This window comes from Pseudorasbora parva, chromosome 10, assembly GCF_024679245.1.
Source record: "Pseudorasbora parva isolate DD20220531a chromosome 10, ASM2467924v1, whole genome shotgun sequence".
NCBI classification, from domain to species: domain Eukaryota; kingdom Metazoa; phylum Chordata; class Actinopteri; order Cypriniformes; family Gobionidae; genus Pseudorasbora; species Pseudorasbora parva.
In genome coordinates, this window is record NC_090181.1 from 18,957,884 (window position 1) to 19,201,676 (window position 243,793).

Consider the following 243,793-nt stretch of genomic DNA (forward strand, 5'->3'; position numbering starts at 1 on the left):
TACCTAGTTTTCTGTGTTCTCGTTATTATTGAGTCCATTCTATTCTGTCTCGTCTTATTGTTTGGATGTTTCCCTGTTATTCTGTTCTATATTCTGTGGATTATTATTAAAGACTGTTTCCTGGACACACACACACACACACACACACACACACACACACACACACACACACACACACACACACACACACACACACACACACACACACACAGATTTTATGAATGCCATTGGACTTTGTGCTTTGTAACCTCTTTGTCCTTACATGTCCTCTGTTATCAGGCAGAGGGGTCATGTTGACCCAGCCCTGTGCTGTTTTTAGGGGGAGGGTGGCGCTTTCTCTGACTCAACACACTGTCCCCCAGAGGTCAAAGTTCAAACCCAATAACCTAATCCCACTGGGTTTATTTACCAGCATATCTCTGCATTGCTAAATCTCTCCTGAGTGACTTGTATCATGGACGGCCAAGCTAAACACACCCATACGGTATTGACCTCATCTCTGAAGCTATTCCATCTGCACTTTAATTCCAAAACACAATCAGGATATCATCTGTGGTTATCATGGTTTGATCAGGTGATGGTTATCTTCTATAAGACTTCCCTTTTCGAAAAAAGGGAGCTTTCTTGGTACTTTCCAGGGCACTTTCACTCCTGCGTCTGTGGTAATGAATACGCTGTATTTACTTAACTGTTAAAGATGAGAGCCGCTGCAATGAGTCATCTTGTAAACCTGGCTTTAAAGTTTCACACTGTAGACTGCCCTTTAGCGGTTTCACTCCCCCATCCACCTTCCATAATCTCAATTATTTGCCCATGATAGTCTGAGGTATGTTGCTCTCTCTAATATAAAACAGTCCGAGGTGAAAGTCGAAAGTAGCTTCAAGAAATCAGAGCATACACACTAGTATCTAAAGAGAATCATTTTAGCATTAGCATTTATCTTTTGTCGCTGTTTTCTTAGAGAGTGTATGATGTCTGTTTATTATGTAAAGATTGCTATTATTATTATTATTATTTATATTGTAGAAAAAATATGTGGTCTGCTACATAGCACTGAGAAAGGGTATGTGGTGCATCTTGTTTTGTTCTTTATTCTGTGTGGGACTTGAGGTCACAGGAAAGGAAGTGAGATCACATCCTGCCCTACTATACCAATTGGAAAGTGGCTTGAAAAAGAAGCCCCCAAAATTCCTTCATCACGATCATCATGCTTATGGTTCATTCAGTCTTTTTGAGGTGACAAATCTGAATTTCCCTCTTATTGCAAAAATATCTAGAAATATAACTGAGTATAGCGTTACTTCAAGTGTAACTACAATGTATCGACAACATGTATGTGCATAATAAGTGTATCAAATTGTTAACTACATAGTTAAAGCCACAAATTTGATGTGTTATCAAACTTTTTATTTGACATTATTACAAAGTGCACAAAAGTACTTAAGTGTGTTTTAAGTAGTCTTAAGTGGCTTTTTAATTCATTATATTAACTGCAAGTGAAGTTTTTCCAATATACTTTTAAGATTTTAAGTTCACTAAGTGTACATTCTTCATCTTATTCTTCATTCGTATTTATTAATTTTCATGTTAGATGATATTACTCATTCTGCCAACATGACATCATGTTGGTCTAGACAGAGGTGTCAGCACATATTTCTATATCATCTAGGACACATATTCATTTCAGATAAGTATGCCAGACTCAATGATGACTGCCTGAAGCTAAACAAATAACATGATATGCATCCCCCCCCCCCCCCAAGTCATTATTTAATTTCTTCTTTTAATGTAGTTTTGAATGCTGAATCCAATGACGTTTTATCTGTCGTGATTTACACCACATGAATTGTATCCTCCCAAACCCTGAGGAGCATTTCTGGTCTGTTTATTATTTACTCACAGCTGAAAAGTATAAAGTAAAAACATCCAAAAACCTGTCTGAATATTCCTAATTAATGTAGGTCAAAGTTTCTAAATTATTGGCTTATTTGAATAGTTTCTAAATGACTGAGGATAATCAACATCGTCCACAGTGTATATGGAGTATTTTGGTACCAAAAGTAAATGACTACAAAGAAAAAGGTTTGATTCATTTAAATATTACAAATATCATTGTATTCATTATGCATGTAAGAGTTAGTTTCTATGTGTGTGCATGTGTGCTTGCAAATGGGGCAGGATGTTCTGAGGTTACTCTCTAAAGTGCAGATATCGGCCTCTATTGCTCTCGCACACATGTTTTATCTCACTGTGGAATATGCAGAGGAGTTTATAAGCACTGTGTACTGTTTCATGTCTCGGTGCATACACATGAGCACAGTGCACAGCCCACAGTAATGCACACATTTAACCCTTTCCATGCCCACATAGGAAAATCCTTTTCACTTCACTTCAAAACACCTCCTAAATCATTGTTAATGTCTTATTTACTGGAATATGGTTCAAGCACAATGCTGCAGAAATCTTAATGTTCCAATGAAAGCTGAAACATTGTGACATACTGTATAAATATCAGCCTGCTATTTCCATTCCAGGGCGCTGTGTGTTTAGTCTGATAGCCGTGATGTGATCAGAACTCACTGATGACGTGGCTACGGCTCATGCCAAGATGTGGAGGTCAGTAATATGAGGTGGGGACTGCATAGTTTTGTAACATTTTGCTGGTAAAAATGGGTTGTTAAGTCCATTTTGTTGTCTTTTAGGGTCCCAAAGTTTTGATGGTCCACTTTATTTTGATGGTCCACTTTAAACACTCTACTAACTATAAGTAACTTTTGCAACTACATGTCAACTACAGTCTATATGTCAGTAGAGTATTAGTAGACTGTAGTAAACTGATAGGTTAGGGTTAGGTGTTAGGGTTCGGGTTTAGTAGGGGAAACATGGCTAGCTTTAAGCAGCTAATTCAATAAATGCTAACTTACTAACTGGTAACAATGCATAATAGCATTAGCAGAGCATAGCAATTGTTGAATGAGTACTGCATTCATTGAACGGACGAACATTTAACATACCTGTTCTCAAATTAAGCTCATGCGCCACTTGTCACCATGATGGTAACCCCCCAAATCCCCCAGCATAACAGAAACTATACTAAATAAGCATAGCTAAACATTAAATATCCAACTTATTTATCTTGCACACATTTTGGCGTTTGCACATTTATAGCATTTACTCTCCCTTTTCGAGGAGAGTAAAACATGTAAAACATGCGGTGAAAGAGAAATCCCAGCTAAGTTTCAGTTAATTAAGTTTGTCTAAATTAAAAGAAGCAAGTTCACAAAACTCAAAACAATAAAACAATTCAGATCAAATGTGTCAAATGTGCGAACTCAAAAGAAAGTTATGCTCATAAATCTTAAGTTGATTGAACAACATTTTTTTATTTAAGTTTACCCTACTCAAACCAATTCATTATTTATAGCATTATTTTAACAACCTAAGTTAACAATCTAAGTTTTCTGAAGCACAAAATGCAGGTGCACTTAGGGCGTGTCCGAATCCACTTGTGATAGTTTAACAACACAAAATAAATGGTCAGCGCACCAGGAGTATGGTCCAAAAGGGTTGCCATGGGTGTGTTTTGGTCATAAAGTGCAAAAAATCAATCAGAGTCTCATCTCTCATTCCCTTTAAAAGCCAGTTGTGCTTGCACCATGGCGGATTTCCTATTGGAATTTGCCAATGTAAAGACTTATCCAGAGAGGAATCCTTTTATTTTTAATTCAAAAAAATTTAATAAGCAGTCTACATGTGTTGTTCACCCGCTAATAGGCAGATATTTCTAACACACCCTTTAAAGGTGTACTATGTAGTATTTTTACAGTAAAATATCCAAAAACCACTAGGCCAGTGTTATATATTTTGCTCAGTTGACTACTTACAATATCCAAAATGTTTCTTACTATTTGTAAATTGTGAGAAAATTGCTATTTTAACCAAAGAGCTGCGGCGTCTGAGCATAGCGTCTGAGGGAGTCACCTGTCAATTGCGTCAAATCTGCGTTTCCAGAGGTGGACAGTAACTAAGTACATTTACTTGAGTACTGTACTTAAGTACACTTTTTGAGTATCTGTACTTTACTGTAGTATTATTTCTTCTGGAAACTTATGACTTTTACTTCACTACATTTGAAAGACAAATATCGCACTTTTTACTCCACTACATTTCCATCAAGGTCTATCAGAAATCACTCTTAGAGTCATATACATATCCCCAACTTTTTTTGAACACTGATCTGTTCATAGCAAAATGGAAGAAGACGGTTCTTAGGCACAAGTGTGTGCACCCAAAGCCATACTTTGAAAGTATGTTTCAGTTTTTAAAAAAAAGATTAGTTTGGTTGGCATACACTGTCTTATAAAATATTAAAAATATAAACGTCTGGGAAAGAGAATGGTAAAGTTGGGAGAATATCAGATGTGTATCAGTGTATTGGATCCGTGCATTCAGCCTTAAAGTGACAGCAGCTTTATAAAGAGCTTTCTAACTTATATTCAAGTATTTAAATTAGTTTAAGTTAGTCATATGCTAGTACGTCAGATGGAGCATCACTGAATGGCTTAAACCATGAAGACAGTGTGCATTTATACAACAATAATACAATAATGCATTGGCATAAAAAAGGAAATTTACTTTTATACTGAAGTACTTTTGAAAACAAATACTTCTGTACTTTTACTTGAGTAAAAATTTGTTTTTACAACTTTCACTTCTAACGGAATAATATTTGACCAGTAGTACTTTTACTTTTACTCAAGTAATAGAGTTGTGTACTTTGTCCACCTCTGTGCGTTACCCTTGGTTTGCAGTTTTATTTAGGAGAAGCACTTTACTCTTAGCAGTGTGCAACAAGTGTCACAGCAGCCTGAGCAAACACACAGAGTAACGTCATAACATAATTTTAAACACACTCAAGTGTATCTAATATGATAATCAGATACTCATGACCAGATACGTGGAAATATCGCGTGCAGACTGTGTCCCATCATAATAAAAGTCCCGCTCCTCCCGAGGCGTGTGTTATTCATCTTGTTAACAGTCGCTCCAGCAGCCTAGCTCGGCTCCATAACACTTGGTCCTGCTGTGCTTCATACTACATTTAAGTTAATAACTGCATCCATGAACGTGATTTCTGCCAGAGTCCTATTTTCTACCGGCTGTGAGGTGAAGACCACATGTCCCAAGACGCTGCGCTCAAACTTGGCGTCATCAAACTACACCTTTGTTTTGAATAGTTGCCCTCTAGTGGATGGAAAAGTTGCATAGTGTACCTTTAAATAACACAAATAATTATTTTTATTGGTCAATGGCACAGTCGATTTCAGTTGCCTCAAAATAGCAACAAGCCAACAATGTGCCTGAACACACCCAGACCAGCACGCTCATGGACAAACAGATGGGCACAAATGCATTTGCTATTTAAACAACATGGTGCTGGACATGAAAATAATAACTACGACGGGCTGAAACTAGCACAAAAACACTTGCGCGTATGGCGTCACATTGCATTATTAGGGTTTACAGTGTAGTTGCAAAGTTAGCATGTCTAAAGTAGGCTATTGAAGTGTTACCTTCATTATTAAATCAATGAAGAATAAGGTACGACATACAATTCTGAATGAATGGATCAAACTTTATCCAAAAAGTATGGTCATAGATTGGTCATTTTGCATTTTTAAATTTAACATTTTCAAACCAAAGTGCACAAAACTACATTACATTAATCCTCATGACTGAATATTTGGCTACATCCTTCCTTGCCCGTATTACCTTTCCTAGCCAAGGTTGGGCAGGCTGAGCAATCTTTTGCTCCCTGTGTTTGTTCAGCAGGGTGATTACGGGAAGCGCCTGGATAAGTGGGTTTAAATAGAGCCGGAGTGCCTCCGTTGGGAATTCGTTAATGATTTAAAGAACCCAAAAACAAGTCCTGGGAAACAGACTGGTATTTATACAGCTCCTCAGATTTGTTTTCATCATCATAATGCATTATATTTTGTAACTGTGTTAAATGTGGAATCATTTCTCAAATTTTAAACTTGTTTTTGTTCGGGCTCTGGCTCTGACTTTTTCATGTTTTCCATGCTAAAAGTCCTTCTCTGCCAGCCAGGTGTGTGTATGTTGGGGGTGGGGGGTTTCAAAGTTTCAGGGTTAACTGTAATTCATATACTAGAAAAGTAAGTGCCCAAATTACCAACAAGCTAAAATAATTTCCTGTAGTGGTGCTTGGAAGCAGCTATTTCTGCCTCGCCTTGTTTATTTTGGTGGGGGGTGGAGGGACAGAGTTAGAAAGGGTCTGTGGACACATAATCCTCTTCAAAAAAAGTGATTTATATATGAATTCCAACCCTGAACTGCCCTCCTCCCCTCTTCGCTCGCATGCCTCCAGAGAGAGTGTGAGCCTGCCAGAAGTCATTGGCTGATGTTTACAAGACTGGATTGGCTATTTCCCATGGTGCCTTGTGCCTGCAGTGATATCTTATTTATGTAAGGCCCGATATGGGAGAACAGAGGATTTTATTTTGGGCTATTCCCCATAGATGGATCCGATTCCTCCACACTGGAACTATTTCCTAAATACGTGCGGCCTTTCAGGTCTTAGACCATGTTAGTGGACTTGATAAAATCTTTATTAATTGTCACATGCAGACAATTCTATGTGAAATATAGCTTGTGACAGTTTCTGGGCTTCATTTTCATTCGATTTAACTATATAATAAAGTCAAGTACTTTTTGAAGGCCTAAGAACTTGACACCACCACAGTATGGCAACCTGCGAGCTGTCACAATCAAGGACTTTCTTTAAAACAAGCAAAAAGTTTTGCTCAGAGTCTTGAAGGGTTTCATCTGCTTTTTCATTTGCTGTATAAACAAGACTGTTTCCACCAAAGAGTTAAAAAAAAAAGGTAATTGTGACACTGCTGGCCAGATTTACTAAACAGGGAAATTAGCATGAGAGTGCAAATCTAAAAAAGCACAGATGGGAGTGGAAAAGTTGACGAGCAAATTAAAGAATGCAGACACAGTTGACTCATTTCTTTAATGACCAACGCAATCTACCAAGAGTAGCGCAAATTAGCGTCTAGTTTAAGACATGCTTTTTTGGGGGCATTCAATAATGACACAAAAAACAGTAAATAGACAAGCGCAAACCTTAGCAGATCGCATTGCGTGATTCATTTAAATGCTCTCCATCCATAAATTTAAACTCCTGTAAAAAAAATTGGTTGGTTTTTGTTGGTTTAACTTATAAAGTAAGTAACCTGGTTGCCTTAAAATTTTGAGTTTATTGAAATTAAATATTTGAGTTGATACAATGAAGGAAATTTGTTTAATAAATAGAAACTCAAAATATTATTGTATCTGAACCACATAAAAAATTGATAATTCATGAAAATAGCACTATTTGGCATGTTTCACTGTCATCAGAAATAAAACGCACAATTACCCAATATGCTTACAAAATCTTTTAATAATCTTTTAATAAAGGTTGTCGAATCTCAAAAAATGTTCATTGTATTAACTCAAAATTTTAATTTCAATGAAAATTTTAAGGCAACCAGATAACTTTTTTTCTAAATAATTTTTTACAGTATACAAATGCATAAGAAATAAGGTCAGGTGCAAAAATTACCCTGTCCACATCTTTTCAGAGCTTATTTTTCATTGCGTGTCTTTAGTAAATCCTGACAGTTTAACGCCAAAAGAGGGTTTGCGCTGGCAAAAGCTGTTAGTGAATCTGGCCCTAATTCTCACAATTGCGACTTTTTTTGTTGTAATTTCCTAATGTGATTTTATATTTCACAATATGGCTTTCTTTCTCAAAATTGTTCAATCTGACTTTAAATGTTATGATACATTTTACGATAGTACATTTTGCATTGGTTTTCTCAATTATTTCTCAGCTCTTTATATCACTTTATATCATTATGTGACTTAATATGCCATAATTTGACTTTGTATCTCAAAATTGCTCAATCTGACTTTAAATGTTATGATACATTTTGTATTGGCTTTCTCAGTTGTGACTTTGTTTCTCAAAATGGCATATTCCTACATAAATGTTACGATAGTACATTTTGCATTGGTTTTCTCAATTGTTTCTCAATTCTGACTTTGTATCTCACATTTTTTATATATTGGACTGGTACTTTATATGTCATAGCGTGACTGTTTCTGATTTTAAACTTTATCTCACAATTATGTTTTTTATTTTGCCTACTCTGAGACCGGAAATATGCTTCTATGTACACATCTGCAATCATTTGAAAGTTATAATATTTGCCATAGCAAAATGCTAATTCTTGTGTTTGGCTGGGGTTGTATAAATGTTTAAGCTTTAGAGCACAAACAAATAAAAACAGAGCATATTTTTGGCATTAAGGCAGCCATCTGGCTTTTGTAATACCTTGCGTCATGGTGCGAGGCTCTCTCCGCTCCTTTCAGCCCCCTTTGCCCCTCAGCCTCCCCCCAAGTGGGTGCTATTCCCTTTTTCTGGACTTTCTCTTTGTGTGTAATCTGTGACAGACTTGTAGTGACAAGTATGTTCTGGCTACAAAGTCCTGTGAGCTAATGAACACGAATTGCTGCAGAGGGAATTATGGAAAAAGGTCCACTCTTCTCGTCTACGTCAACACTTGAGCACAGATGTGCATAAATGTAAAATGCTTTAGTGTGCTTGCATCTTTTGCTGTTTGAGGGCCTGTAGAGCATTCTCTCACAAAGTCTGCACTACCAAGTAAGGAAAAGCAGTCTCTGCGTCTCTCCAGCAACATGTAGCAATTTCACTCACTCACTCACTCATTTGCCTGTCAGTAGCTGTCTGTCTGCATAGCTGTCTCGCTCTCATCTAGCACATTTATTTGACTGAAAACACAGCTTTTCCTAAACTTGTCAACGTGTAATTTGTCACATGCTTTGTCCTCCAACAACTAAAACAGAATGAGAAGAATTTATGCACAGTTTACTTGCAGATAAACTTTATTTATTCAAGTTTGTAAGTTCAAATGGGAGTACACATAATATTTAGCTGGGTTAAAGACCTTAAGTCAGAATTGTGGTAAAAGGTCCTATTGTTAAACTTAAAGTGTTCAATGCATTTATATACACTAAATATTTAAAATACAATTACATTTGCAAGTCCAGCGGACCTTTTATACTTTAGCATCATGGTTGTCAAAGTCAAAAAAGGTGTAGTGTTATCTCTTTTACATGTGGAACGAGAAGCAACAAAACCAAGTCTCAATGACTGTTCTAAAATCTAAAAGTTTTCTACTTTGCAATGTAGGGCGTAGGCATATTCCTAATGTGATGTCTGTTACAAAAGAGGTTCTAAAATACTTTGATTTGGCTCTATTTTAAAGCAGCTTAGAGGAAAAAAAATATCCAAGAGAGCTAACAACTCAAGTAAAATGTTGATTCTAAATATATTAAAATACTAAAAGTATCTTTAAAAAAGTTATATGTAATTAAAACTGACCTAACATGCTGTTAGCTTAGCAAGATGTTAACATCAAACTCTACTGAAATATAAAGTGCTTAAAATTGTAAGTATTGTGTTTCATTCGTTCAAGGTGCACTGTTTATATGTGTATGAAAGTAGATTGTTCAAATCAGTCTCCTTTGAGTTTTCACGACACAAGAAAGTGCCTATTTCAGAAAGAAGCTTAGAAGATCAGCACACAAAGGCATAGTTCAACCAAAATGAACATCTATTACTCACCCATATGTGGTTCCAAAACCTATAACACTGTCACTCATCTTTAAAACATGAATGAAGAGATTTTAAACTTAAATCTATGCACACAGAAAGCACATCAGATTAGAGCTAGGTGATATGCCCATCAAAAATTATTGCAATATTATTGTCCATAGAGCACTGATATCTATTTATCATGATTCATTTATCATTAATGGAGAAGGAAATCCACATATATACAATCCACCAAATGTTTTGTTGGCAATCGGCGCATACACGAACACAGTGAACCCCTATTATGGCTTTTCGAATATTTCCTTTCATGCAGTGTGTCAAAGTGCGTTATTGTCTCGCAGAAGAAAGAATCGACTCTGAACCATCTATATGAGTCAGTTTTTCTTTAAATCTTTCTGTATGATAGTTCTACATCACCAAAACGCTTGCTCTTGACAGATGGATTAGTACTCAGTTTGTTGTGTTGGTGCCAGACGGGCCAGTCTGAGTATTTCACAATCTGCTCAGTTACTGGGATTTTCATGCACAACAATTTCTAGGGTTTACAAACAATGGTGTGAAAAGGGAAAAACATCCAGTATACAGCAGTCTGTGGGTGTAAATGCCTTGTTGATTCTAGAGGTCAAAAGGAAAATGGCCCGACTGATTCAAGCTAAAAGAAGAGCAACTTTGACTGAAATGACCACTTGTTACAACTGAGGTATGCAGCAAAGCATTTGTGAAGCCACATTCACAATTTTGACGTAAACAGAGAGGGGAACATGGATTCATCATGCCTTGTTACCACCGTGCAGGCTTCTGGTGGTGGTGTAATGGTGTGGGGGATGTTTTCTTGGCACACTTTAGGCCCCTTTGTGCCAACTGGGCTTGGTTTAAATGCCATGGCCTACCTGAGCATTGTTTCTGACCATGTTGATCCCTTTATGACCACCATGTACATATCATCTGATGGCTACTTCCAACAGGATAATGCATTATGTCACAAAACTTGAATCATTTCAAATTGGTTTCTTGAACATGGCCCCCACAGTCACCAGATCTCAACCCAATAGAGCATCTTTGGGATGTGGTGGAACGGGAGCTTCGTGCCCTGCATGTGCATCCCACAAATCTCCATCAACTGCAAGATGCTATTCTATCAATATGGGCCAACATTTCTAAAGAATGCTTTTACACCTTGTTAAATCAATGCCAAGTAGAATTAAGGCAGTTCTGAAGGTGAAAGGGGGTCAAACACAGTATTAGTATGGTGTTCCTAATAATCCTTTAGGTGAGTGTATATATTTTCTACTATTAGTAGTTTTATGTTTTGTATTGTGTAAGTTTTGGCTAACTGCCTAACTCACGTCATAACTGTCTTACGAAACTACTGCAAATCAGCTATTTCTATTAATGCAGATTTTCCATTTGAGTAAAGATAAATGATGGAGCAATATATGTTTTGCAAACTTTAATATTACATCAGTCATTCACGTTAGTGCTTGGCTAACATGCACCATTATTGATAGAGTTAATACAGTTCCTGCACATGCCCACAGCAAATTAGAAATATACACATTGGTTTGTTGATGGACATACTCTTGTTAATGCTGATGGTAAGAAATCAGCTGCAACATCTCATAATGTATACCTCAAAATGATTAATGCATCACTGAGAAATGTCCTGCTCAAGTCATCCTTGCGATGTATTTCTTCCAATGTCATCAGACTCGTGGTTGATATGGTAAAATCGACATCATCTTTACTGTCTTTACATTGTGAACAATCTCTGAGGACTGAGAAAGAACATTCATGGTAAAGGGAGTTTGTTTCCGAGGTGTGCTGTAAGCGGTAGACCGATCACTTAAGATTGGGCCATCTGACCAATCAGAGCAGAGTAGCTCACGGAAAGGAGGGATTTAGAGAGACTGAATCATCCATCGAGTCATTTGAGAATCATTGAATATTGTGGTGATGTGCGATGTATATTATGAGAAAATTAAAGTGTTTTTTTTATTTTTTTTTACCTTTGATGCATGTAAACCTGTTGTAGGAGACCTCCAAAACAAAATAAGGAGCCTTTAGCATAATAGGGGTACTTTAAACCAATGCAATCAATAAATACAGACGTTCACCATTAGTACTAAGGTAGAGTGGTCTTGGATTGCTGTGTTCGTAAGCTGGGAACAAGTTCAGTATTTCAATCCCAGCTAGAAAAACAGCTGCGTGGAGTCTTAGAGAGCAGGTGAAAGTCTAGCAGGCTCTCCACCCACAAGCACAATTCATAAGCAAGAAGAGATCAGTCTGATTATACACATTGACCTCAGGGCTCAATAGTGGGTTCTCTATAATCCTCTATGAGTTTGAGCCTTGTGCTTGATCTTCTCAATATAGCTGCCATAAGTCCTCCTGTATGAAAAGATGACGCTTTAGGGCAGAAAAGCACCTTTCTTTCCATCTCATGAAATCTACTCTATATCATTGCTTTTATTGTAGATGGTCCACATCAAGCCATGGAGCATGCATCAGTGATCTCCTGGAGACAAATAATTTAGTGGAGATAGCATGTTTGAGGCTATACGAACATTATGAATTTTATTGATTTAGGTCTTCTTGGGTACTAAATGCACGCACATCTTAGGTTGCTTTTCATACTAGAGTTGTTTTATGCCAAACTCATGCGCACAAACCACACGAGAACACTTGCGAAGGTGATTTGTGGTATAGTTCATATGGTCGCAATTGGTGTGAATGCAATCATGAGATGAGGAGGGTGAAATCGAATGAGCATGGAAACCTTTGATTTGCTCAAGAACCGTGATTGCATTAATGTTCTTCAGCTAGAATGGACTTTTAATGACTAGTAATCAAAACTATCATTAGTCTTAAAACTGAGCAAACAAAGTTCTAAATCGCTTTGTGAATCAAACACCATAGCTCAAAAAAAATAGTAGTACTCTGTTTTATGTCATGGCCTTTTTTTTTTATCATGGCTTATAAATGTACCATGCTTTCACTGGCACATTCTGGAGCTGAAGCATCACAATACCACGATTACAGACTTCAACACCTTTCCCTTAACAATGAGCAGCTTTCCTCACAATGGTACACTTTACACCACTTCATTATTCACCGAGCTATTGGCTCCCGCTAAACGTCCTTCCCCTGGTTTAGTATTACCTATAGGGTTACGTTCACATGCATAATTTGTCTGTTTGAGAAAAGACAGATGTTTTTCCCCTTTTGTGTGTGCACTGGGTAAATCAAATCCATGTTGGTTGTTCAAACTGTTCCTAATGGTCCATATACGAGCACTAATTTTTCAGACAAAGATTTGGGAAAGTTCAGAATTAAGTTTAAGTTTCACCGGAGTTGCGCGGTTTTCATCCAGGACTGAGCTCAAGCTGTTTACAGGACACAGTCTAGAAATGTAGCATGCAAGTAAAGCTCTGAAGATTCAGATGAACGACTATTAACCTCACATTTTTGGCTGAGGAGTGTATGCACACTGTTGTGAAACTTCCTCTGATTAGGAAAGTGTTGGAATCGACAGCAGAACGACTTCCATCTTTTATAAAAAAGGTTTGTGCTGAAGCAGCGGAAAGTCGCTTGAACGTGTCGTTTGTCATTTAGACGGGGAGGCTCTGATGAATCATTTGCACAAGACTTTCAAAACCAGCTGAAATAGGCAGTAATTGTCATCTGTGGTCATTTTTTATTCTTTGATCCTGATCATAACCATTTAGTAGATATTTTGATAAATGTTTTGAATGTTCCTTAAAATGAAAGTCAGTGGGGTCCAAAACAAAACAACCCCATTGGACCCGATTGAATATCACTGTAAGGACATTGTGACTTAAAACAAAAAACAAACAAAAAAATCCCATCCTTTTTAAGAAAGAATGTCACACAGATTTAGAACAACTCAAAAGTGAGTAAATTATGAAACAGTTCTTGGGTGAACTATGTCTTTAAGGAAAGGTCTCTGACCATAATTCTAAGTTCGAAAAAAAATCTCCTCTCGTCTCTTCTCTGCTTCTCATAGAGTGTTCGAGTCAATGTATTCCATCTGCCTGAGCTGTTTTACTCAAGGGAGTGTTGAATTCAAACTTTTAGCAAAGCTTCTTGGCCTGCTGCCCTTGTTTGTACCAGGTCCAAACGTCTCTCTTCAGCACCCTCCTCCCTTCCCCTCTCTGGCTCCTTTTATTTGTGTAATTTGTGGAAAAACCATAAACATTTGTGTATGATTTGTGGAAAGGGAAGGGACTTAAGAGGGGACAGCGCACATGGGGAGAGAGAGATAGAAAGTGAGGGGCTGTCATTGTGAGGCTGTACATGTGTGCTCAGCACTAAGAGGATATAATGTATTTATGGAGATATCTAGTGGATGTTCAGGCCCCATGAAGGTACCATGAGGCTCATAATGACTTCATCTGTTGAGTGTGTGACAGTTTTATTTGGCTTTGTTACAAATCTGGGTCAAATCTCATTTTCATTTTTAAGTGACAGCGCTCTTTGTTCAGTCATCTTATGTTCACCTGAGGCTCAATGAGTTATAAAGACAGTTAAAGTAAATGAAGCACAAAAAAACAACAACACATGAATCATCATATGATTCAATCGGCGTGATTCATGTTAGTTTGAGCGCTGAAAAGTAATTCCAATGGGCGCGTTTAATTGTCATAGGGAGTATATGGGTGTTTTGTCAATTATGGTCTTTTTTTGGGCTTTTCACATAAAACACACTTTTTACACACTCACCTGATTATTCAATTTGTTCACTATGTCCAACAGTGGATATACATAAAGCACAGGAAAATTCCTTCATTTTGTACATTATTATGTCCACCATACTGTCATGCCCATGTCAACTCTGGCCTGTGAAGGAAACAACAGTGGTGCCAATGACAGTGAAAATACACAAAAAGGTGTGTATCAATCCTACAATCCTCAAACCCAAACAGGGCTCAGTTGCAGGACTTTTTTGCCAGTAACATAGTGAACATTTTTTTAAATACAGTGCAACAGTGCCCATCCCCTTTTTCAGCTGTGCTGGTTCCGTAACTATTTTTTTCCATACATTTTTCCAATAAGGATTTTTAAAGTCTTATAAACCCAAACATTTTTATAAACCATGAACCAAGCCAATCAACTAAGAGGTAAATCACAACACCACAAACTTCAATTTGAATTTCGATTTTTTAAAATATATTTTATGTTTATTTCATAATATGCATATACAGTATTTACAAACATTTCAGTATTTTGAGAGCGTAGGGAGATCGACTCGATTACATCTTTGCAGCGCTTCATGAGAGTGGGCGGAGATAAAGAGCTATTTTAGTTTTTTCGACTCTCTGAGGTTTTTTTCCAATGAGTTTTGAATTAATACGTTTTTACAGAACCCAACTGTTGTGCTCTATAAAATGGCACACTCTTTGGTCTTGCTAAGGTTAATTTCTGGCATTTTATGTATCCTAAATACATGCAATTATGTTTTCACACTTTTTGCATAATTACAGCTTGACTGGAAATGACACACAATAAAATATTCTCACACTTGATATTTACCTCAGATATTTGTTGTTGTTCTTCACAGTAGCACATTTCATATTTCATCTGAAGCCTGATTTTCACTGACACCCATAAGAGCAAAGTTTGATGTGGCGGAAATTATATATATATATATATATATATATATATATATATATATATATATATATATATATATATATATATATATATATATATATATATATATATATATATATATATATATATATATATATAAAAAATCTAAATTAAAAAATGATAATTTAAAAGTAAACTGATCATAATTTTTATTATTATTTTTGAACCTTTTGTATGTTTAGAGTGGGTTATAGTTGTTTGGATTTTTTTAAACATGTAATATTTTTTATTTTATAATAGATTTTTATAGTTTAGGAAAGTCTGGTTCATGTAACAAAAATACATTTTGATAAAAAGTGCAGAAAGTTCAAGAAACATATATGATCAAGCCAAAGGGCACAGCAAGAGGCAGAAACAGTTTTAAGGAAGTATAGATTAAAATATAATTTCACAGGAAATGGACAGGGAAGTTTTCAGCACTTTGCAGATGCATCCAGCTTGCAAAGCAATAATTATTGTGTTTTGTGATGTGCTCAGATTTAGCAGAAGTGTGTTTGTGCGTGTAACTGTATCCATACGGCCTTGTTTGTGTCAGTCAAGAGAAGTGAAATACTGATGAAAAGCAGAAGTGACCACATATGAGAGGCTGTTGACGATGTTGTCATGCGCAACTTGTCACTCCCGACACACACGTACGCTGCACGCTGAGTTTGGTGGCTGTCTTGAGTGTGTCGAAACTGGGTTCCTGACCCCTGTGTTTAGACATTGCAGTATAGGTGGTGATGACAGTGTGTGCTCAGAGAGGTCAAAGGTTACGCCGGGGAGTGGTTGCTCAGAGGGAGGGGTGCTGATAGAGACGCCACAAACTCATCTGTCATACTTCACTGTGACCTGGCTCACTGCCTTTCGGACAATGTTTACATTTGTGTGCGTGTGTGTGTGTGTGTGTGTGTGTGTGTGTGTGTGTGTGTGTGTGTGTGTGTGTGTGTGTGTGTGTGTGTGTGTGTGTGTGTGTGTGTGTGTGAGAGAGAGAGAGAGAGAGAGAGAGAGAGAGAGAGAGAGAGAGAGAGAGAGAGAGAGAGAGAGAGAGAGAGAGAGAGATTTAGGGTGTGTATCCATTGGATTAGTCTTACTGATTGTGTCTCTCTCTTCTTACACACCAGTCTGATGAACCATTGTAACAATACTAGCCTGAATACTCCATCTCTTATATTTTGCTATTTATTGTATCGCTGCTATTTGCTATTTCTATTATATTTTAGTCAACAAATAAGTTACTGAAAGAGCACTAAAGATCGTTCTTTGCTCAGAAGTTTTCAATTTCATTGAAGTATTTGGTGTTTCGATGAAGTAATGATGAAGTGTTTCTTAAAATTCTGTAGGAGTAATTAAAACATAAAAAAGAGACAATTGTTGACATTCAGCATATAGATCACAAGTGCATAGATTTAAACAATTAATTTCAATAGCACAGCTCAGATCATTTGGCTTTGGGTGTATTTGATGAGAATTGTTTGAGCTTATATATTAAAATATGTGGATTCTGAGATATTACACTATATAGCCAAAGGTATTGGAACACCCCTCCGAATCATTTAATTCTGGTGTTCCAATCCTGTTCATGGCCACAAAATCAAGCACTTAGGCATAGAGACTGATTCTACAAACATTTGTGAGAGAATGAGTAGCTTTCGAGCTCAGTGAATTCAAATGTGATGTGAAGTCCATTTGTAAAATTTCCTCATTACTAAATATTCCACGGTCAACTGTTAGTGGTATTATAACAAAGTGAAAGCATTTGGGAACAACACCAGCCTTGAAGTGGTAGGCCACCTAAAATCATAGTTGGGTCAGCACACGCTGAGGCGCACAGTGCGCAGAAGTCGCCAACTTTCTGCAGTCAATAGTTACAGACCTTCAAACCTACATAGATCCTGATCTCAACCCGATAGAAGACCTTTGGGATGAATTAGAGTGGAGACTGCGAGCCAGGCCTTCGTCCAACATCAGTGATGGACCTCACAAATGCGCTTCTAGAAGAATGGTCGAAAATTCCCATAAACACAATCCTAAATCCTTCCCAAAAGAGTTGAAGCTGTTTTAGCAGCAAAGGGTGGGCCAACTCCATATTAAACCTTACAGATTAAGAATGAGATGTCATTAAAGTTCATGTGCATGTAAAGGCAAGTGTCCCAAAACTTTTGGGAATATATTCTATTCTATTCTATTCTATTCTATTCTATTCTATTCTATTCTATTCTATTCTATTCTATTTTATTCTATTCTATTCTATTCTATTCTATTCTATTCTATTCTATTCTATTCTATTCTATTCTATTCTATTCTATTCTATTCTATTCTTTTCTATTCTTTTCTATTCTTTTCTATTCTTTTCTATTCTATTCTATTCTATTCTATTCTATTCTATTCTATTCTACTGCAGGGAGTTTAGTAAGTTCATGCGAAATGTAAATACTCTTTGAGACACATTGATAACTCTCCGGAGGTACTTTGTCAGGCCACATAAACTTTACTCCTTCCACACGTCAGCATTTAGAAGTTTAGGAACACTGCAGTCCACATGTGAACAAGCAATCATGAATGGAGCAACCACAAAACTCAAACAGTAGATGACATGGGGTGACTTAATCATGAAAGCACAATCACAAAACTGAAGCAAATTATATTAGCATATAAACAGGCCCAGCAGATACATTCCAAAACAAATACATGAAAAATGGAAGTGGAAAAAATATATTATTATAGAACATTGAGTATGAACAGAAAATTTAACATAGACAGTTTCAGATTTTCCCCCCTTGTTTTTTCCTTCTTATGCTGCTATGTTTACACTCATTTGCTGTACAGTGCTCTCTCTTACTTGCTGTACATTAATAATTCAGTTTATTTTGGTATGTATGCTGTTTACCCTGCAAGGAAGCATCAACACTGCCAACTACTGTCAATATCCTGCATTACACCATTATACTGCTGTTGCACATTAACCAATATCTATAAATGAACAACAAGCAGAACAAATTACTAGCCATTTAAACACACTCACTTAAACTTTGCCCCAGACAATTTATCATATTAGCATACTACCAGCACAGACCAATATAAGCTCATGACCTGTAGAAGGGTTCAGTATCAGTGTGTATTGGTATGTGGGGGAGGAAGAAACAGACACTGAGGCAGGGCTGAGCAGGATGGCACTCCAGGGTGTGTGCTGACATGAGAGTGATAGCTGAAGAGAAGTGTAGATGTGTGATGGAGCACGTGTGATAACAGTTTAAAGTGTCGACTGTGATTCGGACAGCGTGGCGTTGAGATCTTTTGGTGATCTCGGCCTCTCTGTGAACTGCTGGTTCATTTAGCAGGGGATCCTGGAGAGGTCACGGTAGATGTGGAAAGTCTAGGGATTAAAAAAGTGCCGATTTGATTCATTTTGACAGTGTGAAGGCATGTTTAATTCAAGAAGTTTCTAAGAAGGGGCTGCCATGGAATACAATTTTTTTTTTTAATCACAATTCTTTTTTCTCGAAATTGTGAGTTTATATCTCCCAGTTTGGACTTTATAACTTGCAGTTGCAAGTTAATATCTTAGGATATTAAAATATCTCACAATTGTGAGATAGAAAGCCACAATTACCTTTTATAATTGTAAGTATATATTTTGCAAATCTGAAGAAAAAAGTCTGAATTTTCACACACATACTCGCATTTGTGACAAAAAAAGTCTGAAATGTGAGATTAAAAAAAAGTATCCCGTGGCGGAAACAATTAAGCTTCAATGGCATATTTTACTTAATTATTCATAATATTTTCCTATTATTATTATTTTAATAGTTTAACGTTCTGTTTTAACCTTACAGTCTTCACCACACTCTTCAGGAGCTTTCAGGGTTGAAGTCAAAGTCCTGTCACCTGTAAATATTTCTGTTTGAGATTTAGTGATAAAATTACAGCCTGAATTGAACTTTAAGAGTTCATAAATTTGGTGATTTAAATAGAGTGACCCCATGAGGACGGGACAGGTGTTGTTTCCTCCCTAAGGCCTGTCTCTGCTGCCAAAGCGCCCAGGGTCAGGGGTTAATGGAGCCGAGCGGTGCTAGGCCTCCATCCTGTGATTCACTGAGTGTGGATTTAGTAAACAGTGAAGCTGTCACAGCAGATTAACGCAAGAAGGGAGAGAGAGAGAGCAGCACAAGGGGCTAATGGCTTCCTCACCAGCCATGAAACAACCTCCACCTCCGTAAGAACTTGAGAGAAAGGAAGAGGACAGAAAAAAGGAGGAAGGGAAAGGGAAGGGAAGGGAAGATAAGAGCTTAAAAAAGTGACCTGTTCATGCTTCTTTCCTGTATTCTACAATCAGATTCAATAAAAAGGGCAAATATATATTACTGTTCAAAAGTTTGAGGTCAGTGCGATATTTTTTTGTGTGGAATAAATGAATACTGTTAATCAGCAAGGATGAAAAAAGTGACAGTAAAGAATGTTGTTACAAAAGTGTAACTGCAGATTTCATATAAATTCTGTTCTATTTGACTTTCTATTCCTCGAAGGCCCTGTTCACACCTGACATTAAGTTGTGGTCGATGGGATCCCACGTGGACGACCCTAAATACAAGTGTAAATGGGGTCTACACCGTTTTGAGCTTGTCCACTTTCAACCCAACCATTTATTTTGCTTTTATTTTGCAAATTTTGCTTTCGTAGTGTAAACTCTCATGTGGTCGAATGCGTTCAAGAGCAGCCGCAAAAAAATGCTCTTCGCCTACTGACTTAACGCATAAACATTCCAAAACGGGATTTAATCTTTGTCGGCTGAAGTCCCAAGTTTGGTTTGAAGGTGACCAAGCACAATGTTCTCTCACCATTCCTGATTTCTAACACGCACTCACAACGTTCAGCGCTGTCTTTCAGAGCAGAAATGAAAGCTGATGCTCTCCGTATGTCACTGGGAGCATTCATATGTATATTGCGAGAGCTTTTTTCTTCCATTAGTTCAAAAGATTAAAAAAACAAAACAAAAAAACATACATTTACCTAACCAAAGACCCTCCCCTCGAAGAAATCAGGACAGATGTGGTTGAAACTGGAAAAAAGAGATGGATTAAAACACCAGGTGTAAACGTGTAGATCGCCCTCGCCTATACTCGTGATCAACCAAAATTAATCTTAATACCAGGTGTAAACAGGGCAAAGGAATCATGAAACAAATTCCACAAATTATTATGCAGCTCAACTGATTACAACATTAATAATAAGAAGAAGTGTTTCTTAAGCAACAAATCAGCATATTACAGTGATTTCCTAAGGATCATATGACACATAAGACTGGCGTTATGATGCTGAAAATTCAGCTTTTCATCACAGGAATAAATTACATTTGAATATATTCAAATAGAAAATGGTTATTTTAAATTGTAATAATATTTAACACAGTTTCCCCTGTATTTTTGATCAAATACATGTAGCCATGGTGAGAATAAGAGATGTCTTTCATTCACAATTATGTGCAGATCATAGACCGTAAAAAAATATGGACGACACGACATCATCCGTTTCCGCTTGCCAGATTTGAAGCTTTCAGGCGGCCTGCACGGCGCTTGGGACCGAGTCTGCGCAGTAGAGATTTTTGGGACCGGAGTTGTGCAGTAGAGAGCAGGAAGTAGAGCAGGGAGTACAGTTGCGATATCAAAAGCCCGCCCACACTCTCACAGATTCAGAACAATTCATTATGTTGGTGTGAAATAAACAGTTATGGAAATGTAGAAATTAAAGTTAAAGCTCCAATCTGCTCCCAAAAATCCAGAAAAAAAGTCTGTTAGTGCCTCAGTGACAACTTCACTCAGAGAAGACGGCGATCTCAGCTGTCAATCATGACGTCACACCCCCCCCCCCCCCCGTTTTTATAGCATCAAATAACTAAGTAAAACGAAACTTTTTAAAAAAATGAACACATGAAATGAAATCATCGTGATGATAACTGCCTTCAATGACATAAACTAACTTTGGGAAAAAAATATTTGAGGTGTATTTTTATTGTTTAGTTTGCCTCGCGTCCATGAGAAAACACAGAGGGGCGACTATACTGGGACCGGTCACCAGGGGGCGATCGAGGCACGAAAGCTTCAGTTTCTGAGAGGGGTGCTGCAGGCTTGGTCCAGATCCATTTGATAGTCCGTAATTATTTATGAAGTACTCTACATTTTTACATTTTCTAGTGTTTAAAAAAAAAAAAAAAAAAATCAGTGTGGTTGTTAGAGTGTTCTTGGTGGTTGCTAGGGAACTGCCCTAGAAATTCTCACCTACAAATCTCTGTTATTCCCTAATTTTAATTTTCTCCTTTAACATAGGTTACATCTCTTGGTATTTTCCCATCTGGTTTATTGTCTGCCAGGTCGAAATCATTAGTCAAATCAGTTCAGAAAGTAATAGAAGATCTCTTTGCATTTAAGGTATATTTGTGTTCACGCTTGACGAGTTACAGTTTAATATAACAGCCTTCAAAACCCAAACTCTCAATATGAACAATTGTAATGGTATATGTTTACATTAGCAAAAATTGCTAATAATCAGAAGCCACTCCCCAATTATTATTCCTTTTTTCCCGCTCGTACAATGCACAAACACAGTTCATTCTCTAGACACAAGCATCATAAATGTCAGAGCACACCAGCACACCCCACTTTCCGTGGTTCTCAGTAGCTTTTCTCAGTAAACTTGGAGCAGCTGTCTGTCAGTACGGCTCAGGTGAGAGTGTGTATGGCTGTGGGTCTGCGTATAAAGGAAGTTATTGAATGTCACTTGCAAAACTCTGACTCATGCGTGATGTTTTCAACACACCTGAGGAAAGAGGGGGTGCGAGAGGAAGATAGAAGTGATATGAGAGTAGCGATTCTTCATTCCTCTGAGGATCCTGAAACAACCCAACCTTTCATGTGACACGTCAATACCAGCACTGTGAAGCATAGAGTTACTTCAAAACGACACACAATATAGTGTAATGCAATGAGTAATGCAATTTAATGAAGGTCCCAGCAATTTCCTTATGCACTTGAACACACATACACGCACAGACGGAGCTGTCAGTTAGCCAGCAGGGGTCAAGCCCTTTTTTTCACTGCTTTGTCCAATACTCACTATTGGATTTGATGTACAATGGGAGCTAAGCTTTGATCCTAATGGGGCCAAGCGCACATTCAACCCTTCCTCCCCCCCAAAAGCTCTCTTTCTTTCGCCTTGACCTTCACCTTCTCAATGAGCCACAGAACAGCATAAATGAGAAGGGGCGAAGGAACATCACAGTTAAAGTATGAAAGAGCAACGGAAAAGAGGGAATGAGAGATACTTTAGTTAGAGAAGTGATGTCATTAAAGGAAAAATACCTTTTTTGAATGCTCAACTTGAATTTCCAACATTACTGTAGTAATTGAAGTGCGATCTCTTTAATATTTAATAGCTTGAGATGTTTCTCCATAGAAAGTAACAGAGATCCAGTGGAGTTCTCCTGTTATTTTCCTGAGAAAAAGCCTCTGGTAATCTCCCGTGTCGGGTTTCAGAACAACTCTCAGCGACGTCTCAAAAAGTGCTCTGATTTGCCAAAAGTCACAGATTTTCTCATTAAATTCCAAAGACTAAATGATCTGGTTTATGCTTTCCACATTGATTTATATATCCTCTATTCTCTTACTGTATGTCTAGAGTAACCACTCATTATACAGTGAAAAAGCAAAAATGTTTGTACTAGTCTCCTTATGCTCACCAAGGCTGCATTTATTTAATCAGAAACACAGAAAAACTGCAATATGGGGAAATATTATTACAATTTATAATAACTGTTTCTATGTATAATGGTAAAGCTGATTTTTTTCAGGATCCCGCATGTTGAAAACCTCTAGTCCTGTATATTGAAAACATTTGTGTTGTATTTTTGTAGAAACTATGATACTTTTTGTTTCAGGTTTCTTTGATAAATAAAAAGTTCAAAAGAACAGAAATTATTTGAAATAGAAATCATTTGTAACATTATAAAAGTCTTTACTGTCACTTTTGATCAATGATCAATTCATGCACCCTTACTGAATAATAATTGGATTAAAATATGAGCCACCTTATATTAATTATTGTGAAAAACAGTAAAAAGACAATTCCAGAAGTATCTGCGTGACAGGTCACAACATTATACATTTTTGTTAAAAGTTATGCACATTAGGGTGTTTGTGTGGTACATTTTATGTTGTTTGGTTCATTTTATATGATTAGCATTAGAATAAATTGATGTAATGATGTCAATATAAAATCCCTAACTTTTCTTGTCTCAGATGGGGGAACTCCCATAAATCTTACATTAGCAACAGACAGGAAGTTTGTTAATCTCTGAGCAACCATACCTAGCGATGGTGAACACAAGATTCTTTGGTGCCAAGTGCCAGCACTGAGCCTTCAGCCAAAGTGGGCTTCTTTTTTTTCAATTAGTTTTTTCTTTCTCTCCCTCCCTTCCTTTGGCGGGATTTGGGAGCCACAGCTGCCCCTCTCTCCTCCTGTATCCCAATGCTTCAGTGACTCTGTATAGAGCACACACTGGGCCGGCAGAGCGGGGCGTTGTTTCGCCTGCCTGGCTCTTTGCCAACACCTTGCCCGGCTTTTGGTAAGCTTGTCTAGTTCCAACTCCCAACCTTTTCTTCTCTTTCTTTTTCTGCCCTTTTTGGCCTTGCTCCTCTCTTCTTTCTTCCTTTTTTGTCTTTTCTTTTCAGCCAAGCTTCTTTCTCCTTTCTTCCCTGCAGTGTGGAGCTAGTGAATATTTATTGATGCTGCAGGTATTGTGAATGGATGAATGGACGGAGTACAGGAGAGGAGGGATGTGGGAGACTGTGGGAGAATTCTGAATGAACAATACGCTTCCCTTTAAGAATGGAGAAAACACAGTGAGCTACAGATTCGGGCTACTAGTCTATGCTTGTCTCATTCAGCCCGGCTCTCTATTAACAGCCTCTTTACCCTCTCTTGCTCTTTATTTCCCCCCTCGTTCTGTCCATTATAAGCGTGATGAAATATGTTGCAGGCCATGTCTCCTCGGGGCAGCTCGACTGAATGAACTGCGAACAAGTGGATTTTTCTTCCCCCTTCACATCCTTGTTTGTCACTCAGGGGTACAATAGCTCAGCCCGCCACCCCAGGCCTTCTTATGGCAAAATCCGTCTAACCGCCATCTCCCAAAGAGTTGGAAATAGTTAGCCTTTCCATCCTCAACCCCCACGGCTCCGCTTCACACCTGAGGAAAACACAGGCGACTAATGGACCCGCATTATCATGTGTCACAAACAAGAGAGAGATATTAGGTAACAAAGACAAAAAAGAAACCTCTACATGACATTTAAGCTTAAAACAAAGTTGCTCAAGAAAATTCGTCCCTTGAAAGCTTTCTGAGACATCTGAGAAGAACATTTTATTGTTGAAGGGTTGCTTTTTCACAGGTCGTAAGAATTTTCAGTCTTGTTTTATAGATTTTGTCTGTTTTTCCTTAAATTCTGAATGAGAAACAATTTTAAACAAATTTAGTTTGAAATGTCAGTAAATCAAGTATTGAATGTTATTGGCAGGGTTTCTGAGAACTCAAAAATTGTGTAAGTGTTCTGGAATTAATTACTACAAAATAGTATACTACTGAAATATATACATTTTATAATAGCATTCAAACTAACATTAAACTTAATATTACTTAATTGATAACCATATAAAAATCTACATTATTTGATATTTAATACAGCATAAACATGCACGAAAACATTGCACACAAGTCAAAAGTGGTAAAAAGTTGATGTGTTTAACATCATAGCAACATTCGTGTGGTCTATAGCAACATTCAAAAATATGTAATTAGTGTTAAACACGCTTGAAACATTCTAAACAGGCTAGCACCACTTAGCTGAGTGCTAAAGCATGCTATTATCGTTATTAAATATGAAGTTGTTGAAACTCAAGCATACAATGTCCATTCTGCCTCAAAGTTCACATTTGATAAGTGCCCTGGGCTGCATTTCCCAAAACGTTCTTAACACTACGTCATTCTTAAGTTATACCTTAAGGTATCCCTTAACGTTAATATGTGTTTCCCGAAACAAACTTAGTTAAGAATCCCTTCTGTAAGTCATACTTTCGTAAGGTTGTCTGGACCACTCTTAGCTATACTTTATCACTATTGACAGTTCATTCCACTAGTGGCCACCACCATGAAAAAAGCTTCTTTATATGTCAGTCTATACGAATATAATTCTGAAGTTGCAATATACACCCAGTATTCAATAAGGCTAGTTGAATTCTTTTTGTTTTTGTTTTGTTTTTTTATTTATTTTGAATTTTTTTAATGCAAGGATTAAAATTATGATAAAAAATTTCATTACAAACACTGATGGTTGTTAGCTTTTTAATGATATTATCCAAAGGTACATCAGCTGGCAAACCATTAGACAGGAAATGCTTAGGAGCCTATTTAAAGGGAATGATTGTTAAAGAGAGTTTAGTCAAACTTTGGCAGGGAGGCAGTGAATAGAATTGTGCTAAATAAAAAGACAGCGCCGTCCGCGGAGCAATTTAGTGTATGTGCACTATTTCATACGTGAAAACTTTAGTCCCCTGGCCACCATGTCAGAAGCTGCTATTAAAAGAAATTTCGCCTACCACGAAAGCAAATTCAGCAGCTTTTATATCTTGTTGGACCAACTTTGTCGAGACACAGCTACCCCCTCTGCCCTAAAATCAGCCCATGAGATTGCTGGTTCGTGCACTCATTTCAGAATTATGTAAAATTTAGGTGCAATTTTGTATGATAAATGAAAGTTCAACTATTTCTGAAGTGCTTCTTTTATAAAGAACATAATTTTTTTCGCATAACACAGGGAAATAGCCCCTGAATAGAGTAAATAATCGATTATTGAGCCATCAATATAAGCCAATTCAGCATCTCCACCATGACGGCACCCGCTAACGTCGCACTTAAGACGGTATACCTTAAGCGACCTCCTAAGGTATAGTTCAGGGAACACATCTAGAAATGGTATACCTTCAGTTAAGTTAAACCTTTTGAGTCTTCGTAGCGCTCTAAGAGACAACGTTATTGGGAAATGCAGCCCTGGTCTTAAAACATCTACATGCCAACATTTTGTTTAGTTATAGTGCCAACACCTAGTAGCAGGAAGTGTGGCAAATACAAAGGACTGATGTAGTCCTCATATAGGACAAGTGTTATATTCCTATATTTATCCTCCTTTATACAGTGCATCTGGAAAGTATTCACAATATACTTCACTTTTTTTGATATACAAATTTTGTTGTTACAGCTTTTTTTTCCAAAATGTATTAAATTCATATTTTTTTCCTCAATTCTATAAACAATACCAAAAATGACAATGTGAAAGAAGTTTGAAATCTTTGCAAATTTATAAAAAATAAAAATCACATGTAAAAAATCAAATTCACAACCTTTGCCATGACATTAAAAATTGAGCTCAGGTGCACTTTGTTTCCACTGATCATCCTTGAGATGTTTCTACAGCTTGACTGGAGTCCACCTGTGTTAAATTCCGTTGATTGGACATGATTTGGAAAGGCACACACCTGTCTATATAAGGTCCCACAGTTAACAGTGCATGTCAGAGCCCAAACCAAGCCATGAAGTCCAAGGAATTGTCTGTAGACCTCAGAGACAGAATTGTATCGAGGCACAGATCTGGGGAAGGGTGCAGACACATTTCTGCAGCATTGAAAGTTCCCATTGAGCACAGTGGCCTCCATCATCCATAAATGGAAGAAGTTTGGAACCACCAGGACTCTTCCTAGAGCTGGCCACCCGGCCACACTGAGTGATTGGGTGAGAAGGGCCTTTGTCAGGTAGGTGACGTTTATCTGTGAAGAGAGGCGGACCTTCTAGAAGAACAACCATCTCTGCAGCACTCCACCAATCAGGCCAATATGGTAGAGTGGCCAGACGGCACATGATAGTCCGCCTGGAGTTTGACAAAGGCGGCTGAAGGACTCTCAAACCATGAGAAATAAAATACTCAGGTCTGATGAAAAAAAGATTGAACTCTTTGGCCTGAATGGCAAGTGTCATGTCTGGAGGAACCTAGGCACCGCTCATCACCTGACCAATACCATCCCTAATACAGTGAAGCATGGTGGTGGCAGCATCATGCTGTGGGGATATTTTTCAGTTTCAGGAACTGGGAGACTAGTCAAGATCAAGTGAAACTTGAAATGCACTAATGGACAAAGACATCCTCAATGAAAACTAGCTCAGACTGAGGCGAAGGTTCTTCTTTCAATAGGTCAATGACCGAGTGGCTAAAGGACAACCCTGTAAATGTCCTTGAGTGGCCCAGCCAGAGCCCAGACTTGAACCCGATTGAACATCTCTGGAGAGATCTGAAACTGGTGCACCGAAGCTCCACATCTAAACTGATGGAGCTTGAGAGGTCCTGCAAAGAAGAATAAGAGAAACTGCCCAAAAATAGGTGTGCCAAGCTTGTAGCATCATGCTCAAAAGACTCGAGGCTGAAAAATGGTCCCAAAAGTGCTTTAATGGGGTGCTTAGTTGTTGAGATTTTTATATTATCCCATTGCTTCATCAGAGAAACAATTGAAATTTAATTTGTAATTTTCTGTCCCATCTCCAACTGGACACAGGATGAGAGCAGCACAACGGAGAGCTGCTAAAGTCCAAAGAAGTCCAATTGAAGTCCTGTTCTGAAGTTGTCCTGTTGTCCTGAATCCCTGAAGTCCAATTGAGAGGAGCACAATGTGGGTGCTTGGTTGTTGAGATTACTATGGAGAAAAATGAATCTTTATATTATCCCATTGCTTCCTCAGAGAAACAATTGAGATTTAATTTGTGATTTTCTCTCCTATGTGATGATACTTTGTCAGAATGCAGTGTGAACGGCTCAACATTATACATTGCTCCAATTGGATACAGACGACAGAGAGCAGCATAACGGTCTCTCTCACAGAGCCTGTCTCTTTCCTTGTCCCTCATGAAGCCTGGCTGAAGACCATCCTTGAGCAGGAAGTTGTGGGTCAACCGCACAGCTGGACTGAGACAGACTCTCTATTGTCTGTCTCATCCTTTCCATGCCGGTGGTCAAAACACTGTTGGAGCATTACAGTCAGATACATGAGTCTATGACAGATGAAACTGTGAACTAAATTGTTTTTAAAAGGTGTGAGTCACTGTCTTGATTAATGATATTGTGTCCAATAATGTGTGTATGATCAAGTTTGGTTTACTTTACAAGACCTCTGCAAGCACAAAGGCCAGGGGTCAAAGGTGACGACCGTCTCGCTGTCCTCTTTGTGTATGTTCTCTATTAGCTGTGCTCGACGGGCCTGGTGTGTGTTTCCTGTCAGCTGATTGCCAACAATCAGTCAACATCAGGCCACATGGTAGACAGGAACTCACTTAACCAGAGTGCAGAGCAGAAACGTGTGTGATCAGCAGTCCTACGTAGTGATTGAGGGAATAGTAGCCTTTCTATTTAATGACCTAATGTTTTTTTTGTTTGTTTGTACTTTTCTTCCTAATTGCAATTAGTTCAAATATCACTGTCTGTCGTCTCTTTCATTCCATTACATGTATAGACAATGTGCATACACAGACTTCCTTGTTAGTCTTGCTTGCTGACTCAGGAATTACTCAGGAATTTTCTCAACATGTGCCTCTGAGCTGGAATGATACTCTACAACATATACTTTATAACATATAACTTTATGCAAAATTATGGAACTTTGTGAAGAGATACAGATAGTAAAATATGTTGCACTTCAATCAAATTGTAAGTTACAAAGTGTAAAAGAATGCATTAAAGATAGGGTATAGGCAATTTGTTTTATAAATCATTTTTGTTATACTACTTGAAACTCCTCACATCCTGATAGCAATTAATAATATAAGTGGTCTAAATATTAAAACATGTATATCCCCTGTGGAAGTCACATGATCAAAACAAAATTTCATCCAATCATTGCACTACCTGCTTGTCAAAATACAAACTAAATATTTATATTTCTATTGACACCCCCTCCCAATAAATATAATGGTTTCCACAAATATATTAAACAGCACAAGTGTTTTCAACATTACACAAAGCATTGTTCCTCGAGCGCCAAATCAGAATATTAGATTTCTGGTGGAAAATTCAGCTTTGCCAAATGGAAATACTTATTTCAAAAACTCTTACTGACCTCAAACTTTTTTGTGTTATAGTTGCTATTTCAACATTTTACTATGTTTAAGGTCTCACATTGAAACAAGTATTTTGAAAGTGCTTTCTGAATTTGGCAACTCAATAGGTCAGCGACTACTATATGGGGTAGATGGAAGGTGCCGTTGGATGATTGGCTGGTGTCTTTGAGTGACATGTAGTCTAAGATGATCATGCATGGCTCATTAGGCACAGTCAGAGGTGGAGAGGGTCACATGGGATGCAGTCAAAGTTAATAATTGTCTCATTGATGCAGATTGCATTCCCAAGAGGAACAGCTCTTTAATGTGTGCTACTCATTATTGGATCACAAGCCCCCCACCAGACTCTCCAAAAGATCCTCTGTGCTTGTATTAGTATGTTTATGTACTGGGACATGCCCCTCCTACTGTTTCTTAACTGTCAAATTTGCATAGCCAGTAAGCAGAACAATGACAGTGATGGATCGCTCATAAATGTTATTTGTGTGAAAGTTCTATAGAACACTGCAACACTGATAAATTCTATTATAATTGGTAAAAAAAAAAAAGTGAGTGGTGCTTATCAGTGTAAAATTCACCCTCAGTGTTTATGGATATAGTGGACATTAATATTTCTCAAAAATTATAAACATGAGGACATTTAATCAACAGAGTGTGAGGGACCATCACAATATGTGAAACCATGATTTTCAAAACTGTATTTAACAACTATTTTAAAACATGTTATTTTATAAACTGTGAATATTATATATAATACTGCTATTTTTTAACCATTTTTACAGCAATGTCAAGATCATAAACTGCTAAAAATGTGTGCCTTCAATGCAGTGTAAGTTTTAAAAAAAGAACAGCATCTGTCAAATGCATGTAAATAGCTACTCTCAGAATTTAGTTGAGAAATTGACAAAACGCTTAACACTTTTATTACTAAGGTCTGTAAAGGTGCTGTTAACAATATAATATGCAGGTCAAATTGACCCCTCAAACATAATTGTAATCTAAATTTTGTACATCATTGGTTAATCTGTATTTTTGACAACTCTAATTTGAGCATATAATACAACATAAAAATACAACATAAATACAACCCGTCAAGTCTTTTTGATATTCGAGTCCCAAGATATGGCCCAATGTAGTTCGTTTGTCAGCCTTCACTCCATGCGTTTTTGTGTAGGCTAGCTAGTCCACTGGTATTGTACAGTGCATATTTACTTCAAATGCACTTTACTCTTTCCCCGCCATTGGCTGAATTTTCCAGCTATCCATATGTTCACTAGCCTGACAAGCCAGACCCACATCAAGATGTTTGGTCTGGAAACTCACCATTGACAGGGCTCAATCCGAGGGGCGGGATAAACGGTTGTCTTTCAAACTCCCTCTGCACGCGATAGGATAGCGCTACAACCAACCAGAGCAACGAAGGTGAAACAGAGCTTGTTGATAGATTAAACATTCGCCGTATCCGGTCGGCTAAACTCAGAACACATCTTCCCTTTTTAAGAATGACTTCAGTGCCGTTATTTGTTTTTTCCTTAGAGAAAAGTTTAGCTCAAAGTCTTCCTAAGTTGCGGTCAAAGCTGATTCGAAAGACCGCCATTCGCCAGTTTCTGTGTTTACTAGAAGCACGCAAACGCAACTCGGCCGTCGTCATTATGGCCCCGCCCACCGACTCTATACACGATGTGATTGGCCCGGCAAGAGTTAGGGGATTACAGCTCAGAAGGGTATTGAGAGTTGCTAGACGACACTCGCGGGCAGATTAGATTTGCTGCCGCTAGGGTGCGTCTAGATTTCTAGGCTATATGTTCACTGTAGGCGCGCTAATAATGTTTTATTTGTATAGAAAAAAGTGATAGAAGATAACTTATGCAAATGTAAAATAATGCAATCATCAAACATTAAACAGCATATAAGTTCAAAACTAACGTTACGTTAAAGTTATGCCAAACGTTATCGGATGAAACGTCTAACACATGAAGATAAAATGACTGTGAAGCTCTGGAGGTGTTGATGTCTGATTTACTTCATCTGTGTTTCATCGTTCTGGATCCAATCTGGAGTTAGTCTTTGACAAAAATTATATTCTCTCAGCTTTTTGCTTAAATTGTCTTTAATGAAAATGTTATGAAAGTTAACCACATTTAAATGTTGATAAAAAAAGAATGCATGAAGCTATAATTAAATGATTTTAAAATGTAAAGAGTTAAAGTACAGTTAAAGGTATAGCCTATTCAAGTATTATAAAATGTATACCTAAATAGGAACATAGTAGTATACTTAAAGTGCAAAAGGTAATATGTAATAGTAAACTATATGATGTTATACTTATAGAAAATGTACAAGTATGCTTTTACTTTTTATGAAAGTGTACTTTCATAAACTAAATAAATGTACTACAAGTATTACGATAGTATCCATCTCATCCTGATCCTTTGCAGGGTCTGCTTCATACACACCTTCGATTTGGCACAAATTGCCCTTCCTGACACAACCCAGCACTGAGATTGCTAGGACAAACTCCAAACTCCAATCCGCCTAACCTTCCTCAGGGAAAACGGAGCACCCAGAGGAAACCTGCAAACTCCACAAAGAAAATGCAACTACACAAAGAACATGCAAACTCCACAAAGAAAGGACTTTCTTGGTGTGAGGAAACAGTGCTTCCCACTGAGCCACCGTGTTGCCCGAAAGATAGTAAACTACTAGTATACTTATAAGTTCACTTGTAGAACTTACAGATGCAGTAAAATTGAGAACTGTGAACTAGTTGTGTACTTAAAATGTACTACTGTTACACTTATAGTACACTTAACAATACTTTTATATACTAAAAAGTGGACTACTAGTGCATTGCTATTAGTATACTACATAAAGTATACTTAAATATATACTTGAACATTTCTTGAAAATTAACTTGACATATACGTTTTTTTTAAGGGTTAACAAAAGATTAAGAAAATGCTACTGTCTGAGTATAGCCTAGTCTGAGTATACATTTGAATTAGAACTTACTTCTCATAGAACTTACTTGTTCATGAATGTGTGTTGCAATGTGTGTGTGTGTGTGTGTGTGTGTGTGTGTGTGTGTGTGTGTGTGTGTGTGTGTGTGTGTGTGTGTGTGTGTGTGTGTGTGTGTGTGTGTGAGCGCGTGTGCGTGTGTGTCTGTCTGTCTGTGTGTGTGTGTGTGTGTGTGTGTGTGTGTGTGTGTGTGTGTGTGTGTGTGTGTGTGTGTGTGTGTGTGTGTGTGTGTTCTCTCCCCTGACCTAAGGCCTTGAGGCCATATGTATCCATGTGAGAGAAGAAAGCTTTCTACGATCCCTCGCAGAGATCTGGATCTTAACTCCGGCCTTGTTTCGGCGATCTGGCCTGTCATCTATTATTACAGCTGGTTCGGCCATGAGCACTGCAGAGACTCAACCCCAACCACCCCTCCAGCTCCTCTCCAGCGGGGTCGACACCTATGACCCCTCACCTCAGGGTTATTTGCTGTGACACTGCAATTAAAGAAAGCTGTTTTGTTCCTGAATCCTCTTTAAATAAGTCTTCAGGTTTAGTCTTCTGTCATCATGGCTATTAATAAATGAGCTGATTAACAAATCTGCCCAGTCAGGGGACTGGCCAAGCAACCCATATACTAGATAAGGCCATTCACATTCTTTTGTGAGCATTTCCATAAATTCCCTCAACAAAACATTATAGCTGATGTGAACAAATATTTGTGCACGAGTGTGTTTAAAAGAGTTAAAGTGTGTGTGTGTGTGTGTGTGTGTGTGTGTGTGTGTGTGTGTGTGTGTGTGTGTGTGTGTGTGTGTGTGTGTGTGTGTGTGTGTGTGTGTGTGTGTGTGTGTGTGTGTGTGTGTGTGTGTGTGTATGTCTGTGTGTGCGTGTGTGTGTGTGTGTGTGTGTAATTACAGACTGCAGGTTATTTAACACCGCAGCCACTCCCTCAGGTGCTTGGCTCATGTTTTATTAGAAAGAAGGATTAGGGGAGGGAGGGTCATTACAACAATGGGCCATAGATCTGCACAGATCTCCATCTAAACCAGTGATATACATCTCAAATGGAACGTAAATGCATTGATCTAAAATACGTAATGCTGTACATTTCATAATGTAAAATGAAAACGCAAACACCTATACACATAAGAACACAAGACTTCTTCAAACATTTCAATGCAAATGAAACCCAGCAGTAAAGATTTAAGAATAGGTAAAAATCTTCTCAAATTTGATGTTTAGAGTGCTGTTGTTTTTGTCTTTCTCTCTCTCCATCAAAGGTCAGAGGTCATAGTCAGGAGATCTCAGTGTTCCAGAAATTAATCTTTTCACATTTGTCTTTATTAACCGTCTGGAACTCCTCAATCCACAGAATGTCCGCATCTCGAATTCTCTACAGAAGTTTACTGTTATATTTTAAAGTGAGTAAAATTACAATTTTGCAAACTTTCATTGTTTATATCTAAGGTATAGAATACAATGGAATACAAAGAAGTTAGGCCCTTGCAAAAAAGTTTATTCAACTGTGTTATAAATTCTTTTAAACTAAAAATAAGAGAGAAATATGAGAGTATACTTTTATGTATAAATGTAACAAGCTAAAGCTCTATGCTATCCAGCATTGGTGTTGGATAGATTTAAGTAAAAGTAATTTATACACACTGCTATTTGAATCCTAACAGAAACAGAAAATTTTTGGTTGATTTTACTGACAATTCTTCCACAATGTAGGTAAACTGTATTAAGTATTAGTTCACGTAAAGAAAACTTTTTGACTAATTTACTGCAGAGTATACCTGAAGTATAAGATTACTTGTTGTATAGTTATAGTTAAAGTACAAAATGAATATTTGAATGTATATTAGCATCATGGCAGTGACTTTAGAACGGGAAAGTACTCGCATTTTCATCAGAAAACGTTAAATCGAATTGTCTTAACTATGTCAAGAAGTTAAGTTGCAGGTAAGTTAAATATGACAGACAGGGAAGGCTGTTGTGAAAGGCCGTTCATCTAACTAAGATAAACACATAATGAAAGCAGATTCGCCAGCATGGGGGTAAACTGATGACAGAAAGATAACAAAGATTAGAGAGAGAGAGAGAGAGAGAGAGAGAGAGAGGAGCCATGACTTGGCTGAACTTACTGTGAACTGTGCCAGATTTATTTTCTCCAGCCTTTCTCTCTCCCACTGGGAGCCAGATTTACACGGCTCTTTCTCTGTACGTGTGAGTTTGGGAGCGAAGCCGCAAAGGCTCGTGGGAGGCAGGCAGAAGGAAAAAGGGATGAAGGGGATTCGGGGGGTCCTTTGTTTATGGCTTCACCACAAAGACACCTCTCTCAACCCGCGCCTCTAATTCATCCTCTCAAACTCTCTCTGCTGAGCAATAAGGGCTAAACACCTCTGCCTATAGACCTGGCCCCCCCTCAAGTAGTAAATGTGTATCTTCTGTCATCATTCATCATTGTATTGTATTTATATGGAAAAAGGTCACTGGCCTAGGCTGGGGGTAATGAGTGAGCGAGTTTCAGCGGGGTGTGCAGGTCTTGTGTTTGTCTCTGGGTAATAGGTGTCGAATGATACTGAAAGACCATCCACTCCCCCACTTTAACATGTGTGATTGGATAGAAATGGACGTGTTGCATGTGTGTGTGTGTGTGTGTGTGTGTGTGTGTGTGTGTGTGTGTGTGTGTGTGTGTGTGTGTGTGTGTGTGTGTGTGTGTGTGTGTGTGTGTGTGTGTGTGTGTGTGTGTGTGTGTGTGTGTGTGTGTGTGTGTGTGTGTGTGTGTGTGTGTGTGTGTGTGTGTGTGTGTGTGTGTGTGTGTGTGTGTGTTCAAGTTTTTCTATTCCGTTGGGGACTTCAACCTGAATGCACACTGACTGATGTAAGAACCTAAATTGAGGTGCCCATTAGGAAACAAGCTTATAAATCATACAGAATGAGTTTAAAAAAAAAATATGCAGAAAGTTTTCTGGGATGGGTAGGTTTAGGGTCAGTGTAAGGGGATAGAATATATAGATAGTACAGTATAAAACCCATTGGATCAGCACACCCACAAATATAGCGAACCAGACGTGTGTGAGTGGGGGATTAAATGTCCCCACAATGTAATATAAACCTGAGATCACCTACATTGTGGGGACCAGCCAACCACAATGCAAATGGAACTAATTTAGATTGCTACCATCCCTTAACATTTGTACATTTTGTGCAGTTGCAATGTATAGAAACCTGCATTGATTATACAATAAGCAACAATTAGCCTATTTAGTTACTTATTTTTGGTTTTGTTGCCTATAAAGTCTAATTTGCACACCATCCAAAATAATGTGCAAGAACAGAATTGATGCATCCTAAATCAAATTATGTTGAAAAGTGTTGGCAAAGTTGCAGAGATACTCAACTGTTATTTTCTAAGTGTGACTCCAAGCATGCCTTTTCTACTACTGCTACCCACAACACCTTGCACAACAGTTTGTGAGTGTTATCTTTTCATTTCAAGTGCAAGGCAGAAGCTGATACAGCCATTTTTAAACGTATGAATCTTCATGGGTAAAATTAAATAATAATACATTTAAAAGTATGTACTTTATCTATAGATGCTAATGCTAACACAAACAACACCTAAGGTCAAGATGATATTTTATATTAGTATTTCCCAATGCTAGCAAACTTACTCCATCTTACTACACACATATAAGTTATTCTGCACAAAGAACCACTCAAGCACACCTATACACCATGGGGAAGTGAAGCGCATAAAAGGGCCAATGGCTGAATAGAAGAACGTGGTGTAACACCCATTTGAACATAAACAGGGAGATCCCCTTACAGAAAAGACCACATCCAACAGTGCTGGGAAAGGTGGATGAGGTCAGGGTACTTTTCATTGGTGGAAAGGCAGGGGGAAAAAATAATTAATTACTGTAATTACAACCAAAAGCCTTTTCACTCTCTCATTCAGACAGTGAAAGAGGAAGGTGGGGTTGCTTGTCTCTAGCTGAATGGATCACACACATACTCATGGCACACGTACACATATGCCAACAAATACACACACGCCATACACACAAGCACAGGCATGCAGATGTATGAACAGGCATTGGCTTGTTGACACACATGATGGCAGTCTCAGATACACACATGTATACTCTAACGCACACAGATACACACGCCACACACAGTGGTGAGCAGCAGATTCTCATTTTTCATCTTTCTTTCTTTCTTGAAGCCTCATTTGCTTCATCACTATGATTTATGTGGTTAGTGTCAGGGAGCGAGTCTTATGTATGAAGTCTATGTCTCCATGTCATCTACTTGCTGTTTGTTTTTCTGTCTTGCTGTGTCCCCTCAGCGGCTTCAACTAGGCCCAGTAAAATACAGAGTTGAGTATGAGTCAGCTTATAAAGACAGAAAGTCAGACTACAGTATTAAAAATACAGTAAGTGTTTATGTAATAATCAACCCGATCACATAAATGCGTATAAATAGTACGAGTGTGCAATGTCGTGGAATGTATACGCCTAAACTCATTTTGGCGTGCATATGATACGCTGTTTTTCGCGTGCATATGATACGCACTTTATGGCGTATATATGACACGCTCTTGAGTAGGTTTAGGGTGGTGGGGCGTATATATGACACGCTCTTAGGTAGGTTTAGGGTGGTGGGGTGGGGGGTTCGTATGTATAATACGCCATAAAATGCATGTCATATGCACGTGAAAAACAGCGGGCCATAGACACGCCAAAATGAGTTTTGGCGTATACATTCCACGACATTGCACACTCGTACTATTTATACGCATTTTTGTGAGAATAGCCTGGTAATAATATACAGGACAATAGACCGCAGGATTCTTTTTTTTTTCACATGCAAGAGTACTTGCGCAAACAAATGTTATTTAGACACTCATAATTTCATCTCATTGCTTTCATATTCACCTTCACAGTGTCACAATGTCAGTAAAATCACTTCAGGATGTAATTTAGCTTTGTTGTTGATTAAAATGTTGTTGTTGATTTAAGACAGAAATGCAATATAATACACATAACTATGTTTTCAGTGGTGTATAAAGAAATTACATAATGAACTGTTATGTTTTTATTAGCTTAAAATGAGCCGTTTCTAACATACACCATTGGTTCCCTTACAGTGAACCATTTTGCAGAGTCATGTTTCTACAGTAGCCCATACAGAGCACTAGCTACTCTCTGCTGTCTTAGACGACGACATATTTGTCCTGCGTCGGCCACCACACCTTCTCTATGAGCTTTGAACAGGAGGGGTGAGCAGTGGAAGGATGCAATTTGCAACCTCACCACTAGATGTGCACCTTCACACAGTGCACCTTTAAATGATTAGCTATTTAGCCCATTCTCTGTTCAGTACTTCCTTTTCTCTATAGAGAATTACATTTACATTTTTTTAAATATGCTAAATTAATTATAATATATTAATATATGAACACCTTATAAGTGTAAATTTGAAACTCTGTTAATAGCTTTTTAGAATATAGTGGATTGTTGGATTGGTTCCCCAATGTATTCCAGAACAAAGTGGTTTAAAAGACTCAAATTTTAACTTCTCTGTAAACCCTAATCCTCAAAATAATGAATCGGTTTGAGTAAGGTAAACTTAAGTTAAACAAAGTAATTTAATCAACTTAAGTTGAGTATTTCGAAAGGGAGCGTAAATGCTCAAAATAGTTTTATATAATTTTGTGTGTGTGTCTGTGTGTGCAAGATTAATGTTAAGTTGGATATTTAGTAGTGTTTAATGTTTAGCTATGCAGATTTAGTAGAGTTTCTGTTATTGGGGGGGGTTACCATAAAGTGGAGCATGAGCTTAAAGGGTTAGTTCACCCAAAATGAAATGTATGTAATTAATAACTCACCCTAATGTCGTTCTACACCCGTAAGACCACCGTCCATCTTCAGAACACAGTTTAAGATAGGGCTGCACGATACTGGAAAAAAAATACATTGTGGTATTTTTCCCCAACGATATATATTGAGAGCCATCAATCCAGCATAAAGTCAATAATTACCATTCCATGATATTAATAATTTCACTAATAAGCAAGCTTCATTACAAGTGACAAAAAGAAATGTTGGAAATTATGTGTAAACATGAAACTAAACCTCCAGTAGGTGGCAGCAGGTGACCGTCTTAATGAGCGAGTCACTGAGTTGTTCATTCAAACGATTCATTCAAACGCTGAATCGTTCAGTAACACACTTGTTGCTGTGAGTGAGACGCGTTACAGTTCTGCTGTGAACGATTTTCACTTCAGAAAAAAAACAAAAACACTAAATATTGCATCTAAAATGTAAGTGACTTAAAGTGAATGTTAATTATTTGTTTATGGAACTGTCATATGAAATCAGTGTCATTTTAGTCCGTGATGGTATTCAGGAAAACGCTCGTGTTGTAATTTCTCCTCGAGATGCGCGAGCGTCAACAGCACGACCTTATTTTCGTCAGTTCATTATTATAATGTACAAACATTCTTGCATTTTGGTGATTCGCTAGTTATTTTTTTGTTTTCAGGCTCTTGTCCGTCGGGCAAGTAAAATTCTCTTTCTTGTTTTGTGGCCACAGCTGACACTCCATGCAAAGTACCTCTTTTTGGTCAACATCCTCCTTTTTGTGGCCAAAATAGTCCCAAAAAGATGATTTCTGGTACGAAGCCAGGAAGAAAAGACAATGCTGAATAAAGTTGTTATTTTTGGACCAAAATGTATTTTCCATGCTTCAAGAGATTCTAATTAACTAACTGATCCCACACATGGACTGCTTTGATGATGTTTTTATTACCTTTCTGGACAGAATAGGTTGCATACACTTGCATACACTCGCGGACTAAATATAAAATATTTTAAACTGTGTTCTGAAGATGAACGGAGGTCTTACGTTTGTGGAATGACATTAGGGTCAGTCATTAATGACATCAATTTAATTTTTGGGTGAACTAACCCTTTAATTTCAGAACAGCTATGGCAAATGGTCTGCAGTACAATTAATGCAGAACTTAATCAATAATTGCTACGCTCTGCTAATGCTATCAAAGCACTGTTACCAATTAGCCTCACATTTTTTGAGTTTTTAATTTGTTTCTTGTTTACAGCGTGTCCAATGAGTCTGACAATCTACTTCTCTACATGGAAAATCACTATTAGTTAGCAACTTTTAAAAACATGTTTATTATTCTTTTGTCATGCATCCTCATTCTGATAAAGATATGTATCGAGCTGACTCTTCACTCAGTGTCAGATAGCAACAACGTTCAGTTTGCTATCTTACTGAGCAGCATTCCAGCCTGTCAATTCAGAACCACACGTTTTAAGTGCTCTGCAGCAATTACTGTATAGCCTACAAGCATTTCAGCAGTGCTGCTTGTGCATGAATACATACATGTGAAACATGCAGCCTAATGAAGGTCACGAAGGCTGAGCAATACTGCCCTGCTACATTATTTGTATGATACAGCATATACTTGAGCCAGATGCTAATGCTGCCCTTTGCTGATGGGAGGAATAATCCTGGAGCAAGGAGTGTACATAGTTATGCGCCTGGCTTTGTTTCAAAAGATCCCTGGTTAGATAGCAAGTGTACCACTGTCAAGTCATTGAGTCTGTTGTTGAGTTGTGGTTAGCTTGATAGCTTTACAACAGTGTCGAAAGTAAGTTAACCCATTACAAGCTGGTTGTTGATAGGCTAATCTCAGATGAGTGTAAAAAATCATGGAACTCAGATGTCACCTGCTGGACACAATGAGAACTGCATGCTAACATTTTACATTGACTTTCACCTTTTGTGGGCTTTTACACCACTGACAAGAGTTGAAGAGGACACAGGAAACAATAGGGACAAAAAGGGGCACACTTGTCTATATTGTCATTTCGCATTGCACCAGAGCGTGTACAGTAATTGCCAGGCCGCATTTACATTATAAAGGATTAAATAACTGTTCATAACACATTTAGCTCTGAAATGTTCCTTGGATTGGATTTGACACTGAAACCTCAGTAAATGGGTCAGATCACTATTATTATTAAGGTCTTTAGAAGCTTTGTAAATACATTAGTATGTACATTGACCTTTTATGTTTACAGTAGCAGACTCTTGTTACAAAGAGAATTAATGTCCCACACCCATATGGTTGGCCATTATGTTCTCATTAAGTAGTTGGGCAGTACAGAACTCATTTATATTCTACTGTATTATACATTACCCACTCAGCCCATTTTCCACTCTATTTCTTCTCCCTGCTCCTCTTTATGTCTCTCGCACCCCTGGCCAGCGCAGCAGCTGTGGGGCAGATGTGAAAACGGTTGCATATAAGAACAGGTCCCCCTCCCCAGAAAAATAATAACCCAAAACCACAGCACAGTGCTTCATCAACCCAGAAATTTTCCCCAATCTTGCTGGTTTTCGTTTTATTACAGATGATTATGAACCGCAGAGATGTCTGTCAGTGGAATTATTTGTGCTAAAGGAAGCTGACAGCAGTGCTTGTGTTTTAGGGCTTGGCTGGGAAATCAACAACATGTATGTTTATAAATGGGACATTCTGGATAGTTAGATTCCCAGGAGTAGCAAAAATGAGGTTGCAAAATCTGGTGTATATATGGGATGGCCATGTTTCAGCCGTACTGTAGACTTTAGTTACGCCTTCTGGGGAATCAACCGTTAATGTGTGTGAATGCTGTTTAAGCATGCTGCATTCAAGAGCACGTTTCACAATTTTTTTTATAAAAATGCAAGCTGTCCTTGCTACAATACTGTGTGGTGTCAAGAGCATTGCTGTGTGGTTCCAAGTCAAAAGAACCCACCTCCAGCTCTGCGATATTTCTGGACAGCTCTGCGATATTTCTGGAGTCATGACTATGATTAAACTTTTTTTTGTTTGCCCATTTTACATTTTTTTTAATCAAATATTCAGTTGTATCATTTAGAAAAGAAAAAGCACACCTCTTCTGCACTCTCACATACACTATTTTTGACCCTGGACCACAAAACCAGTCATAAATCGCACCAGTCATATGGGTGCTTCTCAAAAAATTAGCATATGTGATAAAGTTCATTATTTTCCATAATGTAATGATAAAAATTTAACTTTCATATATTTTAGATTCATTGCACACCAACTGAAATATTTCAGGTCTTTTATTGTTTTAATACTGATGATGTTGGCATACAGCTCATCAAAACCCAAAATTCCTATCTCAAAACATTAGCATATTTCATCCGACCAATAAAAGAAAAGTGTTTTTAATACAAAAAAAGTTAACCTTCAAATAATTATGTTCAGTTATGCACTCAATACTTGGTCAGGAATCCTTTTGCAGAAATGACTGCTTCAATGTGGCGTGGAGGCGATCAGCCTGTGGCACTGCTGAGGTGTTATGGAGGACCAGGATGCTTCGATAGCGGCCTTAAGCTCATCCAGAGTGTTGGGTCTTGCATCTCTCAACTTTCTCTTCACAATATCCCACAGATTCTCTATGGGGTTCAGGTCAGGAGAGTTGGCAGGCCAATTGAGCACAGTAATACCATGGTCAGTAAACCATTTACCGGTTTTGGCACTGTGAGCAGGTGCCAGGTCTTGCTGAAAAACTACATCTTCATCTCCATAAAGCTTTTCAGCAGATGGAAGCATGAAGTGCTCCAAAATCTCCTGATAGCTAGCTGCATTGACCCTGCCCTTGATAAAACACAGTGAACCAACACCAGCAGCTGACATGGCACCCCAGACCATCACTGACTGTGGGTACTTGACACTGGACTTCAGGCATTTTGGCATTTCCTTCTCCCCAGTCTTCCTCCAGACTCTTGCACCTCGATTTCCGAATGACATGCAAAATTTGCTTTCATCCGAAAAAAGTACATTGGACCACTGAGCAACAGTCCAGTGCTCATTCTCTGTAGCCCAAAGTGGCTTGACCTGGGGAATGCGGCACCTGTAGCCCATTTCCTGCACACGCCTGTGCACGGTGGCTCTGGATGTTTCTACTCCAGACTCAGTCCACTGCTTCCGCAGGTCCCCCAAGGTCTGGAATCGGTTCTTCTCCACAATCTTCCTCAGGAGCCGGTCACCACTTCTCTTTGTGCAGCGTTTTTTGCGTCACTTTTTCCTTCCCACTGAGGTGCCTTGATACAGCACTCTGGGAACAGCCTATTCGTTCAGAAATTTATTTCTGTGTCTTACCCTCTCGCTTGAGGGTGTCAATGATGGCCTTCTGGACAGCAGTCAGGTCGGCAGTCTTACCCATGATTGCGGTTTTGAGTAATGAACTAGGCTGGGAGTCTTTTGCAGGTGTTTATAGTTAATTAGTTGATTCAGATTATTAGGTTAATAGCTCGTTTAAGCCTAGTTCACACTGCCCGATTTTTGCCCCGATTTTGAGTCGTCGACAGGTTTTGTGAAATCGCCGACAAATGCCCGAGATCACAGGCAAATCGGTGCTTGTGTACGCGAGTGACAATCACGCAGTGTGAATAATCAAAGACGCGATCAGAGAGAATCGCCGACGAGTCGCCGACGCCGGTGAGATATTTGGCATGCTAAATATCTGGACCTGTCGGCGATTCAAACTCCTGCTGTGTGAACAGCGTTCTGACTGAAAATTACACCGACAGCCAATGAGAGAGTGAGATACAGGGCAGCAGGAGGTTCAGGGAGGAGTTATAGAGCAGAATTTCAGTATTTTAATAGATATATTTACAATTCTATCAAACAGAAACAAAGGCCAAACATTTGCACATCCAGCCACAGCAGCAGCACATTACAAATTGTTTATTTACCTCAAACTGTCTTTGCAGAACACAATCCTGGCTCCCTCTGTCTCTCCAACAATAGGCTTGTTTGAGATGAGCAAAATCTGCGCAGAACTGATCACCGGTGATCAGCGCAAGCAGGGCCGTTTCTAGCCTTTCTGGCACCCTAGGCAAGATTCATGTTGCCCCCCCCCCCCCCTTTTTTTTTTTTAACTATAACTTATAAAGCAAATATGACTTCCTTATTTCATGGGCATATTGTACATGCATTAATCGAATAATGTAGCTAGGTTTATTATCACTGAGATTATCAATGATCACAGATGTTGGGGGGGTTCGTGGGCATGCTCCCCCGAGAAAATTTTGATTTCTATGATCTACATATGTGTATTTTAAGATGTTCTGAAGGCCAACAAATTAGACAACAATAGCTTGAAAACCATGTCACTCGGCGCTGCTGCGGACTAAAGAACACACTGACACAAAGACTAAAAGACGGGACAAAGCCGTAGTCGAAGCCGAAGCCTCGTGCCAGTTTCATATGTTTTAAAGGTTAATCACATATTTTTTTAGGGGGGGGGCTGAGGCATAAGTTCATAAAAAAGGGCCTAGTGACGCCCATGGTTATGACAGTGTTAGCCTACTTGATCAATTTACACTAAACAGCTATCTCTGATGTAATGTTTTTTTTTAATTCAAATTAACTATGCTATAATGTTCTGCACCTGAGGTTAGTATGGTATGGTTGGTATGAGGTTATGCAGCTCTGTTTATCATATTAGATACACTTGTGTGTTTAAAATGATGTTATGACGTTACTCTGTGCATTCGCTCGGTGGCTGCTGTGACACTTGTTCACACTGCTAAGAGAAAAGCGCTTCTGCCATATAAAACTGCAAACCATTGGTAACGCAGATATGAATTGACAGACGACTCCCTCAAACGCTATGCTGAAACGTCCTGGGTCATTGGTTAAAATAGCAATTTTCTCACAATTTACAAATAGTTGGAAACATTTGGGATATTGTAAGTACTCAACTGAACAAAATATATAACAGTAGCCTAGCGGTTTTTGGATATTTTACTGCAAAAATACTACATAGTGCACCTTTAATCTGGTCATAACTATTTCTTCTTCTCTAGTCCCTCCCCTATTCTTCACAGCCCCAACTTCATTTTGAACATCATACAAATGTCTCCCTTTAGTTTACCTGCCCCACTGATGTTACCATTCTCTAATGGCTTCTTTCCATATTATATCGGATTTTGACAACTTATTTGCCTCAGTGTTCTCTTTTTATCAGCTTGTTTGACTAATTTGTCCCCTCTCTCATTACCCACAATGCCAATATGAACAGGAATCCAAATCAGATCTCAGAACCTTTTTTTTTTTCCTCATTCTTGTGTATATTTGTCAGTATTGTATACAGTAAATCATGATGACTATTAGGCATACCTGTCATGAGACTATACAGAGCTGACACTGAATCACTTCCAATTAAAGCTTTATTTATTTTGTTTTCTTCAATCCATTCTAGTGCCATTATAATAGCGTATAATTCAACTGCATACACACTCAGATCATTTGTGGTTGGTCTGCTTACTTCACCTCTTTGATTAAAAATAGAAATTGCAGAGCCACTCTTTCCTGTTTCTGGATTCTTTAATCCATCTGTATAAATCTGAACATAATCTTTATATTTAAAGTCTAAATATCTATAAAATTTAGCTACAAGATCTGTACTGTTTCTTACTGTTTTGACTTAAAATCAACTTCCATGGTTGCTTCCATTCAGGGGTATCAGGTCATATAGTCGGGCAGACCGGCAGAGCTGCTCTATCTCCTATCCACCCAAAACTTTTTTTTGTGCTCTTCCCTTCCCAGTTTGCGTGCAGTATTATTTTGGTTGGTTGACTCATCTCCATGTCCTTTTAGATTTATCCAATAGTTTACAAACCAGTTGTTTACATCGAATGTTGTCTTATTTATCGAAACGAGTTGTCAATAAAAATAAATACAAATTCTATTTATATACTTTTTACTAGATTTTCTTATCGTGATAATTTTTGCTTCCTTCTAGCACTTTGGTGGTTTGCATTTATGTGTTTTGGAAGAGGTGTGATTTTGCAAAGTGCTCTGAAAGGAATCTAATGCTTTCAGAGCTAGCTTGCTACTGCTAGCCTGCAATTAAATTAAAATGTAGGTCCCACTTTACACTAGGTGGCCTTAACTACTATACTTACATCAAAAAAGAAGTACAATGTACTTATTATGTTCTTATTGTATTGCAAAACACTTTTGCTGATATTGAGGGGGGATATGGGTAAAGGTGTGGTGGCATGGGTAAGTTTAAGGGTAAAGTTAGGTAGGGAAGGGTAAACCGTGTAATTATATATGTAACTACAAAAAGGAATTACACATGTAATTACTTGCAGGTAATTTTAAAAATGCAAAAGTACAATGTAAAAACATGTATGTACACAATAAATGCATTGTATTAAATGATTAGTTAAAATGTTACTACAGAGCCTAGTAGTTAATGTAGTAATATAAAGTGGGTCCAAAATTACGGTGGCCAGGAAGTGCCAAACAACATTACAAAGTGGGAAACACTTTTACGAGGCTCGAGACAAATTTACATTTTGGAAAACATTTTTACCTATCATAAAACACAATTACATGGGCAAAATACTTTTACCAAGGACGAAACAAATTTACATTTAAGAAAACAAATTAACAAGGTGTAAAACACTTTTACCAGTCCTAAAACAAATTTACAACGACCAATTCTTAACGGAAAGGGAATGTACCACACACCGGAAGTGACACAGTGAATGGAATACTGACCGCTGATTGGACAAGACGTATGTCAATCATGACATACAGAAATTATACAGCCACGGCAGGAGAAAGTTGATTTGCATGTGCATGTGTAAATATTTGTGCAAGTGTAGGCCTAGATTATACATCTGAACCTTATTGTCAAAAAAATGAACAGCATCGGGCATTTAGGTTTCTCCATTGTTACAAAGACAACAGCATGTGTCTTCTACTCAGTGAAATCAATAGACAATAGAGTGGCCGGCAGGAAACAGTAATTAGTCTTTGATCAAAGTGTCCGTTGCCCAATACAAGGCGACACTGGAAGAGGAATAGCATGTGTGGAGAAAGAGAGAGTGGTCTTTTTCTCTTCCCATTCTTTCACACAGTTGAAAATGAATGGGGCCGGTTTATGCTGGGGTCACGAGTCACGGCCCTGTGGTGCAACATGAAGGCCCTCTCTCAAAAAACGTTGAACGTTTGAATCCATTCTCAGGAACTATAGCCTATTTGTTTCTTTTCTTCTTTAGAGATGGGTGGAGGAGAGCTATGGGATGACGGGGGTTCTTTCATTTTATTTGAATCAAAGTTAGAAGTAGAATTAAAGAGTAAATACTACTGACTACAAAGGAGAAAGAAAAATTGAATTAAAAAAAGAATGAGGAAGAATTATTTTTATTTTTTTTACATTGACCACAGCTGACAAAAGAAAGGACACAAGAGACAGGACAGAGAGACTGTTTTTGATTCTCGGTAAACATATCAGCCTGTTACTTCTTTTTCCTTTCCATGTCAAACATCCTGCTTATATAAATGCAGGGTCCGTAGACTTAAATTTGTGCACAGTTAAAACATTTAACATAACTTCATTATCCATTTTCAGAAGGAAAATCTAAAGGTTTATGTCAAAGTGATATCTGTATGGAATACACACACATAAATGAAAACAATGGATGTTTTGATGGTTGATTGAGAGAATAATTATACTAGGCCTATACTACCCTAAAATGGGCAAAACCAGAGCCACAAACATAGACACAACCATAATGCGTTTCCATATTGGTATCATTGCTCTGGTAAATAACAGACTTAGAGATAAATAAAAGAATGAAACACAGCTGGTTTGGCCAGTCGTTTGAGAAAGATATACAGTATAGATAAAACAGATTTTTTAACAGTTATTTGGATATACAAATATGATCAACTGGTCTTCATAACAATATGGAACATTTTCCAAAAACATGCCATTTTAAAATGAAGTTTACAAAATCTGACATAGGGTCTATATAGTGTTCTCAGTGGTGCTGGTTCATTATATATGTGTGAGGGAAAGGTATTTTCACCCCTTTCTACATCACACATTCACTTCAAGCCAGTGCTCGAGCACTCACTAAAAAACTACAAATAAAGTCTATTAAAAAAGAACACTATTTATAATTCATAGCCCAGTTTTCTCATGGAAACAGAGGTGAATAAATGTGTTTATATTTGGTTGGTAATGTATTTTGCACTTGCAAGTTTCCAAACAAGCTACAAAAAGAAATGCGTTGCTTTTCTCGTCACATCTGAGAGTGTGTGTTTGAGTGTGGCCACCAGGGGCGTCGGACTGGGGGGATAAAGGGTACCGACTACCGAGTAGCCTACCGGGTACCTTAGAAGTCATTTTTATATACATACATATACATTAATCAGAGTATGGCTTATTTTATTTAAGTTTTAAGTGTTTTTATGATATGAAAATGCAATACCCCACCCATTGGTATGGTATTTGCTACGGGGGCCCAGCAAGATGATTTGTACCCAGGGCTCAAAATTTGGTGCTACGCCGCTGGTGGCCACCCACTGGCAGAAACGTTGCTAGACAGAATCTTTTTTGCCCAACAGATAGATCCCATCCAACAGATATAAGGCATTTTGATTACTGTCGACAAATTTAATAACCATTTTGTTTGTAATCTTATGAACAGAAAATCTATTCCAGCATAATCTTTCAAGTGGATGGTGTTATATAATATTAATTGGAGAGTGGTCTGGTCTCTTCAACACAAATATTTATTTTTCATTATATATTTATACAAATATATATCAACACAAGTATAGATTTATTTCTAAATATATATTTAGAAATAGCTTCTTTTAAACAAGATAAAATAAGCTACATTTAAAATAGATGTTACCCCTGTATAGTGTATGCAATATGTAGGCTATATCCAAAACATAGAAGATACATGCAATTTCTTTGATGTTTAAGAGACAATTCTGCATCTTTTTTTTTCTTTCTTTTTTTCTTTTTTGTGAATGGGTTTGTGTTAAAGCTTTTTAAAATGAGTTCTCTCAGAAAGAAAGAAAAACAAAAACAAATGCCAAAATATGTATTTAATATTGTTATTTTAATATTAGTTTTCTTTATCATAATCCATATTCTCATATTCAGTACATTGTTAATCTGTTTATAATTCTTGGTAGAATTTCTATTCACAAATGCATATTTTTGGATAAGATCCCGCTACTGTCTATTTGTCTAGTAGACTATGATTCATTTGTTTTGTCTTTGATGGGCATGAATAACCAAAAATATTTGAAAAGTCAAAGATTGCTTTCAGTGTTTAACCATGAATAATATATTTCTCCCTCTGGCACTCTATTTTGTTTGTATATTTTTCGTGATCTATTTTTTTATTTTTTTAAATTATTGTTCCTGTTATAGCCTATAACTTATATGCATACTTGTTACATTTTCATTTTTGGCCAAAACAGAAAGAAAGATCCCAAAAAGCTTTAGCGCCTCGTTGTGGCTGTTTTGGAAAAAATTTAACATGTTTAAATTGAACAGCAGGGGGCAGCATATCATCCTAAATTGTGCTTTACATGAAGCCCTGGTGTTCTTAGCCTCTCTCTCTCTCTAAGTGAGGTGTTCTGAATCAAAATCATGTTTTCTTTAGTGGTTTAACAGTTTTTGGTCATATCCCTAATGCACAATAAAATCAGCCAGGCCCAAGCATAAATCATAAAATGCTACACATACAGCATACCCACATAATGTTGTTTCATTTCGCACTGCATTAGACACATTTTTTCTTTTGCCTTAAGGCACAGTTACTTTCAAACATTTTTTTAAAGCGAGAAACTTAACTACAATGTCACCAAGCTAAAGCTACACAAAGCTGACAATATAATAAAAACAGAAGTCAGAAGAATCCACTGTGAGATTTGTCTTTCACATACTAAAGTCTCAGAACAAGCAGTGTTTACGCCACTTTCAGACATTTATGAGGTTACTGAACTGTTACACACGCACACAGGACAGACTTGTTTTTAGCCCTTTTGCACTGTAAAATGTGCTGTTTTTTGTCTCCTCCCCCAGTGCTTATTCCATCTGTGTACGTCTGGTAAAGCCATCACTGCGCTACCCCCTTCCATCCAAGTACACCAGCTCTGTCTTTCTCTCACTCAATGAATGTGCGTCTTTACTGCCTTCAACTGATAACTTAAGGATCACCATTTAACTGTTTGTGAAACCTTCAGTTCTATGCATATTCTTTTTGATACTTTTGATATTTTGACAAAATAATTTTGTCATATAATGCAATGCCGAGTTTTTGTAAATTCTATTTTAATTTAATTTGAAGAAAATTATACTTTTATTTAGCAAGGAGACATTAAACTGATCAGTGACCTTTATAATGTTACAAAAGATTTGTATTTCAAATAAATGCTGTCTTTTCAACTTTTTATTGAATTTTATTTTGTAGAAACCATTGAACCATGCTTTAATATATTATGTGTTTTATTAGACATTTGACCAACTGTTTGAATACATTCATTGATAGAAAACAAAACATTGTTGAATAGATTCGCACAGACATTTTGAGGCCTAAACCAAAAAAAAAGGAGCACTGGGGTAGGGTTGGGGGTGAGAATTGGGTGCTAGTCAATACAAATTATCCATCACTATTTCTTTACTTACAGCCTGTAACTGTTGTAACTTTCTGATTTGGCTGATGCTCAATGGGCTCCAATTTTTTCTCATGACCATTGATGACACAAAATCTCATCTCTTTTGATGAACGACTATGCTATTTTTAATTTTGTAATTTCATCCAAATATCAACATTTGTGAGATTTAGTCAGTCAAAACAGTTTTGATCGAATTTTGTGTCCCTCGAAAATAGTGATCGATGACATTGTATAAATATCTAAGTTGTTGTGTCTATTTGTTACACTGTAAAAAAATTAATAAAATAAAAATTTCAGTTAGCCAAATTGAATTTCTGTGAATTGATGCAATTTAATTTACAGAAATTCAATTCGGCCAACTAAAAAATTTACATGAGATCAGTCGCTAGAATTTTTTGAATTGGAGACCTGAATTTATTTACAGTGTAATTTTGGATTTATGGAGACAATGTTTTTGATTTTGTGGAGTAAACGTTATAGCTTTTATTTTGAAATAAAAAGGTAAAATTAGACCCTTGGGGTAAGATGACCCAGCCATATTTGGCACAGAAGGCCCTAAGTGGCACATTGTTACTGGTGTTATTGTTTCTAAATTTTATACTGAAATGAATGGGTTATTATTTAATATTTACATTAATTAGATGTAAATTTCAGGAATCTTCACTTTCATTAAAACCTATAGGATAATTGAGTGAATTCTATTATGACGAAATCTGTCTCCGCAGTGACGCGGAGTCAGTGCTGACCTGTTATCTTGTGCGCTCGTGTATTCGGGTTTAAAAAAAATAGGGCTGAGCAAAAAAATGCAAGTCTTCCTCTTTGTCGAACTCTTTAGACATGTTTGAGAAGGTTGTTTTGTTTACAGCGTGATGCATCTCTCTCTCTCAGACTATAAACGAAGCTCGGGCGCACCAGATAACACGTCAGCACTGCAGAGTCGCGAACGCAGATTGAAAACAGACCCAGAAGAGAAGACAATGCTGAATAAAGTCGTAATTTTTGTTATTTTTGGACCAAAATGTATTTTCGATGCTTCAAAAAATAACCCACTGATGTCACATATGGACTACTTTGATGATGTTTTTATTCAACTTCTGGTCCTTCTGGACATGGACAGTATACCGTACATACATTTTAAATGGAGGGACAGAAAGCTCTCGGACTAAACATAAAATATCTTAAACTGTGTTCCGAAGATGAACGGAGGACTTACAGGTGTGGAATAACATGAGGGTGAGTCATTGATGACATCATTTTCATTTTTGGGTGAACTAACCCTTTAAACTGTACTAATATAAGAAATAAATGCAGCTATGGTGAGCATAAGATACTTACTCAATATGGTAAAACTTTAGGGTCTAATTCTCAATATTTAGTTGCTTGTATTAGCATATTACTATTGGCTGTTTAGTGCTTATAAAGCACATATTAATTCCTCATTCTGTTATTAATAATTCTATTACTAACTATTAATTAGCAGTAATTATGAATTAATTGACATTGAAGTCATAGTTAATATTTAGTTAATAGTGAGAATTGGTACTAAAGTCTAACCAAAAATCTTACTGACTCTTTTGTTTTTAAATGGTAGTATATGTTAAGTGTGATATAGGAAGGATCAAGATACTTTTTTGAGACACTGCTTCTATGTAGTATGGATCTAATAATTTAGAATTCAGACAAATAAGCCTAATCACTTTAATTTCCCCAATCTTCAAAATATATACTGATATGACGAGACAGGCAAGATGAATGTTTACGCAATTTCCAGAGAACCATCCCACTATGTCTAAAATACAAACACTTGGGCAATATAAGACCATAGTGAATCAGGGTAATACAAAAACACATTTTGGAAGAAGGATCGATTATGCATTGACTCGTTATTGAACTTTTGTCCATTTTAAACCAAAAGAAGTTACATAGTGTACATTTAAACGTCAAAAAAAGATTGTTTGAAAGCCATAGTTTTATTCTCTATCTAACAATACTTACTGATAAATAATATATATCAATAAATAAGCCAAGCACAAATCTTCATGAAAAAAAGAATCTGACTATTGCATTGGAAATGTGGGGGTTTTCCAGGACGGTTTGAATCATCTGTTGATCCTGCTGAATGATTTAATCTCAGTTTATCAGTTATAGATAAACACACAGCAAAGACACCTGACAAAAGCAAAGGAATGAAGGGGAAACAAAACTATTTTACAAGGTGTTTTCATATTAATTAATACAATGTGAATACAAAAACAAGATTGAATGCCCACCCTTAAACATTACAGTGACTGGGACATAAGCAGACTACACAAAAACTAATGAGATGGTAACACTTTATTTTAGGGTTGAATTCACACTAGTTGCTTATTAGCATCTTATAAGTCCTGTCTGATCTTATTCTACATCCCTTAAAGGGTTACTTCAGCGATTACTTAGCACATGGCTTTGTATCAGTAGAAACCCTGGAGTATATTCAAATGATTGTGCTTTCCCCCCTCATATCCCCCTGAGACAAGAGATTTATGCATTTTATTTCTGGAAAAATTCCTCCTATGATGCAAATTGACGATATTTGCATCATAGGAGGAATGTTTGGCCAAAGGCTAAACACTACAGCCAACAGAGGGAGCCATTTCCGCATGTTTGAACCCGTGCATGGGAGATGGGAGATTACACTCAGATCTCAGCTGGCAGCTACAGGCACTCATTTAAACGGAGCTATGGTAAGCAATGTAAGTCTATTAACTTCTCTAATTTATTTCTATGAAAGTTAAGCTAGCAAAGGCACGAACTGAAACGCTAGACTGAACTTGCGTTGTGAATGTATGCCGCGAGTGTAGGTGCAATTACCTCAGCTCTCATCACGAGAGCGCAGCTCATTTATCTGACTCCTGCAGTTAGTGCTCAGTGCTGTGATACTCGCGCAGTGACTCACTCATTATATTGAACAGACACGTTCAGTTTTTAATTGTAGAATCTTCTTTAACTCAGTCACAGTAATCCAGTAGGTGGCTGTGGGAATGGCCTCACAGGGCAGCGAATTGTAGTCTTTCATCCCCATGACACAAAAATACATTTTCTGTCTTTTCTCAGTCTAGAAGGCACCAAATTCAAAAATAATTTCACATTTCTACTATATTGATGACCCAGTTTCATCTTCCCAGCGTTGAAGTACCCCTTTAATCCTACCCAATATCCTCTCAAACGCTACACAAATGAACTTACTAACTATTAATTAGCAGTAAATTAGGAGTTTATTGAGGCAAACATCGTAGTCGAAAGTAAATGTGGCCCCCACACTAAAGTGTCACCATTGAGATTGTATAAATTGTCATTGAGAACCTCTCAGAGATTTTATTGAGACAGTTTGAAATGCAATTTTAAGGTGTTGAGTTTAACCTATTGCACAAAGCGCAAATATTCAGATTTTCGTCTTCAGCATTTTTCTGTTAGTATGAAACTTTAAATGAATAATGCAATTTGCAATTATTTCACTTTTCTGTCTGCAGCATTACCAAAATTAGTCCTATAAGTCAAATATCAGAAAATACCTTTTTTTTTCCTTGAGCCCCCCATAATGTCTTTCCACACACTGGCGTTCCTTTAGCATGCTATAACATAAACACATCAGCTATTTAGTGAGAGATCTCGTCTGTCCTGAAAGCCTGAGTAGAGCAATGTGTTTTGTCTGAAGGTAGCAGTGCAATGGATGGATGAATGGATGGATGGATGGACGAGTGGATGGATGGATAGTCATGGTGTGTACTCAATCAGCACACAAACACACAACAACAGTAAAGGAGCGTGTGAGCATTTGGGCATATGATAGTTTATAAAGGGTGGCATCAAGCAATTTGTAGGAAATTGCCTGAATATTTTTTTTTATTATTATTATTATTTAATTTACACTTGTAAAAAAAAAATTCAGGTCTCAAATTGAAAATTTTGTAGTGACTGATCACATCTAAAAAAAATGAGTTGGCCACATTGAATTTCTGTGAATTAAATTGCATCAATTTACAGAAATTGAATTTGGCCAACTGAAATTTTTTGATGTGATTAGTCACTAGAAAAATTTCAATTGGCCATTATCTTAGAAATCTTGACGCACCCTAGCGGCAGCAAATTTAATCTGCCCGCGAGTGTCGTCTAGCAACTCTCAATACCCTTCTGAGCTGTATTCGCCTAACTTTTGCCGGGCCAATCACATCGTGTATAGAGTCGGTGGCCGGGGCCATAATGACGACGGCCGAGTTGCGTTTGCGTGCTTCTAGTAAACACAGAAACTGGCGAACGGCGGCGGTCTTTCGAATCAGCTTTGACCGCGACTCTGGAAGACTTGGAGTTAAGCTTTTCTCTGAGAAAAGAACAAAGAACGGCACTGAAGTCATTCTTAAAAAGGGAAGATGTGTTCGGAGTTTTGCTGACCTGATACGGCGAATGTTTAATCTATCAACAAATTAATTACTAATCCCAATACTTAAATGTAACAACTACCTTACTAACTAAGTCATAGTTAATAGTAGTTAATAGGGAGAATTGGACCCTAATCTAAAGTGTGACTATTTTTGTATTTACAGTAAATGTTTTCAGTAAAATTTCACTCATTAAGTAGGCCTATGATAGATAACTTACGGTTAGCACTGTAGTGTTTTCCGATCTTTTTTTCTGTTAAAGTTATGAACATTGTATGTGGGGGGGAGGGGGTGGCTTTGGCTAAGACACCTTCAGTCAGTCAGTGAGACCAGCCAGCGACACTAATCCACAAGATTTAGGAGAGCATTCGGGCTGAGCTCTCTGTGTGCGTATACTATAATTTGCAAGAGAGTCCAAGCTTAGGGAGATATTCAGATATTCAGGCATGAGAGAGAGAGAGAGAGAGAGAGAGAGAGAGAGAGAGAGAGAGAGAGAGAGAGAGAGAGAGAGAGAGAGAGAGAGAGAGAGAGAGAGAGAGAGAGAGAGAGAGACAGAGCCCACAGAGACATGGATACAATAGCAGAGCTCAGTAAAATACAGTGGAAGGTTCTGAAATAAGGGGCTTGTGTGAATGTGATAAACAGCCATCAGTTCTGCAGTCTGTGATTTGAGCCACATTTCCATGGACTCCGTCCAGATGATATGGACCTGTACTGATCCTTAAATTATCCAGCTTCAATCCCAGCAAGGAAAGCATACATGTTGTTTTAAGATAAGACATTCACATACAAATTTTCATCTAAGCCAAGGTGCTGTTACTAACCATGTGGTTTTGTTGATGAGATGTGTTATTAATAAAAAAAAGGCCCCACTTTATATTAGGTGGCCTTAAGTACTATGTAGTTACATCAAAAAATAAGTACAATGTACTTGCTGTGTTCAAATTTTATTGCAAAACTCTTTTGCTGATATACAGGAGGGATACGGGTAGAGTTAGGGACAGGTGTGGTGGTGTGGGTCAGTTTAAGGGTAGGGTTGTAAGGGAAGTGCCAACTGTGTAATTACAAATGTAACTACAGAAATTAATTACAGACGTAATTACATGCAGGTATTTTTAAAAAGTAAGTACAATGTAGAAACATGTATGTACACAATAAGTGCATTGTATCAAATTATTAATTAAAATGTTAGTACATAGTAGTTAAGGCCACCTAATATAAAGTGGGTAAAAAAAAGTACATAAATAAAAAGATCAGGCCAATGCTATAATCGTTGAGTAATGAAAAATAAAATGAACACAAATCATTTTTGTAAACAGTGAGAAAACTGAGAATAATGAAAATATTAATAGAAATAGGCCTATAATAGCGTTTTCGATTGCTAAGAAATTATAGAATTAAAAAGTAAATTTACTAACATCCTAGCAACCTGCTAAAAACCACTTATGCAACACCCTTGCATCCTGGTGGTGAGTTTGCTTGTGCAATGAAAATGTAAAAATATGTTGTACACTTATCATTAGATTGATTTCTAAAGAACTGTACAATAAAAAGTGATTACTGGAACTTAAAAAGCCTTGTGACGTTAAACTTTAAAATACATTTTGGTTCTAAGAACGTTTTATTTTTAGGAATGGTGAAATGTGACTTGGCAACTGCAGCTGACCTTCACCTGCTGTACTCCTCAGTTATCTGCTGAACACAAAGCACACGCTTAGAGAAAGTCAGCCAGAGCTAGCCAGAGAGAAGAGAAAACTGATAACAAGGAATATATATAAGGATATATATTGTGCAAATGGAATTACACATGAATGTATCACCTGCTATGAACGTATTGCTAATGGCAATCCTCAGATTCTTTGGGCCTAGGCTGCTGCTAAACAATGTTGCTGTTAAACATGGTTTACACTAAATTCTCCGCTTTTAAAAAAGGAGTTTCCATCATAATCCACTCCTTCAGAGGTTCCAGAGAGGCTGGCCAAATGGCAATAAAGTCCTCACAGGACAGCAGAGAGAGGGAGTAAAAGACACAGAAACAAGTGATGGAAAGAGAATGAGTGAATTTCAATTGGCATTTTGCACCCTTGAAAGTCACTACTAGAAGGAGATCCTACCCGAAGGGTCATTGAAAATGAAAGGGAGGCTGTTAGGCAGAGTTGTAGTCGCGACCTGGTCATTTGTGCCAAGACTAAGACCAGTTGAGGGTTGAGTCAAGACAGAGTCCACATGCTCCTTGACATGTCTAGACTTGACCTTGATTCTGAATCAAGACCATATTTTCAGAGTGTCCGCTCTGGAACCAGTAGGGTCTCTGCAACAGTGTTAACCTGGATCGCTTCATATGTCTGTTAGAGTAAGTAGGGCCTAGTCATGCTCACTTTCAAATGTAATTTGCTCTATGTGGTTTTTAAGTTACTGCGTGATGACAGTGTGAGTGGAGTGTAGTCACTACTGGGTGACATCATCTTGTGTTTGAGTTATTTCATTTGATTTATTCCAAAATACAGAATTGTGGATAGATTGACATTTGTGCTCACACAAACAGTTCCACTTTGGGCAAACTTTATTTTAATTCCTCTCTCTTTTTCCAGGTAGTCCTCAGTCAAGTGAAACATTACTTTCTGAGTTTATTTTGACTGAAGGCAGTGGAGCACTCACTTTCTTTCTCCATTTCTCTCTCTCTCTCTCTCTCTCTCTCTCTCTCTCTCTCTCTCTCTCTCTCTCTCTCTCTCTCTCTCTCTTTTTCTCTTTTCCACATTAGTTTTTGAAAGAAGAATATTATACTCACCAAGGCTGCATTTATTTAATAAAAAAACAAAAACCTGTAAAACAGTAATATTGTGAAATGTTATTACAACTTAAAATAATTGTTTTCTATTTTAATACATTTAAATTTTTAATTTATTCCTATGATGACAAAACTGAATTTTCAACATCATTACTCTCATCATTACTTAAATCGTCTGTGTCACATGATCCTGGAATTCAGAAATCATTGTAATATGCTGATTTGGTGCTTAAATAACATTTATTATTGCCATTAATTATTATTATTATTATAAATGTTGAAAATGTTTTTGCTGCTTAACATTTTGTGCAACCAATGATATTCCAAATATTCCAAATGTGTGGTAAGATTTAACAGAAATTAATACTTCTTCACCAAGGATGCATTAAATTAATCAAAAGTAACAGTGAAGTGCTATTAGTGCTTTCTATTTAATACATGCTTTAAAAAATGTAAAAACAAAATATTTAATAAATGCAAAAATGCTGTTTATTGAACTTTCTATTCGCGTGTGTGTGTGTGTGTGTGTGTGTGTGTGTGTGTGTGTGTGTGTGTGTGTGTGTGTGTGTGTGTGTGTGTGTGTGTGTGTGTGTGTGGCTAGTCTATAAAAATAGGCTATAAAAATTAACATGATTATTGATGTCAAAATTAGAAGAACCAAAGATATTAGTTTAATATTAGAATTAGAAAGATATTAGAATTGTATTAAATTATTTTTAAAATTATATTATATTAATATTCATGTGTCCTCCTTAATTTCAATGTAAATGAAAAAAGTGGAAAATGTGCTAGTGCTTTAAAAGGTATTCCTACCCCATTGTGAAATCATATTATTGGTTAATAAAATCAGTTAATTTACATTTTAAATCACATGAAGCATGTTAAGTTCATTTTACAAATGACTTAACCTTTTATGTAAAGAAATGCGTATAGTCTGTCTTATAATTATTGTTTTTTCTATCTTTTCTTTTTTTATTGTTGTTGTATCTTTTGATATGCACAACACACGTCTGTTATTGTTTGCTGTGTGATATGTCATATAGGTCCTTTGCAGCAAGAATCATATGATTGTGCACATTTCTGTTTAGAGATAAAGTTTAAAATCTTCGTATGCATTTGCTCTTATTTTATATGTGCATTACATGCATCAGAATGCAGTAACATACCTTTGTATTGACAATAAAATAGATGAAACATAAGCATATTTTTACCATCAGCTGCAACCGTTCTTAACAGAATAGTCACGTTTCTGCACTGAACATAACAGGGTGGGGTTAACAATTACCTCAACATTACATGCTTTACACATTCTGAAGGCAAGGGGAAAGAGATTGCGACAGAGAGCAAGAGAGGGGGAGATGTGCCTTGCCTGTCTTCTTATTTTTTTACTAACATCTGGAGCAGGTCCAGAGTTACATTTTGGAACCATTTTGGAACTCTGTGAAACCATAGTAAAGGAGAAAATGGAAATGCAATAGAGCTGCAACTAACGATTATTTTTTCTGTCGACTAATCTAACGATTATTTTTTCGATTAGTCGACTAATCTAACGATTAATTTTTTTACCCTTTGAAATTTTTCAAAATTCTGTGGCACCCCCTCGCATGAGTTACGCTAGAGGTGTAACAGTACAGACTGCTCACGGTTCACTTTGTATCACGGTTTTAGGTTCATGTTTCAGTACAGTTCGGTATTTGCTATGTTCAGGGGAAAAAGGACTACTGTCAAATGAAAATAAAGAAAATAAGAACAGATAACTTAAATAGAAGCAGCAGCACAAATAAATACTATTGAGCAAAGATGAGAATAAAATAAACAATGCTTTTTAGGATTTTCAGGTAGGTCTAACATTAGTTTTTAGGTAGAGAAATGGAATTAAGTAATCAAAAGTAAAATAACCACACATTTAACTGTTTAAAATTAAAAAATAATCCTTATTAAACTTACAAAAGCTATTCAGTCAGGAGCAGTGAGTGATGTCTTTATCTTTTGTTTGACATTAAACAGACAGCAGTGAAGGCTACTGCCCCTTTAATCAGACCCACGGATAGTCGTCGTATTTTCTGTATAAAGTTCACTTAAGGCATAGAGTAGGCTATGACATTTTGACATACTTTTTGTGAGTTTGTCCGTTTAAGCACAGGATTTGAAATATAACTCAATATTTGCACGCTTTGGGACGAGTGCACAAAGACAGATCTTCTCATTCGAGTCTCCTGGCTAACGTTACACGGGGGTGATGACGGTGAAAATGACTGCTCATATTCGGACGTACAGCAGCACTCGCATGCGTTTTATAAAGTTTACAAAGAGAGACCGTTTTGCCCACGTTTTTCTTTTATTATCGCTGTTGTTGTAGTGCATACCTGAGGAGTCAGCACGTGTATCCATCGACAGAAACATACATACATTATTATTTTCAAGTTACAACCCATATTAAAGATGCGTCATCAGATGCGAGATGAACCGAAGTGTAAGTGCGTCCCCGCAACTTTTGCTCGGGATCCCGGTTGGGAAACACTGGTCTGTATTGATTGACACCGCGCTGGTTTGTTTAGAATTAACGTTATATGAGCGCCGTGACCGCGCGCTGCCGCGTGATGAAGGCTTGTCGCAACTCTGTTATTCAACTGCTCAGGTTTTAAAAGCTATGTCATACTAAATGCGCCAAAATGCAATAAAACTTGTTTTACGGTCGAATGCAACGCGTGTGTGTGTGAGTGAGTAGACGCGCAAAAGGGCGGAGAGAGAATTTAAGGAAATGCAGCTAAACGAATATGCGTGCGTCTTTTAAATAGCGTAAAAATGAATGAATGACGAATGTGGCGGCCGTTATTGATTATGTGGCAGTCCGCCACAAATTAGTCTATGTGTGGGAAACACTGTTTGGCCTCTGTTTAAAGTATTCCCATACTTTTGATATTCACGGTCTAGGTTTCTGTGATAGAACCAGGAGCAGAAGCCAACATTACGCGAGATGAACGTCTGACACGACGCGTCGACGCATTTCACGAACGTCGACGTATTTCCGTAGTCGACGTCATCGATGACGTCGACGCGTCGTTGCAGCACTAAAATGCAATACAGCTGATAAGGCATTACACAGCTGCATTGTATATAACCATACAATTCCTTATGATAAAAAAATTAAATAAAATAAAAATACATGTGCAAAATATCAGGATGTTCCTGTATGTCAATATTAGCTACAGTGTTTCTGGTTATAAAGTAAAAAATGAGACTATATTATATTATAAAGATTCTTTTGCACACTGAAGTCTAATTCATGTCATTTGTAAAAGCTCAAATGAGTAGATGTAATGTGTTTCGGTTGGATAATGTCAATGCTCAAGATTTTATTTTTCTGAGGAAGCCATTAAGGTCAATTAAAGCATGCATGAGTCCCCTCACAAACTTCGATAATTGCACTCCTACAGACTTTTTATTGGCCTGTAATGATTCAACTTTCACACTAGCTTTAACATTGTGAAAATTTTGGCTGGCACTATGGTAAGGATTTTTGAATTCCTTTAAAGAAAAAGTATATGAAATATTGTCCTTTAAAAATCCCTTCTGAGAACTAATGGCATTTTATGGACCTTTTTTTTAAAATAACTAATAATTTGGAGATAAAATAGCCTTGTTGCTAATGAATTCAAAGTGTTCAACTTATACCTATCTTGTTTAGGTCATATTTCATCTAAAAATGCGTCATGTTCATGTAAACAATATCACATATGCAGCAAAATTCGATTGTTTCTAGGCAACTGTGAAAATAGACTTTATGCTTTAGGCTAATACTTTGAATTTATGATTTAGGGATGACCATGTCTTCATTAGATTTACTTTCATAGTTTCATCCAAAATCTCTTTGACAAAATGATACAGTCAGAAATGAGTCAGAAAACGAGAGAGTTGGACAGTAGTGGCCCCTGATGCAATTTCCTGTGTGTGCAAAGCATATACAGACGCGCAGAGAGTAGTGATTCGATTCCGCCAATCGACTCTTTTGGTCAAATCGTTTCAATGAACCGACTCAAAAAGATTCAGTGATTATTTTACGTCATCACGTTTTCCTGCACTTCGACAATAATTTGATGCGTCTCAGTTCAGTTTGTCGCGGTGCTTGATTCAGTTAACATCAAGTAGCCTAGATTTTGAACCAAATAAAAATTGTTTTTAGAAAAGTGGTGTTTTGATAAAAGCCTCGTTTTATTTGTAGGCTAGGCTATATCCAGTAGCTAACATTTCTGATTGCTAAGTACATGAATCAGTCTGTAGGTTTAGTCCTAAAGTTATTGCTATCCTGTCTGAAAGAGACGGCTCTCTGTTGGATGGGTCAGTGTGACTCGAGAACCTATCAGACCGATTCAGTCCGATTCTTAATGAAATCCGGGTGCAAACGATTCATTGAAAAGATCCGACTCAACCGAACGATTCGTTTACAAATTGGACATGGCTAGTAGACGAGGGGTTTGGCTCCCGGCGTAATCTGACCCCAGCACTCGGCTCTTTAAAGGAATAAAGGATGAATTTACTGAATGGAGATCCGCTGCAACGTCTCCTGAGCTCAGAGAGGGACTGAAAGCTCTAAAAGACGGCGCTACGGAGAATGAAAGTTTTGGAGGAACAACTTTTGAGAGCGTTTACGAACTTTGGAGGCGTAGCGCAGCGATGTGATGTGATGTGATCTAACGTTACCGGCTTTGAAAACATTAAAGTAAAAACTCGAGCGGTCAAGAGAAGGACAAGTCAAGGTAAGCTCAACGGTGGGAAACTTATATGGGACACGAGGATAGTTGGCTATAGTTTGGCTCCGGTGTATGTGTCTCTCATGACACGTGTAATCATGTGTAATGTTTTCATGCTTTAGATCTCTCAAATTGCAGTGTGTGTTTGTTGGGATGTTCAGGGGGTCCTTATATGTTAATGTTGACATTTTCCTGTCCGACACACCTGTGCGTAGTGCCCATTTTTGGACAAAAGTAATGACAGCAGTTAGTACATGCCCCATTATTGTTTTTAGCACATGGAAAAGTTTTATGAACAGAAAAGGAAAAGTAATGATGCTGTTTGCAATCTGCCTTCGGTCACTCGTGCTGTTAATAAAACGATTATGTTCGTGTTTCTTGAGTGTGTTTATGTCTGCAACATTCCCAGTGCATGCGCATTTGTGCCCACGTGGAGTTTTGTTTTATTATTGAGTTTGATCACAGTTCGACTTCGCTCACCCATCATCCAATTCTGCACAACACAGTCATGAGTAAATGCTTATAGAATAAACCCTAGTTATTCTCTTTTGTAAACACACATTATTACAGTGCTTGCAAAATAGCACTGTTGATATCCAAATATGCAATTTCTTATTCAATAGCATTTTTTGTATATATCTATTAATTATCAATGACATGAATTAACCTCTTTTATGATATGAACATATTTTTGATTGAAAAGCAAGCATTATATTTTACGTGACTGACGTTCGTAAAGAACAATCCCATAAACATATTTTTGATAATTTGAAAGTTGCTTCATTTAGCAGACATCTCCATGGTCAAGTGGTAGAACAAGAAAAAGAAAACAATGATATACAATTATTATGATATGGATTATATTTGTTAAAATGGTTTATTACCTTGAAATTTATATATATTAAATCATGCAAATAAATGAAGACAGTGCACTCAGTCTCATGTATTGAAGGTGTAAGGAAACTGGTATTTTCAAAAAATTTCATTTAGATTTAAATGATTTCCCTTTTCATTGCCCTTCTGTTCCTCATTCCTTCTATTTCTAGCCTTGGCGTCATGTCAGGGTTCATTCTCCCAAAGACTAATGCCACTTAATTTGTGTAGAACTAAAGTGTAATACCTAAGCATGCCTTAAAAATGTATTGCTAGCAGTGTTTTTTTCCTTTTCTCTTCGGCAACTGCGGTGTGTGTAGGTGATGTTTACACCACAGCATGGAGGAATGTCATAGCTATATTTACTGCTCTAGCTGATAATGAGTGTGGCAAGTTTACTGAAAGCTGTTATTAGGCTGAATACAAAGCTTCCTGTAGACCAGAGAAGAAGAGGGAATATTGGAAGGATGAGCTGCAGGAGATCTCCATGCCTCATCTAAAGCTGTTAGGAACTCTGTGATTCAAGTAATCCAATCTATTTATACCAGCACTAAATGGGTGTTGTATTCAGCAGCAGATGTTCTCACCCCTAAATATGACATATCTTCAGGCTCGGGCTGCGGTGATGAGCTATATTCAGTAGTGCCTTTTGTCCTCTACCCCAAACCCCTATTGAGCCATCAAAACAGTATTTTTTACCACATAGCCTACCTTGGGAGGAACGTACCTTTTCAGACCTCATACGTTGTACTGATTAAAGCTCTACGATGGAGTCATCCCCATGGCCTCCATGAAATAAAAATGTTTATGGAATATTGTGGTATTTGTTATAAAAATGTATCTGTCCACATAACGTTTTGAAAAGTTAATGTGCCCTTGTGAAATTTAATACAAATTATTTCCCATCCCTCTTGCAACGACATCGCTCCTCTAGTGACACGTTTACTAGCTTGAGGGCGGGACAACCTGTCACTCACATGACGTCACAGTAAAAGTGAACTATAAAATTACTACAAAATCAAGTCCCTCTCACATTTTTTTCTTGTTCAATAAGGCGTTTTACTTAGATATGTCAATAGGGAAGAAAAGACTATTGCAACTTACTTTTAGCTGGTGTAACTCTCCTTGCCCAACCAGCTGATTTAAAAGTAACCAAAACCCCTATAAAACCATGCACCAAAACAACCATGGATATACCAAATGATTGGCTTTAAGTTTTTTTTCCCTCTCACCAGAAGTCTTTGGAGGAACCAACCAACCTTTCTAAACTTCTCAAGTATACATATTAAAGCTCTGCAGAGAAGTACAATGGCGTCAGAAAGCATATGGTGGAATGGGTTTTATTTAGCTGTTTTCTGATGAACAGCTACTTTGAGTTAGTCAAGCAGGCGTTTCAGTTAGTCAGACCTCCAAAGCTGATGTTATGGGTGGCCATAAATTTTTGCACAGACACCAAATGGAAACTTTGTTTCAGGCTGAAACAAAAGATGTCAGACTTGGTTTAGTTGCGTGTGGTGGCCTTTCTTTTGAGATATATAGTCCGTGCAAGAGAAAAGAGTTGGAAAGCTGCTCATAGACTGCTCGCTCCAACCTGTAATAGCTACTTTAAGTAGACATTTAGAAGATCACACACACAGACATGATATCATATTGCCACAGACAAAAAATTTAATTGAATATAAATGCAGCTGTAATAGTACTCAAATGTCACTGATTGTATTTAGATTGTGTTCATTTTAAGGACAGAAACACACATACACATACAACAAGCTGATCCAGACACGCTTTTTTTTTCTTGCTGATTTGAGTAATTCGGATGAGATGCCAAAGCCTTGGAAAACCAGTTTGGTCTTGACAGAGACGATCCAGAAAAACAACAGAGGGGATTTCACACGACTGTTGCGATGATATCATTTAATCGTCTAACCGCTTACATCACCGCAGCTGTACACGCTCAGCAGAGATCTGGGGTATCCGTGTGTGTCACGGGTACATAAAATACAGTTTCAAAATGATATTCATTTTTTTGAAATAACAGAGGAGGTTCTGTTTTATTGAATGATGCACCAGAGACTTGCCCTGGTTTCCAACTGGTCTTTAATGGCCCACATGCACATTACAATTTTTTTTTTTTTCATTGGTTCATAAGCTTTCCTCTTTCCACTATGCTGTTTAACAGAGATCATATTCTCCTTGTGTCTCATACTGAGTTTTAACAGTGATGTCATTAAATTTTGGTCATTAAATTATATACATTGACAGCTCTGGCTTTAACTCTTGATATGAGTTATCTTCATATGAGAGTTATCGTGACGGCGTGATCTTTTTAGGAGCCTCTAGAATATCGAAATATAAAAATATATTTTGCCAGTATTTTAAAAAAAGTTGCATAAATAAATACTAAATCAATATCAGTATTTATTTGCTCTGCTATGGGTTAAAAAATGTTTCATTACTACCATACTACCATGATTTAAAAGATGTTAAATGCAATAGCTAAAATTATATGAAAACATGAGGAAGTTTAAAATAAAAATATAATACAATTTTACAAAGGCATATTTTTTTTACCCATACTTGTTCAGTAAATTAACATAAGGAATAACAGTGATAATACGTGCAATTTCTATGCAAACATTTATTGTTAAAGTTGCTTATGCAAGTTATTTGTCATTTTAAAATGTCCTTTTTCAAGTTTATACATCCAACATTGAGGATAGACAATTTATGCTTGGAAACAGTATGTTGTATTTATAATATCACACTTATTATATATCTAACAGTTTAAATGTTTTTTCACAAATGAATAGATGATTTAAGGAAGGGGTTCATCATATTTGGGACTCTACGCAAATAGGGAAAAAGTATGCCTACTTTTCCTCAGACTCTCTTCTTCCCTTCCCCCGCCAAACAAGCCAAGGGTGCTAAATGCCTTGTTCCTCACAGCATTAGCACGGAGGCTTCAGGGCAAATGGATTATTTGCATCTTGCTGTCATATTCAGCAGTACAAGTGGACGTGGGCTGAGCTAGCAGAAACATTGGCTTAATTTGACCTCTTTTTCTGAAGGCCATGTCTGCCAGGCTATGTCTCCCAAACCTCAGGTTCTGACTTCAGTCAAGTCCGTACATAACTGGACAGAGAGTTATAGCATTTTGGTCAGCTAGCGGAATCTCTCTGTGCGCCGCTTCTGTAATTTGTCAGTAGGGCTGTAGTTACGACCATGCTAATTGCAGAGTGCGACATGGCACAGTTGTGCCGCTCTGCAGTTTGAATGTCTGGAGACTTCTGGTGTCAGTCCGTCTCATGTACCATCCCACTTCCAATGCCACAGATAGTTTTTCTTTTTGTCTCTTACAGGGGCCCTTATATTGTCCAGAAGTTAACCGTCATCATTGTGTTTATTGTTTGGATATTACATTCTCTTTTACTTTATTATCCTGCATTCTGACTTGAGGTTTTATTTTCCCACCATTTGAATAGAGTTATCTTTAGTAGTTTTCAGACTTCTAGATCAGCACGTGTCTTTGACAGGCTATATTTAAAATCAAATAGCAAAATGATCTACTAGCTCACACAGCCTGGCGCTTTGATTAGATACACCACAGGAGCCGGAGAGGCTTTGTCAGAGCATTGTGCAAACTATAGGATCAGTGACATTAGCACAGCATTCGTGGCTCGACAGTTCGAGACTGTTTTCCAAGATGGCTACTGTCTGAAAAACGTATAATGTACGTCGTTACAAAGTCCATCTCTCTACACTGGCTGTACAATAATTTTACGAAGCGACGAAAATAGTTTTTGTGCGCAAAAAAAATCGAAATAATGACTTTATCCGCCAAGTTATTGTCTTCCGTGTAGGTCTCTGACGTGGAACTCACATGATAGCGGTGCTCTTCCTCTTCCGGGTCATGTATTCAAACGGTGGAGAGACCTCAGTTGGATAGAGCTACAACCAATCAGAGCAACGAAACGACGCATTACGCTAGTTGTCAAATGTCAACAGAGCTCAACTGCACTGTGTTGCCAAGTCTGCGTTTTTTCCCGCGGGTTGTTTTCCATGTCCGCGGGTTGAAGCAACTGTTATGTTATAGATCCATGAGTGTGAATTTTAGCAGGCTAACTTGCCAAAATAACACACATTTTACCCCCCAAACACCTTTTTTTTTCTTCAGGCAACCCTGTCTGCACGGGCGCTGGAATAAACGATCTTTGCCGGTGTTGTAAAAAAATAAAATAATTTATTGATACACAGAGTACTTACCCAACATGATCATAATTTTTGACAGAAATAGTGAAGGTGAATGCATATACAAACAAGCTCTCCGTTTAGGATTCGAACAAATATAATCTAAGCCCCTTTGATGACGTGCATGATTACATTACTGTTTATCATCTGTCCGTCATCGTCTAAAGCCCGCCCTGATGATTTCATTGGTCCGAACAGTTTCTGTTTGGAGATAATTACTCCTCTATGGCCCAGACCGAACCGCCTGACCTAAAAATGTTGTGGGCTGGTCCAGGCTACAATAAAATAGAATTAGGAGTCATTCTTCTTCTGCAGAGGCAGTCTTTCATCGCACTATGATGTCATAGTTAGATAAATGACTCATTTCAGATTTTTTGGAGCTTGGTTTCAATTAAAGCTGTTTTTTGACCTGAACCCAAACGTAGTCTTAAGGTTTTCTTATTTAGTTTTATTTTTCAATAACTAAACCTGCTTTTTGCCATGAACATAGCCATATAAACTGGAATAGCGTAAAAAAAAGTTGTAACATTTCAGAGTAATTAATGAAAAATGTTTTCCATATTGTAAGGTAAAATGTAATTTGTGTTTTTTTGGGGGCAGATATGTACCCCAATATATAGGTATGTGAAAGAGTTTTATTAAAATATTTTTTCCTCCAAGAAAATTATACCAAACAGAGTTTATTTTGAAGAATTTAATTAATTTTATGAGGCATTGTTTTCCTATTAATTATAATGTCAGGACAGTTGTTCCACCATCGTCTTTGATATTAAATTAATTTTAATACAGATATTCAAAACTTGATCTTCATAGAAAATGTGCATTCAAGATTTTGCATTTATGAATTGCATGTTTAATTTATTTTTGAATAAAATAATAACTAAAAAGGGTAATTGACCTGCTAAAATCACAGACGTTACAAACTTTTAAAATGTGAACTACAAACTACAGGTAAAAATAATCAGTGCTTTCCACCATTCAAGAGCTTGTCTCCTTTGAGCTGCCACATTCTTTATCCCTTTTTCAGGGGAAGAGAGAAAGACCCCCTCCCGTATATTGGTAATGGGACTGTCATGCAGAAAGACTCCATTGTGTGGGCCAGGATCCTGTTTCTCCCTGGGCCTGTAATTAAGAAGGGATTGCTTGAACAGGGATATTTAGGTGGCTGAATATAGGGTAGGGATTGCTTAGGCCGCTGGGTAAACTGTCTACACATGCATAACTGGACTTACCCCATCCCTACGGCCCTCAAACGATATATGCATGTGTATATTAGTGTCTACTGTGTGTACGTAGAAGTTAGCCTTTGTTAAACTGTGTCATCTCTAAGAGCTCACAGCTCAAGTTTGCTTTTCAGTGGTTACCTAGGTGATCACTAAAAAGTGAGCTCATTTGAAGGGAAACAATAAAAAAGAGGTGAAAAGAAACACTTGGCCTAGAGCGTTTACCGCTAGACCTGTGATGTCAATAGTGTGTTCTCATCTTATGGTAAATGTCAGTCTTAGATCACCAAGATTTAGGCCTCTTTTTATTAGACTTTCTAGTGAAAGGAAACTTCACTAAAAACACTTTAGTAAAGGTCCTATCAGTTCACTATCAAGCAATGGTCCACTAATAAAATGTTTTTAATGGCCAATGCTCATTCCAATTTCTAAGAGAGGGTCGATGGCTGATATAATCCCAATATAGGCATCGCAAAAATGATAAAGAATGGAGGACTATTTGTGCATTAGGGTTAAAAAATAAAAAGCTATTTTTTCTCTGTCTCACAATTAGGGATGGGTATCGTTAAGGTTTTAACGGTATTACTACTCTTACCGATACTGCTTATCGGTCCGGTACTTTAACGGTATTCTTATCGGTACTTTTTCAGATTATATATATATATATATATATACATACATACATACATACATACATACATACACACACACACACACACACACACACACACACACACACACACACACACACACACACACACACACACAATTAACAAAAATACACAGCCTACACATGCAGTGCTTTCATTTCAGGAAGAATTCTACTAATCAAATGTAAAATAACACTGTTCATCATAAATAGCCAAATTAATGCTTATTAAAGCTGAAGTTATTCATGCAAGAGCTGTGAGTGATTTTCTCTGAACAAGAGCTGTGAACATTTGGTTGTTTAATTCGCAGTAATTCGTCAGCATGTTTATTTACACTGCTGCCTCTTTAAGACAGACGTGCAGAGTGGCGACTGATAATAGGCAGATGGACTATATTTTCTCCTGACTATATCCATAATAACTACGTCCATTTTAGACACAAACTGTGTTGTGTTTAAGAGACTCTCCAAGCCGGTCATTTTGACATAGATGTTTGTGTACATGTGATCGTTTAGACGCGAGTGTGAAACCGAAAGTGTAATTTGCTCGTCTCGTTGCGGCTGTTTCAGAGCGCGCGCGTCGACTTGGGAACAATCTCTTGCGCACATTTTTGTGCATTTAATCGCTGTTTTTATTATTAAACGCGTCCCACAATTTACCAACCGTAGCTAGATTGTATTTTACAACAATCACTGATCGTGCTGATTCTGTCATTACGTTTTAGTTTTATGGAGAAATGACAGCGTAGGCTACTGCTGCAAAGGGAATCAAGTTGGGTTAGACATAAATATTATAATTATAATCTTTGGAAGACAAAATCTAAAATAAAAGCAGACTATCACAGATCTAAAGTGTAACCAGGCTATGTTTGAATGTTTGGTTCTGTCCTCGGCTGTCGTTTGCGGAGCTCTCTCTCTCTCTCTCTCTCTCTCTCTCTCTCTCTCTCTCTCTCTCTCTCTCTCTCTCGTCACGTGTATTTTCAAAAGTACCGACAGCAGAACCGATAACGTCCGAGCTTATCGATACAACAGTCTTTCAAAATTCAGCCCCGGGGCCCGTTTAATACCGGGTTTCGGTACCCATCCCTACTCACAATATGATGTATATCTCAAAATTGTGGCTTTATTTTTAGAATTGCACCTTTATTTATCATAACTGTGACTTCACAGCACAGCTCATTGTATTTTGTGGTTATTTCAAATGTTTTGCCTCTTAATTTCTTGCAAATACCACTTTGTATTTCACAATATTACTTTATATATAAATATTGTGACTTTATTTATCATAAATGTAACTTTTTATAACTCTCAATAAACATATCTCAGTTGGGACTGTTAATAACTGTGTTTTTTCTTTCTTTCTAATTCCAACTTCATTTCTCATAATGGCAACGTTTCTTCTTAATAAACTTTATCAATCACTTTTTTCATTTTTTTACTCTGAGGCAAAAAAAGCCATCAAGCAGATACAATTTACAGTAAATTCCAGTTCATGTAAAAGCTAGGAATATCAGGGAATTTGAAAAAAAGTGTGATTTTGTTAAATTGGGAAATTATGCTATATGCTCAACTTAAATAGTTTTTTTCTCCTTTAGTGCAGTCTCTATAAAATGAGTTTTCAATGTATCCAGTAATCAAGAATGACTGTACATCATGTAAAGGTCATTGCAATTAATTAGTCAAAAGTTGTGGAAATCAACCCTGGAAGCATGGAAATAGAAAATATTTATCATCTGTGGACAAGGCTGTTAGTTGTTTTTGGAATTTATACAAGGACAATTATAAGCCTGCGTCTGTATTTTCAAGTTGACAAAAATTGGGCACATTAATCGTTCTGGCCTGTAAATTGGTCAGTACTAGGCTTTGGTTATGACGGTCTTGTTCTTTTAGTCTTTTTTGTTTGGACTGTCCAATGGACAATATGATTTCAGCAGACACAGTGGTGATTTTCATTTTTTCCCTCTGTCTGAACCAGCCCGGGTCCAAGGTCCCACTCCTCCTTACAGGCTTCAAGGCAAACTTGTTAACCCTGTACTCTATTTGCCTTGTGGTCATGTAATGTTCATTGTGTTCTAACAAATTTCCATCTCTGTTACCTGCAGGTTGGCAGACTGGCACACAGGCACAGATGGCAGAGGTGATGGAGGGTGTAGTCACGGCAGCAGTGCCCAACACCAGTGTGGACTGGCAGAAGCGGTGCATCGCTCTGGAGACGCAGCTTATGAGGTTTCGTCTGCAAGCGGGAAATATCCGCCACCTACTTGCTGAGAGGGTAAAAGAGGGGTATTATGGGTAACATAGGGTCTACAAAATCGCCCACTGCATTCCAGTTACGTATATGATTTGTTTATTTTCTGTACATTTTGCACATGTATGGATAAATTCATCTAGCCAAAACAAATATCAATCCTCTTTCTTGCAAGTTGGATTGCAACAAAGCCACTTTTTTTGACAGTAAACATCACTATGTAAGAGCCTAAATAGCAGATCATGTAGTAAACGGAACATCCTGCTGAGCAGCATCTTATGAATTGCACATGAAGCCTTCAGCTTCTGTCCTGTCTCATCATCCCAACTCACAAACAAGAAAGTACCAAGCAACATTATACTACCTTTTAAAAAACAACAACTTTTGGACATAGTACTAACATGTTTTTTTTGTACATTTACCATGGTATTTTTGAAGTACCCTGGTTGGATACCTTGTTACTCGAACACTAATCAATCAGTACCTTGATATATATCAAAACACCCAATGTCATTACCATCTGATTCATCGCTGCACATTGTTGTGACATTAGCTAATTCTGATTCTCATTTACTTCTTTTAAAAGGTCTTTTGCCTCAGACACAGTGGAACAAGTTGCTTAGTTTCTCCTCTGCTCTTTCTCTCTCCTTCCTCATCAACAGTTTGGTCATGCTGCATTGACCTCAGTCTTTCGTCTTGCAAGAAAAGGTTAACTGTCAAACTTGGCAGGCGGCCCTTCAGGGGAAAACCACTGACTCGTGTGAATGCCTGAGTGGATATACAGGTGTGTGTGGCTGTGTGTGTGTGTGAGATAGACGATGGAACGATTCCTTTATTAATGACCAGATTAGCACAAGTAACTGTATTTTTACAGTTTTTTCGAGAACGCAGTGTTGCTTTCCTATGGCCATGTTGTTAGGTTGTTGTGGGTGGTTGCTAGGGCATTGCTATGCAGTTGTTAGCATGCAGTTGTTAGTAGCTATAGTGTTCTTGGTGGTTACTTACTAGCAAATTCAGGAGTCAAGATTTTATATTTTCACCCCCCCCCCCCCCCCCCCAAAAAAAAAAAAAACCCATGACACGGAACTAAACAAAACATGATTAGTTGCTTCACATGTCATTTAGACATCCTCTTGGGCGGTCCTTGGACAATGAAACTTGTGTTGGCGTCCAGACCTTCTGCCATCAATCTGAAGGTCTGGCTATGCAAAACTAGGCTGGAGGTGACAAACCTTAGTACTCTAGGGGGCGTTATAGTGATCTCCAAGTGCTTCAACCATGTGTATTATTATTCGGGCCAGTTGCATAAACTTGACCTCTATGTTAATACTGTGTCTTGCTAATGCTAATACTTGCTGTAGTGGCCCTTGTGGCAATCCCAAGAATGCAAAGCATACTTGGGTTGTGTCAGACACATTTCAGAGGGAGTGAGGAAGCTAGCATAGCCTGAAGCATCTGTGTTCACATGCTTGTTTAAAGTGTGTTTCAGGACATACGGTTTGAGGTTTTGTGCTATAGGCCATCTCATAACTTTTTGTTCATCCATAAAACCGTTTACTGAAGAATCAGAACACCTTCTAACCATTTTTCATGCATAACTTTGTCTCAATAAACACACTGGGGATTAAACATCTCCTCATGGAGGGACCTATAAACAATATTTTAGATTGGTCTGTAGACCATGTGTGTACTTGCTCTTCTTGATGTTAATAAGCCGGTCCAAAAACAACACAAATTTTGTTTTTCTTTTCGGTCTAAGAGGTAGGTCTGTTGTTGTGTTTTTTTTTCTATCTGTGGTGGTGCCATTAGGGTGTTTACTGTCCAAACACGCAGACCACAGGGACATTAACTCTTGGACGCCTCCCAAACATCCTCCATCAGGTTTCTTCCCACTATGGTCATCGTCTCTAACAGCCTTTCACTTACCCTGACCTCCACTCTCTCCTGCTCTCCCATTCTTTCCATCTTCTCTCGCTGGATATCAGGGCTCAGTGTCTTATGTTTTTTTTTTTTTTTTTTTTAGTGAAGCGGGCAAAAGAAAGTGTTGAGAGTTTGCTGCTGGTGTCTGTTTAGAAAGATTCATATGCTTCTCATCTGCTTCTCTGGGTGGCGTTAGGAGTGTTTTACACATTGACCCACTTTGCTGAGGAAAAGCTTGACACAGAATTGTGTGAAGGGTGTGATCTCTTATTCTGGCATGAGGGAATACATTTTCCATTCTGTTCACGTACACATGCTCTACAGTTGTAAAAATTCATCCCATAGGAGAATAAGATTAAAATTGTGTATGAGTGCTCATAGGCCATGTTCGAATAGCATACTACCATTACGTGTACTGAAAAAATGTTTCTAGATTTAAGTGGCTCGTCACTCTATACGCCAAGTTGCCGGCTCAGGGAACTGACCCACCAAAGACGGTCCGATTAGAGACCACACGAAGATTCAGGTGTTTCCGGGAATAACCCATTTATTTTCACCACTCAACAGACTGGCTGGTTGGGCCGTGTTAATGTGTTAATCTGTGGTTTTCTATAAAATACAAACAGTAACATAAACATGAATATACATAACAATAATAGCACTGAATTACAATAATCAAACATATTGACCATAATACAGGACAATAAATTAAGATTAATAACTAAACATGAACATTAGTCCCAAAAACTGGAAGCAAAATGTAAAGCAGCTATAACTTCTACATTATTGCCGGTGCACAGCTGTAACCTGACACCTTGTTAGTGCTGCAAAGCTCGATGAGAGCAACGCATTATCAGGTCTGAGTGCGCATGCACAAAGCAATTTGTTTACAACAAGTCTCCCGTTATATACAGAGTATCACTGCGAACCTTGCCTCAAATAGGAACATAACATGTAATAATAATGAAAAGTAACACTAGCACTGACGATGATAAAGATTTGTACACAAGCATACTATCTAGCAAGTTATAGACATGAATACACGCATCTACATCGTCACCTCACGTGCGTTTTAGCTTGTTTACAGGAACGAATACAGGTCTCATCGACTATATAATTAAAAAGAGCAAACTTACTTTTGTATTCACGCACAACACTTTGACCAAAAAGGCGATATCAAGTTATTAAACTTCAGCATAACTCAAGCGAGGCGTCTCGTGTGTACCGCTGCACTGGACTGCCGTCTCTGTGAGGGTGGGGGAGATCACCTGGTCATGTGTCCGGCTGCTGATTGGCTCAGGCAAGGTGTGGTGTATGCGTGTATGCCTCAGAATACAGAGGGGGAGATTTAAGAGAGAGAGTTTAGTGACAGCAAAACATAGCCTTTTTTACAGCCGCCCCCAGATTTCCACAAGGAAATATGTACATCTGCAAAAGGGCTTCTAATCTACTATGGATTTACAATTACTTTAGTCAGGAATGGCAGGTAATTGTATAAGGCGTGCAGCTGGCCGAGTGTAAGTTTTTTCTCCCACCTGAACCTTTGCTGTTCTCACTCTGGTATCAGCTCCAGGGAAAACTTCTGACACCTTCCCCACTGGCCAGAGAGCTCTGGGTAGCTGAGGATCCACGATCAAAACCGTAGTGCCAACCTTGACTTCTGGAGTGTCGCTTTGCCATTTTTGACGGCTTTGAAGGCCAGGGAGGTAGAATTTGAGGTAGTGCCTCCAGAATTGGTCCGCTAGGATTTGGCTGTGACGCCAGCGTCGCCGACTGACAAGCTCAGACTGGGGGTATACTGTCAAGGGAAGCGAAGCATCTGGCCGCCCCATCAGGAGACAATTTGGAGTGATCGGATCAGGATCAGAGACATCAGATGATGTATATCCCAGTGGTTTGGAGTTCAAGATTCCTTCAATCTCCACCAGCACAGTTTGAAGGACCTCAATAGTCACCGATTGAGCTCCAAGAGTAACCCTCAGTGCGTTTTTCAATGAGCGAATTTCTCGCTCCCAGCAACCTCCAAAGTGTGGCGCATTTGGAGGGTTAAAATTGAATTCAATCTGCTGCTCAGCCAACTGTCTCTGAAGGTCTGGAACAAGAGCTGCAAAAGCTTCCTTTAGCTCTCTTTCACCTCCTCTGAAGTTTGTGCCTTGATCTGACCAGAGCTCATGGGGTTTCCCTCGTCTAGCTGTGAACCGTCTGAGGGCCATAAGGAAGGAGTCACTTTCCAGACTATGGAGGATATCGATGTATACTGCTCTGGTGGTGAGGCATTTGAATATTATCCCCCATTTTTTCTCACTGCGTCGACCCGTTCTGACAGCATAGGGACCAAAGCAGTCCACACCAGTGGAGTAAAAGGCGGGCTTGAAAAGACGTAGTCTCGCTGGGGGAAGGTCCGCCATTTTAGGTACCTCTGGGTTTTTTCTCCATTTTTGGCACTGCGCACACCCTCGCTGCAGATGCTTTATGGCCTCTCTACCACGCAGAACCCAGTACTTCCGCCGGAGTTCAGCGAACACCCTCTCAGGACCTGGATGGCAAAGTTTGGAATCATAACTTTGGATGATAAGTTTGGTAATGGGATGCCTTTGGTCGAGTACTATAGGGTGTATGTTGTCAGGTTCAAGGTAGGGACTATGTCGTAAACGTCCGCCAACTCTGATCAAGTTAGTTTCTACGTCGAGTTCTGGGGACAGTGCTCTTAGTCTACTGTTGCGGGCAAGCGGTTTACTGGTTTTTAGTTGTTCCAATTCTGATGGAAAGCATTCCTGTTGTGCTTGCTGCAAAACACCAATCTCAGCATTTCGGTAGTCACTGGCTGTGGGCTTACCATCGGCCGCCCCTTGAAGAGCCATGGACTCGATTAGCTCCTTCAGAGTCTTAAACTGACTGAAATTAGTTGATGTAAAGCAGACCAGAGTACTAGAATCTGTTTTACGCAATTCTTTATTGTCTAGTACCTTTGGACTGGGGCATTCCGGCCACAGATTGGGTGGATCTTTCAGGAACAGCGGTCCTTGGCACCAGCGGCTTCCTGTGTTGAGCTCGAGTAGACTCTTTCCCCGAGTGATGTCATCGGCTGGATTACTTGCGGATGGTACGTATCTCCAACTGTGTTGCTCTGTGAGATCTTGAATCTCTGCTACCCGGGTCCCTACAAATACTTTGAATCGGCAAGATTCAGATTGTAACCACGTTAGGACGGTGGTGGAGTCGGTCCACAAGATTATTTGCCGTATGGGCAGGTTCAACTCGGTTTTGAGCAATTTGGCAAGTTGAGCTCCTGTCAATGCAGCGCACAATTCCAGTCTGGGAACAGATTGTTGTTTTTTTGGTGCTACACGTGATCTTGCTGTTAAGAAGGCTACCTCTGTTTGCCCATGTTGATCTTCTGTTCGAAGATATGCCACAGAGCCATATGCACGTTCGGAGGCATCACAGAAAACGTGTATGTCTCGTAGGCTTGTTCCAGTGTCTTTGGTGGGGCTACAGTAGCATCGTGGAAGAACAATATTTGGTAGGGCTGGTAGCTCCTCCTCCCATTCAATCCAAGTTTGTAACAGATCTGTGGGCAAGTGTGGATCGTCCCAATCCCGTTTTTTGTCCCACAGTCGCTGTACAATTATCTTGGCACGAGTGGTATAAGGGATGAGGTAACCCAACGGGTCGTACTGGCTGGCTAAGATTCTGTATATGTTGCGCATGGTAGTCTCACTACTGCCCTTGGCACGGTATTTGTAGGAGATTGTGTCAGACTGATGGTTCCAGAGAAGCCCCAATGTCGATTCCTTGCTGTCTGTTTGGCCTTGTGAGATCCAGAGTTCTGCACTGTCTGATATGGCATCTTGGGGCAGGTGACTTATTGTTGAAGGAGCATTGCTGGACCACTGCCTCAACTCAAAGCCACCGTCTGCCAGCAGGTTCCTTATCCGGTCAACGAAACATCTTGCTTCCTCTGCTGAGGTGAAACTTTGTAGGCAGTTGTCTACATAAAAGGATTTTCGCACAGAATTCTGGACATCATCTCCAGGCTGGCTATGGTCAAGTATATGTTTCTGAAGTGCAAAGACGGCACAGCAGGGGCTGCAGGTAGTCCCGAAAGGGAGGACTTGCCATTCGTACACTCGGGGTAGTTCCTGTGTGTTTAAGTCTCTCCAGAGAAAGCGCAAGAGCGGTTTATCTTCTGAGAGCAGTCTAATTTGGTGGAACATCCCCTTGATGTCGCTGCTGACTGCCACCGAATGTTCCCTAAATCTGAGCAGAACAGCAAGTAGGGATGGGCCTAACACTGGTCCAGGGAGCAAAAGCTCATTCAGGTTTTGTCCCTGATATTGGAATGAGCAGTTGAAGACAATCCTGTTTTTCCCATTGTGATGCACCATGTGATGCGGGATGTACCAGGAGCAGGAAGAGTCTGTCTCAACATTCTGTGGCACTTGCCTAACATAGCCTGCTTGTTCCAGTTTTGAAATCTCTGCAGTATAAGCGGCTGCTTGCTCTGGGATCCTTGTCAGCCTCCTTTCTGTTGCCCTCAGCTGTGACAAGACTGCTTCTTTCGGTGCTCTGAGTTCGGGCATGTTCTTGACTCGTAAAAGAGGGGTGGCGTATCGCTTGATGCCATCCACCTCGACCCTTACTGTCTTCCTTTCCAGAAGTTCCACCGCCTCCTGATCCAGCCTGGACCGAATGCAAATCTTTTCATTGCGCCAGGGTAGTATGTCCATCTGCCACAATTTCTCCACTTGCTTGTAGAGATCTGATTCGGGGAATGAAACTGAAGTGAAGAAACAGTGTTGTTCAGTCAAGTCCTTCCACAAGTGTTGGACCGGGCCCTGTAATGTCCAGCCGAGACGTGTCTTTATAGCTGCTGGTCCCCCTGGAGGGCCAAGCCTTACTGGTTCCACAGGAGTGATCAGATGGAGGTAATCTGACCCAATGAGCAGCACAGGACAGACCGCTTCGAAATCGTGCAATGGAAGCCCTTTAAGGTGTCGATATCTCTCCTTCAGCTTCTTCACTGGGTGTGAGTGTTCTGCTAAGCTTAGCTGTTGAGCAGTAAAGGCACCTTTGATGTGATACCGTTTAGCGGGCTGAGCGGTAGGGGAGATAGTAAATGAGACTGCTGCTCCTCTGAGAACTTGTAACTCTTGCCTGACTGTTCTTAACGGAAGGTCTTCAGGCTGGCCTTTGAGGCCCAACTGCTGAGCTGCACTATGGAGGAGAATCGTTCTCTCGGATCCATCATCTTGGATTGCGTATGCGTTCATCCTCTTCTTTCCATTTCTGAGAATCACTTTGCTGATTTTAAGTAGAACCTTTCGGCTGGTAGGTGGCTTATGAATCAGGAGAATCTCATTCATGGTGTTGAGCAGACAGGTGTTGGTATCAGCAGTTTCATCTTGAACCGGCCTTGGATTCTCTGGTTTTCCAGTACTGATGTCATGCAGAGCCAGGAGGTGTCGACTGTTACACTGTCTGCAACGCATTTTTAAGTTACATTCTGCTGACTTATGAGTTCTACCACAGCGCCAACATCTGTTGTTGTCTTTGATCCAGCTTCGTTTCTGGTCTTTAGTAAGCTGCTTGAAGTTGGTACACTGGTTGAGAGAGTGCTTACTGTTGTCGCAGTAGGGGCAGTAGGGTCTCAGAGATGTCTTAGATGGTGGAGCAGACTGTGTAGACTCTGACATCACATTCTCAGTGCCCAGAAAGATCGTAGTGCTTTTAGTGGCTGGCTTAGAGTCTCTGATAATCTCTCTTGTACGTGTCGAAGGCCCTCGACGTTGATTGCTTGCATACCTGGTCGTGTCCTCTTGAACTTGAATTTCGAACTCTAACCATTCTGCAAAATCCAGAAGTGTAGGTATGGGTACACGATGCGGATGTGCAAACCTCCGAAACCCTGATCTCAGATCGTGTGGAAGCTTCCCAAGCAGCCGAGACACGTGAGACCCACACTGCAGTTCAAAAGTGCCCTTCCTACCTAATTGTTCCAACATGCCAACCAGGGAACGGACTTTGAGAGCGAAAAGTCTAAAGGCCTTCTGGTCTCCACTAGAAATGTTTGGGCCGTCCATTAACTCTGCAATCCGTTGTAGAGCTAGTTGATGCGGCTGGCCGTACTGCTGATCTAAAGCAGCCATTGTCCTGGTGTAAGGGTGTTGCGAATGGCAGTACGAGTCAGCAACTAGTAGAGCCTCCTCTAATTTCAGATGGTCCATCAGTACCTGAAATTTGAACCGTTCCGTTGCATGAGCTGGGAGGATATTATCCAGAGCAATTTTCAATCGTGAGAACTCTCTTGGGTTGGGATGTATGAAATCAGGAATCGTGGGAGTTGGACCTCGATAAATCAGTTCCTGTTCAGGGGAAGGTGGTGGAGTAAGCGACCGGCGTGGCGTTTGTGGATGCCTGGCAGGGTCTTGAGAGTCTCTGTAAGGAGAATTTGAGGAATCATTTCTGTGGGAGTAATGCACCTTTGATCTCTGACCCCCTTGTGGCATATAATGGTAGGAAGAGCTCGGTTTGATAATGGAGGCAAATGCTGGAGGTGGGGGGTGTGGAAGACTTCGAAGCTTGCCTTCAGTCGGGTGCTCTCCTTGAAGTTTGAAACGAGGAGCTGGTACAGGTCTGAAGCTTGTATCATCAGAACGTTCCTGTTGTTGGGTGCGTGGTGCAGGTATAGGACTGGAGCTAAACTGCCTTGGAGAGGTGACAGGTGAAAGGGGCGGACTTCCAGGACGTTGATGGTCCATTTGAATTTGTAGCCGCTTCATTTGTTGCTTAAGCTGAGAAAGCTCATTTGCATATTGGTTATTTGCACTCTGCACTGTGTCCCTTTCCTGCTGAATCATATGCAGGGCTTGGCGGAGATCCTTATTCTCTCTCCGTACAATGTCTGATGTAGACTCGCACTCCTCATCGGACCACTGTAGAGGGCTGTCGGCCTCGTATCCTGGTAGCAGCGGTGTAAAACCTGTGGCACCTTCATCTTCTTCATCGCCATCAGCCAGTCTGGTTGAATGAGTGAGTGATGACATGGGTTGTGAAACAGGCTTATGGATGGTGAAGCCAGTGAGATCATACTGATCATAACGTGTGGGAAGGACGCTTTTCCTCCTGACTCGCACAGTTGGCTCAACATCTGTAGCATGTGACATCTTCTATCTCTTTGGTAAGTCCACACTCCGGCTCGAAGGACCATGAAAAAATGTTTCTAGATTTAAGTGGCTCGTCACTCTATACGCCAAGTTGCCGGCTCAGGGAACTGACCCACCAAAGACGGTCCGATTAGAGACCACACGAAGATTCAGGTGTTTCCGGGAATAACCCATTTATTTTCACCACTCAACAGACTGGCTGGTTGGGCCGTGTTAATGTGTTAATCTGTGGTTTTCTATAAAATACAAACAGTAACATAAACATGAATATACATAACAATAATAGCACTGAATTACAATAATCAAACATATTGACCATAATACAGGACAATAAATTAAGATTAATAACTAAACATGAACATTAGTCCCAAAAACTGGAAGCAAAATGTAAAGCAGCTATAACTTCTACATTATTGCCGGTGCACAGCTGTAACCTGACACCTTGTTAGTGCTGCAAAGCTCGATGAGAGCAACGCATTATCAGGTCTGAGTGCGCATGCACAAAGCAATTTGTTTACAACAAGTCTCCCGTTATATACAGAGTATCACTGCGAACCTTGCCTCAAATAGGAACATAACATGTAATAATAATGAAAAGTAACACTAGCACTGACGATGATAAAGATTTGTACACAAGCATACTATCTAGCAAGTTATAGACATGAATACACGCATCTACATCGTCACCTCACGTGCGTTTTAGCTTGTTTACAGGAACGAATACAGGTCTCATCGACTATATAATTAAAAAGAGCAAACTTACTTTTGTATTCACGCACAACACTTTGACCAAAAAGGCGATATCAAGTTATTAAACTTCAGCATAACTCAAGCGAGGCGTCTCGTGTGTACCGCTGCACTGGACTGCCGTCTCTGTGAGGGTGGGGGAGATCACCTGGTCATGTGTCCGGCTGCTGATTGGCTCAGGCAAGGTGTGGTGTATGCGTGTATGCCTCAGAATACAGAGGGGGAGATTTAAGAGAGAGAGTTTAGTGACAGCAAAACATAGCCTTTTTTACATGTACTATTTCTGGACAAACTAGTGGGCCTCATTAATTAAACTTTCGTAAATATATGAGTAAATTCTGATTCATTTGCATGTAAACCAGACTTTATGGAAAATCCTCTGGATTCACAAACGCTTCATAAACATCAGATTTGATAGTTAAACGTGTATAAGTTAAAGGGTTAGTTCACCCAAAAAGGAAAATTGTGTCCATAATTACTTACCCTAATGTTGGTCAACACCCGTAGGACCTTCATTCTAGCGTGACAAGCCAGACCCACATCAAGATGTTTGGTCTAGAAACTCACCATAGACAGGGCTCAATCCGAGGGGCGGGATAAACGGTTGTCTTTCAAACTCCCTCTGCACGCGATAGGATAGTGTTACAACCAACCAGAGCAACGAAGGTGAAACAGAGCTTATTGATAGATTAAACATTCGCCGTATCCGGTCGGCAAAACTCCGAACACATCTTCCCTTTTTAAGAATGACTTCAGTGACGTTCTTTTTTCCAAGAAAAGCTCATCTCCAAGTCTTCCAGAGTCGCGGTCAAAGCTGATTCGAAAGACCACCAGTTTCTGTGTTTACTAGAAGCACGCAAACGCAACTCGGCCGTCATCATTATGGCCCCGCCCACCAACTCTATACACGATGTGATTGGCCCGGCAAGAGTTAGGGGAATACAGCTCAGAAGTGTATTGAGAGTTGCTAGACGACACTCTTGGGCAGATTTGATTTGCTGCCGCTAGGGTGCGTGTAGATTTCTAGGCTACCTTTATTCATCTTCGAAACACAAATAAAGTTGAAATCCGATGGCTCAGAAAGGCTTTCATTCACACTAATGTCATTTCCTCTCTCAAGACCCATAAAAGGCACTAAAGACGTCATTAAAAAGTCCATCTCACTACAATGGCTCTACAATAATTTTATGAAGCGACGAGAATAGTTTTTGTGTGCAAAAAAAAAACAACGAAATAACGACATAGTGATGGGCCGATTGCATAAGAAAAGTTCTAAATGTTGTGAATCAGTGTATCGATTGAATTCCAATCATTTGTAAATAGGATGTACATGTACTCTTATTCACAATGTGCATAATACCTCGCCTCACAACTATGCAAATTACGTGACCAGGAATGCTGTGGAATCTTCCATACTTCCTTCCTTCTCAGGATTGCTCCTAGTATATTATATAAATGCAGGCCACCATGTGTGTCCACCAAAGCGTTTTAGCCAGCTGAAAAGATGCCTAAAGCTTTTCTAAAAACAGCCAGCTGGTGGCGCTTGAGAGTATCTAATTTTTAAGAATATTACTGAACATAAAAACAGAGTAACCAACAATAATAACTTCTCCCTTATTATTCAGCCATTGTATGAGTAGGAAAGTGGTCATTGAAGTATATGCCCCGCCCCTCTTCCACTGTGATTGGACGGCTGGGTAAAAAGTGATCGTGACCACTGTTTTATGTGCCATCTACATGTGGGGAGCAGGTTTAAATTGATTTTGTACCAACAACATTATGAAAACACGATTCATACGAAAATCATGAATCCTAAAATTTACGAACGATTTGCTCAAAAATGAGTCCTGCTTGTGTTTAATGAATGAGGCCCAGTATGTGTTTTGTGCATAACTTATGCACATTTTCTGTGTTAAAAGAATACCCATGTAATGTACAATTTTGTTTGCCAAAACTTAGTTTATAAACAGAGCACAGATGCTCATATGTACAGTAGTTGTAAGATGTACTTTATTTCTGATTGTGTTTGACTTCACACAGAAAACATCTTTTCTTTATGTGAGTGCTGCATGTGTTTGCATTTAAAATGAGAAAGTAAATGTGGAAGATTCAGTAAGTTGGTCCTCATGTGGGATTTGGCCTAGTTCTTCATGCTTTCTGTAGAACTGTCTTGTTTCTAATGATCTGCCAGACAGGAGGATTAGCCTGCAATAGCAATAATGCTTTCTTGCGATCTCTCACTCTCTCAAATTCAATCTTTCTCCATTAAAAACACCATCCCTGCTTCATTAGTGTTTATCTTCTTGCACAGTTCTCAAATTAATTAGTGAGCTGTTGATTGTTTCAAAATTTTGGTTGTCTATATCTAATATTTTCTAAGACAATATTTTGAAGTTTCTTCAACGATGGACTTATTTTAGCAAATAAACGTTCCTTAATGCTAAAAAATGTTGATTTATAAAGAATATTATTGGAAGATGTTTTAGAGTCTTGATCATGGCAGATGGATATGCTGGTGCTTTCCATAGTCATTAATGCATAGCTTGCATTCTCTGCTTCCATATTCTAAGGGGGTGTAGTCAACTGGTTAAGTCCTGGAGTTCAACCAAGGAGGAAACCTTCTTTGCTTTTACCCATAGCAACTGCAGGAGAACAGTTGTTAAATTTTTCACATACCTGGTTGTGCGACGCCTGAGCAGCTGCCCTGCCCCCACCTGTTTAACCTGTGGTCTGTCGTGCAGTCAACCGTCAGTCCATCCCTAGTCTTCTGCTTAATCAGGATGATATTTTGTGCTTTAGCATTAGCAAATTGACATGAAACGGAAGTTGCAATAATCTTTTCTTTCATATTGTGGCATATATCTTCACACACAAAAAATGTAGGACAGGACTTGATTTATTTCCATAGGGTATTGATTGGATAGTTTTCGTTTGCTATTGCCGTGCTCTCTAAGAGTGACAGAAAAGATGTCTTTGCAAAAGGGAGGGGAAGTTATTTTGATTTAAAGATTATGAGTGCACATTAATGTACACGGATAAAAAATAATGCAAGAATTCTCATTTCGGTGACTGAACTTAGGCTCAATGTTAAGCCATTTCTTTCACCCCTCGAGTCATGTTCGTGGTCCTCTTGTATTCAACTGTTGCCTCCCCAGAGCTCCTCCTTGGGACATGAGACTGGTGTGGCGCGCAGGTGACGCTCATTAACACTTGCACCACCAGCCTTGCTTCATTCCCGCGGCTCTTGGCCCCGTCCGACAGCTGAAAATATTTGACCAAAATCTTTTTTTTTTTATCTTGTCAGCGTCTATATTGTGCACAGAACTTGGCTAAGCCTAGTAAGAACTGGTAAGTAGCAATATGTAAAATTCGTTTAGCTGAAATATCGAGAGGCGGTTAAAGCCAAAGAACTTTACTACAACAAATGTATCACATGAGAACATCATAATGAGTTCAATTACCCTGTTACCAGTTTTTAATTATCCAAACTTATTATTATTATTTTTTTGCTTTTGGTTTCTGGTTAAATTAAACTTTTAATTTTAAACTTAAATTACATTATTTTTGGTGTTTACATCATTTTTTTATTATTAAATAATTCCATCCGTTAATAATTTCTACAAATTCCCAGAGGACAAATCCTCCGGAAAAAAAGAGGTGAGAAAATAAGAGAAGTTTTTAACTCTACAAATCTCTTTGAGCATAACATATTTCTTTATATATTGTAAAACTTAGCATTGTAAAAAAGTGTTTTTTTATTTTATCTGATCACTTGAACACACTTAACTCGAAGCCTAATTTTTATTTGTGTGAAATGAAACATCTTCTGAGTAAAGTCTGTAATACAAAATCTTGGAATTGCATCAGTTTACGTCACTGAGTTATTTCTATTAACTCTATTGAGGCCCGGTAGCTCAACACTCTCCACTCTCCACCAGTAAACTTTACGACATAGTTGCTGAATAGCTTTTAATGCTCAGTGAATCATTGCTGAGTGGGTAAGGCTAACCTGAGGTCAGTGCTGAGCTTGGGTGAGTGGACACTATTCCCATAGTAATGTGGATTGATGAAGTGTCAGCGAAAGCATGTCCTTGTTCATATTTGTCGCGGTGTCGTCTATTCATTTCTGTACATTTGGTGACCCTGAGGTGAAGAGTCACACCTCCACACAATGACCCCACAGGCTGCTCTTCTGGCCTCAACGCTTGGGGAATTCTCGCATGGAGCGGGTGCCTCCTGGGAATCCCTGGACTTTTGGGGTGAGGAGCGAGAAAGGGTGGAAAGAACAAAGAAGTTTGAACAAAAGGAGTGCTCTGTCATACAGTGGGAATTCATTAGTATACTTGTCCACCTTTTTATTGGGTCAGTGAGCTCATGAAACAATAAGCACAAAGCATGTCATGGCCAGGAACTCTGTTTGTGTGAGTTTTTAACTTCTTACATGCCTTTGCTTATCTATTTGCAGGATATCTACATAAGAAGATATAATCCATGCACATTTTTTCCCCTTCACCTGTCATTTTTAGTTGAAAGTTAATAGTTGTATAATTTCGTAAGCAGAAAATATTGTTGTACAAACAATTTCACCAGCTTCACAACAGGAGCAAATGCACAAAAATGCTATAATTTCAGTGTTGCTGAATCCAAAAGTGTGTGCCTGCAGTTAGTATTTTGCATAATGCATGCCCAAGCATCTCCATATAAAAAATTTGCTCACATCCTCTCCTGTAAGCCATTCGTTGCTCTTTCCATATATACCACTATGCTGTTTAAACACAGAGCTGTAATGCATTGTTTTTTTACTCATATTTTTTTCACATATATTTTATTTAATAATATGTATGATGAAAACTTTCTAATGAAGTGTATGATTGTTGAGCATCTTGTGTCCTGACCAAGATAAACATCTTAAAATACTCACATATTTTGCACATGAGTTGGTATACAAATAAAATAAAGCAAACAGAAACATTTCAAAACAAAACAAAAATCACTAAAGACACAATAGAAGCAATTGCTAATTACACTCAAAAAGTGATAAATCACAGTTTTTGGCTATGATGCACAGCAAGACATCCATGCGTAGAAACATTACTTGATGCAGGAAACTTGTCTGGTCAACAGAATGCACAAAATGAGTTTCTAGGATGTGTCCTAACCTTTTCCCTGTGCTGTCAGGCCATCATGGTGGTCTTGTTGGTAACCGTAGTGGTTTGTGGCATAAGTGTGCACAAACCCGCACCAGTACAACATGCCCTTAGTATTTAGTGTCGGATTATGATCAAAATCATTTAAGCATGACAGGTAGCGACACTCAAAAGTCAGATATATGCTAGATTATTTTCATAGTTTATCTAACATTTATAGTTTATCCAACACACATTCATCCCAGCCTCAATTGAACAATCCATGACTTTGTTTCTATCTATAGATGCAGGAGTTGGAACAGAGAGTGATAGAGGCTGACCAGCGGGCAGAGAACGCTGAAAAACAGGTATTGCTGTTGCACCACCGTTTTCTTATTTTTAACACTTTGCTGTATTAGAATCATAGTCAGAACATGGTGTCCTATTTCCCATACACTGTGTGTGTGTGTGTGTGTGTGTGTGTGTGTGTTTGTGTGTGTATGTATATATGTATGTATGTATGTATATTATGAATGAATGAGATATATAATGAATGAGATGAATATATATATATATATATATATATATATATATATATATATATATATATATATATATATATATATATATATATATATATATATATATATATATATATATATATATATATTCATCTCATTCATTGTGCCACATGATTAATAGATAACACATGGAAATGAAAAACAAAAAAACAAAACTACAATTTTCTTTATCAACTTAAGTTACAGTTGAAGGTATAAAAACCTTATATAGCCTTAAGATATGTAAGCCAAAAAAAGCCATCAAATATTATCGAGTCAATAGTCATTTTTTGTATTCTTTCAGAAAATGTATATTCATATATATTTATACAAAAAAATTATATAAAAACAAATGTTCTTTCAGTTCAACTTCAGTTTTATAATTAACTACAAGTAATAAATCATGGGAGCACAAATGGCACTCTTTTTTCATGTTTTTGTTTTTTTGTTTTTGTTTATAGCATAATGATAAATACAGTTGTGGATAAAAGTGATGCCCAGCCTAGGAAAATTGACATCTTCCCCCTTTATTCAAATATTATTAAACATTTGTTAAATATTTTGTAAGCATATTATGTATAATGCTAGGAGTCCATTATTTTATTTGTGATAGCACAAGGAAACATGTTGTAGTCATTTTTTTCAGATTAATACTTTCAACAATTTTAGTGTTTTGTTCTTCCCTTCTATTTAATATATATTATATAAAATATTTCATCATATTTTGGGTTGTAATAAAACTTAGGCCATTAAAAAACAAATATCCCCTTCAGACATCACTTTTGGCCACTACTGTACCCTTTTCTCTTAAGGACTTGATCAAAATTATCATTGTAGGTCCATATTATGGAGGAGAAACTGAAGTCTGCAAACATGCAGCCCAGTGAATCGGAAAACTCATTGTTCAGGCGTTATCAAGAATTGAGCAGTCAAATGCAGGAGAAAGAAATTATCATAAAGAGACTTGAAGGACAGCTGGAGAAGCAGGTAAAGACCTCACAAAGAGAAAGAGATGGCTATTAAACTTTCACATGAGGACTGAAACATTGCTCAACTAACCTCTTTATCTGCAGAACTTGGTTCGAGCCCAAGAGGCCAAGATTATTGAAGAGAAGGCCGCCAAAATCAAAGACTGGGTCACGTTTAAGTTGCAAGAGGTGAGTTGAAACGTGCTGTCGTTAAAAAAAAACATTTGTTGAAACGGTATCATTAATGCTTTTTGTGTCTTGTAGATGGAAACAGAAAACCAGCAGTTGAAAAAAGCTAACTTGAAGCAGGCTGAACAGATCCTAATACTGCAAGACAAGCTTCAGAGTAAACATAATTCCTTTCCTGTTTTCTTTCCTTATACCATTTGTTTTTGCTTGTTTTGTATACCTCTCTCTGTGTTTCTTTCAGCTCTTCTCGAGAGGCCCTTGTCTCCAGCAGTGGATGCCCACCTGGTCCCCTCCAGCCCACTCCACCCTCCCAGCTGCCCCGGGACACCCCCTGCCCAGGAGGAGGGCTGGAGATTGACAGGATCTCGCACAGCCAATTCTACAGGTACATACTCATCTTCTACCCTCAGAAGGTTTGAAGCTCTTACTAGTGTCATTTGAACAGAAATAGAATGGCTAATTCCATTTTCCTCAGGTTTATAAAATCAATCTCAAATTCACAGCCAATCAGAAGAGCGTCTCTAGTGCGTCAAAGAGAGTCTCTAATACACAATTTTAACATGAATAAAAATACATATTGAGCCACTGTAAATATTTTTTTATTTGCATAGAATACACTTTGTTCACATTGAGTTGACAGTCTGAATGTTCTTATTCCCGGTCATTTATTTACAAGATCTGAGGTGAATTATTTATTGTCGCTTTCAGTGTGACTATAAAGGGCACGCAAAATGATATTAATTCTCACATCAGGTGCTTTTAACATTTAAATAAAGCACCAGGAAAAATAGTACCAGGGATTATCATTGTCATACTTTGCAGCTGAAACAAAAACATACTATGGGAGTGAAGAAAAATAAAAAAACATTTCTAAAATAGAATTGTCATGAATTGTCCTTGTGGCTGGTTAGGACAAAAACTCTGCTTTAAAATATAAAAAATATACTTTTTTAACCAGATGAGTCGGTTAGGACACGGTGTTAGTGTAAAATGTATCCATAAATTATCTGTCGACATTGGATGTGTTTTTGTTAACATTAGTTATCCTGATTTTATAAAAAAGCATTCTTAAAAATAATTCAATCAAAATTATTATTATTATTAATATTATTTTTTATCAAAAAAGCCTGAAAAAACCCTTAATTTAACTTGACGTATTGCTACTCTAGCATTATTGTTTTTGTGGTTTTTTTTGTCACAATGAAAGGCATTAAGACTGCTGACGTTTATTCCTTGTAGCTTATTATGCACTAATAAAATGTCATGTTTCCGTCAATGATTTTGGCTTTCCAAAACTATTTTGCCCAAAACCTAATATTTTTGCCTAATATTTTCGGCTGCCTAAATTTTGGTGCATAACTAAACCCCCCAATCCCCCTAACTTCTATGCCACACTTTTTGGATGTACCATCTTTAATTTTTATCTAAATATGTGTTAATATCTTTTACAAATTGCAGATAGCAAAAGGAAAATCACGGAGGGTTGCGATTCTGCTTTTCATAGTGCGTCCTTACTTCCCACATTACAAGACAAAGGAGACTCAAGTCAAGATGGTGTTGACACCACAACCTTGGTAAAGGAGACCGGAGAGGGGGCGGAGCCTTCTTTTGGAGCGGCACGTGAGAGAGGGGTGGGAGGAGCCTTAGACAGAGATCATTCTTCTGACGAGCTCAACAGCAAATTTCGTTCCCAGCGCCTCCGCTCTTCTTCGTCATCCTCCTCCTCATCCACTTCAGCATATGAGACTCCTGGTCCGGGTGGCTTCGACACGCCTACCCCTACTCCTAAAAGCCCTCCTCCTGTGTCCCTTTCACCCCCATTAGTAAGCCTCCCTCTGTCATGCCCCTTCCCTCTGGCTTTACCCTTGGGCACCAGCATGACCCTGCCCAAAGTTCGCACTCCTCTAACCCCCCGTGACAGCATCCAACTTGTGAAGAAACACCACAGTCAGCCGCAACCCGGCATAGAGCGCCTTCATCAGGTCAATGTCAACATTGATATCGGAAACTGCACCTCTCCATCCTGCCACAGTCTGGTCCCTGGTACAGTTCCCACTCATGGGCTAGAGGAGACGGACATTGATGAAGGGCCTCCAGAAAGTATGGAGGGTGTGGTGGAAGGGTCAGAGATGGAAGCTCAGACTACTGATGAATGCTTATTCGAAGGGTTGGCCAAAGAGTTTGAGATGATGGACCCAGAAGCTCTTAAACCACCTACACCACCTCTGCACCGATTCCCGTCTTGGGTAAGACTTGTACCTCAAATTGTACAGCTTGTTAGACAGATATGTAATATGTTGCAAGCTTAGCCTATTTGTAATACAAATAAGTGCTAAATTGTAGCTTGCTACAAAAAGGATGAAAAAATACAAGTTTTTTAAATGTTATTAAACTTTGAAATATAACTTGACGTTATATATAAATTGAAAGTAAATGCATTTTTCTATTATATTTGATAATAATGTATTAATTGCTCCTGGTTTTAAACGTTTTATTATTTACAAATGCATTTATTTGATCAAATAAATCCAGTAAAAACTGAAAATGTATTCCTGTGATGGCAAAGCTAAATTTTCAGCACCATTACTCCAGTCTTTAGTGTCACATGATCCTTCAGAAATCATAATATGATATGATTTGGGGCTCGTGAAACATTTATTATTATTATCAGTTGAAACGGTTAATATTTTTGTAGATAATGTCACAGAAAATGACAATGAAGTCTTATGTGACATTATAAATGCCTTTATTGTCTATTGAGCAGTTTAATGCATCCTTGCTGAATTGCTTTTATTCTTTTCTTTTTTGTATGTTATTGACCCCAAACTTTTGAATGGTAATGTAACTATAATAGATATCATGATTAATGAAATTATAGAAGTAATGAACTAATTGTGCGATCAAATTAAATATCACTAAGTAAGACAGAGTCCCAAAATAGTATTAACTAAACTGATATTGCAGGTTACTTTAAACGGTTGGTGCAACCCTACCCAGGATGCTCTGGGTGGGCTTTGGGGGCTCTTTTGACTTTGGGCCAGAAAGCAAACACCTAGGAACGCACGAAACAACACTTAGAAAACCACTCAAAATATTTTAGCAACCAAATTACGACACCCACATCACTCCCACATCACTCTCAACACATATTGGGGCACGTTTTTATGGTATGATAAATATTTGTGTGTGTTTTTCAGGAGAGCCGGATCTATGCGGTAGCTAAATCAGGAATGAGAGTCTCAGAGGCCTGTCTTGGAGCTAAGACTCTTGGGAGAGGTCAGTCAACCAATCAGCAATCATCACTGATCACTCAGTGTAGGTCTGTCACCAGCATTTGTTATAACACTATATGAACACACGTCCTTAGATCTGTCAATTAGAGGTAAGGACTTGTTTGATGCCACTTCCTCTTACCTAAGGGGAACACACCTGTGCAGGTGTGATCGCTGTGCATTGAAGCTTCTAAGAGGCTTTTAGAGGAGTTCCAGGTCTGTGAGTAGAGGGTGAGAATGGAAACCCTGCTTTTCAATATGCTGTGATGAAAGGTTAAAACCACTGTGTAATTACCTCAGGCAGTATTTCAAACTCTACAACAAAAGTCAGTGGAACTCTGCTGTATTCTGAAGTGAGACAGTCTTAGGCCGCATACTTAATGTAAAGTTTTAGGAGTGACAGTTGCATTTAACCCTTCTATGCTGATACTGTTGAAAATCGTATACCAATCACACCGCAAAATGCACAGTTTTCACAGATTTCAGATTGTCTAAGCCAGGTCACTGACCAGACATTTTTTTTCTAACCATTATCAATGCACTGTGTTTTTTAAATACTCCTTTTAAAACTAAAGACTCTAATAATGTATAGGTTGTGCCTAGTTGGTGGAAGCAACTATGGTGGAGAGAGATTGTCATTGAATGAATAAAGATCTAGAGTGCTAAGAATTAGAATAAGTGCTCAGAATAAGAGAGACAAATGCATTTAGCTGAAATACATGTGGCCATTTTGAGTTGGGCTCTAGTATGTTTATATATTTAGAATTTTTGGTGCTTGACTAAAGGGATAGTTCACCCAAAAATGAAAATTGTCATCATTTATTCACCCGCAAGTTGTTCCAAACCTGTATTCATTTCTTTGTTCTGCTGAACACAAAGGAAGATTTTTTTTTTCTCCCATAAAATGGAAGTCAGTGATGCCCCACATTTATTTGGATTCAAACATTCTTCAAAATATCTTCCTTTGTGTTCTGCAGAACAATTACATTTATACAGGTTTGGAACAACTTGAGGGTAAAGAGTGAATGATTAACACATTTTTATTTTTGGGTAAACTATCCTTTTAAATGTAAAAACAAACACCACATTTGGCTGTTTCACTGGTGTCTTATGACATTATATTGAAGTGCCCTGCCCACCCGGGCCTTATGAATTTTTTTACAACTTTGCAGACCGTGTGTCGTTTGTTTGTTTCTCCAGTATCCACCCAAACTCAGCACTCAACATCTGGCCCCTTCACCCACCTCATTTACAAGAACATCAGTGTGCCTGTGTATTCTACACTTAAAGGGGTAAGATTACATCAATATGAGACTTAACTAATTATTATCTTACCGGTGTCATGCTAAAATGTTTTTTTTTGTTCATAACAGGTAAAATGTACTTGTCTTTCTAATCCTTCTCAAAATGTTCTTCTGCCCCTAGAAGGCAACTCAGATCAGCAATGTCCCTCTCCCAGATGATGACTCTGGTTCAGAAGACGACAGCAGCTCATTGGCCAGCTTGCATACGTCGACACTGGGGCCAGATAAAAAGGGCAGCACCCCTGGCAGCCCTCGGGCCGTCAAAAGAGGTGTGGGAATCTGTAAAACAAATAACTTCATGACCTTCAAAATATTTTTATTTTAACATTTGGATGTATTTCTTTCACAAATGTTTTATTTGCCAATAATTAAAGTGTGTAGCATTTAAAGGCTGACCCAGGATCAACTCTTGGACTTTTTAAGACAATTATTTTGTCCTGCAGGTGTTTCTATGTCCTCCATCAGTTCAGAGAGTGACTATGCCATTCCTCCAGATGCGTACTCGCTGGACAGTGACTGCTCAGAACCCGAGCACAAGGTGCAGCGCACTTCTTCCTACTCCTGTGAGAGTGTTGGGCAGGTACGTCTCGGAGTTCCTTCTCCTTTGAGCCATCTCCCTGTTGTCTTCTCATCTACTCTACCATCAACAATTTGAGATTGTTGCATGTGTTTGAAATACGTCTTTTATGCTCACCGTGGTTGCATTTAATAGCAAAAATACAGCAAAAACTTTAGAATTGTGAAATATTGTTTCTATATAAAATAATAGTTTTCTATTTGAATATATTAAAATAATTTATTCCTGTGATGGTAAAGATGAATATTCAGCAACATTACTCCTTCAAAAATCTTTCTAATATGCTGCTTTTCTGCTCATGTGATGTCACACACAAGGCTTTCCTCTCCAGTTTCTCGTTAAGCTCTTTTCCATAAAAGAGAATTTAGCGTGTTGTGCTCATTCGCTTGCCTGTATAGAATTCAGTATATACCATCAATAAGGTATACAGGGAGTGCAGAATTATTAGGCAAATTAGTATTTTGACCACATCATCCTCGTTATGCATGTTGTCTTACTCCAAGCTGTACAGGCTGGAAAGCCTACTACCAATTAAGCATATTAGTTGATGTGCATCTCTGTAATGAAGGGGTGTGGTCTAATGACATCACCACCCTATATCAGGTGTGCATAATTATTAGGCAACTTCCTTTCCTTTGGCAAAATGGGTCAAAAGAAGGACTTGACAGGCTCAGAAAAGTCAAAAATAGTGAGCTATATTGCAGAGGGATGCAGCAGTCTTAAAATAGCCAAGCTTCTGAAGCGTGATCATCGAACAATCAAGCGTTTCATTCAAAATAGTCAACAGGGTCGCAAGAAGCGTGTGGAAAAACCAAGGTGCAAAATAACTGCCCGTGAACTGAGAAAAGTCAAGCGTGCAGCTGCCAAGATGCCACTTGCCACCAGTTTGGCCATATTTCAGAGCTGCAACATCACTGGAGTGCCCAAAAGCACAAGGTGTGCAATACTCAGAGACATGGCCAAGGTAAGAAAGGCAGAAAGTCGACCACCACTGAACAAGACACACAACCTGAAACGTCAAGACTGGGCCAAGAAATATCTCAAGACTGATTTTTCTAAGGTTTTTTGGACTGATGAAATGAGAGTGAGTCTTGATGGGCCAGATGGATGGGCCCGTGGCGGGATTGGTAAAGGGCAGAGAGCTCCAGTCCGACTCAGACGCCAGCAAGGTGGAGGTGGAGTACTGGTTTGGGCTGGTATCATCAAAGATGAGCTTGTGGGGCCTTTTCGGGTTGAGGATGGAGTCAAGCTCAACTCCCAGTCCTACTGCGAGTTTCTGGAAGACACCTTCTTCAAGCAGTGGTACAGGAAGAAGTCTGCATCCTTCAAGAAAAACATGATTTTCATGCAGGACAATGCTCCATCACACGCGTTCAAGTACTCCACAGCGTGGCTGGCAAGAAAGGGTATAAAAGAAGAAAATCTAATGATATGGCCTCCTTGTTCACCTGATCTGAACCCCATTGAGAACCTGTGGTCCATCATCAAATGTGCGATTTACAAGGAGGGCAAACAGTACACCTCTCTGAACAGTGTCTGGGTCTAAGTGTCTAAAAACTATATTTAACAAAAATATTCAGCTTTGATATTAATGAGTTTTTTGTGTTCATTGAGAACATGGTTGTTGTTCAATAATAAAATTAATCCTCAAAAATACAACTTGCCTAATAATTCTGCCCTCCCTGTATACTGAATTTGATCTTTTAATATCACTGTTTAAAGGTCTTTAAGTGTTTTTCACATTAAGCATTTTAGAATGCCCCACTGTTTTTATTGATTGAAATACTGCAGCAAGTGCCCAAAACTTGCATTTTGTTCACATATTTTTGTGTTTCTTCTTTTGAGATGGAGAATTAACAGGCCTGTGATTCAGGTCTATGGATTTTTTGCTCTCCAGGTCTCTGAGTCAGTCCCTTGACTGAAAACTATGAATCATTGATGAATAGAAGGCTCAAAAAAGTATACCCAACCTGGTAAACCCAGCCTGATCTGCCGGCGATTTAATTTCGTCCGGCAACTCAGTCTGGAAACTGAGTTACACACTCTGTTACACTTTTGCGGGAACCAATCACAGACTGGCTTATCCACCTGGCGTGCTGTTGTCGGATTTAAAAAGATGACAGAACAAGACGATTGGTCGTTGCCTGTTGATCACACCTCTTGTGGTCTGATTGGTTGAAGGACTATCCAAATGCGTACATTGTGAGTCATTCAAATAATGCTCGTTGATCACGGCTCTTGTGCAGTAGAAAATATAGAGCAGACTCCGCAGACCAATGTTTAATCTTAAATTGAGCTTGGTCTGGTGATGGCCAGACAAATTAATAATAATAATAATAATAAAAGTATTTAATAAAATCTTACTGACAATAAACTTTTCAATGGTAATACATATATCCATGCATTTTAGTATAGGTTCTTCAGATGACATTTGTATGCATTAGACAAATCTTTCATATGTTTTAGTTTTAGTCTAAGGAGGTCTGTAATACCTTGAGAAAGCTGTCTGTTAGCATTCCCATTCACCTCGATCCTAATCCAGTTACATTCATAGTTGAAAGATTTCTACTAAAAGCTTTCTTTGTCTTTCTATATAGGAGACTCTAGAAAAGACAGGTTACTTGCTGAAAATGGCCAGTCAGGTAAAGGCGTGGAAGAGGCGCTGGTTCATTCTGAGGAACGGTGAGATCTTGTACTACAAGTCGCCGGTGAGTAGACTTTTCCACAAATCTGCGGCGGTATTTGAGAGAGTGTGTGAGGGAAGGAAGTTTAGAGTTACAGCGCTGATGATATCTGCCTTTGTTCTGCTCTCAGAGTGACGTGATCCGGAAACCTCAGGGCCAAATGGAGCTCAACTCGTCGTGTCATATAGCCCGCGGTGAGGGAGCTCAGACATTCCAGGTGAGAGACACAATGATACACCTAAACATCCTTTAACAAATCTGTCAGCTCGAGGCTTTCAGAAACAGCCTGATATGGGTATCACATGAGCTTTGCTTGCGTTTTGAGAGAATGTTCAGCTCTCAAGTGCTGTCATTATTGGATTTTCAAAGTCGTAATAATAGCAATAATGGGGTATTATCTATAATTTCCTCAAACTTGAATCAGTGTCATCACATCTGTTGCAATTTGAATTTACAGTAGGTCATCTGGACGTGTTTTTCTGTTACCACATGAATTGGAATAAATCCTACTGTACATTTTGTGATGGCCAGGATTATTTAGAATCTTCACACATCATGTAAAATGTTCAACAAATAGCTTAGTTAAGCATGCACAATGTATCAACACTGTATCAAGCTTTTTCTCATGTGTGTGTTGCATCTAGTTAATTACAGAGAAGAAGACATTTTACTTGGCTGCAGACTCCCCTAATATCCTGGAGGACTGGATCAGAGTTCTCCAGAATGTTCTCAAGGTCCAGGCCAGTGGACCAGTTTCAATGGATAAAGAAGTCAAGGCCACGGTGCGAGGCTGGCTAACAAAGGTAAGAGTTCACCGGAGTGTTATTGAGGTTTTGGGTGAGAGAATGATCGTATTTGAACAGTATATCTACATATAAATGCATATTTTAATAGCATAGCTTTAAGAGTTTTGACACGTATAAAGCAATGAAGCGATGGCGATTAAAGGAAGAATGAGTAGGTGACCATGAAGATCGCTGGGTGAGATTCCTGGATGGCTGGTGCATGCTGGGACAGAGCTGAGGTCATCCAGCCTGGGCTGTATATGATAGGGAGTGTCTGATCACAGGCTGTGTATATCTGTGTGTGTGGTGTTGATAGACAGTTCAATTTGTAATGTTTAATCCCAAATTTTTTCCTGCAATGTGAGTACATGCAATTTAGTCCTTAGACCTCCCTAACACACAAATGGTATGCCTTCTTTGATTTTATGTTGGTTAAGTTAGTGAAACATTAGGTTTTATACTCGGTCACAATAGTAACCGGTGGGAAACAGCATAGACAGAATTCATACAAATTCTATTGTTCATGATACACAATAAAAAAAAATTGGGGGTATGAAAATTGCAACCCATTGAAATAAATACAAAAATCTAGGTAACACGTTCATCTTCACTGAATAACGTGTCTGGCCAAAGAGAGGGGAAGAGGTGACCAACAAACCTTGAAAAGATCTAGGCACTTACATGTAGTTATTACTCCTAAATATTAGGAAGAGCAACTTTGAACATTGAAGCACCAATTGGTAAATCCGAAATTTGGAAGTTTACCAGGTATATCTTATAAGGTTTATAAGGTATATCTCATAGATATAGATAGACAGACAGACAGAAGTATAGACAGATAGACAGAAGTATAGATAGATAGACAGACAGACAGAAGTATAGATAGATAGACAGACAGGCAGACAGAAGTATAGATAGACAGACAGAGAGAAGTATAGACAGACAGACAGAAGTTTAGATAGATGGATAGATAATTAGACAGAAGTATAGACAGACAGATGTATAGATAGACAGACAAAAGTATAGTTAGACAGACAGACGTATAGTTAGTTAGACAGACAGAAGTATAGTTAGTTAGACAGACAGAAGTATAGATAGATAGACAGACAGACAGACAGAAAGAAGTATAGCTAGACAAAGGTATAGACAGACAGAAGTACGATGGATGGACGGATGGACGGATGGACGGATGGACGGATGGATGGATGGATGGATGGATGGATGGATGGATGGATGGATGGATGGATGGATGGATGGATGGATGGATGGATGGATGGATGGATGGATGGATGGATGGATGGATAGTTTTCAGTTCAATCTGTGAGAGAGTTCATATGAATAACACAGAATGACATAGAGGGGACATATTCTGTGTTATACTACCGGTCACAATTGTGACCGTCTTCATTTATCTGCATCCTGACAACAGAATAAACTATGTATTAATATAATTTCAATATGTATGTATAGATGACCCTGTGATGACCCTGTCATGATGATGTGTGCAAAAAATGAATGAGCTATTCAAAAATGAACTTTGATTAATTCTTTAAATTTTCCTGTCATTTCTGTGCTTTCACATTGTCATTGTGCTAAGATGGCAGTACCAAGAAATAAGTGTGTGTGGTCACACAACCAAACTACACAGCAATGTTAAACCTGCCCAGAACTCATGTAGACATCTTAAATGTGTATTATAAATGAAAAATTGCTTCATAATAGAAGTTGCTTTTTAATACAACACTAAAATATTCGAGGAAAATTTACGGTCACAATTGTGACCGGTGGGATTAAACGGGTTAAAGTTAGCATGGCAGAAGTTGTGAAAGTTTCTTCTCTATTGTGATGTATTTCTGCATGTGAAACCTGTCTTTTTGAACAAGAATAAAAAGTAAGGCGAGATTTGATTTTGTCCTTTGGGACTTGCTGTTATCTCATCGCATCTGACAGGTTTCCCCAGCCTCTCGTCAGTAAACATGCAAGAGGGAGGGGAAGATATTTTTAATAAATAATATTGATGATGTGCACGGATAAATTATTTATAATAAATACTACATTATCCATAAAAAAATGTGATTTTGTTTTCGTGGTGACCTTAATTTTTTCCCCCTGTATGTATATGTGCTTGTGTTTTGACTTTTTCAAGATGTCTTGTCAAATGGGTATGTTAATGGTATGTTTTTTCCACTTGAATTTGATTTGACCATTGATTTTAAGTTTGATTATTGAACCACAGAATGTATGTATTTGGGCCATGAGCTTAATAACGAAGTGTCTCTCCATTTCACTGATGATATTTTTCACTTTACCACAGGTGAAACATGGTCATTCAAAGCTTGTGTGGTGTGCTTTGATTGGGAAAGTCTTCTACTACTACCGTAACCAGGATGACAAGGTAGATCTCTTTAGCTTCCTTAAATTCAGAAAAAATATAGTTTCTGTCAGTAGATCTGGAAGTTTTCATTAAAGCTAAAGTGTGTACTGTTTTTTTGTTTTTTTTAAAGGTGTAATGAACTGGCTTTTTAAAAAAATATATACTGTTGTCTGAGGTGAACTAATGACATTTGTGTGGTTTTTACATTCAAAAAACATCATAACTAATAAGTAATAGGCTATTTTCTACACTGGTTTTGAGTCTCTCTCCTGAATGCTGGGTATTAATGGGCGTGATGCACTGGAGACTCAGAAGTAAATGCCCATGGCTAGGAAAATGTGCATATTTAATGAGCTTCAGCTCCCCTGTCCGTTCAGTTCACATGAGGGATTGTTTTGAAAGCGGCAACTGGAATGATGATCACAGGGCTCGTAAATGTTTTTATCAAGAAAAATAATGATTTATTTGTCATCTACCCGCTATTGATTGGAATATTATTTCTGTATTACTTGGCCCGCACGACTGGTAGATATAAGTGCGAACCACACACACACACACACACACACACACACACACACACACACGCACACGTGGTTACTCACACACTAAGTTTGCTGCACCATTCCTGTCAGACCCAATATAGAAGGCACAACATTGTGTCTGCAAGTCCAGCGCGACCTGAGACTTGTTTACAAACGATTCCACAGTTAAATGAAGCGAACACACCTAATGTCTTCCCCACGTGACCTGGAACTTCATTAAAAATAAATGAAGCATCACACATTCCTAATATTAGGATGCGAAGGAAGCTTATGCAGCGACTGTGTTCTTCCATAATATCTTGCTATCTTCTTTGGCATGTTTATTGCTGCTGGCTAGCGTGATCCAATGAGTCGGTGAGCGGTGCTACTGAATTAGACGTGCTTATTATTCTGTAGAGGCGTGTTTCGTCACGCGATGACATAAGGATGAAACACACAATCGTTTTCTCAGCCTGGTGTCTATAAAAGCTTTTCTTTGACTAACAAGGAAGTTTTCAGTTTTGAAACTTACATGATATTCTTAAATTAACATGACCTTTTATATATCAAAAGCTCAAGGGAAAGTTGATTTCTCAATTCATCACCCCTTTCTTTTTCAAATTAATTTATGCATATGATGCTATTGTATGTTGAGATCAAATATGTGTTTGGTGCAGTTCCCACTGGGTCAGCTACGTGTTCGGGAAGCACGTGTGGAAGAAGTGGACAGATCGTGTGACTCAGACGAGGATTATGAAGCAGGTGGGCGGGGCTTCCTCTCCTCTCACTTTACGTTAGTGGTCCATCCCAAAGAACAAAGCCCCACCTACCTGCTTGTCGGCACTAAACAAGAAAAGGTACCACTTACACCACAAATGCAATCTGAATTTTGCCTAGCGTTTACTCAAGCACTGCTTGGTATTTTGTTCATTAGAATTTGTTCATCCGTTTACATATGGATGTTCATTTATATCCATATGTAAATTTGTTTATTAATATGCAAATACATTTTCTGTGAAGGTGTCTGTGTTGGGAAACTACTTTACTGTATTATTAAACTACAAAGACTCGGTTCAAAAGCATTAAACAAAATTTGAGTCTGATCACTTTTGAATAACTGATAATGGGAAAAGATGTGGAACGTGGCTGGAGCTGAGGTGACAGGATGACTAACTGACAGCAGATCGGCAATCCACCTGTCACTCAAAATGGCCACGCCCTTAATTATGCAGAACTTTCAGGCTTTATATAATGTCAACGTATGAGTTATAAAAAAATTCACCCACTCACAATTGTCATGAAGACCACTTATTTGTACCAGGCTCTAAACAAGTTTTTTTTTCTGCTGTAAGTTGGGCATTTTAACATGGGACTCAATAAGATTCTGCTAACTTTTGGAGCCTGTCCCTAGTGGCCAGTCGATGAATTGCAGATTAATTCACTTTCGTATTGGCTTCAAGAGAAACTAGGGGAGGATGCGCTTGATAAAACCTGAAATAGTCATTTAAATTTTTATTTATTTATTTATTTTGGGTTTGGTAAGATTTTGTAATGTTTTTAAAAAAAAAAATTTAAGGCTGCATTGATGTGATAAAAATTCTAGTAAAAATAATACAATTGTGAAATTATAATAAAAAAACTTTGAGCATGAATTTGAAAATACCAATTGGAAATTATGCCATTATTCATGAAATTGGATATGAACTCAAATCATATTTCCTACTATGTTTTCCTACAATTTCCCACATTAAGGCAATGTAACTCAAGAGTTTCCTAGTAGGACTTTTGGTTTAAAGGGGAGTTTATGTCCAGTTTCAAGAGTAATTGGCATTTAAATTTGACAGTCATGTGGAAACAAAAGACCACCTACTCTCCGTCACTGACCCAATGTGTAAACATAATGGGAAGCGCACTAGCCAGGCGAGATTTAAACATTGTTGTCTGAGGACCCAAGTTTTGGTGTGAAGATGAAAAACGTACCAAGCAAAATGTTCTCTCACCATTCCTGATTTAGGTAGACCCTCTCCCCTCAAATAAATCAGGACAGAAATAGTTGAAAGTGGACAAAACACATATTAAAACACTAGGTATAAACAGGATTGTCTCTCTGGTCTGCTTGTGATTTGATCAACCAAGATGCATCTTAAACCAGGTGTAAAAACACAGCCTCAGTTTCTTGCCGTCTTTCTCACAGGACACCTGGCTATACCACCTGACTGTCGCGGCGGGGAGTTGTGCCAGCCTGAGGGTGGGTACCGAGTACGAGCAGCTGATTGGCAAGCTGTTGGATGTCGATGAAGACCCAGGTCAGGGGTTGCTTTTAAATATCTATATTGTAACTCCTACAACTGCTTCTCAAATCACATGACAAGACTGGATGGTTTAAAATTGGGACCGACAGATTGAATGACTCCATCTACACCCCAGACAGTGCTTACGACCAGTTCTGATGGCAGCTGTTGCGTATTTTAATTTGTCTTTCAATCTGTGTTCATGTGTGCAGACTCTGCTCTTTGGAAACGTGAAGTGCTGTGCTTCAGTAAGGAGGGTCTGCGGTACCCCCTCACCACACTGCCCTCCGAGGCACTTCAAACGGAGGCTCTCAAGCTCTTTAAGGTGAACGCTCTTGTCTATGTATTTTACTTTCTCAATGTCCTTTATCCTTCTTTCTGCTTTATTCACATTCACAAACGCTCAGTGTCCTCTTGTTATCTTCCTTGAAGAATCACTCTCATCTCTCAAACACTTCTAAGTTGTCCTCATCCTCCTCTCCTGAGAGTTGATGGTGCCGTCCTGTCCTTACTGTGGACTCCCACAGCAGGATCAAAGGCAGTGATGGAAGGCCTTGTGCTCATTATAGCACAGGATATAATGAGCTGGATTTGGCTGTAATTGACGTAAAACCTCTCTGCGCTGTAGTCATGTTGGAGAAGCTGCTTTTAAACTATAGCTTACCAAGATACAAGCTTGTACAATTTTAAACGACTCTTTTGAAAAAGAAGTATTTGGATACACTACAAGTAATAAAATAAAGTGTTTTTTTGGCACACAACTTTAAGGATCTCTATTACGGTATCAAATGGGAACACATGAACTATATAACCGCTAACAATAAGGGGGTGAAACACTCTAAAGCAGTGGTTCACAAAATGGGGTATGTGAGATGACAGGGGAACACAAATGTTTATTTAATTCTACCCCACTTTAATATAACATTAAAACCGAGCATGCATTTCTAACAAGCTGCATTCACACGAGCTGCATGCATATGATAAGTCGAGCGCAGAGTATGCTGCCTTAGCAAATCGTGCAACATAACTGCCATTCTCGACAATGCACCTTTGTAAAAGAGGGGATTTAGCACTTACTAGCATGAAGAGCAAATATAGACACAGACTGGGCATAGCGATCGATTAAGACTATCGATTAAAAAAATACCACATGTGAGTTCTTGTTAGCTCACCCAAAAATGAAATTGATGTCATTAATGATTGATGATTCTTAAACACAGTTTAAGATATTTTATATTTAGTCCGAGAGAGTATCCAAGTGTATGCACATCAGTAAGTTAATTAGAATCTCTTGAAGCATCCAAAATACATTTTAGTCCAAAAAATAACAAAAACTACAACTTTATTCAACATTGTCTTCTCTTCCCTGTTTGTTTTCAGTCCTCATATAAAGATTCAAATAGGATTAATCGGTTATGAATCAGCGTATTGATTCATGATTCGGATCGCCAATATCACATGATTTCAGCAGTTTGGCAGTTTGACACGCGATCTGAATCATGAATCGATACGCTAGGGTTTTGGTTAAATGAAAATGTAAAATCGCTTCTGCATTTTGGCCTACAAAGTGATGTCATAACTGTACCATTCTATATTTAAAATTATCACTTTTGTTTCTACCATTACTGTATTTTTCTTTATTGAACATTTTATTTAAAACATAATTTATTTTATAAAGGTATTTATAAAGGTAAAAAAAAAAAGGAAAATCAATTTAAAGGGCCAAATATTGTTCCTTAATGGAAAAGGTGTGACTGCAGTGGAATGCAGAAGGATGTTAAATGCATCAGGGGATATACACTACTCTTAAAAAGTTATGGGACCACTGCTCTAAACTGAATCAAAAACATAGTGATTTCCTTAGCGGACACCATGCCAATATCAAAATAGCAGGTTGGTTGATGTAATAGTTGGAATATAATTGGAATACACAATAAAATATAATTGTATTGTGTTTTGTATTGTAATATAATTGGACAATTATATTACAATACAATGAAGTGAAGAGTGAAATTAAGTGAAGTGAGGAGAGGTGAAGGCCAAGTTACCCATACTTGGAATTTGTCTTCTGCATTTAACTCGTCCAAGTTAGTGCACACACATTAAGTATTGAACACACTGCAAACCATGGACACAGGCACCTGGAGCAGTGGGCAGCCTTTTATTGTGCCACTCCGAGAGCGATTAGGAGTTAGGTGTCTTGTACAAGACCACATCGGTTGTTTCCTGATAGTATTTAAAGGCCACAACAGCACTGCCATTCATACGGAAAGGTTTGGGGTCATTAAATATTATTAAAAACATTTAACAGCATAACTGCTTTTAACATTCTTAAATACAAGAAATGATTTTTGAGCACCAAATCACAGGAATGCATTGCATTTTAAAATACGGAGTGTCTATTTACACCAAGTGCAAATAGCACGTCTTGTTGGCAAGTTGACTCATAAAACACAAAAAAACTCGCACTTACTGGCTTAACCTGCAAAGAGTCTCTAAATGAATCAGTAAATGAATCTGTTAAGTAGAAGGAAGTAGAAGGAATCTGAATGAATGAATAATGTGACAAACCATTATGTAGTGTTTTCCTACTGTTATTAATTATGCTGGAAGCATATAGTTAGTAGTATATCACTACTATTTAGTTTCTCCTCCTCAGAAGTGGCTCCCAGCACTTGGTGTGGGGAATGGCACTAGCCCTGTAACGTCTCATTTTGAGGACAGGCCTAAACATTTCATTTGGAGTTCAAAGAGGATCGCTGACGGTGTTTGGAGATCATTCCAGTTGCTCAGAGTTTCTCCCCAGGCTCCCGTTTTCTATTGAGAACCCTGTTCTCCTGAGGTTTCCAGACATTATGCCCTATTGACGGTTCAATGGCCGTATCCTCAAGAGCTAGCATCATGCGCAGCCCTCGGTGCTCTTTGAAGATCAGAGGCGCTATTTAGGTAGTCATTTGATACTGAAAGAAAATGCCCCACTCTGAAGTAATGAATGGGGGGTTGACGGCTACATCCTGACTTGATTTAATTTGCATTGTAAGAATTTCTGTTAGAACAGAAGCGGAATGTTAATAAGAAAGTAAAGCATGTTGTTGCATGCACAGACAGTACCAGCTGTGTGTGGTATTGTGTTGTGTGAGGTGTACGCCATCTGCTGGTTGTTCTGTTCTCATCAGAGACAGTAGTGCCATAAACCCCTACCTCATTTTGGCTCTGGACTGTCCTGTGTGTACTAAAGTCATAAAAGAGCACAAATGCAAGAGTCAGAAAATAAGCGTGTTCACAATAAAGACGAAAGAGAACGCAATTAAAAACGGGTTACACTTTATTACGATGGTCCTCTACTAACTATAAGTAACTTTGCAACTACATGTCAGCGAATTCTCATTAGGTTATTAGTAGACTTAGGGTTAGTAGAATAGGTTGTCATAGTTGCAAAATTACTTCTAGTCAGTAGAATGTCTGTTAAGGGATCATCAAAATAAATCAGATATTAAGCAGACATTCTACCAATACTAAGTTAGAATGACTAAGAGTAGTTGAAATGTAGTTGCAAAGTTAGTCATAGTTGCCAACTTAAATAAATATGCTTTTTTGCACAAACATCATGAATTATTAAATAAATATCACATTTTTGGGGCAGTCACACCACATTATAGCCTGACATGGTCATACTCAAGTCTAGTCAGAATATGAGTCTGATACGGCTCCATTGGGCTGTGATTATGGGGCGTGTTTCAACTGAACCAGGAAAGATCTCGATTGGACAGACCTACAACCAGTCAGAGCAACGAAGCGACGGATTGTTTTCTATGTCCGCGGGTTAAGCGACTATTATGTGATATATAGACCCATGGGTGCGAATTTTAGCAGGCAACCTTGCCAAAATAAAACACATTTTACCCCCCAAACACCATTTTTTTTTCCGGAGAACCCCCAAAAAAGCTATTGTTTTGGGCTAGTAGTTGGCGGATTTTGTTGTAAAATCTTGGCAACCCTGTCTGCACACGCGCTGAAATAAACAATCTTAGCCGTGTTGTAAAAAAATTAAAGAATTTAATGATACACAGAGTACTTACCCAACATGATCATCATTTCTGAGGGAAATTGTGAAAGTGAATGCATATACAAACAAGCTCTCCGTTTAGGATTCGAACAAATATAATCTAAGCCCCTTTGATGACGTGCATGATTACGTTACTGTTTATCATCTGTCCGTCATCGTCTAAAGCCCGCCCTGATGATTTCATTGGTCCGAACAGTTTCTGTTCAGAGATAATTACTCCTCTATGGATCGAGGCCAGACCGAACCGCCCGACCTAAAAATGTTCTGGGCGGGGCTAAGTTTGGCTGGCATCCAGGCTAACCACATTATATTTTACAACCTGAACTTACTTTGTCTGTTATTTGACATTTTTTTATGAACAACATGTAATATAATTGTGTATAAATTAATAAATAGGACAAAATGTGAGTGGTGTGTCATTGACCAACATGCATACAAATGCTTTTTTTTTCCCTTCTTCCTGGTAGTCATGCCAGCTGTTCATCAATGTTCTGGTGGAGTCTCCCTCAATTGATTATCACACCTCACTGGCCCAGAATGCATTGCAGGTGTGCCTAACACATCCGGAGCTGCAGAATGAAATGTACTGTCAGCTGATCAAACAGACCAACTGCCGCACTCCTCACAACTATGCCCTCACACAGGTCAGTGTGAAATTTGTGCATACACTTCACACTGTATCATCAGATCAAGTGGTGTATCTCTCACTCTCTCTCTCTCTCTCTCTCTCTCTCTCTCTCTCTCTCTCTCTCTCTCTCTCTCTCTCTCTCTCTCTCTCTCTCTCTCTCTCAGTGCTGGCAGCTGTTGTCATTGTGTGTAGCTCTCTTCCTGCCTCAGCACCATTTCCTGTGGTACCTGAGACAGTACCTGCAGCAGAACGCAGATCCCAGGTCACTGGCCATACTGGCCCTAAATCTTCCTAATCCAAATATAAATTTATATTAGTAATTTATACTAATATAGTTAGTATAGTTTGTAAATTGTTGTACTATTTATAATTGTATATATAATGTATAATAATAATAATTATTAAGGATTTCTAACTACTGAATATTTTGAGAATTTACATTTATAATATATCATAAATAAGAGTCACAAAAGTTTGGGGTCCGTACGATTTTTTAAATGTTTTTGAAAGTCCTTAATGCTCACCAAATTATGTTTACTGGAAACCAAGATGGTGACAAGGTACTGACAAGAATAATGGTTTCGCAGTAAAGTCTAATGTACTTGTATTTGAAAGCCTGAATTTGTGTATGTACACTCACAGGACTGAAGTGGGGAAGTATGCTGTGTACTGCCAGCGCTCAGTAGAGAGAACTTTACAGAATGGAGAAAGAGAAGCAAAGCCTTCACGGATGGAAATTCTATCTATTCTGTTGAGAAACCCCTATCATCACTCTCTGCCCTTCAGTATACCTGTACACTTCATGAACAACACTTATGAGGTACACACAAACACTTTCAGTGGCCCTTACATTAACTCTATAAAGCTTACAGTATCATATGTTACACACATTTCTAAAGCTTCTAAATTATCAACATTATCAAAACTTTGTTGAAAAAATGGCTGTACTCCATCTACTACAATCCTTCTGCCATCTGATTTAGAGCTTATACTTTTTAGTAATAAAAGGCCCTTTAGCAACTTATACTTGACTTCATACATATGTTTTTTGTTTGTTTGTTGAAAAAGCAGTGTTTTGAGGAATGTTTATTTGTACATCTCTCAATCATTTTATTGCATTGCATTATATGTTTTCCCCCACAATAGGACTGAAGAGCTTTGATCATAAAACTAAGATTGGGAGATATAGTTGTATGTATTCAATAATAAGAATTCATTTATTTATCAATATGTCATAGTCTACCATGTGTCTTAGTCTTAGTTAACGTCTTAGTTAAAGCTCGTAATACAAAGTCTTTCTACATGAAAGCAGAATTTTTCATTGTGTGACAACGTCCTGTATTATAACTAAGTCTCTGCAGTTTGTAACAAACCAAACCGTGTGAAAATCCGGTAAAAACTCTGGGAGTTATGATCATTGTAGTTGAGAATACATCTTCCTCAGTAGAAATAAATGCGGAGGGCGGCACATTGAGGACCCATCCAATATGGCGCCGCGCTGATACGTCCGCTCCAATAGGCAGCGTCAGTCTATGAGGCGTCTACATATATTATGTCTATGAGTGTAAGCATAATCTTACGCCAACATATACGCCCGTTTCTACTCAAAATTGATAAATGAGGGCCAATGAATCTTGGGATAGGCTAGGCTGCAAAGGATCCACTCATTCGATGCTTTATGGCCCGGGAGATAAAGGACACATTTGTTGGCTACATTCAAAAGAGTCTTCGAATTGGGACATCCCTCGTCACGATGCTGCGACTCGATTGGTCTTCAACTTTTAGCTGGAAAATTCTGTCACTGGAGTGTCAAATGATAGAAAATTATGCCTATGGTGGGAAAAGAGTTAAGAGGCATTACACATGCAATGTGGTCACGTGTTTCTGATTACCTCCATATATGATACCATGGTTGTGATTTGATCAGAAAACATTCTATCCCCCATACACCTGTATTCAGCATTGACCACTTATGATCCGGTCACAAAAAATGCATGCTAATTCAAGGGGTAAACCAGTCCTTGATATATGATATGGAATGTATAAAAGTAAAACGTTTTGCTATACAGGACAGGCTTTCGGAATGTTCTTCATACCATCTTCTCTTTCTCCACCTCAATAGGTTGTAGGTTTTGATGGTTCCACCACCGTGGAGGAGTTCCTGAACACAGTGAACCAGAGGACAGGCATGAGAAAACCACAGATTTCAGGCTTTGCTCTCTTCACTGACGACCCCTCTGGCAAAGACCTGGAGCACTGCCTGCAGCCCAGCAATAAAGTAGAATATGAACATAAAATATTAGAGATTTTATAAAGTTCTTTTTTGTCTGTATATTATGTGATGTATGTTATTATTTTTGTAATCTTCTGGTGCAGATTTGTGATGTGATCTCTAAGTGGGAGCAGGCACTGAAAGAACTTCATCCTGGAAAATATGAAGGAACACGGATTGTCCGTCTCACTTATAAAAGCAGGTATGTTTGAAAAACGGTGGTCTCCATTTATACGCTCATAGTTTATTTTTACCAATAGTTTAATAATGATTAGGGTTTTAAAGTATCCAATCTTCCCTGTAGGCTGTGCTTCCGAGCTCAGGCTAAGGGGGAAACTGAGCGAGAGCGCCTTCTGCTGGCCTATCAAGTAAATGACGAGGTACAACAAGGGCACTTCCCTGTCAGTAAGGAATTGGCCCTAGAAGTGGCTGCACTAATGGCACAGGTGTGTGTTGGATGTAAATCACATGTTTGTGTTTTAGGGTGAGTGTATCTTAGCGCTGGTAAACAAAACTCAATTATCTTTTAGGTCGAGCATGGTGACCTAGACCGACCAGCAATGTCTCCCGTTGGTTCTCCTCAGCCGAAGACTCAACAGGTCCTTCTGCAGGTACTGGAGCGATTTTACCCTAAACGCTACAAGCAAGAATGCAGCATGGAACAGCTCAGGTAAATTCACATTTATTTGATTGTGTACATTATAAACATGTCATGTTCCTGTTTAATTTATTTTATTTTATACTATTTTATTTTATACTATTTAAATTAATATAATTATATAATATTAATATTATTAATATCCTAATTAGTTTAATATAAAAGTATATCAGTATTTGAGTATAATAATAATTTATCTGTAGTTATTTGCGTTAAATTAAGCATGTTAAGAATTGTAAATGAATTTAACGGATTAACGTGTTAACTTTGACAGCCATTATATTAAGGTGTTATATTATATTAATTAATATATTTAGCTTTTTTGACCTTAATATGTTGATTTTCTTAATTTAAAAAGAACATGAAAAATAAAATGCACTGGATACATTATATACAAACTCTATTTAATAGTATGCTTGTCCCACAGGGACCTCGGTGAGCGTTTGGCCACTAAGTGGTCTGTCCTGCGTGGGTGCACAGCCTCCGAATGTGTGAGAATCTATCTGACCGTGGCCCGCAAGTGGCCTCTTTTTGGGGCAAAGCTGTTTAGTGCCAAGGTAAGTTCAGACCTCAAATGTAAATGAGGCGACAGTTTCCAGATCCGCAGCCAAAATGATGTGGTCACAACCTTGACCACTTAAAAAGATTTTCAGATGTCACAAGAGCGCTGTTAAAACATGACAGATGTTCTCCTTTTACTCCCACTCTGCTTGTGCACAGCCATTGCCTCCCTGTTCATTGGATCAAACTCAGGTGTGGCTGGCTGTTAATGAGGATGGGCTGAGTGTTCTAGACTACACAATGGTGAGTGTATGTGGATACTTATAGTTTCAGAAAGTAAGACTGCATTAAAGGAATATTACGGGCCATTTACAACTTAAGCTCTTAAGTGTGCTGTTGATTACCACAGAAAATAATTTAGACTCCCTCAGGTTGTAAAAACAAATTAAAAACATACTTCCACTAATGTTCTCATAATGGAAAAACCTAGAAGTCAATGTGCTGTGCAACTATAATGCTGTTTTGAGAGCATAACAGTAACAAGGGGTGATGTTATTGTAATGTAATCTGTAAATATCTATAAATCTGTAAAGTAGAGCACATAGCTAAGTCAAAGGTAGACGTGTAATTAAAGGGGTGATGAATTGAGAAATCAACTTTCCCTTGAGCCTTTGATTTATAAAAGGACATGGTAATATAAGAATTTATTGTAAGTTTCAGAGATGAAAACTTCCTTGTTAGTAAAAGAAAAGCTTTTATAGACACCAGGCCCAGAAAACGAGGCTCTCAAATCAGTGACGTATTAGAAGGGTGCAACGCCGCCTCTACGTGTACGATGCTTCTGTAGCCCCGCCCACCGACTCGTGGAGCTAAACTGATCGCATTTCTTGATCTCCGTTGTGTTTGAAGAGCACACATGCGTGTGTGTGGTTTGCGCTTATATCCACCAATCGGAACGGGCCAACGAGTGGATGAGAGATAAATCAGTGTTTGTTTGATAAATACGTTTTGAGACTGAGCCCCATCAGAGAATTATTCCGGCCGCTTTCAAAACAATCCCTCCCTGACGTGAACTGACAGGAGCAGAAGCTCATTAAATATGCAAATCTTATCCGATCCTAGCCGTGGGCATTTACTTCTAAGTCTTCAGTGCATAACGCCCATCAAAAAACTGCTTTTTGGAGAGAGCCTCAAAACCAGTGTAGAAAATAGCCTATTACTTATTAGTTATGATGTTTTTGAATGTAAAAACCATGCGAACGTCATAAGTTTACCTCAGACAACCAGTGGCGATTTCTTTAAGACTGCAAGGGAAGCTCGGCTTCCCTTATAATGTCACAAAATTAATGGTCAAATATGTACTATTATATTAACATTGCATTGACTAAAAATGCGTTAGAAAACGTTCATCTCAAAGACGGGTTCGTTCAGAATCAGTTACATATAGCAGGTCGGCTGACTCGATTTCCTTCTCATACATTCCCGCAGCGTCACAGTGCATTTCCCTATTGAAGCCCAGCGTCCATTGACTTCAATGGGGCTGCTTTGAGCGTTTTTTTTCAGCGCTTCGAAACTAGACGGTCATTGGATAAATGCTGCGATTATGTCCCGCCCGCGGACGCTCAGCGTCTCTGGGAGTGAATGGGGAGTGGGCTGGCCCGGACTCCGAGCTTCTGTGTAATGATTGGAGGGTCTGCATCTCCTTTTGACTGACAGCGATTCTGTACTATAAGGAATCACTGAAGCTATTCGCGCTCAGTCCCATCGCGGATTTCTCAAGTTCAGTCGAAATAAAAACTTCTGCAACCTATTTCTTTGATATTTGCTTGGCGAAATTGCTTGATTTTCATCATACATTTCACACAATTATACACCACATTCCTTGTTTCAGTTTTACAGAGTTTAATATTTTTTTAGATCGTTCATTCATTCACAGGGTAAAAGACCATTTTCTTGAAAAGGAACGTAGGGCAGAATTTACTTTTAAATAAATAAGACAATTGGCCAAAAATGACCCTCCCCTCTCTGACAGACCAGTAGCCGCCACTGCAGACAACAGTATAACATTTTTTAAAAGTCAGTTCATGTCACCTTTAAAGTTCAGTCATGAAACCCTAACTGAGTGTAAAGGAGGCCAGCTAGTAGTTGCTATGTAAGTAAACCTCACTCTTCTAATCTCAAGAGATGCTCTAGCGACTGACGCTAGAGGTTGCAGCCTTTAGTCTGCTTGTTAGAACGTCTGACTCTCATGTCGGCGGACCCAGGTTCTAGTCTTGCTTGGAGAATGCGTTTCGAACGGGAACGGCTTCGAACGGGTTACACGAGCACTTTAGCATTAGCCAACCAGATGTACTTCCTAATTCACGTAACCGTATATTTGTTTATTTTGATCAACCTGCTGAAAACTTCTGTTTACGCCTTCTCCTACTCCTCCCCAGCGCCGCCTGTAGATAACTGCTATGGGGTTTTAAAGGGAAAGTTCACCCAAAAATGAAAATTCGATGTTAATTCTAATTAGAATCCATTGACATGTATTATACGAGCAACGGTTGGAGTTAAAAATCTTAAATTTTTACTGAAGAAACAAACACACCTACATCTTGGATGACGTGGGGGTAAGCAGATAAACATCAAATTTTCATAACTATCTCTTCAATATATTCTTGCAGCAGCTTGTCCTTATGTATGTTATTTTAACTAAGCTGAACAAATTTTTATATCTGCTCAGCAGCAGCATAGCAGATCTCGTCCGCCAAAATCACATATGTTCATTTCATGTCCCATGCCAATAAAGGCTGGTTAAATAATTCAGTCCGAGAGTTGTCATAACTGAACTAGTTTTGGACATTACTGGAAATGAACAAATACTCCAATACTGATCTCAACCAATACGAAACATAGGATTTTTATCAAAACAATAATACATTATTTTTGTATCATAACCTACACCTTCGCTGTTCAAACATATATATCCCCACCACTTAAAATATGTTTCATTTATGTCCATGGGTAGCACACAACCAAATGTTCATTCACCTAGTACTGTACTGTAGTCTCAAGAACATTTTAGTCAGCTATACAAAATATGAGCTTCATATTTCTGCTTTTAAAGGGGGGGGAATGCTGTTTCATGCATACTGATCTTTTTACACTGTTAAAGACTTGGATTCCCATCCTAAACATAGACAAAGTTTAAAAAACTAATGTTGGACGTTTGATGGAGTATTTCTGTGTCAAAAATACTCCTTCCGGTTTCTCACAAGTTTCGGAGAGTTTTTTTCGAGTATGGGTCGGCTTGACGTTAATAGAGCGGAAGGTCCTTGTATGGGCCGTACGGACTCTTCTCCCGGAAGGGTGCGCGCGCACGTGACTAGAGCGAGAGTGGAAATGCACTGCCATAAATACTGCAGACCCACTTGTCCGTGAACACTTATGTCGTTATAGTCCGCGCCGCACTCCACTTCATTCCTATGGGTGACATCAAGCGACTTCAACGCTTCAGCATTCCGGGAAGACAGCGCTGCATTTGAACCGATTTGAACGCAGAAATGACGGGAAGCTTCACAACATCGCGGACCTCCATGGTCACTGCTGTCATAGGACTTCACCAAATCATACCAAAGAAGTGTGTTTTTGACGGAGCGGTCCCAGCGTTAAAGGTTCTCGGTCGTGCTTTGGAAACAGGCGGTGAGTAAAACTGCTTCAAATGTCTCTGCTATTGGCTATCGTCGCGTGAGTAAACATCAGTAAACGACACGATCGTGTATAGATAATTTATCAATGGAGCATGCGATCTATGGTGTGTGTCTAAATACATTTGTTTAGCTGACCACTATAGGTGTCAGTAAAACCACCCAAACATAAACCTAGCGTTCTCACAAAGCGTGCTTCTTCAGTCAGATGCGCTAACGGTTACTCCATTGTTGTTCTATGTATAACGTTACACTAGTATGACGTGCAAAACCGTTTTTCTTGCTACTGCTGAGGTTTAGTCGCATACAATAGTCCATAAACCGAATCATGTCCTCATAAACTGCGAGTAAACACACACAAATGTTGACAGGCCACTAAATACAGTACATACCACAGAGACGGACGTCCTGCTGTTGTTGCTTCTCCTGTTCAATTTATTTCAGCCTCCGGATCTGATTCTGGATCATATATGTATTAGTTGAATCTGGGTAGCGTTTTCTTATCCACGCTTGAGGACGTCACTGCTTTGTGCGTCATTCTTTAGCTCCGCCCACACGATACGCCTCCAGGCGCTCGTTTTTTTCCGGAAAGACTCGGTACAGCCTATATTTCTTTTATAAATATAATAAAACTAAAGACTTTCCAGAGATATGAAGGGTGCAATACTACTCTATAGGTACTCAAGATTGACATGAGATTGACTAAAATTGAGTGTTTCACCCCCCCTTTAAACTTGCTGTGCCCTCTTTTCTAAGTATTGTATCGATTAGCGCCCTCTCTTGGCTCGGTGCATTTTTTTCACTGTCTATCCGGCTCTAATGTGGGCCATATTGGCAGGTGTGCTGGTTTTAAATGTTTATTGACCAGGAAGTTTCCAGAAGCTTTAGTCCTGATATCTTGCCCAGTTGGCTGTATTAACACTTGGAGAAGTTTCTCAAAAGCTGTTTTGAGAGAATAAACAGGGTCAGGGCAGACTCTGTAATTTTCAATTTTTATGTCTTTATTTTTATTTTGCCTCAATATCCATTCGCTAATTCTCACCAGCTCAATCCAAAAGGGAACAGAAAACCATTAAAACAGTTATATAATATAATATAATATAACAGTACAAATTGTTATATTGTGAATTATACATTTTTCCAATCTTAAATAGTTTTTTATATTTTTAAATGTATTCCTGTCATGACGAATTCAGTCACATGATCCTTAAGAAATCATTCTAATATGCTGATATTGTCAATTATTTAATTGTTTATTTACTTATAAATTATTATTTTAAATACTTTTAAATAAATGCTGTTCTTTTGATTAAAGTCTTTACTGTCACTTTTGCATCGTTTCTTTACTCTCTTTACTGTCACTAATGCATTTTGTGCTGATTTTTTTTTTTTTTAGCATCCATTTGCCACATATCTATACCAGTCAGTAATCACCTTCGGAGGCTGCAAGGAAGATTTCCTGCTAGTGATCAGCCAGATTAAAGACCAGGCTTTGGGCAAGAAGACTGTGGATAAACTTTTATTTGCAATGACTAAACCAAAGGTAAGACATGCAAAGTTAAAACACAGTTTAACTGCATTTCCAAATGCAGACAGAAGACAATTCTGATATGTGTGGTGCTTTTGGCATTACATTTTATTACTCATTTTAGAAATCTAATCTGTGTGTGGGTGAAATCAGAACTTTAAAACAGCATAAAACACAAGTTAAACTTCCACACCTCCCTCTGAAACCACTATCTGAATGACATCTGATGATAAAAAAGAGGTTTCACTCATACAGCATTACATGATACAGGAAGTGCTTACTGAGTGAGGATCTTTGGTCACATATCTGTGGTTCAAGTCTTTTTTGGCTTGATACAGTAAGAGCAACTTAAATATAGAAATATTCGTCTACAAAAGAGTTTTGTACCTCTGATTCTGCTGGTTCATTGAGTTTCTCTCTCTTTCAATGCTGTAGATCCTGGAACTAACGCTCCTCATGGCTAGTTATATTAACTACTGGACCTCCAGCTTACCAGGGGCCGGCAACCAGGCTCAAGGCTCAGTGCTGGGGCCACAAGGAGACAGGAAGCTCTGGGACATAGACAGCCGACACTTCCCCTCAATGACATACACAACCAAAGGCCCGACTCTCCTTTAAAACCCCAGTCTCCATGTGTCTGGATATATAGGCAACCTATCGCATGGTCTGCATACACAAATAAAAACGCATTTTGGGAAACATTTAAATGATTTAGTTTGGGATACAATTCAAACTTTTTGTCCTTGAAGTTTCAAACAATAACCTGGAAGAAAAAAGTTATTTATTGTGCGAAAAGTTCATTACTTGCACTGTTCGTAGACCAAATACAAAAAATAAATGCATCATGATGTGGGTTTATAAATGGAGACTCGTAGTAACCCACCCTGAAAAGATCACCCACCGAGTCAGAGTAGATCCATGAGTATTCTGTTCTTGAGTGCAAAAGGTTTGCTGCTCATTTTTAAGGAATTAGAGCTTTTAAATTGGACTTCCAGTTAAAGACATGGTTTGACTTTTTTTAATTTTTGCATAATGTGATTTAGTTTCATCTGTCTTTGTTTGAATTTTTTTATTGTTTAGCTAGTTATATTCGTTCAGGACATTTAATCTGTTTAACGGTACATTAATTAATACCATCAGTCATTTAAAGTTTATACAGAGAATACTTCATCAGGATACTTAACATTACACAGATCATCTCTAGTATTTCAGCACAAATGTGGAAACTAACCAGTATATAAAGAACAGTCTTATGTGGTACAAAGCTCAAGAGTGGTACTGTTAGTGTGTCTAGTGGTAGTGTAACAGGGTTGATGAGTTCTCATCTATCCAAACAGGAAATTGTCATCACACATCAAAATGTCGTCATCACCTTGTGAGGTTACAGAGTTTGGGCAAAAAGTGTTAGTTTATTCTTTCATATTACATGCCATTTTATGGAGAACTACCAAACATAAAGCTTAATCTGAGCCAAACTGTTTTCATTTTACCATAGTGACAAGTTTTATGTAATACAGTAGTTGCAGAAAGGCACACGCATATTTCATATTTGCTTACTAGCCATATCCTTGCCTTTTGTATAAAGAAAATAGCTGATGGACACCCCACACATTTCGCAACATGCCGTTAATATATGCAGGATCATATATTTTCGTGAAGTTTGTTGCTTGACAATGGTCATAATTATATAATGATATCCAGTGCTGGGTAGATTACTTAAAAATTGTAGTTAGTGTCATAATCCATTACATAATATAATCAGACCACTTTTTGATAACTTTTGACCTAACTCATGAATCACTTTGATTTAAATAGGATAATATACCATATTGATATAAAAAAATACAAAGAGACAGACAATTTTTTTTTATCAGCGACATGAAGTGCATTAAACATTAAATTACATCAGGGTTTCCCAAACTGGGGTTTGTGAGTTTATTCAAAAGCTAATACATGGTTAAATGACTTGGTGAGTGATAATTCATATAATTAATATGGCAGGAGTTGATTTGACATGCAATGTTGGGAAAAGGCACCTTAAAAGTGAAATAATTTCTATAAATCCAGTGGTGAAATGCTTTGTTTCCTCTAAATTTTCCATGTAATTGTTGTTAACCGACTAGTGGCTGGCTGTGTGCACAATTTCACAAAACTAGAGGACTTTCTAATGTATAAGAGAAAGAAAAATGTAAAACATGAATACCAAGAATTAGGGATAATCAATAAATTATAAATGATTTTCTGACATTGTGTAAATAATATGTAACCATGTAATCAATAAAAAAAACAACTAATATTTTAAAACGTAACATAATTAAAGTACTTAATTTTTTTTTATCTGATTATGTAATCTAGATTTCTTGTAATCAGTTACTACCCAGCACTGATGTCATTATGACGTGAATTTTTATATGCAGTTTTTAGCAATTACATTTTTTAAATATTAGGTAATAGCATATTTACCAAACAAAACATTGCATGTTTCCAACCATAGAAACTCTTTTCATGTTCTTCTCCCCCACATAAACATTAACTTTAACCTCAAATACAAAGTGTTATCTGCATTGTACATGAGAGAAATGCAAATAATTTTCAAGAGTGTTTCAGAAATGGATTATTGATAAAGTAGGTAAAGACACACTGTACCCTTTGTATGGCAGATTCTGAAAGATTTGAGGAGGGATGAGAAGAAGCTGTAATGATGATATGACTTGAATTTTTCTATATGAATCAAACCGCTTTCTCTCTATTTTGAATATTTATTTTGTCATTTATAAAAACATGTTTTTGGTCTAACCAAATTCTTTTCTTTAGTCAGGCTTTTCTAGAAACGTGAACGTGTTCCAATCAGCCAATTGGAAATAATGTCACTTTTGTCATTGTTAAGATTCAAGGCCAAAAATGTGGTGGTATACAGACATTCAGTGATGCTGTGAGAGCTTCAGATTTTATATGCATAGAGAGATTGTTGCAAATAAAAAAGTTAATTGTGCTGCTGTTTCCTTTTCGGTTTTTAATTCTTGCACTTTCATTTCAAGGAAAAGCTCAATTTGTGGACTAAATTCCACAATAATCCTTATGCTCATATATCTGGAAAAACACTTCCCCATTAAATTATATTGATCAAGCTATACTTTTCTTTTAGGCTAAAAGCTTTCTCTGTTTAGATTTACTTGTTCTTATATTGCAGAAAAAATTGATTAATAACTGCAAAAGTTCACGGATTTGCTGGCCGATGTGTAGGTTTACAGACGGGGTGGAGTTTTCTCTGCTCTCTCACTCCAGGCAGGTCAAAGTACTAATGGCATTTCCCTGCCAATAGCCTGCTATAAATTCACATTTGAAAATAAAACGGGAGGAAAAAGTGTGTATGTTCTAAGCTAATACATTAATATGCTCATTATTCAGCCACACTCTCTAAGCGAGTTGTAACGATGAATTAAGGAAAGCCTGCTTTTCATTGCCTTCTGCAGAAAGAAAAAAACTATCTGTGGCTCACTACATGGTTTGGAGGAACCCCAGACTCTCTCAAGGATGTATTTTTATGTTTTTCTTCACATTTTAAATGACAGCTTTTAATTTGGGACGTCAAGTAAACTATTTTAATCTCCGGGTTCTGTTTTAAACCTACAGTGACATCTGAATGTCATCTACAGATGTAATTTTTCATTTGTTAGATTTTCTTTACTTTGTTACAATAATATATGCTTGAGAATTATTTTTGAAGACACATTGTGTGTAGGTATACATTCATTTAACTTGGATATATTAATCTAATAAAACTACATTTTAATAATTTTTTTTACATTTAATTAATCTACATGGCAAATCTCATGTGCCTTATGTTAGTTGCAGATCTTATTTTTTTATGACTTTATAAGGGGAGAAACAAGCTAATAATAAACAATGAGCAGAAGTCTATTGTATTAGATTGTAGAGAAAAGTGACTGTGCTTGTGCACCAAAAATTCTAGACATGGTACAATAAATTAAAAGTTGCTGCCTTAAATTTTTAAGTAAAATCAACATGGATGTTTCAACTTAAATTACATTAAACAGACCTAAACATTTGTTGAATTTATAAAGGCTAACATATTTTTTTTTTTTTTTTACTCAACTTGCTTTGATGTGTAAAAACGTGTCAACTTATTGATCTTACATTTTTATTATTTTTAGTGTAGCCAGGCTAGTATTTGAATAACTTATTCTGACTGAAATATAGCCTATATTTAGCTAAATGATTAAGATGATTTTAAACATGTTCCGTTGCAACTATAAACCTGGAACCAGTATCTAAAATAAAGTTTATTGTTCAATTTAAAATGAATGAACTAATAAATATAAAATATCCAACAAGTTAGCATTGTTAAATAAAAAGAAAAAAAAGAATACTAAACCGTTCCACCCAAAAAGTTTATTGTGTTTTAAATCATATAAAATTAAATGTGCCATTCAAAATTAAGACAAAAAGCATTTGTACCATTTTGACGATGTGATTACGCTGCATGTGTGTGAAACGTTAAGGGAATTGACTGCATACTACACACACACACACACACACACACACACACACACACACACAAAATCCCCTTGAAACTACACAGATTTGTTGAAATTGACAGATAAACGTTATTTTGGATAAAAGCTTTATTGCTAAGTTTGTTTGCAGATGGAACTTTTTAGGTTTTAATCTACGGTCGGTGACACTCAGACGTATAGGCTAGCCTACGTGAACTTAATCTAAAACCAATGTAAATAAGCAATACCATATGTATTTATTATCTGCTTATTTTTATTCTACTCTATAAGATGATTCATTCGCCCTCTGACAGTGACCTCCGTGAACCCTGAATCTGTCTGAGTTAAAATTAAACCGTATTGCCCAACAGCGAGCTCACACACCGGTTCCCTTCATTCCAGCTCGCGCCAAGACGCCGCGTGTCAGGAGAACTCTTCCGCGTGCACGTGCATCTCCAAACGCGAGGAACTACAAAAAAGCTCTTTCCTGAATTCCCAAACTTAAGTAAGGTTTAAACACACGCGTAGTCTGCAGCACTATATCAGGCGGCGTACATACATACATACTAACCTATTCAATGTAAATACACATTTAATTTCACTGAGACTCTTAATAATGAAGCACTAAAATAAATCTGAAATATCAAACCAAAATGCGGCAACGCTGCTATAACATTTCCCCCCTCCTCGACACAGGGCCAGAATCAGAAAATGACATCTAAAAAGCAAAGTTTATTGAGAGAGGCGACTCATCAGATCATTGCGGGTGGATCAGCAGGTAAGACGCGCTTTAACTTTGTATTTCACACAATCCGTAACTTTGTTTACCAACGGTCTCGCGCACGGCTCGTGCACATTCAGCACTAGTTAGCAGACGCTCCCAACTGCAACGAGGTGCGTGTTAATTATTGTGTGTCCTGTATTTTGAAGTATAAAGCTGTTTACAACAAATAGATATATTTTGGTAGTATTTTTAAAGTACGAATCCTTCAACCGGATGTAGGTCTGGAGATGTACGCGGGATACACGCGCACTTCAGTTAGTTCCGTTTACAAATGGTTCCATCAGTTAAAAGGGACTTTCTCTTTACGGTTTTATTTTGTGTATTATAACTAATTAATTTAGTTTATTCTCGGGTAAATTAAAATATTTCTTTATGTGGGTTTTGTGTGGTTTATGACACTTTGTTTAACGTTACTTGGGTTAAATGTCATGTACGTTAGCCTATTCCTGAGTGATGATGTTTTAAAATGTGTCGATGTGTGTTTGTTTGGAGTTCGCACAGGATGCCCGCGAGACGCGAATCAACAGCCAAGCCAACAACGCCCACATGACGCTTGCTTACATAGAACACCGATTGTTTTATTAATTATTTTATACCTATAACATGCATAGAGCAGACGAAACGGAAGTCTGCACATTTGTAAAAATCAATGATGCCAACTGCTTTGCAAAAGGCTTCATTATGCATTATGAGCTCGTCAAAATGTATTGGCGGAGAAATAGGGGGAAACAAACCTCATGAAGTTAATATGAACACTTTATAGTGGCGCATTATTTTGTGCCATTACAAAAATTAAGTCTGTTTTCATCAAATTCTTGATGTCACACGACTCAATCGTGGAATAATGTAACTGTTTGGAATCAAGCCGCTGCACAGTTTGAGCTTTAAAGATGATCTAGGCTATTTTAGCGTTGACTGAAGGATTTTGAACTTAAGATAGCAGTTCCAACATTAAGAAATGAATGAATAACGTACGTAGCCTAGGTTACCCTTTTCATTTAATGGTAATTTTTAACATTACACTTTGAACTTTGCATCATATTAAGCAAAAAAAATAATTTATTTATTTCTTCATCCCTCTCCCTCCCTTTCTTTTTCTCCAGTAGAATAACCCAGTGTTATTAACTCGCGCGCACCCCTGAACTTGTCATATTCCCTCCAGCAGCCTGTTAACGAGGCAGGGGAGAGAGAAAAGTTAATTTATGTGTGACCTGGTCCTAGGGATTGGATTGGCTCTGTGCTTGGCTTCTCTCAGGCTTGGACAGACTCTCCAAAATTGCTTTTTTTCTCTCTTAAGGACACAAGAGTTAATGTCACTGCGGTGCATTTTATATATCCTACCAGGACTAATTTCACAGCCTTTCCATCCAAGCATATATGAAGAAATTGGGGAGAGTTGGGCTGCACCTAATAATTACCCAGTAATCCTGATGTCAAGTTTTTAATCTACCACTAGGGGGAAGCATTGTTTGTAGTTTTAGAGCATTTTCATTTGAGTGTCATTGGCATAGACTGTAAAAAAAAAAAAAAAAAATAGGTCATTGGTCAGGGTCATTAAAGGGATAGTTCACCCAGAAATGAAAATGCTTATCCCCAGGGCATCCAAGATGTAGGTGTTTGTTTCTTCAGTAGAAAACAAATTAAGATTTTTAACTCCAACCAACGAAACTATGCCTTTAAGTGTTTTTCATGGCAAATGTGACTATCATTCTGTGACAGTCCTTCACAAAAGCATGTGGGAGAAAATCATTATGCAACATAATTACTTAAATGTGTATATAATTTCATTAATTTGACTCCATATTTGATCGTTATATCCAAAACAAATTTCAAATATCCACAGTTGTATTGTCTCTTTAATGAACTAATTATGTAATTAATTGATCAAATCTGTGTTGTGCTAAATCTGGTTTTGTTTCTTGCAGTATATGACTGCTTTATACGTGCACTAATATTTACTGAAATGTATTTTATTTGAAGTATTCCATCTATATGAAACTATTAGCTGACTCATAAGACAATACACAGTGCACAGGGCAATCCAGTTTTAATTGTGAAAAATGGGCCTGAATTAGTTAAGCCGGATATTGCGTTCTTTGCGTTTGCCCAATTATATAAAAAATTCTCTTTCATAAGTGTTCTTAATGGGAACTTATTTTCTTTTCATCATTTATCTTAGTTTTATCCAGAAGGTCCGGAAGAACGGTCAGATGTTACCTTAAGTGTTTTTGGTATTGATTTCCTTTCCCTGCCCCTGTTATGCAGAGTAATTTGGTAAGATTTACACAAAAATGTTTTAGTTATGATTAGTTTCTGTGTAAACGTATCCGCCGACCGCAAATGGAGTGTGACGGGAAAAGACAGACAGCCTAAGTATAATTGAACTCAGTCCACCGCTCCACAGCAGACCCTCACTTAAAACACACTCAGACCAATCCTGTTTTAACTGGTGCATAAGTGTGAAATAAAGTTTAGGAGCATCAGACAAATAAATTAATGTAGCCTCAATCGAGAAGAAAGGAGTAGGCTAAAGCAAGATCAAATAAATAAAGGCAGTTAAAAGGAGGACTCTAGGAGAAATATTCACATTAGATGTCTGCGCAAATGGCCGTTTCCTCTCCTGCCCACGACTGGCCGCTACAATCAGAGCTGAATTAGGCCTAATATTTATTTCCAGAAACAATTTTACATGCCTCAGCAGGGCAATGATTGGACATGTTGTGGACAGATGTTTAGATGAGCTCATGTTTGAATGTTGATTTTGGAGGGTTCTTCTCTGAGCCTCCAAATCGCCTTCTTATACACCCACTCCCGTCGTTTTAAGACTTTTGTCACTGGACACAGCAATTCTGTGAACAAACTATATAATCAAAGTTCAAAAAATATTTATAATTGTGCAATCATCAGATAAGAGAACTTGACTGAATTTGTAATGTGCTCCTCAATGTGTAGAAAACCGTTCTCGAAATGAGGCAAAAACGCAATTAAACCATAATAAACATTACAAAAACAAACAGAGGAGATTTATTGACTGCTACGACTAATTACCTCTGGAGGAAATGTGCAGGATCATAATGTCACAAAAAATCAGTTGACTGCAACCAGGCATGAAGTATAATGGTAACATATGCAGCAAGGAGCTTAGACTCTCCAAACAGATCATATACCTCCCACAGGTACCTGCTGTAGATTGGAGCAACTCTTAAAAGAGAAAACACCACAAATGTGCGCAATATGCGTTTGTTTACACCACAAATGGATTACTTTCTTCTGGTGATAAAACAACACTCCCTCTAAGTCTGACCCATACGCCTGCGAGAACTAGGCTACTGTCGAACTACTGTTTGCATGAGCCGGATGTGGATTGTCGCTGTTGTGTCAGCTGTTTATCAGAGAGCCTGGCCTCGAACGGATGGAGTTTAGTCTGTCGGGGTAATGTATGAGCCAGCCAGGGGCCGCCGACGTTATCTTAATGGTATGATTTATGGAGGTCGCACGCTGAACTGAGCAGAGGAGCAGCGACAGATGGGGACGTGCGTGGGAGACCTTTCTACTGTAGACGGTGCGCGAGCACACACACACATACGCTCATCCATCATGCATTTTGTGTTGCTGTAAGCAATGAGGATAATTGCGGTGTTATGGTAAGAGTAGCGTGATTATGATTGTTCAACATGGGAGGCTGTGTCTGGGCTAGCGCTCGCGCTCGGGCTCATTTTCCGGGGAAATTATTAAAATGAGGCCTTTGGAGTGAACTGAAAAGGAGCTGGCTGGCTACAATATGTTCGATCGCCTGATATAACGGCGGTGATCTAATCAGTGATCTTAATGTTAACCACATACATTTTTGAAAAAAACTAACAAACATATTCTCCCATGTTATTCTCTCAACTCTCTGACTTCTATGCCATTGGCGAAAATTCATGTCAAGAACATTAGCTCATCTGCAGTGCATTTAAATGTTCTGAAATGATTTTTCTATTAAGAAATCTTGGCATATCTGACGTTGAGGGTTGGTAAAGGCTTGTTCCTGGTAAAGAAAATGTTTTCGTTAGTATTTTTTTTTTAAGTTGAGACTACTTCTGGCTCGTGAATATTATTAATCAGTGGTGAAGCTATTAAAGCAAGTTTTAGATTATTGTTGTAGATAATGCAGTCTTTCTAAAAGCCATTACTCAATAAAGTAATTGGATGTCTGTAAATGTAATAAAGTTTACAGCAATTATTGCAAATAATGATAACAACCAAAAATAAGTATTTCCAATGGGGATACATCAAGGTTCTCTCATGGGTGAACTTGACCTTAAACTTTTATGTCTGTGGTCAAAAAAAATCCTCGGTAGTGTTTGAAGAGGGGAATGGATCCAATGCTAACTTGTATTCAAGTCCTTTTGGTAAGCTACGTATTACGCCCACTTTTCACAATGCAGTCGATTTCCAATGTAGCCTATAAAATCAAGTCCTGCACTTGAAACATTTTCAATCAAATTTGCTGTGTCACTTGAAAATATGTCATGTTGCATAATTAAAATGCGTTGTAATTACATTATATATTATGCTGACTTTGTTTTAAACCTTTTACACGTTACCTCAAACAACCACAAAACAGGTGGTCTGACATACACACACACACACACACACACACACACACACACACAAAAACATTAAAAAGTCAAAAAAAGGAGGGGGGGTCTGAGATGTCAAAGATTTCCGAAGGAATGAATATATTAAAACATGCAGTCCCACTGGCCGAACACACTGTATTACATACAGTACCATAATACAGCACATGGCAGCAATAACATTGCTGGAAAGGAAACCGGCTAACAAGCTATGCTTAATTGAGCACTTAGTCTAAGTAGTCAAGGGCCATAGTTTGAATGACCCTGTAGGAAAATGAAACTGCACGGTAGATGATACACTGTGTGTGCATGCATTTGCGTGTAAGCATTCACTTTTTCTTGGACCGCTGTCCAGTTGGCTGTTGTTTGACCTTGTAATTAGCACAGAATGCTGATATGTCTTTTGGCTGGAGAAGAGCTTTTGATGGAGTGATCACAACATTGCATTGATCATAAAGTCTTGTATGAATGTATTCCCATAAAGGCTAAAAATAGCCTTCTAAGGAGCTCTCTTTTAGCTCTTAAAGTTCACTTTAAATTTGTAATTGTTTCTCAATTCACCATGCTATAATTTGCAATGACTTAACTGTGGTGGAAGACTTATGTTTTGCTCTGTTTGAGAGACAAATCTTTGTCCCGTTCCGGCTTTATATTGTCTGGAAACTTCGGGTGCATCTCTGCCCAGATTTACAGTTCTGTTGACGGCCTAGTTTGTCATTTGATGGAGAACCAAACATGTCAGAGAATTTTTGGTAAAGTACAAACGTCATAGATGAATCAAAGTTTAAAAAAAAGTAATGTATACATATTTTAGCTGAATCTAATTTGAGAAGCTAAATTGTAGTGAATTACAAACATAGTTGTTTAGTATAAATTTATGAATTGTAAATAAACCCCGTAATAAGTACTTGATTGTTGATGAGCATGTGACTTTTTAGGTTTATTTGCTCTTGTGTGTAGATAATGGCTAAACAATTATATTACAAATATAATTTATTTCAAATAAATTTACTCTCATACTATTATACTATATTATTCATAATTACACTACTATATAAAAGTGTGGTCAGTATGATTTTTTTTTTTTAAATTAAGAAAATATTTTTATTAATTTCTGAAACATTAAATTGATCAAATGACAGTAAAGACATTTATAAATTGATGCTGTACTGGTTTCAGCATTGGTAATCATAAGAAATGTTACTTGGCCAACAATTCAGGATATTAGAATGATTTTTGACACTGAATACTGGAGTAATGATGCTGACAATTTATGTTGATAAATTATTGATTTATATAAAATTTGTAAATAATTTTTTTAATAATTTTTTTTTATTGGGGGGGGGGGTATTAATGTTTTTACTCTGTTTTGGATCAAAGAAATGCAACGTCTGATGCAATTTTTTTGTAGATGCCACTTGTTTAATACTTTTAATACAATGTAATGCAATATAAATATGAAATCCTGTGGACATCTGTGTGTGTGTGTGTGTGTGTGTGTGTGTGTGTGTGTGTGTGTGTGTGTGTGTGTGTGTGTGTGTGTGTGTTAATGTGTATGTATTTATGTATGTATGTGTGTGTGTGTGTGTGTGTATATGTATATATGTGTATATATATATATATATATATATATATATATATATATATATATATATATATATATATATATATATATATATATATATATATATATATATATATATATATATTTATATATATATATATATTTAAAATATTGTGTGTGTGTGTGTGAGTGAGTGAGCGTTTATGTTTCTCTACTTTTCTGAGCATTTGTCTTTGAGCAACTATGGCTTTTCTAGCGAGTCAGAGCACAGGTCTGTAGCAGGGAGATGGCCTCTTCAGCTGGGTTAACCGACTCAAGATGAGCGGTGTGCGGGCAAGAACTGAAATCATAATGTGATTTGTTGTGCTTGGGAGCCAATTTGAGTCTTTTCGGTAGAGATCCCTGCCTGGTCGCTGCTTGGGCGCTTGGCGAGGAGACCTTAATTAGAGAAGCTCAAATGTATAGACACTTTTGATTATGCCTGATCTTGAGTTGTAAAAGGATGACATTGCCTAGGAGGGGGACATTGGCAAGAGAAGCCGCACAATTTGATAATGAAAACCAAAGCTTAGGAGAAAGGCTTGTTTTGAATTTGTTTACACATTTATTATCCTTTCAAAAGGAGCGCTTCATCCAATAAAATCAGGAAAGACACAGATGTCACAATCAAGAGGCACCAAGAAGGGATGGGGGGGAGAAATGAAGCGGTTTCCATTATTATGTTTGAAATATGGGCAATTATACAATGGAATAAAGATATAAAAAATGATGTTGGGTCATGGAAAAGCGCCCTAGTTTTACGTCTTGAATTCCTGTTTGCTCATGTTACCAAGTGGCACTGGATGGGCAATGGTGGGAAAGTGGGAGGGGATTATTGCACAATTTTGATGCTGACTGGTTTATAAATTAGTTTTGAATGATGGACAGGATCTTAATCCAATCAGGGATTTGGCCAGAGAAGCTGCTTAAGACGAATCATAAAAAGAAAAATGAAAAACTCTGGCGCAAGAGTTGTTTCGGATCTGATGTGTGATTATATCCTCACTTTGATTGAGGAGTTTTTCTTTTTCCAGTCTGTGAAAAAGGGTGCATCCTACCCAAATAGCATGTACACTAACATTTTTGGTCAACCTCTAAATCTTAAGCTGTCATAATGTTATAATAATCACTTCACTCTTCTGCTTTGACTCCCCTTATTTTCTGTCATTTATTGAACTGTTGTAGTCAGCTGTCTTGCATGCAGTTGCCAAACTTTGTGATAGGTGGCAGTAAAGAGCTATTTTGAAGTTTCACTCCCTCGCTTTCCTTTTTTTCCAACCTTTATAAATCTTTCACCAAGAGATGACGTTCAATGTTAAGGTTCAAGCTGAAGATTGAAAGCTTTTTATAGTTATAGAGAAGATTTATTCTGTTATAATTATGTAGGAGAATCGTATGGAACGGATGATTGTAAACCCTTTAATCTAGAAGCTTTTGCATTGTCCTATTGAAGAAAAATCCACACATAGGTTCTTTTTCCTTCCAGTGGACTGGTTTTCTAGTGCTGTTATGAATTTTCCGTCACCTCACAAAAATAAAGCACAACTTCCTGTTTCGTTGGTCCTCTCTCTCCTGCTGTGATTCCTATGATGGCTTTAGCCTCATCAGTAATGAGTCTCAGGACTTCAAAGTCCCTCTGGACTTTATATGACGTGATCAAATAGTGCTGATTTAATTTCCCACAAGAGCAATGGCTACTAGCCAGTGGCTTAGCTAACATTCCAAGAACACTCCAATCTGTCATTTGCCCAACGCCCGGGCAGCTCCACGGCAGGTGGTACAGCTCATCCTGACCGCGGCCTGACGTATTTGGCCGGTACATTCTATTCCAGATGCTGAAGTCCTGAGAACATGTTCGTACCAACGTCAAGAATCTGGATGTTTTGATAGAGAAATAAGTGAGATCAGGAGCAAAGGGGGAAATACGTCTCCATCCTCGAACATTGTCTCGTAGAGAATGAGACGTGCATGCAGAAATCAGTGGTGCAGAGAGAAGACCACACATTCTGAGGGATCCTAGGGGCTCTCTGCTCGTTTTGAAGTGCAGTATGGTGGAAAGGTTAAGCTATCAGTCTGCCGACTGTGGCAGCATTGGGGCGGCAGCAGCCTCTGATGAGAGATGACAGATGCTTTCTCCAGATCAAACTTTCCGGAAGGACACACCGACTGCTCTGCCGTCTCCACAGATGAGACTAAGAGGGTTGTGGATAAGAATCATATATGCATATGAAAAAACAATCAATAGAAATTGTGTGCACTCTTGCACACTTTTTTTGCTGCTGTTGTTCATGGCCATTTATTTGTAGATACAGTGGCCTCAAAGTATTGCTGACGCATCTCACTTAAGTACAGCATATCATTCCTATTACAAAATATCAAGCCATGTTGCTTTTAATCACTTTTTTTTTTTTTAAATAGTTGAATTTTTTTAAGTTAAGGGGTTGTTACACACCATCATAATTGAAAGGTTTTGCCTTTAAACAAAAAATGTTAAATGATCTGATATTTTAAGAGTCTTTATCCACATATAATTAAAGCGCATAGAAAAATCAACATATAAGTTATGTTTCCTTCCAATGCAATGGACTGATTTTAGTGCCGTTATGAATTTTCTGTCACCTCACGAAAATGAAGAACAACTTTCTTTCGTTTTTCCTCTCTCTCTCCTCTGCTGTAATTCCAATGATTGTTCCACTTTTAAAAGACTTTTGTAAATATAGCATTATTTTATGTATAAATATAATATATAAAAATATAAGCAGTGAGGCAGTTTTGTGAAAATAGTGATTCCCTAAAATAACCAAGATTATGCAAAACTACTAAAGTTTTTATTTTTATCTGAAATAATTTTTTCATCCTGGAAAATTCATCATTGCAGGAAAATTCATACATTATGGCTTGAATGTCCAAGTAGAATGTGCCAAGTTTAGGGCCACTGTATAATTATACTAAAAGGATACAATTAATTTATATTTGCAGTTTTGTTCTTCATTCTATCTAGTAGCATGAGCAGTATATTATACAGAACCGTGTAATGTTCATAATCTGATGGCTCAGCAGGTGTGTGTTAGTATGAGGGCAGAAGCAGAGCTGATGAGATGGGAGATATATCTCCTCTGTAAGCACTTGTTCCTTCCCAGGAGTCCATTGCCGCCCATGTAGAAAGGAATCTAGTATGGCTCTGGTGTCAGGCTCTGTCATGCATGGCCAGGCTCTGGGGTGATTTTGAAAAGGACCCTTTCCGCCTCAGTCGGCTGAATAGATGGAGCCCAAGGGGCACTTTTTCCACAGCCACCAATTTATCAGCTCATATCCAGACCGATATGGCCTGTCGTTGCCTGCGCTTTCCCTGTTTGTCCCTCTCAATGTTTATAAATGGCAGTGAGTGAATGGCAATGCCTGGCGTAGAGGAAATGTCTCACTGTGATTATGTGCAGGTCGCTGCCGTTTTTGCGGGTCTGTTTGTGTTTTGATTGCTTAGGGAAATGTTTTGTTAGGTAATTTTTTTCACAACCCGCCCACTCTCAGATTTAATTACATGTATGATATGTACTTATGAGTATCCTGAAAGAAACCGGCGCATTACGCACACTACTAACACTACTCAGTAATAGTTATGAAAAGTATCCACAGTAACATTATGGTTTTAATTTTTTCCCCCAAAATGGCTGGACAGAGGGCTACAATAATTGTCTCGGGGGCAATTAGGTAGAATGGCTGTGGGAGCAGCAAAGAAAGCCAAACATCCTGGTGCTGGGCTCCAGAATTCAGTCAGCTTGCGGGAAGCTGTTTGTGGGGAAGTGGATCAGGGTTTGTTTTCTTTCTCTGAGAACTCTGCCAGATGAGCAGCACCTGAATTTCAGAGCCCTTCGTTCCTTCTTTTCTCCTTCATCTTCATATGACCAAAACAATAAATAATGGGAACACCATGTATAATCTTTGGTGAAACAAAATAACATTAAACTTATTGTTCTGGCTTTAATATCTGATTGAATAAGCCACATTTGAAGCCGTTATAGAGTGCCACAGTCAGGTTCCAGAAGTAAAAATCCCATAATTTTCAACACATGAAACATTTGGATGTAAAGACATACCATGAGCTATGTTATAGATGTTTAGCAATAAACTTAATTTGTTTTTTGAATTCATTTACAAAGTTCACAGTGTTTCACCTTTTGACTTTTTGTCCGATTTTCAAATACTGATAAAAATAAATGGATAAATAGTTTCAACACTGCTGAAAAAGTGGGCAGACACTGTTGCACTCAATCAACATTATATTATATTATATTATATTATATTATATTATATTATATTATATTATATTATATTATATTATATTATATTATATTATATTGTATTGTATTGTATTGTATTAGATTTTTTTTATATTAGATTAATTTATGTATTTTGCTGTCCCTCCCGTATGTGTGTGTATGTGTCATTGGTTCCTTCTTCTGTATAAGATACTGTGTCATGTTATACAGTATTACGTGCTTTGTTCAATAAAAATGTAAATGTTTATATGTTGCTTAGCAACAGCAAATTAATGTATTATTATTGCTATTTATTTAATATTTATTTATTTGGTCAGAAAAATACAATACTGTTACCATGGTTGACATTGTGTGAATGCTTGAACTGTGGTAAAATGCGCAGCCTCAAGTTATTACTTTATTGCAGGGTTCCTCAAACTTAGCCATGCAGGGCCAGTACCAGCAGAGTTTAGCTCCATCACTAATCAAAGACACCTGTGCAAGCCAATAATCAAGCTCTTTATAGTTACTAGACGAAAATTACAGGTAGATGAGGTTGATAAGGTTTTGAGCTAAACTCTGCAGGACAGTGGTCCTTTAGGGATGAATTTGAGGAACCCTGCTTTATTGCATTGATCTTGAGTAAACGTAAGAATATAAAATGTGGTAAAATTAGTGAAGCTGAAAATCTCTCGAAAACAATGCAGTCAACGTGACCTAGTCAGACAGAAAGCAGGCAAGATGTGGAAATTTTATTCTATCCCATCCCCCTGTTAGGTCACACACCTGATATAAAGCGGACCAGCTTTAGCAGTCTGAATAAGTCTATGCTTTATAAACCAGAAGCTGAGCAGCTCATAAGTGATATCCATCATAACAAGGGGCAGAGCCGGCAGACCTATCTTTGAAAATGGAACAAAAAAAACAGAGTGGTGTGGGAAAAATGAGCATATTGCATGTGGGTAAATCGAATGTCATTCTGTCTGAGGCACTGCACTGCCTATATAGAAGACATAGTCCATTTACTTGCCATGCTAGAGGACCATATTATTTCCCTTAACTTCTGATCTAAGCGTGCTTCGAAAAGATGAGAAAACGAGCAAAAGAACAAGGCTTATAATTGACCTCGCAAATGAATGAAAATTAGTCTAGGCCCAGATCCAGGAATTGCTAATGAGTAAAACAGCAAATGACATAATTTTGGTGTTGTCAAAGAATGAACTTGTGTTAACAAGTGACTCTGTTACCTTGGCAAGGAATCTCTCATTTGCATAAAACTGCCATTTTTTTCCTACTTAAAGTGGTATGTTTAATGTGGAATAAAGGCACTTTAAGAAGGGCATGAAAAATGAACAGCACTCTGTCATTTTGTTTGGTTCTCTTGCATTTTTGTTTAGTTTTCTTACATTTGGGGGAGGAGCAATGGCATATTTGTCACTCTTGAGTTAGCACAGTCTCTTTTGGCCGAGACGAGTGAGGTTTGCCATTGCTCCCCTAAAAACAACAAGGCACTCCTGCCAAGCTTCCTAGTTAATTAGCGAAGCATTTCACACGCTGCATAACATCAAATAGGAAATGGAAAAGTGACAAAATTTTGAGAATTTGGCAGGGTGTGAGATTCAGGCTGAGCTTGAGGTTTCCCAAGCAGTCCTGTTACCTGGTTTAACTGAACAGGTTCTACAGGTTCTTTTGCTCATTATATTCATCTGAGTATGTATCTGAGGCACATATTTCCGTCAGAAATATATTCCCCTAAAGTCATCATTAGCCTTAATTAGTTTAGTATTATTTACGAGCTCTTCCCTAAACTGACTGTGAAAGCTAAGAGAAGAACATAAGGAATGTGTTGAATTGAAGTTTAATGTACCCACGGAGTGAAGCCTGTGTGGAAAGACAAGTTTAATCCCCCCCAGCAATATGTACATTGGCTTTCGTTTTATGTTAAATTAAATTGTTCTGGCTTAAAACATTTTAGTACTGCTTAAGTGATGATTAGTTAATTTGTTTGTTTGTTTTAATTAGGAGAAAGCTATTACATTTGTATTGTGATATTGTCTGTTTTGGAATGACAGTTGTTTTATTACTCATCTTCCAACCAAATAGTCAGTAAGAGCCTTGCTTCTTTGCGAAAAAGGAACAAGGACTGTCCTATAAATTACTGAATGTTAAAAAATAGAATTACTAATCCCTCTATTTCATGCCTGACTATTATACGTTGATTGGCGTCCATAATATCCATGTAATGATGACTGCCAAATGTTACAAGAAAAGAATAGCAATGCTTTAATTGTCAGCATTTTCAAAAATGTCAACCAGAGAATTCTTTAGCTTGATATGGCAGCTCAAACCTTCATAAAGCAAGATTGACATACATCACACCTGTTCTTAACCTGATAATATCTTCATCCAAAACCTTCCCTCCTGCAACAGACTGCTCAATCTCCACCCAACTTCCTTATAAGCCTGGGCAAACTGTCACCGCATCAGCCGCAACAGTCTGGGGAGTTGAACTTGACTGGAACATATGTCTTCAATTTTAATAGCCCTTCATTCCCCCAGATGGCCTGGAGGGGGGAAGGTTGCCTGAGAAGCTGCGTTTCATGTAAGAATAATTTGTGTTAAGTAGCTGGGCGATCTGTTTGTTACGCTAGAGCTGACAGTTTGTTTATGTTTCTTGAGGAGTATGATGGATGGGGCAGGAGTTGATGCTAATTAGGCTAAATTGTTGCTAAGAATGCAGTGGGCCTGCGCCACACTGCATAGGCCAGCTCCCATTGTTCCTGTCTCTTCGCACTCGAGGCGTAATTGAATGGAGCTTGCAGCCATTCATCATTGTAGCGAGAGGCAGGAACAGGAAGTTAGAGTCTGAGGCACTACGGACAGGGAGGGCTGGGGACAAACTGGTTGGGCATGGGGCGTGTCACAATGACTTCATCTCTCATGTTGTCTTTAAATCTGTCTTGACACTTAAAGACACCATTCCAAAAACCTAGTGAGCTACCCATTGCAAGGTACCTTAAATGGCAGCATCCTAACAGAGATGGAACCAAGTGGGCTGTTTGTAACACTCTATGCTCCACATTGATTAATGGTATAATTTCGATTAAAATAATTTTAGCCTTTTAAAAATATATATAATATTGTTAATGGGATTGAATGAATATTAAGTAAATTTTTAATAAGTGGTAAATTGGCATTTCTCCTGGTTTGTCCTCTGTCTTTGAGGTACTTTTTTGTTTTGTTTTTACTGGGCTTGTTGCATTTTATTCTGGGATTTACATTCTCTTTGAAGGATACATGCAATTCTGCCTTAAAACTGGGACAAACAAATGATCTTGGGGGTCAGCTTTTGTTTGATATTTTGGAAAAGCCTTTGTATTGGGGACATTCCTATGATGTCTCACTAAAAAGCTCACAAGGTTTTGAAACAGAGCTGAATTCTTATAGTCTGTGAATTGAATGTGTAGTAAGTGAATAAGCAGTTAGCAGATGACTGTTTGCATTAATAATGCTAATAAAGTAAGGCTAACTCTAGAAATAATTACTTTACAAAGTAAGATGGCATCATCTTTTAAAGGCATTTGAATTTGATGGGTTTCTTGTACCACTTCCATATCCTCTGTTCTTCTGCCTATACCTCCATGTGTCCTGTTCCTTAATTTCACCCATACATTGCTTGTGGCACCTTCTCAATGTTCACCTTAATTTGTTTTCTCCCCTTTCCCCCTACATTTATTTTCTTTGGTCTGCCCTTTTTCCTGAAGCAGGAAAGTGAGGAAATGACTATTTCAAATCGGTAGACCTGTGGTCCACAGCCCAGCGGGGCCAAGACCCCCAATCATCCACTTCATCCACACGTGCCCCTGACAGCCATGCTAATGACCTCCACTCAGATTGTCTTGCTTCTCACTGTAAGGGTGTTACAGAGTAATTTCCGCCTTACTGTAACTTTATGCTAAACCAAGACATATGAGGACCACACTCAGAACCCCCGTCTCACGTCAGCTCTGTATATGTTGCGAATGGATAGAACCCAGTCAACACTCTTGACCTTCAAAGTCCTATTGCCTTAGAGAAAGACAGAGACATCGTTGTTTACTGGTCCCCTACAAGTGTTTCTGGAGAAACATGTGTTAGCAAGTAACCTCAAACACGTACATTCACCATACAGCAATGTCATCTGCAAACAACACATTATGACAGGGTGGAGGGGATGGGTTGGCTCGTGAAAGAGAGCAGAGCATACTTAAGATGGGTTTAACTTCAGAGAGGGACACTTAAATTGTTCTGGATGACTGTTACTTAACTAGCCCCTAGCTAGCATGGAATGGGTTAGCATTGTCTCCAGTCATGACCTAAACAAACAATGTCCTTTCAAAAGTGCTTCAATAGACTAATTATGTTTGCAAATGTAAGACAACCTCTTGACTTGCAAGAGATCTTGCAAACCTCCAAAAAACTTCTGAAAATAAGCCTAGCATTTAGAAAATATGCTCTGACAAATTGATGTTCCCTTGTGTGCAATGCAAGTTTAGTTTGCCAACTTAAGCTTTATAGTTTGCCAACATTTCCCCAACTTAAGGAAATAAAAGGACACTCCACTCATATAGGGAAATAGGGGGCACTGTTCATTTCTTTGTACCACATATGCCATTTGGGATTTTAATCTGATAAATACTACATGCAAGGTCAGCAAATAAAGCTGGTAGCACCTAGTAGTTAGCTGGTAGCACCTAGCTCTCCCTTAAAGCTAAAGTACACTTCGCTTTTTACGTGTATGCAAGGGTCAGCGTACAGTGTGCACTGTTGGAATGCTATGCATGTGCAGGTTGCATTTAATGTTTTTTGCAGTATTTACACGGATTGTAATTGCTGGCAAAAGATTGCTCAAAACTGTGCAGGCGAGTGCTCAAAACTGCTGTGCGTACGAGTCAAAAGTATACTTAGCAAGGCTGTGCATTTTGCCTGCATATACGCTCCCGTGAATAAGCTTAAACAATGAAGTATACTTTCGGCTTAAAGGGTTAGTTCACCCAAAAATGAAATATATGTCATTAATGACTTACCCTAATGTTGTTTCACACCCCTAAGACCTCTGTTCATCTTCGGAACACAGTTTAAGATATTTTTTTATTTAGTCCAACAGCGTATCGAAGTGTATGCACACTATGCTTTCTATGTCCAGAAAGGAAATAAAAACATCATTAAAGTAGTCCATATGTGACATCAGTTAGTTAGTTAGAATCTCTTGAATCATCGAAAAATACATTTTGGTCCAAAAATAACAAAAACTACGACTTTATTCAGCATTATCTTCCCTTCCGCTTTTGTTTTCATACCTCAAATAAAGATTCAAACGGTCATGAATCAGCGTATTGATTCATGATTTGAATCGTGTGTCAAACTGCTGAAATCACATGACATTGGTGATCCGAATCATGAACCAATAAGCTGATTCATGACTGTTTGAATCTTTATTTGAGGTTTGAAAACAAACTTGGAAGAGAAGACAATGCTGAATAAAGTCGTAGTTTTTGTTATTTTAGGACCAATTGTATTTTCGAAGCTTCAAGAGATTCTAATTAACTATCCGCTGTCACATATGGACAACTTTGATGATGTTTTTATTCCCTCTATTACCATTAACAAAGAGTTTGTGTTTCACATCCATCTTTTGTGATTTGGTTTCCATTCTTGCATGTTAAATCAAGTTTAAATATCACCCTTACATGTCAAGAAAGAATCTCTAGTCTTACTATTACGATACTCCTAACACATGTTGCTACTAATTCTACAACTCGGTCCAGCTGTACAACAAATATTGTTATAATAACCCATGACCAATCTCCTTTCCGGCAAACACTGGGTAAAGTCACATTATCATATAATCCATCCATCAAGGTATGTGTCAGATGATTAGTGGGACAGATTTCTGCAGGCTTTAAAGCGGCGTATACATGTTCGGTTGTAGGTTACGGTCTTGATGGGGGAGGTCAGAAGGAGGAAGTGAGTGTGTTCGGATGGGCGAGAGTGAAACCCGAGCATGATTGAGTTAAGGAAAGGAGAAGAAGCCCTCCGGCTCAGAGTCGGATGTTGTGTGTATACATAGGAGTCCTGTCATGCTACCCTTTAAACAGGGGGAGACGACTTACAAATTGCAATGGGACTCCTTTGCATGCCAGGGGTAGTTTTGTGTCCATTGTGGTATGTGTGCACATAAGGCGGTCGTATGTGTGTGGTTGTGCGTAGTTGTACCTGTGCATCCTCATTTTGTATGAACACTGACATTGCAAATACACGGATGTTTCCATCCGTTTTTAAGACCGTTCTTGATCCAAGATCACACAAGACCACATAAACAGATTTAAATTCTTTATATTATTCCCAATTACCTGCACTTTCTTGTGGATTATGTGGAACACAAATAATTAAGAATTGATTCAATTAACTAATCAAATTCTCAGCCGCCACAACAACAACAAAAATCTTGTGCTTCCTTTTCTTGTTTTCCTTGTGCTTGTTTTTTTTAACTAGGAATTTGTTCTTGCTGCTTGCTCCACCGTTCTTTGTCTTTGATTTGGCACAGCGTGTGAGGTGCTTTTTAAACTGTGGGAAAAAATGTCCCAAACGAAGAGCGGAGTGGAGGCGCCGCTCAACGCTGCAGAAACGTTAAGCAAAAGCAGATGTTATAAAGTTTACAGAAATCAGAACATTATTTTCCTGTTTCCATCGCATTCTTCTAAACACTTAGTGAACAAGCTTTGAAGTCACCCAAGAAATCTAGTCTGCGGGAGGAACGATAGCATCTCGTAGGGGAACAGCGCGAGGGAGGGGCAAATGCGTCTCTCCTCCAGCGTTGCTCTGTCAGAACCAGTTTTGCACTGATGCAGACAGAGCCATTCAAGGCCATGGCAGACGCCGCCCCCTGCACACGCCAACACCACTGTGGTCCTCGACGTGGATGGCTGTGTGTGTAGCTCCATGTATCCAAGATAAATCAGATATATCCGAATCTCTTAGAGGTACAAGGGCAAGGGACCACTTTGCTTTTATTTCAATGAAATAAGACAATCAAAGTGTCCTAAAGTGTCTGTTACCTAAGTGGCCTGTTGGCCTCTACCCTATTGTTTTAAAGTCAAAATTCATGTGCACTTGTTTTTGATTTAGAAAGGCAAATCACTTTTATTACCTTTAATTAGAAGGAAAGGAGACAAACAAGTGTGTTTTCCTGTTTCAACTTTCCAAGTTAAGCTCTGTGTCAGCTCAGCCTTGTAGCTTGGTTATTTGTTGTGGCATGGGAATGGGACAGATGGCCATATGTCTCTGATGGCTAAAAAAAATATCTCAGTGTCACTGTCACTTCCTGCAGTCAGGATGCCTTCAATCCTCATCATAATATAGGCTATACATGGTTGTTGTTTGTGATCCTAATTCAGCCCTCCCAAACCTACATAAATTGCATTCAGTCCTTTTCCCCTTTTCTATGTTTATTGTGAGCCTCTGTTTGTGTTTGGGTAAGGGGCTGGTACAGGCCCAAAGCGAGGTGAGCTGTTTCCCTGTCTTCTTTGTATATCTTTTGTGGTCAATGTTAACGTTTTGGTGAATTCTTTCTTTTAAAGGATGGCATCTGTGCCCAAGGTTATTTTTCTCATGTTTCCTTCAATTTTGTCTTTCAAAAAGTCAGAACCTTCCTCAACTAAACAAAACCCTACTATAGTATAAACCCCACAAAAGATGGCATGAAATCTTTCGTAACTGTTAGATTTTTTTTTCTTTTTCTGTAGAAAACCTGACATTTGATGTACCTGCCACCATCATTCTGTGGCATTTTGGGTGGTTTTCACAGTGTTTTCAAATCTTTTCTGGCTATGTGCGAGGTAACTTACCACTTAAAATTCACAGAGGCTCTCCTGTGCCTCTATGACGGGTGTAGCCATCCTTGCTCCTGGAGGGCTACCCTCCTGTAGACTTAAGTTAAAACCCTGCTCCAATGCACCCTCTGTTCCTGATGACCTTGGCTGTATCTGAGAACTGTTGCCTTGGGAGGACGCATTCTAAGGTAGGAAGGGACCAAGGCACGTCTAAATTCAAAGTTTGCTTCTCTTCTTGTCCCCTAAGATACCTTCATCTGATCGAATGTTTTTTGTTTTGTTTTTAAGCAACCATAGATATCCTTCGCTCCTTTGATATCCCACAATCCTGTGCTTTCAATTCTGTGCCAGTTGAGGTAAAAGATAAAGATGTCTGAAATGTCTGAAAATCGCAGTTGGTGCAGTTTGTGGATAAATGTACGTTTTTGCCCAACGTTTTCTACTTTTGATGTAATTTCTATTGTAGTAGCTTTCTCTATTTTGTTAAAGATTATTGAAACCGTTAAGCTGCCACAGAAGTCTGCCCGAAAAAAGTAATTGCCTTATAGGGCAGTGAGGCAACAAGTCAGCTGCCTAAGCTTTCGGACGCAGCCCTTATTAAAGGTGCACTGTGTAGTATTTTTGCAGTAAAATACCCAAAAAACACTAGGCTAGTGTTATATATTTTGTTCAGTTGAGTACCTACAATATCCCAAATATTTCCAACTATTTGTAAATTGTGAGAAAATTGCTATTTTAACTAAGGACCGGGACATTTCAGCATAGCGTCTGAGGAAGTCGCCTGTCAATTGCGTCATATCTGCACTACCCTCGGTTTCAGGTTTTATTTGGAAGGAGCGTTTTACTCTTAGCATTGTGAACAAGTGAACGCATGGAGTAACGTCACAACATTATTTTCAACACACTTAATTGTATCTAATATGATAAACAGAGCTGCATTACCTCATAATCATAACCGGAAAAGCGAAAATACTGCAGGCGCCCAGCGAATGTGTCCCGTCCCATCATAATAAAAGCCCTGGTGTTCGTGAGGCGGGTATTTGGGTAACAATCTCTCCAGCGGCCGTGCTCAGCTCCACAACACTCGGTCCTGCTCTGCATCACACTACAGTAACATAATAACCGTATACATGAACGTGATTTCTGCCCGAGTCCTATTTTCCACCGGCTGTGAGGTGAAGACTACAGTCCCATGATGCTGCGCTCAAACTCTGCGTCATCAAACTACGCCTTTGTTTTGAATAGGCGACCTCTAGTGGACGGAAAGTTGCATAGTGCACCTTTAACTGGTTAGCTGGTTCAGGTGTGTTTGGTTTGGGTTGAAGCTAAACTCTGCAGAATGATAACCCTCCAGGAGTAGGTTTTGCTTTCCCTGCTCTGATATTCAAGTCTATGAGTTGTTCATTTTGCTAGGTAAATACCATAAGTATGGATGCATAAAAAGCCCTTTGAGTAATACCACACCAATTATTTTCTACTACTACTACTACTGCTACTTCTACCCCAAAGTTCAATACTTTTGGTTTGAGTTTTTGAAAAATGGCAAGTCAAAGTATGAACAATATTAATCGAGATGGTTCCCTCAGGAAACACCACGAATTAGTGCTGTAAGTCATTAGCGGAGAGCTCAGGGGTTCCTTGAGTGTGAGTTAATGTCCAAGTCTCGGAAGGCCCCTGAAAAGAAATGACGTTGAGGAAAGATGGCTGCAGGCATTTCTGTAGCAGAGAGCTTCTCCTTATGTGTTTAGATTGCTTCTCCACGCGCGTCAAACTGTTATCATTGGCTGGGCGGCTGGTGATGCTGCTCCACTGGAAAGGCTCTGGTGTGAATTTTACTGGAGGACAGGGAACACAGATCATAAAAGCTGCCTGAGTTTGAGTCGTGAGCCCAGATGAGCTGATGTGGCTCTTACCTTCGCTTCCCACCATCTGCTCAAGGGCCCACACACTAGAATGAAATAATAGTGTGTGAATGGAAGACCAGAGGGAGCCAAATAGAGAGAACCCAGACGAGAGGACGAGAATCGTACCTCACATATGTGGGCACAGGGCTATTTTGACAGTTAGTGCCATAAAAAATCAGAAAAAACAAAAAAGTGCTTTCCCCTACCTGTGGCTCATGACATCATGAGCCAAATATGTTTTGAGTGAAATCCATTTATTGCCCAGTGTAAACGGCCAGTGGGGGAATCGCAGGGGAAGATAAAACAACAGCCTGTCTTTACTCTTTAATGGCAGCACTGCTCATTGCCTCCCCTCGCACTGTGGCATTAGGGCTCCAGATGCATCGGCCACCCTGCAAGCTCATCCATCTCTCTAGCTTTTTTCCGTAGCTCCTTTCTTTCCCATCACATCCTTTTTCCAGCATGCAGACCTGTAGCAATGCTGCCAGGCTGAACAACAGAGGCCCAAGGCAAATGGACGTTCCTGTCCACTGTCCCAACCTCTAACCTCATCTGGACTCTGAGAGTGTCCATGGTGCCCAGGAGGGGTCAGGACCCCGATGTGACCGAGGGCCTGAGGTCAGCTCGAGAAAAAGGCTTCCGCTGCCTGCTGGCTTTGGGTGTGAAAGAGCAGAAAACAAAGAGTGAAAGATGGCCCAGGAGAGCACAAGCCAAGCCATGAAAGTTTAAACAAATACAAGAAGGAGAAAAAGTTACCTTGGTGGTCTTGCACACTTTCTCCGGCTGATGTTTTGTTTTTTTTGACAGGCCTTATTTTGGGAATAAGAACTGAGCCAGAGACAGTACTCTTCGTTGCCAGTGTGGGGCGTAATTAGTGATGCTGCTTCAGCTCAGAGACATCATTAGTAATATTATTCTTCTACCATACACTAGAATTTTTATAATTGTAAATTATTTATAACAAATAATAATGGCATGAAAAACACTTTAAATAATATCTAATAATATGCACTTTTGACCATTACATAAACAGAGAAACTTTACCGCAGAGGAAGGATATCTCGCGTGCGTGCGTGCGTGCGTGTGTGTGTGTGTGTGTGTGTGTTAATACACAACGTGGTTTTGACAATTTTTTTAGAAACACTGATAGGCTGTGGTTGTGATATTGACAAAATCTGAAATATATAGGCCTAAATATGATAGAATAAAATATTTATGGTTTATATTTTATATATTGCTTTCTTTTGCAGAATTCTGCAGAAATACTGTAATTCTGAATAATGGCTTGTTTATATTTTCATACATAGTTTTGCTTGCACTCTTTCTTGTCCATGTATTAATTTATTTATATCACAACAATTGCAGTATAATATGTGGGATAAGTCTGGTTCCTAAAAAAATTCTGTGAAATATGTCATTAGCCAAATAAAAACTGGTTCTGGTATTCATACTTAAAATTAAAACAATATGAGCTTCCAAATCATGGCAAAGTCTATTCAAGCAAGCAAAAATAAACTTAATATTTTTATTAGTTTTCTTTTTTTTAAATAAGCAAATTAATATATTAAGCTCTACAAATGAATGTAGCATTTTCTTTTTGTTACTGTTTTTGCTGATTAGAAGTTAGACTTAGGGTAGTGGTGCTGTCAATAGTCTAATTTGCATACACTATTTATTTATGTCACTTACCCATAACTTACACTAAACGATTTGAGAAGTGGTTTGTGTGACCTTATTCGTCTCCAGATAAACTCCCTCTGGCTTCAACCAAGTTAATTTATGTCTGTATCAAACTGAGATGAGTCATGTGAAGATATCAGCCGTCCTCTTGGACTACGAAATTGTTTGAGCAGAAAATAAGTTTATTGGTTTCCAGTGGACTATGTTGTATCTTTTTGGGGAACTCTGCTGGGCTGACGTTGAGGTGTTTCTTACATGCGTCCCTATGGAAGTGATGAAATGTATGCTTTAAATCTGTTCAGTTTATCTATGGAGTGGAGGATGGAAGAATAACACATCATGCACTTTGTTCACCCTAGCCTGCAGTAAAAAATTAAGAATTACACAGTGAGAGACAGTTTAACTTGTGGTCGTAAATAACTGTTTTACTCTTCTCTGGCTCAGTTAGAGTGACTTTGGTGGTGAAGACGCTGCTCTGGGGTGTGTTCCTCAAAGTCTTCTTGTTACCAACACAATTCAACAAAACTTGTGACCATAGTTGGATTCTTTTGGAAGCAAACCCCAGAGCTGTGTAAAGCTATCACAGGCAGCATTCTCTCAGGTTTAACATGTATGCAGATTCGACTAAATATACACACCCACAGATGATCTGTGCAGTATGGTCAGAGTTTTGCTAACGTCTAACCACAAATACAGTAAATGAAAGAAGAAACAAGCATCTGCATGCAATCTTCTTTTCTTTTTCTTTCTTTTTTTTTGTTGAAGTGATCTAATATTTAATAATCAGCAGGTCTACAACTGACTTGTTTATTCATCTGCATGTTTAATATTGTTGTACTTTTTTCTGCTTTAATGTTTAATTACTTTGGCAAAGACTACTTTAACTATTAACAGTTCATTAATGTTCAACTAAAAACTGGGACTTTCTCAGTGAATGTTTTTTTAAAAAATAATAATACTTTCTAAAGTTCTTAGAGTACAGTAAAAGAACATTTAGTAGCCTACTTTGTTGCATTATAAGCGTAAATCAAAAATTAAGTTGGAATATTTTGACATAATTTATTTTCAAAGGCCTTTGTGTCTCTCCATTTTCAAATAATTCCTTCCCCATTTTTGTATACTGATATTAATTATATTTTATTATATTTTAAATTATATTATTTTTCCACATTTAAAAAATATAGTTGTCAGAAAAAATTAGTATGGAAATTATGCAATATCTTTTAATTTGATCCAACTTTTGTCTAAATCAGTGCTGTGAAAAAGTATTTTGTCAATTAGAAATAAAAACAAAATATGTTTATCATTTTGTAGAGTGTTAATAGAGTACGAGAAAACAAAAAAGAGTATATATTTGTGATTTATGTTTCTTTTAACCATTACCTTGCTCGTTGGTTGAATTTTCTGTAAAGCTGCTTTATAATTATATTTATTAATGAAAAGGGTTATACAAATTAATATAAACTGAATTGAAAATGCTACTATTATTATAATGGGTAGACAAAAAGATTTGCACTCAACTGTTTATTAAGTAAATATTTTCAATATAATATTTTAATTGTAATAATAATTGACAAATAGATGTAAACGTGTTGTCTATTGTATACAAATAAAAGGTTGTATTTTAGATTAGATTGTCAGTAATCATGAAAACAATTTGAAACCCCATATACACTGAGAATTCAGACAAATAACTTAGAGGTGCTTAAATTAAAATGTTAGTTTTGTAAAAAAAAAAAAAATTCTTTTTCAATACTGTTGGTTTTCCAAACTGCAAAATGGATTTAGTCAGTTGTGTCAACTTGCAACTCTATATGTTTTCACATCCTTATTGATTTCTTGTGTAATATTTGCTAATTGGCATTTATTATTTCACCACTAAAAGTGCCTAAAATATTTCTGCCCAAATATAGTAACAGGTTTAACCTTGTATTAGCCCCCAAAAAATCAGATGGTTGCGGTATTTGACTACATAGTCTTTTGAAGCAGAGAAAGAAGGTTTGTTTCCAGCCTGTAGCAGCGTCCCCTCCCATACCACAGGGGGGTAATAATCACTTAACCCAAATCAGAGGCAATCAGACCACGGTCCACAGCTGGGAGAAACACACATCCCCGGTTGGGAGGAGAGCCACAGGAAGGAGAAATGAGAGGGGGACGAAGATGAAGATGAGGGTCGGAAAAGAAAATAGCTTTTTAAGACTGCTGGGTCTGCTTCACATGAAATAGTTTTGCACATTTGGGCTTACGCATGCATGTCTTGCTTGAAACGCCATGAGTTGCATTGCATTATGCTTTACATTCCCGGTCTTTGTAATTGGTTTACGGTAGATCTGTTTTAACAGAACAAAAAGTGCTTTTCCTGCATTGTACAGTTCGGTGCAGCTCACTGTTGGGGAGTATTTCACTGTGTACAGTACCTAGTACTTGGTACTTTTTTTTAGTACCACCTCGGTTGAGGTTCCAAGCGAGCCGTACCGATACTAAAATGTGACACGGAAACATTGCATATCACTGATTGGTCAGAAAGAATCGAATGCCAGCGTCATTGGATTTGCTGCGCAAGACAACAAACCCGCTAGATTTAAATATTCAGCAACAGCCACCGAAGTATAATTTGTTCATACAACTTGCTTTAAATGACCATCGCACACAACTTGGAAAAAAAAAGAAATGGTTGTGTATCGTGGTCCGTAGATGAGGTGGTGGTGCAACTATAACGATCAGTCTATAATCCCTCCCACTTTGAAGCTGTACTAAACTGCAGTGCAAATGGAAACTGAGTCAAAGTAAAGCGAGCTGAGTCGCGCCGATTCATACCATGCAATGGAAAAGCGGCATAACTAAACAGGATTGCAGAAACGGGAAATAATTATTAACTGTAGTGCATAAACTGCAGAGGTTTAGCAGTCATACACTCCAAAAATGATTGTATGATGCTGTTCACTTTATTTAAGCAATAAATCTCGATTTAACACTATTACATCGGGTTTCTGGTTTAAATGTAATTGATTCATGTTATATTGACTTAAAAAAAATACTCTTTCACATAACATTTTTGTTTTCAAATAACGTGTTTCAATCAAGTAACCCAAACAAACAGGACTTTCACTTCCCATCATGCTTTGCAGAGGGGCTGAATTCTGAGAGAAAATGTTTAAATAAAGTGCTATTTTGTGCAATTTTAACAAGATGAGAAAAAAGAAGAGGGTTTTTTTATGTTTAATGTTCTGTTATGTTGGTATTTAAAAGCTTGTGTTAGATCATGGGGTGAGGACCTGCTTATAACAATTAAAGTTTTATATATATATATATATATATATATATATATATATATATATATATATATATATATATAATAAGAGGGGGAAAAAAACATCTCCTGGCTAACCAATAAGATTTTTTAAAAGATGTTCTTGTTAGATAACTTGTAATTAAACTGGATTACTTATGTTTTTCGTTTGATATTCATTTTAGAATAATTGAACTCAATAGGTTTGGACAAAATTAAGAACTTGGTTCAACTAAATGGCATTAAATAAACCTTACATAAAAACGTAAGTTTACTGAAATAAACAATGTTAATTAAATTCAACATAAACCAGTTATGTGGAACCTGTTGACATAAAAAAAATTAAAATCCAACATTCTTTTGAGTATAGCCGAAATATCTACATTTGTACAATTTCATATTTTAAGGTATTTTTATATATTAAGTAGAGAAAAGAAATAAGACAAGAAATTTGTTTTAGAAATGTTGCCGCATAGACAAACCTTATTGTTATTTCTAATCAGCAGTTCAGTAAAATAATAATAATAATAAATAGTAAACGAAACTGTACAGTCAAAATTCATAACGGCAACAAATAATGATCAATAGTCATTGAGTTGAGTCATGATTCTTTAATTGATACACTCCCAATTTGAAAAGTTATGACCCATAGAAATCCTGAGTTCACTTGCCTCACAAATAGGATCATTCTTGACATGACATGAAAGCATAATTCAACCCCTAACACCTTTTTAAGTTGTTCACATAGCCCTAGTGAACTACAAGGGTGACTATTTTAGTCTCTTACATGAATTAGCTTCCCAAGCCCTCGGTGTGTTTGTTTATCCTGGATGAGCCCCCAACAACCCATATTATCTGTGTACAGTGACGTGCCATGGTCTTGTCTGTACTGTGATGTTCTGTATGATAATGTCGAGGCAGACTCTGCATGGCCAGAGTTAACATGGCCCCTGTGGCGGCGTTCTTCCGCCGGGCTTTGCCACAGCCAGGACCTCCAGCGTTTCAGCTCAGGAGTCTGAGTTCTTCCGCTCTGCACAGCTTATCTTAGCTATAAGCTATACTCACCGCTTAGCAGCCTGGTCTGCTCTTAATCAACTGAAGATTGCAGCAATAAGATATCAGGAACATAAATCTGTATGTTTCTTGAGTATGTGTGTGTTCTCTCTACTGCCATCATCTCAGGGCCATTCAGAAAGGCCTCGCTGTTGCTCACAGCTTCTCACAGCATCTGCCATTCATTTGGAGGGGAAGACAAACACACTGATGAAAATGTCAGTGAGCGCAACATTGCCCCTACTTTCTCTCTTCGTGTCGCTGTTTGGTGTGGAGAGCAAGAGGTATTTCCATTCATTTGCGCACATTTAGACCGCTGTATGCTACCCTGCAGATGGGTCACATTTAAAATTAAATCTAGTGAATTGAATTTTACGTTGTTTAAATACAAGCTCATGAGAACGTGGAGTTTAGTCTCCGCTTGTTCCAGAGCCCCGTGTGTTTAAGGACATCTATGCATTTTAATTCCTGCTGATGATCTGTGATTGAGAAGATGATATTGAGTTAGGATGAGGTTCATAAAACATTTAGACCGCTTGGAACGAAACACTGACAGCATGTTGTGAAATGTTGTCAACCATCAAGATTACATGACGGATCATGGCGATATGGTGCTGTACTTTTTCCATCCAAACCTTGCTTTTTCCCCCCCCATAACTCCTCATCTCTTAACAAAGATTTTGCTGTTAGTCACCAGGGCTGTCATTAACTTATTTTTTATAAAAAGAGCACCAGTGGCATTGCTAGCTACACTGGGCAGGATAAGACATGACCAAAAAAATGAGGAAAAAACTTTTAAGAGTTTAATAGTGTATTTGTTTTGTCAGGTTAAAGCAAAGTCGAGCTTAATGTGACTGATCCAATTAAGTTAAAATGGGTCAATTTAGTTTCTGATGGGTTCCTAACAGGACAAGGTTATGGCTCTGGACACGTTTTAACTTTAACCTGTAATTGAATTATCATATATATGTACAACATTTTTTTTTTTTTTTACCTGGCCAATTAAATGAACCAAGCCAAATGGGAGAGATGTTGACTTCTAGAATATTATTAAAGCTCATTTTTTGCAACTTTATCACTTTATCTCTATACAAGAAACAACTGCACAATCACAGACAATTAGAAGATAGTTGGTGTTTATAATACACTTTTATGTGGAAAGTGAATCTAAATCAATACAGTTTCCTGGTGATTGGTGCAGAAATAAATCCTGTCATTGGTCAAGGTTGCCACTTAAGACACAAATACGACAAAGAGAGCTTTTATCATTTTTATTCTTTGAGAGCTTTTAAGTTTATTAATGACCTATTTCCTTATTGCTTAAAGTCTATCATATGGAGATTTTTTATGAGCAATTCCTGAAGAATAAAAACAGGTCTTGGCCTATTTTTATATCATGATTTTTATATCCTATTTCACTTGGAAACGCATCATACTATGAAAATAAAATGGTTTGTGGATGCTATTTCATATTGACTTTAATCTCATAAACGCTATTGCACACACATGGACAAACACGCACTATAGTTGCACCCTAATTTTTTTTTTCTCAGTCAAATGAACACGTGGGATTCCTTTCTCAGCCTCCTCAACGTTGTTATTTTAGGTGCTTGTAATAGCTATTCATGTTTGTTAGGGTTTACTTTTTTAAAAAAGAAAGAAGAAGAGCTACGGCAGAATCTTCAAGGCAGAGCATAAAACATGTAAGTTGAGTTGGGGGAAGGTGCATGTGTGTGCTTGTCTGTTTAATGATGAGGTGTTGAAGTGGAACTGCACATAGATCAGTGAGGGACACCTGTTTCCCACTCTCAGTGACCCAGAACCCCTTAAATCGTCTCACACACAAGTTAATACCCGACTAATGGGTGAGCACCCCCCCCCATGCACGCATTCAATATATTTGTCTCATTCTCTTTCGTTCATCTGACAGCACACCGTCTGACCGTCAGAGAGCAAATTACATAACAACGCTAAAATGCCCCCAAAATAAGCTTTACATAAAATATAATATAATATAATATAATATAATATATATATATATATATATATATATATATATATATATATATATATATATATATATATATATATATATATATATATATATATATATATATATATATATATATATATATATATATATATATATATATATATATATATATATATATATAGACCAGTATACAACTTACGTAAAAAGCGTAACTTGCGTACACTTTTTTCGTAAGTTAAAAACGGAAGGCGATCTGACGGAAGCTAGATATTTTACTTTATAACGTTTTAAATATGGATATTTAATATCCTACACACCCATTTATTTGCTTCAGAAAGCCTTTATTACTCCTTCATCATTGCCATTATAATGTTCAATTAGCCAGGACATTTTTGTTTTTAAATATAACTCAGATTGTATTCATCTGAAAGAATGTCATATACAACTAGGATGACTTGAGGGTTAGTAAATCATTTAGCAATTTTCATTTTTGGGTGAACTATCCTCTCTTTAAGTTAAGTTAAGTTGTTGTTGTTGTTGTTGTTGTTGTTGTTTATTAAAGGAAAAGCTCATCCAAAAATAAAAAAGCTGTCTTTCTCTCAGTGTATATGGTCTTATTATGGTCCAGATATATTCTTATCTTTCACTCACCCTCATGTTTTTACAAACAAGTATTACTTACTTTCCTCTGTTTAACACAAAAGAATATATATCTTGAGAAATGCATTCAGTGGAAGTCAGTTGTAACCAGAACGGTTTAGTTCCCAACATTCTTCAAAATATCGTCTTTTGTGTTCTGCAGAAAGGAAGGCTTTCACCGTGTTTGTCCAAATGTCACATGACCAATTTCTAGCTACTAAAACTACAATATAATGTGACAAAATCACAGCCAAAGAGGACATATTTGATATTACGTTTTGATATTTAATATGGATGGTTGATGGTTTACACTTTTAGATGTTTGTTTTGCATTTTAAGCTTCATCTCCATACTTGCTGTGTTTTGTGCCAGCCAAAGAACTACCATTGAGATGAATGGCAATGATAACAAATAGCTTTATATCTTTTAAAGACCTCCTTGGTGTTGAGCTCACGTGATCCACCTCATGAAACGGTGGATAATTCAAGTAGGAGCACCTACTAACTGTACTGGAGCAACTGGAAGGCCTCCTGTCATTGTCACAATGCATTGTGTCGTCAGCTTGTAGCGCAGAGTTTCTCCAGCACACTGCTCTGCTGTGAGGTGTTTTTGATAAGATAATGGTGAGGGCTGTCATTCCTCTGAGACTGCTGACCTCTAAATGGGTGCTGAGTGGAGTCTCGGTGTGGTTTCATTCGCTCGGGACAGCCTGGACGTGCTCATGCACTGTTGACTTAAGCGTTCCGCCTGAGCCATCAATCATCGGCTGGGTGACAGGCGGCTTCTGAACCCTGCAGAACTTCTGCCAGCAAATATTCCCCTCTCTCCCCATTCCCTGCATGTAGCAACCAGCTCTCTGAAACAACAATGAAAACAGTCCCGTCTCTCTCACACGCACACAATCATACACACACACACCGTATTTAACCTCACGGACCCCCACCACCACACATACAGCTCGCCCCACTCTTTCAAAGACGAAGAATTGCCTCTAAATCCTTCCTTCCCATTTTTTCAAAACCGCCAAGGCATTTGGAAGAGGTTTTTTTGCAATTATATTTAATCATACGCGGCCGCCCCAATCAGTGGGAGCGGGAGTGATCACATTTGCATGGGTTTCAGGTTCTACCCCTCACTTCAGATCACTGCCCGGCGGCCACAGTACACAGGACCACCTGGGCGATCTTTCTCTTTCTCTCTCTCGCTCTCGTTCTTTCTATCTCTCTGACGGTCACTCTTTCCATCCCTGTTCCCTCACTCTCTCACTGTTTCCTGACTTTAAATGTTTATTGAGTGGGTAACGTGGATGCACACATACACGTGCACTGTGGTGTGAACTGTGGTTGATCTGACTGGAAAAGCTGCATCAAAGGTACATGTGGTAAATCTGAAATTGCTCAAGTTATATTTTTACTTAGATTTATTTGAATTCTCTCTGTCAGAATCTATATTAAAGGGGTAGTTCACCCCAAAATGAAAAGGTATTTTTTACTTTCACATCAAAGATGGCGCTGCTAGTCGGGTCACATTTAGTTTGATGTTTGGGACATTTGAACAAAAAAACTTAAATGTATAGATAAATCAATAATGGAAACAATGGTTTCAATTGCTGCAAGTGCATCATAACATACAGTATGAAAAATGCATATTCATTTTGATATTTTGCCTAAGATTACATTTAGCAATGTTATTAAATTAATGTTTTTAAAGATTAACTTTAAGTAAACCTTAAAGTGTGTGTGTGTGTGTGTGTGTGTGTGTGTGTGTGTGTGTGTGTGTGTGTGTGTGTGTGTGTGTGTGTGTGTGTGTGTGTGTGTGTGTGTGTGTGTGTGTGTGTGTGTGTGTGTGTGTGTGTGTGTGTGTGTGTGTGTGTGTGTGTGTGTGTGTGTGAAGGTTCTTTAAACAAGTGTACTTTTGTGCTCCACAGAATTTTCACTTGGATTTGGAACGACATTGCAGTCCAATAATGACCAAAAAATTTTTTGGATGAACCGTCCCTTTTAATGGAGACAGTTGAAGTCATGAATATACTTACCGGTTGATTATGAATCTCTCTGCAACTATGTCTGTGTGATTGTCAGTTTTGTCTGTAGGATACTTTTTTTTCTCATCACAGAATACAACAGTCAAGCGGCCCACCCAGTCTGTGTGAGAGCATTCCATCATTCCTACAGATGTGTATCCGCGTTTGTGTGTATGGATATGCTGACCATTGTATGCATGAGTGTGCGTTTGCATGCATGTGCGCGAGGAAAGCGCGAGGTCCTCCTCTAAAAATCCCCAGTGAAAGGCTGCATTATAACCCATTTCCATGACCTCAAGCCAAGCCCTTCCAGTCTTCTCCGTGGCCTGCCTTAGTGTGTGTTTGCGTATCTGTTGCGCATGTGCGCGTGGACGTCCTCTAACTGCTTTCCATGTCCTGGAGCCAGGACTCTCCTCTGTAGCCTGCCTTACAGCGCTTGTTTAGACAACAGTGGCGCACATGTTGGCTGAAATACGGCCGCTGAGCTCCTTCACTCGGGTGAATTAAGCTACGGCATGTGTGCTTAAACCCAGACAGCTCGCTGATTTAGCCATAGATTTAAATGATTGATTTAAGAGCTCAACAGCCCACACTTGTTGAAGTGATGACCTTTTGGAGCTTAGGTGGGTCTTTGCGATGTGAAATAAGGGGGGCAGAGGGTGAATTTACAGCTGAAAACATACAGCTTCCTTACACGCCGATATGTTTACATTGTCCGCACAATAATATTTGTTTTACATTTTAGGATATAAAAAAGAAATTAGGTGGCACTTCAACCCTTTCCCCAAACATAAAGGTGGATCTTAATGTTATCACTTTGATTTATAAAAGTATTATTATTTATTATTTTATATATATATATATATATATATATATATATATATATATATATATATATATATATATATATATATATATATATATATATATATATAAAGATTGAAAATATATATATATATAATATAATATTTTATTTTATATTATTAATTATATATATATATATCAATATATATATATATCAATATATATATATATATATATATATATATATATATATATATATATATATATATATATATAAATATATATATATATAAAAATATGGATATATAAAAATATGGATATATAAATTATTTATTTATATTGGGTGCTTTTATTTTAGGTGCAATTAATTATGATTAATCATTTGATAACAGTAATGTATGGTAATGTTCATTAATTCATTGTATTACTTGTACGTAAATATAATGTACATAATAATAATAATAATAATAATAATAATTAATATCATATATTATATATTAATAATAAATAAATGAAATATTTGTATTTGTTTATTAAGATTTATTATTAAGTTAAGCTATATTATATTCTTTATTTATTTTATTTGTGGTGTTGCCTATCATGAACCACAAAGGAAAATGAATATCTTTTTATTTGATACATTTGTTTTATGAGCTGATTTCTAAATGTGCTGGAGGAAGGTTTAGCTGGGACATAACATTCCAGGTGTCAATGCTTCCCCGTTGTATTTCCTCTCCTCTCTCTTTTTGATAATACCTTTCCTAATGATTTCCAAAACAAACCTTTCGGATTCCTATAGCCTCCCGTTATTTCTTAACACCATCTCTATTCATCTCTATTCTAAAAAAAATTGTCTTAATTCTTAGGTTTACTTTGCATAACTGATGAAATGCTGACTCAACTGCCTGCAAATATGTGAAATCTGGACTAAGTAACATGTTATTACCTAGCAATTCTGTCAAATGAAGGAAGAAATGACTAAAAGAGGGAAAAAAATGAATCCAGTGAAAAGGGCAGTCTAGTAAATATACCCTTTCTCTCTCTTTCTCCCTCTCGCGCTCTCGCTCTCTGTCAGCGTGCAGGACTAAGATAGGCATAAGCGAATAATTAGGTAATTGCCCTCCTGATTGAGCCCAATAGGAAACGTTTCAATTAGGCTAAAACTGCGCGAGGAGGAAGTAGGCTCTTACAAAGGGAAACATTTCTTGTCATGCAACTGTCAGCCCCCCAAGCCCACACCACAAGCGAGGATTTACTGGATACGAGGCGGAGGAAATGCTCAGAACGAAAGGAGCTCACTTTTTAAAAAGCAAAGCAGAGAAATGGTGGTGGTGGTGGGGGTATAGGGCTAGAGGAAGGGAGAGAAAAAAGAGACAGCAACAAATGATTGCGGTAATTATGGCTATATTTAAACAGGCCTCTTCTCTGATATGATTTGCTAGTGATCCTCTGTCCAGATAAGAGGAGGGCTTCTCAGCCCGCCGAGTCGCCTGTTACAAATTACAACCTTCCAGCCATGGAAGAGACATAGTTCCTGGAAAGAGAAGAAAGAGTAGGGGGAGCAAAAGGGCTTCAGCTATAGACTGAGAGAGAAAGATTTCAGAGCACAGTGGCAAGAGAACACAGATGGGATTGCATCCTGCTAGACATTATCAGATGTTAGCCGTATAATTTGTTATCTCGTCTCATATAGCATCATCGTTGCATCTCTTTTTTGTAATTCCCTGTTATATAATTTTTATGCTTTATTGTAATGTTTTAGTGATACCTTATTTTCTTTTAGTGGCACTAATTAGAATAATAATAATAATTGCTTTGCTGCAAGAGTCAGGGTAATTTTGATTAATGATTCGGAGAGCACATACAAGTCCTTCTCAAAAAATTAGCATATGTGATAAGTTATTTTCCATAATGTAATAATAAAAATTAAACTTTCATATATTTTAGATTCATTGCACACTAACTGAAATATTTCAGGTCTTTTATTGTTTAAATACTGATGATTTTGGTATACAGCTTATGAAAACCCTCTCAAAAAATCTCAAAAAATTAGCATATCATGAAAAGGTTCTTTAAACAAGCTATTAACCTAATCATCTGAATCAACGAATTAACTCTAAACGCCTGCAAAAGATTCCTGAGGCAACTCCCAGCCTGGTTCATTACTCAAAACCGCAATCATGGGAAAGACTGCCGACCGACCCTGTCCAGAATGCCATCATCGACACCCTCAAGCGAGAGGGTAAGACACAGAAAGAAATTTCTGAATGAATAGGCTGTTCCCAGAGTGCTGTATCAAGGCACCTCAGTGGGAAGTCTGTGGGAAGGAAAAAGTGTGGCAAAAAACGCTGCACAATGAGAAGAGGTGACTGGACCCTGAGGAAGATTGTGGAGAAGGACCGATTCCAGACCTTGGGGGACCTGCGGAAGCAGTGGACTGAGTCTGGAGTAGAAACATCCAGAGCCACCGTGCACAGGCGTGTGCAGGAAATGGGCTACAGGTGCCGCGTACCCCAGGTCAAGCCACTTTGGGCTACAGAGAAGCAGCACTGGACTGTTGCTCAGTGGTCCAAAGTACTTTTTTCGGATCAAGGTAAATTTTGCATGTCATTCGGAAATCAAGGTGGCAGAGTCTGGAGGAAGACTGGGAAGAAGGAAATGCCGAAATGCTTGAAGTCCAGTGTCAAGTACCCACAGGCAGTGATGCTCTGGGGTGCCATGTCAGCTGCTGGTGTTGGTCCACTGTGTTTTATCAAGGGCAGGGTCAATGCAGCTAGCTATCAGGAGATTTTGGAGCACTTCATGCTTCCATCTGCTGAAAAGCTTTATGGAGATGAAGATTTCGTTTTTTCAACATGACCTGGCACCTGCTTACAGTGCCAAAACCACTGGTAAATGGTTTACTGACCATGGTATTACTGTGCTCAATTGGCCTGCCAACTCTCCTGACCTGAACCCCATAGAGAATCTGTGGGATATTGTGAAGAGAAAGTTGAGAGACGCAAGACCCAACACTCTGGATGAGCTTAAGGCCGCTATCGAAGCATCCTGGGCCTCCATAACACCTCAGCAGTGCCACAGGCTGATAGCCTCCATGCCACGCCACATTGAAGCAGTCAATTCTGCAAAAGGATTCCCAACCAAGTATTGAGTGCATAACTGAACATAATTATTTGAAGGTTGACTTTTTTTGTATTAAAAACACTTTTCTTTTATTGGTCGGATGAAATATGCAAATTTTTTGAGATAGGAATTTGGGGTTTTCATGAGCTGTATGCCAAAATCATCAGTATTAAAACAATAAAAGACCTGAAATATTTCGGTTGGTGTGCAAAGAATCTAAAATATATGAAAGTTTAATTTTTATCATTACATTATGGAAAATGATGAACTTTTATCACATTTTTTGGGGATTTTTTTTTTCAAACTTTTCCTAGACAAATTGTCTAAACAAAATTGGCTTGCGTATTCAAGACCATGCAGGCAAAAAGTTATTAAAATATTTTTAATAGACCAAACCGTTATTAAATAATGCACAAATGAATTTGATGAAGAGCATCAAAATCCGAATTTGTATGATTTTTTTAAAAAAAGTACTTTACGTGTTGCCCAATTCATCTGAATTTCCTACCCCCAACCCCGCCCCTGATCGGAAAATCCGCATGATTTATTTGTGAAGTTGCATATTCAGACCAAACTTGGTATGTTTCGTCATCACAAGTAGATGTCACAACTGAGTCCACTTGCTGATGATTCTGAGGCTGTAAGTCTGCAACACTTTTGTATAGTATCATCTCACACTGATCACACAACATTTAATTCAGTAAAAGCTATTGCCCAAAAGTAGTCAAAAGGGATAAGCAATTAAAATATTACTAGTTTTTTCCATTTTCTATTTTTTTTCATTTGTTCTGCCTAAAATAATCTAAAACTGTCTGGAATTACACATTTTTGCAGTTGGTCTCATGTTCCCAGCCATGCTTGTACAACCATTTTTGTGATTGGCTCCTTGATTGCTGCTTGCAGCTATATTATTATTATTATTTTGATTTTGATTTAAATATACACAACCACTTATGGAAAAAACTCTTCAGATTTAAAATAAAATAAATATATTCTTTTAAAATTACACAAAAGAATAGTCATAGCTATCAAATAATGAAATTCAGTATCCTAATAAATATATCAATTGCATAAAGTGTAAACGTACGCTCAGCACACAATTTTTTATTTTATTTTTTATTTTATTTTTTTTACTCCTTTCAGGGTTATTGATGGTGAGAACTACCTGTCCTGATGTGTAAATAAACTAGACCTCATACAGTGGCTCAAACTGTACCCTCAGCAGAGGAATGTGCCTGTGCTCGATGTTTGCATAGGCTTGAATCCTTTAGGTGGGAAGCTAGTCAGACTGTGTGCTCACTGCAAGCTCTCTCCGAAATATTAACTCACCCAGAGCATATATTTGACAGCCATGTTCCACAAATAATTGTTTACGACCCACCATAGGCAAGGCAGTGGTTTATCAGGGTGTTAATTGATCGTGTATGGATGTTTATATGAATAAAAACTGACGGTAATAAATGTACGAGAAGTTGAGTAGTGTTCTGGGGTGTGTGCGCGCTCTTGTGTTTTTTGTATATGTAAACAGACGCTGCCCTGCAGGCATGTCCCACAGGGCCACAGTGTGGTTAACAGAGTAAACTGTGGTCAATGTTAATACATTTCCTGTGTCTGACGGACTTACCTGAACGGTTCACACATGCCGATTAAAGAGAGTTTCAGTCTGAATTTCTCGTTCTGTTAGTCACTCATTCCATCTTCTTACTCTCAAAATATGAATGTGCATCTACAGGCAGTGTGGCCAAATGTGGTGTTCCTGTGGTTTGGCACTTCACTGTTCATTGCTGGGCTCCTAAAATGCGCCGTATTGGACATACTCATACACCCCTCACATTCATTCATTTGTGTTGGGCTTCTCGTGACAATCGTGATGAATGAGAGCCCTGCAGACATGCCAGCCTGAATCGCCTTGCTGCCTTTTGCTCAGGTGGATTTAAAACCAGATTATACTTGCGTTATCATGTATACCTCTGGATTTATAGGGTTAGTTTAGTCAAACTTTTTTTGTGGGACACATAAGGAGATGTTTATCAGAGTGTGTACTCTTCTCTTTTTAAAGTGAATGGGGACAGAGGCTGTTTAACTCAGAAAATTACAAAATCACACTGTAAAAGTCCAATAGATTGTTTTTTAAATAATATATTGTCTGTTCTATGGAAGTGAATAAGAACTGGGGCTGTCAAAGGACAAAAAAATGTCTCACAAAAACACAAAGTATATCCGTCAAAGTATATCATATTTTAATTTTCTTACTACCGCAAGTTCACATTTACATCAACTCAAAAGCCTGCGAACAGTATTTCAATGTTTTTTGTTTTGTTTTGTTTTTTAATGAATGAATGAATTTAATACTTGTGTTCAGCATAAATGTATTGAACGTAATGGTGAATACATTTCTAAATAAGCTTATTTTGAACTTTCTCTCCACCAAAGTATATCGCATTTCCACAAAAAAATGAAGCATCACTGTTTGCAACATTGATAATAATAAAAATGTTTAATAATGATTAAAAAATAGAAAATTACTATTTCACAATTTTACTGTATTTTTGATCAAAATAATTTCAGCCTTGATGGGCATCAAAATATTTAAACAAATCTAATCAACCCCAAACTGTGTGTGTGTGTGTGTGTGTGTGTGTGTGTGTGTGTGTGTGTGTGTGTGTGTGTGTGTGTGTGTGTGTGTGTGTGTGTGTGTGTGTGTGTGTGTGTGTGTGTGTGTGTTTGTTTGTTTGTTTGTTTGTTTGTTTGTTTGTTTTCCTTGTTTGGCAATACTTGTGAGGGCACAAATGTCCTCACTTGTATAGTAAAATATTATAACTCACTAGTGATGACATTTGACTGGTTCTCACTAGTTAAAAAGGCCAAAACTTGTTTTTATTTAAATCTATTGTTTTGCATGTTTCTGGGATGGGTAGGTTTAGGTTTAGGGATAGGGACTGGGTTAGGGGACAGAAAATATCAATAACCTGATATAAAATCAATGGAAGTCTTTGCAATGTCCTCACTAATAGTGAAACGTGTGTGTGTGTGTGTGTGTGTGTGTGTAATGTGAACATTCTCCTCCAGTTTCACAGACAAGTCTTAAGCCCCAAACTAAAATCATGTCTGAGCTGTTTGAACTGAAAGCAACTTTCTTAAAATATGTCGGTGCCATTGTTTTGTCTCAAGATGCACACCAGTTTAGGGCACGTTTATAAAAGTTACTTAAATGTCCTAATTGAACTAAGGCATATTCATGGCTTAATCTAATCCCTGGCTGTGAAACCAGGCCGTTCCCCTTGTTTCATGGAAGATAGAAAATACGATGTTGGAACGACATGAGACAACGAGACAAACGACATTGCTAAATGGCAAACATGCCTTTTCCCAGCTGTCAAGGCAAAGCTGGTGCCATGCCACTAATATTCTTGAGTCCCCACACGTACACTGCCACAACTTCTGCCTTTTCCAACCTCAACATTTACATCCTCGTGGGCATTTTTCATCTTAAGCGTATTCTGTCATCAGGGTGGGGGAGGGAATGAAGGGCAGGGAGCTCATTACCGGGATAGGAGAGGAGCAGCGCTGGTAATGTTTTAACCCCAAAATGAGTTCCATTCCTGAGGAGTCCCGTGTGGAGTCAGGGATGTAATGCTCATATGGAGCAGTTTATGAGGATTAAGAGCTTTTATTTAGTCTACAGGGCCAGGCCTCCTCTCAGAGTCTCTCTCTTCCCTGACTGTAGGCTCGGGCTGTGAGTATTGTGTGGCTGATCTTGGGGGCAAAGACTCTAATTTTAGTCATCCATGCGCAACACGCTCCCCCTTTATGTAACGCGTCACACTAGTAATGGGTACATCTACTCAGCATTAAAAATGGTTTTAACAGCATATAACTACCAACTATTAACTAAATGACTTATGCCTCAACAAACTTAATCATGTAGAATGTGGGTCATGCAGAATAAAGCATTAAAATATGCTTTATAAATACTAATAAACAGCCAATATCTTAGAAAAATTCATGCTAATAAGCAACTTGTTAATAGAGTGAATTGAACCCTGAACTAAAGTGTTATTTGAGTTACTATATAAATGTAATCTTTTTTTTTTTAAATGACCAATGTTTAATATTAACTATATAATAATATAATAAATAAATGTTATTATATTTTTTTAGGTTAGTATAATTGTATCATGATTTGTTAATGGAAGTTATAAAGTGTGTGCAAAAAAAAAAGTTTTAATTGTGTTTGATCCAGAATGTTCCTGTTAAGTTTCACAAATTTAAGTGATTCGGGTATTCAAATGACCCCAATGGTTTTATATGCATCAACCTTTCATTACCTGCTAGTGTTTCAAATATTCTATAGTGTTAAATGTCTGGCAGGATCATGTGTTTACTGTGATTTCACCACATCCAGTGCCGTTTATTGTGTGTGGATTTTATGTTCTCTCCTGGTATGGCCTCTCTTGTAACGTCACACATAGGCAAAATAATAACTTCTAAAGATTTTCCCTGTGCATTTACAGCTGAAAAATCATTATAAAAACTCTATTTTTGTTAAAAGGTTTCTCATAGTTCTCTGGTAGCTTGTCTCTCTTTTTGTTGTTGTTGTTGTACTTTTTGTTTGTGGGGATCTGTTTTCTCATTTGCATGTGCGCTTGCGTGTTTGAGCTTGCAGTATGTGTGTGGCTTTCCCCTCCTTCTCTCTCCCAAAAGGAAAAGTTTCATGTTCGCTCACTAACTCGTCCCTGTAGAGGGTCAATTGCAACCAGTTGGCCACCAGTCTGCTCCAAAATAAACATTTGGAGAGAGGAGACTATATAGGCAGGTACCGGGGGCCTCTCTCTCTCTCTCGCTCTCGCTTTCGCTCTCACTGGCTTTTTCAGCTGTGTTTCCTTGGGAAACTCTCTCTTTGCATGTATATGTATGTGTGTGTGACTGCGCTATACTAGATGGCATTAAATAGCACTCTGAAACCTTTGATATGCCTATCATTTGATTTGCACAAAGAAAACAAAAGCTTTCCTCCTTTAATCATCTTGTGAAATGTGCTTTTTGTTTCTCAGGCTCTCCCATGTCTGACACATTCATTATGAGCGCAAAGCTGTAGGCTGTCGCATGGCTCCACATCATATATGCGATGCTTGATGTGGGCAGGTGTGTGTAATTCATGGGTACAGTGTGGCAATTTGAGGCTGATGACCAGCGACCGGTTTAACTGGGACGGGGGCGCAGCAAACGCGGCTCAATTTAGGCCACATTAATCACACTGCCATTTCCTCACATCAGCCGGTGTGTGCTATTTGGCCAGCGAGTGCTTTCAGCATAAATGGCTCAGGTGACTGAGCAGAGAGGGCCGCTCTGTTCTCCCCTTCTCTAGAGGACCGGTGGCAGCTGCCCACTGCCACTTCAGTGAGAGATTTCACAAAACAGCATTTCATTTTCTGTAAACGTGCAGTTTAGAGTTTAGTTTTGCAGGCTACAAGACCAGCAAGTTTGAAAGAACAGTATGCATTTTATTTGTTTATGTGGTAACCAAATTTGCTGTTTTATATTTAATCATGTTTTTTTTTTCATATGGTGCAACGAGTCAATTATGAATATGATAATCTCATAATGTGAATCATAAACAAATCATAACTATCAAAATGTTGCTATTTCGCTACAAGAAATGTATCATTACAATTAATGAGGGCTAGGTATTGACATGAATTTCATGACTCGATTCCATTTCAGTTTTGATCCACAAGCTGATTTAAATCATTATTCTAATAACATCAAGTCTTCAGTTAGCCACATCATTGTTTAACAATAAAGAGCACCATCAATACCAGTTTTTTTTAATATAATTAAAGGTGGGGTAAGTGTTATTTCAAAACATTTTACAAAACGGACTCGTGCCGAGTGCAATAACAAACTTGTAGCCAATCAGCGGGTAAGAGATTGAGAAGATAAGCTCAGTGCACGTCATTATTAGAAACACACAGGACTGATATTAGCCAAGAACTAATATGCTGGGTTTTGCTTGAATATGCTCGTGTGTCATGTTCGCTTGTTTGCGATCGTATTGTCACTCACTTCAACGACGATAAAGACCCGTTCATTTCCACACCGTATGGAGCATCTAAATCTCCTCACTGTCTGTTTCAAGCGTCAGCTCACAAAATGTGTCCGACAAGTAAGATACTATACTCCTAATATATGTTTGTTTCCTCTTTTCATGATCTATATAACCCTTATCCATTATAATTGTAATATGTCATTAGCTGAACTATCGTACTTGTGTACTTTCGAGTTGTCATGAGAACGGTTTGTGTGTGTTTTTGTGATTGCTGTAACTCTAATCTTGTCATAATTATGTTCTTTTGTTGGACTGTCGGCTCGTGTTCTATCGAGTTGTTCAAGAGAACGGTTTGTTTTTGTGATGGATATTCCATTTTTCATTAAATATTCAACCTGTATTAGTAGCACACACATTCGTTGCCTGTTTTACGTATGGGCACTTACCCCATCTTTAAATATATAAAATAAAATAAAAATTATTTAATATATGTAATGTATGAATATTTATTACTTTATTAAATTTATATAATTTATTAATATCATTAAGTATATCAATTTAATTATTTATTATATTGGCATAATTGTCTTAATTTATATATTATAGTAATTTCAAATTGTATATTTATAACTTGTATTGCCTTCATAATGAATTGCATCAAATGAATGTTTAAAGTGTAATATCATTACAATCCTAGCTGTAATCTAATTTATTCTAAATAAGTACTTTAGATTAAAACCTGTACCACCACATTTTTGCTCATCATTAATCAAATTAACATTTCCTACTGTCAAAAACATTGTAAAATGGTGTTCAAAAACATGGTTTAATAACTAACAGAAAAGCATTTAAAGGGATTGTTCACCAAAAAGTGAAAATGTAATGTTTATCTGCTTACCCCCAGGGCATCCAAGAGGTGTGTTTGTTTCTTTAGTAGAACACAAATTAAGATTTTTAACTCCAACCATTGCTCTTATAATGCATGTCAATGAGGTATTTTCTGTGAGAGTAAAAAAACACAGACATACGAATCCATATTAAACCCTGCGGCTCGTGGCTGGTCATATTCGAACATACGGCAGCACTCGCATGCACTGAACAGTTTACAAAGCCGTTTTGCGCACGTTTTTCTTTTATTATCACTGTTGTTATAGTGTATAGGAGCTAGCACGTGTATCCATAGACAGAAACTTACAAGCATTATTTTCAAGTTACAACCCATATTAAAGATGCGTCATCAGATGTGAGATGAGCCGCAGTGCTATTGCGTCCCGGCACCTTTTACACGGCACCCCTGCTCACGGCACCCCGGTTGGGAAACACTGGTCTATTTAAATTTATTGATTGGCACAGCGCTGGTTTGTTTAGAACTATTGAGAACGCCGTGACCACGAGCGCTGCCACGAGATGAAGGCATATGGCAGCTCTGTTATTCAACTGCTTTGGATTTAACTGTTATGCCACACTAAATGTGCCAAAATGCAACAACTTGTTGAAGACTTACGGTCGAATGCAACGCACTGTGTGTGTGTGTGTGATCGCATTGGAAATGCAGCTAAACGAATATGCGTGCATATTTTTAAGTAGCATAAAAAATGAATGACAAAGCAATATATGACGGCCCACCTCAAATTAGTCTATGTGTGGGAAACACTTTGTGTTGAAGAAACAAACGCACCTAAATCTTAGATGCCCAGGGGGTAAGCAGATTAACATCAAATTTTCATTTTTGGGTGAACTATCCCTTTAAATTGGATAACCTGATAACAAAGAAACACAATGATCAAAATATTGCATATACAAACATGAGTTTACAAAACAGTCAGCCATGTTGTTATGGTTCTGATTTATTTACTTTCACTTTTCTTCCCTGAGTATTTTTCCTCTGTGCTCAGTTGTAGCACTAAATGTTTGCTTATACGCTTTTGTTCTGAACTTGACTTTGTTTTATCTGTCTTATGCTGAAAGAGAGGTTGAGTTGAGTATTGCAGTTAGTTTGGCTGAGTGATAATGAATGTGAAGTGGCTCATAATGTCCTAAAAAGAAAATCTGAACTTTAAAAGGATATTTAAAAAGCAGATTACGTAAAGGTATAAATTTATGCAGATTTTCCAATTTGTGGCCTATAGCTGAAATGTAATGGTTTACAGTAATGAGGCTGCGAGGGTTAGACAGCTGTTGCATATTAATACTGATCAAGAAATAATGATGTTGCAGTCTTCACACAAAAACAACTATTTAATAAAGTGACATAAAGGCAAAAATCCCTTGACCTTCAGATGCTCTGTCTGAGTGAAATATTTTGATCTTTAAAACACAATAACAGTGTTTTTCTCTTCAAACAAGAATGAAACATTTTTTAAACAAAAGTGCTGATTTTGAAGATGAAAACATGTCAGACCATAATTTTGACATTCTCATTTCCTATATGGAAAAGGCTTTCGGACTGAATGGAATTACAGTAAAACTTAATAATTAAAAGCCCATTCACACCAAGAACAATAACTATTGAGACAATAACTAAGAGTCATCTGCAGTTTTAAATGCAGGACAGAATCCATTGACTGTTAATTTTTTTTTATCATTCGTCAGCTGGAAAAAAAAAAGATTCAAATATTATTTTTTTTCTCTGTGCCGTCATTGTTGTAGTTATGCTGTGAACTATATTTAGTTTTATATTTTAAATTATTTTTAGAACTACATCTTTATCGTTATCTTTATAGATATCGCCCTTAGTGTGAATTGTCCTTAACAGTGTATAAATGATTTAGAGCTTTTGCAGTTTTCATGTGTGATAGTATAAAATTATGTCTCATACAGAGATTAAACTATGGAGTATTTAAATATAATTTTTAAAGCGCTGTGTAAACCAGCATTGGCACTATTAGATGGCTATGTGTAAGTTCTAATGTACTTGTGTTTAAGGGGCCAGACGAAAGAAAGACGCAGTGGAGTGTATGTGCAAGGCGATCTGTAGCCTGTCGTACAGGTGCTTATAATTTGCAGTGATTAATCATTGTTGTGTTTGGGGGTGACATGTTGTTTAATACATCTGTCTGTCTTCCCTCTCTCCATCCTGGGCCAGCAGGCCACGGCATGCTGGGTGTCACTGAGGGGTTAATGTGCAGAAACACACCAACACACTGATTTACACATCACACATTCAGCACTGTAATAGAGACGCCACTCATTGTACAGTATTAGAAAAGTAGGCAAGATACCAGTTTAATGTGTGATTTCTCAAAGCCTTTATACAAATAATGTATCTGTGTGTGTGTGTGTTTGCTTTGGGTCCAGGGCAGGCAGCCTGGTCAGTGCAGGCTGTAAATCAGCTGCTCTCTGATGGAATTCTGACAGACAGGAAGCTAATCTGTCCCTCGTGTGTCATTACGGCCAACCTCCCAGATTGCCACATATCCTGCTGCTACGCTCATCTTCTGCGCACACACACATTCAGCCCGGCTGCCAGAGACAGTAACAAACACACATGTTGAACATAAAGTGGCTTTGGCTGTGTCAAGAGTTCATTGTCCACATCTGCCAGAGGCAGAGAAAGAGCTCAAACAGGCATTCTCTCTTTCTGGCTCCATCCACATCTCCAAATCCACTTTCCCGCATTTATTGTTGGTGGTCTTCATTCATTCATTTTACATTCAGGGTGTTGATTATATTCTTGCTTAGAGGGATGGTTCACCCAAAAAATGACAGTTCTGTCATTTATTTGCTCAATCTCATCGTTTTAAACCTGTATGACTAACTGACTTCTGTGTGAGATATGTTTTAAAGAATGTTCAGGCTGTTTTTTTACATATAATGAAAGTGACTCGGGACTAGAGACAAAAAACCTTAAAGGGGGGGGTGAAACACTCAGTTTCAGTCAATCTCATGTCAATCTTGAGTACCTATAGAGTAGTATTGCATCCTTCATATCTCTGAAAAGTCTTTAGTTTTATTATATTTATAAAAGAAATATAGGCTGTACCGAGTCTTTCCGGAAAAAACCGAGCGCCTGGAGGCGTATCGTGTGGACGGATCTAAAGAATGACGAATGCGCACAAAGCGGTGACGTCCTCAAGCGTGGAGAAACCCATGGCTATCGATCAGATTTAGCTAATATATATATGATCCAGAATCAGATTCGGAGGCTGAAATAAATTGAACAGGAGAAGCAACAACAGCAGGACGTTGTGGTATGTACTGTATTTAGTGGCCTGTCAAAATTTGTGTGTTTACTCGCAGTTTATGAGGACAAGATTCGGTTTATGGACTATTGTATATAACTAAACCTTAGCAGTAGCAAGCAAAACGGTTTTGCACATCAGACTAGTGTAACGTTATACATAGAACAACAATTGACTAACTGTTAGCGCAATTGAATGACGAAGCACGCGATCGTGTCGTTTACTGATGTTTACTCACACGACGATAGCCAACAGTATAGACATTTGAAGCAGTTTTACTCACCGACCGTGAACCTTTATCGCTGGGACCGCTCCATCAAAAACACACTTCTTTGGTATGATTTGGTGAAGTCCTGTGACAGCAGTGGCCGTGGAGATCCACTTTGCGACGCGACTGAAGCGATGTTTTGAAGCTTCCCGTCATTTCTGCGTTCAAATCGGTTCAAATGCAGCGCTGCCTTCCCGGAATGCTGTGCTGAAGAGTTGAAGTCGCTCGATGTCACCCATAGGAATAAAGTGGAGCGCGGCGCCGTTCACGGACGACTGGATCTGCACCTGAGAGACTGTTTACAGCGTGCATTTCCTCTCTCGCTCTAGTCACGCGCGCGTGCACCCTACCGGGAGAAGAGCCCGTACGGCCCATACAAGGACCTTCCGCTCTTATTAACGTCAAATAGACCCATACTCGAAAAAAACTCGCCGAAACTTGTGAGAAACCGGAAGGAGTATTTTTAACACAGAAATACTCCATCAAACGTCCAACATTAGTTTTTGAAACTTTGTCTATGTTTAGGATGGGAATCCAAGTCTTTAACAGTGTAAAAAGCTCAGTATGCATGAAACAGCAATTCACCCCCCCCCCCTCCCCTTAAAAGCACCATCAACGTAGTGCATTTGACTTGTGTGCTATATTTCAAGCCCGTGAAGCCATATAGATTTTCTTTGAGAATATTTCTGTTACTGAATGCAACCATAGTTTCACTTGTATGCCACATCTTTGCATTTCATATCTCAACCCACTGCTTGCTTTACAGCTCTGCTATAACACCACAAGCTCATGAGCAATTTCAGTCTGACAGTTTGAAATATTTTTTTTAATACTTTGACAAATTGCTGTATGAAAAAAGCCCAAAGTATAATCGGTTGGTTTGGATAGTGTCCAGTATTAGGATCCTGACCCTTCAATTATGGAGTTACGGTGCTTGTTTTCATGCATGGCGCTGAATTTCATTAGTGGTTCTAGTACTTTTTTGTAGCATGAATAATGCTGCTCAGCAATAATCATGCTGCAGTATGTGAGTGAGTTATGTTTTTAGTTTTTAAAGTGTATTATTGAGGCTATTATAAGGGTTTTTGTTTCTGTTGTCGTGTGAGTAGAATCAATACACTTGTTGTTCTTTTATTCAACAATACATTTTAAAAATGCACTTCATACAAACAGTGGCTTGAATACACCTGATGAGCATATTTTTAATGACTGAAATTAGTTTGTGTATATAAAAATGTCTGATGAAGAGTCTGAGTGATCAAAACATCACCATTGTGAGAGTCTGTCAATACATTTCATATTTTTCGGGGCTTTAGTATGGCAAATTCTCAAAAACTCAAATCTCTCTCTCTCTCTCTCTCTCTCTCTCTCTCTCTCTCTCTCTCTCTCTCTCTCTCTCTCTCTCAAATAAAATATATATATATAATATCATTTTATTAAATTTTTTATTATTTAAACATTTTTAATGAACATGTACTTGTAGTTTGGCATAATCTTTTATCATTTATTTATTAAAAAATATATTTCAACAAAACTTTAACTTGATTGTTTAATATTTGGGGGGGGGGGATAGCTGAAAATGCCAAATCGAAGTGAGATGTGAACAGATGTGTCCTTAATTGTATCTTATGTGGTGAAATTCTTCAAAAATATAATGGTATTTATAAACTAATAATTCATGATATTGAGGGGGGAAATGTGGACTATATATATAATATAGTCCAACATAACTTTAATGATTAAGATGTGTACATTCACATGAGTTCAAGGTATAATGAATTACATTTTTACTTGATGAACTTGTTACTTTATTTTTACTTTACTTTTTTACTTGAACTTTTTACTTGATGGTTCTACCACAACGTTTTAGAGTCGATGCATTTAAACTTCTTAAATGGTGAAAAAAAAAATTCAAAACCATATGAAACCAACCAACCAATGAATACAAAGACTATGTTTATAAGATCTTGGCACATGTGTTTTAAACTAGATTTTGAAAAGTCACATACATTATTTTTCATTACCTTAATGCATTTTCTGTGTATGTGTACCTGTGTGCACATGTATAATTGTGTGCATTTATATGCCAACCACGGATTATGATGACAAGTTAGATTTTTTCCCAGTGCTTATGGAATCACTCGCGTCGCTCTTGCCAGGATACCTAGTGCCAGCCGCTGTCAGGGCTGCCATGTCATCAGATCGGACAGGTTACTCGCTCTATGGATCAGGCTCATTCATTGCACCGCCTCCAATAATGACAATACATCACACAACACACAAAAAAGGCATGGCTGCATGGCTGATTTCATAATTACTGCCGTATGTAACACAATCACACGCTCTCATCAGGCCCAAACCGCCACCAAGGCTGGCCAGCACCGCTTATGTAACGTTTGGAAAGAAAGAGTCTGTGTGAGATTGAATTAACTTTATAAAACCGAGACTTGTGTAGATCACGACAGTTTAGAGATGCTGTGTATGTGCACTAAAAAATGTTGGGTTGTTTCCACCCAAATTTGAGTCAAATATGGACAAACCCAACCCTTGGGTTAAAAATGTAATTTAAAAAAATTAACCCAACGGCTTGGTTTGTCCATATTTGACCCAAATCGTGTTCAAACAACCGAGCATTATTTAGATTGTGTGTGTCTCGTTCTTTCTCTGAGGCTGGGTGGTGAAACATGTTTCTCTTGTGTTTGGCCAGTGCTGGCTGAGTGCGTTTACACTTCAGTAATGGCTTCCTGCTTCAGTCTCTCACGCTAAACTCAAGGAGGGGACACACACATTACAACACACATACATTTTAATCTACAGGGCAGACAAACACACACTAAGTTGCCAGAATTTTAAAAAATTGAGGTAATCAGTTATATCAAATTTAAGACTCAAAGTTGAAATGTATATATTTTGTACAGCACAAACATGTTATTTTCTTGGTTAAAATATAAAATAAATACAATTATAGTTAAAATATTGACTAACAGTTTGCAACCATTAATGTCATATATTTTTGTGGTTAGCCACAAAAATCAGCAACATAACCTGATTATACTTTATTTTTGAGGTGTTCTTGTTACAGTGCAATTATGCATTTAAGTACTAATTAATAACTACATGTACTTTAGGGTTAGGGTTTGCTTTAGGGTTAGTTGCATGTAAAAATGTGTAGTTATTATTACAGTAAGTACATGTAACACATAACGAGGACATGCAGTGTAAATTAGTGTTCCCAAAATCTCTATTAATACCAATGTAACAGAACAGCATATCCAAGTCTCTCCCTACATTAATTGTGTGCAAAAAGACACAAAATAACACTGAATTGTAACATTTTATACTTATTCAGTCTGATGCAAAGCAGGCCAAGATCCATAAATCTTCAACTCATTCATTTTGTTCATCTTAATTAGTCATTGAATTGCATGTAACTTTTTCAGTAACACTTTACAATGTGGCCCTATTAGTTAACAGTTAATGTTTTAAATGGGCTAATTCAGAAACCCATGTTATTAGCAACACCAGTGGTCGTTAATGGGATAGTTCACCCAAACTGTCATCATTTACTCACCCTTAAGTTGTTTCAAGCCTGTATGAATTTCTTTCTTCATGCTTAATACAAAGGGCCAGATTTACTAAACGGCAAATTAGCATGAGCACAATCCCATTAAAGTGTCGATGGGTGTGTAAAGTTCTGTGTGTAATCTGATGACACACATTTAATAACACTGGCGGATCATTTCCATAATGACCAACGCAATCTACTAGTAGTGCAAATTAGCGTCTGGTTTAAGACATGCTTTTTTTGGGTGGTAAATAATGTCTCAAATATACCACTAAATTAGCGCAAAGTAAGTTACCTTGCATGATTCATTTAAATACTCTCCTCCCATAAATTTCCATCTAAAAGGGTAACTCCTACAAATGCCTACGCAATAAGGTCAGCCACAAAAATAACCCTGTCCATGTCTTTTCAGTGCTTATTTTTCACTGCACGTCTTTAGTAAATCCTCCTGACAGTTTTTTTTTTTTTATGACCAAAGAAAGGTTTGCACTGGTGCAAGCTGTTAGTAAATCCAACAGGATCTCATGAAAGTGCATACAAATCTATAGCACAAATTGTATGTATGCAATTTACACTCACCTAAAGGATTATTAGGAACACCATACTAATACTGTGTTTGACCCCTTTTCACCTTCAGAACTGCCTTAATTCTACTTGGCATTGATTCAACAAGGTGCTGAAAGCATTCTTTCGAAATGTTGGCCCATATTGATAGGATAGCATCTCGCAGTTGATGGAGATTTGTGGGATGCACATTCAGAGCACGAAGCTCCCGTTCCACCACATCCCAAAGATGCTCTATTGGGTTGAGATCTGGTGACTGTGGGGGCCATTTTAGTACAGTGAACTCATTGTCATGTTTAAGAAACCAATTTGAAATGATTCAAGCTTTGTGACATGGTGCATTATCCGGCTGGAAGTAGCCAACAGAGGATGGATACACGGTGGTCATAAAGGGATGGACATGGTCAGAAACGATGCGCATGTAGGCCATGGCATTTAAACGATGCAGAATTGGCACACTTTAGGTCCCTTAGTGCTAATTGGGCATCATTTAAATGCCACAGCCTACCTGAGCATACCTGCCATCTTTTGAGCATCCCCCACACCATTACACCACCACCACCAGCCTGCACAGTGGTAACAAGGCATGATGGATCCATGTTCTCATTCTGTTTACGCCAATTTCTGACTCTACTCTAATTTCTGATATCTAAATGTCTCAAAAGGAATCGAGACCCATCAGACCAGGCAACATTTTTCCAGTCTTCAACTGTCCAATTTTGGTGAGCTTGTGCAAATTGTAGCCTTTTTTTCCTATTTGTAGTGGAGATGAGTGGTACCTGGTGGGGTCTTCTGCTGTTGTAGCCCATCTGCCTCAAGGTTGTGTGTGTTGTGGCTTCACAAATGCTTTGCTGCATACCTCGGTTGTAACGAGTGGTTATTTCAGTCAAATTTGCTCTTCTATCAGCTTGAATCAGACGGCCCATTCTCCTCTGATCTCTAGCATCAACAAGAAATTTTCACCCACAGGACTGTCGCATACTGGATGTTTTTCCCTTTTCACACCATTCTTTCTAAACCCTAGAAATGTTTGTGTGTGAAAATCCCAGTAACTGAGCAAATTGTGAAATACTCCTGTCTGGCACCAACAACCATGCCATGCTCAAAATTGTTTAAATCACCTTTCTTTTCCATTCTGACATTCAGTTTAAAGTTCAGGAGATTGTCTTGACCAGGAACACAACCCTAAATGCATTGAAGCAACTGCCATGTGATTGGTTGATTAGATAATTGCATTAATGAGAAATTGAACAGGTGTTCCTAATAATCCTTTAGGTGAGTGTACATGCATCATTTTGTTTTTGTGTGCAAATATGATAAACTGTAAACCCCTTGCGTAGGATTAGTGTTGGGGATTACGTGCGTATTACCTGCCATAGTGCATTCAGCTCAATTCAATATAAATTGAAAACATATAAATTGCACGATAAATACAATTCATGTTACACTCTCCAAAAAAAGAGTACAAAATTGGTCCAAAAAAGGTCCAAGTGGCTGTCACTGAGGCGATAACCTTAAGGGTATATATTTTTCTACCTCTAAGTAGATGAAAACAATGGTATAATTATACCCTACACTATAAAATCTGCTGGGTTAAAAACAACCCAAGTTGGGTTGAAAATGGACAAACCCAGAAATGGTGTTGTTTGAATGGGTCCATTCAATGGGTTCAGACAACCCAATTTCTGGGTTTATCTATTTTCAACCCAACTTGGGTTGTTTTTAACCCAGCAGTTTTTAGAGTGTAAGGACCAATACCTTTAAAAGTACAGTTATACATTTTATTCTCCAAGGAACAAAATTGTACCTTTTTTCATATTCAGTGTATATGCACTTTTATGAGACCGGGATTGGTAAATCATGGCCCAACAGAAGATATTTTGAAGAATGTCTGTAACCAAACAGTGTATGACTAAGGCCCAATGACTTTATTATTATTTTCCATTAGCTAAATGAAAGCAGTTAATTTCACTCAAATATTACTGAAAGTCACTCAGTAGTATTTGAGTAAAATGGACTCATTTAATTTCATTTCACTGTTTGGTTGTATCGTGCAACTTGGCAGCTCTACCTTGCACCTACTATTATCAGCTGTGTTAGATATATTTAAAATGCAAGCGCACAAATGTGTTTGTTATAGATCTTTATTTCCCTCGAATATTTTCATTGTTTCCTCAAAACGACCCCCTGGGAAAGGAAAGATCATATCACTCCCTAAGAATGTCCGTTGTTCTTTCCCATAATTTTCTGATCTGCCCATGCACCTTGCAGGCAGAGGGCTGTTTTTCGACCTATCTTGCTCCTACGTGCAAAAGGCGGCGGGTTTGTCTGTTCCTTTAGTGAGGAACATTAGGCTTATTAAGCTTATGATGGACAGCAGAGATGAGTCTTCACTCACACATAAACTCTCCCCGGTGGTGCCTCTGGTCGACACAGATCCAGGGCCCCCTTTCCTGCACTTGTCCAAAGAGACACAGGGTGTTAACAGGTAATTAAAGAATTTACTGCCCCACTAAAACTCTATTATTGCTGTTCCCAGCCCATAATTGGGTTCATTATCAGCTTTTATGGACTATAGGTGAGCGTTTCCAAAGCAGTGGACAAAGCCGCTCTGCTGCCGCTGTCCAGATCATACATGGTGTGAGAGTTTGAAGAGGTCACGTCGTCTCCTCCAGCGCTTGTGTTTTTACGACCAAAGACAGTCTTACCAATAATAATGGATAAAGCAGAATTCTTCATTTAGATTTGTTAGTGAACTTTTAAAAAAAAATAGATGTTTAAGGAACTGTAGTTTTTACAAAAATAACTGGTAAGACTTTTAGACAAATACTACATTAACACTTCAGCTTTTACTATTTTTCTAATATGGACACAAGATTATCTAATCAATAAGTAAAAAGGAATTTAGGACTGAGACAGTTTTACATTACATAAGGTAATCAATAATTACTGAATGAGATTAGCCCCATTTCAAACTATTAACTAATTAAAATATATATAATAATATATATATTTTTATTATTAATCATTAAAGGTCCCATTCTTCGCGTGTTTTCGAAGCTTTAATTATGTTTACAGTGTGCAATATAATGAGTTCATGTTTCGCGGATAAAAAAACAGTATTTTTCACACAATTTAATTCTGTACAGTGTTGTTTCCTCTGTCCTAAAAACGGCCTGATGATTTCCTTGTTCTATGAAGTCCCTCCTTCAGAAATACGTAACGAGTTCTGATTGGGCCAGCGGAATCGAGAAGAACGGGACCTTTAATAAAAAAGAAAAATATGTGAAGCCCTCACTAAGTATTCACTCTTCAGGAACTATCTGGAATATTATTTTAAAGTGGGAAAAAGTGGTCCAGATTAGTTAATAAAATGCCAGTTGGTAATTCTTTATCATTTGACATAATTAATAGTTCCAAATGAGGCTAATCTCATTCAGTAATTATTTCAAGTAATTCATTTTTCAAGATTTGCGCATTGCATTTAATAATAAATTCCATTAGACTGAATGAAATAATCTTTACATATTTTAATTGAATAATCTTTCTTTATTTTTTTACATATGGATTATTAAATTCAATCTGATGGAATTTTACTATTAATTGAAATGCGTAAATCTTGAGAAAAAAACGTAGTACTGTAGTGATAACTTTTTATTACCTATCCTATCTAAATAATAAAAGTTTAATTTTAAAAATTATGCGTGGAAAACCATTTCAGAAATTTGAGTTTGCTTCATGAATTGTGATAATCATTTATTGTATGATGTATTATTCATTTAATTTTAAATTATATTATCATTCTATAAATAATATGATTTATATGCAATTGCTTTTCCCAGCAAACCATTTTCTTTTTCCGGAAAGTATCCGAAAACTGATTTATTGTAAAAAATCAAGTGAAATCCCATTCATAATGGCAGTACATCTAATTTATAATCAGATTATCAGATATGGCAAATTGTAGCAGCCAGTAATGTTTAGTGAATCGAGCGCCATAAACTCCTATTAATGGCCAACAGTACAAGTTGGAACATTAAACTGGAAGTTGGAACATAATAATAATGTTGTTGTTTTGTTTTTTGCTATTTTAATGTTTCGCTGCAACATTTCACAGCTTTTTTCCGGGTTTTTCCAATTTGAGCAGATTAAAGGCACTAACCCACATAGAAAATAGCATAGCGATGATATCAAGATGGCCGCTGAATGCTCTCACTTTCTTTTTAAGGGACTTTGGTGAACGCCCTTGAGTGCAGAACTAATAAAGCGTGAAGCATGTCCTTGTATTCTTTCACTCTTCAAACTCTCATTTGTTTGTCTGCATGCCACCGTTACTTCCCAAAACACTCCACTTCACTCTAGTTTTCATGGTAGGTGAAGATGGCCATGGTTGTTTTGCAAAATATAGCAACTTCTGGGTGTGTATGTTTTTCACACTATCACAAATCGTGTGTCTATCGCTCTTCTTCCTCTCACTCTCTCATGACTGTCCACTAGGTGACAGTAATGACACAGCTCATCATCTGGGGTGATTGACATGGGAAATATTGTGTTTTACACATAATACAGGGCACAGCATGACTATACAGTGTGCCAATAGCCAGTTTGTGCACTTAATTTGATATACATTTTTCTCAGATAAACACTAACTTCCTTAGACTTATCACATGTTTAACAACAGCTACATGAAATCAGCTACATTTGTTTAAAATATCACTTTATACTGCGAGACGAACACATTAAAGTGTGTTCTTTGAGTCTTCAACTGCACGCCCAGCTAACATGAAAAACACAGAACTGGCTTAAATAAACAAAAACACAGACAAACAGTTGAAACGCATAAAAGAGCCATGAAACTGACACCCACACACACAGAGCCGTGTTGCCGGCGGCCCCAACCACCCTTAGTTGATGGTGAACGGCTTATCAGATCGCACCGAGATTGTGTGTGGCTAGGCTAGTTTGAGGAAATGGTGCATTAACTTCAACAGCCCCTTCTGTATATTTTCTGTGGAAATGTTAATGTAAATGTGGGCTGCCTATTTTGCATATGTTGGTTTTTGTTTTGTTAACTTGTTCAGGTGTTGGACTTCTCTGAATGGAGTGCAGAAACATTGTAAGCTGGTTTGTAAGCCTTTGTTCGTCCCGTTCAACTACAATGTTTCATTTGGAATTAGGGTTAATTAATAGGGTTCATTTATTTATTTATTTATTTCACTATCTGGCCTAGCTAGCTTAAGTTAATAGCTTGCCCTTAACCAGATTGAAACTATACCCTGACTATACTTTGAAAAAATTGGGTTATTGTTTTCACTTTGCTGTATTATTTATGTCCCACATTTGTTAGCAGACTATGCTGCCATTGTTCAATGGAGTGCTGCAGTGATGACGTGTTTTCAAGGCCAACCCGGAAGTTTGCATCACCCTAGTTCCCTCAACAAAACTCAGGATTTTCCTACTGGAAAATTGTATGATTCTTACACATTTTGTTTATCATGATAATCTTCACAACTTTTGTGAATTTTGAGGCATATATATATAATAAAATGCCACAAGTAGACAATAAACACTAAATTGTGGTCACGTGCTTCCAATAAATCTTTAAGTATTTATTTTTAAAAAATTATAATAATTCCCCCTGAAAAGTTGATTTAGAATATTGTGCCCAATATTGTTTTCTTGTTTGATGTGAAGCTGTCCCCAACAATCTCTCCAGTCTCAGACTCTGTAGTCAAATATTATTTTACCACTAGTTAGCAACAGTATTTTTCAAGACAAGTAAGCTTTACCAAAAAAAGTCACAAGGAGGTATTACTGGTTCACTGTAAAAAAGAAAGAAAAGAAACAAAAATTTGCAGCCTAAAATTAAGTACAAATTATCTTGTATTATGTACTAAACTTCTGTTCAAGTCATTTCAACTTAAATTACATTAAAGTGACTTTAAAAAAAAGTTATATCTTGTATAACTTATTAAAATATTTGTTAAAAATAGCTTTTGATGAGATGAAACAATGTAAAAACGTATGTTGTATGTTGTATTTTTTATTTATTTTTTGCTGTAGAAATTAAACATATTATTATCTTGAGCTTGTGTTAACCCCAGACCTGATTTCAGTCATTTAAAGGGGGAAACACTCAGTTTCAGTCAATCTTGAGTACCTATAGAGTAGTATTGCATCCTTCATATCTCCGAAAAGTCTTTAGTTGTATTATATTTGTAAAAGAAATATGGGCTGTACCGAGTCTTTCCGGAAAAAACAGAGCGCCTGAAGGCGTATCGTGTGGGCGGAGCTAAAGAATGACGAGCGCGCAAAGCGGTGACGTCCTCAAGCGTGGAGAAACCCACGCTATCGATCTCAGCTAATAGATATGATCCAGAATCTAATTCGGAGGCTGAAATAGAAACAGCAACAGCAGGACGTCCGTCTCTGTGGCATGTACTGTATTTACTCTCAGTTTATGAGGACATGATTCGGTTTATGGACTATTGTATGCGAGCAGAACGGTTTTGCACGTCAGCCTAGTGTAACGTTATAACTTACATAGAACAGCAATGAAGTCTGTTAGCGCATTTGAATGACGAAGCACGCGATCGTGTCGTTTACTGATGTTTACATACGCGACGATAAGCAACAGCACAGACATTTGAAGCAGGTTTACTTACCGGCTACTTCCAAAGCAGGACCGAACCTTTATCGCTGGGACGGCTCCGTCAAAAACACACTTCTTGGAGTGTGGAGATCCACTTTGCGATGCGACTGAAGCATTTCTGCGTTCAAATCGGTTCAAATGCAGCGCTGCCTTCCCGGAATGCTGTGCTGAAGCGTTGAAGTCGCTTAATGTCAAAGTGGAGGAATGAAGTGGAGCGCGGCGCTGACTATAACCGACATTAGTGTTCACGGACGAGTGGATCTGCAGCTGAGAGAGTATTTACGGCCGTGCATTTTCTCTCTTGCGCTAGTCACGCGTGCGCACACCCTACCGGGAGAAGAGCCCGTACGGCCCATACAAGGACCTTCCGGTCTATTAATGTCAAGTCGACCCATACTCGAAAAAAACTCTCCGAAACTTGTGAGAAACCGGAAGGAGTATTTTTAACACAGAAATACTCCATCAAACGTCCAACATTAGTTTTTGAAACTTTGTCTATGTTTAGGATGGGAATCCAAGTCTTTAAGAGTGTAAAAAGCTCAGTATGCATGAAACAGCATTTCACCCCCCCTTTAACCAAAAACCCACTGACTTCAGAACGATGGCTTTAGCCTACAAAAATACATCATCGTAACTCTGAACTCGTTCTTCTGAACTGAACTTCTTGGCTAGAAAATGCTAGAAGAAATAGCCATATTCAACCAAAGTCCTTTAAGGTATTAATTTGTACCATTAAAGGTTATAAAGATGTACCTTTTCACCTTTACCTTTTTTTCTGTGCCTTTTTTTCTGTGAGTGATCCATTGTTTTCTTTTTCCAGAGAATGGACTACAACTCCAAATACATCTCTAGTATCTGCAGGGTTATAGTCAGTTAATGCAAGATTTGCATTTAATATCCAACCTTTCTGCTGTCTGTCTTGTATGTTTATATGTGGTCTTTGCAGTATTTGCATCATGTGTTACAAATGTTATCATCTGTGTTGTAAGATTCGATCTCAATTTTCCATCGGCATGAACATAGTGCATAATGTAAGGTCGTGTCAGGTCAAAAAACAGGAATGTAATTTCTCTATTGAGAAATGTTTCAGATGTGCAAAAAATCCTCAGACCTGTGCAGTAGTAGACATATAAAACCTTTCAATTGAAAGGGGGAAAAAATGAATATGTTTGACAAATTATTCGTATTCGTTTTTTCTTTCCCTAATAATAATAATATTATTATTAATTAGTTTGTTGTAAAATTAGTTTGTTGTAAATCTTGTTTGTGAAAAACACCATGGAAAAACAGGCTATTTTCAACATAACGCCACATGTGACACAATCGCTGGGATCCTTAATATGTACGCCCCTAACATTTGCATGTCAGCCAATGTTCATTGTCAGGCAGAACTGCGCAGTGTGCAGCCGTCAGGAGTTCAGCAGATAAGCAAGCGTCACGCGAGGATAGCAAAAACGGCAGATCATGGAAATAAATGTCATGTCCCAGGCTGTGCAAGGGACGTGAGGACTTTTGATACACTTCCCACAGATAAAGAATGTCAAAAGTCATGGTTGATGTTTATTTACAATCGGATACCCCAACAATTTAATTCAAAGTTTTTGTTTCCTCGGCCCATTTCACCACAGACAGTATTTCTAACTTGGGACAATATCACGCAGGATTCGCTCAGTGTCTAAAACTGAAGAAAGGGCCAATTCCAACCATATTCCTGTAAACAGTAAGTAGTGATTTTATCCACTTCTTGACTGTCGAACCAATTTCTGATTAAACTGAAAGTTTCTTAGTAAGACATCATTACGATAATATCCCCTGTGTTGTCTAGATCTAACGCAAGAGTATTGGAAACTCCAAGTAGCACACATAACAGTTTGTCAAATGTCAAAGCTTAATATTATTTTCTGCCAGTGTTGTCATAAAATACAACCGTAGATACGTATGTCGATCCCTTTTGACAGATTGAAATCTTAATTAGCCTATATTTCATCATTAACACATAACTCAGAAGCTAACTATGTTTACTACTACTGTTTGCTTACAGATCGCTCACTCGATCCTTGTAGCTAACGTCACCTTCTCCATCATCTAAGTTGAAACGATAGTCATTTGGCTTAGTGAATTTGTTAAATAAATATACATTTTTGAGAACTGAAGTATGATTATTTTGCAGCGGGTGAGTAGTAAACATGACACTGACTATTGTGGCTTCTACATTACTTTGTTTGGCTAAATAAATCAGCGTTTGAATCAGTACTCTACTGTCAAACTGTAATGTTACTGTACAAACAACATATTTACGCACTAACCAGTTCAGTTAGTGATTCAAAGTTAAGAAGCTATCATTGTCACATCATTGCCATGATGGATGGTATAGATGTGTTAGCTGTCATTGAGCAGCAGTGCAATGAAACAACCAATCAGAGAGCAGACCTCTGCATTAATATTCATGACCCTTCCGAATAAGGCAAAAACAGAGCATTACATCCTAGGGACAATTTCTAGGGTTGTAAATGGACCTGTAGAACTGTATCTGGACTTTTTTTTAACTTTAAATAAGCCACATAACCTCTATTTAGATATCAGAGAACAATTAAAAATATTGTTTCAAATCATTCTAGGGCACCTTTAATGTTCTCCATTGTTTGTTCTTTCAATATTCGGGTATGCATATTTGTACAGTATGCTTTCCTCCTAAAATGCTTTTTCAAAGATATAAGACAAAATGTATACATGAATATAGTCATATAGTAATACTATATTCGACTGTGCACATTATAAAAATAAACATTTTATCATAAAAGCCCAGATATTGTAATTAAAAAATGTTGTTAGGCAAATGTATTAAGTTCTGCTACAACAAAGTTATAGCATTCAAACAAAGGTTAAAAGTTACAATTAAATGCACACTGACAACATGCATTGTGTAAGATATATTGACCAATTAGAATCCAGGAGCAAAACTATGGTGATCCCTATGCACGCATGAGATTTATAATTAATAAATCATTAGAATCATAAGCCAGTTTTGGCTAAAAGTTTTTGTACTTTTACAGTATTGTTCAAAATAATAGCAGTACAATGTGACTAACCAGAATAATCAAGGTTTTTCGTATATTTTTTTATTGCTACGTGGCAAACAAGTTACCAGTAGGTTCAGTAGATTCTCAGAAAACAAATGAGACCCAGCATTCATGATATGCACGCTCTTAAGGCAGTGCAATTGGGCAATTAGTTGAATTAGTTGAAAGGGGTGTGTTCAAAAAAATAGCAGTGTGGCATTCAATCACTGAGGTCATCAATTTTGTGAAGAAACAGGTGTGAATCAGGTGGCCCCTATTTAAGGATGAAGCCAACACTTGTTGAACATGCATTTGAAAGCTGAGGAAAATGGGTCGTTCAAGACATTGTTCAGAAGAACAGCGTACTTTGATTAAAAAGTTGATTAGAGAGGGGAAAACCTATAAAGAGGTGCAAAAAATGATAGGCTGTTCAGCTAAAATGATCTCCAATGCCTTAAAATGGAGAGCAAAACCAGAGAGACGTGGAAGAAAACGGAAGACAACCATCAAAATGGATAGAAGAATAACCAGAATGGCAAAGGCTCAGCCAATGATCACCTCCAGGATGATCAAAGACAATCTGGAGTTACCTGTAAGTACTGTGACAGTTAGAAGACGTCTGTGTGAAGCTAATCTATTTTCAAGAATCCCCCGCAAAGTCCCTCTGTTAAAAAAAAGGCATGTGCAGAAGAGGTTACAATTTGCCAAAGAACACATCAACTTGCCTAAAGAGAAATGGAGGAACATTTTGTGGACTGATGAGAGTAAAATTTTTCTTTTTGGGTCCAAGGGCCACAGGCAGTTTGTGAGACGACCCCCAAACTCTGAATTCAAGCCACAGTACACAGTGAAGACAGTGAAGCATGGAGGTACAAGCATCATGATATGGGCATGTTTCTCCTACTATGGTGTTGGGCCTATTTATCGCATACCAGGGATCATGGATCAGTTTGCATATGTTAAAATACTTGAAGAGGTCATGTTGCCCTATGCTGAAGAGGACATGCCCTTGAAATGGTTGTTTCAACAAGACAATGACCCAAAACACACTAGTAAACGGGCAAAGTCTTGGTTCCAAACCAACAAAATTAATGTTATGGAGTGGCCAGCCCAATCTCCAGACCTTAATCCAAATGAGAACTTGTGGGGTGATATCAAAAATGCTGTTTCTGAAGCAAAACCAAGAAATGTGAATGAATTGTGGAATGTTGTTAAAGAATCATGGAGTGGAATAACAGCTGAGAGGTGCCACAAGTTGGTTGACTCCATGCCACACAGATGTCAAGCAGTTTTAAAAAACTGTGGTCATACAACTAAATATTAGTTTAGTGATTCACAGGATTGCTAAATCCCAGAAAAAAAAAAATGTTTGTACAAAATAGTTTTGAGTTTGTACAGTCAAAGGTAGACACAGCTATTTTTTTGAACACACCCCTTTCAACTAATTGCCCAATTGCACAGCCTTAAGAGCGTGCATATCATGAATGCTGGGTCTTGTTTGTTTTCTGACAATCTACTGAACCTACTGGTAACTTGTTTGCCACGTAGCAATAAAAAATATACTAAAAACCTTGATTATTCTGGTTAGTCACATTGTACTGCTATTATTTTGAACAAGACTGTATATATAAGCACAGAAATATAGTAGTGAACTTCTTATCGGCTTGGCTCACACTTCACCTAGTTTTTTCTCCTCTGTGAGCCAGTGCTGGAATCTGATGTCGGTGTGAGGTTTCGAGCCTCTGATGGCTAATCAGATGTTCATTGTTAGTCAGGATGACAAATGGTGCAGTGCGGTCGTGCCGCCTGTATGTTTAGCATTCCTGTGTCTGTGTGTTTTGAGAAGCCATATTCACGAGGTTTAGTGTGGAGGTGTCACCGATGATGAGGGTGTGCTCGATTAGCTACTGGTGGAAGCGGGAACGCGGCCAAACCTCGTCACCCTGGACTGATGTGAAAAGGAATGCCTGATACGCAATTCCCAGATTGCCAAATTAGAAAGAATCATCAAAAGCCATCTTAGGGGAAAAAAAAGTTCAGAGGTGTCTTAATGTTGATGTCAACAAGATTTATATCAGACAAGGAAACATTTATTAGAATTATCTGGTAAAATAATTTTTGAGAAGCGTCATGAACAGCAATATGTTGAAACCATCACTATTATTTCACAGATGGCTGCACAACTTGACTTTTCCAGCATGTCATGTCATGCCAGGCCATTAACATTGATTGTTGTGTCAACAAGAAGTATTAGCACTTGCAATATAATTTTTTTAGATATGTAAAAGAACTATAATACAAGTAATTAGGAGTGAGGGTTTATCATAGTAACTCTATAAGTAGATTGAGCCAAGAGCATTTTCTGCCTGGTTTGAAGTAGCTCAAGTGTGACTGTAACCCATGTAGCTGACAAGCCAATGCCAACAGCTGTCTTAGTCAATGAACACCGATAATAGTTATGGTACTGGTAGTTAGCTTCAGTTACAACCTCAACTTCAGACAGTCCCCTTTCGTGACACTGTATTTCAAGTGAACGCCCCCTTCTCTTACACGCTAACCTTTTCTTATAGGCTTTTAGGGCAAATCTGCTCACTCAGTCAATGTCTCTGGATGATTGATGACACCTGTGCATGTTGAGCAATCATTTACTGTCACTGCGCTATTTTCCTTCCTCACTTTTGCGTGGGAGCAAGAGTTGGGTACTTGCCTGAGCCAAGACCAACTGCAAGATAGCGATCTCAACTGTGGTGATGTATGGTCTTCAATCAGGGAAGATATCAGGCTATTATGAATGCATGATGATGAACAGTTGCCTGGAGTCCATGTGTTAACGCCTCTATGGGCTGTCCTTATCTTACTCCTAAGTTTTCTATTAACATTTGTTAGTTAGCTGACAAAAGATCAATGCTTTAGGCAACTCATAATACAACATTGCTAATGTTTTAGTGTGTTAGGGTGATGCTCAGCGTCTAGTCATCCAGCTATGACCTAGTTTATCTAGAATTTTTATTATTAATTATTTGATGTCCCCTTTAAATCATGTCCCTTTATAGCACCACTATACAACCATACACCTTCTGTGTGTGCCCGTGCGTGTGTATAAAGGGCTATGGGGAAACTGCCAAGCAGCTTGGTGAAAAAACGTCCACTGTTGGAGCAATCATTAGAAAATGGAAGAAGCTAAACATCAATCTCCCTCAGACTGGGGCTCCATGCAAGATCTCACCTCGGTGAGAAATCAGCCCAGAACTACACGGGAGGAGCTGGTCAATGACCTGAAATTAGCTGGGACCACCATTTCCAAGGTTACTGTTGGTAATACAATAAGACGTCATGGTTTGAAATCATGCATGGCACAAAAGTGTCCCCTGCTTAAACCAGCACATCTCCTGGCCCATCTTAAGTTTGCTAATTACCATTTGGATGATCCAGAGGAGCCATGGGAGAGTGTCATGTGGTCAAATGAGACCAAAATATAACTTTTTGGTCAATTCCACTAAACATGTATTGAGGGAGAAGAATGATGAGTACCATCCCAAGAACACCATCCCTACTGTGAAGCATGGGGTGGTATCATCATGTTTTGGGGGTGTTTTTCTGCACATAGGACAGGTCGACTGCACTATATTAAGGAGAGGATGACCGGGGCCATGTATTCTGAGATTTTGGGGAACAAACTTCTTCCCTCAGTTAGAGCATTAAAGATGGGTCAAGGCTGGGTCTTCCAACATGACCAAGGAGTGGCTCTGTAAGAAGCATAAAAAGGTTCTGACGTGGCCTAGCCAGTCTCCAGACCTAAACCCAATAGAGAATCTTTGGAGGGAGCTTAAACTCTGTGTTTCTCAGCGACAGGCCAGAAACCTGACTGATCTAGAGAAGATCTGTGTGGAGGAGTGGACCAAAATTCCTCCTGCAAACCTGGTGAAAACTACAGGAAACGTTTGACCTCTGTAATTGTAAACAAAGGCTACTGTACCAAATATTAACATTGATTTTCTCAGGTGTTCAAATACTTATTTGCAGCTGTATCATACAAATAAATAGTTAAAAAATCATACATTGTGATATATATATATATATATGACGGCACCGCTGGTATAGACCCAGCTTCCAACCCAACTTTGAGAATAGATTAACGTCGTTATTTTTTTTTTAATCGTCTGATAAAAGTCTCACGTTAACGCAGTGAACTATATATATCATGAGAATGAGAACTCATGCGCTCTGTGAGAAGATTTATCTCTGTGCACTCATCCGAGAGCGTGCAAACGTCTCACAGCGTGCAAATATTGAGTTCTCTTTCCAGTCTTACGCTTGAACGGACAAACTCACACAAAAAGTATGTCAACATGTCCATCTTGATGAGTATCTTAGAAGACAGTCTGAATATGCCTTATATGAACTGTATACAGTCGAGAAAGATGACGCATATACCTGCATTAGGTCTTAAAGGGACAGTAACCTTTACTCTGTTAAATGTTAAACAAAAGATAAGGACATCACTCACTGCTCTTGATTTAATAGCTTGTGTAAGTTTATTAAGGATTAATCTTTAATTTAAACAGTGAAATATGCAATTATTTAACATTTGATTACTTTATTCAATTTATCTACCTAAAAATTAATGTTAGACCCACCTGACAAACCTGAAAAGCATTGTTTATTTTATTAGTATCTTTGCTCAATGGTATTTATTTGTGCTGCTGCTTGTATTTAAGTTCTTTGTTCTTATTTTCTTTATTTTTATTTGACACTAGTCCTTTTTCCCCTGAACACAATAAATACAGAACCGTACTGAAACCGTGAAACTAAAACCGTGAGCAGTCTGTACTGTTATAGCGTAACATATGTGAGAGGGTAGCACACACATTCTGAAAGCCTTTGGAAGAATTCAGATGAGCCATTTTAATCTAGATTCATTTTTTTTATTTATGCCCACCTCTCATATATATATATATATATATATATATATATATATATAATATGAATGTCAAAATTGGAAAGAAAGGTGATTTAAACAATTTTTGAGCGTGGCATGGTTGTTGGTGCTAGATGGGCCGGTCTGAGTATTTCACAATCTGCTCAGTTACTTGAATTTTCATGCATAATCATTTCTTGGGTTTACAAAGAATGGTGTGAAAAGGGAGAAACCAGTATGTGGCAGTCCTGTGGGTGAAAATGCCTTGTTGATGCTAGAGGTCAGAGGAGAATGGGCCGAATGATTAAAGCTGATAGAAGAGCAACTTGTTATAACTGAGGTATGCAGCATAGCATTTGTGAAGCCACAACACGAACAAACTTGAGGCGGATGGGCTACAACAGCAGAAGACCCCACCGGGTACCACTCATCTCCATTACAATTAGGAAAAAGAGGCTACAATTTGCACAAGCTCACCAAAATTGGACAGTTGAAAACTGGAAAAATGTTGCTTGGTCTGATGAGTCTCGATTTCTGTTGAGAAATTCAGATGGTAGAGTCAGAATTTGGCCTAAACAGAATGAGAACATGGATCCATCATGCCTTGTTACCACTGTGCAGGCTGGGGGGTGGTGGTGTAATGGTGTGGGGGATGTTTTCTTGGCGCATTTTAGGCCCCTTAGTGCCAATTGGGCATTGTTTAAATGCCATGGCCTACCTGAGCATTGTTTCTGATCATGTCCATCCCTTTATTACCACCGTGTACCCATCCTCTGATTGCTACTTCCAGCAGGATAATGCACCATGTCAGAAAGCTTGAATCATTTCAAATTGGTTTCTTGAACATGACAGTGAGTTCACTGTACTAAAATGGCCCCCACAGTCCCCAGATCTCAACCCAATAGAGCATCTTTGGGATGTGGTGGAACGGGAGCTTCGTGCTCCGAATGTGCATCCCACAAATCTCCATCAACTGCGAGATGCTATCCTATCAATATGGGCCAACATTTCTAAAGAATGCTTTTACACCTTGTTGAATCAATGCCACGTATAATTAAGGCAGTTCTGAAGGTAAGAGGGGTCAAACACAGTATTAGTATGGTGTTCCTAATAATCCTTTAGGTGAGTGTGTGTTTGTATGTATGTGTGTATGTGTGTGTATGTGTGTGTATGTGTGTGTATGTGTGTGTGTGTGTGTGTGTGTGTGTGTATATATATACACAGACTTCCTGCACAGTGTGGTCTTACCATTCCTCATTTTGGAAAACCTCATGCCAAACTTTATGTATGAAAAAAGTTGATCATGAAAAAGGCATATGTTAAAATAGTCAGACAATATCTCCAATAATAAATTCAAACATGTATTGGTTTAATTGTTGCAGAGTGTAATATGAGAAAGCATCTTTAGGGCAATCGCCTCTCCGTGTCAGTCTGTTGCAATACACGTGTGGCTGTTCTCTCGCTTGTAACTGCGGGTGTAGACGCCACAGTTGACAGAAACTGTCAGTGCTATTGTGATTCAGAGACAAAAGACACGGCAAATAATGGAACTCAATGATATGTCACTCACTAAGGCGGAACTAAGCCTAAAACACCAACCAGATGGCAGGTCAATTTCTCCCTGAACTTTGACTAAATGACAATATTGCATTGGGGTTCATAGAGAGACTTTCTATTTCTCCACTCTCCACTTAAAGCACAAGATCAAACAGTAGCATGTGCTGACAGCCACAGAAATCCCATAGTGCAGCTCAACGTTTGGATGGGAAAGCCTACAGATAATTTTGGATCAGAAGGGAGCTGGTTCTTGATCATGTTTGATTATGCTCTTTTTGATGGATTGCCTGCATCTTAGATGTTGCTGTCGCAGCTGCTCGTATCAATTCTGTGGTTGAGTTGTCATTTGCATTGCTATTTTAGGTAGATACTGTAGCTGATCATTCATCAGGAAGTACTGTGAAAAAAAAAACATGGCTCATGTTTTCCATCCGATTAAATTCAGATAATATTACTCAATTATAATGCTATGCCTGGCTTAAGATCTGATAAGGTGTCTAATGGTATCCCTTGCATCCAGTGGTGTAGCACCAAATTTTGGGCCCTGGGTACAAACCATCTTGCTGGGCCCCCGTACCATGTATGTGTATGTATAGAAAACGGACTTCCCTGCCTCGGGCCCTGGTTACTCGGTACCCTTTATCCCCCCAGTCCCACGCCCCTGCTTGCATCTGCATAGTGAATTTAATCTCGACATGCTCATCATGAGAGTTTGTTCGCTTGTATTCAGCTGTCAAGGAAACATGCAAATAGTGAACTCATGCCCTCCTCCACAACCACCACACATGGCGGACCTGTCTTATTCTGTTCTTATACCAACCCCAGTGAAAATTATTTTGTTGGGTAAACAACATTATTGAACCTTGCAGCATAGTAGGAATACAGAAGAAATTAGAAACGGCGGGGTTGAACATTATCCAATAGAACTGGGTACACAAGTGTTTTTTATTATTATTATTATTATTATTATTATTATTATTATTATTATTATTTATATACTATTTTAGTATTCATTTCATTTGAATTTTAGTTTAAGTTTTTGTAATTTGATGTATTTGTCATTATTTCCGTTTTAGTACTTATTTTATTTCCGTTAGTTGCTAAGGCAATATATCAAATTTACATAAGGTTTTCATAAGGTTTTAATTAGTTTTAATTAAAATTAAAATTTAATGGAATTTTATACAATTTCAGTTTATGGTGTTATATTTCATTTATGATGTCAATTTTTATCTCAGATTACATTTGGATAGCAAACTTTGGTAAAATTTGGATCTTTTGACTTCAATCTTTTGGATCAATTTGTGAATCAAGCTATTCGATATATAAAAGGATTCCTTGCCATTATTTTGAATTATGTTGCTTTTTTATCTCATTAGATTAAATACTGACAGTGAACTGCTAAAATATGTATCTTTTGACTTCAGACTATAGATTTAGCTGTGCAGGACAAACTGGCAAAGAGTTAAATTGTGATCTTTTTGAGATAAAAATTAAGTTTTCAGTTAATCGGCTGTTACCCAGCCCTATTGTCGAGATCTTGTTCCCATCCTGGTTTGTCGTTAAAATTCACAGAACCAAGGACAAATATTTCATGAGTGGATCATCTCTCCTCTAGCACTCTGATGCCAGCCCTGTTCCCATTATGGTCCCCATTCCATTACTTTCTTGGCCAACAACATCATTAGTTAATTTCTTTGTATAGTGGCTTTCTTTTTTTATAAGCACAGATTGCGGCCACTTAAAAAAATTGTTATTACTTGCTAGTGTTGTGTAGAGAAAGTCTTGCTTACCCCTTCAGTCTCTCCATCTCTTGCCCTCCATCTAATTGTCTTTTTTCTGCTCTAAATCCACCCATATGGAATATGCCAGTGATGGTTGTGGTTTATTATTTGGCCCTCTCACCTTGTTTGTGCATTTCCCCCTCTTTGGAAGCTCTTAGAACGATAACTCTTAAGTGTTGCTGCTTAACTAGGGTGTTCTTTTCTTTTCCGCCCAAACATGGAGTTCATTAGACTCAAATGAGTGACAGGCTTTCTCAACTACTCACTGCTTCCTACCTTTGATCCTCTACGAGCCCCTCTTGTACAGTCCAGAGTAGCAACAGGGTTCACACGGATTCAAGCCTTCTCCACGTCTACCTCAATAGTGACCATGATTTTGCTAAGTAGCATGTGTTTTTAGATCAAAAAACTTTTGTTGGTCATGAAATAGCATTCCTGTCAAACAAACCTCTAGTCCTGTAGGGTTCAACAAAATTCAGAATTTAATGGAATATTCTGGGTTCAACACAAATTAAGCTCAGTCAACTGCACTTGTGGGATTTTGACTGGTCCTAAATTAATTATTGTGCACTGTAAAAAATGTTGGTTGTTTTTTGTTGGTTTAACTTAAAAAAGTAAGTAACCTGGTTGCCTTAAAATTTTGAGTTTATTGAAATTAAAAATTTGAGTTAATACAATGAAGGAAATTTGTTTAATAAATAGAAACTCAAAATATTTTTGTATCTGAACCACATAAAAAAATTGATAAATCATGAAAATAGCACTATTTGGCATGTTTCACTGCATCATCAGAAATAAAACACACACAATTACCCAATATGCTTAATAAAGGTTGTCGAATCTAAAAAAAATGTTCATTGTGTTAACTCAAAATTTCAATTTCAATGAAGTCAATTTTAAGGCAACCAGCTAACTTTTTTCTAAATAATTTTTTACAGTGTGGTAATATTTGATGTAAGGTCAGTAATTCTCATTTTAATGGTCCTTTTAGGTGTTTTAGTTGTTTTCTTGTCATGGCAAAAATGTACAGAAAGTTTTTCTAACCCTAACCCTAACAGAAAATAAACTTTTTTCCCATGCTAAAATCATTGACTGTGTGTTTACATGCTTGCAGATTGACCCTATTCACTTTCATTGTAAGTGCCTCATTGTAAGCCAGATATTATTTTTTTTAAATAGACAAATGGAATTGAAGTTGTGATAATATGCTAAGTGGTTTCAATAGAGCTTTGGGGGTTGACATTACGCAGCCTAAATTCAGCCATTTTGGCAGGCAATCAGGGGAGCGCTACAGCGGCTGTAGCAATGGTGTCTATACTGGTCGAAAAATTATGTAAAACCAGACTGTTTAAACCATTTCGACATGGTGGAGAGCTGCTGTGAGCCAGGATGCCAGAACAGGCGGCGGGAAAGCAAAGGGGAAATTATTTTATCATAGTAAGTTGTTGAAATGCCATGATTTTATTCTTCACCTAACTACCGTTGCCTCACTTAACTAATGATAAAAACATTAATTTGACATGCACAACCAATGGGACAGATGCACATAGTGGCATGCTGTTTGGGACGGGGTTGTGTAACATAGTTACCATGTTAGTAACATAGTTGGACTGCTAACATTAATAATCTATTCATGTTTTATCTAAAAATGTACATGTATATGTCAGCATTATCATATACGTGTAAAGAATTGTCATGTAAAACAAGCTTATTGATGTAGTTCAGTATATTTTATCTATCCGTTCTATCCGTTAACGTTACTCCTGATTGGAGGCTTCCGTAAATATTTCGTTTATTTAGGCTTTAACTTATTTTAATAGTGCAACACAAAAATATTTAGTTGTGCATAAGTTGTAACTTGGTGCTCATTTATGTCAAAACTAGGCTAGTTGTAAATTGCTGGTGCAACAGGTGTCCTGACAGGAAATCTATCTGTTCCTTTATCGATACACGTGAAAAGCACCCTGGGGGAACTATATGGATCTTTTAATGTAAAGTTTTGCTAAGTACAGGACAGGTCTATGTCTTTTAACATAAAAAAGTGATTATTGATATTAAAGTGTGCAGTGAACTCTGTTGTCTTGAAACTCATGTTGGCATAATTCATTTCAAATTTCGCTCCTGGCTCTTCCTGCCTGCCAATATGGCGTTAAGTATGTTCGTTAAGTATGTTGTATGAGTCACGTTGACATCTGGAGCTCTATTGTAATGTAACCATTCCTACTCGACCCAGTCCGAGTGGGATTCAAATCGGGGTCTCAGGTGTGTGGAGGTGGAAGCACTAACAACGACGCTAAAGACCGCAGCCGCTAGTGTAAGTCGCTAATGTGCCTCTAACGTGCCTCAAGCCAGGGGAGTGAGGTTTACATGCACAGCTCTTACTGGCCTACGTCTGTTACACTCACCCTGCCTAAACCTCACTCCCATCTGGACCAACGTCACCGAATGTCATACTCGACCCGTTCCAAGCGGTATCTGAACCGGAATCGCCGGCGTGGGAGGCTAAATTGCTAAAAAGGATGCTAAAGACCTCAATTACACTATAGTGTCAGTTACACTATTGCATTTTACCCTGTGAATATCCCAGTAATTTTAAATATTATTAAAATTGAATATTGATTATTAAAAAAAAAAAAAAAACTTATTTATTCATTAGTTAGGGGTTGAATTAAATTGGCCACACCCATCAAATTTTAATTGGAATTACAGGGCATAGGACAAATTTTACAGTTAATGGTATTCTGGAATTTTTTTTTTTTTTTTATCTTGGTCTAAAATGTAATCTCTCTCTCTCTCTCTCTCTCTCTCTCTCTCTCTCTCTCTATATATATATATATATATATATATATATATATATATATATATATATATATATATATATATATATATATATATATATATATATATATATATATATTGTATTATATGGACAGACAGATCAATGTGTTAATTTGTTTAAAAGGTCTAAAAACCTTCAAATTCTTTTTACTTTTAAACATGCCTTGTAATGCATTCAACGTTTTTATTTATTAATATAGAAACCTTTCTAATCTAGTTAAAAAGGTTTTATTTTATTTTATTTTAATTTAACTGCTTAAATTTCATTTTGAAGAGCAGTTTTGCATTCTGTTTCCTGCATTCTGAACAATAAACTACCTCTAAAATGTGAGGTAAATAATAGCTTGATAACAATGTTTTTACAGGACCATGTCCTACTTGATAACATTTTTGTAATTAATTAACTGAAATGAAAATGTTGATAAAGTGGTTTGGCATTTTAAATAGACACATCCCTTAAAATGACATTACCGCTCCAGCTCAGCGTCAAGTATAGATGGGTCTATTCCTCCAGCTGCCTCACTGCAGTCAGAGATGACTCTCCCAGGCCTCCTTCTCTTTTATTTCCTCAGGATGGATAGAGTGCTGAAATGGAAAACATATGTCTCCTGAGTGCGTAACATTATTTTCCCCTGTGATGCCCCGGCAGCTGTGATTAATTAATGATAAACGGTACTGTGTTATAGCACCTTGGGCGACAGGGAGACTATGACATACCTAATTTGTTTCCTTTCTCCTCATTTTTGTCTGACTGATGCACCTTCCACAAACTTATATCAGGCCTGAAATGAAACGCACCACCTCAGCGTGTCCTACTGCTAGGATTTGCTTATGAATATGCCATATTCTCTGTTCAAAAGACACTCTTTTCATGACAGGTAACATGCAAAAAGACAACACAAGCCTGTTTGTGTCACCTTTGTTTGTATCTTTTGCTAAGTCATAATGGTGGACTGCAGTTCCTCTCTGGAATTTCTCTTGATTATTACTTTCCTGGAAAATCCCCAAGGAGGCAATGTCTTGTTTATGGACAATACTTTTAATGGAAGAAATTAGAACGGGACCATATTTCTCAACAGCTGTGTACACATTGAGGAATCTGTGAGGGAAACCATTAAAGTAAACGCTCAAACGGAGTCGAGAGTTGCGTTGCAGATGCATAATTGCACAAAAGTGCCTCTAAGATCTTGTTGCGACAAATTGCACTCGTCAAACACCCCCTCGATATACTTGTTTACAGCTACCTTGAACAAAAACAACGTGTTCTATGAACTGTTTAGTGCTAAACAGATACTGATTTGTGCTGTTAACTATTTACATAACTTGGTGCCCAACACAGTTACGGTTTCAGCTGTTGTTCAGTGTCTCTGTTGAATGGAACCCAATCTGTGTGGTAACAACATACAAAGTATTTGCCATGTTAAACAGCCCTCACCCTTTCTGTCATGGCTCGAGCGCATATGAACTGGAGTCCTGGCATTAGGAAGGCCATTACGGCAGCCTCTCTGTGGGCCGGTCCAGATAAAATAGGGTTCAAAAATACTTTGGGATTTTACGTCCATCAGCACATTGGAACCGAATAAAATGGATGATGGTAATGACTTGCAGGCCAGGCGAGCGCAACGTCCCACATCTCTGCATGGAGGCCATTTTGTTGCCAGATCCCTTACCGCACGCTTGTCAGTTGCAGTGGAGTGGCAAGGAGGCAAAAACAAGATCAGAGTGACGAAGGTGGCTGCTGGCCAAGCAGCTCCTGTCGGATGCGAGTTCAGGGGACTGTTACATAGGGATTTGCGAGTGGGAAACCCCTCCGTCTACCGAATACAGACAGACAAACCACACACACACATGCACCCGGATAGACGGTGAATGGAATCACACAAACATCTGCGTCTTTGTATTTGTATTTACAAATATATGGATTGTGGTGTATAATGCATCACCATTTTAACGTGGGGAAATATTTGTGGATCAGGTCTCGAAAGACTTTGCATTTGGCAGGATCCTGAAGTGTTTGAAATGAAGCTGTGTTTGGGATGATTATGCAGTTCAAAATTCACTGTACTATGCAATAAGGCTTGAATGGTCTTGAATGAAACCGGATTATGCTGAAATATTGCTGAAAAAGCTCAGTGAAATATGACAAGAGAGATTGAAAGAGAAGGAAAGAAAGCTTGGCATTTGGTAATGACAGCTTAATGGCCTGTGAGCGAATAATAACATGTTCAGTTGTGCTCATGTCCCGTTTTAATGACTGATTTATGTCAGTTTTAGCAGGGAGGTGTTATAATTACTTATGATTCTTGTCCTCTATAGGTCTTGTGGAGATTTGCTTGATGCACCCATTGGATGTTGTGAAGACCAGGTAAAAAAAAATTATTCATCATGTAATTCTCTCTGACTCCTTTCTTTTTCTTAATATAGGACTAGGGATTTTCTTCCTCTTCTGGCAGTAGCATAATAATTCTGTGGAAATGTTTAAAATACGTTTTAATGTTCTCAAATTGCTCACATATTTACCTCATTATTTCACTTAATTATATATTCCTTGATTTGATGCATGTGGTTTTGAAAGTGAAGCAGTATACTGTATGTGAATACCAGTTGTGAGTTGCGAACCATGGTTGAATTAACATAATGGCACTGAATGGTGTTTGTTTCCATTAACTGCTCTTCCGAGCTCATACTACTAAATACCACAAGTTTTCTTAAAGGGACAGTTCACCCAATAATTTACATTTGGTCATCATTTACTCACACTCAAGTTGTTCCAAACATCTATGTGAGTCTTTTTTTTTTTTTATTCCACGGAAGCCAAAGGCTACTGACAACTGTCTGGTTACCAACATTTTTTTTAAATACCTTCTTTTGTGTTGAACAGAAGAAAGAATCTCTTACAGGTCTGGGACAACATGAGGGTGAGTAAATGATGACAGAATTTTTTTTTTGTACAGTAACTTTTTTTTGTACATCTCTCAATCATCATTTTATAGCATTGCATTTGAATATGTTTTGTCTGCCACAATTACAGAGCCTTATTGATTAAATAAGAATTTAAAACTCATCTTACTAAGACATGAATGTAGTCTATATTGTTACATACAAAAATAGCCATATAAATAACTGCAATTGCACCAAATATGTTTGCTCAGTTTGGCCCTGACTAAAATTTCGCTTTTTAAAATAAAAGCCTGACGCATCAAATTTAATACGAAACATAGATTTTGCATGTCATGCTTTACAGGGTTAAACACTTTTTCATTGACACCGCAACACTTTTTGAATTTACATAAAGTGTGACAAGTGAAGTCTGATTGACTGTAATGAGTCAGTTCTATAAATTGAATCATAAACCTACATAATCCACCCAGTTTCTGAATCATGAACTAATGACACTAATGAGCTGGTTCTTTTTATTGAATCAAATAACTGAAACTTAAATTTGTGGTTCCTTTAATGGTTGTTCATGTCACAATGTTATGCATTTGTTTGGAGTATTTTTTTTTTTTAATTGTTAGTGTTGTTGTTTAATATTTTGTTATGACCAGTTATCCAATTGCATGTATGTGCTAATAATAATAATAATACATAAATATCATATGAAAATGCAATATAATTTACACTATTTCAGAATTGGTTTGAACTTATTAATCGTATTTTCCCCCAAATTCTTATTTCTTATTTATGATATGAATCATTCATTGGAATGGAATCATTACCAGGAACCAGAATTATTCAACTGTTTACATTTCTCATACCTAATACCAATCAGTTCTGAATATTTTTGGTTGCAGTACCTCTTTCCCTCAGTAACGCAAGAAAAAAGGAATGTTGAAGAGAGGAAAAGAGCAAATGAATCAGGGCCCTCACACTAGAGTCGCTCAGTATGGAGTAAACAGGTTGTGGGCCGGTACTAAACCTTTACAGCTTCTGGGTGCCCTGCCAAGACCTCTGGCTCTGTGACTAACACCCCTCACACATACACTATGAAGTTTCACATTTTCCGCTCCCGTTTTCTGGTAAATAAACTTTTTGAGATGATAATTAGATATTTGTAGTTTTAAAGAGGAAGAGTGTCGAGGTGGCTTGTTTGTGTTTCTCTGTGTCTATTTGCTTGCGTTTGTTCGCGCCGCGGCTGTGTGTCTGTGTGTACGCTTGTATGAAGCGACATTCGATACTCCAGAGTCCTGTAGAGTGATTTAAGATCTAGTGCTGCTAGTCGAGGGTTTATTACAGGTAAGGCCACAGTTAGGCCGCTCTCTCCTCACACAGGGTCAGGGTTAAAAGTGCACTCTCTATTTTCTTTGTAATGCTCTTCCTCAAGAAGTGATAAAAGCCCCGTGTAAAGAGTGCCAGTTTTATTTATTTGTTTTCTGTGGGTTTTTCTGTTTGTGTGAGTGCAAACAGTCAACTGCATAGCGTATGTGAGTGTGGCTTGCATATGTGCACTGATTTTTCATAGGCTCTGATTAAGAGAATCGGCCAGACTACTGCTTAATTTCTGTCCATCTAAAGGTAAACTTTAGATTAATGGTCATTAATTAACATTAGTTAACATTAACTAGGCCTAATAATGAACTGCACTTATAAAGCATTTCATTATCTTTGTTAATGTTAATTTCAACATTTACCAATGCATTATTAAAATTTTGTTAACATTAGTTAATGCATTAACTAATGTTAACTAATGAACATTATTCTAAAGTTTTACCCATCTGAAGTAATGCAATATAATACAGAAAAATCTGTTTGTCTCAAAAATGTTGAAGCTTAAAAATGCATAGGCTGGTAGATGGATGGACAGACACACAGATAGACAGAACAATGGATAGAGATATAGAACAACATAGGAACAGAATGAGAACATGATAGATGGACAGACAGGCAGTCTTTCTATCTGTCTACCTGTCTTTCCTTCTATCTGTTGTCCTCTCATTCTGTCTATCATTCCATCTATCTCTAATTATAACTTCTCATTCTATCTTTGTCATTCTATCGTTATGTTGATCTGCCTGTCTATCCAATCTTTAAACTTTGAAACTTTTTTTGAACTGTTTTCAGACTTTGAAATAAATCTTTGTAGTGGTTGTGGATTTCAAAAAGGCCAGCACTACTATCTAGTTGTTGTGTACCACTCCCTCCCTCCCTCCCTCCCTCTTTCTTTCTCTCTCTTGGGCTTTCAGTCACACTAAAGCAGGCTAATTGGGGGAATGAAGGGTTAGTAGAGCTGAAATCTATTAGCATGGGTCTCGGAGAGCTGCTGAAGCACAAATGCCCGGCACACCTCCTCTCTGACGCTAGCTGCAGGAATGGCTCCTATTAGTGACTGGCTGCCGCTTTAATGTCCGCTGCTCCAAATTAGATGCCAACTGGAGTGAACAGTTTTTTTTCCTCTCTTTTTTCAACAAGCAGCCTTAGTGGAATCAAAGGCTTTTTTTTCTAAGGGGAACCTGACAAAAATGTATACTTGGGAATACATATTTACCCTTCGCAAATGAGAGTGCTGGAGCCATGTAGAAGCGGAGACGGGAATTAGACGACCGAGGAGGCCTTCGAGCTTAGACACACACAAACTCACAAACAAACATCTGGAAGCAGATCAAGAGAACATTAAGAGGATGTATTTCAAGGCCATGATTGTTTGTAAGGTTAAATCAATGTTTACTTTAAAGCCTTACTACCATTCTTCATATGTGTTTATATTCAAGATCAAGCACTTCCAGCTGAAAGTAAAATTATGGGTCTCTCCTCTGACCATCATAAGTCTTCGCCATATATTCAGATGTGAACAGTCCTTCACAAATAAATGTCTCACAGAAGAGGACAGGTCTATGTGCCACTTATATTCATTTGTGTTCAACGGTGCTCATTTCTGGCTTGGAATGTTGACGTCTTTTTCAAAGGGGGCTTGCTAGGGTGAAAGTAGGGGGTTTGGGGGGTTAGTTAGACTTCTAAGGAGACAGTGAGACTGGAGTTACAGCTTTTCATTAACCTGGAAACCACCTAGTTACATGGTTCATGGGCTGGTCTCAGCTCACTTGGAGGTAACAAAGGGTGTCAGGCGGCACTTTCGGCAGGGGGCGGCTGCTCGGGGCACCCCATCTGACTCTGATCATCATGCCGGCAGACCTGCCGCACTCATTAGAGACCAGAAATGAGCTTGCATTGCTCTTGTTGAAAAGCTCCGGTTACGCCTCCTCACCCTACCCCAAACACGTCCTTAGCCCCTCCTACAGTCTCCGCTGTTGTTCTTTTTTTGAAAAGGGGAGGAAATAAAATGTAATGCATATTTGTTTTATTGATTTTAAGGCTGTATATTCTAGAAAACTGATTTATTTTTAATAATGTGCAATAATTTAAATAGCCCTACACTGTAAAAAATAAATAATAAATCAGGTCTTCAATTGAAAATTTTCAAGTGACTGATCACATCTACATTTTTCAGTTGGCCTAATGGAATTTCTGTGAATTAAATTGCATCAATTTACAGAATTTCAATTCGGCAAACTGAATTTTCAATATCATAAATAAAATGACTATTCTAATGTAATTCTTTGCATGAACAAATAAAATATGAATGATATACTATATATATATATATAGTATATCATTCATATTTTATTTGTTCATGCAAAGAATTATATTAGAATAGTCATTTTATTTATTAATTAATTGACCCTAGTACCAGTATATACATAAATCAATAATAAATCAATATTTTAAAAACGTTATCTCAATATAATAGCAACATTATGAATGAACTATACAAAATAAAATAAATATTGAAACTATAAATATCACACATTAGATATTTTTATTTATTATATAAAAATATAAGCAGGAAAAGGAAGTAGAATAATTTTTCAACAGTTTTTATTTATTATTTATGAATTATGTCTATAAATGGATTTAGATTTAAATAGCATATGAATATCCTGTTCAAATTATATTGAAATATAAAAGCTACAATTTTAAATAGAATTGTAAAAACCTGTTTCAGTAAAATGAAACACCAGCACTGATCCTGTCACCGTGTCTGTCCATGTTTAGGGATTTAGCATGACGGGGTTTTTTTGCCATCAGTCCACACATGTATCAATGCTCACTACTGGTGATTAAAAAATCCTGGAGTTACCTCATGGGAGTCGCTACAAGTCCCAGCATACTTGAAAGTGAGCTTCATCGGGGAGGGGGGCTGGAAAGAGATGTTTGACGAGGACAGTGAGAGATGACGTCCTGTCCCAAGAAACGGGTGACGCTGAGAGAAGAGCTTACAAGCTTCCACCCCCGACTGGTGACTGAACCCTGGTGCACTCTTGATGGAATCCCTCAAGCAGCCCTTAAACAGCAGGGCTCAAAGCTCAGAGGACTAAGAGCCGATCCGGCCCAGTAAAGCAGCACGTCGCTCAGCTGTGCCCCAGTGATCTCTTAATCCTACCCTACCCTGCCCTGGCTGACGGCCCTGACGACGTAAACTGAACGCAGGTATCTGACTGTGGCTGTCTGTGCTTAGAAAGCCAGCAGTACAATCGCATCAGTGGTCAGACAGTAACTACTCACAATTCCAGTGAATGAAGTCAGCAGAACATTGGTTGTGGCATGTTTCATTATAAAGGGGAAATCTAAAGCCAGTCCAAAATAACTCAAGGCACTACTATTTGTGGTTTACAAAGGGGATTAAAAAGCTTTTATATTAGTGGTTTACCACTGACATTTTTTTTCCAAAATCTACACCAGGGTGGACAGAGTACAATATTAAGTGCTAAACAAAGACACAGATCGCTTGAAAATCAGGTGTAAGTCATTTGTATTAATTATGGATGAGTAGGGAAAATATTAACTGTAATGATTAGTTTTGAGGTAATTAGTACAGACATCATATTAAAATTTCTGGCATCCTAAAATACAAACCACCAAAGTCCATTCCTTGACCGTGTTCTCAAGTTCACTGAGACTAAATTACATTTAAATGTGTGTTTATGTGGAATGAATTAAACTTGGCACCAATCTACTTGCACTGTGCATGAACTGAATTTTCATCAGAAAAAAAGTCGACATACCTTAACGAAAGTGAAATTCGCTTTGTTCATTTGTGGGCTTAAATATATAAGGGATGTTTTTACTTTCCTGGAATGGAAGAATAGGAGTGTGATAGCGTGATAAATGAATGATGGTAATTTTGGTGTTCTACTGTTAGTGGTAATAATAATTGTAGAGCTTTTGTAACACTTCTGCAGCTTGGTAGGTATTTATGCATATTAAACACATTCCTGTCTTTGTTAGCATATTGCATTTCACCAAAATAATCAAAACCTAAGACTTACTTTATTTTATTTTATTTTTAAACAATGAAGGTGGGATTCAGTGTCGTTTTGGACACCTTTGGCTTTCATTGCATAGGGACAAAAACACAGGAAGGTTTTACAAAATATCTTTCTTTGTGTTGCGCAGAAGAATTTTTGGGCAAACTATCCCTTTAAAGGAGGGACCAGAGTCATATAGAGACCCAATATATTTGGTTTTCTTCTTCTTCTTCTTCTTCTTCTTCTTCTTTTTGCAAACTCCACTCGCAGAAAATGTTTGAAATCGGACACTAGAATTGAGCAACTATGTGCTCATAGAACAAGTACCCGGGGTGTGACCTACCGCTGATATGACTGCCATTACACATTATGTCCTGGTATTAAACAGGTCTGCTTGAAGGAGTTGTCACAAACACCCAAATGCATTGTTACAAACATACTAAATAAAGCAAAAAATGTCCCAGTGTGCTGAAATGACCCATTTTAGAGACGCAGTAAAGTGCCTGATGAAAACTCATTTGTCTCCCGTGTCTGTCAGACGCCTCACAGCATCTGTGACCCACTCCTTCAGAGTTTTGTTTTGCAGCGGCTGTGTTCCCCTAGCAGGCAGGGGGCAAAAGGCGCAAATGTAGAGTTGTAATTTAGAGACTCAGGTTTCTGTTGCTGAAGAGCCAGCAAGTGAAGTATTGATGACCACGCTCTGCACTGTCTTGACCGTCTGTGTAATACCTGTCAGTCTCCTGCTGTCTAAGGAGTCTCCACTATCTTCAGCCAGCCATTTCCTTACTTCAAAGCAACCATAATCATAATACAGTCTCACAATCTGATATTTCCAGTTCAGAAATGTTTAAATGTCTTATAGAGGAAATATGCAATTTTAATTGTGTAATTACTGACTAGCATATACAATTTTTTATTAGGTTAACATTATGTTAACGTTATAATAACATGAGATAATTAACTGTACTTAATTTAGACAATTTTGTGTATGCATTGATTAAACATGAAGTAACATTAGTATTAGTTTACAGTTTATCAATAAAAGGGTTTGTTTAACCAAAATTGAAAAGAAATTTCATTTTCATTCTCCCTTATATGATTCCAAATTGGTATGACTGACTTTCCTCTTAGAAACAGAAAATAGTTTGTAAAAAAGAAAAGTAAAATGAAAACAGAAAAGGTAATTTTATGGACATTTCCTTTAACCCTAAAACACAACACATAAAACATCAATAATAAAAATAAATAAAAATATTCTTAAGAATTTTGGTAACCAGACAGTTTGACTTTCATTGTACAAAACAGACACATCTCTCTAAATAATTTTAATTTCCACATTATGCAATACAAGAAAGTCATACAAGTTTGAAACGAATGGAAGTCGATGAATGATGGGTGAACTCTCCCTTCAACAGGATCTTATAAATAGTAGAATCTGATACCTAATATATTAAGTAATGTTAGTGAGGAAATATAATTAATATTTTTAGTAGTGGTGCTTTTTTTGCATACTGTTATGCAAAAAACTGTTCATGCTGTTACAGTAAACACTGGTTAACTTTTTTTTAATTGAACTACTATTAAATCACTGCTACTATTGGACAAATTTGGCCATTGCATTTTCACAGTATTTTTTTCAGCGTTTGAATGAATGAGGCATTTTATATAGCACTTTCATATGTACTACTGTAAGCCCAAAGTGCTTTGCAACCACGTCAGAGGTCTCTCCTCAACCACCACCAGTGTGCAGCATCCACTTGGATGATGTGACAGCAGTCACAGTACTACAGCGCCAGTGCGCTCACCACACACCAGCGATAGGTGTAGAGGAGAGAGAGCGATGAAGCCAACTCAGTGGATGGAGATTGTTAAAGGTCCTGTTCTTTGCGATTCCATCTTTCAAACTTTAGTTAGTGTGTAATGTTGCTGTTAGAGCATAAATAATACCTGTAAAATTATAAAGCTCTAAGTTCAATGTCAAGCAATATATTGTGCTTTTTTATATCCCTGATCAATGCTTATTTGTGCTGGGATTGTCTTAAAATGTTGCGTCTTGCTTTTTTCACAAGAGGTCAGCCAGAGTTTGGCAACCTGAGGCACAAATCAGACTGTGAGAAGAAAGCATTTTGTGGGATGTCTAACTGGTCATCTTAAGGATGTCAAACCCCCTCCTTGAGCCCCAGTCACAGTGGGTCCAGTTGGCCTGTGGTGCCACTGAAACCCAAGCTGTCCTAACCCAGACCGAGAACTGAAAGCATGTGGTGTCACAAGCGCCATGACTTTATCACTTCCCCTTTGCCCCATCTTCCATCTTCTTTTCTGCTTTATCTCCTTCCCTCCAAAGGCTCAGCTTTATAGGCCACCTCCAGCCACGTGCCCAGCAGTATTAGCCTGAAAAGCCAAAAGAACAGAGGGAAGTAGATATGTATGTCTTCTATGAATTTAAGAGAGACATTTCCTGTGGTTTTCTAAAAGCATTGCATTTCATTGGTTTTACATTTCTATTCACCCTGCTGCTCAAGTATATGGTGTTTTGCTTGCGTACATTAAGATTAATGTAGTCCCGCAGAAACGTTTGATATTCATGAGTAGCATGATCATAGACAGTCAATTGGTCCTTGCTTTCTGATTGGATATCAACATCTGCCATATTGGAGCATTTAGGTTAGAGAGGTTTTACCTCGCGTACCATTGCAATGGACGTCTGCCATCTTTATGATCCTGCTCATTAAAATTAACTGTCTGGCTGTAAAAAATAGATTTCCTTTTAATGCTGCCTTCTGGATTCTCTTATGCACCACTGATTGTGTGTAAAAGAAACCTTGCTCACGTGTGTTTTACTTTCATTTCAGCTCTTGATGAAAGTGTTGTTGGTTCAGAGGCAGCAAATGGAAAACATATCAGCATGGCTAAGAATTAAAGACTGAATAATTGAAAGCAATAAATACCATAACCAAAAAATAATTCAGTTTAAGAGATTAGTTATACTTGTTCCACTACTATTCTTCTACTTGAAAAAGTTTGATTCCGTGATTAAAGCAAATGTATTGCCAAAAATGTATGATGAAATGTAAAATCCTTTTATGGCTAATTTTTTGCTTTATGTATTCCACACAATATTTGGTTATCATTGTAGCAGACTAGAAACATAGGCGTCCAATATCAAATGCCAACCGTTTAAACATTTTCCTGTCACAACTACAGTCACAGTTTCAGTTGTAAAAAGGAAAAGGGAGTTCTGCAAAAGTTATAAATGGCAAATTTGCAGGATGGTTTTTCGCTCATAGGACCTTGTTTATCATGGGGTTGATATTCTAGTCATAAATGAAATAATGCAGTTCCCACTCCATGATCCGTTCTTTGGGGGAATACCCCTATATTTAACAAGGCAAATTTAAGAGACCTTTTTAAAAGTTTGGCCTGGCCCTTTAAAGGCAAACCCATCAGACTCAAGCCTTTTGATCAACCCAGTAACCTCCCGCCCTTCCCACAGGGCTTTTTTTAACACCATCATTATTAGGCCTCAACCCATCAAGCTTGTCTTCCAGCGGGGCACAGCCCCCTCTGTCGGACCCGGTGCTGGCCTATTCCATACAGGGTCTGAGAGGGGACAAGGACCTAGTGCTCGGCCTGGACCTGAAACACTTCACTCCTCTCTATAAAAATACAAAGAGTAGGTGTTCTCCAGCTCTTTATTCTCATTTACCTTTCTGTCAGAGCATTCAGAGTTCGCATTTTACAGGGAGTTTGGGGTCAGGTGGAGATGGTAGGGTTATTTACCCCCTGGTGCTCATTTCACCCGTAGAAGCTCCATGTTGGCCTTACCTTCACCCTCACCTGGCTATCCAAGATGGCACTCTGGTCCTATAAAAACAGAGTACAGAAGGTCATTGGAGGTTTTTGATGAACTCACAGATATCGTCACCTTTAAGTATATCTTTACTTTCTAGGTTTACTTTGAAAGGAATTCTGAGAGCGGAATCTTTTAACAAAACCCTTGGGCTTTTCGCTGTTCCTCTGTTTGTTGACTTTACAACCGGAAGCCTGTCTCCAAGGCAGACTGAATCAGCCCTTGACTCTTCTTCTCGAGTCTGTGAACTCTTTCAATAAATGTATCCAAATATGTCTGAATGTGCACTCCTGATTTTCTGTGTAGAGGACTCATTTAAAGACGGAAAGGTTCACCTTATCTATGGATTTTTTTTTTTGAGTCTTGAAACTCTTTCTGAAAGTTCAGAGGCATCTTCTACTGCCAAATCTTCCCCATTATCTTCCACTCCCCAGGCTGTGACGTTTGGTCCAATGCTTTTATGGCAGGGTAGGCAAGGGGCATGAGGAAATGAGGTGACCTCAAGGTCAACAGCGGAGTCAGGCAGTTGAATGCGGACCATTGCCCTGCCACCTCTTGGCTAGCGTGGGTGGGGCTGTCCAAGTGTACTGCTGAAATTGAAACTAGGGCATTGGTGGGACAAGGCCGTCTTCATCCCTTGACCTTGCTCTCATGTGCCTTCAATTAAGACTGATTTAAATTTGTTTACAAGCTCCACTGATCTTAAATCTTTTGGTTCGGTGCCCCATCCTTTTGCATGTCCTCATCCAAGCATTCCCCCTCACTTGACTACCTGCTGTTTCAGAGACCCTCTTTTCTTCTTTCTCTTTAATATGGTGTTGGGCGTTCATTTATGATGCTTTTTTAACTGGTTCTTAGGCACGAGTTACAAGCTATTTGGGAATCTACAAAATTGGATGCTAGGGACACCCCTCTAAGATGTTAATCTGTTGCCGATATGAAAGGCTGCTCACCTCAGTAAACCCCCTCATCCGATGGAACCAGGGCACTTTTATGGTCCCATCAGGCACCCGCCTGGATGACTTACTGCTGACCTCTTGACCTGGCAGTCAAAGCCATATGACGAGAATCTTTCTCATTCTGTGTCTTCCACTCTGAGTTTGGTCTGGGTTCATCTATTTACACTTTGAGGGCAAAGGTTGGTTTATTTATTGTCTCTTTGTGCCCAAAAAGATACCCAGCCTGAACCACTGCAAATTATCCTGGCATGTCGGCCTATAAACAAATAATAGCATGTGGTGTCAAAGTTCCAAAGGTCCTACAGTTGCTTTGTCCATTTCTTCATGCTAAAACATCAATATCGCATGAACCACGAGAGGCAAGGGAGGGGGTTGAAGTAGTAAATCCCTTTTCCCCAAACTTGTGCTCAGCACTGGTACCACGTTAAACATTTACACGGTTCAGTATGCCCTTTATTAGGGAGTTACTACCATGCTTGTTGCTACAAAAACATCTCTTGCCCATTTGTATCGTATAAAAAATTTACACAACTGCAGAAATGTTACCAGCAGGTTACTAGCATGTTAGTGACAAAGTTAGCACCTACAAGGTCTGTGACTATAGAAGAAGCAAAGCTAATTGGTAAGGATGGGTTAAGTAAATGTTTGACTTCTCCGCTGTGCTAAAGGAACCGAGAAAGTCAGTGCCGCCTCTGAAAGAACAGACGTGAAAACCAGGAGAAAGGAGCGGTTCAGATTTTGACAGACGTCTGAGACTTGTCAACAATTTGAGCAGATTACCCAATGTCCCACATTGCTTGCACACAGATAATTGATAGCATATGGTGGTCATGCTCGATGATCTCTGTCAACTAAGTACTGACTGGAATGTTGAGCATAATGTATATGTGGTTGTGATGTTTTCCAGAATTTATAAATTCTTAATCATTGTTTCCTTGTGCACATTATTTTGGACAATCTCAAATGTGATGTGTAGCAATTACAAACATGAAATATATTTTGTTAGGAGTGAGAATATGGTCAAGAAAGAAAGAGAAAGAACATTTTGGTTGCGAATTACACAAATTATATTAAACCAGTATTGTTGTGTTGTGCTGTCTATGGAATTCATTCATTGATTGATTGATTCATTCATTCATTTATTCAATCTTTCTTTCATTGTAAATTACTATTTATTGTGAATCTTGTCTTGTGGTGACAAGTTGATGTTTAATCTTGCAGGTTTCAAATCCAAAGAGGGAAGGGTGACCCAAATAGCTATAAAGGTCTTGGAGACTGTTTCAGAACAATTTTTCGCACTGAAGGGTAAGTTATGGATGTCTGTCTATCTATCTATCCCTCTATCTTTTTGTATTGTATTGCCATGACATTCAAATGGCTGTCGCTCTCCGATGTCAACAAATCCATGCATAATATATATACAGTACTGTGTATGTAATTATTTTCGTCCCCCAAAAATGTTTTTGTTATATATTTTGCTGTAGTGTGTCAGAAGGAAATATCAGTTTACATTTCCAAACATTCCCTTTGCCATTAATTGTAATAATCCAATGAGATTTTGTATGCACGAGGAGTCTAACATCAGCCGATATGAATTATACAGAGATCTGATCTCACCATCATTGATTCCGTGTGGGATTACGTAACGAAACAGGCTAAATCCAGAAGAACTGCAGCAACGTCTCCAAGACACTTGAACAACATGCAAAATTACAGTACTGTAAAAAGTTTTAGGCATTTGTGAAAAAATGCTGTAAAGTGAGTATGCTTTCAAAAATAGTGCTAAAAATAGATTTTATTTATTAATTAACTTCTAACTAAATCAAATCCATATTTGTTGTGAGTGACTACCTTTCGCATTTAAAACAGCTTTTGTCCTAGTTACACTTGCACATTTTTAGGGTAGCCTTACAGGTAGGTTGTTCAAGCGTTTTGGAGACGTTACCACAGTTCTTCCTGATTCATTCTGTCTCAGATGGACTCAATGATGGTGAGATCAGATCTCTGAGTGGATCATATCAGCTGTTGCCAGATTCCTTGAGCATAAAGAAATCTCACTGGATTATTACAATTAATGGCAAACGGAATGTTTGGAAATGTAAACTATTTCCTACTGACACACAGCAAAACATAAGTAACTGGCTTAAAACCATTTTTTGTGTGTGTGAAAATACTTACGTGCAAAGTACCATGACCAGTCCTACCTCATTTAGTGTTCAAGGTAAAATAAAACATGACCAAAAGAAAATGTGTACTTCTAGGAATGTTGTGCTTTATATAATGCAAGTTGGAATAGTCTGTAAATGCATCTTTAACTTTAATTTGTAACTTTTCAAAATGTTCAATTATTAACGTTTTTGACACGACACTTGTGGTTTGTAATGTTTTTTTGTTTTCAGAGCTCGTCATCTACTGTTTTCTGCATGTATTTAGTGTAGACTATGCACACATGTCTGTTGTGTGCACCGTAACAACATACGCCAGGTGACAGGTAACGTTTTGGGCTTAGGAAAAATAGTAAACCTGGTGTACAAAAATCACAAACTTTAAACCCACCTGCCCTGGAGTACGCAGTATGTCAATCTTGGACAAGCAAGTGAAGTCATAGGTTTATATTATGCATTGGCAGAGGCATGCTCCACATGTGTAGTGTTAACTGACTGTTCATAGGAAATCACACACATGACGTAGTGAGCTTGAGGCAGAGATTTATCTTTCTCTGTTTCTCTCCTCTTTTTTCTTTCTACCATCCAACCCCCCTCCCTCCCATGCTCTCCTTCTAGTTTTTCTTCCCCTCCCTCCACCACACAACATGAGGCACGTGTCAGATCCTAGACAGTGTGCAGACTTGAAAGAAAGTTCTGTTTATGGCAAGATGACAGCTTTACAGTGGATCTAAAGCTGATCCGCAGCAAGGTGTGAAAATATATGCACACGTGCAGTCCTAGGCGACGCTGACACAGCGGCTCTGGCTGACTCTGTGCGATCCTACACCAGCTTTCCCTCTCGGCGGAGCTGTCATCGGCTGCATCCCGCAGGCCTCCCCTGCAGATTATAGTTCTTCTTTTTTTCTAAACCAATTATCACCCTCCGTCTGTTTGTGCTGTGGCTGGAATCACCACACAGTAGCCGGTAGCGCGATCAGCCCCAGGCTGAACCACTTAGTTTTAATTTACACAAATGGTGGCGGGAGTTACTGTTGTGGAATTATTATTGAAAATAAACATGCTCTTGCTGTACGGCCCAGCATTGCACTTTCGCTCTTGGTCCGTATTTTGCTTTGGTCTTCCCCTCTGTGCGGTAGAAACCCGAGCCCTTCGGCTTCCACACACCAATTAGTTCAGAGCTGGAGATCCATCTGTGAATTGGCTCGGAGTCTATTTGAAACGTTATGAATGTTCACTTGCGTCATAATGTAGCATGTGTGAGTCATCATAGAAAGAAAGTACTAATAGTTTTAGATCTCGCATATAAATAGCTTGATTGTGCATAATTATTTCACAGAATGGTTTTTGGTCAGCAGGTAAGCAGGCCTCTTAAGTTTACACTATTGTTTAAATGTTTTTATAAGAAATCTCATTTTGCATTTTTAAACTAAACAATTCAGGAAAAACAGTAATCTTGTGATTTTTAATTTAAATATATTATTAAATGTAATTTATTCCTCTGTTGCAAAGCTGAATTTTCAGCAGCCATCACTCAAGTCTTCAGTGTCACATGTTTCTTCAGAAATCTATATATCTCTATATCTATATCTCTTCATTCTAATATACTGATTTAGTGCATTACATTTCTTCTTGCTGCTTAAAATGTTTGTGATACGTGGGTGTTTTTCACTAAACTTTGATGAATCGAAAGTTGTTGGTTTTTTTGTCTGCATCTGTTAATGTCTTGACTTAAAAATACAAAAAAAAAATGTGCGTGTGCATGTACATGAAGTGCATACAAATATATTTGGTGATTAACACACAGTCTTTATAGTGGATTTTTTTAAGTTTCTGATTATGTTTAGACAACCAGTTTCCAAACAGAAATGTTGTATGTAAACGTTAAAAAAAGGCTTATGTTTCTTTACATTACATACATTTCTCTTATGGTATATGGTTTAAGCAGACCCATATTTATCTTTTACGGTTTTAAATTACATACCCTGAAAGGATTCGCATTTACTAGACAAAACCTACAGAAAATGTAAGATGCATGGCAGATTTGATATCCATTTTGTATTGATGCTTTGGTGTATCAGACACAATGATGAACCTCTTTTAGACTTAATAGAAACCAATATAATCACATATTTGCCCCCATTTAAAACAGTAAATTAATGAATAATGTTAATGATGATTAAATGTCAGTTTTATTTCTCCTATATATGATTCGATCAGTTTCCAAGCTATTTTTCTGCAGTTATCATTGGAGGCAATTAGCTGATGAATTGGGGTAACATGTTTGAATTCAAGCGAAAGCACAAGAAACGTCCCTGCTTCTCATCTCCTCACTCCTTACATGTTTGAGCCTGGAGCTGTTGTGACTTCCCGAACCAATGTCAAGGTTAAAGGCTCGGGAGGCAAGTGACAATGTTTGCAGATCAAGCATTCAGGTTGTTGACAAGGGACAGAACAGAGAGAGCTCAAAGTCACCCGGGCCACCGTATCCTCAGCAGTATAAGTTACAACTGTACACATTCTTACAGTTAATAAAGAACCAAATGTAAATATTCCTTACGTTTCCCTATCAGCCCTATATGATTCATTGACGGTCGGTCCTATAACAGGGATGAAACATTCTGCCTCATTATCCAATTTGGTTAATGTATCATTTCCTTCCTCCCCTTTTGTTATGTTGAAGGATGTGGCTATGTGTTGAATGGAAGAAATGGGGTTTGATGCAAATAAAAGACAAATCACACCTATACAAACTCCAGCAGCTGGACCCACACGTACCTAAATGTGTGAGCATTTGCTTATGTGGGCCAACTGCGTGCTTACATTTAGAGTCAAATTGGCATTCAGGCATAGTCAAACCAGGCGTAGTCAAATGGGGTCTTAAGTGCGTGTGTAACAAATTAGAGCTTTATCTCACCACCTGATGTTTCTTAGACTGACCACACCCGGGAAACACACGGCCGGCCTTTGCATGCGCCACAAGGGGGGCAACAAGAGGGGGGCTTCCCTTTCGGCCAGACAAAAGCCCACTCTGCCAGACACTTTCATTCGACACAATGCCTCTCTGTTGCCGTTTCACCTGACAAGTGCGGCTTGTGACATCTGACACATCATGATGCTGGTGAAATAGAGATTGTTTGTCATCCGATGAGATGTGTTGTAGTAATTAGCCGTGGGTCAGAGGTTTTGGAGTGGTGGTCATGGCGTGGGCAAATTCGCTCAACGCTAATCGCCTCATCTGTGTTCGCAGAAACGATAATATTTATACCCCAACTAAATCAGCCGAGGACATCTCTGTTGACTACTGGGGCATGTTTTCACAATACAACGGCAGAAGTTCACATGCAGCTGTCACGCTACTCTGTCCACTCTGTCCACACACGTGTGTTCAATATCAATACATGCTATAACTGATACTGAGAAATCTGTTTCATTCCTGCCACCCCCTCTCGGGATGTATCAACACTCTTGTGCACACAAATGGATGTTACATGATCTAAAGCCTTCACTATTAGTAAGGCTGTTAATGTTAAAGGGGTAGTTACGCAAAAAGGACAATTCTGTAATTTACGCTCCCTAATGACGTTCCAAACCTGTGATTTTTTCCACACAAAAAAATTGACTTGACACTTTTTTCTTTTTCTTTTTTTATATTGATTTCTTCTTCTTTTTTTGTAATGCCTATTTCATGTTTTTCTCAGCCAAGTAATGACTTCAAAGTTAAAAAATTAAATAATCTAAGTGTCATGAACAATCAACAACCATTTTATAGCATGTGTTAATCTACACTGTTGTTCAAAAATCTGGAGTCAGTAAAATTTGTTTTTGAAATGTATTTGATGTTTTTTAAAGAAGCGTTTTATGCTCACCAAGGCTGCATTTATTTGAGTAAAAACAGTACTATTGTAGAAAATACAACAATATAAAGTAAACATTTTCTGTTGTAAAATCATCTTCTTTTGAACTTAAATATAAAATATTATGATATATATATATATATATATATATATATATATATATATATATATATATATATATATTATGATATATATATATATATATATATATATATATATATATATATATATATATAGATATATATATATATATATATATATATATATATATATATATATATATATATATATATATTTCATAATATTTTATATTTAAGTTCAAAAGAAGATGATTTATTTAAAATAAAAAGCTTTACTGACACATTGGATCGATTAAATCTTGCTGAATAAAAGTATTAATTTATTTTAAAAAAACAGAGAATAATATATTTTCTGACCCCAAACATTTGAATGGTTGTTTAGATACTATTTTTATATTTTCCATTTTTGTTCACAATAAAGTAATGCCATTTTTTTTCATTTATATACTATAAACTTGAAATGTTAAAAATGTATTTATATAAGTAGAAATGAACAATAACCTAGATTAATAAATGCTGTGAAAGTATTGTTCATTATTAGTTTATGATTTCTGAAGCATTGTTATTAATGTTAACAAACTCAACTTGTATTGTGGCTTAGGTGTTTCCAAAATATTGATATTGATAGCAGTTTAACTGTGATTCATTTGAATAATAAGCGTATCATGTTATTAATTTATTATTCTTTTTTTTGACAGCCCTAAACATTGGATACATTTGAGATTTTTTATAGAATGTTTTTTTCATGATTAAATGATTAATAAAATTACTTATGACTGCAGCTATTTAAACCTTTGCAGATAAATCAGGTTCTAATCAAGAGAATGTTTAGTTCTTAATTTTAGTTCTTAAATGGACATTATGTGGACTTCAAAGCATAAAAGCAAGTCTAAACAAAAGGCCAAATGACCTGATGATTTCAAGCATCAACATCCTACTAACCTATTGTATGACCACACAATAAATCCAGTGACTGACCTTTTCTTTTTGACATATACTACAGTAAGAAACTATGAGCACAATTCTAGGTAAATGTTAGCTCTTTACCATACTGCAGAGTTTTTGTATGAGAGAATGAGAAGGGAAAAGAAAAGCTCAGGTGTTCCGCTTGCTCAGGCTTGTCCTAACTTTCAGATTGACAGAAAGCAAAACAGAGTCAGGTTTCAGCTTCAGAAAAACTACATGTGCTCTCCAAACAATGTCTGCTTCTCGAAGTGCACATGTCTGCGTTTAGGGGTGGTGAGAGTGTGTTGAAGCATTGATCAGACTGGAATCTTAAAATGCGGACACTAACTGTATTTTGGACACTGTTGGCTTTAGCAGGATGTTAATATCCATCACATACTATATTAAAAATCAAAGAAAAGATTAGGCTGTCACACGTTAAAAAGTCACTTTTTATTCTCTAAAGAACATGAAATGACTTAAATTACATCATGGTACGCCAACAAATTTGGATCATCTAAAGATTGATATAATTGTTTTTCTGTTACAACGGTGAACCTATATCTTGACAGTTATGCAAGTAGCCTTGATATAAGTTATAGAGATATGTAAATTAATTCAAATATATTTCAGCTTTCTAATGGTACGTTAAAGGACCAGTGTGTAATATTTATGATCTTTTGACTGAAATGCTATATAATTATATAACTATGTTTTCAGTGGTGTATTCTTACATAATTTCTTACATAATGAACTGTTTTATTACCTTAGAATGAGCCAGTTCTATTTACCGTAGCTTCTCTATGTGCTTTGAAAAGGAGTGATAGACTGAGCCATTGGTTTCAATTTGCAACCTCACCACGAGATGCCGCTGAAATTTACACACTGAACCTTTAACACAACACCAATGTGCTTAAAATTGAAAGATTTTCCTTTGAGTTTTTTTTTGGCATACAGACAACACCATTGTCAAAACACTGATCTATGAAATGACTAAAAAATGCTGTATTCTGCTGCCAGGCCAGTAGTCGGCGATACCGAAATTTGTGTTTTTATAGTTTACACAGACCGATAACAATATCGGTTTCAAAAACTTGTGCTTTGAAAGCCTTTTTTGCCCCAAAACACTTTAAATGAATGGCTAAAAAAAACTTTGAAACGTACAATTTTTAAGTTTTTATTTGAAAATGGAGTCGTGTAAACCACTCCCCCCCTTGCCCCCCAAGTAGATTCAAGTGAGAAAAGATATTAGTGATAATGCTGTTGAAAGACATGCTTATCATAGCTGCAGATACATGTCGAGGGTTACGTGTATTTGCAGTTCGAACACTGACATGTTATAAGTAAGCCTTTAACCTTTTTTTTTTTTAAGCGATACTCTGACAGTTACACTTTATGAGCGCATTAATTATATGGTACAAGCTGAAGAATTGCACCCATTTTGACATGAATGCCTGAAGATGATTTGACTGTCTCTAGCTTTTTTTGAAACCTAAAAAATGTAGTTCCTTTGGGTGAAGGCTTTTGTTTTTTCTTTTATAAGTGCTTGTTTGTATGTTTAGACCAGTTTAACCTGTTCTGGTTTGGAAACAGTACCCTGGAAACAGTAGTGCAATACAGCCGAAGCTAAGCTCAATGTGTGATAATGGGGGTGGATTTCCATAGAATTGGCACATCAAAGTAGAACTCTGCATTCCTATGTGTGGCACCATGGGTCAGGATGGGAAATAGTTGTAAATACAGGATGATTCACAGTAACAGACTTGGGCTACTTGGGGCCTGATGACAAAACCAAACCAATCAAATCAGGCTTTGTTGGTATCTTGTCAACTCATGCTGAGCTCATAGAGCATGTGCACATGAAAGTGACATCAGTGGCGAACAGCCAAGCACATGTCTTGAAACACAGAGAAACTGCGACTCACTTCTTGCCAAAGTCCCTGTGATTCAATTCTCTCTTCCGCCGAAGGTTAAAAGACTGGAAGAAGTACACTCATACATGCAACAAAAAATATCTTGCTTTATTAGTGTAAGTGAAAATTATAACGTTAGTTTATATAGATTATAAAATACAACGTTTTGAACATGCAAGCTCACATGTAATCACTATTTATAGTACACTGTGTCAGACATGTGTCACTTTGCTCATAACTAATTGGTCCAGTTTTAGTCTGAGCTGTCTTACTCAGAACATAACCTGCTCTGGAGCTGGTTAGCCATGGAGCATAATATACTTTGGCGATGAACACCGCTAAAAGCTGAGCCACTTTCATTGTGCCTAAAACCCAGGGTTGGTGCAAACTAAACTGAAACATACTTGGCTAGCCACCTACACCGGCTTCATGGTATAGGACCCTCAAACATTAGATGGATTGCACCAATAAGGATTAGACCTAAACATAATTCAATCAAGATTCTAATAATTGAGTTGCACCAAATGTTTAAGATCTAAATAAATAAATGGTGTTACATTTAAATCTGCTTGATTTTAGTTTTAAATTAAACCTAGATTACATTTAATTATGTTGCTAATTACTTTAAACTCAGGTTTAAATCTCAGTTAGGGATTAACTTTAACAGATTTAACACAGCATTATTATCATTATTATGAAAAATATTTGACCTACAATTACAGCATTATCTGTCCATTTAGTTAATGCATCAAATATTTTTCATGACTATTTTTCAAAATTTAAACTGCATACACACTGCTCCAACATTTTTCACAGTCTGCTTGATCAGCCTTTTTATGCCAATGGTGATAATGAGAGTAGGTTCTTAACCTTTTCACTTTCTGTTCTTTTTATATGAGGTGACCATTTTTGCTGACCTGTTACCAAAATGTCTAAATGATTCTTTGTTTTGTTTGATTTCTTCATTGGGTAACTATGTAGTAAGCTTGATGAATACAGTAAGCACAACAATATTTGTTAAACAAAAAATAGAAGGTGGAATGAGATTTACTTTGGCAGCACGTTTTCACTCCCAACTCATCACCATTATCGACGCTTGGTCAGGACCCCTCGGCGTCACTTTTTAATGCAAAGCGTACCCCTTTAGCGCCATTTTCCGACTTGCAGGGTTCTCCATTGATTTCAGTGCCATTACTGTCATACACAGATGTGTTGAGCAGAATGGACAGAGTATTATAGTCATTATGAAATTATATATTGGATTATGATTTTGGCACAATTTATTCAAAAGTACAAATATTGCAAGTGTTCCGAGGCCAAATGAATGATTTGTGTGAAGAAAATCCCTAAAAGCATTCAGCATCTCCATCCACCGAAGATCATGAATACATTTTAAAAATTGCCACCTGAAGAAACGTTACACAAGCTTTGATAGTAAAATTGCACTGGCTCTCGATTGTCTCGTGACCAATTGTGTCATTAGTCAGCTTTCATTGTAAAATGTCATCGGCTTCTTGTGTGTCTCCTGACCGATCACATCATTCTGAAGAGATATGTCTGACTGACTGAGTGTGTGTGTTCACGGAGTGGCGGGATCATCATTTCAGCGAATAAAACATTAAGATCAACTCTGTTCTTTACATAAAGATATCGTATAACTTCAGAAGTCTTGGAATGCAACATGAGTGAATACTTTTATTCTGTTTTTGGTCAGCTTTTGCAATAAATACCTGTGAATGTACTTACCTGTTACATGTTTCTTATGGTTTAGAAGTGGGTAGGGGTAAGTTGCTCCAAAATATAAAAGTAGCCTATAAATATTCATTAAATCATGTCTACTTTTACAAATGCAAAGAATTAAATGCGTCTTGATCTGACGCATTGGGCAAACAATTGAAATCAATGGAGCACCCTGCTCATTGGAAAATGACACTAAAGGGGAACCCTGAGCGTTAAAAGGTGTCAATATGTGACAAGTTAGGAGTGAGAACGGGTTGACTTTTTTGTGGCTCTAAAATGCAATTTTAATTTATTTATCATGTGTCTCAAACTCCAACAAGTGATGTCTTTTCCTCATCAGAGTGTACGGCTTCTACAAGGGAATCCTTCCCCCAATTTTGGCCGAGACCCCAAAGAGAGCAGTGAAGGTAACAGGAACCACATTTGACTTCAAGCTTAAACTCATCACTTAAACCATACATTCTCTGATCTTTGCAACCTGGCCTTCCGAGTATAAACATACACACAGACCACATACGTATGCCCTCAATGTACCGGCTCGATCCAGGAGGATCAAAAACACTCATCCCCTCTCTATGTTTGTATTCATGCCACATGTGTTTGCTGTTGAGAAGTCCCAATATTGACCTACATGGTCAGAGATTGCTACCGGCCTCACTTTAGTATCATGTATAAACAGTACATATATACACTCTTGAGTTTAGATGAACACTTACTGTGGCTTTAGGCCATTGGTTATGGGTGTCTGAAAGGAGGGGGAGCACATTAATGTCTCACTTTTCTAATCTAAAAAAACATCTGGAAAGGGTTTGATTCCATTATTGGAAAGTGCAGGATTGGTAGACCCAACAAGCTTTAAGTTTTTACCATGAAGGTTGTGTTCACCTGAAAATTCAGGAGTCATCATGAAATCATTCTCATGTCATTCCACCCATTTGACTTTCTTTCCTATGTGAGATATAAAAAGAGACCTTTTGGATAATATACTGGTCGCTTTTTCCCATGCAGTTTCAATGAATATGGACAGGAGCTTTTAAGCTATAAAAATGACACAGAAGCATCATAAAAGTTGCCCATGATATTCGTCTGGCATAATCCAAGTCTTCTGAGGCCATACTATAACTTCGTGTTGATCAGACTAAAATATATTTTTCTTAAAATATAACTGCTACAGCCAAATCATTGCCTCAATTGACTAAACTTGTAAACTAATAATTCAGAGTGAACTAGATCAACCCATTTAGGGAAGACCTTCTGTTCTTCACACCAAGCTATTACATAACATGAGAAGACTTGGAATATAAGTTTTATGGTGCTACATTTGTCATTTTGGACATTGACGGCCCCAGCGCTCATTCAGTTTATAATAAAATAGTGGCCAGAACATCTTTCAAAAATCCTTTTGTGTTTTACCGAATAAATAAAGTACAGAATGGCATGAGGCTGGGTATATAAAAACAACTTTTTAAATTCCTTTAACACTGATCAATTAATTTACTTGACACTACACACATGTTGATTTAAAGCGACTAAACAGGCTTGGTTTACTGTACAGTCCCTGGCATTCATCAGTCTTACTGGATGTTTCACTATCTAATATCTGTCAACCTGAGCAAAGCTTTACTAATATAAAGAATTATACTCCATCGTCTGTGTGTGTATTTATATTTGCACAGTGTCATGTTGACAGCTTGAATTTTCTCATTCACTACAGTTGAGCTGTGTTTGCTTTGGGTGTGAGCATTCATCTTGTCTGCGTGCATGTATGTGAATGCATGTAGCGTCTGAAAACACTTCCTGACAGGTTGTCCTGATCTTTTTTGCAGTTTTTTACCTTTGAGCAGTACAAGAAGCTGTTGAGCTTAACTCCTTTATCACCCGGCTTGGTAAGTCATCTGATACAAGACACACACACACACACACACACACACACACATGCAGTCATTGATACTACACACAGTCATATTCACAGTCAAGCGAAGCACTCTCCTCATTACATGGCATGCTGGCAGCGGGAACGAGGTGTAATCGAGACAAATGCTGTTCAGCAAGCCGTATGAGAGATAGGCCATTACTTTGACAGCAGTCTATCAGTTTGGCAGCAGGCTTGACGGCTGAGCCTGGCGGCGAATCCCGCGTCCACAGCCTCGTCGAGCTGCCAGAGGAGGCAAAATATTCACCTGCCCTATCAATCACACCTGTCTCCGCTCACTCTAGCCAGAGATGTCAATCCACATAGAGCCCACAGGCGCTTGAAGGAGTGATGTATGGAGTGTGTGAGAGGTGGAGAGGATGAGTGAGATCATCTGCATGGCTGTAAGTTAATTCAAGAAAGCGATTGAGCTGTGGCTCCTCCCCCTGGCCCAGCTGAAACGACTTGTATAATTCATTAAGATCAGATGTGTGTAATATGACAAATAAGAAATTAAAGAGTTGATGGCTGGTTCTGTAAACATGGTCAAGGAGATGTCCGGTTTTAGGATAGAAAATGAGTAATGAGGGTCTCTCACTGTCTTGCAGTGTATGCACAAGCATGTATACATGGCTACGCATACACAAACACAAAAAGACAAAAGTGTCATCATCATTTTAGACGTATTAATCGAGGGTGTGGGTGTGTACTATCCCCAGCTCACCTTATTCAAACACACTCAAAGATCTCTTTGTCACTCTTCAAGTAGGCCTGAAGCCTGCTGACATACAGGTCAAGTGCTTGAATGGAGAGTCACAAATCATAAGTAAAACCCAACCACACTTTTTTTTTATTCTTTTTTTTATGAGAAAATTACTAATGAAAAAAAAAATTACTAAGAAAATTACTAATGAAAAATGTTGATAATTAAGTAAATCTACATAAAACCTGATTCAGTTTATTCCTATTCAGTTTAGTCTGTGTTAGGAAGAAATGGCAATTATATATAATATTATAAATATAGTTACACTGTGTATGTATGTATGTGTATGTATGTATGTATGTATGTATGTATGTATGTATGTATATAATAGACCCCCCCCCCCCCCCCCCCAGAACTGCCTTAATTCTACGTGCCATTGATTCAACAAGGTGTAAAAGCATTCTTTAGAAATGTTGGCTCATATTGATAGGATAACATCTTGCAGTTGATGGAGATTTGTGCACGAAGCTCCCGTTCCACCACATCCCAAAGATGCTCTATTGGGTTGAGATCTGGGGACTGTGGGGGCCATTTTAGTACAGTGAACTCACTGTCATGTTCAAGAAACCAATTTGAAATGATTTGAGCTTTGTGACATGGTGCATTATTATTGTGTTATCATAAAGGGATGGACATTGTCAGAAACAATGCTTAGGTAGGCTGTGACATTTAAATGATTCCCAATTGGCAGGCCCACACGGAATCTGCGCGTGCAGAATTCCACAGTAAACTCAGCAGATTTCCGCAGATTCTAGTGCCCGTCATTTGAGAAGCATACACAATCGCGTGCGTGATTGTCAGGAATAGTAGGCTGCGCTTATTTATGTGAATTTGTTTTTAGTGAGAGAGTGATTCATTTATAATGTCTAAATTAAAATTGACCATGGAGGAGTTAAGGAAACATCACTTGTCTACAAAAGTACTTATTCATAGCTATTAAAAACACTATTTATTTACTTCAGTAGATTTTTATTTATTTTGCTTTATTGTTGAATGATATGAAATTGTTTAATTTATTAATTAATTGTCTACAATACAATTGATAAATCAATCTATTCTCTGTCTTTTATTGGGCGTAGCCTACAATAAGAGAGATCAAGCTTTGTTTAAAAAAAACCTATTTGGATTTGTATTGTAAATCTTAAATAAAAGTTAAGAACTGAATATTTTATATTTTATTTGTAATGCTTTCAGTTCCAATATTTTTAGATCTTTTTAACGCATTGAAAATCATTCTGCATAATTCCGCAGATTTAAAAAAAAAGAGCAGAAATCACAAAAAATTCCACAGATTCAGTGTGGCCCTCCCAATTGGCACTAAGGAGCCTAAAGTGTGCCAAGAAAACATCCCCCACACCATTACACCACCACCACCAGCCTGCACAGTGGTAGCAAGGCATGATGGATCCATGTTCTCATTCTGTTTACACCAAATTCTGACTCTACCATCTGAAGGTCTCAACAGACATTGAGACTAATCAGACCAGGCAACATTTTTCCAGTCTTCAACTGTTTAATTTTGGTGAGCTTGTGCAAATTGTAGCCTCTTTTTCCTATTTGTAATGGAGATGAGTGGTACCTGGTGGAGTCTTCTGCTGTTGTAACCCCTCCGCCTCAAGTTTGTATGTTGTGGCTTCACAAATGCTTTGCTGCATACCTCGGTTGTGGTTATTTCAGTCAGAGATGCTCTTTTATCAGCTTGAATCAGTCGGCATATTTGCCTTCTCACTTTTGCATACTGGATGTTTTTCCCTTTTCACACCATTCTTTGTAAACCCTAGAAATGGTTGTGTCTGAAAATCCCAGTAACTGAGCAGATTGTGAAATACTCAGACCAGCCCGTCTGGCACCAACAGCCATGCTCAAAATTGCTTAAATCCCCTTTCTTTCCCATTCTGACATCCAGTTTGGAGTTCAGGAGATTGTCTCGACCAGGAACACACCCCTAAATGCATTGAAGCAACGGCCATGTGATTGGTTGATTAGATAATTGCATTAATAAAAAAAATTGAACAGGTGTTCCTAATAATCCTTTAGGTGAGTGTACATACATGCATACATTTTTCTCAAAATTCTACAGACAATATCCCATAATGCCAACGTGGAAGAAGTTTTTGTTTGCAAATCTTTGCCAATTTATGACAAATTAAATTTAAACATTTTAAGAATCACATGTAGGCCTACATAAGTATTCACAGCCTTTGCTCTACGTTGTTGAAGCACCTTTGGGACTAATTACAATATTTTTGAGTATGATACTACAAGCTTGGCACACCCATCATTATTCTTTTCAGGACCTCTCAAGCTCCATCAGGTTGGATGGGGAGCATCAGTGCACAGCCATTTTCAGATTTCAGATCTCTTGAACAGAGATGTTCAATCGGGTTCAAGTCTGGGCTCTGGCTGGGCCACTCAAAGACATTCACAGAGTTATCCCATAGCCACTCCTTTGATATCTTGGCTTTGTGCTTACGGTTGTTGTCCTGTTGGAAGATGAATTTTCGCCCCAGTCTCTGGAGCAGGTTTTTTATCAAGGATGTCTCTGTACATTGATGCTTTTATCTTTCCCTTGATCCTGACCGGTCTTCCAGTTCCTGCCTCTGAAAAACATCCCTCCCCACAGCATGATGCTGCCACCACCATGCTTTAATGTAGGGATGTTATTGGCCAGGTAATGAGCAGTGCCTGATTTCCTCCAGACATGACACTTGCCATTCAGGCCAAATAATTAAATATTTGTTTCATCAGACCAGGGAGTTTTGTTAATATTGGTTTTGAGAGTTCTTCAGGTGGCCTTTCGCAAGCTCCAGGTAAGCTGTCATGTGCCTTTTACTGAGGAGTGGCTTCCATCTGGCCACTCTACCATACAGGCCTGATTGGTGGAGTGCTGCAGAGATGCTTGTTCTTCTGGAAGGTTCTGTGTGTGTGTGTGTGTGTGTGTGTGTGTGTGTGTGTGTGTGTGTGTGTGTGTGTGTGTGTGTGTGTGTGTGTGTGTGTGTGTGTGTGTGTGTGTGTGTGTGGGTGGTATTAATCAGCTATATTTACATGATACAGTCTGAAATTTGTTGTTTTGCACAGTCGACTAAAATTTTATTTTCATACTTTGAAATTGTGCTGATGGATGGACTAAATCATAAAACTGTTACAATGAACACTGCTGTTAATTTGGGGTAGAGTTGATGTTTCTCTTTTTAGTTTGTTTAAAAATATGAAAACTTGAAAACGAGTTGAGCTATTATTGCAACATATGAAGTCATTTTCTTTGTCTTAGTCATTTTTTCTGAGCCTGTTCATTCATCTTTGATTCCAGTCTGCATTTCCTTTCTAACCTCTACGAATGATTGACAGTGGCAGTTTCATTCATTCATTTGTAGGTTAAAGTCAAGCTCTGCGTCTGGACAAACACGTTTCTGAAAGGATAAGTGTCACAGTAGCATTGTTCCTTTGAGTTATGGAGTATGTGTGACATACCTTTAGTGTCAACTGGTCATCAGAAAAATACAGTCTGTTCTGAATTAAACACAAAGCGACTTTCTTTATGGTCTTTGTGTCTTTCTCGTTTGTCATGTGGCGTCATGTTCTCTTGTAATGTAATTCTGCCTGCTTCAATATGCTAGGCTCTCTCTGTGGCTGGCCTCGGGTCAGGGTTAACCGAGGCACTGGTTGTAAATCCATTTGAAGTAGTGAAAGTAAGCCTACAGGCCAACAGGGATTCATTCAAAGTGGTAAGAGGCTACAGCTGTTAATTGTTGTCTTGGTATTGTTTTTGCCTTGTTACAAAATGTCTTTGTCAATCATTTTGAGGGTCCTAATGTTTTTTTTCTCTCTGTGTTTCTCCATGCAGCAACCTACTACGTTTGTACAGGCCAGAACTATTATAAACACTGAAGGCTTTGGCCTCCGTGGACTTAATAAGGGCCTGACCTCCACCCTAGGACGGCATGGCATTTTCAACATGATCTACTTTGGTTTCTACTTCAACGTTAAAGATGCCATACCTGCCAGTCAGGTAAACAAAGGCAGATACAGTGTTCCCAAAAAACTACTTATGCACTTAAAGGTACAGTCTGTCCAAAAAGGAAGGTTATTATTTACTCACCTTCATGTCACTCCAAACCTGTATAACTTTCTTTTTTCTGTGCAACCTAAAAGAAGATATTTGTTCATACAGTGAAAGTCAATGGGGTCCAAAACAACTGGGACAAAAAAAGTGGGTCTCATTCACCAAGCATGCGTACGCAGAAATTTTTTGCCTGGAATTTGCATCCAAGCGATTTTAAGAACAAATCACAATTTATTTAAAAATAAAATAAAATGGATTCTAAATTTGCGGGGGGAATGGGAACGACTGAAACCACATGTATGCAAAAAGCACTTACTCTGTAATCTCATGTTTTTTGTTATACTATGAAAGTAGCTCTTACATGTAGGGTACAAAAGGAATAAAGGCACACTGGGGTAAAAGGCACCTTTGATTTTATTTCCTCTCAACCACCAAACTAGGTGAATATTTAAGGCTTTTGCACGTGTTTCTTGGTACCAAGCAGCTGAAGGAGGTTCTTTGTAATTATGTTTTCTGCTTAGTCTAAGTCGAAAAGAACCTGAACTGTAACAATACAATGAGGAGTAGTTGCTGATACAGTTGTGTGTTGTAATGTGGAAACGGACAATGGAAATTGTACTGTACTCACGGCTGGGTGAGGTGGACGGACTGGCCAATCTGGAATGAGATGTCCATTAACCGCAGAACAGGCCGAGGTTATTGTGAATTCTGTGCTGTCGCTCGGATTGCGAGAGGCAGAAGTAATCGACCCACATAGGTTCGCTAGAGGGTGCTAGTGGAGCAGCGGGTGACGGTGATGGTGAGTGACAGGCTGAGATGTGTTGAGCCACTCTTATGGATCTTTAAATCAAGTTTTCCAAAGACATTGCATCATCGTAGTTCACCATTTGGTATCTTAACTTTGGGGAGAGACCGTGACGATAGGCCGTGTTAAAGCAGCCTTTCCAACCACTTGCTGCCCAAAATTGGATGGCATAACCTCCAACTACCTGACCTTGACGAAGATTGTATAGTTGATCGCACACAGAAATGTAGTGGGTGATTTGACTGAACACTAATGACTTTAAAAATGATTTAGGAAATCATCAAGGGAGCGAATAGGCGGGTGATAAGTACCTGGCTGACTTTTCCATTTGGTGCCATGGCATGGTTAGATTCAGAATGGTTAATATCCTATATTAAGTTGGGTGTCCACCTTAGAGATAAACACTTTTTTTTAATAATCATTTTAAATATGGTGATTATCATATAATAAAATATAATGTATTGTTACTGCTGATCTATATTCAATTATTATGGGATCTACTTAAGTTCTTTCAGAATCTTTACTTTTAAAAAATAAATTTGTTTTTGTATTTTTAAAATATTTTTTTTAACATGTTTTAATAACAGTATATATATATATATATATATATATATATATATATATATATATATATATATATATATATATATATATATAAAGAAAATAGTATTAAACAATTATTAACTTTTTTAAAAACATTTTATTTTAGTTAAAGTATTTGTATAAATACGTTGTGCCTTCTCCCTCTTGCTGGTGAGCCCTTTAAAAGTCTCACCTTGCCACCAACATTTATAAGAATTTTGAACAAAATAAACAACTTTTATGCTTTCTTTTCACACTAAATCTGTTGCTTCATCAATGTTAAATACAAACATGTATATTTTTTCTGCAATCATACACTATGGGAGTAGTGGAAAAGCACAAGGTGTGCCTTTAGCCCGTTGTTTCCTACATTCAAAAGTCCTGTCTGGATACAAGTTGCCCTGTACATACAAGTACAACATATAAAGGGGTGGTCACAATACAATTTTTATTTCATTGGCTACAATTTATGCAAATGCTGAAGTCTGGGAAAACAAGCTCACCAGAAATTTTGCATTTCGCTGCATTATGCATTCCAAAGTTTTGAGTTTGGTGAACTCTGACCTGTAAATGAATTCATATCAAGACTTATGATCAATAGAAGATTGATACGTCACGGTGTGACCTCTTAGCTGAATTAAAACAACAAACTTTAAAGCTGCAGGTTTGTAGCATTGCAGGAAAGTCAAGTATATTGTAATTTATTACTATTTGTTAAATGTTTTTTAAAATGCTGCAGAGCCAGACATCAAATCATGACTGTTGAAATGTCCAAAGAAATTGTGTGTGCTCAAAGTCTAGTAGTGTGACCTCCCCTTTAGTGAGAAACGCTATAATTTTGTGTATCCGTTTATCAACACATACATTTCTTAAACATTTCAGGTGGCACCTGTAAGAATTCTGTTCATACAACATGCCTTTTCAATATAAGGTGACATCTATATTGAAAACAGAATATTTTTCCGGTTCTGTCCAAACAAAAATCTAGATGGTTTTTTTAATGAAAATACGTTTTTTCAAATAAATGTTTCCTTAATATTACATATAGTTAGTGATAATGCATAAATGCCCATATTTATCTTTCTCAAGTATTCACATCACATGAGTAAGTCGCTTTCATAGGTTGAAAACTACACTGAGTTTGAAATATGTTAATCTCATAGAACTTTTTTTATTTTATTCTAAAAGTGGTCTAAACGTAAGAGCTTTTTTAATACACATCCATGAGCTGAAGACTGAATGTAGCTTGGCAAATTAAAAGTGGGATCAGTCATGCACATTAACAGTGAGAGGGAGGAGAAGAGAAGCTGCTAAGATAAACCTCACTAATACCTTCCCTGTTTGCTCTCCATCACATCCTCAAAGGTTCAGATTACACATCCGGCAGGGCTCAACTCCCAAACAAAAGTTAATTTTGTTTAATGGAAACGTTACCATACGCCTGCTCCACATGTATAAACTGGAGCATTAGATTTACTCAAATGAACTAATTGGAAGCAGACTGTGGTATTTGTTGGGGGGGAGAGTTACAGTTGAAGCCCTACTGAAGATTTGTACTCCCCCTTCATCTGGTGCTAAGATCGTCATTGCCTGTGAAGCCGTAGACTTTCAGCGCGCAATCATGCCAAAGGGCAGAGCTCACCAATCCTGATTTAAGTGTCTAGAGGTAGAGCATCTACTTTTCAAAGAGGCAAGTCATTCTATTGGGATTAGGATCCGAATCAATGATGCTTCTCCAGGGTTGTCAATCCGTCACCCCACACAGGCTTCAAGATTGAAGGAGTATTTGCCGTCAAACCAACGACTCATTTCTGTGAGCATCAGGACAGTCTGCTGTAAATGTAATGCCACTGAAAGGAGTGTTTCATGATGAAGCTGAGCTTAAGGTTGAGCGCCTTTCACAGCAATGCTCCTCCCATACAATGCAACATTCGGGTTTAGCTGTCGATGTTGCGTGTTGCTCAGGGTGTCCACTGCTGGGCTGCTGTCATTTGTAAAAAATATCCTGGCCAATTAGATGCCAGAGCTGCACTGGTTCGGGCTTCTTTTGGTACAGTAATACGCCAGTGTCGAGTCGCAGCCCAATTACCCAAATTGTCCCCATATGCCTCCCAGTCTGCCTGCATGAACTTTGTTTATAAATCCTCTCCCAAAGTTTGCCCTTGGTCACGTGACCCACTTCAGCCAATTGTAGAGCCTCACTCTTCTCATGAAACGCTAATCTGCGTCCAGCTACCACAAAATGATCTGAGCTTCAATTCCAACTCGCTTATTCTCTCGCTTCTTTTTTTTCTTTCTCCCTCGCTTGATCTCTATTTTCATATCTCTCTTTATTAGCTCTTTTATCTGCTTTACGTTCGTCTCTGTGTTTATTCATTTGCATTTTTCTATCAACTAGAATGTTATCTCAAAATATTTTGAATTTTATGGCTCTAACTGTCATAAAACAGTTATTGCTTTATCTGTCATTAAAGAAAGATTCTGGTTAAAGGCAATTGACAACTCGTGTGGCATAATGTTGATTACCGCTAAAAATTATTTAGACTTTTTTTTAATAAAAGCAAACAGTGATGCACTTAAAATGGAGATGAATGAGGCACTTCTGGAAATGTTAAAAATACTCAGTTTCAATATTATAGTGACAAGACGTTAATCATATGCATGTTAAAATTTCTTTAGTGAATTTATATAAATTTAAATGTATCATTTTTAACAGACGAATTTTAACCTCCTTTTTTTTTTTTTAATAGAGGGACTAGTCCTTTTTTGTGGTAATCAACATTGTCCCAGAATTGCAGTCTTGTAGAGCATTCCTTGAATTTTAGTCTTTTAGTTAGACCACTTTTTAGACCACTTTACATCTAACTTTACAGAATATTACTCAAACTGTATGTCTTCAGCAAACGCTGAAGTAAAGCGTTGTTTGTGTTCTTCAAATACATGAAACTGTGTGTTGGTTATTCTCAGTAGAAACACCCTTTACCTTGAATTTATCTCTCTGTCCATATGCCAGGACCCTCGACTGGAATTCATGAGGAAATTTGCCATCGGTTTGGTTTCAGGAACAGTCTCATCCTGTGTGAACATTCCTTTTGATGTTGCTAAAAGCCGTATACAGGGTCCTCAGCCGGTTCCAGGGGAGATCAAGTACCGCAGCTGCTTTCAGACCATGGGCCTTGTGTACCGTGAGGAAGGGTGAGTCTACACCATCACCCAACAGCTACAGGTGTCAGAATCACACCCGACAACAGACCAGAACCGCTACGAGGTTCACATACAAGAAAAATTACAACATTTTATCCACGAATGTTGATCCACTGGACACGGGGGACAAGAGGGTTTTGATAACCGGCATATTTAAGCACCCTCTAAATATCAGTGTAATGTGTTGTCCTTCATTCTGAGCAATAGCTTTATGCAGGAATTAGACAAAATATAAAAATGAGTACTAATATACTTGTTCATTACTTTTGTCTAGATCTAGACAAATTACATACACTTTTTTTTAGTGGATACTTGATATGAATCCGTAAACAAGATATGGGTTATGTTTATATCATAACTGCAAAAATCTTCCGTCTCTCAATACCATGTGTATATCCCATCCTAAAACTCAAGACATGCAGTAATAACTGGGTCAGTGATGTAAGGCTCAAAGGTTTGATATAAGGCATAAAGTAAAAAATATCAGGGTGCTAAAATTATGCGACATAACCTTTTATTATTAGTATTATTATTAGTATTATTATTTTTAAAAATGCTTTACTGTGTATTAATATTTGAATAAGAACTATTACTTAAATTGCCATTTAAGTTAGATTTTCTGCAATAAGAGTAAGATCAGCTGACATTCTAATGTAACATCTAGATTTAATTGAAAAACCTTGATTCTAGCGTGAGCTGTTGTTTCTTAGTGGAGACTCTAATAGTGCCCATAGCGTCTTTCTGTCTCTCTCTCCCCTTCTGAATTGACAGGCCTCATGGGAAGCTGTGAGAGAATCAGTAGTTTTATGGCTCTTCAGAGCCTTGATTGGCCCCACTCACTCTGTACAAAGGGAACGGCAACTCGTTTGTTATTAGAGGCAATGAATTGAGGCCTGATCTTGGGCAAGGCTGTGTGCACGCACGCGTGTGTGTGTGTTAAAGAGAGAGACACTGAAGCTGTTTTAGTTTTAGGGGTGCTGAGAGGGTACCCTATCCTGTCCAGCCCTCTAACACGACACAGTCCTGGCTAATTAGTGGTCCCTATGGGAGAAGTCGTTAAGCAGGTCCTAACGAGGCGCGCGGCGCTCAGCGGGTCAGTCTAATCAGACAGCGGGGCAGAGAGGAAGTGGCTCAAGCCTTATTAACACCAGCACAAGCAGAGGACAGAGGCTGGGACAGGGAGACGGCCAGGCCCACTTCCAGAAATCAGCTTGAACGCATTAGGGCAGGTACACAACTAGAACAGTTATTACTGCACTATGCCTGATCCAGCATCACAGACACAACCGACCCACAGGGAGAGAGTTGACTACTGTACCTTCTGAAACAAAAGAAAAATGTTTAAGCTCCAAAGAGGAATCAAATATAAAAGTTCCAATAAAGTTGTCCATATGACTCGATTCTTCTGAAGCCACGTGAGAGAGCAATCAAAACCCTAGAAATAAAGATATAAAGACATCTGAGAAATGGCCCTCCATTAAATGTCAGTTCCACCAAAACTTTGACATTGCAAAAGAAATGCATATGCACAACAAATTTAAACATGCTTGCTTTTGTCACCATGTTTGAGCTTCCTCAAGATCTCGAGGTTTCTTCTCAAGTGTCAAACCAGTTTGACTGAGCTTCCGTTTACTAACTTGTTCAGTGTGAATAAAACGTGAATTTTACTTGCGTTGTTGAGAGCCCATTGATTTTGATGTTGTTGACATTTGAATAGCACTTTATATTTGAGTCCATTACTTTTATGATACTCTAATTTGCTTTTTGAAGTCACTCCATTCTGTATGGTAATGAGCAGCATTAATATTTTTTCAGAATATCTTCTTTTGTGTTCCACAGAAAACTTGGCTTGGAACAACATCATTCATTTATAATAAATGTAACTCTCTAACATTTTATTTTTGCAGATATCTTGCTTTATACAAAGGACTGATTCCCAAGATAATGAGGCTTGGACCAGGTAACATTCGTGTATAGTTTTCCTTTTATTAAAGGGTTAGTTCACCCAAAAATTAAAATTCCCTCCTTTACTCACCCTCATGTCCTTCAAAATCTGTATGACTTTCCTTCTTCTGTTGAGCATAAAAGAAGATATTTAGTTTATTCAGTGGAAGTCAGTGGTCACCAAAACTTTAGTTTTTTCAAAATATATTTTGTGTGCTGCAGAAGAAAGAAAGTCATACAGGTTTTTAATAAGGGTAAGTAAATTATGAATTTAAATTTTCAGTGAACTGTCCCTGTAACATATGACAATTTTCCATGACCATTAATTGACATGTACTCTCTGAATATAGGAGGCGCAGTTATGCTGCTGGTTTATGAATACGTATCTGGCTGGTTGCAGAAGAACTGGTGATAATCTGCACATCTCCATCAATTTTTACTCCATCGCCCTCCAGGTCTATCAAACTGAACGCCATGCCTGTTCCTCAGCAATCACACTACCTACCACATTTCAAAATCACAGTTCATCAGACATGTGACATGCAGACTCTCCACCATTGATGCTTCGCAACAGCAGTCACTCCCTAAATCTACTTGACATTCCAACTCTTGTTTATATATAACAGACCACAACTACTGAGACATATCTGAGAGTTACCTGTCCACATGCCAGCATGAGCCTATGAAATAGTAACCAACTCTACACACCCTAACTGAAAATACCAAATCAAAACAGCACCTCATTTTTAACTTAAACCAAGTCTGAAATACTGAAGCATGAGGGAAACGTCTACTCTCTTTGGATGGCTGCTTAATATTAGGTTTATTTTGTAAATTTGGATTTGTGAGACCATATTCAATGCTCTCATTGAGCCTTACATCTCAACAGCTCTAGCAATGTTTCAAATTCAGAGTGCAAACAACATTTGTAATGACACTTCAAAATGTGTTGGGCATATCTTACCTAGACAAAGTTAAATTGGCAATCATAGGCAAAAGCACTAATTGAGTTATGGAAATTTTAACTGAACTGGTAAGTATTCTGGGATTTCAAAATAATTTAAAAAATAATAAAATAATCGTAAAACAGCAATTATAAGGTCTTGTATCCCAAAGTGGTTACAATTATTCATGTAATGGCTGTATTTGGCTAATAAATACTCCTGGACTATGATAAATCAGTGGAATTGTTTGTTGCTGCCTTGGAAATAAATCTCTTTTATTGTAAAATTACTAATGGAAGGTTCCTGCACATTTTGACCAATGCATTTTCATGTTTTTTATAGGTGTTTGTGACTCCTGGAGGAAGAGTTTAAAAAACGAATAATAAATTACTAGCTGATTAAATGTTTTTTCTTTAAAATAGGCTACTTACCTATAGAAATATATGTTGGCTAGCTTTTCATAATTTTACATTTTTATGCCTGGACTTTCGACTTTTTAAAATGATCAAGGTTCCCATAACCAATTGGCCCAATTGGTTGAATTTAAATCACCTGAATTTTAAGGTTTGCAACTTGCAATTCTTTGTTACTGGTAATAACAGATTACAGTGGGGGAGGGATCTCTGTGATTTTACTCTGTGGTATTAATCACTTGCTGATTTGTTTGGTTTTTCCCCCCTTTATACTGCAATCCAGCATGTCATCATATAGTGTCATGAGCCAAGACGCTTACTCTCACTCATCTCTCCTGGCCTGCAGGCTGATTCATCATAGCTCAGCACAACTTGAAAAAACAAAACTGACAAATGCAAATCAAATCTAAACAATCAGGATGGCCTCTCGATGCTGTCATAATAAAAATATGAGGCGCTGTGGCCTTGTCAGGAAAGACGTTTCGTGTTGTTCACACACTTCCAGATCTGCGTTGCTTAAAGAGAACTTGTTGGATAAGTTAAAACAATGTCATCTTTTAAATTCCAGCCCTGGCCAGTTTACGTCTCCCTTCTTCCCTTTAAAGGTCATGTTTTATCTAACTCTTTTCACTTAAAGACAGTGAACGCATTATACTCCTCTTTAGTCTGGGTTGCACCTCAGGCTCTCATCCTCCGCTCCGGCTCTTTATCGGTCGTTTGCTGTCAGTCCTTTCAACGCTCTTTTAAAGCTAACGACACCAGACGCATTTTCAGACTGTACTCATAGTTTTTTTGCTAAACGTTTAATTTTTGTTCCGAATCATTTGAAGCGACATGCCAGACAATTTAGTCTTTTTGTTATATAATCCCCTAACCTCTCTCTCCATTTCACGCTTTCGCTTGACGTCATGAATGCAGATTGCAAAGGTTTCTCTGTGGCAAAGTCTTGAGCAGCCAGATATTCACTGTAACAGAGAACGAGAAAAAACTGGCACTAAACTTTGAGCGTTTAAAACATACTAGTTCAAGTACACGAAGGACAACAGTCTGCTTATGGTCAACCGCCTTTTAAAAGTCAGGCTAGCACCTCTGCCCGGTCTACCCACATTCCCTGTGCAGTGTTACCATGCTCCGTGCTCCTGTCTTCAGCCTGATTGCACACAGTCAGCTTAAGATAACCATGTGACATTTGACTTGACTTTCCATTGGAATTAATTCTAAACAGATGTGGGCGCGTGCGCAAGTGTGTTTTCACTTTCCTCCGTTTCAATGGTCGCTTTAAGATTAAGGTGTTTGTCATGTTTCCTCCTGTCATGATTGTACATGTGCAGGACCGCCTTATTTTTTGTATATAATTTCCTATCTTAGTGATTTTTAAATTCGATTAATCACCATGTTTTATAACTTTTTTGACTTTACATTACTGTAGACTAGCATATATGTCAAACTCCCAGTTGGAATGCAAGTGCCATGCTTCCTTCGAGTAGGCTGGCCTTGCCGTGTTCTCCGTGTGTTCGCCCCTTGTTTTGTGAGCTTTGCTATGTCTGTTGAGTTGACCCTGCGTTAAATGAACGGCTGTGATATGTCCGTCCAGTGGATTCATTTGTATTGTCAGCAAAGCCAACGACCGTATCAGTGCCGTCAGTGTAGGAAAATGGCATTCAAAGCTGTTCATTTGAATAGAATAGGGTCTTGGGGAGTTTGTCTGCCGCATTGTGACATGCGATGGCCTCTGTGTGGTGGTTTTGTGTCTGCCTTTTTGGTGGTTTATATGTGCTCAAAACAGCACCTCGATCCTGAAGCAACGGTCCGTGACCACGGGGTTGGGGTGAAAGTGTTTTCCAAGTCAAATCAGCAGCAGTGCCTGCCAGAAGGACTGTTTGCACTGCTACATGTGGGGACTGCGTACATATCGTATGTTAGGGACTGAGAGCGCGTGTTTGTGGATTTTCGGCACAGGACTGGTGTGTTTGTATTGGTTGGGGTCCTGAATATGAAGTAATTTGTTGTGTTTGTAACATTTTTTAAAAATGGCATGGCTTTCAATTCAGTGTCTTTCATTTGTTTCTGTTTAGGCCCACAAAAAGGGAGGCAATGGGTGTTAACAGTTGGGAATCTTTGTCCCATTATGACATGCAGCCCACAATGATATAAGCTTTTCCTTTCTCTTTTAACCTTATCGTTTCACATCAACTCTTCCTTTAGACAAAGCTGGGGCTAGAGCACTCAGGAATGTGTGGCCATTCATGTAACACCTGAGTGAAAGGCCTTGTAATGGAGTTTGTGTGTGTGTGTGTGTGTGTGTGTGTGTGTGTGTCCTTGTTTATATTACATTGTGGGGAATGTCCCCATAAGGATAGTAAAACCTGAGATCACTTACATTGTGAGGACCAGCCAGCCACAATGCAAATATTTTTATAAACATACTAAATTATTATTTAATTTTTTTGAAAATGTAAATGCAGAATGTTTCCTGTGATGGGTAGGTTTAGGGGCAGGGGCAGTGTAAGGGGATAGGATTTTGTAAGGTATACAAACCATTGTATCTATGGAGAGTAGTGAGAGATAGAGAACTAAAAGTGTGCATGTGCGCGTGTGTCAAATGCCCCTACAATGATGGCAATACCAGAAAATGTTTTACCTTTGTAGGCACATTTTTTGACATTCAAAACTGCTTATAATTCATAAATTATATCAATATAATTCATAATCAATAATATTTATTTTGGAAAAGTAAACAAGCAGAACATTTATGTGATGAGTATGTTTAGGGGATAAAATGTACTGTATAAAAATCATGTCTATGGAAAAAATAAAAATGGGCGTGTGTGTGTGTGTATGTGGTTCAGGTAAACCCTACATTATGATGATAAAATATTTTTGGTCCCCATGAGGAAAACAGCTAATAAATCATACTAAATTATGTTTTTTGTTTTTGTGGTAAACATTCTGAAAACATGTGTTTGCCTGCATGCATTTGTGCGTAAGTTTCTCTTGGTGGGTTTATAACTTCAAATAAGTTCTGTGCAAATCTAATACATTTTAAACATGCCTGCATACTTCAAAGAATGTTATTTATTTTTGGCACATTAAGTCGAACACATGAGACACAAATTAGTCATTTTCATAAAATCTGGGACTTTTATCTTCATTACCTGGCTGCTCACCAAGAATTTTCAAGTAACAGAAGAATTAATACTGTTATAAGTTAATAATTTAACATATGGATATGTAAAACTGTAAAATTATAATTTTACAGTGACCTTGAGCTTGGGAAAGGCGCTATGAAAATAAAACGTATTATTTACTGTAGTTATAATTATTTATAATTACATATAAATTTGATTTATTTTACAAGTGGCAGTAATAATAGAGGCAGTTAATATGTATATTATCATTAATAACTTGTCATCAATTTATGAGCAAATAAATAATGGAAAAAAGTTACATGGAACAGGGGTTTTTACACATGTCTCTTTTAATAAGATACATTCAATTTCATTGTGCAATGTCTGGAGGTGTGCAGCTTCACTGATCATTAATGTTGCATGAATGAATGCTCCTGTTGTCAGAATGTGTGCCAATGTCCCACATACTGCCTCTTCTCCCCCGCAGCCGTGTCAATTGCACTTCATTCAACGTACCTTTACAATCTAATAAATAAATGTAATAACTTTTTCCCAAGAGCTCTGGCATACAGTATTAGTGAAGTGAAACTGATATCCAAAAAGACAAAAATGTGATTTTTATCAAAAACTTTAAAAAAAAAAAAAAAATTGAAACAAAGCAGAACATCTAGATAGTAGAAATTTTTAACACCCTGAAAAAACATTTAAATGCAAACTGGTCAGTTGGTTTACATGATATTTGCTTATTCAATCATTTTCTCGGAAACGTACAAAAACAATATATTCACAGAGAGAAGCACCAAAATTTAACTCGGGCTAGTGATGATGCAGTTTGAGGAATGCCCACCACTATCAGACCAAGTGCGCTGCACAACATCTGTGCTGTTCTTTACGGGGTAAATCCTCTGCCCAGATTAGATCAGATCGGAATGGGAAGGCCTTTGGAAATCCTCACTCTGGCTCTTTCTGTCCTGTGCAGACAAGTGTGAGATGCTGATACGGAACAAGAGATAGTGGGCATTCAGAAAGGTACATGGCTCGTCCGACAAGTCTTTCATAAATATTGTAAAAAGATAAGATTGGTCCATCTAGAGATCTAGAGACAGCCAGGATGAAAAGTTCCATGTTGTTGCGTTACCCCATCCCTCTCATTCTCCATTGTTGTCATTCTCTCTTTGACCCCCCCATGCTCCTAGTACAGTCACAGAGCCGAGGCGGCAACCGAATGGAAGGAGTCTCGCGCGGCGGCCGTGCTCTTGAAGGCCAGCGGGCTGGTGATGTCACAGCTGTGGGGAGAGAGAGCACTGCCACTGGGCGGCTGCCATGTGTGGCCGGTCACATAGGCCGACGTGGTGCCGCTGTACCCCATGTAAGGTGACACTTGGGTGGGAGGGTGGTAAGGATGGATGCTGGGAGCTGTGACATAACTGTTCACTGTGGGCAATCCATTCGGCGTCTGAAAACAGAGAGCACTGAGTGTAAGACTTCTGGCCATTGACCACACACAGCCATAGAGATGAACATAGAGATACCATATAGCGAGGATAAGACGGGTGGACGTTAAAAATAGAAACGAAGACGTTCCTGGAGAGTATGAATAGAAACATCAGACATGGATAAAGGACAAGATATTAAAAGATTTGTCGGAAATGTAAAAACCGATATCGAGGGAAATGCAAAAGCAGGAATGTCTGTAACCCTTTGGCAGGATGTCAATATCATTTCAGGATGAAAGGAATTCACCAAGGCTTTTCAACATAAATGGAAGAAATTCTGATGCAGGGTGGTCTTTGACTACTGGAAATGTTTTCCACAGATGAAATCCTTTGTTGCAGAGTTAGGATTTGCTCATGATTTACTCATTATGACATTCTGAACCCCTAGCGCTAGTACACACATGTACGTACATGCATACCTACATGTATATGGTATTCATTAAACTTGAATCATTACTTAAATGTTAAACATCATTAAAAAATAAAACCTGATCACGTTATTTTACAGTCCTGTTCTGTACTTAATATAGCATTCACAATAACTGGGTAATAACCCTGAACCTAACCCTAACCTTAGCCCATGTAGTTTCCTTATGCTACCAGTAAGTTAATGGTAAGTACACGTAGCCTACTGTACAAAGTATAACCAAAAGCTGGATATGCATTCTGCAAAATCTTTCGTTGTATGATGCAAGTCATAAAAACGACGTGAAGTTTACACCATGGCAAGCATTTAAGGTCAAATCTGACATAAAAAAAAAAAAAAAAAAAAGTCTTGCACAACAAATCTAATTTATAAAAAAAAACACAAAGATGAAAAATTATTTTAAGTAAAATTGTATGAGTCGGACTGAATGTGGCATTCAGGCCTAGATGAACAAATCGAAACGGCGGTTTTCATTTTGACTTAAATAATCTGATGCCCTTTTGCAGATCGTTAAAAAAGTGGCATGGTTTACCGAGTTCAAATCCAATCGTCGGAGTTCATGAGATAAAAAAAACACCGCGCGAAATAGAAAAAAAAAATGTGCTGAAAAGTAGGCTCCTGATGCTAAAATGTTAGATGTGTTTGTGCTTTATATATTGCAACTTTGCGTTGTTTTTTTTTTTTTTTTTTTTGCAGTTTGTTACAGAGCATGTAGATTAATGTATATGCATGTTATTCTATTTTGCCCATAAATCTATATTTGTTTGTAACATCAGCAGCACGATGAACTGACGAAAATAAACCGTGACAGACTTTTCAGTCACAAAACAAAATAATATACGGGGGGAATTATTTTCCTCAATCATTAACTTTTATGTGTCGGCATAAAGAAAAAATCATCCATCTTTAATGGTCGATTTTTGATATCTTCCTACATTATATTTAATTTGATGCAATCCTCCCTTTAACCTCTAAATGATGGTTCTGTCTATTGTGTTTGTTAATGAACCATGTTATCTCGCTGTGTCCAGATCATTCAAATAATGGACGTCTATAATATATCGCGTTTTGCTTTATTCTGTAACCTCATACAATGCATATGGTGTAAAACTGAAGTTTTCAGGGAAATGTTTAGCATAACATTAATAACTCTGAACATTTATTATTAGTCTCTACCTAAATACACTGCAGATAAATCACTGCAGAATCGGTTTAATTCCGTTATGAGAGAAGCATCACATGATATGTAGGCTATTCATTAAAATCGTGTAAATTAATATTCTTTTTCAGTGACCTTCCTTGGTTTTTAAAAAAAAAATTTCAAGCTGCTATCGGGTGTTCTGACGGATACAAACTTATTTAAAACACAGCAATTTATACTGTCCTCATTTATTGCGTAATCCAGTCTGACTCATGATATTTGATCATTTATCCAAGATGACAGACTCAAATATTCGGTAGTCAGTGCTATTCATCATCTCTCTGGAGGTTACAATTTTCATTTCTAAGCAAACTAGCACGCTGTATTTTAGGTTTCAATCAGTACAAGCATAATTTACGCCAAAACAATGTTTCACTGTCGGTAATAAAGATTTATTCCATCGTATTCTTGCTACGAGACATAAATCTCAAAGACCCACAATAAACGATTAGTCAGTCTGTTTGTTGCTGCCCAGCAGTGCGCGAATAAATAATTCGACTGCACCGGATGGCACGCGCGTTATCCGCGCGCACTCTCCCTTCTCATTCCAGCACATGAGCAGGCAGAAGCCGGCGCGGGAGCTTCTTGACAAATATAAGAGCATTTGTCTTTCACATGTCGGCACTGTACAACACGTGTATGCAGAACAACCAGCCACGAGCCAAAAGGACGTTTCCATGTCTCTTAATAATAAAAACAATTCTGATATAATAGGTTATCTATCCGAGTATTGCCCTAATGTAAAATATATGGAAGCAAGAGGTTTAGCAATCCAAACGTTTCTGGTGAATATTAAATTGGGCAAAAAATAATAATAATTTTAATAATATAGGACGTGTTTACTGTAGAATAATAGAATAGAGTAGAAACGGTGCTTTAAAAAAACTAATAAATCCACAAATAAATCCACTTAATATAAATGTGTTATTATATTTTACATATGTATATAAAGCAATGGTTTAAACTCCTTTAAAGATTCGTGATACGTCTTTGAGCCGTACAAAGCATATTTACAGTTTTAAACAGAGCTATAACAAACTGATTTACAAAAAAAACACAAAAATAATAATAATTGTATTTAACTTTAATGTTGTTGCATTATTCTCGGCTCATGCATGTGTTTGCTACATAGAAATCGTAAATCATATCTCGACTAAATAAATTTAAGATATACAAAATTAAATGCTACAAAAACGTATTTTGAATATAAAATAAAATATAGCCTACGTTAATGACTAGTAAACTACAAGTAGCCTATATTATAATAATTGCTTAATCAGTAAGAGCAACATAAAAATGTATTAAATATTTAAGAACTACGCAAAATATTGGATCAAAACGTTTATTACAATTTATTTGTCAAAGAATTCCACTCAGTATCACGCTTTCAAATAGAGGAACACTAATACATTTTGGTTCATGGTTATTACACGCATAACTTTTGCATTGTACAAAAAAGCCTCCAAGAGCCATGCCATTAACATATGTGCGAAAACAGAAACAAGTAAATATCGTCGTTCGTTTTAATTAAAACGTGCCATACTGAATTCCATTTGTAAATACTTATCAAAAAATGAAACCCATGACATACACTTTTCACAAGGCCTCATATGCCCACCCACGCTAAAGAAACACAACACACACATACACACACACACACCGAATTGCCAAAAAAAGTTATGGATTTTATGTCTTATTGACAATGACTATTAATTAACTGAATCAGGTTTTCTGTTTCTTCCAGATTGGGTTTGATTGTTTTTATGGTTAACAAAGGTGGCTGCTTTACCTGTGTGTATTTTGCTTCAGGTTCTAAGTGAGGCTTATCCACACCACTGACTAGTGGAGAATTCGCTGGTGAAAAATTACTCCTGTTAATAGCTCTCCATTCTTCTAGTTTGGCGCTGGGAAAGGACGGACTGTCACTAACTGGGGGGCAAAACACAGACATGGAAGACTGGAGTCAGACAGGACAAGCGTGGGGAGTAGAACTGCCACATGAAGAACTTACTTTCAGTACAGTCTGCTACACTGCCAACCATCTCACCCAACTTAACTGGTGTATCATATATATATATAGCCTATATATATATTATTGTTAAAAAAATTTCAGTATATATATATATATGGTTGTGTGTGCGTGCGTGCGTGTATATATACATTGTGTGTGTGTGTGTGTGTGTGTGTGTGTGTGTGTGTGTGTGTGTGTGTGTGTGTGTGTGTGTGTGTGTGTGTGTGTGTGTGTGTGTGTGTGTGTGTGACTGCATTTATATTAATAGCGTGTGGTCTATCGTATTTTTTTTTCAAACCTTAAAAAGCAAACTATGATCATAATGACGTAATGTTAGCATGTTTTTGAATTAAGTAAATAAATTATATGATGTCCAGTCACATATTATGCCCTTTTCTGTTCAAAACGAAGATGAAAAGACAAACATATCTGAATTTATGTGGTTAATTCATCAGATGAAGCGCACAGTGTCATGGAGCCCTTCGGAACATTTACCCAGCGTCTTCCTGGGAGGACAAATTAGATTTACTTTAACCGTTTCCCCTTTGTGCCTGATGGATATTATATTATACACGGTTCCTAAAGTTTGAAATTGGAAAAGCAAGCCCACCAGTGTTGTAACCTGAGAGGACCACAAAGTAGATTTCCCCTTGCCTTCACGGAATCTTTGTATTGTTTTACAATGTATAAACAGGAATTCGCCATAACGATGCCATATTTTCAGTATGTTCTTTAGAGTTTTTGTTTATGCAATTATGCAATCGATTGTACGAGATCAGTTTAGTTAGTCTCTTATTTTAAAAAGGTCGATTAGGGTAAACAAATCTACAGTTACATAGACCAAATTTAATTAACGTGCATAGCCTTCTTAGCATGAAGACCAGATGATGTCTGAGCATGAACAACCATTACTCAGTGTCTCTCTGTGTGTGTGTGTGTGTGTGTGTGTGTGTGTGTGTGTGTGTGTGTGTGTGTGTGTGTGTGTGTGTGTGTGTGTGTGTGTGTGTGTGTGTGTGGAGAGAGAGAGAGAGAGAGAGAGAGAGAGAGAGAGAGAGAGAGAGAGAGAGAGAGAGAAGCCCCATTGGTTGTAACTGAACTAAATGATGACAATCTGTCCAAAACGTTGCTGCACACATTCTTCCTGTCAAACCGTCCTCGAAAGTAGACCCATGACTTTGGGAATGTTTTTCGGTGTTTGCTTCGCTAATGTTGCAAATTCTAAAACTGTTGCACGATACCTAGTGTAGCCCACATCATACCTTTTCAAAAGCTGCTGTAAACGTCTGCTAATAATTTGCAAATGCATTATTGGTTCATCAAAGCCGCCTAAATGCAATATCCTCCTCTGCGTTTGAAGCATTATAGTCAACACTGCTTTTGAAAATAGGCAACATAATACCAATAGGACAGGCTGTGGCCTTCACACGTTACTGTACTGAAAACACACAACATATGAACACGTATGATTTTAAAGAGGTGTAACTATCTAGTGTGATTCCCTTTCCACAACGTCGATGTCTCTTAGGTTAATTTTATTTAGTTTGAAAGAAATATAATAATTAAAAATGACAAATTCAAGCGATAAGTTGCGTAACATTTAGCCTAGGCTACTGAAAATCATTGCTGTGTGGCATTCCCATGTAAACCTAAATTGTTTTGTGATCAATGAGTTGAGAAAAACATGTAAAGTTCGGCCTGGTGTTGTAATACACTGCAACCTTTGAATACCTAATTTAGATTTTTTTTTCCTCACTCTGCTGCGTCTTTTTTGTCCAAAAATATTCCACATCCGCCGCCAAATAATTACTAAAAACCCATGTGCTTCAGTGCAAACGTGGAGCTTCTGTACAAATTACAGTACACTCTTTTTATCATGACACTCGCTGTGTAAACAAAAATAAATAAATATATATTTTTTAATCCTTCATGTTTTCCCATTGCAGATCTGCCGATATGCGAAAAAATAAATCCAATAAAATGATAGACCTGTAATTAGCTTTAAAACCTTACGTTTGGGCCTTTCCATCACTACCAAAACGTCTCTTTTATTTTTCTACTTTAGACTCAAACGTACACAAAATCTCACACACGTTTTTTGACAGGCCTTGATGTCTTTTGACAAGAAAGGTGCCCCCTTCTCACGGACCCACCCCCATACACACGCACACACTCACACGAACAAGGACTTTCTTTTACCAAAAACTGAGAGGATGCTTACTTTGCTGCTCCGTTATTGATCGAATGCCCAGAATATCTGTTACAGAATGAGAGGAAGGCCATATCCTATGCATTGCCATGTGTCCGGGAAGAGTGGGCATGCCAGGCGGGGTTGGTACTTTAGTCCCAGTGGCTGCGATCGGAGTTGGATACGAGTACAGGTGGTTGTAAGGTAGGGTGGGTTGAGGCTGAGGATGAGGGGCCTGTTTGCTCGACTCGTACTGATTATGTTGAGACAGATTTCCGATCTTGTTGCGGAGAATCCTACTAATCGAGCTGACAGAGGGCAAATTGAATTTATCACACACACCGTCCGCAAGCAGTCTGTCTCGAATCTCCCAAGCGAAAATGCCAGGGTCCCGTTGCTTGTAAGTCCTAATGTGCTTGACTACAGTTGGGGTCGTGACCCTTGGTTTACTGCCGCCAATTGCGCCGGGGAGTATTGAGCCGGTTTCGTTGTACCGAGCCAGGATCTTGCTCACACAGCCGTGAGAGACGCGGAGCTGCCTGCTGATGTCGCAAGGCCTGATGCCCAGTTGGGCCAGCTCTACTATCCTGAGCCGGATGGCATTGGGTAGGGGTCTTCCGTTCACAAAAACGCCGCCTAGCTGGTTCACCTCCCCAAAGGCTGGCTCTAGTGATGCAGATATATGAAGAAAAAAGAATTGCAAAAAAAACATCAGATTTTTACCAGGCCCTGAACCGCGTCTGAAACAGAAAACCTCCGGATAAATGTTTCAGTAAAACTGTAGCCTATCTGATGTTTATATTTGCATTTAAGCTTTTTATTTTTATTTTATTTTAATGCAATGAGCTGAACAAAAAGCCACTCTATAAATTCTGCAAATAGAAGGAAAATAAAACGTTACTACATTCTTTAACACGTAGGTCATTATAAACGAAATTGCACATTCTGTATAGGCTAGTTTTGGACGCGATGAAGCTCATTCGCGGCAAAGTGCCATTCTGTTCCCCGAAATGACGGGCAAAGCATCAGTCAACAGTTTAACAGTTTGAGCCGAGAACTCTGAACCATATTGCTAAATTGTCTAACCGCCCCCACCCCCCCAAAAGTGTTAATGCATGCCCGTTCCCATGTGAGAAAACATGAAATATTGATCTTACCCATTGCGTTTAGCCTCCCGAGGAAAAAGGAAACTTCAGTGTGCTGTCCTGTTCTGACCCGTTCCGAGTCCAGTTTAGCTGATCTTTATTGCACCGAAGCCGATGTAGATGAAAATTAAGCGTCCGAGACGGATGCGTTACCGATTAGTTGCAAGAGAGGAAATTCGCCTTCTGTTTCCTGATGGCAGGGAGCACAGGCTTACATTTCAATCCCAGAAAATGATGGGCTGGCCCTTTACACATGTCTCCAAAGCGAGGTGCTGCCAGCCAATGAAACTGCGCGTTTTCCCTCATGTTGTTTTTCTATTGGCTGAGATTTGACATGACAGGCGTTTGCACCGGCGTAAACTCGCTTTTGAGGGTTTCCCGAGTGTGGGTTTTCTTTTTAGACAGATCTAAGAATGGTAAGTGTTTGCAACATTGTACTGTAATTTTGTTTCATAAGCATAATTATAATTATTTCGTCGACTAAGCAAGGGAGAAATTCGCGGGACATTAGGCTTTTTTTTTCTCTAAACAGCGGCCCTACGATTTATCCTGATGTCATTTAAATGACACTTCATAGGCGTCAGATTTATTAAGGGATTGTGTAGCTAATAATAATTAAAAAACATAATCTTTACAAATGCATTTTTTAGGTTGTGGTATAGGCTAGTTCAAAGCCAGACGTGCTGTTTTGATATGAGGGAGAAAAAGACGGGTTAAATATGTGACAATGTACAGATTTTTATGTCATTGTTGTTTATTTAGCTTATTTTACATTTAACAAGTGTTGATGCTTTATATACCATAGAAGTTATTCTGTATGAACTCTCTATTAAGCATGGCCTTTTTGTCACAATGTATCGACGAAACTATAAAGAATTCGACAAGGCCATTATGAGAACTTTTTTTCTTCCTTTTTTAAAAAAAGCCAAAAAAAGAAGCTATGGTTCCATTGCAAAGCAATCATGGGCCAATGAAGTCTTTGTAAAAGGGACAACGACGAATAACAAACTAGTCCGAAGTTAGTTTGAGGCTGAGGATACCAATAATTGTGAGCAATCAGATAACATATTGCCCTAATGTTACAGTATTAAATATATACTTTTTTGTTTGTTTTCTAATTGGTGAAACGTTTATCATATATATATATATATATATATATAATATATATATATATATATATATATATAATATATAAAATATATATATATTTTATATATTTTATATATAAAAAAGTGTGACAGCCACTGCAAAGACATTGATACGTTATTTGTGTCGTTCTGTTTACTCAGGAGATTTGAGCCCTTTCATGATTTCCCCTATCAACGTTTGGTTTTCTCTTAACTTTCAGAGTAGACTATTTCTATCTCACGGAAGGCTTTACTCTTTACCTAGTTCGAATCTGGAAGTTAAAGTTTATTTATTTGTATCTATTTCACAAAATGATGTGTGGCTAACTAACGAATTAGCGTTAAATTATGCGTTTTATGTCCATTTGAATGTTGTCTCTTGCATGCACATTTTGACGTACTCTTACACGCACTTTCCTTACCCATTGCAGGATGTTTTCTGGGTAGACGTTAAGGCCCATCTCCTATGTTCCACCACTCACTAAAACGATGTATATCTGTTCTTATAAGATTCTTTAAATCGCCCAAATAACAATGTTTCTAATTGATTTATGGAGGGAGATTCAAAACATGTGCATTATACGTACCAGACTCCTACTTTTGGAAGAACTTCCTCCCAAGTAAACACCAGGTTTGGCTTGTTTGTGGCTTCAGCCGAGTGAGGGGACAAATCAAACGTGGACTATATGGAACTCCGAAAGAAAATGGATTAAATATGGTCGCATGCTGTGTTCTTTAGGTGAACTGTCTCTAGAGAGAATACGAAAATACAATGACAACAGTTGTGCATTTTAAAGCATTATAGTGTACTCTAATGCACTATAGTAGGCTATGTAATGTTCTGTTGCTTCTTTTGCTGTGATGGCAGAACGAGAGCATAAATCCAGCGCACAAACTGACCACCGAAAGATAGAGAAAGGGGTTCGTTAATGAGGTGTAAAGACTGATCTGAAAGGCAGCCTGCTTCTGTCACACTTTTCGCCTTTGCGTGGGAAGAATGACCCACATGATATTAGAGTCTTTACAGTGGCTTTCCAAGACAACATGAACTTGGATATAGTCCACGAATGAATTACACAAACATAAAATAACTTTTTTTTTCGTGATAGCAGCAGTGGTAATAATAGCCAAAAAAATAAATGCAATATATTAACAAAACCATATAGACGCACGCAAGAATAGAGTAGGCCTAATTCAAATATGATCGCTCTTTATGATGTTATCCTATTGTTTTGGAATAGGAAATAACGTGATTATTGCTGCTTGAGTAGGATACAATATCAGACTAAATAGAAAAGCCTTTAACCAATTTGAAAGGTTTTTTTTATAAATTGTATTTGTTTGTTTAGCTATCGTTTCTAAATAGACTAGGCTTCTAGAATACGAAAGCGACCATTTTCATATTTCATATTAGGAAGTCTATTATATAATTGCATAATTTCTGACATCGTTTTTTTATTTGTAATTTATTGTTAACTTGTTATAATGAATGTTCTACTTCGTGAATATTGCTTGTTTATCGCCGGTGTAATGCTGCTAAGGGAGCTGATGAAGCTTTGGATGAGAGTATAGAGCCATCAAGTTTACTTTCAGCTCGAGCTGCACTGTATGATTTTCTATACCTTTCTTTTGAAGATTAAACCCACAGATCAAAACACAAAATACTGTCATCGTTTACTTTTTGGACACTTACCACTACGACTCCCTTTCTTCCTCGGAACACATAAGAATAGCAATGAAGTTTTGGTATCATTTACCATGTTCATTTAAATGGTCGAACAAAATACCGAGACATTTCTCAAAATATCTTCGTTTGTGTTCCATGGAAGATATAAAGTCGTGCAGGTTTGGAACAAAGTCCAAAGTCCAAAGTCCAAAGTCGTGCAG

General features: G+C 37.9%; 4 protein-coding genes across 7 annotated transcripts; 2 read left to right on the forward strand and 2 right to left on the reverse strand.

Annotated features, from left to right (window-relative positions):
* Nucleotides 1–61,746: 61,746 nt before the first annotated feature.
* plekhh1 (pleckstrin homology domain containing, family H (with MyTH4 domain) member 1) lies at nt 61,747–118,140 on the forward strand. The gene is made up of 30 exons (XM_067455407.1): nt 61,747–62,084; nt 71,174–71,343; nt 86,584–86,646; nt 87,676–87,825; nt 87,912–87,995; nt 88,071–88,152; nt 88,237–88,380; nt 89,454–90,241; nt 91,193–91,271; nt 92,468–92,559; nt 92,693–92,840; nt 93,015–93,151; nt 95,746–95,856; nt 95,963–96,049; nt 96,477–96,635; nt 98,932–99,012; nt 100,190–100,369; nt 101,707–101,818; nt 102,016–102,128; nt 106,337–106,513; nt 106,662–106,759; nt 107,140–107,317; nt 108,620–108,775; nt 108,874–108,971; nt 109,074–109,215; nt 109,300–109,439; nt 109,855–109,984; nt 110,148–110,231; nt 115,017–115,163; nt 115,584–118,140. The coding sequence occupies exons 2-30, from the start codon at nt 71,200–71,202 to the stop codon at nt 115,764–115,766; spliced, it is 4,287 nt and encodes a 1,428-aa protein (XP_067311508.1). The 5' UTR covers nt 61,747–62,084; nt 71,174–71,199; the 3' UTR covers nt 115,767–118,140.
* On the reverse strand, nt 73,675–81,416 carry LOC137090809 (uncharacterized). Its single transcript, XM_067454764.1, has 3 exons — nt 81,169–81,416; nt 74,376–80,641; nt 73,675–73,848 (listed from the first exon to the last, which is right to left on the reverse strand). The coding sequence occupies exon 2, from the start codon at nt 80,403–80,405 to the stop codon at nt 74,709–74,711; it is 5,697 nt and encodes a 1,898-aa protein (XP_067310865.1). The 5' UTR covers nt 80,406–80,641; nt 81,169–81,416; the 3' UTR covers nt 73,675–73,848; nt 74,376–74,708.
* Nucleotides 118,141–119,899: 1,759 nt separating the features above from the next.
* slc25a21 (solute carrier family 25 member 21) lies at nt 119,900–229,062 on the forward strand. Of its 2 annotated transcripts, XM_067455408.1 has the most exons (11): nt 119,900–120,170; nt 120,362–120,443; nt 193,061–193,109; nt 205,078–205,161; nt 214,897–214,963; nt 216,383–216,442; nt 220,849–220,956; nt 221,076–221,240; nt 225,695–225,876; nt 227,793–227,845; nt 228,180–229,062. In XM_067455408.1, exons 2-11 carry the CDS (start codon nt 120,377–120,379, stop codon nt 228,239–228,241), a joined length of 897 nt encoding a protein of 298 aa, XP_067311509.1. In that variant the 5' UTR covers nt 119,900–120,170; nt 120,362–120,376; the 3' UTR covers nt 228,242–229,062. The 2 variants fall into 2 exon arrangements, with proteins under 2 accessions (XP_067311509.1, XP_067311510.1); XM_067455409.1 differs by lacking the exons at nt 119,900–120,170; nt 120,362–120,443 and adding an exon at nt 123,788–124,011.
* Nucleotides 229,063–232,556: 3,494 nt separating this feature from the next.
* On the reverse strand, nt 232,557–241,488 carry pax9 (paired box 9). Of its 3 annotated transcripts, none has more exons than XM_067454577.1 (4): nt 240,792–241,488; nt 239,668–240,374; nt 237,228–237,367; nt 232,557–233,770 (listed from the first exon to the last, which is right to left on the reverse strand). In XM_067454577.1, exons 2-4 carry the CDS (start codon nt 240,344–240,346, stop codon nt 233,516–233,518), a joined length of 1,074 nt encoding a protein of 357 aa, XP_067310678.1. In that variant the 5' UTR covers nt 240,347–240,374; nt 240,792–241,488; the 3' UTR covers nt 232,557–233,515. The 3 variants fall into 3 exon arrangements, with proteins under 3 accessions (XP_067310678.1, XP_067310679.1, XP_067310680.1); XM_067454578.1 differs by having other exon boundaries at nt 239,668–240,300; nt 240,792–241,485; XM_067454579.1 differs by lacking the exon at nt 237,228–237,367 and having other exon boundaries at nt 240,792–241,482.
* Between the last annotated feature and the right edge of the window lie 2,305 nt (nt 241,489–243,793).

Coding starts and splice junctions, on each gene's coding strand:
- plekhh1 (XM_067455407.1), top strand. CDS start 71,200: ATGGCAGAGGTGATGGAGGGTGTAGTCACGGCAGCAGTGCCCAACACC. Junction 86,647..87,675: donor CAGAGAACGCTGAAAAACAG/GTATTGCTGTTG, acceptor TTATCATTGTAG/GTCCATATTATGGAGGAGAA. Junction 106,760..107,139: donor CAGCAGAACGCAGATCCCAG/GTCACTGGCCAT, acceptor GTACACTCACAG/GACTGAAGTGGGGAAGTATG.
- LOC137090809 (XM_067454764.1), bottom strand. CDS start 80,405: ATGTCACATGCTACAGATGTTGAGCCAACTGTGCGAGTCAGGAGGAAA.
- slc25a21 (XM_067455408.1), top strand. CDS start 120,377: ATGACATCTAAAAAGCAAAGTTTATTGAGAGAGGCGACTCATCAGATC. Junction 205,162..214,896: donor ACAATTTTTCGCACTGAAGG/GTAAGTTATGGA, acceptor TTTCCTCATCAG/AGTGTACGGCTTCTACAAGG. Junction 220,957..221,075: donor ACAGGGATTCATTCAAAGTG/GTAAGAGGCTAC, acceptor TTCTCCATGCAG/CAACCTACTACGTTTGTACA.
- pax9 (XM_067454577.1), bottom strand. CDS start 240,346: ATGTTTTTTTTGCAATTCTTTTTTCTTCATATATCTGCATCACTAGAG. Junction 237,368..239,667: donor ATCAATAACGGAGCAGCAAA/GTAAGCATCCTC, acceptor TTTGCCCCCCAG/TTAGTGACAGTCCGTCCTTT. Junction 233,771..237,227: donor CTGAAGCAAAATACACACAG/GTAAAGCAGCCA, acceptor CTCTGTTTTCAG/ACGCCGAATGGATTGCCCAC.